Raw genomic sequence first — 241,296 nt, 5'->3', positions numbered from 1 at the left:
AAGGTTCTTCTTCAAAGGTGATACCACGATGAATTTTTGTGATGATCAATCCCATTCGTTCATACAGTTTTAAGTTTTCATGATGAACGACATATTTTTCTTTGTTGTTTAAATTGGGTACCAGCTTTTCCACTTTTCCAATGGTCAGTCTTTCAGGAGCCAAAGGGTAATCGTTATGTGTATCGTGTAGGCTTTCAGGATATGTCAAATCGACTTCGAGAATGCAAGGTATAGATTTCCAATTTAAAAGTTCATCTTCAGTCATCCATCTAAATCCTCTAACAGGAAGAGGTTTGCACATAGCCCATCCATAAAGATTATTGGCGTCTAAATACTGAAGAAATTTTGAAGGTTCTGAAGGTTTATAATCTTTACCCATGTATTTGTTATTGGCAGTTCCATGTCTGTTGGAGATCATGCTGATTCCACCACGTACACCTTTTTTTATCATATTGAGCATATCAATATCGGTTAGAAGTTCTATCACGACTTCAGTTTTCTTTAACATAGCGTCCCAAGCCAAACCAGGAGAGGTGTAATACCAAGCAGGATCAAGGCCGTAATGACTGAGACATGCGTCTCTAAAATTTTCAAAGACATCTGCAAGTATCAACACGTCGGACACGTTGTATAGCTCGTGATAGTCTTTAAACCTTATACATCCAAATTCGTTCCAAACGTTTTGCGCATGCGCATAGTCTTCAACTTTTGCTGGTTCATCTTTCAGTTTTGAATGAAACGCTTCAATAGGAGGCAATTGTGTTTCAGAGAATTTTTCAATGGAGTCGACACAATCGTAGGGGTAAATGCCTTTTTTTCTTAATAAGTCAAACTGTTTTTCTTTGTAATATTCGGCCACGTTTCTGCATTGATCATCGTTTAGATTTTTAGACAGTTTTTCTAAACTATCACCCATGAATCTGATGCTGTCAATAAACCTCATTTCTTTCCACACTTCTCGAAGTTTACCCTTTTTATTAATAAATTCTCTCACTTTGATTTTTTTAGAGAAGCTGATATATTTTTCTTCATTGGTGGGTATGCAATTGAGTTTCCCACCTAATTATTTAATAAACAAATGAGCGTCGTAACCAGACAAATTGTGAAAAACGACAGGTATGAATTTTGGAAGTTTGTAATCCAAGTTGCATTTGTTATGAGCAGCTCCTCGATACTTTCCGGTCAAAAGGCAATGGTCTAAGACTTTATCACCGTTAAGATCTTTATTGCAAATATGACATAGAGTTGCAGCCACAAAATTCTTTTTATCCTCCTTATTCATCGCTCTCTTTTTTATTAAATCAATCTTGTCGAAAATCTTTATAAGGTCTGCTTCAAGCATATTTATGAACTTTTGAGCTACATCGTCATCATCACTTTCAGCTGTGTACATGACTGGTTTTTCTTTGTATAGTTTGTCGTTAAAGCATTTGATGTAATAGCAGAAGGAGCTTGGAATATGCTTTTGATATTGTTTGGTATACGACTGTTTAGAATTTGGGGTGCAAGTGTTGATAGGCTTGACGAAACTTTCAAAGTCTGCATATACAATATAGGGAACCCTCATGGACTTGTTATAGTTTTTAAATTCAACAGTTGCTCCTTCTTTAGGAAGCTCGATTCTCATTGGCGCATTATCATAGCAGTCTTCTCGATGTTTTTGAAGCTTTTCTTCCTGGTCATAATCTTGAAGGCATCTTCTGCAAAAATATCTTTTGTGTTGATGTTTAGATGCCGAGGAACCAGCAAACCGACTGAAATTTTTAATGAGACAATAATGTTCTGTGTCTTCGTTTTTAATATACAGCAAATCAACATAGTGATTTCGATCAACAAATTCAGATATTAGCAAAGGGTAAGGTTTTTTATTTTCATACCCAAAGACGTTAATGCTCATAGTTGGATTATTTTTCTCAAACTTGTCAATTTTATGATAATCCACAGGAAATGTTACTCCTTCCCAATTCAACTCTTCTGATTTTAGAATCAAGTCTTCATCAATTCGTTCGTTATGATAATTCTTCAGATTCAACGCTCGAGTGACTGACCATTTAAAGCATTGGTTGTCCTCGTTTTTCATGTTGATAATAGCATTTTTGTCTTTCAGCTCTTTAGACAGCTCAATATAGGAGGAACCGCTGAGAGGTTCGTAATCAATAAAGTTGATATCCATTCTTAAAATCTTTGACATGGTGCAATTAGATCCTAAAGCATTGTATTTAACACTATTCTCCAAGACTTTCTCTTCCATTTCGCTCATTAACGTTCTTACATCTGTAGCTGCTAGAATAATCTCTGATCTTGATGAAAAGGTTGCTTCCCGAGTCACCTCTTCACCAGTGATGATGCTTACAGATTTCATTTCGCACGTTAAAATAATTCTTACTCTGGTGTTTCTTTCTCCTTCCATGGTTTGAATGGCAGACTCTCTCACCAAATTAAAAAAGGATGCAAGGTCTTGATAACGAGAAGAAGGTGTGTAAGAAAATTGTCTAGCAGCTCTCTCCGCTGAATGTTCAGTCATTTTAAACTTTACTGTAAATGGTTTTGACGCGGGATGTTTATACACTGTTTTTAATACAAGTGATTTGATAGACTTTATCTTTTTATCGATTTGTTTCACTGATTCGCTTACATTCTTCTTGACTATTTCAGGAACGTAGGGTTCTATCCATTCTTTAATATCATTAAACTTATTTGCAACATATGACGTTACACTTTTTGCAACTGTCGTCAGACTTGAAAATATTCCAGGTCTTGGTGCTGGAACTGGTCTTGGTATAATGACAGGTGATGAATCGATAACCGGTGTGTTAAGAATAGAGGGTTCATCTCTTGTCACCCGATTTTGCAAGAGAGCAGAATGTTCGAATGAAATCAAGTCGTTAGTCCTTAACCTTGGCGCAAGTGTAGGTCTCACAACAACGGGACGAGGAGCAGGTGTTGGTCTTGCAGCAGGCAAAGGTCTCGCCTCAGTCGTTCGTCTACGAGGAGCAGGACCATACCCAATGATGGGTCTTGTTGTTTTAACAGCCTCAACAAGCTCTTCCCTAGTCATTCTGGTATATCCTTTTATAGCTCTTTCTTTAGCATCCCTTCTTAATGATGCCATTGATACTTTTCGATCTTTCACAGTTTTACTTTCCATTTTTATTACGGAAAGATTTTTGTTTAAGCTGCTTTCAATTTTTCGCTCTTTAGCGGTAGTTTTTGCTTTTTGCTTTTTAGCATCAGTTTTATCACCCATTTTATTAAGGGAAAGAAAATTTTTTTCGATGCATTCAAGTTTTCGCTCTTTAGCAATTAATTCCGGTTTTGAAGAATAGATACTTATTTTTATTATACTAAGATTTTCTTTAAGTCAATTCAATTTTTTTAAATCTTGGCACACTTTCAGCATATTTTCTTCTTCGAAAAGTTTTTACCGTTTTTTTTAATTCTCCCGTGAAAAGAATTAAAAAATTATTTGGAAAGACGTGAATACATATTTTTAATCTCTCTAATATGTTCAGTGATTTTACGACAATTATTACGTCCGCTAGCATTTAGTTTCCAATTTGTTCCTATCAGGAATTTATTACGCAGATCAATGTCTTCTTTTATATTTCTGATCACTTCTTCAAAAGGTGCTACTTCAACCATTTCTTTGAAAATGATTCGATGTTCCTTTGGAAGTTTTCTTATGTTTTTTAGAAATTTAAGCAAACTTTTTGATTTAGCCGTATCAGAAGTTGGCTCAAAGCTATCATCAAGAGCATTTAAAAGATCATCCTTTTGCATGCTTTCCATCTTTTTATTTATGCCAAGAATTTTATTTAAGTCAATTTTTTAACATGACAAAAGTTAAAAAATCAATTTTGCTGCTTTTTACGTTTTTCAAGCTTTTCAGAATTTAAAAATTCAATCTTGATTCCATTATCCACCTTTCCATCTCGACGCTCTAAATATCTCCATCCACGTCCAGTTCCTGCCATCGCTTTGTAAAGAGACTTGTATTCTACCACCTCACCCGTTTCAATGTTGGTTATTCTCACAGTGATGGGTTTTTTCTTAACAAAACTAAGCCATTCCCATTTTGGATCAACAGGTTTTTTTTCTTTTGGAGGAGGCTTTACTTTTTTTTCTTTTGCTCTTTCTAAAATCTCATCTTTACTGATCAAATTATTTTCAACCGCAAGCATCATCAACGTTATTAAATCATCTGCTGTTTCACTAACGCCGTTTTCATTCAACAAATTTTTCAAATACGATGTTGTATATCTCATTTTATTATAACAAGATTTTTTTTAAGTCAATTCAAAAATCATGATTCTTTAGAATACTCTCCAATGACTGGTCTTGTGTTTTTTATTGCTTTCACAAGCTCATCCTTTTTCATTTCCGAGTAACCTTTTATCGCATGGTTTTTACCTAATTCACGCAATTCTTTTACCGTTTTGCTATCCATTTTTTATTCAGATAAAAAACTAATAAACAGCAGTCATGTTGGTTCCATCTGAAACAAATTTAAGCAGTTTGTCAGAAATAACCACTGCAAAAATAACTGTATTTGCAATAGTTGAAGTTCGAAATTTAAGGTTTACCACTAATTCAGCTGTTTCCGACGCCACTCTTTCTTTTTGCTTGCTGATATCCACAAAGAACAACGGATATAATTTTATATATTCAAGCAAGGTTAACCCTGATTGACAAACAAGATCATTTGTGCCGTAATATTTTTCATCAAAAGAGAACGCATCTGAATAAGCCATAACCACTCTCTTTTCTCCAAAATTCAAGTCGTAATTGTAATTTGGATACTTTATTCCATTAACAGTCATGTAAAAATTGCTAACATCACAATGGTCGAATAGTGACGGATTAACTGTTTGACTAGAATTTCTGTTTGTCTGAAGTCCGAACAAGATAAATCTTGGAATGCTTTTGTCAGTGACTCTTCCAAGCGACCAGGTAAATTCTGTTTGCCCGGCTGGAATAAGCTGTCTTTCACATTTGTTTGATTTATAAGCCACTTGAATGGGAATTTTTTGAGCCATTAAATTCATGAAATCAGTCTTTTTCGAAATATCCAATTCAACGCGAGGCATATAAAGTCTGAATTTTTTAAGGTTGATCATTCCTGCACTAACACTTTCCGCTCTATAAATTGCATCATCGCATTCTTTCTTTGTAAAGGTGATGGTATGTCTAAACCCATAAACAACTTTGTCATAGGTTTCGCAAAATCCAAAAATGTGTTTCAACGGAATTTTAAACGAAAAAGCTCCAACGGATGTAGTGTCTGCAAACAAGTGGTCTCGTCTAACATTGAATCCTGAATTTCCAACAAGATTTGACGTATCCATATACCACATCTGTTTTAATCCATCAGCAAACTGAAATCCATAAGGATATTTCATCAATCCAAGTATGGTGGTGGCTGGACCTGGATACATCACTCTTTCCACTTGCTCTCCCGACAAGTCATAAGTCGCATCATTAAACAAATACATCAAAGCGTTGTTCACCAGTGCAATGTTGTCTTTAGCATCATAAAAGGTTCCATCGCTCTTTTTCAACACTCCTTCAATAAGAATGTAAGCCTCTGATGGTACTGTTTGAATCGATTGACAGTCAATCTCAAAAGTAATCGTGCCTGAAGAATTTAAATCGAGATTGGTTGGAAGATACTCAAAAAAATCAACTTTTTCAATACCAATATCATACTCTGGGTTCTCAGTAACTCTTAATCGCTCAGTACTTATCATTTTTTATATAATAAAAATTTTTTTAATTCATTTCAATGTCTCTCATCGCAAGAAATCGCAAGTTTATAACAAGCCATCGCAACAGAATGCTATCTTCATACTATTTTCATGCCCTGTCCCATTTTCACCAGGTCTTGAATTCGAATCGCGTTCTTTTTAGACATTTTCTTACTTTGAATAGATGAACCAGTCTTTAATTTCTCAATGGTCTTTTTACCTTTATCAATAGCTACATCTCTAGCAGTGGAAATGGCTGAAAGGTCTAACTCTATCCCAGCAGATTTTGCAGCTGTAATCGCTTCTTGTCCAATTTTACTTGTTGCAGCATTTTTAAGCAAATTCACTGTTGCTTTTGACACACTTGACGCAGCTGCTCTTTTTATGAAATTTTTAATCATGTCTACAATTCCACCTCCACCAACAACGTTCTTTTTCACATATCTTCTTTTGTTCACAATGAGCATTTTTTAAATAAAACACTTTTTTTAAATAATTTTATCAATAGTGCTCATTAACGATTTATATTCCTCTTTATTAATCTCTCCTTGTCTCAACAGCTCATCGCAAATAGCAACAGCCACATTTCTTGACTCTTTTTTCCCAGCATGCCATGCAGCAATACTCAATTCAAGCTTTTCCACCAACGCATTAGGATCACTTGGAAGAATAATAACACCACGACCTTTTATACCCTTTTCAATACGCATCATTTTTTCCCAAATAGGAGCAATAAGTTGCTGATACTTTGGTCTTCTTGATGATTTCGGTTTATGCGGTTGCGAATCAGATCTTATAGCATCACTATCCATTAAAATTTTTTCATAATTTTGCAAATCTTCATCGGTATAGCTCTTTGGTATTGTTAATTCAGTCATCAGCTCCCAAAGACCTTTTGTCCCTTCATACCTTTCACCACCGACAATGATATCATCTCCATCTATTTCAACCTCCATTTTTCCAATGTACATTTTATCTCCAACTTTGTTCACTTCGAAAGGTCTTTTCTTTTTTTGATCGACTGACAGGCTCTTGATCATCTTTTCATTGCTCTCGATGATGGGTTTAAATAGCTTGCTCACATCAGCTTGAAAATTCGTATCTGAAATGTTGTCATTCACGCTGTTCTGATAAATTCTCTTTCTTCTGTCATTAATTTGTTTCACAATTTCATCCCTTTTATTCAGGTCTTGTATTTTAAAGAAAAACATCTTTTTAAAATACGTGGAAAAAAACATAAATTGGTTTTACGATTATGTTGATCCTTTTTAAAATACGTGGAAAAAAAAAACATAAATTGGTTTTTACGACTACGTTGATCCTTTTTTAAACAAATTGTTAAACGTTTGAATCGCATCTTCTCTTCCTTTTTGAATCAAGTTTTCTTTAGTAACTTCATCTATTCCCTTTTTGGTTTTGGTTCGTATTTCCTCCATCAAGGATTTAAATTTTTGAAGCTCATCAAGAATCAATTGAAACTCTGAATCGTTTATTTTCCCGTCCATCAACGCTTTGGAAATGTGCTCGCTAATCGTATTCAATTTCGACTCGGCTAACACTTTTATCTTTTCATGCTTCTCCGCTTTTAATGCTAGTTTTTTGTTGACTTGTCCTCCTACAATGGATAAAAAACCCATGCCAATAGCCACACCTTCACACGCAATCGCCGCAGGACTAGCAATAATGGTTGACAAAAGCCCAATTCCAGTCGCACCTAAAGCAATGCATAAGGCTTGCATCACATTGTCCACATTCGAAATGATTCTAAACACGCGATGGTACTTTTTGCTTAGATGAACTCGCTTTGCTTTTTCACTCTCTATCTCTTTCTGAATTTCGCTTATTTTCTGAAGACGGTAAACATACCCTCCTTCTTCTATAGGAGCTGATGGAAGAACTGGATAAAGTTTTTCATTCAATATTTCCATTTTTATTAAGAAAAAAACTATTTTAAATCAATGTAACTAATCTTACAAAGTTTTTCTCCTTTTTTAACAATCACGTCCTGTTTGCTGTTACTATTCACGTCCATAATAACATCATCTACAGACTCTGAAATAATAACTTCGTTTTTTCTATAATTCAATTGATCAGTAATTTTATTCATTAATGTTATCACTGCAACACCTTTCTCCAAATTCAGCCCAATGGATAAAGCTATCATTGTATGTGAGAGAGCAGCAAATTTAATGTCTTTCTGAGCAAAAATCTCATATTGTTCGTTAACGTTGAAATAAGGTGGATGATCTAACGTTTTCGTAGACACAATAATGTTACTCGGTCTTCTTTCCTCCAACTCTCTAACTCTCTCTTCCAAAATTTTTAATTGCAAATCCAAACTGTGAACTTCTGCTGATACAACATTTCTAAAAAACTTGTGAGGAGCATGCATTTTACATATTAAAAATTAAATTTTAGATCATTTTTGCAAACTTAACAATTCTTTATTGTCCACCCATGAATTAAACGAGTCTGGATATCCCAACCATTTGACTAACGACTTGCTCTTGGTTTTGCGAATGATTTTTTCAATTCTGAATATGTCTTGTTGCGTCTTTTGAATCTCCTGCTCGTAAAAAGTGCCTTGAATTTCTTCACCGTTGAAGTCAGAGATTTTATACGTGGGCGGATTCGTATACTGAACTTTTGACACTGTAAAAACCTCCTCTGTCCATCTCGGTGTATACCCCTTTTCAAAATGTGATTTCTTTTTAGTGATCCTCACTTTATCTCCAATGGAAAATTTAGGTTCTTGTCTTTCTGTTCTCATCTTTCCATTTAGATTCATCCATACCCTGCTTTTATTCTTTTCATCGCTAGCTTCAACTGGAGTCATTTTAATGGAAGAGTGTTTGGTGTGGTTGTAGTTATCAACCATTTTGTCTATAACGTCAATGTATTTATTGGTGTTGTTAGCTGAAAAGTATTTAAACATTTTCTCTTTCATTGTTCTATTCCATCGTTCAACAACAGAACTTTTTTCTTCATTTTCAGTGGAGTATAATTGCACACCTAGAGCTTTTACATGTATGTTATAAAACTCTTTTCCTTTATCCACCCACATTTTGACACACTTTCTCTCCTCAAATATTTTGCTTAGAGCGTTAGCTACATCAACTCCAGTTTTACTCTTTAACGGAACGATCCATCCATACTTTGAAAACACGTCGATTACCATGAGTAAATATTTTACGCCGTTGTTGAATTTTGAAAACGATTGCATATCAACCAAATCAGCAGCCCATATTTCATCAATGTCATTCACAGACACTTTTCTTCTTTTAAAATGATGAATCACCGGTTTATGAAGCTCCTCTGCAAGCTGATCCGTCCATTTCAAATCACTCACACCAAATCCTTTTGTTTCTGAAGATGATCCATGCGATGAAACAAACTTGCATTTGGTTATCCCACAAGAGTCGCAAGTTCTTTTCAACATATGTCTGTTGTTTTTTGTGATTTCGTTTTTCAAGTGAATGGTTTCAGTCTCTCTTTTACACTTAACACAGTACATTTTAACATATATAAAAAAAATTTATATAAAAAAGTTTATATAAAAATGGAAGTGATGAAATTGTCGTGTAAAATTGGGAAAACCAAAAGAAACAACAGCAAGCTTTTACCAAGAAGCATTCGAGGAATCATCGTTGGAAAGTCTGGATACGGAAAAACAACGTTGCTGCTCAATTTACTGCTCAGACCTGGATGGCTCGATTATAACCGCTTGCAAGTGTTTGGAAAATCTCTTTTCCAACCCGAATACAAAATACTCAAAAGATCCTTTGAAAATAAACTTCCTAAAAAGGATATTGTTGATTTGTTAACGGAAGATGTACAAGACGAAATGGAAAAATTGAATTTAAACCCTGAAGATGTTATTGACAACCTTTCAAAAAAATATCCTGGTAACGATGGTATGGAGTGTCAATTCTTTGAAAGTGAAGAAGATGTACCTGAACCTCAAGATCTCGATTCAACTAAAAACAATTTAATGATCTTTGACGATTTGAAATTAACCAATCAAAGCAAGTGCGAAAAATATTACATCCGAGGAAGACACTCTAACGTCGACTGCTTTTACCTCGCTCAAAACTATTTTGAGATTCCAAGACATACCATCCGAGAAAATGCCAACTTTATTTGCCTCTTTAAACAAGACCAAAAAAGCGTTAATCACATTTATCAAGATCACGTTTCCTGCGATATGAAAATAGAAGAATTTAAAACCTTTTGCAATCATTGCTGGAATGAACCTCACGGATTTGCCGTCATCGATCTCTCTTCTAAAAAGAACGAGGGAAAGTACCGAAGCGGGTTTGATGATTTTTTATTTTTCTAAAACAATTTAAAAAATAATTCTCATTTAAAAAATGTCAGGTATAATCATCGATGTAGATGGAAAATCAAGTGTTATTACCACTGATTTTTTGGATAAAATCGTTTTTGACGAAGGAAAAAGTTATGAAATGGCTTTTCTCGGTCTTGAGACTTACAACAGCATTCCAAATGTAAGCAGTAAAAACAATTCTTTCAAATACAGCATGAACAATGGAGCTAATTGGGAAAACATTATCATTCCATCAGGAAGCTATGACATTAAAGACATCAATGAGTATTTGCAAAGGTCTATTTTAAACACAATAAAAACAGCTCAACGTGGAAGTTATATTATTGCAAATAAAATTAATTACTCTCCAAACAACCTTCAAATTGGAATCAATCTTAATACTTTAAAATCGACCATTAAACTTGGTTTGAATTATTTGATTGACTTTAACGTGGAGAATAGCATCTCTTCAGTTTTAGGGTTTACTAAAAGAAAATTAAATTCCAATTCCGAATACGAGTCGGATCATATCGTTAGAATTTCAAGCATAAACACCATCAGAATCGTTAACAACGTTATCGGATCATCCTATATTAATGGAACCCAATTAAATTGCATTTACTCCTTTTATCCAAATGTTAGTCCAGGCTATAAAATCATCGAGAGACCAATGCATTTGATTTATCTTCCTGTTAAACTGTTTGAAATTTCAACAATGGTTACTCGCATCATTGATCAGAATGGAGATTTGGTTGATTTTCGTGGAGAGGATATTACAATACGATATCATATTCGAGAAGTGAAATAAATAATTTTTAATACATAAAAAATGAGCAATTATCAAAACATCAAAATTAATATCTCGCAGAGCCAATCTGATAAAATTAAAAAAGCCATTCAAGACAAAACCGATACTAGCATTAAGCTTTCTCATCAAGACTTGAACGGTAAACATGTTCTCGCTATCACTAATGTGAAATTGAACAAAATTAAAAAAGCGTATGAAACTGGTAAAGGAGTCACTCTTAAATTGAGCAAAAGACAAATTGCATACAACTCAACCATTGAAGGTGGCTTCATTGGGGCTCTTTTACCTCTATTAGGAACTCTAGCCACAAAGGTTGTTCCTGCTCTTGCCACTGGTCTGCTTTCAGGTGTTGGAGCCTCTGCCGGCTCTGCTATGGTTGACGAAATCGCTGGGCGAGGTCTTTTTTACATGAGCAAAAATGGAAAAGGAATGAAGATAAAAACTTTAGGTGGAGAAGGATTGTTTATCACCCCATGGACTAAAAATGTTCACGGTGATGGACTCTTTGTTAAAACTGGAAAAGGTTACAAACGTATTAGCACTGGTTTTGGTTTATTGCTCGGACCTAACTCACCCTTCTCAAGCATTCCTTTTTTAGGCGCCATTCTCTGAAACTTCTTTCACCTTTTTTCAAAAATTCGGATAAACTTTTTAAGAAATTAAAAAAATGATCGACTTTCAATGGATTGACGTAGAAGGAACTGTTTTACCTAATGAGGCTTTAACTAACTTTCAATTGATAAAGGCTGCTAAACAGTTAAAATTGAAAAACTTTCGAGGTGTTTTTGTAAGGGATGATTTACCAAAAAAGACAATGAAAAAAGAATGTGGAATTGTTAACACAGGAGATTCTAGCACTGGTGGATTTCAATGGGTCTGTTGGTATAAAGACGGCGACAAAAAATACAGCTTTGACTCTTATGCTCAGCCTCCTCTTATTGAGCTCGTTCATTATTTGAAAAGTCCGGTTTATTATAACAGCGAGAGAGTTCAGTTTGGTGATAAGTCTTATTGTGGCCATTTGTGTCTTTACGTTTTAAAAAAATTGAATGAAGGGGATGACTTTCAAGAAGTTATCAATACCTTGTGGTGAAATTTTTAAAGAATAAAGTTTTTTAAAAATAACAAACCATGGAGAATATTCTAAAACGAGTTGATGTTAGACTCGTCACCACGAAAAAAGATGCTCTAAAATTATCCAAAAGTCCACGATATGATCGAAACACCATTTTTGATGAAAACCTAATCGCGGTTCATATGAAAAGAACAAATGTCTACTACGACAAGCCTGTTTTCTTGGGAATGAGCATCCTGGACATCAGCAAAACACTCATGATTAAGCATCATTACGACTACATGAAGCCTAAATACGGGGATAAGCTGAAATTGTTAATGACTGATACTGACTCGCTCTTTTACGAAATTGAAACGGAAGATTTTTATCAGGACATTGTCGACGATGTAGAAAGCAAGTTTGACACGAGCGAATTTAAAAAAGATCATCCCGCCATTCAAAACGTTGGGCTTAAGGTTGGTTTAAACAAAAAAGTTATCGGAATGTTCAAGGATGAGGCTGCTGGCAAGCAAATTAAAGAGTTTGTTGGACTGAGACCGAAACTCTACTCCTATGAGGTATTTAATGAAAAAGAAGAACACAAAAAATGCAAAGGAATTCAGAAATGCGTAGTTGAAAATCGTATCACTCATCAAGATTATTACGACTGCTTAATGGAAAAGAAAGAAAAGCTCGCAACCATGAATGTTATCCGTTCCCATCTTCACGATATTCACACCGAAGAAATCAACAAAGTCGCACTCAGCGCTGACGACGACAAAAGATTCATCTTGGAAGATGGCATTCACACCTTGGCCATTGGACACTACAAACTAAGAGGTTCGGAATAAGACACCATCTTGGAAAAAAATTTGAACCTGATTCTTTATTCTCGGCGTCATCTTGGATAACATCGAACCCCTCAATATAATACGGTATCAATGTCCTGGAATCCTTAAGTATGGAAAAGGTATCAATGTCCTGGAATCGGCATTTCCTAGTAGTAACACCTACATAAGTGAGGAAACAAACCCTACCTTCTTTTTTTTTTATATCTTATTGTACTTCAAATAAAGTAAACTTTACATGTGATATTAACATAAAACATTGACAATTATTGTAAATTGAAAACATCGAATGTAGAAATTCATCTATTTATGCATGTAATAATCTTGAAAACCGCATTAAATGTTTTTTCCAATAAATTTCATTTTCATTAAACTTATACCTAAAACCAAGCATCCAAATTTATGAAATACGAATATTTTTCCCTTTCAAATTCGAATAATGTTCCTTTTCAAATCACTGGTTACTTTATGGAGCGGTTTGAAAAGAAATTGCATAAAGATTTGAAAAGTAATTGCATCTAGATGCCGCTTTCGTCTTTGCAAGGAAGGAATGATAATTTTTTTTTTATGAGATTATAGTATTTTTGCCTGATTGGATAGTTTCCTTTTCTTTTAAACATTTATCAGCAAACCTGGTTTCAATTCAAGCACAATTAAACTCAACTTTGTTTAATAATATGAACTTTAAAAAAAATAACAAAACTGTAATTTTTATTGAACTTCACGATGGCAAAACTATATCACAACTTATCCTTTTAAAATGTAATATAAAGAAATAGTCAAATGTTTATGTCTCTTAGCATCTTATAACCTTTAGAGATTGATAACTGCGAGATTATTTTATTTTTATTGGAAGAGTATGTTTAAAGAAACCATAAACATCAATTTGAGATGTAAAAGAAGAGTATGTTTAAAGAAACCATAAACATCAATTTGAGATGTAAAACACATTTTGTTAAACTTATGATTTTTTTCGGAATTGACTCAAATCATCTATCCGCGCTTTTATCCCCATGGTTTATCAAAATAGAAACAAAACATAGAATTTAAGCATTCTTTTTAAAATTTCTACGATCAATGTAATCTCATTCGAATAATTAAGTACTGTAGTGCAAATTTTACGGTCAATATAGTTTCAGTCAAAATTTGCTCAAAGAGGTCAAAGATAAATTAAGATAATTTAAGATAATTTAAGATAATTTAAGATAATTTAAGATAATTTAAGATAATTTAAGATAATTTAAGATAATTTAAGATAATTTAAGATAATTTAAGATAATTTAAGATAATTTAAGATAATTTAAGATGATTTTTTATTGCTTAAACTTTTTAACTATTTGTGTTTGAAAACTCAAAAATTGACTTTAACCTGCGAAAAAACCCGGACTTCATTAGGTGGAAAACCACGCTGTTTTGAATTTGACTTTGATTTTGGCCAACCAGTTTTAAATTTGAAAATTTTTCATTCTCTTTCATGTAATTCAACAATGGACAGCTGTTGGTATAGTAGTCGCATTTATTATACGACTTGTATAATAAATGCGACTACTATACCAACAGTCCTTTTGAAAGGAAGATATCTTTAATTGTTTCTCAAATTAGTTTCGTTACTCTTAGCTTCAGTTTTTCATTTCTTAAAACAAATATAAGGGCTATTATATATTCTCTCACCCCAACAACGTTTGCTTATCAATTATTATACTAACCGCAAAGTTGCAAAGTCGATGGTTTTTATGTTTCATAAGTGGTATATTTTATTTCACTTTAAATCAAATTTTTTATAAATCAACTGGAGAATGGAATGAATTGAAAAATGTTACATTTATGTCATATTTATCTTATATCTAAGCTATGTTTTTTTTTCACATGGTTAGTCAACATTAAATATATTATTTATTTTTACTGAAAATGTTAGCTTTATTAAATTTAACTTTTATTTGTGCTTAACTTCAAATTAAACTTTTTCACAATTTCATATTTTTACTTATTTCAAATTTTTACTTATCTTTTTTTTTTTTTTTTTTTATATAATCTGGTTGTTGTTTTTTCATTTTTTAGTCAGTTTTATTTTTTTCAAAAACTCTACAAAGTTGCAAGATTAAATACAAGAATTGAATTAAACCCATTCAGAAAAAGCAGCCATACGGAATTAACGTTACAGTATTTCAAAATCCTTATCTTTTTCTTTTTTTTTTATTCACCTATGTTTGGCTTAAGAAAAAAGGAACGGAATGATAATCACTTTGAAAAATACCATGTTTCATGTATAATACCTATTTGAATGAAATAAAATTCAATTATCTCTAGAATATTCAATTATCTCTGGAATATATCGATACCTGATAGGCAAAAGGCCCTAAGTGACATTTTTTGGTGAAAATAATTTTTTTTTTGCAAACTTGTTTGTATTGTTAGTCTACATTTTTTCTTCCAAAATATGAACTTCGTATCTAAAGAATAAGGTGTTTTAGAAAAAGAATTCAAAAAACCCTATTTGAATCGACTATAATATGTTAAGAAAGAAAGCCCTGTGTGACAGCAAAGTTTTGCGTAATACTGGGAAATGAGATGTATGTTTTAATATTATCAATAATTTTTGTTTGTTACAATTTATGAAGATAGCTTTATAAATAGGTGAAATAGATTTCCTATAAAAGCTTTTTTAATTAAGATTTTTTTAGCGCAGTTTTTTAGCTCTCTTGAAAAATTGCGAAAATGTCACTGAGGACCTTTTGCTTTTCAAGTATTTCAGGTGTCGATATTTTTTCAGTTTATAAATACTTCATAAAAATACCAATATAAAGATAACATACTTTTCTTTTGCTATTAAAAGCAGTTTATCTGAAGTTTTTTTCAAGGCCAAGTGTAATAAGAATATTTAATAGATGTTTTAATCATTCTTCTCCTGCAAGATTCGGAAATAAATAATTAATAGATATTTTCTAGCAAATCATATACAAAAAATAAAAAGTTATACAAAATTGACGTGAAAAAAATTTGCGCTAAATTTTTAAGAATTATATAACTGTTAAAATTAAATATATGATAATTATTAAAACAACTGCGGGAGCGACTTGCGGGATATGATTTCTGCGAGTCATAGTACTCTTCAATGGTTAAATTTTTACTTAAAATTTTCCACCGTTAAGTCGTTGTAAGCGAGCGCAAAGGAATGAACCAATCGGAAGTATAGGACTAATTATACCTGTATATATCACGCTACGAAATATACGAAGTGGTAAAGATGCGTAGGAGAATGTATTCTTAATTCCTTTGACAACTGGTGCTATTAAATATCGTACAGCTTTCACACTTCAGTAAGCATGGATATTCTATTTAGATTGGTAGAGGATTGGTCCAAATCCTTATTTTGATATTTCGTTTTGCATATACTTTTTAAGTGAATGACATAACAATAGATTATTGCATCGCTCCAATAAGCTAACGCCAAAGCGATATTTAAGATCAACTTAGAGTTCTTGTCGATGACAACACCAAACAGATCATTTAACGAAAGTATAAAGTGTGGTACGGCGGTAAAGAATATGTAGGCTGATACAATCAGTATCGGCAACATGAACCCTTTTAGAAACTTTTTTCTGCTTTGTTTGAGCGATTTGTTTTTCGACATATTTTGCGATAGCTTTAGCGCATAACCGTAAACTAACATAGATAGTACCACTATAATAACATCGAAGAAAATATGAATAACTACCCGCTGCTTTTTTACAAAATAACCTTTTGCGATACCAAAAGCTGCACTGAAGATCCACGTTCCAATTAAACAATACTTGGTTTTTACCTTCGACCAAACTAAATAGTACCTGAGGTTCAATTTAACAATTAGAAAGCGGTTAATGATTAGCAAAACAGTCGTCGAGTAATAGACAACAAAAAGAACTCTTGCCGTCGCAATCAGCCAATATGGGGTTTGTTTTTCTGCAAAGCTTAATACCCCGATGGAGAAGGTAATTAAAGCTGTAAGTAATTCTGAAAAAGATAAATGTGTTATAATCAGTTGGTCTATTTTGTGCATCATTGGTTTTTTGGTGAGCATCAGAAAAGCAAGACCACGAATGTGTAAAGCTGCTCCAATTGCATAACATGTAACGTAAACATACGATTCGTTTGTAACGAAGGTTTTCTTTTTTTCGGATGAGAACGCGTTAATAAAGCTTGTTTGATTGTCGAGCATCTTGATTGACAGAATAAATGACAAAGTTTTAAAAACACGAACGTTAAATTATCAAAACGGATATACGAGTTGAAATCCGGACACTTAAACAGATAGTAACAACATTTAGATCGCCAATGCGGTGTTTTAATCAGAGATTGAGTGATAGCATTACTGAACGATACCCTTGTCTTCAGTTTCTTTTACAATTTTCACATTTTTTTTTTTACTATTGTAGAAATCAATAAAATAATAACGTTTGAATTTGAGTTTAATTTACTTCACTAATTTGCTTACCTCAAAAACTGTTAGATGTAACGCTGATTATACATGATATGAAATCTAGGCTGAAAAATATCAAATTAAAATGAACAAAAACATATATTTTTATGATAATATAAAGTTTAAATATTTTATGAAAGTTAATTACTATATAAGTTAATCTTTTGAATCTTTAATAATTAAAATTTGACGTTGACTGTTGGTGATTACATATATCAACCATAATTCACAAAAATTCATATTATTTTAAGTTTTATATAGGCCAAAGCTGCATAATTGACAAGGCGATTTGTTTACACGATAGTAGCCTCGTTTTCGTAAAAATTTTTTTTTTAACAACTGTTTGGTATTTTTAAATCTGAACAGGCGAGGAGATTTTAGAGACTTAAAGATTAGTGTGTGTAGTTTTCAATTCAATATTAGGTTTTAACGCATTTAGTGCAGGTTTTTTGTCGTCGCCTTTGATTTTGCTAGTTAAAATATTCAGATGGATCTAACCATTTATAGTCATTTTAAACAAACAAACAAAAAAAAAACTCGCATGTAAATAAATAAACAAGTGCTATCAAAACATACTTATATTGGCGTGGAAGATGTTTACACAAACAAGTTTTATGTACTAAGTTTACATTTTTAATATTTTATTATATTTTTAGTGTAATATACCACAATTTTTTAACATGTTTTTTTTTTTCTTAAAAGTACCTGTTTTTGAATATTGAAAATAGTTATCGGATAAATTCCAAGTAATTGAAAACCATGCTTTAAGAAAAATTTAAACAATAAAAATTGAAAGAGAAAAGCTACTCGAAAATCAATAAGGGATCTGCAGATGAGAAATACTCATTCATAGCTTTCAACAATCTGTAATATCTTGTTTAATAAATAGATAAGCTTGTGCAAGAAGTACTAAAGACAATCATCACACACGTTTTTGTTTGCCAAAAGGGTGAATTGGTGCAGGTTTTTGTTGTTGCACAAAATGGTTTGTTTCATTCTATTAGAAAAATGTTTGTTCTAAATATAAAAGCTACTTAGCAAAAAATCACGATAAGTAAAGCTCATGCAGATTTTAAGATTTGCCAGAGGAGATTTCTTTAAAACGTACCTAGATTCATTAATCCTTACACAAAGACGCTGTTTAAACCTGTATTTTTTGCGTTTGTGTTATGTAACTAAGTATACTGTAAAACCACCATTTACTTCCTTTTGAGTTAGTTAAGTATTCGTAAAAATCATCAAAAGAATAAAAATGTTCAGCTACTAAATTTTAAATAAGAATTTGTAAAGCGTTTGACATATTTGAAATTTTTGAATTAGCAATAAATTAAGTTTTTAGTACTAAAGTCTTTGGATAAGCTTTTTCACTGATTAAAACAAAAGTCCTCTAACTTAATAAAAGTTCTTACTTGACGACAATCCCCAAAAATATCTTCTTTTATTTATGTTATCAAGTGACAAACAGTTTTCTGATTAAGTTAGTTGTATTGCGCCATTATTTGAATTAAATTTTATGAATTTTCTTTTCTTAATTTTTTTTAATGCTTTAGAGAAAAACCGAAAGATAAAAATGAATGTTTAAAAATAAATTTTAGCTTAAAAAAAATCAAATGATTTAAATTCGAATTTATTGCTTCAAAAGGAAAGGAACGTAGGAATCTTCCAAACATAAAATCGAATGTTGATCTGGAAATCGAATATTAATAAGAAAATTTGCGTAAAAAACGTGTAAAACGTAAAAAAAAAAACGCAAAGACTTCTTAAGAGTCTTTGTGTTTGAAATCGAGAATTCCATATTAAGACCGGTTCAAAGTTAATCAAAGCATTCGGAGCTTTGAATCAAACCATTCAGTTCTATGAATCTTTAACAATTAAAAAGCCAGTGCTGCGAAACTAACAGTAAAACCCATTAAAGAATCTCATGAACTCAAAAAAAGCTTCAGAAACATTCATGAAAAACATAAATCGAAAGCAACATCTGAAATTTCTCAGTTTGGGCTTAAATTGCTTCAATCCTAGTTTTTTAATTGGTTTATTGCAAGGTAAATTCCGCAAAGAATTGTCTTGACTTCACTTTTTAAGATACAAATACAAAGATGGTAAAAAAGTTTACTGAAGTCAGCTAAAAACAAAAATTACCTAGAAAAATTCTGTAGTAAAAAATTTTGTGATAAAGGCAATAAGTAAAGATGCTTGATATATGAGCACATTAAATGATGGCAATATCATGATGAACAAAAGTTCTAATCTATTAGAAAATCCCTCTTATTCGCAGTGCCCTCGATCCACTGTACTCCACTTTCCCTGTTATACAAAGTAAATACAGTGTCAGACAATATATAAAGCATACTTTGCAATTTATTTAGTTATTTGCGATTCGAATATTTAAATAAAAGGTTTCTTAATGCTATTTGCTTCGTGTTGAAGATACTAATAGTAAAATTCCAACGGATCTTCAACAATTTCTAACTATGACACATTTCCAGCTCAACACATTCAAACAAAAACCAAGGATATGTCCGAAGAAACCAGGCTTTAATTTAATTTGTTATGGGTGGGGCCGGTGAATCGTTTGACTTACTGTGCCCCTTTAATGATCTAAGATCAAACTCATGTATTTTTAACAAATGAGTCATGAAAATGAATTTATTTTTAGCAAATGAGTCATGAAAATGAATTTATTTGTTTCAGGCTGAGATATTGTGTTATTATTACCTTTTTTACTAATACTTTTAACAAATTTTAAATATGAATATAATAGATTAAAATATATTTAGAGTAGCGTTAATTTCATGAAGTAACAGAGAATTTTCTAACTAAATACTGTTTCATTATGGCTTTATAATATTTTATTTGTATATTACTTAAAAAAAAAAGTTGGGTTTGTTTTTTCGCAAAGTTTAATATTGCGATGGAGAATATAACTAAATTTGTAAGTAATCCTGCAAAAGATAAATGTGTTATAATCAGTTGGTCTATTTTGTGCATCGTGGGTATTTGGTCTGCATCAGAAACCAAGACCTCGAATTTGAAAATCTGCTCCAATTGTATCATGTATAACGTAAACATACGATTCGTTTGTAACGAAGGTTTTCTTTTTTTTCAGATGAGAGTGGTTTTACAATATTTTATTTGTATATTATTTTGAAAAAATAATTAAAGAAATAACTGTATCATACTTTAATTACAGCCAATGATTATTCTTTATATGTTTTATTTATTTTAGTCAACATGGTCAGAAACCAAAAACAGATTTACTATGATATTGGTAACACAAGTTCTGAAAACATAAATGAGGTAATGCATATGGTGATTATGAAAAGGTAAAGCATTTCTGCTGTAAGCAAACATAGTAAAATTGCATTTTCAAGTTTATGTTGGTATATGGGAAAAGCTAAGCATTATGGTCTTAATGAATAAATTACTCACCAAGCTGCAAATGCTAACAGGTTTTTTACTAATGAAGAAGAAATATTGTTCAAAGATTGCATAGTGAAGGCCTCCAGGATACATTATAAACTTGCTCGCACTCATTTTAAAAAAATCAACTTATGATTTTGCTGACCATAAAAGTAAAATTATTTCACGATCATGGAAAAAAAACTTGACTGCTGGAGAAGATTGCTTGTATGTTTTTATGAATAGATTTAAAGAGGCCAGAAGCAGCCAGTTTGTCACATGCAACAAGTTTTATTAAAACATGTGTTGTAGAGTTTTTTAAAAATCTAGAAGAAATTCTTAGAAAAATGATTTTAATCTTAATGTCAATTACAATGCAAATGAGACAGGTTTTTGTACAGTACAAAAAGTAGGGATTATAAAATTCACGTCCACTACTTATTCGGAGACAGAGAATCTTTCTAGCTGCTGGCATTAAACCATATGCTCTTTTAAGGCTTCCCCTTCTACATCGAAACTTCATAATCGAATCTTCTTCTTTCTGAAGATCCTTTTCTAGTTCAATTTTCATCCTCTTTTTTTCCATTAGCGATGATTCTTAGGTAAACTTCAACTGCCGAATTCCCTTCTTTTTATCAAAAAAAATTACCGTTTATCAAGTTAATTTCTAGTTTCAATGAGTCTTGAGCCTTTTTTTCTCTCTATAATTTTTTAACTTTTCTTAATAGCTTTAGTATAATAGCTTTTTTTCTCGAAGATTGTAAACTCGAATCTTCAGCCTTTAATGTGGTCACTTGAGATTCATCGGCTGCTAAATCAACTTCGATAGACTAGAAGTTATAGTTTTTTAAAAAGCATAAAGTCATAGTAAACGACAGAGTCATACTCGGAGAAAGACTGATTGTCAGTTGCAAGGTAAATCATGAATTCCATGTCACCACAAAGTTGAGTCTCTTTGTTGTTTATCACAGATTCTTTCTGGCTTTTAGAGCCCTTTTTCTTTTCCTGTGACCTGAAAATAATTTTATACATTTGTTAACATTGATTTAACTTCGGATACCTTTGTTTGCATCATATAAATTTGACATGAAGTGGCATAGCTTTACTACATCGCATCGTAACATGCATTACTTAACTAAGTTACCAGTGCCAACTACTTTTAGTTTATCTCTGCCTCTTCAACATTGTCCTCTTTGGCAGCTTCTTCTGCCTTAACTCTTTTGATCCCGACAAATTTCGATGTACTCATCTTTATGGTTGGACAACAGGTGACCACTCAGGGTCGATGTTGATCCAGAAGTTATCTTCAGGTCCTTCTTGCAGATGTTGCACACACCATTAGCTTTATCTCCCCTGCACTCTATCAGGAAGTACTGACAAACCAGCTAGCGATGGCTCTCGGACATATTTATTCGATGTTTTACAATGTTAAAAATCGTGTTAAATAATGTACACTAAGTCATAAGATTTTCAAATTCATTAAATATATTATAAACAAATTTATACGGTTTACATAACCGTAAAAATTTTGTTAATAAATTTTTACAGCTTTCCTAATAGTTTAATTTTTTTTCGAAGTTTATAGAATTTCTACATTTTTTAATTTAAAAATCGTCGCCAAAACGACGGCTTTCAAAGTTGAACGAAAAGTATACGAATTTGAAAACCTTAATTCGATTGTTTGATTTCTAGTTTCTTGGTTATATGCTTAATTGAACTGTTCACGTGTGTGCTAATGAAAAGTAGAAGAAGGTGAGGAGAAATGGACAGTTGGTTGAAATGAACCACTCACATTAAAATTGAAACTTAGACCGAAATATTTTGGAGCTATACAAATGCAACATACTTTTAGAGTTTCAGCAATCGTGAAGCTACAAAGCGCAAATACGCGCCAAATTTCAACACTAGAAAACGTTGCTTTGTACAAGCGATATCGAAGTGTTAAGAAAACTAGCTAATTAACTATATTATTATGTAAATATATTTCAATAAAATATCTAATCTACGTATACTTTAATTGTTTTCGAAATAGTTAACCACATGATGGTCCGTTTCTTCCTTTACTATGACAATACCTCCCGACTTCACTGTGGGCCAGTAGGTGGACAAAATGAGGAAATATTTATTTGTCTAACTTCTACAACTTCCTTAATTTTAGTTTCCTTACATTTTAAGCGATATTCATTCTTAGTTCATTTATATTATATCCCTTAGTTATGTTGATTCGGAGCATTTGAATATTGCAATTAAAAATATATAGTTTTATATAAATAGTTTTAATGAGACCAATGTTGTGTGATATTTCATTTACATCTTTTTTGTCAAGAAACTAAATCGCCACAAAGGTCATTTTAGCGTATTCAGTGGTAAGACAAAGCATATTGATACATGAATTTGTCATTTGTATGTTATCCTGGTATAATTTTGAAGATATTAGAAACAATTATCCTAATAAAATTTAAAATACGTCTTATCAGAAATGACATGAACAGAGATTAAAATGAGAAGAACTGTTAATCATTTCCAGATAGCCTCATCGGATTTGACTGGATTTCACAACAACAATTAAAAGGTGTCTATTTGGAGAAATCCGATGCCATCATTGACAGCCTACAGCAGAATCCTAAGATTTGTATATAAGAAAAAATCCATGAATCTGTGCTCAAAGAAGATTAGCACATTAAATGTGAGATAGAAGGCTTGGATATGATTGTACTAGATTTTTGTGGATCTCAAATTAAAGTGAAGTGCATCATTAAACTAACAATGATTTATGGCAAGATTTAAACTATATTATATGGAGCAGTAAAATTTTCCCAATATTGTTCAGTGTTTGTTGTCTTTCCAAAAAATATGAATAATCTTGATATACTCAATAAAGAGTATACTTACAGATAGTTCAAATATGGTCTCTCAAATATGGTTTCTCAAGTCTCCATGCCTGGATAAAATTTTTTGAGATAACTTTTCACATTTCGTAAGATCTAAGAAAGAAAATGAAAAGAAACTTTTAACTAAAGTAGCATTCGGTCTAACTTTGTGGGACTTTTTGTTGATTTCCCCAAAAGTGGTGGTTCTGGAATAAGCCACAATGGCAATACTTCAAGGTGTGCTTTTGTAGAATTTAAACAAAAGCTGAATTTCTTGGTATTGATCAAAATGTTACATTTTACAGACTTTACATTGTCTTGGTAACACTATCTTCAGAATATGAAAGTATCTCAAATTCAAGGATTATTATTTTGACATTGTTAGACTATATGTTTCACTTTATTTTGCCCGGTTCAATCTGTGTACAAAACGTATTTCTTCAAATACAATTAGTGGTTACATTTTACATAAGAGAAACATTGGTGTTTATGCAACCGTTAGAAAGCCGATGATGACGACAAGAATTAAGCTCACAAGACTAAGGTAGCGTAAATTGAGAATAACTTGATTTATAGAAAAGTGGAAGCAATTTTATGTAATAAAAGTAATTTTAAAGAAATAAATATAAAAAGCAAAGTTGTCGTTAAAAGATTTAAATAAAAAGAGTTTCATGATTGCATCATCCTACTCTAACCCACTGTATTCATAAAAGTAACAATGATAAATTCGATATATTCATAAAAATGACGATGATAAATACGCTGCATTCATAAAAGTAAGGATGATAAACCCACTGTATTCATAAAAGTAAGGATGATAAACCCTATTATCATCACTAGTTCTATGATGTATTCATAGAAGTAGCGAAGATAAATCCGCTGAATTCATAAAATTAACGATGTATTGCGTTTTGTTTGTACTCAAATAGAAGTGTCTGGCCATATTGTTCATACATCGAATACAAATATAAAAAATAAATAATTACTCATCGCGAAGTTTCTGATGATTTTTGAACGCCTACATAAGTATCGGTTCACGGAAGGTGAGGAAATGACCCTACCTTCTTTTTTTTATGGCTCATTGTACTTCAAATAAAATAAACTTTACATGTAATGTTTACATAAAATTCACGGTAGGTGTTTAATTGTACCAATGTTAACAAGATAACAAAATTATGATTTTTATTGAGTTTCATGATAGCAAAATTATACCATAACTTAACCTTTTAAATACAAAGGAATAGTTAAATGTTTGTTTCTCAGCGTCTTTATAACCTTTAGAGATTGATAACTGCGAGATTATTTTATTTTTATTGGAAGAGTATGTTTAATAAAGAAACCGTAAACATCAACTTGAGATGTAAAACACATTTTGTTAAACTAAAGTTTTTTTTGGAATTGACTCAAATCATCTATCCGCGCTTTTATCCCCATGGTTACCAACATTACAAAAATAGAAACAAAACAAAAAATTTAAGCATTCTTTTAAAAATTTCTATGATCTATGTAATCTCATTCGAATAATTAAGTACAGCGGTGCATACTTTTTTACTGACTTCAACAAATTTGTCGATTTGAACCGAGAAACCGTTCCAACCAGCATGGTTTCAAAAGACGTGGTTTTCAAAATTTTCATAGTTATTTATGGTCAACAAAGTTTCAGTCAAGATAATTTAAGATAATTTAAGATAATTTAAGACAACTTAAGATTATTCAAGATAACTTAAGATAATTTAAGATAACTTTTTATTGCTTTAACTTTTCAACTATTTGTGTTTGAAAACTCAAAAAACCGGACTTCATTTGGTGGAAAACCACGCTGTTTTGAATTTAATTTTAGTTTTATCTTATCAGTTTTAAACATGAAAACTTTTCATTTTCTTTTATATAATTCAACAATCGATAGCTGTTGGTATATTAGTCGTATTTATTATACGACTTATATACCAACAACTTTACTTAATTTTAAATCAAATTTTTTATAAATGAGCTGGAGAACAGAATGAATTGAAAAATGTTATATTTATGTCATGTTTATCTCATAACTATGTTATATTTTTTCCTTTTACATCATTATTCAAAATTAATTTTTTTACATATTATTTATTTTTACTCAAAAGATTAGCTTTACTAAATTTTTTTAGTTGATTTTTATTTGTGCTTAACTTCAACTTCAACTTTTTTACTGCTTCAAATTTTTACTTTTTTTTTTTTTTTTTTTTTTTTTATTATTTTTTGTAATCTGATTTTTGTTTTTTCATTTTTTAATCAGTGTTATTTTTTTAAATGCTCTACAAAGTTGAAAAATTAAATACAAGAATTGAATTAAACCCATTCAGAAAAAGCAGCCATACGAAATTAAGTAACCTTACAGTATTTCGCAGTGCCTATCTTTTTTTCTTCTAAAGCTTCGTTATTAATTACGTCAGAAAGGGGTGTCTCTGACTCAAGTTGCAGATGTTAAAATTTTGTTATTAATAAAAGTCCGAAACCTGTGCTACGTCAAAAGTATTTAAGCATTCTTTTAAAAACCTCTTTGTCGTTCGAATAATTAAGGACAGTACATTTTTTAAGCATCAGTGTATCAGTAGTTTTGTATGTACGATACCATCAACGACACGTATATACGATATGTACGTATGTACCATCAACGATATTTTGAAGTTGGTATAAGAAAAAATCAGTCCTTTTGAAACAAATGCCAAAAAAATGTCGGACAAAATCTGTCCTCTTGATACTTTTAGAATTTGGCATTGTAGAACGGACCGTACGGGAAAAACATCTACTTCTAGATACTTCTTGGTGTGCAATAAAGTAGTCGGTGTTCGGACGGATTTTGCGTCTCGAAAGCTAAACTTAAATCCCAGCGAAGAATATTAAATATTTTAAATCAAATTTAGAATCTTGTTCATTGAACAACATTAGAAATTACTTAAATCCGCATTCTGCAATTTTTTAATCAAGCTGTTCAAGAACTTTGAGGCATCGATTCGAAAAGCTTAATTAATTTGTCTTACCCATACTTTTTTATCTTTGGGTTAAAGCTCTCTAAACCGATCCTTTTTGTTAGTATAAGTTTCTTCTCTAACTTAAAAAGTAAGCTCCTCATAAATTAAGTGTTTCGCGCTTAAGCAAGTGGATAATGTGCGGTTCATCCACGTTTCTGCGCATCAGTCTTTCGACAGGGTATTTCATACTCGTAGGTTGCGCCTTTGTTGTACACGGTGTCTGTGTTAACTTCTGCAAACCTTCAAGAACTCGAGAAGACGGCAGCGGTAGATATCTCTGTCTTCATCAAGAGTATGTTACATTTTTTGATGGCTTCATCAAAAGTATGTTACATTTTTTTAAATTTATTTCAGATGAGTTGTTTGCCATGTTGATGATGCGTTGTTGACCTTCGAATCAGAAATAAAAATCTAAAAACTAAAACAGGTGGATTTATGTCAAGAGCGGATCCGCTTAACAAACAGTGTCTCTTTTAAGTCTGCTCTTTACTTATAAAGTTTTTTGCTACCAATTTTCACATCTATTACCGATTTATGTTGATTGTAATTGTTTAGTTAAAGAATAACTAATAACAACACTAAAATTGATTTTAATTTAAAGAACGTTTGAATTCTTAATTAAGATTTAGAAGTTTACAAACTAATTTTTAAATCAATTTTTATCTGCCAGATGCAGATAAAATATGATTGGCAAAAATTTCTAAATCAATATTTATTAGCTTATTATTTTGGCACTTAGAGATTCAAATGGCAAAAAAGTGAAAAAACACATTCAAAGTTTAAAAGTTAAAACAGCTGATCCGCTTGTTTTAAAAGCAAGAACGCTGATTGGTCGATACGTAGATCCTCTTGTAACCACACGATACTGTGGTTAATCAAAACTGCGGAGAATCTGGACCAGTATCAGTAGCTTATATTATTAGCTTATTATTTTGGCACTTAGAGATTCAAATGGCAAAAAAGTGAAAAAACACATTCAAAGTTTAAAAGTTAAAACAGCTGATCCGCTTGTTTTAAAAGCAAGAACGCTGATTGGTCGATACGTAGATCCTCTTGTAACCACACGATACTGTGGTTAATCAAAACTGCGGAGAATCTGGACCAGTATCAGTAGCTTATATTATTAGCTTATTATTTTGGCACTTAGAGATTCAAATGGCAAAAAAGTGAAAAAACACATTCAAAGTTTAAAAGTTAAAACAGCTGATCCGCTTGTTTTTAAAGCAAGAACGCTGATTGGTTGATACGTAGATCCTCTTGTAACCACACGATACTGTGGTTAATCAAAACTGCGGAGAATCTGGACCATCATGAGACAAGCTGGAAATCCAAGCTGTTTTAAATTTGACTTTAGTTTTGGCTAATCATTTTAAATATGAAAGCTTTTCATTTCTTTTCATGTAATTCAACACTGGACATGTATATACCAACAGCTGTCCTTCTGAACGGAAGATATCTTTAACTATTTCTCAAAATTAGTTTTGTTGCTCTTAGCTTCAGTTTTTCATTTCTTAAAACAAATATAAGGGCTTTAATATATTCTCTCACCCCAACAACGTTTGCTTATCAATTATTATGCTAACCGCAAAGTTACAAAATCGATGGTTTTTATGTTTCATAAGTGGTATATTTTATTTCACTTTAAATCAAATTTTTTATAAATCAACTGGAGAATGGAATGAATTGAAAAATGTTACATTTATGTCATATTTATCTTATATCTAAGCTATGTTTTTTTTTTTCACATGGTTAGTCAACATTAAATACATTATTTATTTTTACTAAAAATGTTAGCTTTATTAAATTTAATTAGTAGATTTTTATTTGTGCTTAACTTCAAATTAAACTTTTTCACAATTTCATATTTTTACTTATTTCAAATTTTTACTTATCTTTTTTTTTTTTTTTTTTTATATAATCTGATTGTTGTTTTTTCATTTTTTAGTCAGTTTTATTTTTTTCAAAAACTCTACAAAGTTGCAAGATTAAATACAAGAATTGAATTAAACCCATTCAGAAAAAGCAGCCATAAGGAATTAAGTAACCTTACAGTATTTGACAATGATTATCTTTTTCTTTCGTCAAAAAATGTGTTCTAAATTTCCTCAGAAAGAAGTGTCTCTTCAAATATCTCTGGAATATATTTTTCAATTATCTCTGGAATATTTTTTTGTCAGCTTATGAATATTTCATAAAATATCAATACAAAAAAAAACTTTTCTTTTGCCATGTGTAATAAGAATATTTTATAGATGCTTTAATCTTCTCCTATAAGATTCGGAAATAATAAGTAATTAATAGATATTTTCTAGCTATCATACAAACGATAAAAAGTGATTTAAAATAGACGTGAAAAAAATTTGCGCTGAATTTTTAAGAATTATTTAGTTGTTAAAATTAAATATATGATAATCATTAAAACAACCGCGGGATCATCCAGCGGGATATGATTTCTATGAGTACTCTTCAATGGTTAAATTTTTACTTCAAATTTTCCACTGTAAAGTCGTATTAAGAGAGCGCAAACGGATGAACCAATCGAAGTATAGGACTATTCCGTCTGTATATATCACGCTAAAATATACATACGGTAAAGAATGCATAGGAGAATGCATTCTTAATTCCTTCGTAAGCTGATGTTATTAAATAGCATATAGCTTTCAATGCGTGCGTTCACAGTTCATTTCGAATGGATATTCTATTTAGATCGGTGGCGGTTTGTCCGAGTCCTTATTTTGATATTTCGTTTTGCATATACTTTTTAAGTGAATGACATAACAATAGATTATTGCATCGCTCCAATAAGCTAACGCCAAAGCGATATTTAAGATCAACTTAGAGTTCTTGTCGATGACAACACCAAACAGATCATTTAACGAAAGTATAAAGTGTGGTACGGCGGTAAAGAATATGTAGGCTGATACAATCAGTATCGGCAACATGAACCCTTTTAGAAACTTTTTTCTGCTTTGTTTGAGCGATTTGTTTTTCGACATATTTTGCGATAGCTTTAGCGCATAACCGTAAACTAACATAGATAGTACCACTATAATAACATCGAAGAAAATATGAATAACTACCCGCTGCTTTTTTACAAAATAACCTTTTGCGATACCAAAAGCTGCACTGAAGATCCACGTTCCAATTAAACAATACTTGGTTTTTACCTTCGACCAAACTAAATAGTACCTGAGGTTCAATTTAACAATTAGAAAGCGGTTAATGATTAGCAAAACAGTCGTCGAGTAATAGACAACAAAAAGAACTCTTGCCGTCGCAATCAGCCAATATGGGGTTTGTTTTTCTGCAAAGCTTAATACCCCGATGGAGAAGGTAATTAAAGCTGTAAGTAATTCTGAAAAAGATAAATGTGTTATAATCAGTTGGTCTATTTTGTGCATCATTGGTTTTTTGGTGAGCATCAGAAAAGCAAGACCACGAATGTGTAAAGCTGCTCCAATTGCATAACATATAACGTAAACATACGATTCGTTTGTAACGAAGGTTTTCTTTTTTTCGGATGAGAACGCGTTAATAAAGCTTGTTTGATTGTCGAGCATCTTGATTGACAGAATAAATGACAAAGTTTTAAAAACACGAACGTTAAATTATCAAAACGGATATACGAGTTGAAATCCGGACACTTAAACAGATAGTAACAACATTTAGATCGCCAATGCGGTGTTTTAATCAGAGATTGAGCGATAGCATTACTGAACGATACCCTTGTCTTCAGTTTCTTTTACAATTTTCACATTTTTTTTTTTACTATTGTAGAAATCAATAAAATAATAACGTTTGAACTTATGAGTTTAATTTACTTCACTAATTTGCTTACCTCAAAAACTGTTGGATGTAACGCTGATTATACATGATATGAAATCTAGGCTGAAAAATATCAAATTAAAATGAACAAAAACATATATTTTTATGATAATATAAAGTTTAAATATTTTATGAAAGTTAATTACTAAATAAGATAATCTTTTGAATTTTTTAATAATTAAAATTTGGCGTTGTCTGTTGGCGATTGCATGTATCAACCATAATTTACAAAAGTTTACAAACCGATATTAATTAACGTTTTATATAGGCTTCATCTTAAATTTCTTGTTCGCTAAAGCTACATAATTAGCTCGGTGATTCATACGCATGATAACAGCCTTAAAAAGAAAATCTTGCAAACAGCAATGTTCGGTATTTTTAAATCTGAACAAGCGAGGAGATTTTAGAGACTTAAAGATTAGTGTGTCTAGTTTACAATTGAATATTATGTTTTTACGCATTTAGTGCAAGTTTTTTACCGTCACATTTGATTTTGCTAGTTAGTATATTCAGATGGATCATTTATAGTCATTTTAAAAAATAAACTCGTATGTAAATAAATGAATAAACAAATAGGGTAAGGTTGCTCGAGCACAGGCATCAAACACATATTTCTTAACATTTTTTGTTAACTCCTGCGCATAGATCGTGCACCCATGTTTTACATTTCAACCACTGAACCATATTTTCCTTTCAATCTTCTGAACGAAGACAACAGAACCAATCACCTATGTCTGTATTTGTATTGCCTTTCTTCTTTTTAATCTTTTTTGTTAATTCCTTTTTAGTTATTGCATCTTTCTTTCTCTTGATTGCATTTTTTTACATTTTCTTTATTCACATTTGACATTTTTTCGACTGCATGAGTTACGTTTGTACGGCTTCTCTTTATTATATTTGTAATCGCACATAACATATCTAACTGTTGTTTTATTTGGTTTGAAGTTGAAGGTCGTGTGATAAGATCCGCAGTTGCTTCTTCTACTTGGGTTTCTTGTATTGTTTCGTGGGCAGGAGGAGTATCATTATTCATAACTTGATTTGCATTTGTGCGCAAATACTTTTCAGTCATTGAATCTTCCATTGGAGCGCAAAAATTTTCATCCTGAAATTCATGTCTGTTGCATGGCCAAACACCTGTAGTTTTAAAGTCATTCAAAGCAATATCCATACAAATAGATTTTGAGTATGCAATCCCCAACAGTTCTGACACAGTAATTTGTTTAATTGTGTTGCTGGGATCTGTTTTTTGCCAAATAGATGACGCTTCACTATAATTGGCTTTGAGAGATTTGAAAAAGGATTTGTCCAAAGGTTGGAAAAGTTAGCATAATAATGCATACTCACAAGATAGATTGATAGCTTCGACATTTTTTGTATGCGTGGAGCGCCCATTCAAAAGAAGCAGTAATTTCTTTTCGTTACTTTTCCTCCAACTTGATATGTTTAATGAAATGTTTTAACCAATCAACAAAAAAGCCTCTGATATCATCCATCCGTTTTTAGAAAATCTAAACACGGTACCCGGTGGTGCTCCTTTTTTTTAAGCAATTTTTCATTCGTGCACTTTTAAATATTACCATAGGCGGCAGGAATTTGTTCGCTGCATCCTTAGAATATATACATGCAGTGATCAAACCCCCTCTCACCACTTGTAATTGCCCTAACTTGATACTTGTCTTTTTGAGCAATTATCTTAGATAGTTTATCAAAGAATCAATAAACTAATTCTTTATTAAAAGCTTTAAGCCTGGCCATTGATATTGCCACTGGAGCACGTAAGGATAAGCAAGGATTATCTTTCATAAATTTATAGTACCACTTCTTTCCTGCAATTTCTTTTTCTCTGTTAAAGCGGTGAGGTAAGTTTTCTTAGATCAGCTGCAGTTTTCTTAGATCAGCTGCAAGCCCAAAAAAGTTTGCTTCTAACTTGAGTGCGTGTTCAACCAACTCCTGTTCCCTCAAACCCTTGGGCATTCCAAATTTTAATTCTTATTTAAATTCCAAGTAAATGAAAACCGTGTTTTAAGAAAAATTTAAACAAAAATTGAAAAAAAAAGCTGCGCGAAAACCAATAAGGGATCTGCAGATGAGAAATACTGCCCTTCATAGCTTTCAACAATTCGTAATAAAAGAGCAATCTTGACTAATTAATACATAAGCTTGTATAAGAAGTATTAAAGACAATTATTACGCACGTTTTTGTTTACCAAAATGGCGAATTCGTGCAGATTTATTTTGTTGTAGAACAAAAAACAAAAAAAAAATTCTACGCTGTCAGTAAAATGTTTGTACAATGTATAAAAACTTCACATTAAAAAATCACAGTAAAAAGGTTCATGCTGATTTTAAATTTTACCAAAGCAAATTTATTTAAAACGTAGACTTGACTGTAATACAAAGTCGCTCTTTTTCATCAACACAAAAAATGAACACAAAAAATACAGATTTTTTGTGTTTGTGTTTGTGTTTGTGAAATCTTTGTATAGCTAAAACTACAATTTACTTCCTTTCGAGTTAGTTAAGTAAAAGTTAACAAAAGAATCAATAAAGGTTTTCTGCTACTAAATTTTAAATAAGAATTTGTAAAGCGTTTGACATATTTGAAATTTTTGAATTAACAATAAATTAAGTTTTTAGTACTAAAGTCTTTGAATAAGCTTTTTCACTGGTTATAACAAAAGTAATTTAACAAAAGTTCTTACTTAGCGACAATCCCCCAAAATACTTTTTTTATTACTATTATTATCAAGTGACAAACAGTTTTCTGATTAAGTTAGTTGGATTGCGCCATTACTTAAATTAAATTTTATGAATTTTCTTTTTTTATTATTTTGTTGCATTGGAAAAAAACCAAAAAATAAGCATGAATGTCAAAAAGTAAATTTAAGCTAAAAAAATTCGAAAAATTTGAATTCGAATTTATTACTTCAATAGGAAAAGAATGTAGTAACCTTCAAGACATAAAATCGAATGTGGATAAGAAAATCTAGATAGAAAACGTTAAATGGAAGAACCTTATTTAGACCGGTTATTAAAGAAGAACCTTATGAAGACCGGTTCAAGTTAATCAAAGCATTTGGAGCTTAAGTGATGCCATTCAGCTCCATGAGTTTTCAGCAATTAAAAAGCCAGTGTTACAAAGCTGACAGAAAAAACCCATCAATGAATCTCGCGAACTCAGAAAAGCTTTAGAAACATTAATGAAAAACATAAATCGAAAGCAACGTCTGAAATTTCTCAGTTTGGGCTTAAGTTGCTTCAATCCTAGTTTTATGATTGGTTTATTGCAAGCCAAAGTCCGCAAAGAATTGTCTTGACTTCACTTTTCAAGATACAAATACAAGGGCGGTAAGAAAATTTAGCTTAAGCCTGTTTGGGCTCACATCGCTTCCTAGTATTTAAATTGAAAGTAATATTGAAGGCATTAAGTTTTGCGACGAACTATAGAATCTGATTTTTATCCTAAGTACAAGCGTAATAAAACCGTATCCAGTCCTTTTAGCAGCTGAAAAGGCATCATAAACTGTTTAAGAAAATGATTTGAAACATGGGGCCCCGAAATTATTACTCACCTAGAATCCCGCAAAAGCCTGGAACGGCCCTGACTCTGTCCATTTGATATAGATTTGTTAATTAAATTAATTAACAAGAACGAACTTCTTTGCAAGCAGAGGGTTTTATGAGACTGATGATTAAAGTAAAGCAAAGCATTTCGAAGATTTACGAAAACATTTATTTGCAATTAAAAATTCGACGTAAAATATGTCGTAAACTTCAAAGAATAGTTAATATTCAGAGGAGGGGAAAAACAAAGTTGTATCAATGTTATCAATTGGTATCAATTGGTAGTGGAGGGAATATTTCTTTTCTCTTAAGCTTAAAACATTTTTAAAAATAAAAGATCACTAAAAATAAAGTCATGCAGAAGATGCAGAATGGTTTCTACCATCTATATTATTTTTAATGAAAGAATTTTTAATCAATAAGAAAACTAGCTCAACTCTCAAAAAACTTGATTAACATGAATTTTAATAAATACTTACAAATAAAATCGGAAAGAAGTGTTTTTTTTTTATTTGGTTTCTAAAAAAAAAAGAAACCTAGAAGTTTCATAAAAAAATAACACGCTAAAAGCTTCAACCATTGAAGAAAACAACCTCTAGAATTAGCCTTTACAAAAGCTTAGTACAAACCATGCATTAAAAGACATCCACTCTGCATGTATATTGTAACCGTATCGTTCGAATAAATATTACCACGCTGGCTTAATGGGCTAAAATCCTGTCTTTTAGCAGAAACATATTCTATATGCTTCCATATACTTATACTGCGCGACTTTGAAAATCTCAACTCTAAATAAACGTTACGCATATTTTAAAAAAAGGCAATTGAGCTGAAGATTTTCTGAATTAGTTATAAATAAATAATGATTTTTATTTCTTTTACTATTAACATTTTAATGATATATTTTTAGAAGCTTCGGTCAATGATATATTAAAAATAACTAGATGTCTAACTTCCGCGTCTTTTTTGAAGCAAAAATCGGCCATTATGGAGGGCAAATTTAACAAATCAAAAGCTTCGTATTTGTTTTGTTTTGATAAATAGCGTAAAGATTTTGCCCCCCCCCCCCCCCATAATGGCCGATTTTTGCTTCACTTTTTCTTATGCCGATTTACGGCAGTGAGACATCTAGTTATTCTTAATATATCATTGGATATAAACGTAGGTGAAACATAACTGAGACAAGTACGGATGCTTGTTTCTTAATGTATCTTCGGCTTCGGTAAACAATTTTGCTTGTGATATTTTCTTTGAAAACATTTATTTAGAGCGCTTGTATATGTAACAGGATGGTTTTCATTAACTAAATGAGCTTAAAACACGATGAATTAAATCCAAGTAGAAAAAATCGAGAAGCTTAAAGCAAGAAATCACTAAAAGGGTTTCTAGATATATATCCACCGTAACATGACGATGGATAGACGCCTGGATTGATGTGTAGAGAATAAACATCGCAGAAGTACCGAAGTTGTTTGGAGATCTATAAAAAACCGCAGATGTAGCATAAGGAAAAATGCTTTTAGAGATCATAACCATTATGTCATTTGCTGACCACTAACAGTAAGTAATACTTTTGCATGAAACGCAAGGAACGTTTACCCGAAGGCTAATGATTTGGGAAGAATTTTTTATAAAATCCCCACATGAAACCTTCTTTCTTTTGTGATCATCTCTTTAAAAAAAAACATGGATAGAAAAAAAAAAAGGTTTTTTTGAGTGAATTCTTTTAGATGTGTTGAAGTTCCCCTTTTTGCCCACTTACCATCGCCACCAAACCTTCAGAAGTTTCCTTCATGATTTTTTTTTTTTTGTATCAATGATAATTGTAATTGATATAAAATACATCAACGATGAAAATAAAAATAAAAAATCCTTAAAACCAGTAAAAAATATTTGATCTTTTTTTTTTTTTAATTGTTATTTTACCAGTACAAACTTTAAAAGTTTTAGCAAAAAATGGAATTAAATTTATTTGTTAGTTAATTTTTAAAAAAATGAGTTTGCTAACGATTGCTGAAAAAAATCTTTTATGTATAAATTAATTTCTTAATTTAAAACAATTCAAATTTAAATTTCATTTAAAAAAATATCTCATAAAAGTGACAGACTTAGTTTGTATGTAGATTAGTTCCCAGTACTTTGACGCAGTCTTCGTTGCAGTCGCTCTTTAAAGTAGTGCGGTAAGCATATATTCCGTAGGTTGCGACAGCGTGATAATAGATGTCAGCAGCGTGAAGGCATTTATCCATTTCGTTACTTATGGTAAACCAGTTAACAACCATTTTAAATATTTCCTGGGTTGCAGTCCACAATCGCTTGACTTCATCGGTTTTTGTTTGGTTAGCTGTTGCTTGTCCCCAACCATTTTTAACTTTTTCAAACTTTTCTTTCATTTTATCCCACAAACTCTCTTTTACAAGATCTCTTCTTCTTCGAAATTTATTGTCATTTTTTCTTTTGCATATGTTTTTCATTCCCGTTTTAAAACGAAGATCACACTCAACCTGACTCCAGCCATGTTTAATACCCTATAAAAAAAAGAAAGTCAATGGAAATACAACTGTTCGTATTATTGTAAGGCGGTATTTTTATTTTCTGTATTCAGCGTTTTGTTAAAAGTTTAGTGAATTTTCTGTATTCAGCGTTTTGTTAAAAGATGAATTTAAGGTTATGGAATTGGATGTTAGTGGCTCGTAGGTAAGGAAGATTGGGTGTGTAAGGGTGTAATGATACCTCCTGCTTCTGTGTAATGGTAGCACTCTGACTTATCAATGTTATGCGCGTATTTTTCTTTGCGCGCAATATTTCTTCTTCTAATTCTAAAAGTAACAAACTTTTTCCTTTGGATACTGTTATCATCAATAATGATTTCTTAACTTTAGATTATAAAAAACAATTATTTCTTTTTATTTTTTTTTTATTTCTTATTGTCTTTTATCTCATATATCGAATTATAAATCTCCCTACCCCTGTATATGTCCCCAATGACTGTAATTTGTCTTCCCCAGTTTTAATATTTTCGAAGCCTCCTCATAACCTGACTCTTAAACACTCTTCTCGTTTTGTTTTTAGTTTTTTATATTGGTTCTATTGTTTTGGGTGTTGGAGTCTTCATTTTCGCTTGTTAATGTGTAAAATATAAATGATTAATTTTGGGCTAGATTGTTAATCATGGCATCTTGTTTAGATTTCCAATTAGAATTAGTTTCCTAATTAGAATTAGTATAGTTTATTGTATTGTATTTATAAGTATACATTACGATTATTATTTATTACACCAAATCTATTTATTTAAACCATACGTGTATTGTGTATGTTACACATTATTATATGCTATATTAAAAGAAAACTTAAAAAAAAAATTATTATAGTATTTAAATTAGAGGCCAGTTAGCACTCCCGTGCTTGCGTGTATGTGTTGTATCGAGTTATAATAAAAATGTAGCTACTTACGCATCTATAGCATACATCATGTGTCATGCATGCTGGTGTAAACATCTCCTTGTATGGAAGTGGTAGGTGGAAAGGAGTGCTGCAGCCGTTTAAAAATTCTTCCACCAAACATTTGGTATCTGCACTTTCTGCAGTCACCATGACTACTGAAGCCAACAAGAAATACTTTAAAAACATTGTTGCGCAGCAATGGACTATTTAGAAAATCATTAGTTGTAATGGACAGGTTTTCTGCCATATTTAAATTTTTTGTTTAAAGTAACAGCTGTGCAAGCTGATCACTTATTGCAAGAATTATTTGCATAAAACGCAGGAGTTGCTTAATCAGCTTTGTGTCTCGAGCCTAAAAGCTTTAAACTCTAAAAGAGAATTTGTTCACAATAGTGAACACATTTTCGCGCTTCCTTGCCAATCAAAGATTTTCAAATTTTCGTAAACTGAAAAGTTGTTACTTGTAATGATAAAGCTGATTTAAAGTCATTTTAGTAGGTAATGAGTGCTCAAAGATAAAACTACAAAAATACAATACACAGGAGAGTTCTATGTAATAACTAAATAATTTGAAAAAAGGGAAAATTAAGGATGGAAAATTAGGAAACAGAGCATGAACGCATTATTAGAAGCTTTTATAAGAAACAAAAAAAAAAGAAATCATCCTCCATCTAGTCTACCGACAAGTACGAGATAAAATATTCATGACGTCAAAGTGTTCTGTTTATTAATTCATTTAATGAGGAACAAAAAATTAAGTTTGCTATAGGGTATACATCCTTAAAAAAAATTTTTTCCAAATAAAATTTTTTTAGTTTTTTTTACAGCTAAACATAAGTTAAATGTGTTAAATATAAAATTATTTCATCGTTTCTTCTCATAAAAATATTCCTAATGAATTGAATGGAAAAGTAGATTTTCATTTAATTGTAAATGTAATATAAAAGTTAATTTCTTTTATTTTCTCAGCCACAACTAAAGACAGTAAAATAATTAGGCTTGAGGATTTTTATCGAGTTTGGTCTGTTGATTGAAAAGAAATGGCAAATTTTGTTATTCTCCACTAAGGCGTACATAACTCAATCAACTTGTAAAATTTTGAAGATATGATTATTTAAGCTTCAGGACATCTTCCGGTCACATGATCCAGATACTCTTGATTTCGCCTCATGCTACAAATTAAAATGAATTTCGATTCAGTTGACTTATAATGATTTAAAATATTTCTTTGTGATGGCTGGAGATGAAGAAACGAAAAAATGTTTTAAACCGTTAGGAACCTTTTGTAAATGGTAGACATTAAATTATTCATTTGTAAAGACATTAATTTGAATTGATCTATTTTCTCTAAAATTTATCTTCTGTTCTTTTTCACAACCCCATGATGTTTTAATGATGGGAGTACAAACGTTTTAACCTTTAAAACCTTCATTTACAGAAATCTTCGCTCCGCTCATAATTTTTTTTTTTAAAAAAGAAATTTTGTTGAATTTCTAAAAGAAAAGACAGGAAGGAAAAGATTGTAAAAATCACATATAGCTAGTTCAAAGGGTAAGTCTTTAAAAGAAACAAATTAATGGAGATAACTGAAATGCAAAAATGACTCGTTTTTAATGCAAAATTTAAAAATTATTACAATTCATTATAATTTATTACAATTTATTACAATTTATTACAATTCATTACAAACTTAAGCAAAAAAAAAACTTTTTAAATATTTAACAAATTAAAACAGTATTTAAATATTTCTGTGTTTTAATCTTTATAAGAGTAGTTAAATTTTGGTTTAAAATATTTCAATATTGTTCTGTAAATAGATGGCATGAAAAAACATTTCTTTAATCATCCTGCTTCCAGCATAAAATATTTTAAGTGAGAAAAATACATACCATCAACAGCAATTATTATAAATTGTTTTATGTTGAACTGACGTCATTAAATTGAATGAAAAGAATTTTATTCGTTTATTTAAAACTTTCCTTTATAAGAAGTTCCAAAAACCGTCAAATTTGCTTCAAAAAATATATATATAATATATAATTGCGGAGCATGATTGTCAAAGCAAATCAATAAAATTAAGTTTACAAAAGCAAATAAACATAATTGCTGAATGCATACAAAATAAGTAGAAATGTACGAAAAATATATAAAAAACTTGGTTATATTTTGATAATATGGGATTGTTGTTGTTCTTTGTACACAGTTGGTTTCAATATTCGATTAATTGTTATGAAAAAATGGTCAAACAGATATTCTTATGGACGGCCCCAAGGTGCATTTCAACAGCATTTGAAAGATCTGTTATGGAAATCAAAGACTGCAAGGTTTTTCATGAACCGTACTCCAGAAGCTACCATTTTGGACCTGAGCGACAAAGTCCTCGATATTTGAATCAACCGGTTCAACAAAACTCCTCATACAAAGAAATAGAGAAACTGCTCACAAAAGAATACGACGGAACAGATTATATATTTTCAAAGGACATGGCTTACGCAGTTGAAAACAACTTCGACATACTTCTAAATAAAAGTCTTCGTCATTTTCAACATACGTTTCTGATAAGACATCCTCGAAAAAGTATACCCAGTCTTTATAAGGCTTCTGTTAATTTCGAACTGACTGGCTGGACATATTTTGATCGTACAGAAGCTGGATTCAAACAAATGTACGATTTATACAATTTTGTGAAAGAAAAAACTGGTCAAAATCCAATTATCATCAACGCTGACGACTTACAAGCTGATCCCGCGCGGACTATGGAAAGTTAGTGAATTGCTTCTAATATGTGATTAATTAATTTTTAGCCATTTTTAAGCTATTAAATAAAGAATTCTTTAACAGAAAACTCAATTTTGCATACAGTTTTTACACCTTAATTTTGTTTTTTGTTCAAGTAGTTTTATGCACCTTTTTATAAACATACGGATGTATACACACACGCTTAAACATGCCCATAATTATGTGCAGATTGATAGTTATATAGAATTGCGTTTACATTTTATCTAGAGTACTGCAGTGAAACTGGTCTTCCTTACAATGAAAGTATTCTTCATTGGGAACCTGCTGCTAATCCGGATTGGAGCGTTTGGAATGGCTGGCATGAAAATGCATTAAAAAGTACCGGGTTTGAAGTGCGTAGCCGAAAATCGTTAGCCGTCTTTGAAGATCTCGAAGAGTATCCCGCCGAAGTAAAAGAAAGCATAGCTGAAAGTATGCCATATTACTTAGCTCTGCAAAAACATAAAATATGCATTTAGCTATTTATTTGCCTTTAGTATTTATTGCAGTATTAGTAAATTAATAAAATTTTTAGAAAGATGACGATAACAAATATATATTGATCGATAACTTAATCAACTCTGTTTTGCTTAAACTTTTGATAAATGTTTAAATTAATTCAGTGTTTTGCCTATAAAAGTCACGTCAAAAAGTTGAGTTGCCACTCATTGTTGAGTTGCATATTACATACACTAGAATGTGGCATCACATCAACAAAAACTTCGGCTCAAAAAAAGAAACATTAGAAAAACTGACAGCAAAAGCTGCGACAAAATCCAACAATTTCAACTTTTTTAAAAGCGAAAAAATGATTTTAAGACTTACAGCACTGGAAGGGTTTATCTGTAGGGGAGACCGGGGCTTTTTGGCTACAGTTTTAGTTTTTGAGCTCTGTGCATTTCTGGGTGAACTTTTTTGAGGATGCCAAATTGCAGTTCAAAAGAATATGAATTTGGCAAGCATGTTCAAGTGTCAAACATTAAAAAATCATATGTTTGGTGGCCCAAAAAGGGCCTCCGAAAAAGAAAAAAGTATGTACCAATTTACCCCGGGCCGGAGTAAATTACCTATACTCTCAGGGTAAGTTGGCACACCATATAAAAAGAGACAAGTTTAGCAACGTTTAGCATATATTTCAAGCGCATCTTTTTTATGAAAACTATTGGTAATTTTTATCCAACAATATTTTTTGGCATTAACTTTTATTGCCCTTAAGTCGATCGAATAGACTTTCTTTCTATAAAAATAGCATTAACAGCATTTTTTGTAACATTTTTAGAATTTACAGGCCTGTCTGCTTTTTCTTACAATTTCGCATGTCTGTAGATCTGTAGTGTTATATAACTTAAGTGAATTTACGGCTAATGTGAAAAGTTGTAAGTTGGCACATGTTGCCAAATATCCCCGCGATCATTGTGCAAACTAACCCCAAAAGCTTTTTGCTCACAAAATGTGACTGGTTCGAGTGAACCATACAACACCTACATCAATTCGAGTTTACTTGTAGCTAATGCTATTGCTTTTTAAAATTGAAAAAGCAATATAGTTATAAAAATTAAAAAATTGAAAAAGCAATATAGTTACAAAAATTATAAAAAAGCACAAAAATCGCTATAACTTCTATACGCATGCACTTATAGCCCTGATACTACACTGAAAGATGAATTAGTTAAGTGGGAAGGTTCCATGTGAATTTTGGAAGTTTCTAGTGGAAAATTCCAAAGTTAAACGCAGTGAGTCAACTTAGCCCCGGTCTCCCCAAATGCCTGAAAAGTTTATGATTTTCCAAAAACCTGAAAGTTCTGAAGAATCTGAAGGATTCAACAAATAAACACGTCATGATTCAAACGAGGATTTTTTTAGTCAAAGATTTCAAATAAGTGAATGAAAATTACCTCACAAAAGGTTTCAAAATTAATGCGTGCACTTGTTATCAAGTACATGAAAGCCTTTAAAAACGTGTGCCCACAATTTAAAATGTAAGTTTCTTAACCTGAAACGCCTGACTTGATGTGTAATGTGTTTGAAATCAACTGGTAACTAGATTTGACTGCTCTTTCTTACAAGGAGCTAAAGTGTAAAGAGTAGAAACTCTTGGTGATTTAATTCTCTTTAAGTTCACCAAAAACTCGACTTGTTCTTACTTATTATACTTGAAAGCGAGTTTTTTAAAAACTAAGTGTATTGGAGAATTGAAAATAGGGTGTAGCAGTTACGTACGGACGCTTCAATCTTCAAAGGTATACATTTAAGTAAAGCGCACAGTAATTTTGCATTAGGTGGTTGCCTCTTCCAAAAGTTCCAACCAAACATCCAAGAGAAACTTTTATTATTGTAACTAGGAGATCTGAATATTTCCTTTCTTTTCTATTTTTTCCTATTCAAACTCCTTTTTTTTTTTAAAATGTGAAAATCTTTAAGCCTTTAAGCCCAGTTTTTTTAGTGCTTTTTATATAAATAAAACGTAAAAGCATTTTCTCAAGAAATGAAGCCTCGATTTCAACATCCATACTTGATGCAGAATTTAAAACATCAGTTTCACTTTCCCTACATCAACAACGAATCAGCAACAGAAATATTATTAAAAGTCGCCTTGAAAAGCGACCATTTTTTTTTTTTTTTTTTCTGATTCTTTTCTTATGCTGCTGGTTACGCTAAGTCTATAGGTAAGTACAAAAATGATAACACTATTTACTGAAATTTAGAAAAAGGTTTTAAAAATACAATCAAGCATACCGTGAATCATAGTTTTAATCGAGGTTTTAGAATGGTTGGTAAAAGATGGTTGAGCGGATATTTAAAACGAAATCTACGAATCTCATTGAGAACACAAGAAAATATATCATTTGCTTATGCACCTGTTATGTCAACTGTTACTTTACCAAACATCCGAAATAATGTAACAGTGTAATGTGGTATAAATTTCATTCTAAAAAAATATGGAAAATCAGGTTTAAGTACTGTGCTAAAAAGATCCAAGAAGCATTTTGCCTTCTAAAGGGCGAAACTAGTGCGGATTTAAAGTAGTGCTGATAGAGGTCGGCATTTGACTGTAGTATGTTCTATGAATGCAATTGGAACATTTGTACCAGCTTTCTTAATTTTTCCTCAAAAAAGCTTAAAAAATGGTTGGATGGGTTATGTTCGCAAAGGCAGTACAGTATTTTGCCAGGAAAAAGGGTGGAAAGGTGGAAAGGGGGGGAGTACTAGTGAGATTTGCCCAAAATGTCTTGAACGTTTTGGGCACTACTTGAGTGCGTCAAAAAATAACAGAAAGGTTTTGTTGGACGGCCACAACAGTTATAAAAGTTTGGCAGTTTTGGAATTTGTAAAAGAAAATGTTGTTGTACGATTCTGTTTTCTTGCAGACTGTAAACACTGTTTCCAGTCTGCGGGAAAACAAAATTGTACAATAACATTTTGCACAATTTTTTGTCCCATTACAAATAGTCAATAATCAAGAAATTCATGTATACCTAAGATAAAATCCAGGTACAAAGTTTTTTGTGGCACATTTTCAAGTAGCTGGTCTTTTAAACAACATCTGTATTTAAAAAGTGCAATGCCAGCCAATGCTGTGCATGCTTTTTTCTTCAATCCAAATGTTTTTAAGGATATGCTGTTAACAGAAAAAGGTAAGTAATCCAAGGACAGAGATAAAAGTACAAAAATTTATATGTGAAGTATGCTTACAGAATAAATATCTCTCTTGAATTTTGTATTTATGATAAGTTGAGTTTGCAATTTTGTAATTTTGTGTAAGAAACTGAAAGATCTATAACATGAATACAAAAAAGTCACTTTGATGCCAAATTTTTGCACACTAGCTCTAAACTATCTTGTCTTTCTATGCTTTTAAAAAAAAATTATGTTCCCTTTTAGTATAATTACATTTTTATCAAGGCTGCACTAAGAATCAAACTCTAAGAATAATAAAGAAAGAGTATCTGCAATATAAAGTTTTGTAATTTACATTTCGCTTTTTCTATCTTTATTTGTTTAATTTGCTTTTATATTATTTTCCGTTCTTCAAGAATCTTTTTCTTTTCTTTTTTCTACATGAAAAATTTGACATTCCAATTGCATTCATAGAACATACTACAGTTAAATGCCGACCTCTATCAGCACTACTTTAAATCCGCACTAGTTTCGCCCTTTAGAAGGCAAAATGCTTTTTGGATCTTTTTAGCACAGTACTTAAACCTGATTTTCCATATTTTTTTAGAATGAAATTTATACCACATTACACTGTTACATTATTTCGGATGTTTGGTAAAGTAACATTTACATTTGCATACTTATCTTATTTAGCATGTAGACAGCTAGGTTTTTAATCTTCTAGAAAAATTCTAACCAAATGTTTTTATCAATTTTTCTTTGTTTTGATTTGATTACAGTTTTCCATTTTATCTTCATAGAACTTTGTTCTGCTGATTCTCTTCTTTTTTTTTTCCTTCTCTTTGGTTCTTAATAGGTAGTGTTTACTAAGTTGCATTCTTATATTGTTATTTATATATTTATATATTTTGAAATTACATTTTTGTAATTTACATTTTATCATTCTAAGAGTTTTTTTTCTTTTATTAACATCTTAACTAGACTTGTGTTGTATGCACGTAATCCGAAGTATATCTTGCTTTTGAGTTTTATTATCTGTTACGTAACCATTATATCCAAATGATAACAAAATTTCTCCCACACTATTTTCTTCATTATTAAAATGTAGGACTGCAGAGATTATTGCCATTTCAAAAACTTCCCTAGTACTAAAAAAACTATTTTAGACACTTTTGCCGCACAATTAAGACTTTCAATACAGTTTTGAGTCTCTCCATGAGACATATAAATAGCAAACTAAACAAATCAAAGAATGAAGGTTTAGTTAAATCATGAATCCTTTTTGATAATGATATATTTTTTCATTCATTTAAATGAATTAAATGTAGGATATTTCGGTAATCAATCCGTCGCTATGGTCATTACTAAACGAATTTAAAATCCCCAGAGTAAGATTTTGTTTAATAGCAATACTAGAAAAGAAGACTTTTTAAAAATAATTTCACAGTAAGAAAGCTGAATAAGTTTTGTACAAAAAGCAGTGACAAAAATTGATTTTATTTATTAATGGTGAACCACCTTTAAAAAAATATATGAAAAAATGAAAAATGTGATAACAAGAAATGAAAAATAAAAAAAAAGGCAGTTGACTAATCATTTTTGTTAGTGTTCAAAAAATGACATCTTTAAAATGGTAGATGAGTCAGAAACAAAAAACAAAAACAAAACAGTTCAGAGAAAGAGTTACATTTTGTTGAAACTAAACGAATGTCTTTTTGGAGAAGAGTTACATCTTGTTGAAATTGATTCAACAAGATGTAACTCTTCCCCGAAAGATATTCGTTTAAATTAATTAGCTAGTCTGCTGATGGAACCGCCTTGGACCTACTGTTTTGAAGATTTTGGGTTTAGAGAAAGGGTCCTTATTCTTGGGTGCGCTGCTGCTATGGTATTAAAATTAGTTTTAGAGGATTTTATTGTTAGTTTAATTAAAAAAAAAAAAAAACTTTTGTTCTAAAACAAAGAAAAAAAATTTATACAAAATATGAGCTCGATGTTCTCGCTAAAATGAGCTCGATGTTCTCGCTAAAATGAGCTCGATGTTCTCGCTAAAATGCAAGTCGGTCTAAAAGAGCGGTAGCGTCATCATCATAAAAAAGAGTTTAGCCAATAAGATAATAATGTAAACTCCGCTTACTGAATGTTAGTGATAAACTTTTATCATACTTATTATTTGGAAGACTAAGTTCCTTTCATCGATAGAAACCTATTTGACAACCATTTGAGAACCACATTTGATTTCTAGATCTTCTTTCGCATTTTTTTTTTTTTTTTTCTTGTATTAAAAAATTCTTTTTCTAATCATCCGAAGGTGTTTTGTAATTCCGGGTGTTCTTTCAAACAATGATTTCTAAACAACTAGTTAGTTTTTTAAATGCTTTCTTTGTTTACTATTTTTTTTACTACTTTTTACTTTGTTTTTTAAATGCTTACTTTGTTTACATCAATATTTTTTAATATCATTAATGCGAATATTATTGAGTCGGCTCCATGTTAATCGATGAAGGACGTATACAGTATTATAGTCCAGTTTTCCAAGGCAATACTTTATTATCTCATGTAAATTATTGAGACTTATAGTTTACCGATTATTGTCTTTTTTTTTTTATTGTACAACTGAAAGATTTTTGTAGCCTCAAAGGTGATAAAAGACAAAGCAATCAAATTTTCATGGTTTTAAATGTTGGTCACCCGGACGAAAACGCCAGACAATAAAAAATGTTTACATCAACATACTGTTGTTTGACATAACAAAGTCCGATGCTGTAAGAAAGTCTTAACGTAACGAACGATAAAGTTTGTATAATGTAAAATAAATATTTAGAGAAAATATTTTAATTAGATATTTTTTTCTCTTATTGTTTTTTCTTTAAAAATTTTTAATGGACTTTTAAATATTGGTCTGTTTTTTTTTAGTTTTTTCTTTAAAAATTTTTTTATGGACTTTTAACCTGGTTTAGGGTAAAATTTTTGGATTATTACTAAATTTAAAAAAACCGTTTTGCTCAATGGCCAACATTAACTTAACATTTTCTTCCACAAAGTTCGTTTTTAAGTATTTTTGTACGCACGTATTAAATTCTACCTATATTTTGTTTATGACGTCTGATAAATTATGTATGTTATAAAAATCATTTATACAACACAAAATAATTCAATCAACGCTTTCACTTTAAATAATTTATGCAATGTTTATTAACTAAACGCTATTATTTTATGCAATGATTGATCAGCATGGACAGCTGTAATTTAAATTTTTTACTTTAAGCTTTTATAGAAACGCTGCAATTAAAAAGCAGTGGTTTTCGCTACAGCTATGTTTTCTAAGTTGTACTTAATACTAGCATCGGCAGTCTTTTTGACTGTAGAAAGCAGCGATGAAAGTACGAAATGTTTAGTGAACGAACATTTGAACGGTTGCAGCACTCCTTTCCACCTACCACTGCCATACAAAGAAATGTTTACGCCAGCATGCATGACGCACGATATTTGTTATAGATGTGTGAGTATTTTTTACTTTTAAAACCAAATAACTTGCAGTGCTTCCACCAACGTCCAAATTCAACATTTTTCTTGCCACAATGTAAATATTGCTGATCTTGTTTCTACTGATAACTCGTGTTCCCTTTCCATTTTTTATTTAAAAATATCAACTTTACAAAATTAACAAAATTACAATTATTGTCGAATTTCACTCTGGCAAAACTATGCCACAACCTTTCGAAATGTAATACAAAGAAATAGTTAAATTTTTATGTTTTTTTAGCGTCCTATAACCCTAACATGAAAATTGGTCTTGAAAACCGTGAAATTACGGTTTATTTAAAGAGTATATTTAGGTAAAGAAATCCAAAACACTTCATAGAGATTATATGAAAGCATATATATATATATATATATATATATATATATATATATATATATATATATATATATATATATATATATATATATATATATATATATATATATATATATATATATATACATATACTCAAAAATTGAAACGTTTTATTCACAAACTTTATGGGTGATAGAACGGTAAGGTAGAACGGTAAGAAAAAATACTTGCACGATCTCAAGTAATCTAAACTTATTCCGCTACGTTTATATTTCTTAGATATAAAATATTAGGAAACCGATTTGTTTTTCTTTATTTCTTTATTTTTTCTTTCACTAGTTAGAAATTATTTTGGAATTTGTAAAGTTCGGGTTTTTTTCAGGGAGTTAAATTTGGTTGGAGCCAAGTCGAGTGCGATCTTCGCTTTAAAACAGGAATGAAAAATATTTGCAAAAAGAAAATTGGTATTCGTAATAAAAGAGCTCTTTCTTTGTGGGATGAAATGAAGGAAAAGTTTGAAAAAGTAAAAAATGGCTGGGGACAAGCAACAGCTAATCAAACAAAAACAGAAGAAGTAAAGCGGTTATGGAACGCAACAAAAGAGATATTTAAAATGGTTGGGAAATGGTTCACTTTAAAGAATGGAATGGAGAAATGCCTACATGCCGCCGACATTTATTACTACAGTGTTGCAACTTATGGGATTTATGCTTTTCGCACAACAGCTAAAAGTTATTGTGACGAAAAGTGTGCAAAGGATCTTGGGGTTAATTTGCATGAAAGATAACAAAAAATGAAATAAATTCCTAAAACTCGTACTTTTTTGTAAAAAAAATCATAACTTTTAAAGCGATGATTGGTAGCAGCGAGAATGATTATTAGTTGTAAAAAAATTCGTTCGCAAGTTAAATTTCCGTAGGAAATTCTAGTTTCATATTTTTTTCGCTCTTTAGAGTAAATTAAGCTAGCATGCAACACACTGAGAGAGGAAAAAAAAAAATTTTTTTAAATTTTTATTGTTTTTATTTATATTAACAATTAAATTTAGATATAAATAGTAAAAAAATATTCTTAACTATTTGCAAAATGCAAAATGCTATAAAGAAAAAGTGTTCCATAAATAAACGAAATAAAATTTTAGATATGCGAAAAAAAAAAAAAAAAAAAAAAAAATTACAAAACTAAAAGAATTTTGATCCTACTGGATTTTAGGTTCGCATTGAAAAAAAATTCATAAAACACGATTTTTATCATAAAATAGAAAACGCCGATAATTATCAGACTAAAAATTTAATGGAACTGTCTCCCCTGATCTAATTCCCCAAATTGTAGCCCCCCCCCCCCATTTAATTGCATATACTCTCAGTAATATACATCTAATGTAATGTTATATATTCACAATTTTTACTTATATAGTTGCTTACATAGCTAATTCCACGTGCTTTTAAACTTGTATGATTTTTTGCCGTTGATAGTCTGAATTTTATATGTGACGTGATTAGCACTTAAAGCAGGGGATGCATTTCGGGTTTTTTTTTTTCTCTCCTCTGTTTGAAAACCAAAAGTGTACCTTCTTCGGTAAGACAGGTGCAGTTTCATTTAAAAAATCTGCCAGGTATAACGCTTTTTGATTGGTTCATGGTTTTAACGCTTTTTGATTGGTTTATGAGTTAAAGAACGAGCAAAACAATCACTGCAATCAATAGATTGTGTTTTGTGAAAGAGTTTTATTGTCTTACCTCAAGAAAAGTAAAACTTTTGTCATAACAACAGTCACTCTGTTTTGACAAATTGGTATGTCGAGTTTCAAAACTACATTTCGTGTTGAAGTGTTCGTTGTCGAATGAGATTGAGCATTTTACATCGGTAACATCTTCCTACTGTTTAAAAGTACTATTAATCTTATATATGTTTTGATTTTAAATAACACCGTTTAGAAAGAGTGTAGATCTATAGAGCTATTTTAGAACAAATATAGATCTATAGGTTTATTTTAGAATTAGTTTAGAACGAGTATTGCATAACTTTTTCAGCTGCGTGGAATACTCTTTCCTTTTTTGTGTGTCTAACTACAAAACTGATTTTTTTTGTCATTATTTTTTGTTTGCTTTATATTCTTCTGGAGTATTAAGTAGAAAAGACTTGTGTTATTTTTTGTTATTTTTTGCAAGATTACTAGTTTACTATTTAACATATTAAAAAAATACGCTTGTAAATTAAAATTAATGACTAAATGTTTTGACCAAAAAAAAAGGTTTACTGTACAAAAACAAAATTTTGAAAAAATTAATGAAAAAAGTTGTAAATAAAAAAATATGACTTGTTTTATTTTCTTTCAGATTGTGCTTTCATTCTCATGTATCTGCTAAAAATACAATTTCCCTAAGGAACAAAACCAATAAAATATTTGCTTACTTGAAGCCGTCTTTTTTTTGTCATTAACAGCAAATTGTTATTTCCAACCAGCATTTGACAGATTCCGCCATAATGATTTCTCCATTTGATTTGCGTTATAAAGTTTAGATAAACCATATTATGATGATTTATCCATAATATTTCATGATTTATCACATAATAATAGGAATTAGTTTTACTTTATAAAAAAAATATTATAAATAAAAAAATTTAAGAAGCTCAGAAACTTTAAAAAAAAAAAAGTGAGAGAAAAAACAGAAATCGAATGGCGCAAAAAAAAGAAAAGCGAAGAGATTTGAGTAATCTATCATTTTTTTTATTTTTATTTTACGGTTATTTTTAAAAAAAGAATATTTAAATTACAACTACATTAATAGGAAAGTAAAGGCAGTTTAATCTGGCAAAGGCGTGGGCAATTAAAGTTACTCTTTTTTGAAATGCGTTTGTCAAGAATATCGCATAACAGTACTAATGTTTGAAATGCGTTTGTCAAGTATATTGCATAACAGTACTAATGTTTGAAATGCGTTTGTCAAGTATATTGCATAACAGTGCTGTATGTTTAATGTTTCCCTAGATGTGAGCGCAATAATTCCATCTTGCTGAACTATATTCGTGAGTGGTTCTTTAGGGGTGGCCTCCTCAATATTTTCCTAAAAGGCGTAAACGAATACGACTAACGGTTATTGCTAGGATAACAGAGCACCTTGTTGTTGAAAACGTACAATCGGTTAACCATTGTCTCTGAGTTCTAACAATTAACAATCTAGGATGAGTCATTAGTTAACACAATTGATTGACGATTTTTTAAATCAAAGTAAATAATTTCGTTCGTTGTTCCATGATGTATCTTTTCATTTTAATTGTTTCAGGAGTTTAAATCTAAAAAACCGATTAACTTCAAATTTTTGCTAAACAATGCTCAAGACGTCTGATTTCTCCTTAAATATTATTTTAGGCTATAAGTGTACGTTAAAACCACTAAAATTGTTCTCAAAATAGAGCTCCTGAAGGACGGTAGTAGACTTTTTGTCAGTCTTCAGTTTAAATTGAGTTATAGTTAAAGATTTTTTTAGTATTTTCATTTATAAATGGGTTCTGCGAGCAGGTATAATTCCTCTAAATAAAGAAAGCAATTGCTGCAGTTTTACACCATTTAAATGACCACGCTGATCCTGAAAAACGACATTAGTATTGTCCTCGCACAGCTAAAACCTGGTGTAAATTTCAAAGAAACAAAATTACTGGTAAAACTACAAAGATAATATCAGTATTGACACAGCTGTCTCTGAAATAGTTAAACCAGTATTTTCTTTTAAAGATCTTGGTTGCGATGAACTTTTGAAAAAGTGTATACATGGTGAAACTCAAAGCGTTAACGAGTCTCTTAATAATATTACTTGGAAAAAATGCCCGAAACAAGTTTATGTTGGGAATAGTACTTTAAAAAGTTCTGTAGCTTCTGATGTTAACTATAATGATAGTGCTACAGGACTACTTCCTGTGTTTATTAAACTAGGTGTAAATTGTGGTTTTTGTACTACTGAGGGTAGTCAAAATAAAGATATTCATCGCGTTAAACAATCGGACCATATTACAGAAGACTGTGTTAAAAAAAGACGTAAAAAGCTCAGAGCCATAAGAAAAGGGTATAATGATAAAAATAAAATTGAAGAGGAAGAGACATACGGTTATGGCCATTATTAAATAGTTTGTGTTACCATATAATTACAATATATTACTTTTTAAAACTTGTTTTAGCTTTACTGCAACTTTTTTTTCTCTCGCTAAATCTCAATTTTTCAGAAAAATTAATTTTTCATAGAAAATAGATAATGGGCTGAAATTTTGCAGGTTTAAAGATGAACATATTAGGAATGTTGTCTATGAATCAAAATTTTTTTATTATTTTTTTAAAACTCATTTTTATCATGCTTTGGTCCCAAACTGTCCTTAATTTTTATATCTAAAAGTTCGAATGTCAACCTGGTAAAATTAAAAATGTTTTAAAAAATTCTGTTTAATAGACAACATTCTAAATACATTAAAGAATTCATGTTCAAATATTCAAACAGTTTTGACACTGAGTTAATTATGTTAGATGAAAGAAAAGGCAGTTTTGGGGGTAAAATAGCACTAATTATGCGCATATTTAATGACGTCATCACTAAAAAAGGTTTTTTATTTTTGTACTGCTTTATATTTTTTTTGTTCATTAATAGAAAAGAGCTAAATTCTATTAATAGTTTTCAATTTTTTGTTAAAAAGTTGCCTTTACCCTGGTACCACCTTAAGACAATAGAGAACGCCGAGGCAAAGGACAATGGAACAAACGCATAGGCAGATTAGTCTGACTATGTGCTTGCTCATCTTGTCTGATACTCCAGTAGTAATTACTACTGGAGTATCAAACAAGATGATTCAGACAACTTAACAAGTCAGAACTACGAACGAAAATTCTAAGATGGAGCATCTGAGATGTACATTTTTATTTAAATCGACTTTTCTTTTGTTAGATTTTTACATATTGTGTAAAAGAAAATATTTAATTCTATTAACAATTAAAATTTTAACAATTCCAATAAGTTCAACGCAAACTAACTGGGGAGAAGATGCGAGCCCTAATTATGTTCTCTATTCAGATGAAAAGAGAGGAAGAACTGGGGCGAAGCATATCCTTGGGAAGTAGGGAATTGAGGAGCAGGTGAAGAGAGGAGGTAGGGGAAGGTGGTAGGAAACAGTGAATTAGAATAGGAAAAACAAACCACCTGTGGACCTACGACAAATGTTTTACATATATTGGTTAAAGTAGTCTTTATAAGTTTACTAAATTTAAGGCTTAACATAAATCATATGAAATAAATTAGTAAAGTTTTATTGAAACATTTTAGTGCTTTATAGCGAGGGGCCCAAAGTAAACTTTTCGGGTTGGGGAGGGGTCTAAAAATACCGCTAAGAACTAAAAAAGTCTTATTTTATTTAAAGCTACAAATTCTCATGTTTTAAAAATCCTAAGAAGCTATAATAGCTCTACAGTTTCTGTACCAGATGACCAAATTATACTTTATTGCTACAAAATAATATGAAATTTAAAAAAGTACTATATAGAAAAATAATCAGGTAATTGAGTGTTTTATTAACTACCCCTGGGATTTGAACCCAAATACCAAGATTTATTTGTACTAAAAACAATAGTGTGTGCAATTTACAAATATATAAGCACCATGAAATCATAGTTACAATAGTTATAGTATGTATGTATGTATGTATGTATGTATGTATGTATGTATGTATGTATGTATGTATGTATGTATGTATGTATGTATGTATGTATGTATGTATGTATGTATGTATGTATGTATGTACATACGATATTGTATTTAATTTACATTTTTAGTAAAATAACAAAATAACAATAATTGAATCAAAATGCTGAAGCAGAAAGTTATCAAAACAAGATGTGACATAAACTGACCAGTTCTAGATAAACTAAGTTGTATGACTGCTTGTCACAGTTGGTCAATGTCACCTTTTCTTATCACTCAAAGACAAACAAAATGGAACTTTTACAAAACTGTTTAAATACAAATGATGAAGTTTTACAAATTCAATTTATTGTCAATTTTCCGCCAACACAAAAAAAGGAGTGCTTTTGTTAAACTAAAGGTATTTTAAAACTTACATTAAAATGGGAAAGAACAAGTCTTGCAGAACTGAAGTTAAAACTGAAAATTGATTTGGTAAACAAATTTAACAAGCTATTTGATGTGGCCAAATCAGATTACAACAGACTATAAAAATTCAACAAGTTATAAATTTTCTAAGAGACCAAAGAGAAAAAAAGAAAATGATAAAAGGCACAAAGGATTGAAGGTTGCATTCATTGAAAAAAATTGTTCATCCAGAATATAAAGAAACTGATGGTGAAGAGCTAATAATTAGTAAGTATAACCAGTTAAAGACTAGAAAGACCATTTCAGTCAGACAATATCAGAAAAAAACTATTCAAACTCATTACTAAGCAAACAAAATGTTAATACCAAAATCATATATTGTTATTGATAAATCATTATTTATTGCTAGTCTTGATTAAAAAAAACATTACAGGCTATGCACATTGTTCCGTCAATCCTCAAAGCTGTTGGAATTGACATCAAACATAAGACACTATCTGCAAGTTTAATATACAAAGCATGCAAAACAATTAGAAATTAATAGCCAAAAATGTTAAGAGAACTTTTTGTGCCAAATACAACCAATGAATTAAATGTTAAAAAACTGAATTTCTAAACTTTCTGTAAGTAATGGTGAGCTTATATGATATTCGGTTGTTGAAGCATTAAAAGAATGGCATTATGCCCTTGAAATTATTTGATCAGTTTTACCAGTCTTCAGGACCACAGATGGGAATATTCAGTAGATTCAAAGAACATAGTTCTTGATACTACCCAACACAATACAATTGAGGCTCCTGACATTTAAATCAAATATGAACATACAGCTGCTGAATGTGTATGAGTAAATCAAATTAACAAAGATATTTCAGAACTCTCCAAAAACATTCAACAACAAAAGTATTACCTGGAGCTCATCTGACTGACAGGTATCACACTGGGTGAAAATGCAATGTGTTTCAGCCCTCCAAGAGCTTACCGTTGTCTCAGATGGATGGCAAAAGGAATATACTCTCATAAAGTCTTTTATTATGTAGACAACCAAAACTTACAGCAAACAAACTACAGGATCTTCATTGTACCTGCCTTTTCATGATTACCATTTATCTGAAAGTCTAACTTAAATCTCCAACAGTTCTGATGTTCCATACAATGAACTTTGTCTACTCCAAACTCTGGAGTCTTATGGTGCTGCTAAAAAACAGGCAGCAAATTTTGAAATTCAGAAAATGAGAGGATTTATGTGGTATTTGAGCAAATATTTCATTAGATTTGCATTATTTTCTAACTTTATTCCTAATAGTGAGAAAGAGGCCATGATTTCTGCACTGATACATCACCAATAAAAACTGATCTCAGAAGAGTTGATTCAAAATTAGTTGCACACTTTCAGGAAAAGGCTTGTCAGATTTTGTCACTCAAAGATGAATCTATTCACTGCCTTTAAAGCTGATCCATATTTTCTTCTTTATAAATCAGTTACATAGGGTTTCTATAGTGTCTATCAATGCCAAACAAAAAATTGCAAGCATAAAAGTCACCAGTCACTGTTGACCATGCTGTTAGGTTAGCAACAGACTTCAATAATGTGCTAACACTTAGTGAAGCTGAATGGTAGCTTATATTTCAGATTGTTGAATACAGAAAACTAATAAGTATTGAATGAAAGTAAAAATCTTTTACCAGATTACGTTCACAGCAAGTATTGGTTCTTTGTTGAGGACCATTCATAATAAGATATAACCATATCTTTTCTAAATAAAAAAATCTTTTAAGAGATCAATTAATTCATAAACGTTAGATCATAAAGATAAAGATGACAGATAAAAATCACTTTGTCATTTGGTAATTTCTTAACTTTAATCTTGTGAATGAAAAGAGCATGTAAATCAGTTTATATTCCATTGTAAATAACTAAACTCAATTGTTCATAGCTGTTAAAAGCTGCTTTTAAAATTATACATATAAATATTTTAAAATTGCATTTTTTTTTTTTTTTTTCTGCCATTGAATTTATTACAATAATGGCTATTATAAGCTGCAGGAAGCTATTAACTGGAGGGCACTATTAGTTTGGTGCAGCGTAAACTTTACAGTATGAAGTTCTTACTTAGGTTAATTATCGTTTTCATAATTTAACAATTTTAGCCCAGGAGGTTTTACTATCTTTTTAAAACTACGCAAACTATTTTCTTAAGGACAACTTTTAAACAAAAAAATTTTAATGAAAAAATTGTAAATATTACTTAATTCCAAGCTATTTAATAAAGACACACATATACAAAATAACTTTAATTATGTAAGTTTCAAGATGTACTTTGAAACCCATGTTATGATCTACATCCGACAGCAAATTCAATAGCTTGTTACGTTAATAAAATATTTATTATAAACGGATTTATGGCATTTGGAACGCTTTTAATAGCAATGCTTAAAATTACTAGAGTTTAAAAGTTTTAGCAAACTTTAAAAAAGTTTGTTATAATGTTGTGGATGATATTTCGATATGTAATAGCGAGAATCGTCCGTTTCATTACAAAACGAGGGTGCCTTGCATTCGGAATAGCTTTTATTTTGTATCATATTTTTTTATTTCCAACCATGTTATCGTTACTTAACGATGGCTCGATCGAAACACATCCGCAATATTTGAGGTTGTTGAAGATTTCGGAGCAGCTGCGAATCGAAAATATTGAGTTACGTAGAGAAATGCAAAAAAGTTACGGAGACATAGAAAAGAGGTTTCTCGAGGAAGAAAAAAAAGTCCGGAAACTGGCGAAAAATTTTAAACCAAAAGAAAACTTAAGCCTTTCTGAAAACACGATTACAAATGAGTTTCACGATGAAGAAGAACTACTAGCGTTTGCTAACGGTCTAAGACTTAAAGTCTCCAATATGAAACATCAACTCTCAAAAATTATGGAAAGCACTTCGTCTTCTTCACGAAGTTTAAAGTATGAGGTCTTAAGTAGAAGAATATCCAATCAGTTACAGGAAATGTGGTTTTTATGGAGAGGCAACTTGAAAGCAATAACACGTGCTCTTTCACGCCAAAAAATCTCTACCGGTTTTTTGGATAAAATAACCGATGACTATCGTGAATTGCATCAAATAACGGAAAGAGACTTTGAAGAATTAATTGCAATGGATGGAATCAAAGAAATCAAAGACCAACTAGCAATTGATTTATCTGAAAAAATTCAACGGCGCATTTATAAACTACAAAACCCCTCAGACTGCAGTTCGGCAAAAAAAGTTGTACTATATTTGAATAAGCCTTGTGGTTACGGCTGCCAAATGCACCACTTGATGTACGGTATGATAGTTGCATATGCTACAAAACGCACTTTAATAGTACCTGATCCAATTGTAGGTAAAGAAACACAATGGAATTCATTGTATAAAGAGTTAACAAACTGCACAGTATCACCAACGGAAGACACTGCTGAATGGAGTTACGAAAACATAAATAAAAAGGTTGTTACGTTGCCTTATGCAGAGTTTATTTCCCCAAGACCAAAGCAAATGCCGATGGCTGTACCCAAAGATATAAGCGATGAACTGGCAGCCTTTCACTCACGCCCTTTTATTTGGTGGATTGGGCAAATTTGCAAATTTTTATTTCGACACAAACCGTTTCTTAGTGACGAAATTAATAGAAAGAAAGAACAATTAAAGTTCAAAAGACCGATTGTGGGGTGAGTGAGGCCAGACTGTTGTAAAATCTAATTTTAGTGTGGCAATGGAATTATCTAACTTTAGTAATAGGTAATCATGTTTAGTGAAAAAAAATTAAAGATTATTTTGTTTGCTTTAGCATCCATGTTCGTCGAACGGACAAGATCAACTCAGAGGCTTCGTATCATGGAATAGATGAATACATGTATTGGGTCGATCTATACTATAAAAAACTTGAATTGTCTGGTTCATTCAATCAAAGAAGAGTGTTTATTGCATCTGATGACACCACAATTTTAAAAGAAGCCAGCGAGAGGTTTGTTATGTATAGTTTTTCTAAATAGTTTTCAAATTTAATTATGCTTAAACAGCATAGAATTTGCCACTGAGTTTTAAAATAAAACTGGAAAAGTTAGAGATAAAGGTAGGCGATGTCGTCGCAATTTTACTACTGTTAAATTGGCAGCACCCCCCCCCCCCCCCCAAGAACAGAAACCACCCATATGTGAATATTACTATATGTATATATATATATATATATATATATATATATATATATATATATATATATATATATATAGTAATATTCACAGTTTGCATATAGCGATTTTAATTTTTTTAATAATGAAAAACTATACATATACTTTCAGTTAAAAATTTTTAACAACGGTTAAGAAAATCTATAAAAAAAATTAATGCCAGCTGCTTTAAATTGCTGCCTCGCGACTTATTGTTGTTAGCTTGCTTCGGCCCCTTCGAATATTTAACGAAAAATTTTGAATTTGTATGTCAACCAATTTGGTTCCCATGAGCTATTGAAAATATCCTTGTGTGTGTACACGAACTTTTCGATTTGGTTCCCATGAGCTATTGAAAATATCCTTGTGTGTGTACACGAACGCAAAAGCTTGTATTCTTGCTTCTGGCGATGATTTCTGGCCTGTGGGTTTTACAAAATATTTAACAAACAGGTTTGATCAATGATTTTTGAGACGGTACGAAGAATAAGTTTCAGAAAATAGACATTTTAATTGCGCCTGAAAAATCGTTTGAAATTAAGCACCAATCAGATATTTTGTTATTTATATACCAATACCTATTCCTAATTGTCAATGTATGATAATAGTAAATAATAGCAACAATAGTAAATAATAACACCAAAAAAAAAAAAATTAGCAACAATAGTAAAATTTCTAATAGAATAGGATTATGAAGATGGTACCTATATTGGTATATGGTAATCTTATTCTAATGGCAATTCTCATTCTATATGGTAATCTTATTCTAATGGCAATTCTCATTCTATATGGTAATCTTATTCTAATAAAATTTTCACAAAAAGCACGAGTAAACACATATTAATTGCCTCCTATGGTTGTGATACTATCCTTAGGCTGTCCTCAGTAGATGTAGATGTTAAGTTTTCATTCATTGAGATATTGTTAACATTTCCGATTCCTGAGTCATTATAGATTTCGTAGAAGCTCTTTCTGCTGTTATTGTCTCTAATGGTAGTAAATTAGAGGGCTTGAATTAGAAGGAGATTTATCTATTCTTACACTTACAGGAAAAAGGACTTACAGAAGAAACCGAATCTGTTCGAGAACGGTATTACTTAGCTAACGATTCATGCGAACACTTAATTTAACTGGTTAGCTTACCAATAATTGCGCGGGAAAAATTTTGTATAGTCCTCATATAAGAATTTAACATAAAAAAACTTTTGGTAATCAGATAACATAGAAAGCTTATAATGAAAGATAGGTTGCTATTCTGAACAGGTAAACCTGAAGCAAAGGATTGAAAAATGTTTGTTAGATTTGTTCTACTGAAAACTATTAACTGCGTGTCAAAACAAGAATTCACTTGTAAATATAATTTAAACCGTCAAATAATATAATAATAACTCAACGTTTGAAAAACTGCATATAACATTTCACACGAATAAAACAAAATGCAATTTTGTATTTAACAGGATATTTGTGTAAAATTGTGTAGAACATGAAAAGCAACTGCGGCTTTTGATTTTCTAAAATTTTAGATTAACCTTATCTTACGTCACCCTACTGCGCAGCAATTAGAGAAATATGCGCAACAAATATGTACAATAAGTTGAGAACCTGATCCTTAGAACTAAAAAGGATGGAGGTTTGATCAAAATAAATTATAATTATTTTTAATTAAAAGGGGTTCAATCAGTTGCTGCTATATTAAATTTTTCTTTTTTTTTTTTTCTTCTAACGACTCCTTGTTAAGTACCTGTTTTTTAAGGTGGTACACCCTCTTTAAAAATTAAAAAAAAAAAAGACTTTTTTTTCTTTAAGGTGATTTTTAAGTCTTTTAAATTTTAATATGTTTTACTTACGAAAACGTAAATATCTTTAGTTTTGTTAAAGCTTTTCTCTTCAAACTTTCACAGAATGTTTACAAATATATCTATGAGGGCTGTGGAGTCGGAGTCGGAGTCGGAGCTCATTTTGGCTGGAGTCGGAGTCGGAAAAATTGTACCGACTCCGACTCCGACTCCGGTTTAAAAAAAATCTTTCAAAGTTTCATAATTTTCATAAGGATTTTATAGATGTTACAAAACTACAAGTCCCAGGATGCTCTGAAAGCTGTAGGATATCCAGACATAATGGGAATTGTAGTTTGCAACAACTGGAGGACAAGGAGTTTGACATGTTATTTTTAGGCCTTTAAAACAGTGATAAGCAATAGGGTATTTTGCTGCTTATCACTGAGAATCATATATCACCTCCTTTGCACTCTCCTCTACCTTCCCTTAAACTATATAACTTCATGATCCCCTAACTCCCGACTTAAATTGTCTGGCACTGTGCTACATATTCTTAGTAGAAAGCTAGGCTTGCCACCACCAAGCACGAAAGAGTTGCTCCACAAACAGAAAGACTGTAAGTATTCAAATAACTTTGTTTCTCTGTAGAGAGAGTATTAGAAAATTAGTGATGCTTTGTGTTTCTTAACAGAGTGAACTATTTTGCAATCAATGTTTAATTCTTTTTTGAAAAAAATGAACCAGTTAACAAGACTTTGGCAGTAAAAGACACCAAAGCTAATCACACCAGCGAAATTCTCCAGGTCTTAGTAGAAAAGATTCTTAAAGAATATGAATTTAAAGAAGAACAAGTTCTTTCTGTCCAACTGACAATATTTCAAACATGATTTTGACAAATTCATAATGTTATAAGCGACTGCATAAGAGTTTATTGCATAACAAGAGTTCAGAAAAGTTGTTTATTCAGAAATTGTTTTCTTATAAATATTGTTTAAGGCACTAAGTGGTTGGATTATTTGTATCATAGTGATGAAATAGCCAATGTTAACATTTTACTACAGTTATTTGTTGTTACAAACAAATAACTGTAATAAAACAAACAACTATTTGTTGTTACAAATTGGTTACTTATGAAGGAGTCGGAGTCGGGAGTCGGAGTCGGAACAGCAGCTTACCGACTCCACAGCCCTGGTTGGAACTAGAATTACAAGATTTAAAGAATAAATAAGTAGGTTTGAATGTGGTTTGTCAGACCAATACAGGCAATAAAACAATATCTGTACGTTTAATGCTGCCATTTTTAATTTACCCAACATTTGAAAAATATTTTAGTTTGTGCCTTGGAGCAACTCTTTTGCTACCATTTAGCAAAATATGGTGTGTTTAGTGCAAATTTTACTCAAGATATCCTTGTTTTAGTAAAGGTAAGATTTTGGACAAATTATGCTGACTCAAATTCAAAAAATGCAAACTTCATTTTTCTTTTAAAAAGTTTTAATAGAGTTTCCATATATAAAAAATTGATAACAAGCTTTGAACCAATATAGATTAAAAGTTAGATTTAATGGGGGCGTACCACCTTAAGAATAGTTTTTTTGAAATGGAATGGCATTTCGATTATATTTCCTTTTATAAGTCCTGAACATAAAGTTAAAAACTTACGTCATCAATAAAACTTCTTTCAAGCTCAGAAACACCCCAAAAAATTTTTAGTCATGGAAAAATATTTAAAAAAATACCTTCAAAAGAAATATAAAAGCCCAAAGTCACCCACCATTGAACTAAAGGTTACGCTGAAAAATAGTTCAGCAATTATGCTGGTGCAGGCAAGTCTGACACCGGTAGTTGAGGAAATCATTCTTTAAACCAAAAAAAGTTGTCAACTACTTTATTTAACCAATTATACCTAAAGCTTTCTTGATTGCTCTCGATATTCCCAGCACACGACGTTATTTCAATGTCGGTATATCGTAGATTATAGGGCTTTAACGTTGTTTCAACATTATTTTAACGTCGTGTGCGTGCTGGGTTGTTTCTACAAGGGTTTCTGAGATGCAGTAGAGTTATCAAGGACAATCCTAGTCTTTTTGAAAAGTTATTTATTACACGAAGTGTATTTCTGACAATACTATAGTGTTGGACTAAACATCTCTTAGAGTTCTATTTTCTAGAAGCTCAGTGCTATCGTTTATTTCATTTATACTCAGTAAAATTTTGATGTACATATTTGATCGTCATCATATGAAATTATTGCCAATATTTTACGATATTGTCAATTTCAAACGGGGCAATATTCATCATATAATCGTGTTATAATTGAGTTAAAATGTCACACTGTTTTAGTTTAAGCAATCAAATAAAATTAGAAACCAATCGTGTATACAAAATGCCGAAAGAAAAAGAAAACTTTTTGTTTTAGATATCCAAATTACTTATTTCTTCATGACGAGACAGCATCAAATTCGGCAGGTGTCAATGATCGTTTTTCAACGAATTCAATTCACGGAATTATTTCAGATGTCGAGCTCCTCTCGGATTGTGACTTTCTGGTCTGCACATTTTCTTCGCAGGTATTTAGATGTTGAAAGGTTGCTTCTTACGGTTTTTTAAAGTTGTTATTTTATTAAAGTCTTTACAATCATAACTAGATTTTAAAAATTTACATGTCGAGAACTTTTCACCATGCAGGTGTGTCGTTTGGCATACGAAATTATGAGTTACAAGCACACGGACGCAAGCCAACGCTTTAGATCATTAGATGATATTTATTATTTTGGAGGTCAAAACCAACATGTAATGAGAGTTCTTTGGCCGAACAAAAAGACATCGAGTAAAGAGTTAAAATTAGAAGTAGGGGATACCATTAAAATAGCAGGTATTCAGTCTCTATTTTTTCTCTAAGAAGCCCAGGAGTTTATAAACATGCGGCAATAATTCTCTAGAAATCCTTAGATAAACTAGGTAAACCATGACAACGATTTTATATTGTTTATTTAGGTAACCATTGGGACGGAAAAAGTTTGGGTAGAAACATTATAACTCAAGAGAGTGGTTTATTTTTTTCTTACAAAGTTGAAGATATTCAAAGTGTGGAAGATTTTCCTGACTACTCTGATTAATTGAGCTGCTTCAACATCTGGTTCTGTTTTTTAGTTCTGTTTTTTTATACATATGTTGCGCTAAAAATAAACGTTTTAAAGTTTTGTTTTGCAACAAAAAAATAATATTGAAATTTAGGATAAATATATATATATATATTTAAATGTATGAAATATAAAACGAAAGTATATTTTAATTCTTAAGACCTTGAAATTGTTCAATATGGTAATTATTTTTAAAGAAAGGACTACAAAAGTCTATTGAGAGTTAGGGAATCTAAAAACTAATTAGGTGAACTATTAAACATATTGGGCATTGACATCAAATGAATTATGGTTCTTTCCGATTCTTTTGGAAAGAAATTCTTAGTAACTGAGTTACGATCTCACTCTTTCTTCCAGTGTTCACATTCTTAGTGTCCGCTACAATCACCTTTTCCATAAATTGTATTCATCGAGAACGGCAGTTATGCCTTTGAAAACAGCATCTACTTTTTCTTCTGGTAATTCTAGTGCTTGTAACTTAAGTTCTCTTTGTTCATTCTTCAACACAAACACTTGATATTCTTGGTGACGTTTACCATCAAAATTAAGTGACCAAATGTAATGTTCTCTTCATTTCTTCTTTAAGTTTAACAGCTTCTTTAGTGGTGGATCTGAATGTACCCGATTGTGAAGTCTGAACCTCAATCCCATTTTGAGACAACTTTTGACAAATGGTTTTTTTTTTTCTGGTTGACTACTTTGAAGATGTTACAAATTTGGTTGCAGTTTTGGTTTTGTTATACTTTTGCATAGTAAAACTGTTTTCATTATCTTTAAGCAAAAGTTCATCGAATTATGACTCAGGAAATCACTTCACAATAAGTTAAAAAGTCATAAACCTATATAGATATATAGACACACACACACACACACACACACACACACACACACACACACACACACACACACACACACACACACACACACACACACACACACACACACACATCATTGAGAAAAATTTTCTGGCAAAAAAATAATTTAGAGTCACCGAAAATCTTTAATACTACAAAAACAATGTAAAAAACACCATACCTCAATGTTTGCGAAACCCATTTCTTTAATTACCAAAATTTGATTTAAATTATCCAAAATTTGATTTAAATTGAAGTAATTAAATCGAATTTTGCAGACCAGTTGATTTTATTTTAAGCCATTTAACAAATACATTTTCAATTTGTCCTTATATACGTAAAGATATGGGCGTTTTATATACATAAGTCGAAATTCATGGTTAACAAGCCATTTTAAGTTAAAACTAAAAATATTGAGTTTTAAAAATAGGCAAAAAAATTTTTTAATTAATTTTAATGTTATTAGAAATATAAAAAAACTTAAAGTAGAGAGAACCATAGTGACATAAAGTAATGGTTGTTTCTTACTAACCATAGTGTTTCTTACTAACCATAGTGACATAAAGTAATGGGTTGTTTCTTACTATACGGATTTGGATATATTTACCATGTGTCATGTTTGACAAATTCATATAAAAATACTTTATTGAATAAATTATTCAGGCGCTTAAAAAGAAATTTTTTGAGGATTTTTTAATAGATCTCGTAGATTGCAAAGTTAGATTATAATCAACGTAGTAGGTTTTTAAAAATGATGATTTATATTGTTTTAACTTTGAAAGGATAGCGTTGACATCGCTAATTATTTGAACAGCTCCCTCTTATGAGTGTGCAAATTTCCACTAAACTTGAGATAAGAAAAAAAAAATTTAAATTAAAAGCTGCTAAGAAATACTTGCACTTTATTCACTATTGCACATTTTTTTGTACAAAACTATAAATCCAGAGAGATGAAAATTTGATGAGATGAAGATTTGATGTTAAATATAAATAACACTGGAAACTGTTTTTGTTTGTTTTTTATCGAGGAAAAAAAAACTTTTCCTTTTCTTTTATATACATTTATTTACATACAATTAACTTTATATACAATTAAGCCACTCGCAATATGATCGAAGATATAAAAAAAGAATACTCATGCAGAAAACAGAAAATATTCTTAATAAAAAAATATATATTAAACAAGTATTTGAAAAAAAGAACTTGTAATATTGTTATGTAAATGAGAAAGATCTTGCTCTAATAAAAGAAATAGAAATAATATATTTCCACGTTTTTCCATCAAATTTTCTTAAAAAAATATTTAAATCAGAGAATTTCTATAATTTTTACCTTATTTAACTTTTTCTTTTTTTTTTAAGAATTCTATTATAAAGAGGAAATTTTTTATAAAATTAAAATTAATTTCTAATAAATTTAATGGTTTTACAAATAAAAGAACATCTTTAAGATTATTATTTTAAATAATGCAAAACTTGAGCGTTAAGCAAAAATTTATTTATAATAAGAGGTACAATTCCCTTTTTCTTTCGACTTCTTCCCTGTACTTAAAAGGAAAATTAATATATTACAAATTGCATACAGCAAGATAACAGTCTATTAAACAGCTAAGAATCCCCAAAAGATATTTCAAAAAACATCGCTTAAACCTCACGAATAATCTTTACAGATCTCACTGCAATGCCAAAAGGTCCTTCTACAAACTCAACATCTTCCTTTCCATCTTCAGTTATGTGGCTGATCATAATACCTAGAAAATCTACTTTACTCATATCAACTTTACCTGGACTAGAAAGAACATGGCCAAACATACTTGGCCAAAAAGAAGATTTGTCCATGTATACATATTTAAAATCATCGCTTGATTCTGCATAGAACTTGGATTGCCAGTTAAAAGCTTTGAAACGGTCTTGATTTGCCAACTGGAACTTATATCTAAAATATCAAAACAACTTTTATTACATTTAATAAACCAGATATTACAAAAACTATATAAATACATACAAAAACTATATAATTTTATTACATTTGATAAACCAGATATTACAATACTAAATGAACACTTCACAACTTAAAAATTTAAAAGTGCAAGAGATTTTACCTTTTGTTAACTCTTTCTAAATTTTTAACTTCGAGAAGTATTCCTTTGAGACCTGATAAGCTGTCAGTTAAGTTCTGTTTATTTGAAGGGATAATTCGCATACTGGCAAAGCCGCCATAATTGTAGCGAGACACAGTACCACTAAATTTTAGATAATCGTTCTGAAAAGAATAAAACTCTTAAAAAAAGGAACGGTTTAATAAAAGGAAAACTTCAAGAATTTGTTGTAAGTTGCAGATTTTTACAACTTTTTAAATAAGTTTTTTAATTAAATAACTGAGCAGCTGGTTGCTGAGGTCTTTTTTTTGGAGAAAATCTTTTCCAGTACTTTAAGTTTCAAAACCAGTAAACAAATTGATGGCATTTTATTTAACAACTTAATTACTTTTTGAAAATATGAAAACAAAACAAAACCTTTTTTCATTTAATTCATTTAAAATATTATTGAATTCAATCTTTAGCTACAATTTATATAAATAGTTATTATTAGGGATATCGATTGGCATTCAAAATTTTATCATTAAGTAGTGTTGTGTATTACTTTTGGGAGAGATTTTACCATAAAAAAACACAACTTGAAACATGAAAAGTTGGTTGATGAATGTAATCTATTATATAGAAAATTTTAAATAGATATCTTTTTTATTGTTATGTTAATTTAAAAAATGTTGCTTTTATTTATTTATTTTTTTTTTTGTTATTTTTTTCATAAAAACTTGCAAAAGCATACTAATAACTATAATATAGTGCCAATCATCAGGTGCCAATAACTTTATTTTTTGAATTTTTTTTTAAAAATCTAGTAAATAAAAACTAAGCACTAAACTTGATGAGAAAATTTAAAAGATAACAACATTTTTAATTGATTAGAATTCATGGGAAATTTTTAACTATGGTAGCAGATAAAATAGAGCGATTCAAAATTGTATATTTTCTTGAGGTGCCAATAAAACTGCACCTTTTGCCATATTTTTTTAGAATTTGTAGAAAAGCTCATGATAAATTTAAATAAAAGATCTGAGAAAAAAAAGAAGAGAAACAAGATTAGATCTTATAAACATTTGTGGCCTGTTTTATTGAAGTGAATGTAATTAGAGACGTTTGCTTTCATCTACCAAACAAAATTTAAATATTATTTCTTGAGATATAAGAAACAGAATTAAAACCCAAACAAAGAGCAGAAACCAGAACCAAACAGAATTTTGAAACCTAATATTGAGTATAATTATTTCTAAACAGATGTTTTTTTTGCAGCAAAAGGTTTATCTAAAACAAAATTAAAAGTTTATTCAAAAAGTTTTGATTAAAAAAAAGCTGAAGAAATCAGAGATTACTGATGAAAGTGAAATTCAAGGAAAAAAATTTTTTTTTTTTAAAATCAAATATTCAATTACACTTATTTGTTGTACGGTGCATTGACTTTCTCCTCGCATCACTGCATCTGTCATTGTGTCCAAGTTATAATGAAAAGCAGAATACATACCATCTTTAAATTCTATTAAGCTTTCACTCTTCAAAATTAATTCATCCAATTCAGAACAAAAGGTTTCCTAAAATTTAAAAAGAACAAAAAACAAACTTTAACATACAGAAACTTTAAATTTTAATAAAAAGATTTAATGAAAACATAAACAATCAAAAAATATATAAAAACTAAATTAACTAGTTTTTAAGTTAAAATAAGTGGGGCGGGGGGGGGGGGGGCGGAAGAATAATAACACCAATCAACCTTTTAAATTAGAAAAAAAAGCTTTGTTTTTTGCTCTTGATTATTTTTAAAAATTTTTTCTGAATTCAAATTTGTGCTTGAGCATAAATCTAAGAGTTTTATAAAATTAACATTTCATTTTGATTATTTCAAATAACAAAGGAAAAAAAAAGCTAACCTAATAATATTGGAGCAAATATTTTTGGAATACTAGATGCATTTGATAGAGTAGCCAGTGATATTTTCTTTAATGGCAACCATTATAAACTTTACAATTTCCACTTTCCATTGTTTTATTTATAATGATATGTTGCCCCAGGTTTCTTACCATGGAGCATGATTGCGTTGATAGGTACTGGTAACCAGTTAATCTCACTTTAAAATTAAAATCTTCTTTTTTTTTTTTTTTTTGATGCTTTTGTGTTTTAGTGCTTTTGTTCATTTCACTCAAAAAACTTTATTTTCAGTTTTGCTCCTGTTCCTTAAATGTTCATAACTATTTTATTTATGGGAGATTTATTGCGCAAACTTTCTGATTCAGTTATGCTAGTATTGAAGTTTCAAATCATTTTAAAACATCAAATCCTCATGAATATCAACGCAAATCAAAAAAAAAAAAAAAAGGTAAAGCAAATGTTACTGGTTTTAAACACATTGCAAATGGAATAAAATGTTAACATAATATGCTTTAAGGTTTAAAATGTTAACATAATATGCTGTAACTTTGTTTCATTGAAAAAAAAGCAGCAATTTTAAATCATCCCAACTACAAAGTTAATTCTCTATAGACCTTTAAAGTCCATAAATGTTATTATCCATATTTATAAGTTTGCTTTAAATATTCCTTCTTTAAATGTGTAAATTTTATAAGTATTTTTTTTCTTCTTATTTTATCTTTCTTTGTGTAGTAAACAATATCACTAACTGTGATCATGAAATTGCAATCATGTTTATATATATATACATACATACATATATATATATATATATATATATATATATATATATATATATATATATATATATATATATATTAAAGTTTTTTTTTAACAAAGAAAACTTTACAAGAAGTAGCCTGAAGAGTTTTCAAGGGTTGTTTATAGTTATTTGCTTCCTGAATCATAATAATAACTGTTGAGCAAAGGTTGCCACTATAGTAAAGAACTTACAGTATGAAAGAACTTGAGTTTAAATATACTGATGTTAAATGAATTTCAACCTATATAAGTTTGAATGAATTAAATAAATTTGAATGAATTAAATAAATTTGAATGAACTAAATAAAATTGAATGAATTAAATAAATTTTGAATGAACTAAATAAATTTGAATAAATTAAATAAATTTGAATAAATTAGATAAATTTGAATAAATTAGATAAATTTAAATGAATTGAATAGATTTAAAGGAATTAAATAAAACTGAATGCATTCAAAAAATTTAAATGAATTATATAAATTTGAATGAAATAAATAAATTTGAATGAGTTGAATAAACTTGAATGAATTAAACTTAAATGCATTACATAAATTTGAATGAATTAAATTAAACTACATAAATTTTAGCTTAAAAATTTATATTTTTCAAACAAATAAAGATATGCTTACAAAAGAGAATTATGCTTACAAAAGAGGATATTATCTGTACAAAGAAGGACATTATGCTAAATAGATGTAATAATATGTATGAGTAAGATTAATCAACTTAATTAAGAAAGCTAAATATAATAGTATTAAGAGTGATGACATGAAATTTTTTGACATAATACAAAGGTTGTTGAAGAGGCCTTATCAAAGAACTCTATTATAATAATCCCAGAGCATCATATCAATGTTTAGAGTAAATCAAATTACCTAACATAAAAACGCTACAAAAATACCTGCAAACTAACCATATAAACATCAGGCAGACGTAATTCACTGTATATCATATCTAGAGTGCTATGTATATTCATAATGCTGCTTTCCAAATCCAAATTAAAAGACTGCTCCACTTCACTAAGCCTTTGATTAATTATTTTTTGAGAACTTAGTGAGATTTGCTCACTAAAAGTTGTACTCTTCTGAAATCTCTTAAGAAAATCAATATATAGTTTTAATCCTTCATGGCGGTTTCCACTTCGAATCATGTCTGATCCCATTTTAATCATTTTTAACATCTCTGATTGAATATCTGAATCACTTTGTAACTGAACTTCATTATTACCAGTCATGCAGCTATCATATACCTCATCGATTGCAATTCGCAAAATAAATGCTTTTTTAGAATCATCGTCAACTGACTGTATACTTGCAAGAGCACTTGTAAGTATTTCTATCTGTGATTTTGACAGGTTCTTTGCAATATCACTGCTCAGTAAGGAATCAATTGTTTTAACATACAATGTGAAAGCTTTTGAATAACTTCCTCCCCTGCTCAAGGCAGATCCAAGAGTTTGAGCAGAACGAAGTTTGCTCATTGTTGCCACAAAAGGTCTGGTGGCTTTAGTTAGATCCACATATTTTTCAGAAGTTGACCTACACATACAAAAATAATCACTTTAACTTGGATTTTTAAGTAAGTGTACATAAAAGTATTTTAGAAATATTAGTGCACATATTTGTATTTTAATCATTTAAACTTGTAAAAACTAAATCTAAATTTTAACTTTCAAATGCATCTTGATGTAATTTCTTTAAATTCCCATTATATCTGGGGTAAGAAACATTAGATAAATTGTCTTTTTATTTCCTAACATTCATTGGTAGTTTAACGAGCCCTATTTTTATACCAACAAAGAAGTTTATGTTTGTACCGAAAACCTAACTTAAAAACAAAATATAGATATTTACAGTATTATAGTAAACATAAGAAAATTAACTAAGGTTATCTACTGGCTATATATAAATTTATTTATAAAAGACTCTTATAAACATTACTTGATTTCCATTTCTTTAAATTCTTCACATCTTCAACTTGGTAGATTTTTTTTTTAAGTTCGTGAAAACCTTAATGAAAATTATAGATAGAATCTATCACCAATGTGGTTTGACCAAATTACGTAGCAAGGTGGATTTGCGGATTTGACGTTCAAAGATTTATAAAACCTTTTATTAAGCTTTAAACGTTTTAAACTTACAGACCACAATAAGCATGATTAGTTTACTGATTAGAACAAGTTTTATAATTTTACAGACCACAATATTTAAATTAGCCGTTTGCTTTTTTTGAAACGGAAAAACAACTGACTTCTGAAGCTAATTTATTACAAACGTTGTTTTGTTTTGTTTTTTTTTTCAGTAAAAAAAAAAAAAAAAAAAAAAAGAAAGGAAATTAATCGCACTTTGTTTTAATCACAAGAAAACATTTTCATTTAAAATAAGAATTATTTTTTAATTTACCAGGGCTTAAGTGTAAACATTCCAGTTTAAAAAAACACATCTATGATTTTTTTTAATGCAATTCATGGGCATCGATACCCTAAGAGCCAAAATACCTGTTGCTGTAAAAATACAGGTAAAGATCTCCATATTTATCCCATATAATTTGGATTTTTTAAAATAAAAATCGTTTTTCTTTTTAATAGCTTTTTCTGTAACAACGACGTTATCAAAAGCAGCTTAAAGACTACGGTCCTTTTTTTTTTTTTTTTTTTAAAATTCTCCGATTATTTACACTTAAAATCTATTGTTATTGTTATGAGCCAGTATTTTAACATTTGAATATCAATGACGCAAATGTATCAAGTGCCTCTTGATAATTCTTACGAATAATGGTTTCTTTTACGAAGTATCTATGCAATACCAAAAAAATATTTGGGAATTATTGCAGCAGTAGAATGATTCGCTTGAAAGCAAATTCATTATCTGATCTGGACATTTGAGGAAATTTTATAGGGAATGCATATTTTTACTCCACTTAACTTTATTTTTTACCACTTTTTAGGTGGGTAGCCAAATAGACCAAACAGATTGGCATAAAAGGCAAAATTCTTTAAAAAGTGCGCGTTCGAAATCTAATATATACATCGACATATTTTAATGAAATTTCATAAAATCATGAAAATCTATAATTTATAATGTGTTATGAATAATCTAATGTAATGTTTTAAAAACTATATACATGAACTCTTGAACACATGAAATATTTAAATTTAACACATTTATTATAATTTATAGATTATTTTGTTTTTAAAAAATATTCACAATAATTTTTTTAAAATGTTTGTAAAAAAAAACAACTTCTCATATGAAAGGACACATTGCAGAACTGGCACATAAATATGGCATAAATCCATCTTTCCCCATTAGTAGAATTAATCCCAACATTTTTTTGCACTGTTTCATCAATTTTTTGTGAGTGATTATAACAGATTTTGCACTGTTTTTTCAATATTTTGTGAGTGAAAACCATTAGTTTCTTCTGTAATGTAGCCACAAAAATCATTCCTTATGAAAAGTTGAACTACATCAACCACATTTTCCGAATTATTTGGCTTCACAACACAACGCCACTTTGTCCTAAAAATTGTTTAATCATTGGAGGATTATTATATTCTGTTTTTATTTTATATTTTTTTGTTATTATACTTCACTTCTTCATTGTCACTTTGTTCAGAATCACTTGACTGTATTAGTAAATCACTTGACTGCGTTAGTAAATTTCTACCTCTTCTAGGATAAAAGAAGTCTTCCTCACTTTAACACTAGCTATCAAATTCAGCAATATATCACTTCAAATTTGCATAAACAACTCTAAGATTTGACTAATCATGGGGTGATTTTTTAAAAGATAAAAATCCCATCAGTTAATTTCGCCTAAAAAAGCGGATCATAGATCGCCCTCTTTTTTTTTCTTCCAAATATTCAACATTCAACGAATTAATGGCTCCTCATCTTATTTATGTAAACAAACAAGAAAAAAATATTTGTTTAATTTTAAACAACAAATATGAACTTTGACTCTTTTAGTTTCGCATGTAAATCGATAGAGTAAAAGTACTTTGCTCCACTTTAAAGCAGTGAATTCATATAGGTAAAAGTGCTCGGCCCGCTAATAGTAAGCAGTTTTTTAAACGGGTATTTTTACACACCCCGCTTTTCGCGTGTTAATACGCATACTTGCCTTCAGTAATATGGTGTAAAAGGAATTGAACAATCGTTAATTTGTCCCAGAAACTTTTGGGTGCAAAGACTTTTAGTTATTTCATACGAAATTAAGGAGTAAAGTATCTTGCAGCCACATATACCACATTGTTTTGAAAAATAATTAACGAGCGTTTATACAACTGAGATGTTGTTAAACCACGATTTTTTTATCCTCTTTTCTTTCAACTACCAGAAAAATCTCACGGAGCGTAAAAACAATTTTTTAAAATTTTTTGTCACTCAAACCCTGAATCTTTGAAATTTATGCTTTTTCGGAATCTATCCGAATATGGTCCTTTACTTACTTTGGTCCGACTTCATTATCATTTAAAGATGGCAGATGTTTAATTTTTTGCTTCTATTTTTCTCTTTTAAATTAGTCTGCCTTTTTATATTTGGCAAAGCTTGAAGATTTAAAAAAGGAACCAAGTCTCCCTTAATTGCGAAGACTTATTTCTAGAAATGGGTAGACTTGAAACCCCAACCGAATCTTAAGTCATAGATTTTTATTAGCTAAAACACGCTTTACATGAAAATCAATTTACTTTCAGACATAATAAAAAAAGTTATGTCCAACATAATAGTAAAAAATGTCCTAGTATACAATAAGATAATCATTTCATAAAGATAATCAAAACCACGTATCAATTAAAATTTTTTCAACAAGGAACCAAAGTTTTAAAACATAAATGAGATTCCAGTAAGAGTAGAAGAAGTAATGATGGGTTGTATTTTTAAAATGGTTTGGAAAATGCTTTAAAATCTTTCCAGTATATCAAAATTCTCTTAAAGAAAGTAGTTACCACTATGAAAATTAAGTATGAAAATTACGATGAGTCAAACCTTTGTGAAAAAAAAACAAATTGATAATGAAAAATATACAATGAATTGATCAGGAGAATGAGCACTATGCAACACTTTATTAGAAAGTCATTTTTGAACTAAAACTAACTAACAAGTTTTTTAGAAGGATCTTTAATGAGTTGCTGGTAAAAGATTAAGACCTTTAGTTTTATCTGAATACGGCGTAAAAACACGTCAAAGCAGGTCAAAACAAGTCAAAACTGGACAAAAAAGTCATGAGTAAATAAAAAAAAATTTTCTATAAATACTTTAATTACAAATACTTACTTTTTGTTTTAAATCAAATTTATTAAATCTAAAACAAGTGAATATATTATATATTATATATTATATATTATATATTATATATTATTTATTTTATCTTCAAATATTCAAAAATAAAATTTTCAAATAATAGAATGTTTTATTTTTTGCTTAAAACAATTCAAAATAAATTTGTGATTAAAATCAAAGATTTAAAGGTGAGATGATATTTTTAATTTAAAGAAACAAAACTTAAATCATCGTAAATCAAGAAAAAATAAAAAATAAAAAATAATGAACCACAAATCTCATCGAAAACTACTCCTTGGATCGACGCTTAAAAAAATTAAAAAATGATAGTAATGAAAATAACAAAAAAACACAAACAAACAAAATAATAAATAAAACAGTTTTAAAAATTCAAAACACACCCCAGAAGCTGATATGTTATACATTTGATTTCGGCGATCTCAATTTCATTTCATAGCTAGGCTAACATTTTGAATTTCGGTTGAGAGCAAGGTTGTTTCCAAAATGGCGGCGAGTGGAAATGTTAAGATTGTTCCTAATGATGCAAGTTTTGCATCCGAAATCCAAAATGCTGGCTCAAAGTTAGTTATCATAGACTTTCATGCAACGTGGTGTGGTCCGTGTAAACATATTGCACCTGTCTTTGTGCAAGAAAGTCTAAAGTATCCAAACAATATCTTCCTTAAAATCGATGTTGATGTTTGTTCAGAAACTGCTCAGATGTATGGCATATCTGCCATGCCAACCTTCGTATTTATCTTCAAAGGCAAGAAAATTGACGAGCTGAGAGGTGCAGATCCTAAAGCTTTAATTTCGAAGATAAAGCAGCATTCTGGGGAATCTTTAATTTCAGGAGGTACCTCTGCAGAAGAATTTGATGTACCTGGTCATTCTGATCTTTCTAACTACATAAATGCATCAGGATCTAATTGTTTAAACGAAAGTGATGACCACACACATGTAAATGTGTTTAAAAAAGATAACTCGTACCTTGAAAGTGACTGTGATGAGCAATTACTGTTATCAGTGACTTTTAATCAGGCAATGAGGATACATTCACTTAAAATTGATGCTCCTTCTGATGGAAGAGGTCCTAAATTTATAAAGTTGTTTACAAACCAGCCAAATGCCATTGGGTTTGATCAAGCTGAGAGTATGGAAGGAGTCCAGCATATAGAATTGACAGCAGATGATATCACAGGAGAAAAGTTAATTCCACTTCGATTTGTTAAGTTCCAAAATGTGACTAATCTTGTTATATTTTTTGCAAGTAATCAAGGTGGTGAAGAAACTACTGTGATTAAGTATTTGAAGATTATTGGAAGCCCGGTTGAATCAACAAATATGAATGACTTTAAACGAATTGCTGGAAAAGCTGGGGAGAGTCATTAAATCATTTGAATAGTGGATAGAATATGTTAATTGGTTACATTTCTAGTGTAGCTCATTTATATTTATTTACATAGTTTTTCTGAAAAAAATTAGGTGCAATAGTTTATTTCTTTTTATAAAATTGCTTTGTTGTGTTTAGTTCTGGATTTGTATTTTATGCATTCCATATAGTGATCTACTTTTGCTTTTACTAAAAATTCTTCACTTATGTGCTGAAAAATAAAACAGTATTATTTTTATCATAGCAGTTACTAACATTAGCACTTTTTTTTGTGTTTCTAAACAACAGAGTTAAAAATATAATCTGTCTAAATTTAAAAAGTATAAAATCTAACACTAACAAAAAAAACTAAAAATTATTTAGTAAGAAAAAGTTTTACACATGAGTTTTTTTTACTTCATACGATTTAAAGACGCCAGTGTTTTAAGCACTTTTCAAGTTTCATTGAAAAAGGCTTAAAACACTGGCATCTTTAAATCATATCATCTGGAGCAAAAAAAAAAAGGAGTTTTTTTTTTAAGACTATCTTTTGAAATTTAAGCTTTATTATTTTCAGTGTCTAGTTAATAGTATGCAATTAAAGTAAGTTATATATTTATTGAATTCCTTTTGAAATGTCGGAGGAAGAAAAAGCCGAAAGAAAACCAAGAAAACGATATAAAAATTTGCTTAAACAAACAAAAAATCAAGTATATTACATGCTTTTTTTTTTTGTTTAACTTATAAATTATTTTTACTTACTGTTAAGCTCTTCTGTTTCTAAGTTTTAATTTTACCCTTTTTCTTTAATTTTCCTATTATGTTTTTTCCTTAGCTCGAGTTTTACTTTAGTGATGCAAACTTAAGACATGATCGTTTTCTTCGAAAAGAAATAACTGATAATGGTGGCTGTGAGTTTACTTTTTAAAAAAGATTTAAAACTTAAACACGTTAAGTAATTTTTTTTATTAGTAAAGCTAGTAACTAGGATTTTGGGGAACAAAGAAAAAGGAGTGTGGGAAGTAGCATAAAAGTTTATTTTCATTTCCATTTATAGAGTAGAGAATTTAGTCTACTAGTTTGTTTATGGCTAAAGGTTATTCTTATAATAATTATTTTGCATAATTTTAGTTGTGGATTTAAAAACAATGTTAAAGTTCAATAAGTTAAAATCTCTTACTTCTGATGAGTCAGTATTAGCAAAGGCTGTAGAAATCTCTGAAAATTTGCAGGTGCGTTTAATATTTGATTTGTTAATAAACTAATTTCTTAAGAAATCTAAATATCTAGCAGAAACAGAGGAAATTTCATCTAGTACAACTTTTTGATTTCTATAAACCTTGTTCTTAAACTTTTTATTTTTACCACTAGATCTTTTTACATAAATTTATGACATTTTTAAGTAAAGATTTTAATGAATGTAACTCTATTCAAAAGGTTAAGTAATAAAAAGTTTAAAAAATTATTCATAATTGAAAGTTCAACACATTTTCATATTGAACTTCTTTTTGTTGTTTGAAACATATAGATGATTTATTAATTTTTTTCTGTTATTTAGCTCAACAATGATGGAACAAAGTTGAAAAGGAGTGCACCTCTTCCCACTTTAGAAAATGTTGACCAAAAAACTGTTTATGTGGTAAGATGCATAATTCTAATTTTTATTTCAATAGTTGTTAACATTTTGTAGTAGTCCCATCTTGCTTGCATCCAAGTTTTCTAATTTTTTATTCAACCTTTCAAGTATGAATTATAAACTCAGTCAGGATCTTTTTGCTAAGTATTTTCATGTATCCTTTTTCTATCTTTATTCTATAAAAAATTTTTTTTTGTCCACTCAAGTGTACCCAGTGGTGTAGTAAGGTCATTGGGGCCCAGGTTCTGTGGCATTTTAATGTCACACTTAAGAAATTTCTTACATATTTCACACAAATAAACTGCAGTAAAAAAAACTACTGTAAATGACAATAACCAGAATTATGCAGGAATTAGTTAATAGTTATTATAACTTTATTAAATTAGTTTTAAATAGTTTTTAAAAGTCAGAGTTCTCATTTTCTGGCTTTTTCATTAGCAAAATCTCTAACTATTGTATTTCTATCGAGCTCTTTAAAGCGCTCTTTTTTAATGCTCAAAATATCCAAGTCACTTGAGTGTTCTTGCGTCATACCAAATAGCAAATTTTATATATAGAAAATGGTATTTAGAATGCTTTTCATCAGAAGAATGTAAATTTTAGAGTGCTTTTCATTGGAAGAATATAAATTTTTTGGAAATCGAATAACATGTTGCAGCGATTCAAATTGTCTCTTCATCTGATTGTCAACAGTAAGAATATAAACAGTTACCCTGAAATGAACTTCTGCAAAGCGCTCATTGCCAGCTCACCAAAAAATTTAGTTGAAATCCTTTTTTCTTTTATTTTGAAATTTGAGCATCTACCTTCCATTTCGAAGAAAATGTTCTAGCCTCTTGAGACATATTTTAAAAATCCCCACATAGAATTGCCAAATTAAGTGTAGCTGCATACAGAAGTTGAAATGCTATGGAGAGGTCAGCATTTTTCCTCTGCAAAAATTTTGATATCACATGTACAGATTGAAGAATTTTTTCCTAAAGGATAAGAGACAATGAAATTCATTTTGGTAATGTTTTCTAGAATTTGCCAAGCCTCATTATGAATTGCTGGTTGATTGCTTGTCAACTTCAAATGTGTGAGCTTCTTAAATTAAAATATCTATTTATAATTGCAGTAACAGATGAATGTCTACTTTCCCATCTTTTTGCACATAGGCTTTTTAACAAAATTTGTTTTTCCTGGTCTGAGCTAAAGGCTCGTAAAAGAGCCCAAGGTGGTGCACTTCTTCCAAAGTAAACATATATTTGTTGAGCAATGCTAAAGAAAGTTTTTGTTTCCGCACATGATGTAGCAGCATCACCTAGCACTAGCTTTAGTCGATGGCACACACAGTGAACATAGGCTGTGTTTCCACTGGAAACACTACTCATCATGGATGCTCCATTATAACTTTGTCCTCCTTGTTAATGTTAATGTTGGACTCAATCAAACAACCAGTCATTAGGTTAACAGATCCTTCTGCAAACTGATCTTGAAGCACATAGAAACCAAGGAACATTTCTCTTACTTCTACAGTTTTAGTGCCATTGTCAAAGTACACATACTGAATGCAGTTACTATACTGGTTTTCAAAATGTCAATTGTTGTATTACCTATAGCTGAAAAATATGGTGCTGCACAAATTTCTAACAGCAGATGCTCTCTAAGCTCAGAAGCTAGAAGTGATATTAATTTGTTTTGTATTTGAGGGCTTAAATAACACACACATCCTGCTAGTTTTTTTTACCAGTTTCTTTAAAAAAGGATCATATTGAGAAAGAAGTTGAGCAAGTGAAAGAAAATTTCCAGATCCTACAGAATTTACTTTTTCTCAGTGGACTCTAAAAGCAAGGTTACACAAGGGTATAGTAAATTTAGTACCAATGAACCGCGGTAGAACACTGAACCAGTAATTGCTTTGTTTAAAGAGTTGTTTTTTGAGCTCTTTATCTATATGCCTATGCATATCAAGCCACAACTTTTCTGTAATAACAGCCTTAAGATGAGCTGTTGAATCTTTGTGGCAGTTGATCTTTTGACTAAGATATCACCAGTCAGAGACGCCCTTGACCCACTCAAATGGATGGCATTTAAGTCTATCAGCAAACAGCCAGCATGAATGACAGTAAAAACAGTCAAGAGTAGGAGAGTAACAAAGCTAATGATAATCAATTTGTATTCCAGCTTTGTTGTAATCTTTATAACAAGACGTTGAAAATCTTCTTCTGCTACTGATTTTGTAGGAAAAAGACTATTCAGTTTGCACGGTCTATGTTTGGCTATGGCATACCTCAAACTGTCATTTGCAATTGTAGTAGAGTAGAGACCTACAAATTATTAATATGAAATCCAGTAGTATCAATAATAAACATGGATAAAGTTTTAGATGTTTGTTGATAGATTTCGGTGTTTGTATTGAGTTAGAAGAACCACACCATGGTTGGTCCTCTTGACTCTTTTGAGTCAATACAGGTGTTGATGAAGTGTCAGGATATAAATTTGATGCTGAAGTGCTAAAGTATGTGCTTAATTTAGGTACCTTAGCAAGGACTTGCTTTTTCTTTTTATACTTTTGAATATGTTTATGGCTGCCACTCTAATATGTTCTCCTCGACATTTTACATACTTACATTTATATTATGACATATAAATGAAATCTAATAAATGGCACTCTAAGTCTGTAACACTATACACACTTACTTAGGAAAAAATAGTAGCAAAAGCAGTGATACGTTTTAGGCTAAATGATTTAGCTTGACATGGTCTCAGTGGCGTACCTAGGGTAAATAGTGCCTGGGGCAAACACCGATCTTGTGCCCCTCCTCCCCCACATAAAGTGCTTAATTGCAATTTTTTAATAAATGATAACACAAACTTTTAATAAAACTTTATTATTCATTATAAATAAACAATTTGTTTATATAATATATAATACAAATTTATTTTTCTAGCTTTAATTGCTTCAAATTTCTTAATAACACTGTCAAAATCAATTTCTTCTGTAATTTTTTGCTCTATGCTTAGTAAAGCAAGATCACAGAGACGGTTTGGCCCATTGAAGCTCTCAAGTAAGAGTTAATCAGTTTAAACTTACTGAATGATCTTTCACAACTAGCTACAGACAGCTATTGTTAGCAATATTTGTAATGCTACACACATATTAGCGAAAACATTTTCGTCTCCATATTCAATTATAAACATAAGTAGTTGCTCGGGACTTGATATTTTTTCCTTACGGCTAGTAAGCAACATTCTACAGTCCAAAACATCTTCGTACAGTTCTCATCCATCCACATCAGAACTGTAGACTTCGCCAAATTTTTTACATTGATCTTTTAAGTGATTGATTTCCGTATTGAAGCAAAAAACTTTTTCTCTTCAATTTTTACTAACAACAGTCGATTTCCTTGACATATTCGTAACCGCTTTTTTTAGTACATTTTTTAGAAATATAATATTTTGCAGAACAGTAGAAAAGCATAATAGATCTAACACTGAGAAATAATTCAAAACTTAATTTATTTTATATAATATATTATTTCTTAATTTATTTTATATAATTCTCGCTTATTGTATCGCAACCAAGCCTCTTTTGTGCCCCTTTCAGTTTGGTGTCCATGGCATGTGCCCTGCCTGCCCTACCCTAGATATGCCACTGGATGGTTTAGCTAAATGTATCATTTTTTGAAATCTTTTTTTATTCAAATATAATTGTTGTATTAGTCAAGTTGACAAATTTATGTGAATAAAAACTATTATAATTTTTATTCACATAAGTTTGTTTAATGATAATGTAGTAGAGACCTATATTATACATTATTAAAATTAGACTTTAAAAAACTAACCTTGTTTTGTTTCTGTTGATAATTGAAGAATGAAGTACAGCATGTTTAATGATCAATATGGATCATTGATTCCATTTTCTTAAATATGAAGGTTAAAATTAATTGCTCCCATGGGATGCTTAGCAGTTCACTGAAATGTATATTTAATTCATTTCAGTGTTTTTAAAACGTTTTTTCAAATTAGTCAATATACAGTTAACAAGTGAAACTAACATAGGAACTATGTGGTTAGAAATAAAAAACAAATATAAAAGATAATTAAGTGTGGATATTTTATTTATATGTCATAGCATATAAGCGCCTATAGTTAGATTAAAATAGATTAATGTCTATTTTGCTAAATAAACAAAACTATGATGACTATTGTAGGCCCCAAAAGATCAGGGGCCCAGGTTCCTTAAACCCTCTGAACCCCTATTGCTGCATCACTGAGTGTACTCAATGCATTTTGAACTAGCTGTTCACTGGAATGACCTCTAAACATGAAAGGGTTAAATTTAAAGTGTGAAAAAAAGCTGTATTTTGTTTTTAATTTAAATCCATTCTTTTTCTTCAAAATTAGGAACAATTTCCTATTGGTGTTGATCACGACTGGTTAAAAGAGGTTTTTTCAAAATGTGGAACAGTTGAATATATAAGGTTACTTACTAAACCCTTCTTATACATGAAAAATTTAACTATTTATATTTTATCTCTATTCTTTTCTTTATTCTTTTCTCTATTTTTTGATTTATGTTTTAAAAATTGACCTTTATATTTTAAATCCAGTAAAATGTTTGAAAAACATTTTCAAATATATTTTTGAGTCTTGTACAAATGTAGCATCAATTTACCTGGTTAGAGACCTTGGGCAAAAAGTTCTGTTTTAAAGTCTATAGAAGTTTTACATGTATTCTTGAAAAAGTTCTGTAAGATTCCTATATAACCTCACAGTTAATGAAAATTTTATAGAATTCCAAAAAAAAACTTGATTTTACATAGTATTGAAATTTAAGAATCCATTCCATTTCACTGTAATTCTGATTCATGCTGAGCAGCATTCCATCCAACTATTGAAGAAGTTGTTAATTGAGTGAATGGCTCTACAGATACATAAAACTCTTACGAGGCAAAAGGGCAACCAGAGTTGATGGAAGCTGTGGAAATGGTTCAAACTTGCCTTGAACAGCATGTACAATAGTGTTTAAATGCTGAGTTTGAAAGTTTCCAATGATCACAAGTAGATATTTAAGCATTGACCAGCAAGGCTGTGTTTGAATCTGATTCATGCTATCATCTAGTGCTAAAGATTATGATCTTCTTGCCTTTGTAAGTGCTTCCACTGATGCTCCGACCTCAAAGTTTTACTTTATAAACAATTTAAGGAGCACTGTTGAGATGAAGAAATTGAAGTACATGACCACAGAAGACCCAACTCCAGATCATCCACTAAAATTATCAAAAGTTAAAGCAATTATTTCAGGAAGCCTTAACCATCATCAAGGGGTCAAGAGTCTTCAATGACAGAGTTGAATGAGATGTAACCCTCATTCAAGAGTTTAAGAAATAGTTAAGTACCAGGAAGAATATTTGAAATTTTTTCTTCAAGTCTCTGTGCACCAATCTCAATTTCCAGAATATAATAAAAAGGCTCTGTTGGCAAAATGTGAAAAAGAATAAGTTAAAATGTCAGTTAAAAAACTGTCAGTTTTGTCTTAATCTTCTAACTTGAATATTTACAGTAAGATATACTGGTAATAAACATAAAACAATATGATAAAATGGTCAATGATTATGGAACCCTGCAATATTTTCTATTATGATGCATTGAAGATTTTGGAAATTTTGGAAATTTGAGAGCCACCTTTAAATATCATTCAGCTTTAATTTTTTCTTGAAATTCTTTCCACAAACGTAATAACTTGAAAGGACTGAGGGAAAAAAAGAATTTTTTTTACTACATATACTAAGAAATCCCCAATGTGTCCAATGAAAAATGAGACTCGATATTTTTGTCAACTTAAATGGACAATTGTTTTTATTAGTTACAAAATCGATGTTCTCAAGATTTATGTAATTGATGGTATCATTTTATAATGAAATGATGCTAGGTCAGATCAAAATATGTTTATGTATCAAGATGTGATTGTTGCCTAATATTTGCCAATCTTATTAAGATTGGCAAACAAAAGGCAACAATCACGACTTGATACAGTCTTTTATGTAAGTGATTCTATTGATTGAATAGCCAGATAGCTTTATTAAGGCTCTAGTCATGGCTTTTGGGCTAATGACAAGTCATATCAAAACTTTGTTTTAAAATTTTGCCTTTCTTTTGAGTTTTAATGGTGGAGGAGTATTTTTAAGGATCACTGGAGTAAAATCTAACATTTTCTGCAAATTTAAATTGTGATAACAAGAAGTAAGATTTATTCAAAATTAAATCAGTTTTGTCTACATTTCAACTCAACAACAGGTCTCTGGGGCTTAGATCTTTTTGATAGAGTTTGATTGGTGATGTTGGCATTTAATTCCTGCTTTAGTTTAGACCAATTTATGAGTGTAAAAACACATTATATTTTGAATTTTTCCCCTTATTTTTCTTACTGTTTTCAATTGTTTGAAATAAAATTTGTTCTCCTTGATTTTGGTTTCAATCATCCTGGTGCTAATCTTTTTTAAATTTTTTTTGTTTTCTGTGCCAGCTTCATAACATTTGATTATAAGATAATAGTGCTTTTTGGTTTTCCACTAAAAAGTTTGCGCATATTTTTCCTTACGTTAATTTTACACACAATTTTGCACTTTTTCTCTTTCAGACAACATTTTTTTGTCATTTAAAAAAACAGGTTTTTTTGAATTTTTTTCTTCTTTTTATATCTGCATATTCTATAATTTACACGTGAAGATAAGTATTTTTGTGCAACATTTAAACAAAATCATTACATTTTATTTTGACTCATTTTTCAGTGGATAGATACATGGCTTTACATATAAATAGATTTACAAATACATGATTTATGTTAACAATTAATCTGTTGTTATGACAACTGTTTTTTTTTGTTGCAAGCACAACAAATTGAGCTTTTACTGTTGTACAGATTGTAACTTCATAATTTTATAAATACATATTTTACTTTTAAAAACTTTTTAACTAAATTTTTTTTCTTGCATTTTAGTTTACCAAGACATAAACACAATAACAAAGTAAAGGGGTTTGCATTTATTGAGTTTTCAAACCAACAAGAAGCTGAAAAAGCTTGTCAGGTTTAAAATTGTTTAATATTATATAGAAATAATCTTTTTTATACTAAGGTTCATGTAATTTGGTGCAAGTACAATACACCAAAAAAAAAAAAAGAATTTATTCTATAGACATGAATTGAATAAGAGTCTCTACAAAGACTTCTTAAATGTAAATTTATGGTATTTACTTTGCATGAACCATTTCTTTCATTTCAGATGCTCAACAAAGCAGGTCGAAAAACTAAGCAAGTTATTGAAAAGAATGAAAGGAATGGAAACGAGAAGAATAAAAAAAGCATCAAACGAAAACATTTGGATAGTAAAAGTGAAACAGATTCAGATAGCAAACATTCATCAGATAGCAGACTTTCCAAACCTTCTGAAAGGAAAAAAAAGTGCAATGTAAATGAATTTTCTGATAATTCTCTTGTTGATTGTAAAATAGACAACGAATACAAAGAGCATTTAGAAGTAAAAAAGAAAAAAACAGAATCAAATTCTCAAACCAAAGAAAATATAAAGAAAGAAAAGAAAGAGAAAGTTAAGTATGAAAAATTGAACAAAAATAATGAAGTTGAAGAGACTGAAAGTATAAAAGAGAAAAAAAAAATAGCTGATAAAAACTCTGATGAGAATACTATGAAAACAAAAGAAGCAAAATCTAAAAAAAAATGTGAAAGCTCCTCTTCAGAAACTCTTTATTCAGCAGATGCTTTGGTACATCAAGACCAGCACGTTTTACTAGAAGCACAGGCTAATTTAAAAAATGAAGCTTTAGTCATAAAACCAAGAAAGAAAAATAGACAGCACAAGCATAAAGATAAAGATATTACCCACAAGCCTCCTCCATTATATGTTATATCAAAGTAAGAATAGTCATTACACCATTTTGAAACATTAAAGTATTGTTAAAGTACGATATTAATGATTTTTAAAGAAGATCACTTTATAAATGCTTTGCTTAATGCTTTTCTTGATATGTAAATAATTGTTTAAATAAATTTTTTTTTCAGAGCTGAGTGGCTGTCTCTAAAAAACCAATACAAAGCTCTCCAAAAGCAAAATTGCAGCAAGATAAAAAATCTGCTCATAAGTGAAAAGGTTAGACAAGTAGAGCTCATGGAGCGAATCCGCAAGACCATTGAGGCGAAGAAGCAGGGTGTTGTACCATCTAATGAGTTAGTTGAAGAAAAAAAAGATTCAGCTGATAAAAATTCTCAAGACGTAAAGAAGCCTAAAATTGAAGTAGTTTTAGGTACTGTTCTTAAAATGAAAACAGATTCTGAAAGTTTGACACGAAAAGAAATTAAGGTACTTTTTTACTTATTTGTTGTTTAAAGTCTTTGAAGGATTCAAGGTTCAGCATTTTCGATCTAAATAATTAGAAATATAATTAAATATATAATAACTGATAAATTATAAAAAAATTAAGAAGAAATTGAGAAGAATTAGGAAGTTTTTGTTTTTGTTTAAATGAAAAAAAGAAATTTTTTTTAATTAAAAAAAAAAAGGAATCTTGTTGAAAAGGAAAATTTGAACAGTGAGAAACGTTCTGAAATCAACAAGAAAACATTGAAGAAAATTTTTAACACCTGATTTCAATGAAGTTAAATAAAATTGCATGTGTAAATAAATTTTGTTTGGTAAAAATTACCAGATCAATTTTAGTTGCACATGTGCATAGTTGAATAATTGTAAATTATTATCAAGAAAGAACTTTTTTCAGTTTTTTTTTTACTCAGATTTTTTACTTAAAGTTGATAGAAATTTGGAATATTTTTTCAAATGTTGATTTTTTTAAATCATTTTTTTAAACTTTTTTTTTTTTTTAAATCTTCATTGCTCCTAAAATATATATAGAAAAGACATGTATAAATATATATAAAAGAATCAAATTATTTTTTCAAATGTTTAGGACAGTTTATTAAACCACGGAGTAGCATATGTTGATTATGTAGATGGGAGCTTACAGGTGATGATTTAAATAAAAAAAAGATTGTAATCTTTTTTTTTTTTTTTTTTATGGATTGCTTTTTAAATTTTATCTGAACAATCTTTCTCTTTTACATGTGAAAAAAATAAATCTTTGTGATTTAAACTTAATTTCATTAGTTATTATATTCGTGTTATTATTTTCCTGTTTAATAGCTTCATAATATTTTCATATTTATATTCTGATTTATTTACTACTTAGGGATATATTAGGTTCAAAACGAAAGAAAACGTAGACAAGCTGATGCAGAACAAACCACTTGAACAGTTTACACTTTTCAGACTAGAAGGTACTACAATGTCCTCTGTATCATTTCATTATCTGCTGTGACATTAGTTTGGTGCTCTCAACAAAACCAATCTAAAAAAAAAAATTGATCAGAAAAAGAATTTGTGACGGAAGTCCAATATTCAGTGTGGGTAAGCCTACAGTTTTTTGCGCAAGAACGTAAAGGTCCAAGTTTTGTTGTAAAATCAAGTTTCTAAGTTAAAATATTCCCGATTTTGGATGCCTTGATAGTTGACTTGAAAAGAAGAAAATTCACAATTTTTGATGCCTCGATTATTAACTGTCTTGCATAAGAAAAAAAAAAACGATTAATTTTAACTATTCAATAAATCGTTTGATAATCATTTTCGTTTTTTTTTTTTTCACGGAGCATTAAACCATGTTTCTCTATTTGTATTTTGATTCTTTTCCTTGTAAAATAGCTTTTTCATGTTAACGTTCAACTTGGTTTATTTGTTCTAATTTGTTTAAAATATTTATCCGTCTGGAAAAAATGTATTTTTATTTGTAAATACCATTTAGAAAACGAGGAAAAAGCGTATTTTCTAAAGGCGGAGGAGGACAAAGTTAAGAATTATCAACTAAACGAACGTAAAAAATCCCGCAAGAGAGAGCGTGGTTATGAAAAGGTATGTTTTTTAAGGTTATTTTCGTTGAGATTTTTTATATTGTTAATATTCGGGAAATTATGTTAATGATATTTTTAAAAGAAAATCAAATTTGTTTCGGATAAAATGTTTTAATTTTTGTTCTTTTTTTTTTTTTTTTTTTTTTTAATGTAAAAGTGAATATCTAATGGGTTTTTCTTCCAAAACTCCGCCGATGAAAAGAATTAAATGTGTGCGTTGTTGTGTAATGCAACCAACAATCTAATAATAATCCTGCCTTCTTAATAATCTGAAATCTTCTAAAAAAAAGCCGACAAAACTTTCGCATTTTTATTGCTTCGAACGCGATGGCTTCGTTCTAAAAATAGAAAGGTTTTCTATTTGAGTGCGATTCGCTTGTTTTTTTCTACTGTCAGTCCTCTTTAAACATAAATTATAAGTTAAAAAAGTTCGTCAAGAAAAGTCCTTTCGGCCTAAATTTGGTGTATAATCATAGGTCATAGGAAGTAAGGTATAAGAAAATAGTTTATAAAATTCAAAATAACGGTTAATTTATGAAAAATATAAACATCAAGAACTTAAACAAAAAAAAAATAATAAGGGCAACCTAACACTATCATAAAAACCGTACTTCTTCCTATACACGAAGTAATACTGTTTTCTAATAATCTGTTTTCTAAACATCATATAAACTTCGGAAATGTGCTCTTGGTGTCTAAGAATTTGTAAATATGCACTTTTTCAACCACTTAGTTTAAAAATCACAAAAACGCCGCGGCCTCATTTGAAAAAAACGGAAACAATCTAATCGACGTTTAAAATTCTTGTTTCAATGTTTTCAAGTGAGGCCTGTTGTTTCCCCTTCTTTAAACCTCCTTGGCTGGTCGGACAAACAATACTTCGATTTTCTATCTATTCATCTTCTATGTACTAACTTTTGAAAAAGAAAACTTTCAATTTTTTTTTTTTTTATTTTATTTTTACTCATTTTCCGTTCAGGTTTGAAACTTCGCTTTTCTTTTGAATTTCTCTTACTTTTGTACTTTAAATTTTGTGGCGGGAAGATTCGATATTATTCTAAATGTTCTACAAAATGTATATATTTTTTTCTTTTTTTATTTTTTTCTTTTTTTTTAGTTAGTAAAGAAAATCGATGCATAGAAAGTTCTTTGAGATCAACGTTAAAGATGAGACGTGAAACGCTACTTGCCGTCACAACATTAAAGATGAGACGTGAGACCGCTGTTTGCCTTACTTTACAAATTTTTACCTTGTGAAAATAAAAAGTTACTCTCACTCTTTCTATAGAAATTTTGTAGAAAATTTTTTATTTTCATAATAAAGATAGTTTTTCATGGAAATACTTTAGATAGTGTCTGTGACTAAGTTACAATCCTGAGATACTTGTAAACAATAACATTTGTCCTTTTCGCTTATTCTCAGAAATTTTAATAACTCTTAAGTTAGATCGGCCTGCGCACTTGAAAATGTACTAAATTAGGTGCAAAAATAGCTCACTGTTATGTTTAGTATATCAAAAAGAGCATGCTTTGTTTGATGGGTTTTTTTTTTTTTTTTTTTTTTTTTCATCTAAGTTACCGTTGAAAAACCCCAAAATTATTTTGCCTCCCAGTGTGATCATAGATGATAATCATGGATGAAGTTAATTAGTGTCGATTTTTTTTATTATTGAAGCTATTCAAATTACTGCTACATTAAAAAAAATCATAAATGATCATTTTTTGAAGCGATAAAAATGATCTGAGTGCTTGATATAAATTGGCTCTTGCTTCTTCTGAACTTTCGCAGATGGCATGTCTTCGTTTTGATAGATATTCAGAGTACGTACCGACATGGCAAAAATCTGCATTCTTTCTTGGAAGAGCTTCGTATTCACAGTGGCTTCTTGGCATTTTACTGAGCAGGTATAACAAATGTGTATTCATATCTTCTTTCTTTTTACAATTTTCAACCTCTTCACACTTATGTTCCGGGTAGACCAATCTTAAAAAGCAAGTTGGATTATTGCTATCTTTGGATATTGGGGTTTTTATGATCGAGGAAGTACTTTCGTTTTCGCTGCTTGTCACGCTTTTACGTCTGCTGTAGACGCCATCACTAAATTTATTTAAAGGAGATAGCGAAGAAAAATGAAATGTTTTTTCTATATCGTAACTGTATCTTTTCGATTTCCGATGGAAGTTCATTTTGTTAAAAACTGTAGTTCTCATTCCTTGTTCTTTTCTAGCTACAAGTTTTATGCTCTTTCGGCTTTACAACTATCCCAGTGACTTCAACTTTTTCTTCGAAGTTTTCAGTAAAAAAAAAAAAGAGTTGAAAATTTTAGTGAACTCTCGTTTAAGAAGATCGAATCAGTTTTATGATCTAACAGTATGTGGGATGATCTTTTGACGCACCGTTTCAGGTTGCTTAACTGTTTTTCTTCTTTTGAAAATATGCTGCTCGTTCGTTTTCTAAAGATGGTGAAATAAAATAAATTATTTACTGTTGTTAAAATAATAGGTCCTCTTTTTTAATTGAAAATCGGAAGATTTTTCTTTGCTTCTATATTAAAATACTTCTCGTTTGTTTAAAAAAAAAAGAGTAATAAATCTTCTGTTATCACAAGTTTGTAATTTTAATCGAAATGAAAAGGAAGTGATCTTATTAGAATAAACATACATAAATGACATTACATACAGAAGCACATGTCAGAAATCACTATTAATATATTACGAAAAGTATAAAATTTTGTACCCTATTTTTTAAGAATGTAAGACCTCTTCTAAATAGTAAAAGCACATTAAATAGATATACAGATCACATCGTTATGTCACACATCAGAACGTGCGTTTGTTTCGTTATTGTAATATAGTATGTGTGTGTGTGTGTGTGTGTGTGTTTATATATATATATATATATATATATATATATATATATATATATATATATATATATATATATATATATATATATATATAAACACACACATATGTATATATAATGAAAATATAATAAAAATTACATTTTGCAACCCACCGTGTATGTACCGTTTGTTTTAAAAAAATCATGGTCTCAAAAATATATCAAAGTTATAGACATCTATATACATCCATCTTGCAAATTAATGTAATTTTTAATAAGAGATGATTTTATGATACTTAATCTAAATTTAGAATTGATGTTAAGCTTTTTTTTTTCCTCCGTTTTATAGTTAATAAGGTATACACCTAAAAACTTTTACACCTTTAAAATTTTTATATATTTTGCTCCACTCCCTAGATATATCTGAATGCCTTATCAGTTTCTATAAGAAATATTTATTATAAATATAGAACTGTGTTTAGAAAATCTGACAATTGTTGTGGGTTAGTAACTCCACGCCTACAAACCCTCGCTTTTCGTTTTCATTTTTACATTTGAAAGCTTCTATTATATTTCATTATACTTTTTAAAAATATATTTTAAATAGTAAAACGTCTAAAAAATGCATTTTTGAAATGAAATATTCAATTGAAGTTTATTGACCATGACTTTTCCTGGTGCGCGTGTCTCGTTCTTCATACCATAAACGAGGTTTTTAAAAGAAAAAACAGACTAAAATAAAATTTTGTATTTCGAAGGGAAATTGCAATAAAACAAACATTCGTATTACTTATTTTCTAGAACGATACCAGGCCATGATTTTTTAAAGAAGGTATAAGGCAATCAAGTGTTATCTGTTCATCACTTAAAAGATTTGTCAAGACAGTTAGTTTGATACTAGCGATTTAGATCTGTAATTGCTCAGACACCCCGTTGAGTTTCATACCGGATTTCTTTGTTCACAAACTTTAACAATAGGTTTTCTTATTCTGAGAGGGACCTATGATGACTTATGATGACAGGGACCTAGATTGCAGCTCTTAAAAGAAATTAGTCTTGTGTATAAACAAATATATTTTTGGGTTTTATGTTTGGAGATGTATCTATCCACAAGAGATAAAACCAAGTTTTTTTTTATTTAAAGAAAATCTGTCTGCTTCTTTTTATGCGAGATAAAGAACCATGGCAGTAGTTTGATGTAAGAAACCAACTACAAGGAATATGCATAATGAACAACTGTAAAATATACAAAGCTTAACAAAAAAAAAACAAGTAGATTATTGATGCAATCTTTATTAAAATTCTTATTTGTTTTTTAAGATACTCAAATGGTTAGAATAAAAAATTTGTTCACCCTCAGTTAATTTAGCAACAATTGCACAAACGCATACGTTATATACACACATACATACACACAGAAAAAATTTTAAACATGGCAAATTTTTAAAAAGATTTGGTGATGCATTTTTTTTTTCACACAACTTCTTTACGTTTTATTGCTCTTTTATAAGATTTGGTTCTATAAGCTTTGTGAATTGAATTAGGCACATAATTCTCGTTTGTGGTTTCATTTTCTTCGCTAGCAAAATTCGTATTAACACATTTTTGTTCGTTACTAATATTATATTTTTCCTCTTTCGTTTTTGTTGAGTTAAGTGTATTTTTCAAATTTGAATTACTTTTCTGAACAGGCATACTTTCTGTTCTTCGAATACTAGAGCCAGTCCTCTTTTTTTCGGAATAATAATCTAACAGTTCTAACTCAGCACTTGTTTCATTTAGTATGGAAATTTCACAGCATTCTGTTTGAGAGTCATCTAACGGATACAATTCTTTTTCGCTGGAGTTTTTGTGTGTATCATCTGATGACTCTGAAGAAACTGAACCACTGTCAGATATATCATATGTATACTCGTTTAAATCTTCTGGAACGCTGCTGCAGCCATTTGAAGCTTAAAAAAAATAAATTTAAAGTTAAAGCTGTAAAGTAGTCAAAGAAAACCTGAAAAAGAATGTTTTCGTTTACGTAAGAACTTTTGGCGCGTTTGACGTAAGAACTTTTGGCGCGTTTGACAATAATTCTAAGTCGTTAATCAATTTGAAACGAAAATCTTTTCCAGGATTATCATTCCCGAAAATAAAACGATTAATATTTTACCACTCAGATCAACATTAGCAATCAAAGTAAACAAAAATAGAATCTTTCGTCTTTCAAAATAAAACTTACTCCCTGATTTTAATTCTTCGATCTCTTTATCCAATCTTTCAATTGACTTTTTTCTGGCAGCAAGTGTGGCTTCCTTTTCTTTTAAATGTTCTGTAAGTTTCTTGTGTTTAATAGCATCCATGAATTTTACAACAAGACTGTAAGATAAAATTTATAAGTACCTTATATGCTCATGTATTAACTGCAGGTAAAAATTAATATTTTAATATACTTTAAAAGAAATATTTTATAAAAATTTTAAAATATTTTCACGGTAAAATTTGAAATTTTATGAGCTAAAATTTTAATTTTCTGCCTCGTGCTTTGACCGCAACCACAACTTTCACCACATTTTTTGGCTAAAAAAGTGCGGTTTATACGTGAGTATATTTTTAGGTTAAAACTAAGTTCCATTAATTTTTACTTGTTATACGAATATTAAACGAATATTATTTATTTGCATGAGTATTCTTACCTGTTAAACGAATATTTGTTAGAACATATATAATATATATATATATATATATATATATATATATATATATATATATATATATATATATATATATATATATATATATATATATATATATATATATATATATATATATATATATATATATTGAATAGGATATTGAATAGGCAGAGACAAATATTCGTTTAACAGGTAAGAATATTCATACAAATGAATAATATTCGTTTAATATTCGTATAACGAGTATTTAAATATTGTTGAAAGATTATAATTACTGACCTAATATTAAGCTCTTTAAATTGAATAAAAAAATACACTAAATGCGTTAATATTCGCCATTTCTAAACCTTGGTTTTAACTTGAATTCAAGAATCAGAACCCTTAGCGATTAAACAATTTTTTAATTACAGCCTGGTTTTTATTGTTAAAACAAAATTATTTTAACACTACGGTGAACATACACTGACTGACGGAAAGGGGCTGTAAAAAAAAAATGTACATGATTAGACTATCTGATAAGGCATATACATTAAAAAGATGTAAATAATTGTTTATAGATAAAGTGACGGATTTCGGCATGCTATTACGGGCACGGCATTTCGGGCAAGCTATATATAATTATATAGAACATAATCAATAGAAAATTAACTGCAAAAACCAGGATTAAATAATTTTTAAAACTTCACTTTCATGAGTTCGTTTTGAAACTAATCACTTTGAAAAATTTCATTTGTTTAACGAATATTCGATGTGTATATAATATTCGTTCGAACGAGTACTTTATGAATATTTGTTTTAACTATGTTAAGAATGAATTTTATAATCGCATATCCCTTAATCAATATTCGTCCCTACCTAAGTTGAATACTTGATACAATACTGATGCCCTCTTTAATAAGAAAAAAAAAAAAAATCTTACTTCAGCTGATCTCTGGTGCTCTTTAGAACCTCTTTAACTTCGGGAAAGTCTAGATCTTCTAAGTTCTCGTTGTTTACTTTTAAAATGACATCACCTTCTCTTAAGCCTCCTATGTAGGCAGAGCTTTCATCTTCCACATAGCTTACGAATATGCGATCTTCATGGTTGCCATCTCCCACACGGAAAGAATACTTCTAGAAAAGGAAATATCCCTAATTTACAATGTAGGAGATAATGAATGTAAGAGATAATGAATGTAAGAGATAATGAATAAAGTGAATGTAATTTAAATGATTTGTTTGCCAAAAAAATATCCCATGAGATTTGAAAGGTGAAGGTCGGCTATAAAAAATTGCGCATTAAACTAAATGCAGTAAATAAAATCCCCATAAAAACGTTTGAGTAAACAAAATTGCATAAATACTCCTATATTTGAAGGCTTAAAGGGTCATGAAAGATGATTCCATACTTCAAGGTTCGATAGGGACTTATAAAGGAACATTCACACAATATTTGAAGACTTGATGAAAGCCGAAGAAGAATCAATGAAACAATGTTTGAGAGCTTGTGATAAATAGTGACTCTATTTAACGAGATGAGAATTTTAAATTTAAAAAAATACTTGTAATAATACTATGTAAGATTTAAAGATTTAATCTAAAATTTCCATAAAAAAAACTAAACTACCTACTTCTATCAAGAAGCCAAATTTATCATCCTTTTTGGAAAGTTTAAGAGTGCGCCGTTCGTTTCGCGGAGGTTTCACTTCCGGTCTAAAGAGAGGAAGTTAAGTTGTATGGATGGGCTTTACAAGAATCGAGAGAAATTCGTGTTCTTTATTATAAATTTAGTTATAAATAAAATTAAGTTTTATAAAAACACAGTCAACTTTCATGAAAATATTTTGTTATGAAGAAAAAAAAAAAAAAAAAAAAACGCTTCAATATTCTCAAACAAAAAACTCACCGCCACGCGCAAACAGAAAAAAACTCAGCGCTCGTAGAAGTGTTTTTCAGTGATTTTTTTATATTGTGCAACCTGTGGGAGACAGCAACTGCCCACGAATTTAACAATAACACTAAACTCGTTAACAAATTCTCATTTCTTTCCCTCACTTTTAGATAAGATGTCACCATTTTTCCTATACGCTTCTATCCTTATATTAATTTACTGTGCTCAACACAAACAATTAAAAAATCATCCAAAGAACAATGACTTATTTCCAAACAAAGCAACACATTTTACAGCCGAAATTAAAGAGGGATGATCGCGATTTTATCCGCGATAGTCTTAGCACTTTAAAGCCTCGTTTTTGGTATTAATTATTAAGTAGTGCAAATTCTACATATGTGAAAATCATTCTGTCAACGCCTCCTTCTGCGATGTACTATAGATTTCTTTTAGATTAATATACGAAAAACTTACGAATATCCATTTTAAATCTCTGAACTGGTTGCTGGAATAAAAGGCAACAATTTTTAGTTCTAATTTTTTGATACATTTGATTTTTCAATTTCTAATTTTTTTTTTTAAACATAATTTGATTGTTTAAAAGTAACTATTGAGTTTAATTTAATCGCAGTTGAATTTTAAAGTAGACTATCGTGAACTATCGTGAACTAGATTCTTTTTTGCAGAAGTGCTTTCCGCATCCCGACATTCTACGGACGGAATTGCCACCAGCGAAAAATCCGCTTTCTTTGGTGGCATCCGTCTCATACCAATCATATTTTTACAGCTTTAGTTGTAACTAAATACAAAAACACCATATCAAGTCATAAATAACTGCAGAAACCAAAAAGCTCAACATAAAAAACAGAGATCCTTCTTCTGAAATTTTTGTTCAAAATTACATCTATGGACATCCATGGACTATGGCTTTAAATTGGCGAGCCGAGTATGTGTGTCATTTTTTTTTAATTTGATTTACTGAGTGCTTTAATAAGCTTATCAATAATCTTTATCTGTTGCTGGCAACGTCGCACTATTTTTTTTTTCTTTTTTTTTTTTAATAAATAAAAACATGACAGGCTCTTCTTACAGAATAAAAACGCCTTGAATGAAAAAATCTGATTATAATGAATAATTGCATAAAAAAGCAATTACGATCACAAATTAACGGGAGATAAACAAGATATAAAATACAAAAGATTTATATAGGAAAAGAACTTTTTTTTTTATTAATGTAGCGCAACTACATTTTAGGCTTTATATTCTTTAAGCTTCTTAAACGGTCTACAAATATCTTACCCTATTCCAGTTTCTTCTATCAGGTTCTTCGTTCCATTTTTTTCATGTTTAATTAATTTCTTTGAGAAACGTTTCAAGATATCCGCTTTTATGGTGAACTCTCCTTTATAACTTATTTGGTCACAGCTTAATCCCCAAGAAAGAGAATTTTTATAACATAAAATTTTATTGCGGTAAAAAGTAAAAAAAAAAAAAAAAGAAAAAAAAAGTAATACCTTTATCTGGGTCAATGTGACCACAGTTAATCCTCTATTTTTAAATAATAAACTATATTTTACCTGTAAGAATGTTTAAGATTTTTAAGATCTTTAGGTCGTTCTCTTATGTAGCTTTTCTCATTCCTCTCAACTTCTTCATTACAATTACTTTGGTTGGGAAAAAAAAAAAAAAAATAGTGTTAGTGATAAAAAAACAAACAAACTAAATTTTGCGACAAAAAAGAAAATACTTTACGCACTTTGCAGAACGCATGTCTTCGAAAACTGCGTCTATTGTAAAGAAATAAAAAAAAATCCCATGAAACTATTTGAGAAATTTTTCAAGGTCACACAAAAAAAAAAAAAAAAAAAAAATTCAGGAAAAACAAAACAAAAACAACAAGAAAAACTGCGATTTCCATTTTTGCGTGATAAAGTAATCACTAAAAATATAAAAGTTTTTTATGGCTGCTTTTAAGTGCAGCTCACTTATGTTAAAACTCGTCGAAAATATTTTCGGATGAATAAAAAAACAGTTAATAGAAAATTTTCCTTCGAAGTTCCCTTTCATAACAGCAGAGACAATAGGAAACAACGCGCCCTGGTTAAAAAAGGCTCATAAAATAGAACACTTGCTTACACAAATATTCGTTTAATATTTATGTTCATGTGGTAAATTTTTGTATGATTTCTATTTTTTGCTAAAGCAGTAAAAATATTTAACAATTTAAGTTTTTATACATAATTTCAATTTATACATGTTGTGTAAAGACGTTTTTCAGATTAATTTGAACAAATCACTAACCCACTCCGTAAAAACTTTTCGTTTTGACTGTTGAAAAACGCTTGAATACTTTCACCATACTCCTTAAATTATTGGACGGCTTTTTAATCAAAGGGTTGTTGTTTAAGTCTTCGTAAAAAATTTCGGTGCATTTCGAGTGTGCCGGGGAAGCTGAGCATTGTTGAAACGTCTTTCTGACTAAATGCCTGCGACTGACGTGTTTCCATTGTCCGACTTGAGTTCTCTGCCTTCGGTACATCTTTTTCAGTCGACTTTTCCATTCGTGCAACGTTTGATAGTAAATAAAGATGTCCAAAATGAAGTTGTTTTCTGAGCCAATCGTAATACTCATTCCCACATGTATTTTATAAATATTCAACTAAAAACCAGTACGAAAATCGAACACATGAGTCATTTGCATCAAACTTTGCCAAGATTTTTTCGGTTATTATATAAAAATCACATTAAGTCCGATATTTTTTTAATACTAAAAATGTTGTTTTTTTAACAAATTAAGACTAGCTGTGCGATCATGTGTGTACAAATACGCCGAGCAGTCGAATCAATGAATTTACATTTGCACTTAAATTTTGTTTTGATTTTCATGAAACTTTGGCGCGGCAGTTATTAAAAATTGAGGAACTTTTAAAAATATGGTTTAGATTAAAGGTGACTTCTATAAGACGTTTTGGGGCCAAGCTAAAAAAAAAAAAAAAAAAAAAAAAAAAAAAGGAACATAGAAAAACGCGAGTTTTCAACAACGAAAACCCAGTAAAAAATCGTTTTGTGAGATTTTCAAAATACTTACGTCATCAGTCTGTAAAATTCGTTAATAGATTTTAAACCTATCTCTTTTTAAATAAAAATTACGTCATTCTTAATAAAAAATATCACATGTAGAGGAAAGAAAAAAACACATTTCCTGCTTCGATTACCGAATTACAGAATGCCCAAGTGTTTCACTCATTACTTTAACGTTAATCAAATATGCTACAATATCCCTGCAAAGTTGGCGTGATAAAGTAAATAGAGTGGTGGTGATATAATCCGAACGAGCAATTTTTGGATCATATATGAAGCGCGTAAACCAAAAAAATGTAGCATCCAATTAAAATGCCCAAACAAAACTCTATAAACACCACACTAAGAACTGAAATGAAATCATAAAATGTAGAGCAGACCTCTATAATATAATAATCCATCCGATCTTCGTCTCCATCTGGCTCTTTGCAAATATTTGCAAATTGAGCGTAGTTTTTTTACTTAAAGCAAATTTAACGTTACGTTACACGTAAGATTTAACGTTACGTTACAATTATGAAATATCTCAAGTCGCTAATCTAACGAATATTCTATCCTGTTCTTGTCGAACAAGCTCTCGATAACTCAGCATAATTTAAATAATCTCTTGCTTATTTGGTTCAACTCTTTACCAAACTCTAAATGAAATATGTTCTGTTTTGAATAAATAAGAAATTCGATCAGTAATTAAATATCATTAATTGTTTAAAAGCTTCCAACAATTTCTGATTTGTTATGATGGGAAATAAAGTTGTTCCTAACACAGCTGTGAAGTCGACTTTGCTGTTGAATAGTTCAATAAATTTACTATTTATTTTGAAAAACGAAAAAACCAAAAAGTTTAAATGTGTAAATAAAATGCAGAGTAGCAATTTACTGTCAATTTTAAATTTTTTAAAAATAAAATATGTGAAAATAAACTATTCAAAAACCTTTTTAGCTGAAATTGATTGGTTGGTTAGAATAAAGGCAAAAAAAGAGTGTTGGCCAAAATTACGCAACGCTGAATTCGACCCTAAAAACCATAGCATACGACCTATACTATCAACAAACCAATAAAGTAATAGAGAAAGGCAAAATAAATGACTTTACGGATCGAACTGTGGCTAATGTAAAATTTCTGAAAAAATAAATAAGATATTAAAAATCGATTATTTGATAAGTTAGTAATGCATTGGAATAATTTACAACCTGAATTTCACACAAACTAAAGTTTCAAATTTAAATAACTTTAATTTCGAATAGTTAACAATTTACTTTCAAATAATTAAAAAATTAATTTTTCTTTAGGGGTTTACCCTACAATTTACTATACATTCACCATGTATATTTTACTATACATCCACCGTGCATTTTTTAGGTAACTCTGCTCTCTCTCTCAACTAACAACATGCTACTACTTTCAAGAAATAATTATCTAAAACCAATAATTGATTGACATTAATTACAAACCATTGGTTCCCAGCCCTTTTTCAGCTCATTTCCCAATTTTGAAATACTTAAATCTTTGTGGCGCCCCTTATTTGGACAAGTTACAATAATCTATAAATTCTACTATAATACTATTACATCACCTCCTTGTTATTATTGAGGTTCCAATTAGGCTTTTAACATTACACATCATTTACTAATATCTATTTGTTTTTGATAGAGCATATTTTCTTCTTCCCTATTGAGTTTATTTCTCTTTTTTTATCTTAATGTAGAGCATGGCTTTTGAGCCATGGTTTCTATTAAGTAAATTCAATATGGAAGCAGATTAATGCTATAATGCAGAAGAGCTAAACAAGCTAGTATTAACGCCGCACAGTGACCAGGATGATCAAAAAACGGCAAAAATTCAATAAAATTTGATAAAAAATTGTATATAAACATTTTATATGTGAAAATAAGAGTTTTTTGGGTCAAAGAATTCAAATTCATTAACAAAAATATTTTTTACGCGCACCTTTGACGCGTATAATGCGTGCATACGCGTTCACACGGGCGTAAGATTTGGCTGCACGCGTAACAAATAACTTTAACTAAAATTTTAGAATTTTCAAGCTAATACACAACTTCTTGACACATTACTCTACTTGATATTTGCATGCTTCTGGCAGAATTACCATCATTTATTTCAGCTGTTACTATTGATATTATTATACTATCTACATAAACACAACTTTAGCAACATTAGTGGTAAAAACTAAAATCAAAGAAAAAAAAAAATTTTTAGGAAAGTATTTAACTAAATATGTGGGATAAATATATGTCCATGGTCTACGTTTTTGATAACTAAATATGGGATAAATATGTGTCCATGGGCTACGTTTTTGATCATTTAATACTGTTTATCACTGAGGTTAGTATTCACTTTTAAATCAAGAGCTTGCTTTACACTCATATTTGAAGGAAAGGTTTTTTCCAAGGTGTCTAACTTTTTTGAATTTTCTGTAAAAAATTACTTCTGTACTTCTTGCAGAGACTGAAAATAGACCAATAATGTTCAAGAACTAGTTCTTTTATTTTTTCTCTTTTACTTGGCTCTTCAAGGACCACCCATTGTTTATGGGGTTTTCCAAACCAAAGTGGCTTCTTTTATTGATCAAAAGATTTTCTTGAAGCCATTGATATTCTTTTTCTATGAATGAATCATAATTTCTATCACATTGTTTTAGTTTTTTCTTCACTTTTGAAATAAATGTAGCTAAAGTAGCCTTTACTTTATTTATGTTCTCTTTGCTAATTTCTTCAGTTTTATTTGATTTCGTTAAGTAAATCCTTCCATAATCCTAATTTATCCACTCCTAATTCACAAATATTCAGGATAAGATCTCATCTTTTTATTGTTATTGTTTTTAAGAATCGCCAAATTAATAAAATCATTAATATATATCAGAAGCATTTTTGAGTACTTTATATAATTTTCACTTAACGCTGTTTAACATTTTATGTTTTTATTGCTTTTACAATTATCACATTAAGTTTCGTATAATGTTTAAGTAAATAATGTCACTTGTATATTACAGGAAATACTGAAGTTGTTGAGTAAAGCTATTTCAAATATGTAGTACTGATCGATTGATAAATCATTATTCAAAATTAACAAAAAAACTTTTTAACAAACTGTTAAGTAGCACATGATGACTAAACTATGTTACTTGAAATATATTTGATATACTAAAACAAGTTATACAAGTAAAAAAACTCAAATTTAAGAAATACAAATGTCAATGAGTCCATAAAAACCTTGTTTTCCGCCATTTAAATTTGTTTTGGTATAACAAACTACTGTTGAAAAATGGCGGAAGGCAAGGTTTTTATGGATTCACTGACATTTGTATTTCTTTAATAACTCCCTATACCGCAGGTGCCCGCAGCTATCCCTTTATATTCTAAAAGTAAAAATGTTAATTAACTGAAAAAAATATATACCTCCTTGGAACTCGGTGGATTATTTTTTTAGCTGATATTTAAAACAAAAAAGTATGCATACATTCTATATTATTTTAGAACATTTTTCTAATTTGAACAAAAAAAATCAGATTGCAATTTTTTTTTTCAATACATTTGAAATATATAAAGTTAAAAGATTATCTTAAAAGTAAATATAGAATTTTATTTAGATTAAAAAGTCTCCATTTTTACTAAATAAGATTTTCATTTTTCAGATTTCTTTGAAAATAATATTATAATTTTTAACTTTTTTTAACCGTAAAATACAAAATATAGGTTTTACGAAAAAACTGATTTTACTTTTTAAACAAATAATCATTTTAATTTAATATAATTAAAAAAAGAGCACTATATTTACAAAAATGTTGTAAGGGGTTTATTGCCATTTTTGTTGTTGTTTAGAGTCACTGTGCGTCGTGGTAAAATGTAATAAACAATAAATAAGAACAATAATAAAGTCTAAGCAAGTATAGACACACGTGCGCGCAAGTCTAGACTCGCTAACACATAAACAATTACACAATAAATAGCTCATACATGATATACATTTTATAAACAAAGCATATAAAAAATATACATAACAAATGTTTAAAAGCTATAAGGTTGGCTGGTGGTCAAGACAAAAAGATCCTATGACCACCTGGTTGGAAGCATTGTTTTTAACTGTACAAACTACTATTATCAAAATAAAAATTTTATTGAATTCGTTTTCTTACATTATCGATCATTTTAAAGAAAACACGTTTTTATGTTTAAATATCTGGATTTCTTAAAAAATAAATTTTTAACAGTTTGGTAATCTTTAATTTAAACTGAAAATGAAGTTAAATTGGAGTTTTAAAAATTGCATTTTTAAAACTCCAATTTATTTTTAAAAATTGCATTTTTAAAACTCCAATTTAAAACTCAAAAAAAAAAAGTAAAACTCCAAAACTGCAAAAAAATTGCATTTTTGAAACTCCATTTTGTTAAAGTAAATTATATTAACTGTAAAAGAAAAACAAAACTTCTAATAAGATAGTTTAACGTTAAGTTACATGTAAAATTTAACGTTACGTTACACGAACTTTTTATCGTTACGTTACACGTAAATTTTAACGCAAAGTTACACGTAAAATTTTTGATTAGGAATAAAAAGATTATAAAAGCATTTGCATTCCAGAAAATAAAGTTTACATGATCAGACATCGCAAATTTGAGTGTAATAACTTGTTATTTCTGGTTCAACTTTTGTATTATCTGCTACAAATACATTTTCCAAATTTACAGGAAGAACACGGATGTTATTCTGTAGGTAAATACAATTCTGTTGTTAACTAAATATTTGCCTAAGTGCCTAATGTTATCATTATAAAATTAACTTTTAATCTTCATTTAAATTAAAATTTAATCTGGGAAAATGTCAATACATGTAAAATAAGTTCAACGCTTGACAAGTAATCCCAAAGTATTCAAAACATGGGTAGCAACGCATTAAGAGATAACCCGTTTAAAAAGATAACCCGTTTAAAGAGATGTTTAAAGATTTCAATGCCACTAGACACTACGGCACAAAATTTGCAAATGTCACATGACCACAAGTGCATGTTTGATTGGAAAGTGAAACTGCTTTCAAATTTTTAGCCATAAAAATCTTTTTAACAACAGATGATAGAGATAAAGAAAGAAGCTAAAACACTCTGTTCAAACATTGACCCATAGTACTGTTTTCAATTTTATTAATTTTTAGAAGTTATAATATATTACTGTATATATGTTTACTTTTAATGAAGAAAAGCGCCTTAATTGATCGACTAATGAAAGGTTCACCATATTTACCACTCAGAAAATTTTCTGTACGAGAAAATTGCCCTGACTGGTGATCAGGTTCTTATTTGTAATGAATGCAATCATTCAATCAACATGTTTTCTTTTGGGTATACACTGTATAACGTAGTAGATATGCATACTTTCGCAACGTGGAGAATGATTCTGCCTAAAATTATTCGCAGTTTTTAATCGAAGATAAAGATTGGAGTTTGCGTCAACCAAATCTTTTGTCTCCCTATTCTTTTATTACCAGCACCAAAATGGCGTTTCATTTTCGCTTGTACATGTTTTAATTGCAGATTGTAAATTAAACTAACGTTAAAAATGCAAAGCAAAATCAGCTTTTTAAAAGCTATAAACTACTATGTAAAACAGCATTTATATCACATCAAATTCAAATAAAGAAAAAATGTTTAAAATCTTTAAGATTTGGGAAGCGAAAAGTGAAAGTAAAACTTAGTTAAGTTGAACGATGTGACGTCACTTACGTTATATTCAGTATGCATGTAAGATAGTCCTTAACGAAAAAAGGTTAAAGGTTCATAATTTAAAAGCATTTTTACAATTTTAAAAAATGAAACTTTTTGAAAAAAACCGACATGATCAAGGTCCAAGATGTCGATAAAGCAAAAGTTCGATGTTTTAAATTCGCCATTTTCTTTTTAGTTATAATTCTAAACGTCAGTTTCACATCACGAGAGACACAACAGCAGAACAAGCTTTAAAAGAGAATTGATGAAAGTTTATTTGCGACAACTGAGGATCAAAAACGTACCTTAGTAGTATTTTTTTCTCCGTTTCTTTTAAGCAAGCAGCTTAACAAGCATCGATCATTGTATTTTAAACGCTATGGTTTAATTTGGATTCAAAGCCGCAACGAAAATTCCTACGTAGCAAAAAAGAATCGAAAATCCGTTTATTGTAGGTAATATAATACGCTACACTAATTAAATTGCGATACTCGAATTTTAGATCAAAAAGCTGATTTTTTTAGGAGACCTGATGCTCATTTAGGTATTTTAGATTGTACTTCAAAAGCCAGTCAGCATTAAGCAAGATGATCTGCCGATAAGAACTTGTGTTTTGTGGTGATGTACCGAGTTATCTCAAGTGTAGAATGATTTTATACAATTAAAAAATAAAACAAAAAAATATACAATTTATTACATGTTTCTATTTTTTATCAAATAATTTATAAATGCTTCTATTTTTATTAAAGGGAAAAAAACAAATACCCTACTTGTTATGCTTGTTGGTCGAAATCTACGAGGTTCTTTCCTAAAGTCAACATTGTCGTCATCATCATCATCATCATCTAAATTATTTGTTCAAAATATCAATTTACACCTACAATATTATTTACACCTACCATATCAATTTACTTTCACAGCGAGTAAATTTGGCTGAGCAGAGATTAAAAACAAAGCATCATTTCTTAATCGGTATATTTCTATTAAACATTTTTCATGTTATGGGGGTTGGGGGTGGGGGTGGGGTAGGAGGGTCTTGTTGCTAACCATAAAAGGAATGAAATATAAGGAGACTGTAAAAGTTTCTGCCAAAACAGAAAATAAATTAAAATCACAGATTTATTCACAGATTAAAACGAAATTGAATCTGTTTTTTATATATTCGAAACGCGACAAAATAAGAAAAAAAGAACTCATTCATCATAGTTTAATATCGAAGATTTTCAGTTTATAAACTAAAAAAAAAAATCACATAAATATTTCGTTGACCTAGATTAGAGTTCTAGACCTCTAACTGTACAATCACCTCATTTTTCCTAAAAAAAAAAAATTCCTGTTTTTGTCGACCTAGGATTGCGAAGGCATATGCAAGCACAGAGAGCATTTTCGCTAGTTTTTAGCGAATATTCATGTAAATTTCAATAGTATAATCAAAACACCTTTTCATAGCTAAATTTATATATAGAATTACTCATATTAGTCTTATTCAGAAAAAAAATTGTGAATTGGGGACATGCAAATATTACTAACTAAATTTCTAATCAATTACATTAGAAGAAACAAGAGGGATTCCTTATGAAATTGGAAGAAGAGAAATGAACAAAATGAAAGACCAAATACACTATTTGATAATTACAACGGATCCCAAAGTCTTTAGTATTTTTTTTGCAAATCACAAGAGTAATCGAGGATGATTTTTCCCGCCAGAAATTTTGTGAATGGTTAAAAAATTTTAATTCTTCTATTTCGCATCAAACGCCGCAGCGCCATAAACACCGCAGCTTTTACTCAAACGCCATAAAGTATTTTACGCGTGAAAAATTCCTTAGTCCCAAAATATCTATTTTGAGAACACTACATTTACATTTATTTAGATAATGATAATTTTCTTTCTTTATTTTGAGTCATTTTACGCCCTTTCGTATAACAATTTCAATAGCTTTTCGTAAGCACTTTAAGCACTTCTTTTTTACATTATTATTATTATTATTATTATTATTATTATCATTAATATTATTATTATTATTATTATTATTATTATTATTATTATTATTATTATTATTATTATTATCATTATTATTATTACTATTATTATTATTACTAATACCATTAGCATTATTGTTATTGTTATTTATTAAGATTTCTGCTATAATATACTGCTATCAACAAGAATATTTACAAAGTACTCACCAGAACTGGATGAGCCGACCACAATAGTTATCCCTGTTAACTTCAATTTCTTTTGTATTAAAATTTCTTTGCTTTTTAAAAACATTTCTCCATTATTGGAAACTTGGTCTGAATAAATGTCAGGAACAATGACGTCATTTAAAACACTAGATTTGTTTTCGAGAATGCTATCGTAGTCACTTGTCACGCTTAAACTATCTGACGAAAGTTCATCGAGGTTGTAGATCATGGGCAGTTCGTTGTTGCCATCGTTACTTTGTGTATTCTCAGTAATACTGCCATAATCGCTGGTAACACTTAAACTATCGACTTCATCGAAAGCGTTTCTCAGTTCAGTGTATTGATTGTTGTTAGATGTAGAATTATCAATCATAGGATCTAAAACGCTGTTCACAGTTTCGTTGGAAAATCCATCAGTTTCATTACAAACAGTTAGCTCATTGTTGCTGTCGTTGCTAGGAGTTTCATCTTTAATAAAATTTATTACACTGTTCGGTAGGGATCCTATCAGCGGGTAATCAGGGATACTGTTAATCTTTTTCATAATACAATTGATATCGTTTTCATCTTTAATTTGCGAATTCCTTAATAACCTTTTTAGTGATTTCAAAATATCATTTCGTTCAACAAAACATCTCCACCTGCGATTTCGTAATTGCCCAAAGATTCTAACAGTGGTATGAGCCGGTATTAAAGTATCCTCTCGTCCAGAGACGAGGTAATAATCTTGCTTTATTTGACAAATAAATTCCTGTCTGCAAAAAACACCTATAAAAAGTTTCTTTCAAATAAAATTTTCTATGGCAAAATTTTATCAAATATTTTGAGAAAAAACGTAAAAAAACCTTTATTTCCCAAAAAATCTATCATCTGCTGATCAAACTGAACTGCTAGACCTTTTTTCTCCATTAACAATTTCTAAAATCAACAAAGTTTTAAACAAATAAATTTAAAATGAGTTGGGGAAGGGCAGGGCTAGTTGAGCATAGGGGCAAGTTGGGCAACTAAAACATCTCAAAAGCTACGCATCAAATGAGAATACAACAAATGGATGAAAGATTGGTATATAAAATAGTAATACAATGCGCATGCGCAAATGGTTATTTTACCGCGGTCAAGTGAGATGCACAGGCACTTTTTCGATTTTGGACCAAAAAGCAAAAAAAAAAAAAATTTTTTTGCTATTTTTCTTTTAGATTCTTAAAAAAACATTTATCTGGCATTACTTAAGTGCTATTATTTTTTACCCATTTATTTGACTTTCGATTATACTTAGTCATTTTCTCTAAGTACTCTAGCTCTTTTTATAATCTTTTGTGTCACCTAGTCTAGTCGGGGTAAGTTGAGCAGGATTTTAAAAAATCAATAAAACGGCATTATTGAATACGGAGAAACAAATTTGGTTGTGTAAATATATTAGGGTCCATAAACACTTTTAAATAAATTATTATTAAATACTATTAACATTTTAAAATATCTAAAATCCTTTTTTTTTTAATATCTGAAATCCTTTTTTTTAAAAATATGTTAATGCGATTTAAAATTATTACATTTTTGCTTATTTTAAAAATATTTTTGCTTAAATATTATTTAGTCAATAACCCCTTCGTACACGGGAACATGGAATGTGTTTAAAATTTTTTTTATCTAGTTGCAGAAATCTTACTTAAAGAAGACAAACTACACGAAGGTTGGACTGGTGTGCACTAATGTACGCATTATGTTTCAATTATTATTTTGCTTAAGCTTCATAGTAAAAAATAAACATGACGAAGTGTGTACGTTTGTACACATTGTGTACGAAGGGGATAAAGACAAAAATTCAGAAATAAAAATTTTAACTTACTAACTTTATTTTTAACTTACCCCACACAGCTGCTCAACTTACCCCGCTGGGGCAGCAGTTGAGCTGCTTAGTAAACTTTAGGGAATATTTTCTCAAACAAATCTAAAAACTTTTTTTTTTTCTTAAACATTTTTTAGCAGATAAAATTATCTTTCTAATAGTGAAAAATATTGTGTAAATCCGACGCACCGTTGTTCAAGAGATCTATTAGATTTAGTAAAAATTGCTCAACTAGCCCTTGCCTACCCTTCAGCATTAACGTCGCTTTATTTAACGAAGCGCTGTGTTAAAACGAGGATATGTTTCTATGATGTGATATGGTTCTAGAAAAATTTGGTAGAAAAAAAAAGTAAAATTTAAGTTCAGGTAACTTTACTAAAAATCCGATTCTAGACCTTCATTCTCTAAACACTGCACAATGCAACGCAAAATTACAACATTCACCTTCAATCCAGTTAACTTTTCATTACTTTTTTTCGGGACTTGAGATTTCTCTTCGCTAATAAGATCAGCTAAAAAAATTAAAACTCCACTGTCTTATTAAATATCAACCACGACAACGACGATGGACAAAAAAACAAAGGTAAAAGTAATAGAAAATTTTTTAACAACAAATCAAATAATAAACATTTATAAAAAATATATATAATACACAGCTAATATAAATATATATATATATATATATATATATATATATATATATATATATATATATATATATATATATATATATATATATATATATATATATATATTTATATTAGCTGTGTATTATATATATTTTTTTATATATAATTTACTTTCTTTAATCATGAAAATTTATGTAATGCGTGTAAATGCGTGCATTCCATTTCACCAGAAATTAAATCTTAACTAAATTTATGCAAAAATGATGAATTTCCTGCTAAACACGTGAGAACTGGATTTAACGAGTAATTAACAAGTTATCAAGCATTTATAAAAATGTTAATCAATTATGAAAATCAATGGAAATACTTGGAGATTCATTTGGTGCTTCAACTGCCAACCTGAAACATAATTACTTTGTGTGAAACACTTTTTGTATGGGACGAAAAAAAAAATACTTCAACGAAATTTCAAAGAGATTAATTTTCCAAAAAGCTATTTAAATAAACTTAAACTACTACTTAATATTTGCATTTTGATTTGCATTTTGATTCGCCATCATGAACTTGACTAACTTCATCTTTTCATCGGCCACTAGAAAAGAGCATTACAAGTAGCAAAAAAATTAATACTTGATACTTAAATATGGAATATTTATCATTGTAAAAATATCTTAACTTATATTGAAAACAGTTTAGAGAATTACCTGGAAAATTTTTCACATCAATGTATCATTATTTTAACTTGCTCACCAATAAAGGTTTTAATGGAAAATACATTAATTTATTATTCTGCAATTTAAACACAATTATGAATTCTGCAATAAACACAGCGAATTATGTGCAAATAAACATATTGAGCTCGCAATTCTGCAATTTAACACATTTTTGAGCTCTAAGTTCTATGATACTGCAGAAAAAAAAAAAAAAAAAATCCTAAACTAAATTAATCTCTAAATCTAATTACGATGAATACGAAAAAAATAACCAGAGAAACCAAAATAAAACAAACCTCAACCACTTTACATAGTTAATACTAAGATAAACGGGGTTTTATTTTTCACACACACATAAAAAAAATACAACTAATCTCACCCAGAGCCAATGCAAATAAACACATTAAAAAAACACATTCAAAAAGATAAACATCAAAACTGAAACAATTAGAAAAATGTAGAAAACACAAAGTAACAAGGGAAAAAACTATAATACAAAAGAACTTACGAAATGAAATCTAAAAATTAAAAAAAACAAAAAAACATAAGCAATTATAACATTTAATGTTGACGTAGCAATCAAAAGTTCTAATGAGCAAATAAATCAATATTTTATTACAACAAGCTATAAGTGAGAAAAAATATAAAATCAAATAAAACTTTATATAAAAATTTTCATCTTACATTTTCTGCACAAGCATCAATACTTTCTTGTATTTTTGAAACCCTAAAAGATTGTTTACAGTATAATTGCTAAATGATGTAAAAGTCAGGACTCAGGTTACATTAAGTATGTGATAAAAGGACTACATTAAGTATGTAATAAATGTGTATTTCATTTCATTTTATTTGCAAATTTCACTGTAATTCATGTTTAAATAATAAAATAAATTTAACTTGACATGGTTGACAAGCTTAACTTAACGGCTTGAAAATAAAAAAATATTGACATTTGTATAACAAAATATGATAATTTAGCTATTTACACAGAAATGTACATTTGAAAGTCAAAAATAAAATTGTACACATAAGTTTATACCAAAGCAGCATTGATGAGAGAGAATGTGCTTGAAACACATAGTGATTACCCAGTCCTGTCAGCCTCAATTGAAAAAGATGCTGTCGGAAAATAGCACCAATAGCTGATTTCTGAAAATTTTTCTCAAAGTAACAAAATAGAATCAGTTTAAGTTAAGTTTAAAATTTCAATATCAAATATAGACAAATAATAATAGCAAATAATAAAAGCAAATGCATACACAACTATTTTGTTAACTTACAAAACTCACCTTTTTATTGGGTAAAATGTTAACAGAACCACCTCGAAGATCAAGAAATGCCACTGTTAATAAATCCTATTTTTGAAAAAAGTAGATATTAGTCAAAATAAACATATTTTTTACAACATAGATTAACATAGATTAACATAGAGTAGTAATTCAAATTGATATAAATTGAATAAGTATGTGAAAATTGGTAACAGCCATTTTCAAAGATGGGAAATAAAAAAAAAACTAACTGTCAGATTATTATATTCATATGATAATGTGACATATTTATACATAATATGACCAATCAAAAACTAAAAGCAAATTTAATTTTGTTTGCCAAAAGTAAAAAGTGTCTAAAACATTTTATCACAAAAACTTTGTTTACAGTTTAGAGCAGTTTTTAAATAAACCAATTTTTTTCAACCATATATAACCATCAATATAACAATATAAAGGTATATATTGAGTAGTAAAGATAAATGCAAAATATAAGCAAAGATAAATGCAAAATATAAGCAAAGATAAATGCAAAATATGTGGATATGTACTTGTACTTCACAGAATCAATCATAGTTTCTTTGTGTTAATGGTATTTAACAAGAAATCTTAAAATATATAGTTTGAGGATTTTTTATGACAGTATTTTAGGGATTTACAAAGGCAAGCAAGTATAAATTGAATGCAAAATTATGAGAGATTTATAATTATAATTTTGTGTTTACTGCAAGAAAGCAACAGGATGCAAATTTTTTGAAGCTTACAAGCAAAATTTTCATATTATTATCTCTAATAAAGACCTAAGGGTTACCAACTTCTAGACAAATGTTGTTGGAAAAAATAATAGTCAGGTAATCTGCAACCATCTTTGATTCTGCGTATACTTAGTGTTTAGGTAATCCTAGAAATAATTTTAGAGAAAAAACAGTGGAAAAATCTCAGCCATTCACATTTTAGTATCAGTTTCAAAATCAGACCCAGAAAGACTAAAAACACCAGTTCTACAGATTAAAAAAATTAAAATTTGCAGAACTGGAACAACATCTCAGTAAATAAAAGCAGAGTGAAAAAGAATCAACAAAGTGTACCATAAATTAAACAATAAATGCTGTTTTTCTTGAGAAAGCTAATTATGAATTTCTACTATGACTTTGTTTGACAGCAACAACAGATATTGTTTTCAGAAGTCAAACTGGAGTCTGTTATCCTTCTATGATAATCCAGTTCTGTCTTTCACTAGCTGCAAAATCTCCCTCATATTATGAGGTGCTAAGAAGCAATAGATTATGTTACCAAGACAAATAAAACCAAGAGAAAATTGAAAAGTTCTAATCTTAGACACAACCACACATTGATGTCCAAAAGTATGTTGTATTCCTATTTGATAAAACGAAGGTTGTGTCAAAGCTTGTCCTGGACAAAATGACTGGTACACTTGTAAAAGTTACTGGTTTGGGTGACATAACCATGAATTATGAAGTGATAGAGAAATTTGGCAAAGTGATTCTTGCATGTGTGGCATTTGAACCTAAGTACTGATTGGCATGTTTTGCCATGTGCATTTTAGTTGAAACCAATTTTCTGGGATACAGATGTGCAGATACAGATGCCTAGCCTTGTGTTGTAAACCTATATGCATCATATGTTAAGCATTGTCTTATTATTTTCCTTCTCAAAACTAGAAACTCTACTAGAAACTCTCTATGCTTCATGTACACAATACATAAAAAAAAAGGTAATAAAATATTGTGTAAAATTGTACAAATACTTAATAAAGATTATGGAGCTTCCTTTTTTTTTTCTCAACAATTAAAGCTATTTATCATATATCAATATGTATATTAGGACCACTCTATTATGCTATCAGCAATATTGTGACGATGCCAATAATATTTTTTCATTTCCATAAGCATTTTTTTCTATTAAGGTTTTTCAGAAAACCTCTCCAAGCTTTGCTGAACTTGGTCTGCATGATTAAAATATCACAATAATTAAGGTTTTTCAGAAAACTTCTCCAAGCTTTGCTGAACTTGGTCTGCATGATTAAAATATCACAATAAAACATGAACAAAAAAACTTCTGTACAACTTATTCAGATTAAGCTTTCATTCAGTCACAATCTATCATATCCTGCCTAGACTATTTTTTGTAAACAATTCAGTATGTGAGCTGATGTATTGCAGTGATGTTACTACTCTGCTTCTCCTCAAACTCTCCTAACAGGATGTTTATGACTGTTTTAGCTAATGAAAATTAGATAAACAAAAAGTTGCAAACTGTAATACTTAAAAGTAGCTCAGAAAACGTTGTTAACAAAGTTTCTAGAAGTTGATTCATATGCAATAAATTTCTACTACTTGGTTACTTTCTTACTTGGATCAGTTTCAGTAGAAATGACTACATATCTGTAACATATTTACTGCATACATGGTCATATAGACCATACTATAATTAAATATTTGAATGATTTTCTCATACTATGTTAACTTATTTATTTATTTTTCAAAAAAGCCACATGCATAAAGTGATGTAAGCAAGCTTTTTAATGAAATGCATTAAATAAAAATTTTGTTATCTGAATGTTGCAAAGAATGGCACTCACATGGAGGCGCACATCACAATTTGCAAGGATTTTGATGACAGTATCAAATACAAATATTAGACTGAGGTCAACACAAAGAGAGACTTTAAAAGCATAGAAAAGGAGTCGCATGAATCTCAATTTAGCAACCTTGCATCTCCTTCCAATTAAGACAAGAATCAAAATGATATTAAATTTAGAACTGACAAAACTACTTCATTAACTCATCAAAAAAATAAGATAATACAATAAATGTAGGGTTAAAAAACAGCTGTTTTACTGTTTTTGAAATTTGCACCCTCCCCCTTTTATTACCCCCACCCACCCTCTTTGTATTAAGCAGACAAGAGTATAATATTTTCCAATAACTTATATCCTAACATAAACTTTACTTTTTACAATAGTATTTCAAAAATACAAGAGCTGATAATGACTTATCTGAAAGTCATGATCTTATTTTTGTACAAAAGTTTCTAAATTTCAAATTTAACTCTTGTTTACAGATGCTTCATCCTGTAGATGCAATCAAATCTTTTTTCACCAACATTCCAAAAATACTTAGATGTTGTTTCACTATTTCAAACATATCAACCGCACTGCATGACCCCAAAATTCAAATTAATCCTGTTTTATAAGTGATATTATCAGTTTTATCATGAATATTAACTCCAAAATATCTTCATCCTTTTAGTAGTAGTAACCTCATCAACATCATGCTAAACTTTACTTTATTGGCTACTTTTAATTTTATGATGTCAATCATTTTTTTTTTTTTTTTTCATCAAAACCTTTTTGCAGAAGTTTTATTACATCACTTTCGTTAGCAGGGAATTTAAATCCATCTCAAGCTATTGACTGGCAAATGTATTTATTTCTGGTTATGGCTCCAATTAAAATGACATCAGTAGCCAAATTAGAGACAATATTTGCAATACTAACAATATTCACTATACCTTTTACACTACACTATAAACAATATTCACTATACCTTTTACACTACACTATTAACAATATTCACTATACCTTTTACACTACAATATTAACAATATTCACTATACCTTTTACACTCTATTAGTGTTGCAATATGTAATACACATACACTATTAACAATATTCACTATACCTTTTACACTCTATTAGTGTTGTAATATGTAATACACATACACTATTAACAATATTCACTATACCTTTTACACTCTATTAGTGTTGTAATATGTAATACACATACACTATTAACAATATTCACTATACCTTTTACACTCTATTAGTCTTGTAATTATGTAATACACATACACTATTAACAATATTCACTATACCTTTTACACTCTATTAGTGTTGTAATATGTAATACACATACACTATTAACAATATTCACTATATTTTTTACACTCTATTAGTGTTGTAATATGTAATACACATACACTATTAACAATATTCACTATACCTTTTACACTACACTATTAACAATATTCACTATACCTTTTACACTCTATTAGTGTTGTAATATGTAATACACATACACTATTAACAATATTCACTATACCTTTTACACTCTATTAGTGTTGTAATATGTAATACACATACACTATTAACAGTATTCACTATACCTTTTACACTCTATTAGTGTTGTAATATGTAATACACATACACTATTAACAATATTCACTATACCTTTTACACTATTAGTGTTGTAATATGTAATACACTACACTATTAACAATATTCACTATACCTTTTACACTCTATTAGCGTTGTAATATGTAATACACATATATAACATATATATAACACATATAAACACAATATTCACATAAATCAATAAATTTAAATCCCTCGAATCAACACAAAATGAAGAACTGTTCTGAAATACATTAGGAACTCTTTAAACCCCAGTGTCATCTTCAAAAGCTTACAAATTGAAGAAGGAGGATCAAAATATTAACTTTAGCCACCAGTTAAAACAAGGTAATTGTTTATTGAATCCAAATAGTATTTTACCTGCAATCATACAAAAAACCTTCTTACAATAACTTGTTTAGTAAATAATATAAAAAAAAAGTTTACTTTATAAATTAATTACATTCTAATCTATTAAATTTACTTCACTGGTAGGGCTAAATCATTAACTGCATGCAATCACTTCAAGATAGTAAATATGCTTTGCAAAAACTTGCAATAAATGATGTAGCCAATAAGGGTGTTTTAGGCCAAAGATTTAACTCTTTCTTTTTTCTTTGGAACAAAGTAGAAGGCTACCTCAAACATCAAAAACTGGTGGCATCACCCATTACCATGGTTGGTAGGGATGACCAAAATCTGCTTATGAAAATATTTCATAACTTACAAAAATCATTTGAAGAGCAGTTGTCAAACTAAAAAGTCCTGAAAACTAAAAAGCCTGACATTAACGCAAAAACTGAGTTATAGCTCAAAATACTCACTCTACACAAATCTTTTTAAGCATAAAAAGGTTTTTCTTATTGTATATAAACATATTTTTTCAGGTTGATAAGATTGAACTAATCCATGTTGCTTTACAAATGCCTGGCATCAAGGAAGAAAAGCTGCTGTAAAGTTTGTTAATGTGAAATAGCTCAACACAGAGTAAATGGAAGGTTATTTAGCAAGGCTTTATTTGGCAAGGTGTGAACTGTGTAAGTCCAAAAGCTTAATGAAAGAGGCTGTGTAATTTCAGAGTTGTCAACAGTTGCTAGTGGAATTTTGAGCTAACCACCAACAACTGTGTCTGTTAAGAAACCTTTTAGTAATTATTTAAATCAACTAACTGCAACAGATTGACAACAGAAAAGGCTTTAAAAAAAAAAAGTCAACATAAATCTCCGTTGATGTGGCTGATGAGCCCAGTGCAATCACAAAAACTGAATCTAAAGTTAATTAACCAAATATTTATTTTAGACAATTTTTTTAATCTACAATCTCGTGATGTTTTGTATTTTGTTTTTAATTTTTATCATTTACTGAAACTTTGTCATTTTATAATGCTTTTTTATTCAATATTTTATTGTATAGTTTCTTTAATTTAAAAGCAGCATGTTGCTAATGTGTTGTATGGAATATTTCATTTGGAACATTTTGATTTTGTATATTAAAATCAGTATTATCTTTTCAAATTACAAATACCAACTACAAATGTAAAATGTTGGTAAAAATGTAAGAAAAAGGAAGTTCAAATAGGAAATTTTTTTAATTTTAAATACTCTCATATCTTAAATACATAATGAATTATAAACTTACAAATAGTTTATAGATACAATTGGTAAATAAAAAACAAAAACAAAAAAAAAACATGATTTGAAAAAATCACATAATGGATATGAACAAGGTTATTATATATTTTTCAAATTTCACTATTATTCTACATGTCACATCACTTTTTTTTTTCTTTTTCATTTCACATTTCACATGCTTGTTGACAATGATCAATTCATAGTTTAACAAAACAATACTTTAGCTTAATTTAGGAACCTTTTAGATTTGTGATTTTATACAACAAACTTTTTAATATTTAACTAAACTAAATAAACAGTATGAAATTAATCATTAAGTCAAAGCTGTATATTTCGAAAATTCATATAACTCATTTTATATATAAAATGATAAACTTACTTCTTTCACTGGTGATATCCTAATTCTTGGTACATTTTCAAGTGCAGAATCAGGTGGCAATGAGCAATCCTATGTATAGCAGCATTGGAAGATTAAGTAATTTAGTTTTGTATTATTTCTAAAAGGTTATTACATAATCACTAAAAAAAATAAGTATATTGATGTTTGAATGAAAAATGAGGTTGGTACTAAGGTCAAATTTATTGGAAAAGGATGTGAAAGCAAAAAAACTATTGGTCTTTAAATATAAATAACTTTAATCAACTTGAATATATCTAAGATAATCCTAATAAAATTAAGTTATAAAGCAAAAGGTCTACTTAAAAACCTTGTATAGACGCAAAACTGTACCAGACAATTCTACCCAAAATGTATTCCAATGAAACTTCTGAAATGTAAATAGAAACTATTATGAACAGCTTTAACAAGGACTACTATTCTTTCAGAGCATTTCTTGCTACAAATAAGTATTACCTTGGGTTTTCTTTTATTTGAAACAGTTTGACAACAATGTAAATAACTCCACTAAATATATAAATAAATATGCAGTAATAATAATAAAAATAATAAAAATAAAATAATAATAAAACAAAAATAATAATAACAACACCAACAACAACAACAACAACAGTAACAAAAACTCCATGAATACATACATGCATACACACATACATACACATACATACATAAATAAATACATACATACACATACATACATACATACATACATACATACATACATACATACATACATACATACATACATACATACATACATACACATACATACATACATACATACATACATACATACATACATACATACATACATACATACATACATACATACATACATACATACATACATACATAAATACATACATGGGTGATTCTCCAGAAAGGTAGCAATATACTGTCACCACTAATTTTTTCTTTCAAGTTAATACTATTTTTATTTTTAACGTGTGCAAATAATAAATTTACAGCTCATACAATGTTAAACTAATCTAACCCAATCCAAAATAGTATTTTCAGTGAAATTGTGTTCCACAGACTGTGACAAGTCACGCATGTGGAATGTCACCACCCAGACCTTTTGCTAATCCCAAGTAGTTTAATCCTTAATAGAAGTACTTTACTTTTTTTTAACGCATAATAAGTAATTAAAAATACATTAAAATTAGAGTTGACACATTATTTTCCTCAAAACATATTTTCAAAGTAACTTTTATGTGATTGAAGCTCGTGTCACCAGCTCAAGTGTCACGTCTGTAGATAGAGTTGTTAACATCAAAAAAAAGCTGTAGGATGAAGCAGTAGTGCTCTCTGTTGCTGTCCTAGCTGAAATACCAGACATTTTTATTAATGAGTAAAATTGAAGGAAGGTTTGGTGGAATTGTTTTGTGTTAATAAGCGTTGAAGCTTTAAAAGTTGAATTCGTTAGTGTGAGTGTGTAACATCTGTGGTAAACATTTATAGAGTAATTTATGTTTTTATAAGCATTAATTTTAATTACTAGCTATTACTTGGACATGTTTACTCCAAGGGGAACAGAGTCCTAGCCTCAAAACATACACTCCTTTTAGGCTTTTTCCTTTAATCTGTCACATCTGTGGATGTCACATCTGTGGAATACAGGAAGCAACAGACGTGACATCAGTGGAACGGACGTGACAACAAATAGCAATTTTACTTGTATATGGATTTTTTAATGTCTATTTACACTATTTTTAATATTTTAAAACTTTGCTCATTTAGCCAATTAATTATTAGGGAAAAGATAAATGTTTCTAGCCTGATAGATTACAAAGATGGGAAAGATAGAAAAAACTAGAGAATTGAAAAAACTAAGTATGAGAAAGGTGAGGGAGAAGATGAAAGCTGAAAACCCAGAAAAGTATGAAGAACAAAAACAAAAAGACAGAGAAAGAAAAAAAGCAACACGGAAGAAAATTCATGAACTTTCAGAAAGGGATAAAAGATCAGTAAGAAAAGGTTGGAAGGAAAGGACCAAAAGAAGTTGAGAAATGAAAAAGAAAAGACAACAACTAATTGAATATTTGTCAACACCACCTGAAAGCCCAATTGCAAATGTTCCTATCGACAATGAACTAGACTTCAATGTACTTCCTGGTCCCAGTCAAGAATCTAGTTCCAGAAATAGCAGCGGGCTAAAAATTCGTAGAAAATATAGAGATGGGTTAAAGAAAAAAATCCAAAAATTAGAAGAAAAAAACAAATTGTTAAAGCAAAGAGGTAATAAATACAAACAAAAGTTCTACAGACTGCAGTCTGCAAAAGATAATACTCCTCAAAAGGTGGTTAAAAAAATGACTAGTGGTACAAAATGCTCAAAGGAAGAAAAGAAAAGCTTGCTTTTTAGTGAAGTGTTAAAGACACAAATACAATCAAATTTTTCTACTGAGAGATGTATTAACAAAAAAAAGGCTTTTGCCAGGGTATTAAGCGGAAAGATAATAAAGAAGTACAGACTTCAAAGAAGCCTTAACAATCTTACTTCTAGATATATCTTACCACGCAATCCATACCATACACATCAACTCTCAAATATACTGAAACAACAAAAACTTAAGATGGAAGTACAAAACTTTTTAGAAAAAGATAGTTCTAGTAGGCTTACTGCTGGGAAAAAAGAAACAATAACAAGAAACAAACTGAAAAAACAGAAAAGACTATTGAATGATACAATGTTAAATTTGTATAATAACTTTAAACAAACAAACAAGTTCAATTCAACATCTAATAGCACATTTTGTAAATTGAGACCCTTTTGAGTAGTTCAACCAGACTTCCGTAAACGAGATACTTGTCTTTGTATTGACCATGAGTATTTTGCTTTGGTTCTTGAAAAGTTGTATACTTTAAAGATGTTGGCATATAAATATCCCACTGACTTGCTAAAAAGTATAACATGTGATGGCAAGCTGAGAGAATTGTGTCTAGAAAGAAAATGTGGAGTATGCTGTTTAAACAAAAAAATAGTTTGTAAGAATTTGAGAATGAACAAGCAACTTTTCCCCAATGGTCTAAAAAAAGAGTTGAAGTTTTGGCAAAAGGTAAAATGAAGACATGTTTCAAAACTGTAAAAGAAGAGTTAACATTAACTAAAAAACAGGTGTTTTTACATTTTATTAATAACATGTTGGAAAAGTTTATGAGGCATGTATGAAATATAAAACACCAGTACAAAGCTACATCAGAAATAAAAAATAACTTGGGGCCTAGGGATATTTTCATTCATTGTGATTTTTCAGAAAACTACAATTGCAAATCAGGGTTGGAAAAAACCCAACCCAAATGGGTTTTTTGGGTTTTATGGGTTTTTTTGGGTTTTTTCAAAACTGACCATTTATACGAAGTAAAAATTTTCAGAAAGGAAAGTTAAATTTCTAAATTTATAGTTCATTTACCCTATATATTCCTATTTTTATTGCCAAAGTACCTTAAGTCTCTAACATATTTTGGAGCTCCTGGACTAGTCTAGGAAAATATGTTGTTATGTTATCACTTTTAAAACTGCAAAGTGTTTCGGAATTTCCTGATTTATTAACTAGTTGACATTATTTATTTATATTTTAATCATAATAGAATTTTTTTTCAGAAAAAAAAAAAACATTTTTTAATAAGAACATATATTATGGCTCCTGGATCTGGAAGAAAGCTTGCAGATGAATGGAATGACATGACTAAGCTATCAAAAACTGTTTCTGGAAAAGTAATACTGCAGTGCCAGTGCAATTAATGCAATGAAATTATTAATAGCCAAAAAATAGAAAGAATCAGAATTCATTTAAAAAAATGTAAAAAAAAAACTCATCTGCTGATGTTGCAGAATGAAATAAGAACTTTATTTTAAATGATGGCCGAGTATCATCTCAGACATCTGTAAACTTGTTGTGTAATTTTGTTAGCCCAGTTACTTCAGAATCTTTTGAAGCATCAAGCACTTCTGGTGTCTTTGGGAGTAGCTACTCTGGTTCAACATCAACCCCATATAAAAAACAAAAGTTAATAGAAAACTACGTTTCAAGAACAAGCTCAGACCAGAAGGATGTTTTTGACTTGCAAGTTGCCAAATTTTTTTTTGCAAGCAATATTCCATTTAATGCTGTAGAAAATAGAGAATTTAAAAATTGTGTTAATTTTTTGAGACCTGGTTAAGATCCTCTGAACCGGAAGAAACTTTCAGGGAGTTACTGGATAAAGTGAACGATGAGGTAGTTGTATCTATGAAAAGCGAATTTGCGAATAATAGGAGTACTATTACATTGATACAAGATGGTTGGAGCAGTGTCAGAAATGATCCAATTATTGCTCACAGTGTACATAATAGAAAGACCCCATATTTAATCTCCGCTATAGATGCAGGAAGTGAAAAAAAAACTTCAGAATATTGTGCTCAATTAGCCATTCAAGCAATAACACACATCAAGAAGGTTTATGAGCAAGATGTAAGTATAATAATACTGAATATAGTATTTATGTACATATTATTTACTTTAATTTAAATTAACTAAAAATATAAGAATATTTCTCTACTTCCAACAGGTATTTGCCATTTGTACAGATAATGAAAACAAAATGAAAAAGATGAAAGAAGTTCTTAAAGAGGAATATCTGTTGTTACTTACATATGGATGCTCAGCTCATTACTTAAATTTAGTTGAGAAGCATGTGACACCAAATTTTCTGGCACATTTAATTGAAGTGAACAAATACTTCCGAAACCATCACCAACCACGTGTGAGTAAATATTGCTTATAATATATTATTTTAATTTTACAGTTTAATTTTTTTGCACTTTTTATTCAGTGAATTATGTTAATATATCAACTAATTAAACTAGTTCTTAATTTCAGGGATGGCTTTTGGATGATAGGAATGGAGTTATGCCGCAACTTCCTAATGATACACGATGGAACTCTCAAGTAGACTGTTTAAAAACTTATATTAATTATAACTACTACCTTGATATTATAGAGAAGCATGAAGGTGATATTAAACATAATATCAAGAAAATTATAGATAATGCTGGAATTTTCAGAGAAGCTAAAAATCTTCTAATTCAACTGGAGAAATGTGAGATAGCTTTAGATAAGGTAGATATGTAAAGTAAAATTGTTATTCATTAAAATATTTTAAACTATGGCTTCAATATACTATTAAAATATTTGCAAAGATATTTAGAAAAAGAAGTTATATTTATAGCTACAAAGTGACTCAACATCATTGTCAGATGCATGTGAAGTTTGGTTATCTCTCCTGAAGGATGAAGACCTGAAGCCATATTATATGGAAATTAAGTTAAAATTTGATGAAGCAATGGAACCTTTTCATTTTTTGGCAAATTTGACTGATATTAAATACCAAGGCATGGCAACCAAATCTAACCCAAAAATTGAAAGAACAAACTTAAAACTACATTATTTTAACTTATATAACTTACCTAAGACATTAGTTGATTCTAGACTACAGACACAATTTATGACATAATATCCATATATTTACATTTCTCATTTTTAATATATAAAGCAGGAATACAATATTCTTTAATTTTAGGAAAATCTTTAAGCATTGAACAAGAAGCTGCTGCAGAAGCTTGGCTAAGTGATAGGCACAATGAATACATGGCTGGATACTATGATTTCAGGCTGAAAGTTACAACTACCTTTCCACTGCACATGTTCAACGATAACTTTATTTCTACAATTTCAAGTGAAAGACGGTGGGGTATAATAGATTTGAAGCAAAGGCTGCATCAAAAATCTTTACCACTGCCAGAAGGGTTTGCAAAATTTTTTCAATCTCTTCATAGTTGTCCTGCAAGCACTGGCTCCATAGAAAGAGTGTTTTCTACTTTTGGTATTGTGTGGAGCAAGTTAAGAAATTGGTTAGGGAGCGATAGAGCTGAAAAGCTTGTTCGGATATACAGACATTTGAGAGGCAAAGAATTTGATTGGTAAACAACAATGGCCAATCATTTTGTTAAGCTTTTGAAACTTAATGAAATATAGTTTGTAATCTTCATTGATTTTTCTTTTTCTTTTTAGGCGTTAAACTAATTTCCCTAATAATTTTTTCTGTATAACCCCAACCAGCTATACAAAAGATTAATCATATTATGGATTATTCTGTAAGGAGTTTAAACTAAAAAGTATAATATACATATATATTTCATAATAATAAATCCAATATTATTTACAATATAGGGTTTATAAAAGCTAAGAATCTGTTGTAAAAAAAGATATTTTTAAAAAAACCCAAATATCTTTGGGTTTTTTTGGGTTTTTTTAAGGTGGGTATTTTTGGGTTTTTTTGGGTTGGGTTTTTTTGCTAACCCTGTTGCAAATATTCAAAAGAAATTCAATCGCTTCATTTTGGTGGATCAAGAAACCAAGTGTCAATCCATACAGTTGTGGCGTACTATTACAAAATTTCTGAAAACAAATTAAAGGCCAAATCTTACTGTACATTTTCAGATAACAGGCAACACGACTTTGTTGGGATCTGTGCACATTTAAAGCCTGTTATTAATGATTTGAAAGAAAAGCTGCCTATCATTAAAACAGTTCATTTTCTTAGCGATAGTACTTCTCAACAGTACCGAAACAAGTCCATGTTCTATTTGCTAGGTACTTTTTTTGGAAAAGAGTTTGGAGCTGCAATAATGAGATGGCATTTCACAGAAAAGGGGCATGGAAAAGGTGATGGAATAGGGGGATGTATCAAAAGAACGGCAAACAGAATAATAGGACAAGGGAAAGATATTCCTAATGTTAACTATTTGGTTGAAGAAATAAAAAAAAAGTGTCCAAGTATAACCATCTATACTATTAAAAAAACAGATTTCAATCTCTATGAGAAATGTGTACCCAAAAACCTAACAACTTTCAAGGGGACTTTACAAGTTCATGAGGTGTTTTGGAGTTCCACTAAAAAAAGAAACGTTGTATATGAGAAGGCTGACATGCACTGAATGTGACAATGGTACAAAATGCAATCACTATAGTATTGGAGAAGTACTAATTCCTACTGATTCTTTGACAGATCTTCATCCTCGTATCCTTTTAATGTATAAATTTAAATTGGCTCATATTGAATATTGCAAACTTTTGCATTGCTTAAATGTTCTAGGTACTTAGCCATCAAGAATGTTTGAACATTAATATTTAGTTTTTCAGCGAGCCTTGTATTTTCATAAAATATTGAAATAAGTTGTGCATCAAAAACCTTACTTAACTGTTATTTAATTTTGTAATTTTTTTTTTATAAATAATTTTATTTGCTTCTGTTTTAAGAAATTCCTTAACATACTTTACCAGGTCAACGATCCTTGAAAAGGAAGAAAGCACTTGCTAAAGGAACAATATCCAAAGGTTTGGCACAAGAAAACCAAGGCCCAAGCAAATGTAAAAAGAAAAAGACAAGACTAAGTTATCACAGTGTTTACGGCGATAGTGAGGAGGACAGCTTGTCTATTAAAATGAATGACTTTGTGATTGTGAAGTTTCAAACTTCCAAAAAAATTGTCAAATACTATGTTGGGTTAATTCAAGCCTTAGTTGCAGATGGAAATGAGTTTGTCATAAATTTTTTGAAAAGATCTGGCCAGGAATTTTTCATGTTTCCGGAGAAAGATGAGATCTCTGTCATCGATAAAGGCAATGTAGTGTTTATATTGTGCCAGCCAAACCTCAACAACAGGGGGCAATACAGTTTTCCACAAGATTTACCATTCAAAAACATTTGCTAATTTACGTACTAATAACACTTAAAAATTTTTAAAAACTTGTACCATATACTATTTTATGTTAGCTACATACATACATACATACATACATACATACATACATACATACATACATACATACATACATACATACATACATACATACATACATACATACAGACACACATACATACATACACACATACATACATACATACATACATACATACATACATACATACATACATACATACATACATACATACATACATACATACATACATACATACATACATACATACATACATACATACATACATACATACATACATACATACAATCTTACATGTATGTACTTCAAATCAATCAGACTGTCATCCATTTATCAACTGTATATTAGAAGCACCACAACTTTTTAAGATAAATGCTTTTAGTAATCAAGCTTAATTATCTAATCCTAAAAAAAAAACAGAAAGAAACAACAAGATCATTTTTGTTTATACCTTAGTAAAATTTAAGTCCCAGTGGAACTGATATTATGGTACGCAATAAACTCATATAAGATTAGTCAATGTAATCATAAATTTCATTCTTACTTTTACCATTATTCTTATTATTATTAATGCTATTATTATAAATATTATTATTATTATTTTATTATTATTACTATTATTATTATTGTTATTATTATTATTTTTATTATTATTATTATTATTATTATTATTATTATCATTATTATTATTATTATCATTATTATTATTATTATTATTATTATTATTATTATTATTATTATTATTATTATTATTATTATTATTATCATTATTATTATTATTATCATTATTATTATTATTATTATTATTATTATTATTATTATTATTATTATTATTATTATTATTATTATTATTATTATTGTTATTGTTATTATTATTATTATTATTATTATTATTATTATTATTATTATTATTATTATTATTATTATTATTATTATTATTATTATTATTATTATTATTATTATTATTATTATTGTTATTATTATTATTATTGTTATTATTATTATTATTATTATTATTATTATTATTATTATTATTATTATTATTATTATTATTATTATTATTATTATTATTATTATTATTATTATTATTATTATTATTATTATTATTATTATTATTATTATTATCATTGTTGTTGTTGGTATTGTTGTTTTAGTTGTTATTGTTATTATTATTGCTATTACTATTTTTACTATCATCATTATCATAATTATCATCATTATTATTATAATCAGTTTAAGATCATACTTAGTCTACATAGTAATACCTTAACCTACATTTTGTATAAAAATACTTGATTACACTTTGTATGTGTGCTTTTAGCATCCAAAAAAAAATACTTGATTACACTTTGTATGTGTGCTTTTAGCATCCAATAAATATAACCGCATCAAAAAAGATAAATAAACCAAACCTATTTTAAAAAAGAAATAAAAGAAAGTAACCCAAAACGTATATGCTATTTAAAATTACAATCTTAACTGTAACAAAAATTACATTTTAATGATCGTCGAATATCTGAATGACAGGGATTATGCAGTGACAACATTGTCGTTCTACTTGTGCAAATATTTTTAATTAGGGGAAAACCAGAATATTCGGAGTTTTCCCAAGCTTTCGCAAATTTAATTTCTAGGGGACAGAGGAGAAACATGGTTCCTCCCAGTTCTTAATTGGTTTTTTGTAAATTATTAAGAACGTTTATGTTTTTTTTTTTTTTTAAACTTTTGATCAACTACCTTGTAATTATATTTTATACTTCTAAAAGAAAGATATTTTTGTTGTCTTAATCTAATTTAAATGCGATTTAAAAAAATCTGCCAAAAAAATCAATGAAGAGGAAAATCGCTTAATTGTTCTCCGAGATCAACCTTGCCTTGTTCGCTAATCAAAAGTAGTTACTAAAAAATGGCTTTAACCATAAATAGCTTTTTAAGTTAAAAGTTGAACTTTTTTCAATATCTTTAAGCAGATGAGAGATTTTGTAGATCTTGTTTTTATTAATACACTTTGAGAATTTAATTTCCTGATTTCAGTGAATCTACAAATTTAATTTCCTAATTTCAGTGAATCTACAAATTTGTGTTAATAAGATTGCAGTTCTCAATTTCATTAGCAGATGAAAAAAACTGTTAAACATCTAATAAAGCTGGATTAATAATAAAAGAATGAGACGTAGGATCCTTGGAAAAAGGCTTAAAAAGCGGTCAGGAAATCGAGACTTTATTAGGAAAAGAATCATACCAAAGGTTCTCCTGATTTTTGCCCAATGACGAAGTGTTTACAACCTTCAAATAGGTTTCAACGTGTTAATGATGGAGTATCTGAGAGTTACAACTTAAACAGTGTTAATCGCAAAACTAGCACGAAGCAAAAACAAGGGATATTCAAAATTTCCGCTTGATAAACCACTTTTCACCCTTCATCCCCTCAAAACTAAAATTATTTCTGAATAGTAGTCAATGAAAAAAACGGAAAAATTTCGAATAATACCCGAAATTTTTGGCAAGAGTTTAAGTTGAAAGGAGAAGGCCAAATTCATATCAGAAAAATAATTTTTATACGACAAGCAAATTTATAGCAATCTATAGCATTTACTAGCAGGAAATTTAAATTTGTTATTAATTAATATTCATTATTAATTTAGTATTAATTTATATCAACATCTTTTAAGGAATGAGAGGTCTATGCAGTGGTTGGTAATTTCAAAAATGGCAATTTCACTTGTCATTAATGAGCTTTAACATGTGATAACCCTCCGAGTTGTCGTTTAAGCTTCAACATGTGGCAGACCTCCGAGTTGTCGTTTAAGCATTTTACAAAGAGAGCACCGTTACTTCTCCGAAGCTTTACCATTTTAATAAAATTAACCACAATTGGAAATGTTTTGAAAGACACAATTCTGTGTTTCGTTCTGTTCATCAAACTAAAGAAAGAGAAGAGAGAAACAGGTGATTAGAAGACTCAAAAAAACCCAAGTCGAAAGCCTCCATCAACGACAGACAGCCAGGCTGATACGGCACAAAAAGCATGTATTCAAAAAATTTAAGCTAGGAGCCAGGAACAAATTGTCAATGGTATTGACATCTCTAGCTTGCGTAGCTGCTGATCAAAATTGTTAGAAACTGCCGAAAGTGTAAAAACCACACGAAATTGCTTCCGGAGGAAACATTTAAAAAAAAAAACTTCAGAAAAAAAACTTTAAAAAAACTGTTTTTATCTTAAGCATGTGTTCTCATCCTATTAAGAGACAATTATTAACTTTTATTTTAAAATTAATAATGTTAGCTTCAAAAATCAATTCTCTTGTGGAATTTAGTTATTTAAAAAATCTCAAATTCGTCATTTTTTTTTTTGCAATTGTTTAAAGATGTCGTCATTGACACATTTTGTGCAAAGTGTTTGTGGGAAAACTGATCACAAAATCAACTGTTCCGAGAATTAGAAACCTCGTGTTGTGAAATCTTGATTTGGGTAAATTTTGATGTCAAAAAAAATCAAATAATATATATTAAAATTTGTATTACCCTATTAATTAACCAAAAATTGGACGCTATAAAGCAGAATGGAAAAAAAAGTCAACATTAGTAAATATTCTGCGTTGAGGTGGATTAATTCATGGAACAATTTATAGAAAAGATCCTACTTATCAAGCCTTGAGTTTTTCTCAAAATAGATAATTTGGAGCTTTAATTCAAAAGTTAAGAAAATACTACAGTATAAACGTAAATATTCTATTACAAACGTTAAGTCTTCTATTAAAATTCGTCTATTCATGAATAACATTGTTTAATTGAAAATTATGTTTTAAAATCTTGTTCTTGTTAAGGAGCGGGAAGCAACCCTTGCTGTAAAGTGTTTTATGCTTTAGTATCTAAAGTGAATTTTAACTTAATTATTAAGAACTTATTGCTATAAATAATAAAGAAACTTGCTTGATTGTTGAAAACCCCCATGAGTTTTGATTTTTTTTTTTTTTTTTTTTTGAGTCCATTTGAGAGTCGTAAAGTTACTTTGTAAAAAAAAATTTTCATGAGAAAGGGAATCAAGCTTTTACATGTACAAGGTCAGACGAAAACAAAGGGTTCAGTTACTTTTAAAAAAAATTTTTTTGCAAGAAAAAATTTATTTAATCCTTTAAGTTCAGGGAGGTTTTTTATTGACTAAAAATTGTTGAGTTGATGGACAAACCTCCGAGGTAAAAGAATTTTTTTTTTATCTACTGGAAATCTTTTAAGATTATCTTGATATTGAACAAAGCCACTAATTAACACAAACTCATTACTGAGCAAATCTCTAGCATCCGTTAATTAGATTTTGTTTTACAATAAAAGAATGAGTTCTTTTTGAAAAATGGCGGAAATCTTTCTGTGGCTTGATAAAGTAGTATAGGCTTGTTAGCGGTGTTGTAAAAACTGTGAATAGTTTAAAAAAAGATTTTATAAGTATAGTTAATGATAAAATGGTCAAAATTGAAAAAGCGATTAGGAGGTGTTATAAGGCTTCATTAAAATTAAGCAGAGCATGAATTAAACCGTGTATATTTTCAATTTCTTATAGCAATAAGGTTTGAGAAGATCTGTGATACATAATGAAGAATGAAATAATGAAGAATGAAAAACTTCTTCTTTAGCAAATCAACAATTAATTTGAGATCTTCTACCCACCAATGAGAAGCTGTAAAATCAAAACATTTAAAAAAATATTTTTAACATTTAAATTTATTTAGGGATGTCTTTTTTTTCTTTAAATATATATTTTTCAACAAATAATAAACTATTTTGAAAAATGAACCATCGTTATTGTTTTTTCGTCGTATTTTGGTTTGATAACACGTCTCCTCCTTAGAGGTTTTCGTATGTGTTTGCTCATATATATGTATATAAATGCGTCACTCCAAAAAGCCATTACCAACGTTATGTCCAAAACTAAATGTAGCGTACTGTTTACCTTTTTTTTGGCCATAATGTGACATAAGAAAATGGTATGCGGTATCGCAGTAAACAGTACATAAGAAAAAACAATCATTGCTGATAACAAAAGTCCTTTAAATGCTGATTTTCTCTCTTGTATTAGAGATTTTTTCTTTGACAAAATTCTGGATAAATTCAACGCGTAGCCGTAAACAAATATAGGAAGAAGAACAATGATGGCGTCAAAAAAAAAATCAATAATTCCCACGATTTTTCTTGGAAGAAGAAGCGAAGAAACTAAGCAACCAGTGACACAGCTAAAAATCCATAATACTATTAAAAATAAACGCATTTTCCTCTTTGACAAAATAAAATAATAACGAATGCTCAAATAAAGCTTTAAAAAGCGGTTAAAGGTTAAGCACAAAGTTGAAAAATAATAAGCGAACAAAAAACTTCTTAAAGCTGCATATAAATATTTCGGGTTAGGAATAGATGCAAAATCCAACAGGCCGTCGATAAATAGGATAGTGTTAGCGAAAACTTCTGCTAAGCATAAGTTGATTACGATTATTCTTTCGATTGCATCCATTTGAGAATTTCTTGCCCTTAATAGTAGGTAAAACCCAACGATATGTAAAGTTATTCCCACAGGACAGCACGAAACGACAACATACGATGTGTTTGTTACATAACTCTTCATTGTAATCTTTCTTGCTCCAAACACCTTCTCTAATGATATCCAGTTATCTAAAAATTTTCGAAAAGGTATTTGTTAGCAAAATATGCAAAAATCGATTTTCGGTCATAAAAATAACAGCCTCTCTAACAACTATAGATAGCATTTACTTTAACTAAATTATCATTTTTCCAAGTCTAAAAAATTCAGAAAAAAATTTCCTAAAAAAAATTCAGTTTTCATAAAAATGAAAATTTTGTTTCTACAAAATTTTCATTTTTATGAAAAATTTTAATGAAAATTTTGTTTCTACAAAATTTTCGCTTACAAAATTTTAGACTTTTCTACCAAGTTTTGATTGAACAAAACTTAGCTTGTATTGACAGATACTTCAATGAAGTAAACTAGCATAGGCAAATCTGTTAAATTTCCGTCTGATCGCTTTAAAGTATAAATTAGCATTATCCCATCAATTGTATGAAAGATGCGAAAAATTGTAGAAGTTGTGTTGTTAATATTATTTGAAAAATTGAAACAACATTAACAACTCGCTCAGATGTTTACAAACTTACAAACAATGTAAAGATCATTTCTTTTATATTTACGGTAAATGGAATTACTAATTATTTACGACATATTAACGACTGTCCATTCTTCTCCACATGATTATATCCTGTTCCAAAAAATTAAACGCAGTGTGAAACCAAGCAACCTTCTAGCTTATCCTAATACTTTAGAAATATTGCGCTGCAAAGTTAACGAACAGAAGAAAAACTTAACTTCTAATCGTTGTAATGAACAAAACAAATTTTCTTTTAGATTTGAAAATTAACTAACTCATTGATTTTTAAATTAAAACTTGAAGCTAATAAATTTCTCAATTATTGTATAGGTAAGAAAGGGCATTTTTTTTATATCAAGTAATAAATTACGCATTACTTTGTAAAATCAAGGAACAGTCAAAAAATTGTAGCGAAATCCGTTGTGAAACTTGACTAATAACTATCTACTGACGCATAGAGGTTGAGAAAGTTCTTATAAAGACTTTCTAATTAGTTATTGATGATAACGCGTATAGTGATTGCAATCCGCAATTGCTCTTTTGTCGTGGTGTTGTAAAATCAATTAACGGATAAATTTGTTGATCGTATCGTTCTGCAGTTCAGACACGCTAAACGTCTGTGATCGTCGGCATTCAAGATGACGACAAATTGTAACAACAAGAGGATAAGAGCAGTTTAGTGTCGATTGGAAAAAATATCAGAAATACACATTACGCAAATCTTAAAACTTTTAAATGGTGGTACTTCTGGCCACCTACTTAACTGGAATGTTCTTATTGTATTTTGCAATTATTGATGACTCAAAGCGCTGCGATGAAGTTTTTAGTGATAATAATTTTTAGATTACAGGTTCGATGCAGAATATATCATATTCTGCATCAATCCTGTAATCTGAAAAAAGAAAGGATATTTGTGTTCAATTTACGTCACGAATAAACACTGCAGATATATCTGAGTAGAATATTTACAACAAAATACTACTAATGGTCGAAAATATGCAATTGATGATCCTGCTCATAACGATCTTGGGTTTTTTAATCTTGTCCACCTTGGGATCGAATGAACACCGAATTAGTTTCTTGAATATACTTTACACCCCTGGCTTGATTTAGCCTTTTTACAGACTTTTTGGTTTTGCACTGACAATTCTATAAGTTCAATACAAAACACTGGTTATGATTCTAATTCATAATTCAAACCTATTAAACTGTTATCAAATGTAGGTCATCGTGTTTAATAACTCACGCCGATTTTCTTTTTCTTTTTTTTTGTTTGTTGAGGAAAACTGAGATAACCTCATAAACTATTGCGAAACCGACCAATAAAAATGATTCCAGTAATATGGCAGAACACACATAACATACACAACACACACTTACACACAACACTAAAAAGGAAAGATTTTCTACAAAACGATGTAAAACTGGGTAATCGAGCTCAAATGAGCTAACTTATAACTTTAAAAATTTCTACCGGTAATACTTTTATGTTGACAATTCTTGACTTTTCATAAATAAATAAGAGAACAACTGTCAAGGAATTAAAATTTATTGGTTTCTTCATAAATACATCATTTAGCTGCCGATGCAGATATTAGCTGAGTTCTGTAATCAAAACAGGAGCGAAAAAATATAACTTCATGACTCTTAAAACCATGAAGCAATAACATTTACCTGATTCTTTTAAAATCATTTTAAAAAAAGGAGAGGAAAGCCTTTAAAATATTACAACGAATATCATATTTACATATTCACAGGAATAATACAGGATAATCAAGTTTAAGAATATTGTTTATAGATTATTGAAAATAAACGGTCCGTTCAATTACACGCTGGATTCTTCACCTGAATGTACATGAGCCGCGCCTCGTGATTGCTAAGGTTTTCTATATTATACGAATTACCTAGAAAACAAATAGAAAATCGTTTGAATGCTTCGGCTAAAATTCTAATTAAAACAATTTTACTTTACATGGAGATATTTTACACCAAAATAAAAAAGAAAAGAAAAAAAAAAAAAAAAAGAAGAAAAAGAAAAAAGTGATCGAGTGAACTGTTTTCTCTTTAAAATGTTGAGGATATGCAAATAAGTGTCACGAAGTTCGTTAAAATTCGTAATCAATTCATAATTAATTGTCTTATTGTAATCAATTCATAATTAACATGTCTAATTCGCTTGGAAACTTCCGTTGTTTAAAATTTTGAAAATATCACTTTGTAACTCTAACTTTCTAAACTCATTTCGTTTCCAGGTAGAAATTTTGGATTATATCACGTGCAAACACTATTAAATTCTAAAATCATTAGAACTCAGGACATTGTACAACATACCTTCAGGCACAAGAAACATGTCTCCAGGAACCACCAAAAATGTCGTCTCGTGAATTGTAATTTGTAATTTGCTCAAAAGAACAAAGAAAATCTAAAAAAAAAAGAAAAAATAATATTAACAAAAAAAAAAAAAAAAAAAAACATTAATGCATCTATCCATGCATCGTGCATATTTGACACGAGAACAAAAAAAAACAAACTCAATAGAGCTTTGAAATTAAAACGTTTCTACACCGTTTATCTAATTAGAAGAGGTCTGCGTATGAAGTCGGGAAAAGTTAGTTCGGTAGGAAACAAATTAAGATTAACTTTTTATGATTTTGTTCAAGAAAATGCTACAAAAATGTCATCGTCACTGTTGGTTTGATAAGATTTTACTTCAGAACTTTGCTTACTATCTCTAAAAGAATTACTTTTCAGAATTTTTGGAGAAGAAAAGAAACGTCAATTCTTCATTTAAAAATTGCGTCAACTATTCTTCACACTTCTGCGTATTGACTAAGAAAACGAGCAATCAGACGGGGGGCATTACAAATTGCATAATGAAAAACTTTAAAAAATCTTTGGAATTTTCAAAAAAACTTAAAGCTTAATTGATCTAAAACATCTTTATACTCAAATTATTCATGAGACAAATTGAAATAATTCTACCTAAGGCTTCATCCACTTAACAGCAGCCTCAGAGGTTTTCCTAAGTTCTTCACCTTTTCTCTTCCTCTATAGTAAACTTACTATCAGGAAACTCTTTGGCATAGTTTTAGGTGGTATTTTACACTAGATATTAAAGACTGTTGCAGCTTAGGAAATTATGTTATTCTACTTCAAATCTATCAAAGCAACTTTGAATGCGGTCTTACTCTGAGTGCAAACTGTATTTTGAAATCAATTATAATTCTTTAATTATTTTGCTTTTGTGATTTTCGTACTCATTGAGTATTTCAAACCTTAAAATGTACAAATAAAAGGAAGATAAAAATGTACAAAAGGAACACAAAAATGTACAAATAAAAGGAACACAGAAATGTACAAATAAAAGGAACACAGAAATGTACAAATAAAAGGAACACAAAATGTACAAATAAAGGGAACACAAAAGAGAACACTTACCATTGCATCATACTTAGTTTTTTGAAGGCCTTTTTGACCAAAGGCTTTAATTTTAATCTGCCCATTAGCAAAGTTATTTAATGTGAAATATTTAAATATCTCAATATCGTGCGAATTGTTGTGTGATGGTTTCTCCCATTTTACAGAGGATGCTTGTCGAACCAAATCTAAATCAAAATCCAAAGGTTTAACAATACTGTAAAAAATTTGCCCTATAATTTATATTTTATCAGAAATATGCTCACTAAGGTTGGCAATAGTGTTTAGGCGAGGCACTTTCACAGGTATTGTAGGGTTGATTTCAGGACCTGGTTGAGTCTAAAAGTAAATTAATCAAAAATTCAAAGATTTGCCTAAAAAACCAGGCTGATTGAACTAATGATATATGGGTCATTCCATGCCAAATGGACTAATGGCCCCACATGGACAAACTTGTATCTTTTTAAAACTCAGAAATTTTCAAAAAAAATTGAAATTAATTTAAATTATTGCTCTATTTACTAAAAAAAGTAAATAAACAAAGCCCTTACAAACTACTGAATTTTGTTAATTAATGCATATTGAATTTGCAGAATTTAAAGTGAAATTGTTTATATTTTCAGAGCCAGAACTTATGAATAGTACATCTGAGCCTTCTCCTTGTATTGGTAGAAAAACCTTGTCACATTACAATTTTTAACAAGTCTAAAAAAAACATGTTTTTTTAAATAACTGCTTGAACAAAACCAAGCGCTTGTGTGTTTAAGAATCTAATTCAAAAAAGTGCACAATGCAACAGTGGACATGGTAGACATTGTTTTTTTTTTTTTTTTTTTTTTACAGAAACAAAAAATGAAGTAAAAATAAAGTCTTAAGATTTAAACTACAACCTTTAACAAAGTTTTCAAAAAAAATATTTAGTAATCTCTTTGTAACCAGAAATCTCTAAGAGATTTTAGTCTTCTGGTTACAAAAACAAAAATGAAAATGAAAACTACATAGCAATTATAATTTTGTAGCAAAACAAAATTTAAAAAAGAATCTGTTTATTATACTGTTACAATTAATTTTAACTTTTTATATTTAAATATTTAGTATTTTTGATTCATATAATTTTATGTTCTTCTCAAAGATTTACAAATTTTCAAAATATATTTTATTTCTTCTTTATTTGAAAATTTAGCCTGACTTCTGTAGTCTATCTGAGAGAGTTGAGTGAGGCCCCACTCATTTTTTCCTTTTTTTGATGGAACACACTCAATTTGATGTATATATATATATAAAAAAAAAAAAATTGATTCAATCATAAGGTAAAAAATCTGGGCAGGACACTTTGAGGACTCATAACTTTTGAATAAGGATTTCTAATCACCTGAATCAGTCCAAAATGATTTGTAGCATTTTGAAATCTAGCTTTTAGGAATTCGAAATGACAAAAAATCTACAATTTAGAGAAGAAAAATTTAAACTTATCCTGCCATTATGGAAAAATGTCAAAAGTCAGAGATTAAATTTTTTGTTCATCTGAAAGTATCCACAGAGTACTTATTATTGGGGTAGAAAGATGGTTCTTTCATATGTGTGCTATTACAGATAGGTCTCGCAGCTATTTAAGTGAGTACAGGAAATTCACTTGACATAAAATGTCAGATCAGAAAATCCTACATTCGACAAGACAGAAATATCAATTGCACTTGTCAAACTTTCTTTTAGTTTTATATCAACGTATAATCAGTGCTATACTGTCTTTATTCATTGGAAAAGGTTCTAAAGTTGGGGTTTTGGGTTCCCTACAGTCTGACAAAACACAATAAGGGCATGCCCTTGGAGATCTACACATTCTTGCTCTTAAAATAATGACGCTTTGACTGGTTAGATCATTTAAGCTTAGAGATATGAAATGGGAGATTTTGCCCCACGTTGTTGATAATAGCGGCAATTTTTTGTAGATTAACTGTGTTTCGTCAGAGGATTGTAATAAATTAAACTATTTCATGAAAGTGCAAAAGAGTTCTTTCCAATCTCATAGATTGGAAAGAATTGAGGCACTTAAACAGACTGTTCAAAAAATACTCATCTCTAAAAATCAATAAAAAAAAACAGTTTTTGCTTGATGGGGTAGATTTCAAGAAAAATATCTCATTTTTAATTACCATTTCTCAAAGAACCACAAAGGTATTTTGCTGAAATTTTTAGGACTTGATTTACTTTATTGAAATACATACATCATTCAACAAAATCTGAGGTGGTCCATGTGGAACCTTGTAAAAGTTTGGCCTATTTGATATGGAATGACTTAAAGATATGACCAATTAACAGTTAATTAACTGAACTATTATTTAACTCAACCTTAAAATATATGCAAATAAAAGAGACTAAAATCTTTTCTCTGCTTTAAAGTCTGTAATGTTCAAAAATAAAAAAAATGATATCATCAAAAAATTTTTAGCTAAAAGTTAAGATGAAAATATAAATGAAAATAAATCTAAAATCAACTTAGTAAAATCTTACCTCATTCTGGATAAAATATTGCGATAATAAATTTGATTGTAAATCTAAAAAAAAAAAGTAGAATAGATTTTCAAAGAAAAGTTCTACATACATCTTGTGATTGGAATTATTCTACTAGAATATGTTAGATAGATTATACATAACAATATTATATATAGATTATATATAAATATGTTAAATAGATAATACATAACAATTCAACAATATTATATAAAATACAAAAATATAACAAGAAGCCAAAGCAAAATAAAATTTTTTAGTCTAGCAATTAAATTTCTAGAGAAATAATGGTTTCAAGTACCAAAACTATTTTTTAAACATTTGTTTTTTCTTGTAGATTTAACAAAAAATTTCTTTACGTTTTTTTTTTTAAATGAACTAGAATTTAAGTTATAAGTTTTAAATGTAATAAAAAATTTCTAAAGAGGAAACAAATGTTATTTAAGAAAAACCTTTGTTAATCAAGATTTTAGCCAAAAATTTTTTTTTTCTTAATAGCATTTTAATGCATAAAAAAAGAAAGAAAAAAGAAAAAAGTATTACTATAAAGTAACTTATCAAATATTTCACCTTTCTCCGATGAATAATTTTCAACATCTGCATTGTCGCTATCACTTGTTAGATTTGCGATCACTTCTTTATCATATTCATAGTCACTTTCAGTTCCTAGAATATAAGAAACTTTTTAACAGTAAAAACTTAATGCTAATCTCATTTCATCTAACTTAAAATCATTTCTTCATATACTTCTTCATACCTTTATTAACTTTTACATTTAAGATTGAAACAATCTTTAGAACATCAGCAAACTGATAATCATTTAAAAGAATATACATAATGCTTTTTAAAAACTTTAAGAACCACTTAATTGATTTTGACCATTTCTTTCCTTATTTTAAAGCAAATTTTTCTCAAAAAACGGTTAAGCTTTTAGAAAGCATCTTTGAGCTGATCACAATATTTTACCAGTTTAGCGTGGACACCTTGCATAATGATGTTTTTGTAAAAATTTGTAATGTCACACCCCAAATTCATTAGAATTCATTAGTTGCATGATTGTTACATTGATTGATGTCTGCTGCAGTTTTGCCCTTCTTATACAACTCTCATTTCATGTTTGCCCAAAATTTAATTTAATAAATAAATGCTATCAATTTTGTTGATACCACTCAAAAACACTTCTTGAGTAATGACAAGATGCAAGATCAGACCAGAAGATGAGTGGATCATCTATTGCAATGAATTTTTTATTTCCTTGGAAGCTTTGTAGCAGTTTTTGGCCTTTGCTTTTTATCCAAGTCTTAAACTCGGCAGATCTCTTTCTTGGTTTCTCAACTTTCTTTCCAATCTGCAACTTTCACTCCACGATTTTGCAACTGAGAGTTTTCCTTTAAACTGTACATTTTTTTGCTAGCGAATTATTTGGAGATAAATTTGCTTTTAAACAACATGAAAATTTGATTAAGTGGTTAAACAACATATTAAAATTAAACAACATAAAAAAATCAATTTGAATAATCAATTTTAACACACACACACACACACACACACACACACACACACACACACACACACACACACACACACACACACACACACACACACACACACACACACACACACACACACACACACACACACAAATAACTTTATATATAAATGTTACATTTTCTAAAACATTTTATTACAATGTGCTAATTAGTATTAAGTACTTTTTTATTACTTTTTTTATTACTTTTTATTACTGACTTTTGAAGAAAAGGAATTAAATTCTTTTTTGAAAAATGAAAATTATGATGTAACAACATAGCTTTCTAGTGCATGTTTGTAATATAACTTTAATGGTGGGGAACTAAATAAAAATGGAATACTCAAAAACAAAGGACTGTCATATTCTTGTTTTCCAAATTCTCAAATAAGAATAACATGAAAAATCATAGGAGATGGTATCATAAAAGATGAGAATCTGCAAAACTCATTTTATTGAAAGTAAAATATTTACTGAAAAGCAAAACAAATATCCACATGATTGCAGAATGGAAGTTAAGAGCACCATGCCCTTACAAACTAAAACCAATTAATTGATAAAGTAAAGAAAACATTTTAGTTTTTTCATCAAAAACTTAGAAAGTCTTTGTTTTTTTAAGATGATTTATTCATCCATTTTCCCCTTCATCTACAATTGGGTTTGTGAACAAATTGCTTACTAAAAAAGTGTCACATTTTGGGAAAAAGAATACTGTAGGGTAAGAATGTTGATGAGAAAGAATCTTGCACTTTAAAAAAACAAAATTTTTTTTATATAAGTAATTCGTAAGTCAAAACTATTCAAAATGATTTTTTAACAAAGGTATCTGGTAATTTGTCAGATAAAAATACTCAATGATATATTCATTAAAAAAAAAAACTTAATTGCTAAATTTTAACGAAATAATTTTAACACTGATGACACTGAAAAACTTATTGAAAAGTAAAGTTACAGCAAATGGACAGATGACAGACAACAAGTCGACCAATATTGGAGTGAGCTTTATAATGACTGAATTAATGAACCTTTTTTAGAATAATAAATAGGTAAAAACAGAGATAAATTTTACTCATTTAAAATTTTTAATTTGTAAACCTTAATTAGTTTTTATTCATAATGACAATATCTCATTTAGATAACTATATTAAATACATTTTTTTTTGTACTATCTTGATAAATGAAAATAATTAAAAAAATTAATTTATTAACAAAAAAAATTACAGCTGATGATTAAAAAAAATATTGCATGGATTAAAGCTTGTAAAGTTGTACTGTATGAAATAAGAACATAGTGGAATAGATTTTTTTATTGAGTTCTAGAAATAATTCAGTAAAGTGTATAAAATGGTAAAAAAATCTAAACAATGAAAAAAAAAAAAAAAAAAGTAAAAAAACTTACTGCTAAGATTTTTCTTTTGTCTTTTGAACACATCTTCAGCTTTTACTAAAAGAAAGCAATTTTTTTAAATCATGAAAACCATTTCATTTCCCTTGTTTAATTTATCTTCAGGTTCTTTTATATGATGTTCTTTTTTTTTTAACTTAGTTAAATAAAAACATCTATTAGCATTAAAACATGTTTTGGTGACATTTTTTTTTCTCTGAACTTGTAACTCTGAAAAAACAAACAAAAACCAATAACCTAATTTCAGAACATATTACTATCTGGATTCTGTAAAATTTTAAAATGAAATTATTGTTAATTCTGTAAATTACAATTTATAATACCCTGTTATCATTTTTATATAGGGTTTGTAGTCCCAGGCTATACTTTTCAATCCTGAGATTGCGTTTACCCTGGGATTAATCCTATGACTTATAAATACCAGTTCTTGCAAATACAGTACTGTGAATAAGTTTTAGCCCACCATAATTTTATAATTATTTTTGATTTTATCGTAAAAATATGATGGACTTATGAAGTAAAAAAAATCATATTTATAGACACATACATTACAAACAAAAATATCTAGAAATAAGTAAACAAAATATGATACAAAAAGAAAAAACAATTAATACTTCGTATATCTGCCTCTTGCATTGATAACAGAAGCAAATCTCCTGGGAATTGATTCATATAAACTTGTAATGAAATTTTGTGGAATTTTGGCCTACTCTCTTTCTAATATTTTTCGACATTTTTGGGATAATATTCAGCTACTTTTTTATCCAAATAATCCCAAACATGTTCAATAATGTTCAAATATGGACTTGGAAGAGGCCAGTTCATTATTTTGAGAACTCCCTCCTAACACATGTCCTGTAAATATTTTTTGGCCACTCGGGAACAATGTTTGGGGTCATTGTCTTGCTGTAGAATGAAATTATTACCAATTAGTCTCATTCCAGTTGGTATTGCATGATGTCCTAAAATTTCCATATATTGTTCTACAGTCAGTTTGCCATCGATTCTGATTAAATCACTTACTTCAGATGATGAAATACAACCCCTAACCAAAACAGAACCTCCCCCATGCTTGATTGTTGGATGTAGATAATCAGGGCAATAAGTCTTTCCAACCCTTCTTCTTACATGCAACACACCCTCTTAACCCAGCTTTTAGCAAATGTCATTGAATGCAAGATGAGGAAAAATTGGTCCCTGTCGCAGCCTTAATGTCTGGGGCTTGTTCAGTGGATGTTTTTTTCCAATTTCGCAGAGACACATTTTTTAAATACTTTATGTCATGCTTTGTAAGCTTTGGAGGTCTTCCACTTCGAGTTTTATCCTCAAAAGATCCTGTGTTATTAAACTTTTTTATAATTTCTTTAATGGTTGTTCTTAATTATTTTGTTATTTGGACAATTGTTGTTGAGAACAGCCTTCTTCATGAAGGACGATAATTTTTTTATGTTCCAGTAGTGGTATTTTACCCATTTAGCACTTAAAAACAATAAACATAATAATACAAAAGAAAAAGAAAAAAAAAACCTAAATTAGAATAAGCTTTGCTCTTAGCAAAACAAAAAATAATATTAAGCACACAATATCTATGAAATATCTTTGTAAACTGTTCTGTCATCTAACATGAAGCCTTCACAACAATAAATAAACAAAAATGCAAGAGCAAACTAAAAACAAACGAGCTGATACAAATTGGGTTAAGATCAGCATATAATAAAAATAAACACATTAGATACCTAAATACAAAAATCTGTTTAAAATTTTGATAAATATTGCTTTTGTTTGTTAAAATAGTGTTTAGTATTGTTTGAAGTTAGACATTATCTTATATTAAAAAATATCAAGAAGCTATCATTCAAAATAAGTTAAAAAGAATGAGTTTTAATAAGTGGGCTAAAACTTATTCACAGTATTATATATTAAAGTATATTTTTCTCCCAATTTTATCTCCCAATTTCATGTTCAACTTACAACGCATTTTTTTTTTGTTTTTGTATTTTTGCCTGTAGCATCTCACATTGAATATGCATTCTGAGTAAATTTTTTTGCTTGTTTTAAAGCATTATTGAACTCATCTGAAATACTGAAGGGTTCTTGTAGAGCAGAAGATACAGATTCCGAACCCTAATTTTAAAAAAAGTAGTCCTTCAAAAACTGTTAACAAAAATTCAAAACAATATGCTATTAACCTATTGAAGCATCTTTTTTCATTACTTTAGGTGTCTTTTTCATGTTTGTCGTGGACTTCATAGGAGATTTTATCCATGCATTTGTATGATTGATCGTCTGATTACTTTTCTCTAGAAATCAGTAAACACAAAGTTTAAATTTCAATGACTTTTAAATTTACTTTTGATTAAAATATTAATAACTAAATGGTTTATAAATTTAAATTCATTTCAATTTTTATTCATTTAAATTTATCAATTTACTAAAGCCTTAAACTTATCATATTCTAAGTGTTTAAGTACAAGATAACTCAGAAACCATTACAAATTATAAGGTTATGTTGATCTGAAACAGTAAGTGGGAAAGTAAGTGCTTGGTGCAAATAGTAAAAAAATTACTAAAAAAAACGTTAAAATTTTTTTTGTGGCGGTTACTGATATTTTTACAGCTAATTATTTTTCCTCAGAAAATCTCAAGCACTATTTTTCAAGTATTAAACTTACCCATTGATGCATTAGTTTTCTTCACTTTTTTGAAAGGTGTCTTTTTCTCTTTTCGACAAAGAGATTTCTGATGAGCTTGCATGTTAACACTTGTGGCATTGTTAATTGTCTGATCCCCATTTTTTACTAAATATAACCATATTAAACTTTAATCAAAATATATTGATAGTGAGTGTAAAAAATTCATATCTAAAAAAAAAAAAAATTGAAACTTGTATCATATTATTTTATTCCCTATAGTAATATACATAAAAAGATTTTATTCCCTATAGTAATATACATAAAAGGATTATTTTTACAATAAATAAATAATTGCCAGGCTATAATTGTTTGATTGAGATTATTGTATGAACATTTTTATTAATTTAATTATTTTTATTGTACAAATATTTTGATAGTTTGATTAAAACAATTATATATAGTTTTACCTGATGAGGCATTAATTTTTGGAGATCGCTTTTTATTCATATTGTTATTAGAAGTTTGAGGAGAACCTATGCACACAACAGTATTTCTCAGTGTCGAGTTATTTTCCTGTTTATTAGCTTTATCTAGAAAAAAATAATAATAAAAATTAGAGGATAAACTTTTCTTTTGTATTTATCATGATTTTTATTTATTATTGTTATTTACTTACATTAACCTTGTATTAAATACATATCATTAAAAAAAATTAAAGAACCTTTCTTTCAATTTTTTAATTTATAAGGAAAATGTCTGACAGAAGTGTTCTGTAAAACAATTCAGTTATCACATGTCTATAAACGAATAAATGGAAAATCACCTGTACTTGATTTTTTAATGATCTTTGAAAGATTGGTTTGAGAAGATTTTTCACATTTCTTAGATTCTAAAGAAATTAGTAATATATTTAAATCAAATATGGTGATTGGTTAGTATGAATGTTTTGTAAGTTCACTTAGCATTTTTGAATTTAAGTAGGTAATCTGTCAAATTTATGATACGAGGCCCAAAAATTTATAGTAAACACATTAGACAGCCCCAGATTTTATTCCTTTTGATATAGTAAAATAACATACAAACTGATATTCTAACAGCCATGCCACATCAGGTTTGAAGTTTTCCAAACTTACAATTTTAATTGCAAACATTAAATAACACGGTGCATTTTTTAAATAAAAAAAGCTTTGGATGTTTTGAAAATAATAAGTTTAATTTGTTGTAGAAATATATCAAGAGGTTAACAAAATATTAAGAAATTGTCAATTTCACTCACGTGAAAACCATGAACTTAAATTTTTTTTTATAAATTTTTTTTTGTCCTTCATTTTTAGCGAGATTTTGATTGTATTCTTGGATGAAGATAACTCTTCTTTCTGCTCTGTCATTCACAACAATTAGTAAACAACCTGCTGAGTTGTTTCAAAGACACTATTCTGCTTCCATAAATTAAAACTATTTTTGAGTCAAAGTGATGCAATACAAAGGATTTCAAAGAAATTTCATGAAGAACTTCATGGTGTTTTGGGTAACAAAAAAATTTTTTCCATGATCTGTGGTCATTAGGGGGTTGACTTTTCAATTTTTTCACTTAAAAATGAATGGGTATACTTTCAAAAGCTGACATTATCAAATTTGTTTATAGAAATACATGCTTTTAGATCTTTGGTTGGAAAAACATCCCCCCATAGAAACGTTTTTTTTAAAAAATTTTTTTTTTAAACAAGCTAAAAAGGTAACCTTTTTTACGTTTTTTATACAGTTTTTATTGTTTTGCATGATACGAATAATGGTAATATACATATAGTTTTATGTATAAATATTTTAAATTCATCAAATACTAATTACTTCTGCAAGTGTCATCTTTAATTGTTGTTTGCTTTCAAAATAAGCGTGTTCAAATCAAGGTGATTATTTTGTGTTAACTAAAATCTACAATTAATATAATTAAAATAAGTTATTTATGTGTGCTTAAAATGTAAAATAGATTTAATTCTAAGCTTCATATGTAACTTATAATTAACGTATACTTTATTTTTTAGAAAAGTCAAGAATAAGCTCGCAGATAGCTGAAAAACCTGAAAACATCAAAGCCTGGTCTCAAAATCTAGTCCACTTTGAGAAATCAAAATCAACAAGATGTCACATACCCAAAATTTTTAAGCCACTTGATAATTTAAATAAAATGCCAAAAGCTTATTCTATTATTGGTCAGTTTATTTGCTTATCAAGTTTAGAGAAGCCAGTTTATTCGAGATGTAAAAGAGTTGGCGCAGAATTATCTGATTTATGGCTCAAGCTTAGTTTACCAAATATAAATGAAAGGTCTATAACAAAAAAAGTGAAAATTCTCATCAACAAATATCATTCAGTTCAAAAATCTAAACAAAGTCTTGAAGAAAAGTAGGATTATTTATTTGATATAACTCAAGTAAATGATAGCTGGCTTAGCAACGAAGACAAAGCATTTTATTTCTTACAAGTGGATACTAATGGTCAAGTTGGTTATTGTTCATCAAAAACTGTTAAAGTACATCCATCTAAGGCTGGTAGGAAGAGACCTAGCATACCTGAAACAGATACAGTAAAGGTCAGTGACAACAATTAAGAAGGAAATCAACAAAATGATGAGCAAGATTCTAATTATATTTTTCCAGACTAAAAAGTGAAGAGAAAATATGAGAACACCACTGTGGCTGTTAACTTAGTTAAGAAGTCAAAACTAAGTATTAAGAAATCAGCAGATGTTTGCAAAAATTTATCTGAATGTGGTGTCAATGTTTAACCCCCATCTAAATCTGAGGTTTATAGAGCTACAATGTCAGCAGCTCAAAAAATGGAAAAGCACATGATAAGTAATTTAAAAAATGAGAATTGGGTGTTGCATTTTGACGGTAAAGGAATGTCAGAGAAGGAGTATCAAGTCTTGGTTTTAAAAAATGCAGAAAAGGAGGTGAAACTAGCCATTTTAAAACTAGATGATGGGAAAGCTATTAGTATTTACAGTGGAATAGTTGAAGTGTCGGATAAATTTCAACTACGGAGTAGTATTAAAGTTATAATATCTGATACTACAAGTGTTAATACTGGGAGTAGAAATGGAGTTGTAATTCAACTGCAAAGAGAGTTTGAAAGGAAAAATCTTGAACCATTTCAATTTATTAGTTGTCAGCATCATGTGTTGGACACAATTTTGAAATTCTATGTGTTGGACACAATTTTGAAATTCTATCTATAAATACTATGAATGAAATTCTTAATGAAGGAGTGTCAAAATTGCCAGAATTACATTATAAATTTATTGAAAACCTGCAAAAAAATTATGAAAAGTTGAAGTCAAGCTTCAAGCAAGGTGAACAAATTTGTAAAATGAAGACTAATAAATGGAGAGACGACATGGAATTTTTGTTCGAGTTGGTACAAAGTTACTGATACATGAAGTTGAATGGCAGCTTTCCAGCTATAAACTTCAAAAGTCTGCCATTGTTGCACAATGCCAGATGAAATTCAAGAGCAATCTATGCCCTTCTGGCTTTTATTTTAACTGAATTGGATAATAATCAATTGTGCTTGATTTGCGACTTCATTGCATCAACTTGGTCTGATATATGGTTTTCTGACATGCAATACTCAGAGCATGATTTTAAAAATTTAGAACAAACAATAACTTCAACTTCAGCCATGAAGACCTTAAAAAGATTTTGGTCACAGGAGCCCAGCAGAATACAAGGAATTCAGAGATCCAATATTTGTGCTGAACGAGCCATAAAAGTAATGCAAGAAATTTATACCAGAGATATAGACAAAATGAACTACATGTTTATTCTGCAAAACAACTTTTAAATTGTATCTTGTTTAACTGAAAGTTATTTTGTCAAAATAAATAATTATTTATCTGCTAATTTGTCAATTTTTATGTATTTCTCAAACAAAAACCTATTTCTCTAATTACGGGGGATGTTTTTGTAACTAAAGTCAATAGAACTTTTAAAATTGGTAATCTAATGTAGAATGTCATATTTTGGCACTATGCCCAAGTATAGTTGTGAAAAAATCAATCCCTTAGTGGTCATTTTACAAGGTTTAGCAATATAATTTTTTTCCATGATCTGTGGTCATTTTAAAATACAATTTTGAACACCAACATTTGTTTTGATTGCCTAAACCAATTCAGCTTAAAAAGCTGAAAGCAATTAGTTCTTTGCTCAAATGCTATGTATCACAAAACCTTCATTGCCACATTTGCAACTGTTGAATTGATTGATTTATACAACTTTAGATTTTTAAAGCACTTAAGTTCATTAAGTGTTGCTTGGACAGTGTGAGATGCTGTAAACCACAATTTTTGATGTACAGCAGCAAACAGATGAATATATTAAACAATCATAACATATTTGACTCACCAAGTCATTTAAAATTTGGACCAGAAGAAGTATAGCATCAAAGAATAGATTGCCTAAGATATTTATCAGACCTGATGCATTGCTCCAGGTGCCACCAGATGGATTTCTCAAAGTAAGAAATATTCCACATAGATTAGTGAAAATTCGAGGAGTTCACTGTAGCCATCTTGATAGACTCTCCTTCTGCAAACATGATACAATAGTTTCTGCAGCTTCTTTCATCATAACTTTGTTATTGTTGAATATTGTTGTTATATTTTTATCTAACATACCATCAGCAATTCTGATAAACCATAGACAACCATGTTCCTTGGAATTTTTTAAACAAAATATCAGTTCTAGTAGTTTTAAACAAAATATCAGTTCTAGAATTTTTTAAACAAAATATCAGTTCTAGAATTTTTTAAACAAAATATCAGTTCAACTTCTTGGACTAGCCAAGGAGTTGAATACATCTTCAAGGATGAACTCCAATATGTGATGGTGACATGCAAGATTTAGTGATGGCTTGTCAACCTTTTGTTCAATTAAAACAGTTGCATTGGCTAAATTTCCAGAGTTACTGGCAGTAGTGTCAAAAGACAGCACCTACACATTTTCAAATGCCATTTCTTCTCATGTGCCATTAGGGAGATTAGGCACATTTAAAAGACATTCAACACGTTGGTCAGAAACAAGGATAGGCAAACAATCAAACTTTTCATGGTTTCAAGAAGTGTCCAACAGCAATTCTCCATTCCAATGTATTAAAAATGAAACATCTCAATTCTCATCAGCAAAACTGTCTATAAAATTTATAACTGCATAACCCCTGTGTTTTATTCTACTATGTCAATGCTAAAACAAATCCAAAACAGACTGCATTTTGATTGCTAGTTTTTGTTCAATTTTTTTCAAGTTGATGCAACAGCTGACTTAAGATACTTTTTGGACAAAGTCATTTAAACTTCGGCTCCATGTTGTCAACATCAGATTAAACATTCTGATTGTCACAATATCCTGCAAATTCTGGATCAACTGCTTCAACTGTTGCTTCAATTTATTGTGCTTCTTCCTCACTTTTTTGTTTCAATGAAGAAATACATCATTTTTAAAAGTATTCTTATAGAACGCAATTTTTTTTCATAGTGGGTGTGCTAGAATGAAGGTTCACGATTTGTGTTATCATGTGGCACAACTTAATGTTGGAATACTTTAAAGATACTCCACACAAAGGTTTATGCAATCAAAAAGGAACATTACAAAGGGTTGTCTCATTAAATACCTGAAAATTTTATTTTTAGCTATCACCTATATATATATATACATATATATATATATATATATATATATATATATATATATATATATATATATATATATATATATATATATATATATATATATATATATATATATATATATATTAGGGTGTCCCGTTTTCAGGGTCATATTTTATTTTGACTGCTCCTAGCATTTTTCTGCTGCGTATATGTGAGAAAATGAGATCTGTAAAGTTTTAGAGCTCTAACTTTATTTTTATGACTACACAAGCCACATTAAGTTTCAAAAATCATGATTTTTGGGTGAAAAAAGCCTATTTTTATAGTGCTTGTGTAGTCACAGTTTGAAAGGTACAGGCTAATCTTATGTTGAACCATGTTCTAAAATCCCTAATTAGGTTTGAAGCGAGTTCAAAGATACGCAGTTGACACAATTTACCCATTTTTATGCGGTTTGAAGCGGTTGACAAAATCAAACAAAATACTGACCTAAAATCCTAAGATCAAAAATAACACCCTTCTCTGCTGTGGATTCTCTCGTGATTTCAAGCTCATTTGTGAGGAAAATTGTCAGTGTTTGGTTAAAAAGGTCACTGCTATTTATGAAGAAGCTGGAATTCCAACATCCAGAGTGGACAAAGTACAGAAGAAAATGAGTGAATTACCGATTTCTCTTCAAAAAAGGCAAAACACTAAAGAAAAGAGAATAATTTTCAAAGACAATATTTTGCCTGTTCTTTTTGATGTTATGCCCAGTGATGTGATACAAATATTAGAGAAAGATAACAAAAGATCTCAGGTAGACAAGGCAGAAGATATTATTTTCATAAATGATCAAAGAAGTTGCAGGAAAATGTACATTAGGAAGAAAGATAAAAGGTACATTTGTCCTGCTCAAAGATCTCAACAGGCAAAAGTATGAATGTCTGGAGCAGATCATGACCAGAGTTATCAGTCTGAGCTGCAGATTTCATCTTCAAGTGAAACAGAAGTATCTTCAGAGGAAACAGACACCTCTAATTCTACAGACTTGAGTAAAGATGAGATAGATCCACAACCATCTACATCTGCTGGCATAGTAGGAGATACTGTCCTTGTTTCGAAGGTTAAACACATAAGCATCAGAGCTCAATCTAATATTTTAAAGCAGGTGGCTGATACAAGTGGACTTTCCAGTAAAGGTATTTCAAAATCCAATATACACAGAATTTGTAGAAAGGTCATAAAGGAAACAGCGGAGGAAGCCATGGATGCTTAAAAAGCAAAGGCTGGATCAAACATGATTCTTCATGATGATAGTAAGCTAGTCAAAGAGTATACTGATGGAAAGAAACACAAAAGAGAGCGCTTAGCATTGAGTGTAACTTGTGATGGAAAACATTTTTTGCTTGGAGTACCTCCTGTCACTGATTCTACTGGAGTTTGTCATACTGAGAAGATTATTGAGATTTTAGAAGAAAACTCACTCAAAGAAGACATTAAAGGTCTAGTATTTGACACCACTGCGTCAAGTTATGGTTATACATCTATCTTGGAAGACCTGTTATGCATCTTGCTTGCAGACATCATGTCTTTGAGTGTCATATTAAGAATGTTGAAAAGCTCTTCAGGACAACCTCAGGTCCAGATAATCAACTCCTCAAGAAACTTTTGGATGAGTTTTCTCTTATTCAGATTGAACAAAATAAACTTTGCAAATTAAAATATGGAGTAAATCAACAACTTGACAATGCTGCTAGAGTATCCCTAGTAATCATCACAAAGTTGTTGAATGAAGACAAAATACCCAGAGGTAATTATTGGGAGCTAGCAGAAATTATTCAATTCTATTTATCCCCAGAGATTGATCAACTGACAACTCGACAATCTGGAGCAATTCATCATCAAGGTTTATGGCACAGGCTATATATTTTATGAAGCTGCAAATTCTGAGCCAAATGACAGATATTGTTTCCACAGCTTCTACAAAAAGAGAAGTTGATGCCATCTCTGAGTTTGTAGCATTTCATTATGCAAAGTGGTTCTTAACCTCGTCTCAGACTGTAAATTCTTCAAGACATGACATAGAAGCAATCTGGGAGATGAAGTCATACATGAAGAGCAGACCTAATGTTGCAGCCGAATTTCTTGATAGCATTGCAAACCATACATGGTATCTGCATCCAACTTTGATCCCATTTAGTTTACTGGATCCTGGAGTGTCAGATGAAGAAAAGACTGAAATTGCTGAAAGAATCCTGATGATAAATGATTCAAAGGAAAAGGATCCTCTGTCATTTATGTATAAGAAGGTTAATATATCAGGTTTCATTGAGAAAGAAGAAGAGAGCTCCAGGTTGTCTGAGTTTTTTGATTGAGAATCCATTTTGATATTTAACATCTTGAAAATGGATTAAAAAAATGGATAGCCAGTAACTTGAATGGATGATGATTCCACCTAGTATGTGGAACAGATTGTCTAGCTACACAAAGTTCAAGGATTTTATCTCCAACATTCCTGTAACTAATAATGTTGCAGAGAGGAATGTTAAGCTTATAGAGGGCTTTGTTGATGGAAGCAATGATGAAGAGCTGAGGCAAGATCTTCTTCTAGCAGTGGACCAGAAAAGAAAGGCTGGAAGACCCCAAGGGGTGGTGGAAAGAAAAGAAAATGTTAATATGTTGTAGAATTAGTGGTTAAAATATGTCATGTATAATATATAAACAAAATTAAATATATAATTGGTACTTTTTAACCGATTTAGGATTTTTGTTGGTCTAATTAGGTGTAAAAAGGGTTTGGAGATCAATTTAGACCCATTTTGTATTGATTAGATCAGTATTTTGTTTGATTTTGTCAACCGCTTCAAACCGCATAAAAATGGGTAAATTGTGTCAACTGCGTATCTTTGAACTCTATTCAAACCTAATTAACTGTTTTATTCAAACTGCTCCTAATTTTTTTCTAACTAATTAGGGATTTTAGAACATGGTTCAACATAAGATTAGCCTGTACCTTTCAAACTGTGACTACACAAGCACTATAAAAATAGGCTTTTTTCACCCAAAAATCATGATTTTTGAAACTTAATGTGGCTTGTGTAGTCATAAAAATAAAGTTAGAGCTCTAAAACTTTACGGATCTCATTTTCTCATATATATATATATATATATATATATATATATATATATATATATATATATATATATATATATATATATATATATATATATATATATATATGTATGTATGTATAAGAAAAAACATTACTTCTGTTTGGCATGCACAATCTTTTTCTTCTTTTAAAGGCTAAAAGAAGGTATAATAGAAATTTAGATTACAACTTTACATTAATGTACTATTAGCAAGAGAAAATTTTATGCATAATTAAAAATTTTATAAAAAGATATTGTTGCTACAAGTTAAAGTTGAAAATGGAGTTAAATCATAATTTAAAGCACCAAAAAACTATGAGTAAAGATTTGTAATCTGAAATCTGGAGAGAAGGCCTGGAGAGAAGGTCTTGAGAGAAGGTCAAGATTCTAGATAATTTGAATGTTTAACTTTATTTTAAAAGATAACTAGAAAGAAGACAAGGTAATGAAAAAAAGTTAAAGTAATGAAAAAGAAGATGAAGTAAAGAAAAAGAAATGAAATGAAGTCAGAGTAATTATTAAAAAATTACCATAAATTATATGCATGAAACAAATAATTCTTTGCCACTTACATTTGGAAGCCACTGAAACATTTGTATTGTTCTTGTCTTGTTCATTAGCAATTTTTTCAATTTTTGATTTATTATTGCTTCTATATGATAACTGATTTCTACATTGCATACTACCATTGACTTTATTGTTTGAGTAATCCTCACTTGGTGAAAAGGTGCCATCATAAGAAATACCCTTTTGATTTATACTACCATCAGTACACTGTTTAACAAATGTACTAAGGTTACTTTTGATTATATCAGATGATTTATTTCTTAATGAGCGTCTAAAAGTTCTTTCTTCTGGAAAAGTTGTAATTTGATCAAAAGTAGATGAATTGTGATTACTATTGCTCTTTTTCTTTTTCAAAATTGATACACTGGTTTTCTTTTTATCAGAATTTAAAACTTCTGTATTTTTATTTTTGTTTAAAGAAAGCTGAGATGAAGAACCTTTGACTTGGATAGGTTTGGCTGTTGAGAGATTTTTACTTAAGTTAGAAGACTCAAGATCCTGTTGAAGTGTTGAGAAAGAAACTGATTGTTTTGAAACTCCTTTGCTCTTTTCCAATCGCGATGACCCTTCTTGAACTTTAATATTTTTGTGATTAAAGGAGTTTTTCCATTTTTTAGTGTGGTTTCCTCTAGTACTACCACTTTGCTGGTTAACAGTTTTGTCAACTTTTTTACTATTGGTCTTTGGTTGGGAATAGTTAACCTTAGACCTCTCTACAACATGACCATTTACATTTATTGTTGGTGTTTTAGCTAAAATATAAAAGCAATAAATCGTAAATTAGTTGTAATTTTATCTTTTATTCTTTTTTTATATAATTTTTTTATCAACTCACATACTATTTCCAAGTCAATGTCAGATTCATTGTAATGATGATCTGCAGTTGAAATTGATGAAGAAGCAATCGAAAATGCTTTTTCATTTTTTTGATATGGCGTGGAACTGTCATAAGGATATCGAATATTTTCTGCAGTCTTATTTCCAAGTCTGTAACAGGAAAGATTAAAACTTGTTGGGTTTAAGATTTCCTCTTCCATGCGTGATCTAAAAAAATTGTTAACTAAAATAAAAGTGGAATGCAAACTATAATATGTTCCATAAAAACATTATAAACATGATATAAACACCCGGAAAAACTATTTTGAATGGTCAGAAACTTTGATGGTCAGTAATGTGATTACTTAAAGATAAAAGTTTTTATCTACTAAAGTATAAGTTCAATGTTTACTAAATAAAAACATTTTGCTACAAAAAAATGTTTGATACTAATACCTTTTTATTAAGAATATTAATAATAGCTGCAAAAATAATATCTGCAAAAATAGCTGCAAAAAAATAATAAAAAATAAAAATAAAGCAAAGAAAAAATTTACCTTTTAGGAGAATTCTCAGCTGGTGAAAAATTAAGTCTAAAATTTAAATTTAAAATAAGTTTTCAAAAATAAATAAAAATAATCATTTAACTATTTCTGATCAAGCTTGTTTTTAAAGCAGATTCATACAGCAAATAATAGCCATAAAGATTTAGAAAGAAAATATAACAATTTAAAAGAAGCCAGATAATGGGTATAAAAACAAAAAACTAAAGTTTAAAAACAAAATAAACAAACAAAAAATAAATAAATAATAATTAAAAAAACCTTTTACAACTGTGTTTAGAAGTATTTCTTTCAGAAGTGTTTATATCAGATGCTGCTGTTTTATCTGATGGAGATAGGCAAGAGAAATTTAACTTACTATGCTGGACTGGTTTTTTAACCAAACTTTTAGTTCTAGTACTTATATCTAATTTATTTGTTTTGTTAGTAACATCTTCAACACTGACTTCTTTTTTGTTCAAATGACTTGGAATAACTTTGACTGTGTTGGTTATATTAGAAATAGGCTGATGGGGGACTGGCTGATAGGGACTTCTTAATGTATGCGTATTAGGTAAGAGTTCATTAACTAGTGTTTCATCAGAATTACTAGAGGAGAAAATTGTTAACTCAGAAGGAGGATGGTCTAAAATGTTCATCCCTAAATCAAAAAATGGCCCAGGACTGGGCCATCCAATCTTCGCTTTATATTCTTCATTCCTAAAATATTTAAATAGATAAGACAGTATTGAATTAGTTGTAGAAAATGTGTTGTAAAAAATCCTTTGAAATGTTTTTAAACACAAAATCTTTATACTAATTTAATATCAACTTAATACTAAGATTTTTATACTAACTTAAATTAAGATATCTTTTTTAAATAAAATGCACTCAACTAAAACAGTAATCATTACACTGAGAACATAACACATTTAAAAAAAAATTGTTATTAAAATCCCAATTGAGCTGTTGATTTCATTATAAATAACATTAGAAAAAATTTACACATCATTAATGACTATTATTTCCTTTTTACAGTAAAAGAAATTATTCTTATAAAGATATTTTCATCAAACTTCATACCTTAACTCATTTGAAATACTATGATGAACTCCACTCTAAAATTTTTTAAAAATTATAATAATAATTACAGTTCAAAAACAATAAAAAAAGTTATGCTTATACTTTAGTATACAACTTATCATAGCTACTCTATATTATTTTATAAACATTTTTACCTTTTGGTTATGTAGTTTAAGTTCTTTTCCAAGGATTAAGCGAGACTTTTTTACCATAGTTTTTTATGTAAGTTATAAGGGTATTTTTCAATGAAATATCTTTGAAAGCTGTAACAATAAGCAAGCTATATATACATTATAAATGTTAGTATTACTATTATTATTATTATTATTATTATTATTATTATTATTATTATTATTATTATTATTATTATTATTATTATTATTACTATTATTATTACTATTATTATTATTATTATTATTATTATTATTATTATTATTATTATTATTATTATTATTATTATTATTATTATTATTATCAATATTATTATTATTATTATTACTATTATCATAACTATTATTTATTATTATTATTATTATTATTTTTAATACTTTTATTATTATTATTAAATATAATTTAATTTTTATTATTATTATTAAATATAATTTAATTTTTATTATTATTATTAAATGCAATATTTCTAATGCTTATATAAGTCTTGTATAATGATATTATAATGCTTATATAAGTAAAAATTAACATCTAACTACATATTTCCACAAATTAACATCTAACTACATATGGTAGCTCAGTAGCAAGAATAGTTCAAATTAGTAGGCTTTAGCATAGCAAAGAAGTAAACTAATAAAGCAACTAAAGCATAGTTACATACATACACTAAGTGTACATGTTTAAATTCACAATAGTGCAAGGCACCTGTCATATTCAAATGAAAAATACTTACAAAGATTAAGTAATTTTAAACAGTACGATATATTATTATAGTATGATACACTTCTAAGTTTATTTATAATATAAGATATTTAGATAGATATCATAAAAATATGTAGTTAAATGTTACTTTTTACTTTTATAAGCATTTTAATATCACCATATAAGACTTATATAAGCATTAGGGATATTATACTTAGTAATAATTAACATAGCATAATATTACTACTTTTTGTTTTGATCTAAAAGTTACAAATTAAGGCTAATCATACTTCGCTAACAATAAATATAACGACGAAGTAATAAAATTTACTGTAGAAAAAATAACAAACTTTTTGCTTTTCTAAAATCAAGTAAGTGATTGTGTCCATACATTATAACATGATATTAACTAACTTTGCAAATTATTTTGCTTAGATTTAAAATCTCAACGATTTGCCGCCTTACGGAGCAAAACTACGTAAGTTACGAGTTTTCTTACGGTAAGAGTGCTATTTAAATTGAGTTTCTCTGTTAGTTCGTGCGTCTTTTGCGAACAAACCGATTAAAGATTAAAGTAACGTTCATTCGTAAAATTAAACGAACCTAACAATAAACGTTCTCAATTAAATTATGAAATAAAACTCTGACGAGTAGTTGATTTAATTAACTCGTAACTTCAATGAATTTGCTCGAATGGTTCGTTAAAATTAACGTAAATCCATTAATTTACTCGAAGTTTCCGTTAAAAACTTAGAGAACCATTAATGAATTTATTACGATCTTTTCCCGTTAAATTTTACATCAAGTTCGTAATTGTCGATTTTTACGAGAATCACAATCAAAAGTTTTTCTACAAACCCATTCGTAACCAGCTACTTTTATATAATATAATATCAGGCGCGGATCCAGGAATTTGTAACTGTGTGGCCAAATTTTATTTTCACGGTTTAAATTTCGATAAAAGATTGATATTTTAATACTTTTTTACAGCATTTATTTATTGAATAAAACGTCGGTAACGTATAATAAGAACCGTTGTAGCCATGGCAGGAATCTCTATAGCAAAAATTCGTAAATTACGGCAGACAAATTTAAATTTTTAGGCATATTCCTTAAGCGAAAAAACCCAAAACTATCGTGGCTGCCGTTAAATTTAAACTATATGGCCATTGCCACAATGGCCACCCCTTAGATCCGCGCCTGAATATACACATAAATTTGAATAATTTGATTTTCTTTTATGGCTGTCGTGGAGGTGTTTAGAATTTTAGAGTCCAAAGAATTTTAAACTATGAAAGTAAATAAAAACCTATGCTAGTTTATACATGATTCTTCTAACAACAATCAACATTTTTAGTGATAATCATTCTTGCCTCTGAGAAAGCCCTCTCTTAACTTGATGACGTGAGTGTTATACACGAGAATGCACGTGCCAGAGCACCAAGTATTGGTAAGTGATTCTCAAATGATCTGCACAAGTCTAGAGAGTTAACCTTAAAAACAACGATTGACGTCATTTCCTTTCTTTCTTTCTTTTTTTTTTTGTTTTAACGAATTTATTATCATCAACAGTTTACTATCTGTTAGTGTATTTTATTATCTATTTATTTCAAAGTAAAAATTACGTCAACATTTGGAAAGGCAAAGTATCTTTTGAATTCTCTGTCTAATTGACGCTGATATTATCATCTTCATGTCCAGTTGGGAAAGCCATCTCACCCAAGTGTATTCTCAAGCTCTCATCAATGTCTTTTTCTGGGATTTGTAGGTCAGCATTGACGATGCTGTTCCGCTTGTCAAGACTATCGTTATTTGTTGACTTGTGTTCTTAAACGATCACCAGCAATGAAAGGATGCACCAGTGCATCCTTTCATTGCTGGTGATTAATTCCTTGCCCTCTTTCACTTCTAAAGCTTTACTTTTTTTCAGAAATGAATTTCAAAACTGGGGATTAAGGAGATTTCCAATGGCGTAGGTTTATGTTTGGTACCTATTTTACCTTAGGTAAAGTAAAAAATCTTTTCTCATGTTCTTCTTTGAGAGGATTCCACTACTGGACCATCAGTATCCTCACTAATCTTTACCTGTTCAGTCTTTCACCTCAGGAAGCTGATTTTCTATATAGTTATAATCTTAATTCATTTTCTGAGCCTTTACCAGCTTACAATGGTTAGCTTCACACTCTGCAAAAATAGGCTGCTGTGCAAGACCAAAGTGATGTAACCTTGGTGTCACTTTTGTCCCAGATCATCAGAGAGCAGCTTTCATGTTGTATACCTGGTCACAGAAAATTTACTTTGGACAGAGTTTAGCACATCGTTACTCTCGATTTGTTTATTGAGGTATTCTGCTATGTTTTTACCAGTAAAGCGTATCTAAAAGGAACTGACACCCATAACTCACTGTCTTAACTTGAACGCTCAGCATCTTTCTCGGAATCTTGGAGGTTTTTCTTTACCTTTTTATGCCCTTTCTTCTACCTGAAAATATTCCTTTACTTCCGTGTGCTTGAGAGAAAGGTGACACTTGATGCATAAATGGTTTGTCATTCTGATGGTGGTTTACATACCCTCAGACAAATACTTTGCCCATGGTCTTGACTTAATCATCTTCGTTGACCTTTGCCATATCCGGATCTTTACCATATTGGGGATCTTGTTCTAAATTCCGAATTCAACAATAAAAGCATTCTACAGGACTATAGAATGTTTATATTGTCAAATTTGGAATTTGCTGCATAGCTCTTTGGAGAATGGTAAATGGGTTAGTAGGAGCAGCAGCCCTTCCGCAGATATACAGTAATTGAAAGAAAAAAAATAATTTCTAATTACATTTCGATTGATAACATAAAATTTAGTAATGTCTAACTTGATAGCATAAAATTTCGTAGCTGTCGAATATTTGCGTTTACGAATCGTAAACAACGCTTAAAAGGAAAAAAACATAAAAAAAAACTCCTTATAGATAGTTACGAGCTGTAACAAATTATTAATGGAATTTTCGTCACTAACGTATGATCCTTTTTTTTAGGATTAAATCGATACCGTTAATTAGAGATTGTAAATTACGCAACAAATAGCAATATTATAAAAAACGATGAAACTAAATTACCGAACCTAACATACATTACAACCATGGAAATCAAGAATGTTTTAATGCTTGTTTCTTTTCATACTGGTTTGAGCACTTTCCTGAAGCCTGAAGGTTCTTGTTGGTGATAACCTGAGCAGTCACTTTAGTGAAAAGGAACATAAAGTAGCTGAAGAATATAATACGTTGTTTGTTTTGTTAATACCAAACTCTGCCCAATTTTTTGCAACCATTTGATGTTACTTTTTATAGGTCCTCTTGAAGGTTATTGGAGACAAATACATGATTAATGTAAAACCTCATGTGCAAAAAAAAAAACAATTATTAGAAGAAAAATCTTCTCTATTAAAAAAATTTCTTCACTCACTTTTCTTAAATGAATCAAGAGACAAGAAGCAGTTTGGTTTCTAATTTTAGAAGATATGACATATATCGACTAAAAAGAAATACTGCCCTCAACTGCGTACCAGATGGTGATAACAATATTGAAACTACGCTTCTGGTTGAAAAGTAAGTGTTTGCATTAAGTTGAAACCAAGTTAGGGAAAAATTTAAAACTGCTAGTCTATGCTTTGTTTACAAAGAACTTTAAAAACCCTTATTGCAACTCTGGATGGTAAGATTTTAAGTAATAATGGATGAAGTTGGTCAATTCATAGTTTTTTTGAACGATCTCAATGATTGGAAATTAAGCTTTTTCTCACCCAAGTTTGAGTTTGGGAACATGTAGCCTATAAGCCTATTAAAGGATGAAGTGTGAAAGACTTCTCATCTTATCAGTACTATAGTTATAAAACTGCCCTAGCCTCAAGATTTGTAGAGTTCTGAGGGAACTTTACTTTTAGATCAAGTACAAAATGTTGTAGAGATAATTTGTTTCATTTTTTCTATTTATAGGTTGGAAGAGAGAAAATCAAAATTTAAAAAATATGATCTCTCTAGGTTCAAAATCGAATCCTAAAAAAATTGTAATTTTAATACAATACTCAAAATTTGGTACAAAGTCCGAGACTTGTCAGAACCGGTGAACGATCGTTGATTTTAAAGTGATGTTCGGACCCTTTAAAGATTCTGACTTTGTTATGAATGTGAAAAACATTGCCTCAAATAAAACATTTACTTGCTTAGCATTTGATATATTTCTGATTTAATAATGGTAAAACCTTAAAATTGGTCGAAATTGATTTCCAGACTTTGAAATCTATAACCATTAAAGAATTTTAAGCCGCCCTTAACAATGAGTTATTCTCAGGATTTAAAGATATCTCCCAATAATTTTTATTTAAATTGAACACGTCAGTTTAAGAAATCTATTTAAACGCAACTATTAAGTGAATTCTTTAGTTTTTCATAAGTAACAAATACATTTTACAAGTGAGAAATGGAATAAAAAAAAAAAAAAAACTCGAAAACTATAGGAATATTAACAACTATCGCAAAAATTCCGATCATTAATTGACCACTCCAGGTAGTTCATCTGCTTCCGTTAAAAATGCTTTTGTTACAAACGGAGGGGGTGTTTTGTTTCTAACTACATTTCTAATCAGAGGAAGGGACGGAGGACAAACGTCTTTAGTCTTCACAACAGCATTTTGGCTAAAGATGATTACAATCAATTTTTTATTTATTATTTATCTTAATAGCAATCTTTCTAGAACTTTAAGAAATGCAAAATTGTTCAAACCTGAACGATTGGGCGTTCATCTTAGCAAATAATAATCTAAGCACTTTTTCCCTTTGCTCCCACGTGAGATGAGAAATGTCTACTTTATCACTGATACCATCCCACCTGTCGGTGTCTTTCAAATAACTAAATACACTGTTTGTACTGAATTTTGAGTTTTTAAAATTGCATATCTTTGGGAAATCTGCAAGATTTGCGTGAGCTGCCCGCATTTGCTTATTGTAAGCAATTTCTGCATCTCGTTTGTATTGAGATCTGGAAACGGAAAAACAAAATTGATTATGTCACTTAATAACAACTTCGACGACAAAATAAATTTTATTGGGTTTAAAAGGAGCTTAGGAAGTAGGAAAGCTTGCAAATTTAACCATTTAAAGTTTGCACCTGTTTCTGGCTATTTCGCTTTTAACGTATTCCAAAGATTCTATTAAAAACGTTTCGATTTCTGAACGCTAAAAACGGTTTAATACCACACAAACATTCTTAAAGTAATATAGCAGATTAAAAAAAAAGATCTTAACGCGCCTTGTTCTGTTCTGTGTTTGTAATAATCTTCATATTTAAATATTAAACCACGAACTTACCTCATCAATGATTTTTTCTGAAAGCAATTTTAAGGTTTTATTCTCTTTACTTTTTAAATGAATTGCACGATGCATGCGATCGATATCCAATCTACAAACAGCAAAACATTAGTTAAAGATGTGGGATTAGAAAGGAGAGTGAGGCCATTTAATTTCATTTACTTTATGGATTCTTTTTCATCCGTGTACTTTTTCACCAAGATAGATTTTTCCAGCTTATTGTCTGCACGAACTTGTGCAAGTTCCTTCTCAAGAATGCAAACTTTTGTTTCAAGCTAAATACGAAATCATTTTTATATGGTGTGATTTTTATCCTTCTTGATTCGAATGCATTTCTTCTTCAAAAAACAAACAAAATCTGATACAAACACTGCTCAGACCTCTTTTATTATCTTCTGCAGATTTTTAACTTGGATAACCTTTTCTTCTACCATTAGACTTTTTATTTCTTGCTCGTCCAGCAACTTCTTTTTATCAATAAGCAGTGCGTTTCTCGACTTAAAAAAAAGTACCTACTTTAAGCATATAAGCAAGTACTGATTGTTCTTGTATGCAAGCACGCACCTATGTGTAATATGTATATATATATATATATATAACTATATTTATATGCATTTTAAACCTGCAACAGCGAATCTGACGTTTTTATAAAGTAGTCTAACGATTTATGTAGTTCGAAGTTCTTTTTGTAAATAGATTTTGTTGTTTCATCGATGTTACTAAAAGAAAAAGAAACTATCAGAAAACGGAATCGTTGCCATTTAATTTTTCTTGTGCTTGCGAAAATGTGAATTCACTACAGCAGAGAAAGATTGCATTAATGCAAAGCACATTATGTCTTAAACAATGTCTAAAGATATTTAAAACTAACATAATGTGCTTTTTTTCAAAACAAACAAACAAAAAAAAAACAAATCCTACTTTATTGCTTCAGCATGAGCCTTATCTGTTAACTCAGATACCTTAGTATCTGCATCATGCTTTAGCCAAATCTAAACAAATCGATTATAGCTTGTAAGAAAATTTTTTAAAAAAGAAATGCTTGACCCATTTGGCAAATATACTCTGTTGCATTTTATGTACTAATACTTTAAAAGATGTTATTGTGGCGTGACTAATTATTTATTTTGAGATTTCTCGTTTTGATGTTGCGCGTTTCACCGTAAATTTTTTTAAAATATAAAACAAATTTTTCACATGTAATTAACAATCCACTTAACAAACGAACATATATGAACATGAATATATACTTTTATAAGGCTTCACCTGTAGACATATTGCATATATATATACACAGAGACAGACAGGCAGATAGACATACATACATACATACATACATACATACATACATACATACATACATACATACATACATACATACATACATACATACATACATACATACATACATACATACATAGGGTAAGGTTGCTAATATTGTACCGATGCCTATATTGTACTTTTAACATAACTCGTTATTTTTACAACCCACAAGAAATTTTTTAATTTATTTTTTATCTTTGCTGAATAAAATTAAGTAGTCAACTGTTTTTTTTTGTCATCCAACTGTATTAAGGCCGGAGTAAGGTCTTGTTGGTTTGTTATTGGAGATTTCTTATTTTAGGTTTTCATGGCTTAGCGTATTTCACTTAAGAAAGTAGAAGATATGATTTGTTCAGTGTATTTATGTTAAAGCATAATTTATCTAAATTCAAAATAAATACCTAGAATTTAAAATATCTTATTTTTAGTTGTCAAACTTTTTAATTAACTGAATGTCAGATTAGTTGCGTAAATTGCACCTCAAGGCATATCCTTAATTGTACCGACGCACAGTGGAAAATAAAGGTGTGTTTCGGACCAAAAATCGATAACTTTTTTGTTACTAAAAATAGAGATTTGAAAATTTGCACAAATGTAAAGTAGTATATGACGCTTCTAATGAAATACTTTTTGTAAGAATTTTTTTGTGATACAATATTAAAGATAAATAAATAAAAATCAAAAACTTCAAAATTGGCAGTTTAATAATTTACACTTTAACATAATTCTTTACAAATATATGAAAATATCTTAAAGTTATTAGAAACGACGAAAAGTACATAAAATGCTTACCTACTAATTATAGAAATATTTAAAACAGTTTCTAAAGAACAATTTTTAAATAGTTGTTTTTATGAAATAATGTATAGGTATGTTAAAGGTACTATATCACAACTACATAAGGACTTTTAGTTCCTGAAATCAGTTCGTTGACTTTCAAAAGCTGCAGAGTATCTTCATCAAGTTCTTGCACATTTTTGTTATACGGTTTTCTAATGCTGGTGATGTACGGATTGGAAGTGTACAGAAGGGTATGAAATACATCCTCATTTGTAACTGATCGAGAACATTTTCTGGCATGATGAAGGCGAAATTTTTTATAATCCTTATTACGGGATTCTTGCGCATCTTCTGAAAGTTGACCGATAGGAAGTACTGCAAAATGCTTTATGATATTTTCTCCGTGAAGTAAGATTTTGTGTACTGAAGATGGCATATAGTACCATCCATAATTGGTCACATAGATTCGGGCAGTTTCTACAGCATAACTACCAAAACTTTCAGCATTTATCATAACACCTGAGGAGAGAGCTTGCAGAATTATGTAAAATCGCTTAATCAAATTTTCATCCACTCCAGTGATTTCAGCAGAGCAGCTTGCATTGTAAAAAAATCTTCTAGCAGTATTACCGTCATTGGTATTACCACTTACTTGCCTTGGTTTGTCAATGATCAACCCTAGCTCTTCACGAAAACGTTTCTGCACCAAGATCTTCTTCTCTTGCTTTAGCCGTTTTTTTTCTTCACTTGTGGCTGCCCATGTTTGGAAAGAAAGGTTGTAAGAAATATGTAATATCATTTCCATACAACGAATCCAGGCATGTAATGTAGACAATCCGTATTGATACGAACTTTCATTTTCAGGCCTAGAAGCCACTTTAGTCAAATCGTTCATTTGCCGTGGAGTAGCTCCACATATTGTACATGTAGATCCAGAAGGCGTATCCGTTAATACCTGAGCCACTTTTCCATCTATCATTGTTAGAAAAAGCTCATGTTTTACCTGAACACTTTTACCATTTTTATTAATTATAGACGGCCGCAAAAAGTTTATTTGGCTCTTTATTTCATCTACAACGGCTTTAGTTTTCTCGGGAGTCTCTTTGCAAAACTCTATGCATATAGGTCGACAAAAACGAACTGATGAAGGTGCCGGATTTTGCCAAACAACTGCGCCAGTTACTATATCAATTAGTTTGATAGGCACCAAAGAACTAGTAAACAAATTTGCATTAGAAATAAGTTCAGATTCCTCTGGAAGTTTCTGCTTGTATTGGCTTTGGCCAGAGGAACCATCACAGCCCCATTTACTATATAAAAGTAAATGTTTGAATTCAATACTGTACACGGAATCTATAGTCAAAATTCTAGCTACAGTGTGATCCAATAAATCTTGCAGTTCCAGAATTTTCGCATGTGTGTTCGTAATTTCTATTGCAGAAGATGGTGGATAGCAGGTCTGTTTAATTTCTTGAATTTTACAATATTGTGGGAATATGGAACAGTTTCGTTCATTTGTCACCTTCCTCATGTACAAATATTGTGCTTTTGTTAAATCTAAGTCAATAAACACGCTGAGTGCTTCTTCATCCGTAAGCATATTTTTCTGGCTTGCGTTTTCCATAAAACTCGATATTAAGTTTTTTTTGTCTTTATCAGCCATCCTTAATGATTCCACAAGTTTTGCTTCTGCTTCTTCTCCTATTGAACGCAACGCCTGAAGATATGTATTAAAGATGTGATCAAATCCATATTCCTTAAGTAACATGGTATTTTTTCTTTTTTTGCTGGATTCTGACGAATCTCCATAAGACACGCACGGTCTTCCGCGTTTTTCAAAAGAAGTAGATGGCGTGGAGTCGGTAATTGCCTCTTCTGAGTTAGGTAAAGGTACACAATATTCAGAATCCAACCAATCACTGTTCTTAGATAAAAAAAGCATCCTTTTTCCGTGACGCCTGTATCCATCGTTTATTAAACGACGGAATAATGTGCCTTTGAATATCACTAATGATGAAACACAAGTTGTCCTCAGAAAGTTGATAATTTTCTTTTAAAATTATTGACAGTGACTCAACTGTCCTTCCTCCATCAATATAGGAAAGCAATAATTTACGTTTCGAACACTTAAAAGTTGTCATTTTAACAAGTCACAAAAGTAATGTACATAATATTCAATAGTCAACAGTGTCGGTTTAATTTACACTGTGAATTTGTTATACTGATATAAATGTTTCAACTCTTTATATATTGGCAGTGTACATTCACCACAAAATGAGTGTAAAAATACAAGAATGCCATGGTATCAATAAAAAATTGATAATAAATTTAAAAACATATACCAAGCTATTGTTATAAATGAACAAAATTTAAAACCACGATAAAAAGCAGTTTTCTGTTTTTTTTACTTTTATCACTTTTTTCTCAATAATTTCGGAAACCGCACGTTTCTGCAACTGATTCTTATACATGTTTTTAATAAACACCAAGGCTACAATACTATATTAAATTTAAAGCGTGGGGAAGCGTGGGTAACTGCCAAAAGTCTCAGTGAACTTGAAGAATATTTTTTTTTTTCATTTATTTTATTGTTCAAATAATTACTCCTAAACTGAACCATTTAAGTAAAAATGTATAATTTTCTTAAAATCTCCATAAGATGAGCTTTTCAAAAATGTATAATACTTTATATTTATTCCTAGAAAGTTTTATAAAAAATTAACTTTTAAAGTGATGAAGCGAACAGGTTTGAAATGAACATCCGCACAAGTAATAAACAATAGGGCTTCAAAACTTTTATTTTTACATAAAATTATGTGAAACTCCTGTATTATAGTAATGATTGACTATTAAACTATTAAATAAAACTGAAATATAATGACAGTAGCGACATTAGTAAAAAACATTTATGATATGCTATTGCTCTACAATTTTCCACTGTGCGACGCAACCATTCTGACCGCTAAAAAATGCGTGTAAAGTTTAGCAAATTCCTTTTGAGATTCCAATTAGAGAAATATCCATACTTACAAAACGAACTTCACCACTTAAACAAAAAAACAAAAATTTCAGTATTACTCTTGTATTGACAAACAGTCCTTAAAACGATGCACTCTCTAGTTCAGTTTTACCAATATGTCAAGGCTGGTGTCATGTTGACTGTGCAGATGTTAATCAAAAACAGACAATATATCTGAAACTTTTGCCAAAAATAATGTTTTTATGTATTTTATTTTACAATATTTAGTGTGGTTGTTTTTAAAACAGATATAGTATATATTGTTTTATATTATTTAGTATAACTATCTTTAATACCTACCTTCCTCCACTATTCTAATCTTAGCTAACCCATTGGTAAACATACAATTTAAATAAAAATTGTACCATATGTGCTGATACCTGTTTTCGGCATTTTCCAGAAGAAAATAAAGTTCAAGTTGCATAGAGTTTATTAAATAAAAAATTTCATTTCATTATATTATGGGCAGTTAGGTGTTATGTTATATCAGAATATTTCCAATTGCTGATTTTATAAAAACCATTCCTTTTAATCAGTTCTTTAAATCCCTTAAATCAAAAATCATAAAATATTTGCAAAGCTGTAAAGTAATTGAAATCAAGAAAGTGGTACAATATCGGAATACAATGGTACAATTAAGGATCTAGTTTCCTTAATTGTACTCTTAGCGCTATTTTTTTAGTTTGATTCTTCGAGACATAACGCTTTTTAAATTTTGAGCTTTTTAAACATCTTTACAACAAACAATCCCTAAATTATGAAATCCAATTGAAAATCCAGGTTTCTACTCAGTAGGTTGTCTACATTTTTTAATTTTATCTTAGGGGGTACAATATTGGCAACCTTACCCTACATTATACATACATACATACATACATACATACATACATACATACATACATACATACATACATACATACATACATACATACATACATACATACATACATACATACAAATATATTGCATATATCTATATATATATACATACATATTAAAGTTTATTTAAAAAATTAAAAAATCATAATCACATAATAAGAAAAATATCACATTGGCATGAACATATCATTGGAAATAAACAATTAAAAAAAAAAATAAATAAATAAATAAATTTGGTATCTCATTTCTATAGATGCACTTGTTAATGTAAAAAAAGCATAAAATTTAATATTTTTTAGTTTTAATACTTTGCTAATGCTCCTTTGAGTTCAATAATTTGATAAACCCTTGTTGGCATACTTCCAATCAAATTTTGCAGAACTTCAATTTCTATATTTTCCTAACACTCAGAGATAGCTACTTTCATTACATCTACACTATCATATTGCTTATTAATTTCCTAATTTCATCTCACATTGATGGGTCACAGATTTTCTACAGGATTCAAATCAGGACTTTGAGCTAGCCTCCACATCAAATCAATTTTCTTAGCATTGAACCATACTTTCATATCTCCTTACTATCAAGGATTCTTACATAGTCTTGTTGGAAAACAATCCTTTTAAGGGCAATACTTATTCTTAAATGGAATCAGTTTTAACCTTAACAACTGTTGTCTCCACTATTCATTCTGCACAATGTGAAAACTAAATATAGCTTTTCAGTTACAAAAAAAGCCAAGATCATCAAGAAACCTCCTCCAAAATTTCTGGTTGAAAAAATTTTTTGTAGTACTTTTCTCAAATCATCCCAATCCATCAGAATCATCTAAACTAAAATGTTTTTCATATTGATAATAAACTTATTATAATCTGATAAATTTCAAACCAAATTGCTTGATTCCAAGCACAAGCCATAATTTCTCACACAAATCTCATGTGGTTTTCCTTGAAAGTGAGATTCAGATTTGGTACCTTCTTCATTTAGCTTGAGCGATGTTTGGACTTTCATAAATACCCCATCTAAGTGTTTATTAATATTCTCTATTAATATAGAGCAATATTTCTGACTTAACTTATGGCAAAGATTTTGTGGAACTTGATACCAACCTTACAATATGTCATTTCTCTTGAATGCCTTTTACTTTGGTTTCTGTACATTTTTGACTTATTCAAAGGATTTTTTCAAAAAATTACAGATGCTCTAAACTCCAATTTCAGCACTAATTTTGAAGTAAAGACAATATGATTCACATAAAAAAAAGCATATACTAAAACTAAAGAGTTTTCAAGTTTATAAATTTAAAAATGGACTGCTAGTCAAAAGTTTAAAAAAAAAAAGCTTTAGTTATAAAGTTTAAAAAAAAAAAAGGTTTTTTATAACTCTATTTACCTCTAAGCATTTTAAGTATTCCTAATGATTATGGTACAACAACAGTACAAAACATTTAAAAAAAAAAACATTTGAACAATTTACAAACCTTTTCTTCAAAGAACTTTTCTTCCATCCTTTTAAGCTTCTGCTCATATTGTTTTTCACTCATCACGCATTTTTCTTTAATCTAAACAGAGTTTTATTTGCGAGAAAAATGAACGCTCCTCACTTAAACTTGAATTTGTTTAAATTCTCACTTAAACTTCAATTCATTTAAAAGCATTCTTAATTTCAAAAATTTCAGATAAATTTATAATCAACTGAAAAAAAGGTTCTGGTTGATTATTTTGCATATGTGTTTTATCTATCAAAAACCAAAAAATGTTTCTGTCAACATAACATCTATTTGATAGCAGATGCATCATAAAAGTTAACAAAACAATTATTTTCCTAATTTGATTATTATTTTTATGAACATGATTTTGACAAATAAACACGTAGAAACAGGGCTTATTATTCTTAACAACATTAATGCTATCTTCAACATCATCCTCATAACTAAAACAAATCTCTCATTAGCTGCTATTAAAACTAGTGAATATCAGAGCTTTTAAAAGTTTTCTCGCCATCAATGACTGTCAACAATGTATAGAGGTTGCTTACGCATTTTCTTAACCTTTTTTTAAACTCAAACCATGTATAATTTTCCTTAATCCATTGCAATAGTTTCTTCTTCTTAACTCAGCATGTTTTATGAACATTTTAATATATAAATCATACTACCATTATGCCCAGCCAGATCCAGTCTCCAAAAATTACCCTACCAGAAAGTCTGGTTTTTTTTTAACTTAACAAAACACTGTTTTTCTTTGAGCCTCAACTATTTAGGATACCATGGTAGCAACTTTTTTTTAGCAAAAAAATTAGACAAACTTTTTGAGCATGGTTTCCAATAATTACAGAAATCTTCAACAGCAGTTGCACAACTATTGAGCTTTATTATGGAAACACTCCCTTGCAATTGCTTACAGCTGAAAATTAGCTGTAGAACAAAGTTATGTTGTAAGGCTGTGTCAAATTATTCATGGAAACCTTTGACATTTGGTCCCATATGAACACTTTGACATTTGGTCCCATATGAACATTTTTAAAGTTTGAACACTTTAGAACTAGTCAAGATTAAGATGATTTTGATTTTTCGAGAATTTTATGAAAAACATAAATTTTTACTTAATTAACGCTTCTGTTCTTCCAGTAGAATTTTATCAAGTTTCTATCACTTTTTATCTCCAGATCTCATGAATAAACAAGTTTACATTCTCATCAAATCATATCATTTTAACCAATTTCACATAATATGTAATGATTTGTTAACAATAAAATGATTTTTTACTATTATGCAATTTAATGAAAAAGTCATAATTATTTTCTTCTCACATGTGGGACTTAAAGCTGTTCCAACAAAATTCTTATTGAATATCTATATAATGTCCTTAAAAAAAGAGTAGTTAGTATTGCAAATAGCTAACAAAACATACAAAGTTCTCTTTAGTTACGATAATAATAGCCAGATTTCAATACATGCATTTTATCAATAAACTCCTGTAAAATATGGAAAAGTCCATTCTTGATTAAAATCTCTGCAAATATTTGCCATGCTGTCATACAATTTAGGTCTTTTAGATAAGATATAAGAATATTCCAAATGCATTTTCCTTTAACTATTTTCCATAGCAGAGCTCAACAAAAAAATCACTTAAAAGAAATGATTGTGTTTGCTTAAAAGAAATGATTGTGTTTGCTTAAAAGAAATGATTGTGTTTGCTTAAAAGAAATGATTGTGTTTGCTTAAAAGAAATGATTGTGTTTGCTTAAAAGAAATGATTGTGTTTGCTTAAAAGAAATGATTGTGTTTGCTTAAAAGAAATGATTGTGTTTGCTGTAATTCTCCAATAGCTAGGCATCAAATTGTAATGAAATGTTGATAAGACACAAAAAATATTTAAATAGTCAATAATATAGGAAATACTGTTTATCTCCAGTGGTTTTTTCATAAAGCTTTGTTAATTATTGCACCAACACAAACATAGCGCACAAGAAAATAAAGTTGCGTGACTGTTACACTACATTTCAAAAACTATTGGAAATCAAATCCATTTTATTTTTGCAATACACTCAAGCAACATGTTTGACTATGGTTAATTCCAATCATCTTACTGACAATCTTTTCATGTAAAAGCCCAAATTTAAAACTTTAGTTACAACACATTTCTAATATGAATGGTACTTGTTTAGCAAATATCAAAACAACATATTTAAAAAATATATATACATTTTAAGTATTTCATAAACTGACAAGATTTGAACCTGTGTTCTTTCAAAAAAATTATAAAAAAACATAAGCTTTAATTTACAGCTAATCAATTTTTTTTTTTTAAATGTTACTTATTCCAATTTCATAAGTTACCTTTAGATTCTTTGAACATGACAGTAGCAGAATTAGTTACCTTTTATGAAATTGTATTTAAAAATGTACATGCTTTTATCTTAAGTCTATATTCCTTTTTTGTTATTTATAAAGTGCTTATTGTTCTTATTCATTACAACTATTTAACATACAGTAATTATGTTATTACTGCTATTTACATACTGCATTACTGTTATTTAGCATACAGAAATGAATATAGACAAAAATATTGATTGTCAAAAAGATTAGTGTTTAAAAGATACAAAAAAGGGCCAAAACAAGGAGTGTCATATAAAAATAATTTACTCTTACAAGTTAACAAAATATAATTTCACAAAACTCACCATCCACACCAAAAGCTCATTATTTTATGAAACTCAGCCTCCAAAACAAAAAAATAGACATACTTCTTGTAACTCAGCCTCCAGAACAACTCTCTGAATCCGAAACTCTTTCATTAACTTTAACTCTGACTTCATAACTTTAACCTAAAATATATGTAAAAAAAAAATAAAAATAAAAATAAATTTTCTTTGTCACACATATTTTTTAAATCTTTGTTTTACGTTTTCACTTAAAAAACACCAACAAACATGGTTTAAAAAACACCAACAAACATGGTTAGAACCTGATGACATTAAACTCTCTCTTGAATTTTTTTTACTCTAGTTTTTGTAACAAAAATAATTGGTCATTTTAACTAACTGCTTAAATAACTTTTTTAGTTATAAACAAAAAAAAAAAAAAGGAAACACGCTGGAACAAAACTCAGGAAATGAATCATTTTAATGTATCTCTTACCTCATTTTCTTTTAAACCCAATAACTGTTGCATTTTTTCAATTTCTGACAAGCTTTCAACTACCTAAAATAAAATAACAGCCCCATGCACTGGTCCATTTATTATGCATAAAAAAAAACTGCTAATGTTGAATGCAAAAAATAAAAAAACTACTTACTAAGCCATGTTTTTCCTTTTGATAAATTGTTTTTAATTCTTCGATTTCTTTTTGTAACTTGGCAATCTTAAGATATAAAACTACCTTAAAATAACTTCATATCATAAATACTATGCATCATCATCAGACAAAGGTTCTAGGACAAAATACTCATAAACAAAAACTGTTGCATTTAAAATGTGCACACACACACATTTTGTGATGACATATTAAAAATATCTAAAAAGCTGAAGTATTATGATAAAGTTCAATATACCTTCTGCTATTTAAATAAAATTTGAATATTTTGAACACTTAAAATTTCTTCATACAAATCACTGGTGCTGTTTTTATCAGTAGTAATTTAGTAAAGAGATAAACACCTTCATACAGCGCTGTAAAGCATTAAGTTACATATGCTAACACTTTTCTTTTTCAGAGAGCAAGAGTCTAAGGACTTCCTCTAAGTGATGATTTGTAAACTTTTATTTTTGATGAAATAGTTTAAGATCATCTTTAAAAGAAAAACCTACTTTTTTTAGATATTTTTTAGACAAATTAAAATCATAAACATAAAGAAAACTTTATTATAAAGTTCATTTTATTTTAAAACTTTATTTCAAAATATAAAAAAATTACACCTGTATGTCCTTTTGAGCAACATCATTTTTAAGTAAAGTTATTAAACCCATGGCATCTTTTTCTATTTCAGAAACACTTTGCTGCAAGCTTTCATTTTCATGAAGAAGTATCTGTGTGTTCTCTCTTAAAGGAAGCAGTTAAGAATATGTATATACATATTGCTTATGCAGCAGAAGCATAACACCAACAAAATGTTTATTCTACAGAAAAAGTTTTAATGGTTTTCAAAGGGTTCTAAATTTGATTTTTAATTTTCAGATACTTATTTTTGTGCAAACATGATCATTCATCGACCACTATGCAAAAATTTAAATCAATACTGATCACATTAAAGTGTCTATTCTTATTGTTGAAATAACAAACATGATCTTGTATAACAATTTAATGAAATGATGAAAAACTAAAGGTATGAAATCAAAAGCAAAAAAACATGAATCCAACTTGAGATTTTAAAACTTTTACCTGTAGCGACACTTTGAAGCCTCTGCTGCCAATAACCGACTTTCAAGTAACTGTGACTTAATAGTAGCTTGTTCCAACTCATGCTGCTCTTCATTAACCTTTAGTAATTTTGTTGTAATTTTTCTGAAAAAGTAAATCATTCAGCTATTGGTGCAAAGATTTTTAATTTTGCTATTCATAATTAAAGATTAATTTTGGTCAAATTATAACAATGATTTAGTAATTGATGATGGTTTTATTAGTGAATTTGTACATCTATTATTATTACTAACATGTGAAAAAAAAGGTTTGATAATGATTATTTGTTTTAATTTGATTGTAAACTAGTAACAATATGCAATATATCAGAAAGGATAGTCTTTATATCAACATATCTCTAGCTGACACACTCTTTTACATTACTTATATGTTAAATTCCTTTATGACAAAATAAAAACATTAACATTTAAATTTCTGTCTTTAACTTTATCACTTTAAAAAAAAATCTATCTCTTTATGTTCACATACTTATACTGTGTTTGTTTATTTTTAAAGCATGGTAAGTTTTTAAACACCCTTCTACTTAAGATTTGAAAAAAGTTCTCCATGATAAATTCGATAAAACTTACTCTTTCACCTTTTTTTTCTCCTTTCTCTTTTTTTGAGCAACAGTCTTGTTTTTCTTAAGTTTTTTTGCCATAATTTTTTAATTTTTGTTATCAATGTAGATATAGAAACTAAAAGAATATTAGTACTTGCATTAAAAAAAAATTTCTTTTGTATCACACATTATAATGATATGAAATTATTATTATAATAATATACATACATACATACATACATACATACATACATACATACATACATACATACATACATACATACATATATATATATATATATATATATATATATATATATATATATATATATATATATATATATATATATACATATATATATATTGAATTCAGCTATTACATGAATTGTTCTTGGATCCCCTATAACCTTCGTTATCCCCTGCATACCATCATAGTATGCCAACTCTTTTATAGTCATCAAAATTTTTATTTAATTTAATTTTTAATTTTATTTAATACATTAATTTTTTTAATTATTTTACAATGACAATTTGAGTGCTTAATCCTTTTATTACATCAGCTAAAATTTCCTTAATATTGCAAACTTTTCAGTTTGAAATCCAACCTTTGTTCTTATTATCCTATATACACCTAGTAGAAAAACTTATCTTATACAAGCATAGTGATTCTTTTTTCCTATTTTGTAACAGAAACTGAAAGAATAAGACTTTACCAAGTAAATCAAAAAATTTATCTAGTAAAACAGTAAATTAACTGATTGTAATAAGGATTTCACTGCATGAATTTTTTTAAGAGATTATTTCAAAATTGTAAATAGTCTATGAAAAAGAATAACCATGCACAAAACAAATTTCTTAACAAAAAAAAACAAAAAACAAACAAAAACAGTTTCAATGGTAACAATACAAATATAAATTTTAGAAAAATTCAAAAAATAAACAACAACAAAAAAAGACAAAAGGGAAAAGAAAAGCCAACCTTATTCTTGAAAACCTAAAGTTAAAGAGTTTTTTACACCAAAACATTCTACCAATATATGCAATGTAAAAATGGACGCACTTATAAATTGTAGATATACTATTTTTAAAAGATAAGAATTGAAACAAATTAGATAACAAAAACAACTACTTTAAATACCCATTATATGCTAAAAAAAGCACCATCTTTATTTTGGTTAATGAAAAAAAAAAAAAAAAGTATTAATTTGTGTTGAATACAGAATTTAATGGAAAGTATACAACAGCAGAACAATCAGACAAATAGACACAACAATAGCCATGATGATTGTATCTCTCTTTTTACGCATGTTAATTTTTTGAAACAAATTATTAATTTGTGGGAAGCGATTTCCCAAACTAATTATACGATTTGACATTGAGTGAAACATTTTTCTTTGAGAAGTAAGGTTTTCCTTTGTGGACATAGCAATATCAATTGCCTTATCAGCTAACCTATCTGAATTTCTGATATGATCATTTTCTTTTAAATACAAATCAGTCCGCCTACTCAACCCACTTTTGTATTCAGAAATATCCTTTTGGACAGAGCCAAGTAAGTCTTCTCTATCTTTAGTTGCTTTAATATTGGCTTTTGTCTTAATAAACTCATGTGAATAATCCTGTAAAATATCTCGATGTCTTTGCATTGTATGTAGTTGAGCACCATTTGTTTCACCAATTGACATATTTGAAAGATAACTGCTCATATCATCATTAATTTCAGTGAGACGCAACAACAATCTCTCAATTTCAAGTGACATTGTATCAAACATTCTGTCAGTACTGGAGCCTAATAATGATTCCTTTTCCTCAGATCGTTGAAATTCTTTAAGCTGCCCAGTTCCGAGTTTACTGAAAGAAACTAGTTTCATATCTAACTCATTTTCAATTTGTCTTGCTTGTTTACGAAGATCTTCCCAATTTCTAGAGTTTGAAGCTGTGTTAGAGATGTTACTTGACATCTTATAAGGTGTTCTTATCATTTTTTGTTATAAATCATGTATTCATGCTAAAATATATTAGTATATATACATTAAGCATTAAGGTCTACCAACTTTCAACTTAACAATACCAATATAAACCATATATAAACGTGTACCAACTTTTGGTATAACAAGTTTCAATAGTTTAGGTTTTTAAAAACTTTAGATTTAATGATGTTAAGTTAAATCGGTATTGTAATTCAGCTCAAATGTTTTTAACACTTTTTTTTTAAAGACAGGATAAATCTTATTGTGATTTAAATAATATTTGTTAGTACTTTAAACTTATTTTCGTTTTATCGCGAATCTCCACACTGTAGTCCATGACATAGAATTAACTACAGATTTTACACGAAAAACGTTACGAATTTTGCAGCATTTAAGTATTTTTTGATCAACCGCCACGAACATAAACAAACATGGTAGGTACATGCGCACCGAAATCTGTCCTAAAATAACTGTTCTCTCAACCACTCTGTCCCAAATCTTTCTGTCCCAAAATAACTGTTCCTATTGCATAAAAAAACTTTGAATAGAAAATCGGAACAGTATTTAGGATAGAGGGAGTATTATCTAAATAACAAAATTTGTGCTCACTCTCACATTTGTTATAAATATATCGGTTAACACTTGTATTAACGTTACTAAACGTGGGTCTGTTTTTTCAATAGATCTGAGGAAACGTACTAGTAATCATTTCGATTGGTACGCAATAATTCGAACATCTACTTTTAATCTGGAAATATTTCGAAAATGGTTAACAGAAGCATTTCACAATATTCGGTTAGTAAAACTTTCTTTTCTAGTTTTAGTTCTTAACAACAAATAAAAATTTTTGATGATATTGTTACGATAATTTTTTTTTAGTCGCTACGCAATTTCTAATTTCATTGACCAACAAATAACAGGACAGATCTGCTTAAGAAACAACCTCCAAGAAAACCCTCTGAAGTCTCTAATAATTTTGGTGTGGTAAAAAATAATCCTACTCTAGAGTGATAATCTCAATCAGGTTCATCACAGCCATTGTCTTCGCAAACATCTTCACAGTTCTAACTTATATCATTTGATGTAGGTCAAACACAGCTTCAATTCATAACTCCTCACTAAAAATTTAAAAAAAGAATAACAAACTCATACTTAACTGTCAAAAATGTGCTGAAAAAACAAATTAAGAAATGACAATCTCTTTTTTCTCTAAAAAGTGTTCCTTTCTTAAAATACGCATATATCTGAAAATTAACATTTATGAGCAATGCTTAAAATTTCCAAGAATTCCCTAAATTGTTCTGCTGCTCGGATCAAGAAAATTCCGCTACCTGGATTGAAATAATTTTGTTTTCAAAAAGCAGAATCCAGCCTTGTGCCTAGATAAATATGTTCTTGTGTTTTTAATCGTTTCTGTTGATTGTTTTCTAGAAGACAAAGGGAATTATTTAGCACAAGAGTGAATCCAAGAAGTGGAATCAGTACATAGAAGTCCTAAGTCTTTTATAACCCATTAACCAACATATCTCAACCGAATAAAAGAACGTACTATTGAGAAAGTCACCACGTTATCTCTAAGAAGTCGTAAGATAAATGTTATATTGTGTTTAAAAGTGAGGTTAGATTCTAACTGCTGCCTAAAAATTTGGGTAGGATCCTCAAAAGTCATCAATCAAAAGATCTAATATACGAGTCTCCAGACAAAAGTTTTTAGAAGAAAGAGTAAGGTTTATTAAAGAAAAAATTTGAAAACTTGGTTTAACTATTGGCTTTCAAACTGACATTTGTTTAGGACAAAGATATAGTTCAGGGAGCTCAAAAAATAAAAACAAAAATGGTCGTGATGATGCACAGGTTCAAAATAAATAAAAACGATCTCGAACAAATTTCAAATTTTTCTTTCTAAGCACCAGCACTAGCAAATTTTTCTTTCTAAGCACTAGCAAATTTTTCTATCTAAGCACCAGCACTGGCAAATTTTTCTTTCTAAGCACTAGCAAATTTTTCTATCTAAGCACCAGCACTGGCAAATTTTTCTTTCTAAGCACCAGCACTAGCAAATTTTTCTTTCTAAGCACCAGCACTAGAGAATTTTCCTTTCTAAGCACCAGCACTAGCAAATTTTTCTATCTAAGTACTAACTCTAGCATAGATCACGGCACCAGCCTAGAGAAGTTATAAAGAACAACTTTTACGCTTGTGTTTGATATTTTTAGGTTTTGCTAGGCAAGAAAATAATTCTTTCAGAATGCCATAATACTCGCCTGGTGGATGACGAAAGCCATCCGCAAATTTCATGACTCGGTGATGTCATCAGAACTATTAGTTTATTTTCCAAAGTAAATGTCCACGAAAAAAGTTTTAATGCTCCTAAATTTACTTTTGCTTACAAACGAAATTTAAAGCTCGAGACTCAAGATTCAAAGTTGTTTAATACATTGATTAATTACGAAAAAGTTAATGCCAAACATTCGAAAGGTGGTGAAACGCAGAGCTTTCGCGTTTTCAAACGAAACTTTAGAAAACAATGCGGGTAGAAAACTCTTTTTGAGCAAAATAGTAATAACGATGAGCTTAACAAATATCATTTAATTTTTTCTTTAACATAAAACTCATTTCTTTTATTCTAAGCTAGAAGGTTGGAAGTTCAGGATTTTTTTGAATAGTCAGTGAGTTGTCAAAATTGCTTTTGTATTAATTGGGCTTAGGTAAAATTTTTATATTCATTAAAGTTTGAATTTAATAAATAATTGATTCGAATGTCGATATTTTCCTTTTAAAGTTTTCTTAATTTCACATCAAAAGATATTTAAAAAAATGTAAGTTTTCTAAAGAAATAATCAAGCTTTTTTGCGAATAACTTAGCCTTATTATTATCGAGCAGTCTTTTTTTTTTTTTTTTACTTTCTGCTTGTATGTTGATCAAAACTAAGAATTTATCAAACTAAAGACATTACGTCTACAACTTGGTATATTTCAAATATTTTTACTTTAGTTTCCTTCTTTTTTATTCTACTTTGATTTATAAAACTATTTGATTTTAAATCTCTTTAGAGAAAAATTTTCATAATACTTTTGTTTCATAATATTTTTGTTTCATAATATTTTTGTTTCATAATACTTTTATTAGAATTAATTTTTTTAATCAACATTCTCACCATTTCTTTAAATGAGAAAGTCAGGTTTTAGGTTTCGCGCCCTGTGAAATCAGAATTCTATGAACGGATATATTTATTTATAAGGGTGATTCTTTTATACCAATTTCCATCTAAGAAAACGATTGTGCACGAATCAAGCGAAGATTCGTATCAGATAGATATTTATTTATAGGCTTTACTCCGAAAATTATTTTCCTGTTACAATTTTTAGATTTGATACATCACTTTCTGTTTCCGATTTAATCATTTAACTTTTTCATCCAAATTTTGAATTCGATGTACAAGCTTCAATATCTTAGTCAAGATTTCGATGTTTGACTTTCGTACTAACGAGTATTCATCCCTTTCTATAGCGAGTATCAAATCTTTTAATGAATATCAACTGGCTTTAACAATTTGATGCTCCCTTTCGATGTTTTAGTAACTAGATTTATTGCTTCTATATCACTGTGCTAATTAACTATAACTTTTTACTATCCTTACCAATGTGAACTTGCTATGAAAATTGAATTCAGATCGATACGGGTTTTAACCACGTGACCAGGTTATCAGTTCGGTGGAATAATGACTTTTAATTTATTTCCATTCTGCCATTTTTATTTGAACTCGATTTTCAAATGGATGTCTTAAAAATCTGTTCAGCGTAAACGCATGTGTATTTTTTAGAACGATGAGTTGCATGTTCTGTGATAAAGGTCAGAATCGAAAATGTTTATGAAAATAAACCAGTTTACATATGGAAATAGAAAATCATTAATAAAAAAATTGTTTTTCTCAATACTACAGGGCTTGATTTGGATACAGCAATACGTCTCCTAGAAAATATAGAGGACTACCCTATTATCAATCAGCCTCCTGTAAAACCTAAAGGTGGAGAAGTATTTATTTATCTCCCTGATACAGTAGAGGAACAAGGTAGCTAATTTAATTTATTAAACTAAAAAATACATATATATATAGTTTTAAAATTTTATAATATGTAAATATATATTTACATATATATAAATATGTCACATGTATGTTAACATGTTACATGTATATATTAACATATATTTCATATATATTTATACGTATATATTTTTTATATACATATGCAGTATGTCTATAAGTAAGATATGGGTTATAAATTGTATATATACTTGTATATGGTATATACTATGCATATATATATATATATATATATATATATATATATATATATATATATATATATATATATATATATATATATATATATATATATATATATATATCAACTAAAGATAAAGGCTTGCTTTAAGCTTATATTGGTAATCATGTTTTTTTCATTTTTTTTTTTTTTTTTTTTTTTTTTTTTTTTTTTTTTACTTATAAAAGGATTAGGAAATAAATCTTAGTGATTCAAAAATTAATAGAAGAAATATTTTTCATTTTATTTATGACTATAAAAATTTATATATATTAACATATACAGTAGCATGCAAAAGTTTAGAAACAAAATTTTTTTCAGTTCTTAAAGTATAACTTTTTACAAACATTCTCAAACCAGCTGAAATTTTTACCAAATTTTCTTTATTTTAATTCAATTTGTAATACAAATACAAAAGTTATAAACTATTACAGGTAATTAAAATTTAATTTTTGTTAGAAAAGGCTTTTGTGCAAAAAATGTTTAGAAACAACTAAATTTTGATAAAGATATATTTCAAAAGTTATTAACTTGTCATTTTTTCAACAAGGCAGTTTAAATAATTGAATAAATGTAATGAACATTCGGTAAAAATTTCAGCTGGTTTGAGAATGTTTTTTAAAAGATTATGCTTTAAAACTGAAAAAAAATTGGTGTTTCTAAACTTGTGCATGCAAATGTATATGTGTGTGTGTCTGTAAATGAAATTTCTATTGAATGGTATTCTTCTTTGATTTTTCAATATTTCTTCTAAAACCATTTCAAATCTAGCAAGTTCTTTTTTTCCTGTTTGTAATATAACTCCTCTATCAATCTAAATGATGCTATGTCATGTAAAAAATAATAGTAACTTTTATGTATTATTTAAAGTTACAAAATAGAACTAATCTGTTGTATCTAAATAACTAACTGATTAAAAAACATTTAATTTTTATGTATTTAAGTTATAACAGCAGCTGAAATAAAAGTGATAATAAAAAAGAATAATGCACAATCATTCTTGTTGCTTTTGTGTGTAATGAAAGACTCGAATCTTTAATGATCCCTTTTTCTAAATAAATGTTATCAAGACAAGCTTGTTTTTCTATATTACTCAGACAACTTTTTAAAATTTTCAAAACTATTTAGTTTTATATAATGCAATAAAACATCATGCATTTCACTTCTGTCACATTTTATGTTCAATATTTTATTAAACATATAAGCATACCAGAAAAGATATAGTTTAAATAAAGCCAACATTTTATTAGCAAAAAAAAAGTTTTTTTTTTTTTTTTTTTTTTCAAAGAAAACTACAAATGTGATCAGTACAGATGGCTAAATTCAGGTCCAAAAGAAATCCCTCGCAAAAATCCATTAGTGAAAAAGCAATACTTTATTGGTAAATTGCCACAAGGTAAAACTCAAGCTTTTCAGAAGCACTGTTATGTACTTGTGAGTGATCATCGAAATCCATACCCGGTGCTATTACATTATATTGGAGGTAAGATAGTTTAATTTAATTAAGAGTAAAAGTGCTTTTTAAAATAATTTGTTTTTTGGTGACATTTTTTTTTTGGCAAGGAGGGGGTTTTTTAAAATTAATTATATCCCGTTTAAGCATACAGCAAACCAAATTTTAAACTTTATCTGCAAAATTGTTAAACTTTGGAAATTTTGAAAAACATTGGCAGCAAAAAGCTGTTAAATTTTAGTTTGTTAAAATGTTTATCTTGCCTCAGAAGGTAAATAGTAGGTATTTTACTTGTCATAAAAAATTTCTTTTCTTAACAATAAGAACTTTGATTTTTTCTTTAGTGTTTTCCTTTTATTCATTTCATGTAGTTTTGTGGTCAACCAACACACAAGTCAAATATAAAAATAAACCTTAATCAGTATTTTATCAGTAGAAATCTCTAAAGATTTGTTTCTAAATATAGAAATAACCACTTGTATAAATTCAATAAATATTTTTATAAGGGTTTTTAATATTAGTTTTACACTATTTGTCTTATACTATTTGTTTTATTACACTATTTGTTTTACAATGCTATTTGTTTTATCATAGTATTTGTTTTATCATAATATTTGTTTGCTATAAAATGGTACAAATTGCAAAAACTAAAAAATCACCCAGAAAAAGGATTTTTTAAAAGTTCTTTACACTTTGTGTGCTATCCTAGGAGTTTTTTTTTTTTTTTTTTTACATTATTTTTATATTTTAGATGAATCTGTAATGGTTGATTACCCTCATGGAAATTCTAAAAAGTCAAATTTGGCTTACTTTGCAATTGCACCATCAGTACGTAAAGATATTGCTTCTCGTAGTCAGACATCACTTCCTACAGCCATTATCAATGCTTACAAATCAAGTCCTTCATCTTATACCTTAAATGAAAATGGTGAAAGAGATATTAACCCTGTACTTACTCCAAGAAATAAATCTCAAGTATTTTTTTTTTTTGTTTTTCCTTTTTCTAAAGCTCTAATTTTTACCCAGATGAATATAAGAAAACATTCCTAGTAATAAAATTTGTTGTTATATGGTGATGAATTTCTTTCTTTCTTTTTTTTTTTTTTTTTTCTTTTTTTTTTTTTTAATGTTGCTCATTTTGCCTAAACACAAATAAAAACAAACCAATCTTAAAAAATTGAGAAAAAAAAAGTGAGATGTTGTAAAAGATGCAAACTTCTAATTTGCATCTTGCACAAAGTTCTTCTAAAAGCTGCATTTCACATTCCTAACAATCTACATTTGTATTTCATATACTATCCAAAATTAAACACCACAATTCTGATGGTGACATTGTTCTATGATCTTTTTCATATTCTTTAGTTAAAGACTGTCCATAGTGATAATGAAAAATGGTTTTTGAAATTTTTCAAGAAACATTTAATTGATTTTGATCTTTTTTTCTTGTTTTAAAGCAAATTTATCTCCAAATACAGTAAAGCTTTTAGAAAATATCATCTTTGAGCTGATCACAAGGTTTTATCATTTTAGTGCAGACACCTAGCATGAGCCTTTTAACAACAGTTTTTGTAAAGTTTTATTATGCCACACCCTGAATTTAATGGAACTGTTTGATGCTTGCCACAGTTTTGCTCTTCTTACACAACTCATGTTTCATACTTGGCCAAAGTTTTTCAAATGGGTTAAGTGTTGGTATAAGTTGGATTAAGTTGTGGTATATTTGGTATATTCATTTTTTTTAGATAAAATCAGCACCATTTTGTTAATTCCATTCACTGCACTTCTTGAGTAATGGGAAGATATAAGATCAAGCCAGAAAATAGGAGAACCATGCATTTGAATTTTTTAAAATATTCTTTAACATAAACATCAGAGTTTATGTTTCCTTTTGTGAAAAATGGCTGACCTCATCTTTTTTGTTTTCTCAACTTTCTTTCCAATTCACAATTCTTCACTTCACGATTTGTTGATTCCACTGGGAGTTTTCCTTTGAACGTTGTGCTTTTTTGCTAGCAAATTAACTGGATCAAAATGAAATTTCTCACTTCTACTTGAAAGTACGTTTTCTTTGTTTACAATTAACTTTTTTTAAACTACTGTTATATTATGTAAAAGTGGGATAAGTTTGCTTTAAAATAATTAAAAATTATCAAAATCAAATAAGTGGCTTGTAAAAGCCAATTAAAAAGTAAAGCCTCAGGAAAAATAATTTAAAATAAAAAAAATATTTTTCTCAAGTTTTTGGGAACCATTCTTAAGATTAGTTTAGATTAGGTTGTGTCAATAAATAAATATATATATATATATATATATATATATATATATATATATATATATATATATATATATATATATATATATATATATATATATATATATATATATATATATATATATATATATATATATATATAATAGCTAGAATTGATTTTATAGTGTAACCATAAATTAGATTTTACTAATTTGTCACAAAAATAATAATTGTGATGGAATTAATGCATTTTTGTACTTCAGACCTGTTTCAGTACTTTAGTTCAACTTGCAGGTTACAAACCAATTTTACACTTGAATACTAATTTAGGTATTTGTAACCTCAACACAAGTTAATAATCTTTTAAATTATTTCAGGTAAGGAATATTCGTCGTAAACAAAAACTTTCTAGCATTAAAGACAGAACTCCAAGGGAAGATCTTGGAACTTTGCACAGTGTCAGTTCTGAACTTTTGAGCTTTTGTGTTAGTATTTCTACATACCCTGAACTGTTATGCATAGTTGGTTTGAGTGAATTTAGTAGTGAAATAGGAAAGTTGATTAAATTAAACAATAATATTATAGTATGCTCGTTTCAAGAATCATACAAAATTGGACATTATTTTGTAACTCCATTCAGTTTTATTCACTGTGCATTCAATGGTTCTCCATCAGTTCCTGTCTATTTTTTAATTACAGAATTATGTGACTTTACACTGTATGAAAAGTTTCTTGTTGTGATTCTTGAAAGTATACCTGCTCTAGAAGAAGCTCAAGTTGCAGTTATTACTAATCAAGATTACATGCTTTCATCAGCGGTCAATATAGTTTTTCCTAATTGGATTCAAGTACATGATTGGGAACACCTTTTCACAGCTGCAAGGGCATTTTTACGCAAGCAAAATGTTGATATAAAAGAGATAAGTTCCCGTATTAAGCAGTTAAAATTTTTAATGAATATGGAGTCAGCAGATGATTATAAAACTGAACTGCAACGTTTGCAGCAAGAATGGCCTCTCTCATTTAAAGAGTATTATACACAAGTGCTAATGGAGTCTATTGAAAAAAAATTGGGAAGGTGGCTTCTTGAAAGGTAAAAGGTTTTTTAGCAATGATTAATTTTACAAGGATATGTTTTTTTAGTTTTTATATTGAGTTTAATAGCTTTGGTCCTTTGAAACATGCAATCAAAATGAAAAAAGTTATTTTTTTATTTTGCAATTTTAAGGTTTCTTTTACAGGTTTAAGTTGTATAGTAATCATGTTGGTGTTTTGCGTGCTGATAATAGTGATTTGCAGCTTGTTGTCAAAAATCTACAAGAATTAAAAGAGCCCTCTCTTGATGTTATTCTCCCTTCTCTTTATCATTTACAAACATATATTTATGTGAATATTCAGAAAGGATTTTGCAACAGTGGGTTATATTCACTTCACAGCTCATTTCGTTTCTTGAGTCGTGACTCAGATGAGTTGATATTGCCGAGTGTAGTGTATGAACCTGCATCTATTGTGAAGATATTTCGTGTCAGAGGGATCACAATGTTTTCAGAAAGTCCTGATACAAGAGATGAAAGTTCATCTCTTTTGCAGGCACAGCGTATTTTGGAAATGGGACACATATCACATTCCACAGAGTTAAAAGCATTTTTAGTTAAGTCAACATCAGGTAAACTTACCATTTTTGTTGCTTTTTGATACATAATTCTAAAGTTGTTCACTATTTTTAAAGCTTTAAAAAGATGCTTTTTTCTCAGTTAAAACCATTTTTATGCATTTAATGACGAATTTTGAAATAGGAGTTTATATTCTTTTTTTGTATATTAAGTGTCAAGATATTAGTTCAAAAAGAGTTATCATTACTTTTTAATCCTGTAAATAAAAAATCTTCACATATTCAGAATCAGTTTAAAAAAACATTTTTCGTAATATTAATTATAAATTTTTTTTTTGCTTGATATAAGCTTAGCAACTGAAAGATTTTTTAATTATTGTTTTTTTTTTTTTTTTTTAACTATTTGGCTAAATTTGTTTGTCGAAAATTTAAAGTACACTTTTAATTCTTTTAACATTTTTTCTAAAGGCAGTTTGCATGGTGTGCAGTTGTTCCCTCGTGAATCCTGTTCTTGTTCTATAAATCAACGTTGTGCTCATATCATGGCTGTCATGTTAGCCCTAGGAATGCCACTCACTTTCGATAAAAAAGGTTCCATAAAGGTAACAAAACCTCTAGCTCCTGAAAATGCTGAATCAGATGAAGGTGAAAAGGTAAGAGCCTTTTTTTCAAAGGTAAAAACCTATTTTTCATGTTTTCTTGTGTTTTTCTTGTGTTCTTGTATTCTTCTTTTAAGTTTTTTGAAAATATTTTTTAAAGTTTAAAGTATGGTGGTTACTTACTTTCCTTAAAACTTTCATTTCAATATTTGTAACAAGTTTTTAAATTCTGTTATTTTACTTCAAAATTGTAGTCAATGGACATCGTTACTCTAACAGACTTGCCCACACCTGATGGTACATCTAATCAAGCTGATGTTGCAACAGCTGCTTTGCATCAAATAACATCCTGTGATGAAGATACTTACTCTACAATGGCAAATTGTGTGTATCAGCAAAATTCTGAAGAGCAGCCTACAATTTTGGAAGTCAGTAGTGAAATCTTGCAGAATGTTTTAAATGCTTCAGAAGGTAAAGTAAAATGATAGATTAAAGATATACTATCCTGTCAATTTTTGTCTTTCCAGATTTGTTGCTTAATGTATTTTTAGTACATTAAACAAGTAATGACATCATTGTTTTTTGTATTTATTATAATTAGTACTTTACATAGTAGTATGTTACAAAAGTGTTACTTTTACATTTACTGGTTAACACACGTTAATACTGGTTAACACACATTTTCTTCTCAGTTATTTTAAAATCCGAATATGTCATCAGTTTTGCAAGAATACTTCTGTAAAAAAAAAAATGGAATAGAAAAGAAAAGTATGAATGACACTTATACTTTGCATTAGTATGCTACTCATAAACTACATAATTTTAAGTTAATCAAAAATAAAAAATACTTGTATAAAAATTTATTTTAAAAGCCATGTCATTGCATTCAATACATATACAGAAATCAATCATAAATATTCATGTGTACCTTTATAAATATGGGTGATAATACAAGGTAAAACCTACATTTTTAAATTCTGAAATTTTTTATAAGTTTCCATAATTGTGTATTTTATGGTTACCCAAGAAGTTCTTATCAACCATGACAATGCTGCTCGTAAAATTTTTAAAATGTGAGTAGTTGACAAATTAATGAGGCCCATCAAAGAGTCCTGCTTTTAATTTTTCCAATCTCATCTTAGGGAAGAATCTACAAATGTATTTGAAACAGTCACTATGTTTGTTCAGTGCCCTCACAAACTGTTATGTCATTCTAAACTTTACAAGGAGCAGGGGAGAATGACTTTTTCCATGTCAACTAATGGCTCATAATGTTTACTGCACCTACGTTGAAGTTTTTCCTAGGAGGCTATGTCACTCTTTTAAAATCTACTTGCTAGGTCTAACTATCCCATAAATAGAAAAAAACAAGGATACTTTGTGTATCCACTGTGATGACTTAGTAATTCACTTAGTAAATTCATCACCTTCAAATCATGGCACATAGACAATTGGTGCTCAAGATTACTAAGGTACCATTTTAATAAACATACTTCTTTCAGTTTTGTAAAGTGACCAATTGGGTTTTTGACTTCCACTCTAAACATCTGTTTCTGTCCCCAGTCCCCTTCGTAATATCTAAATATGAGTATGCATATATGCACAACACAAAGTTGAGCTTAAAGACCAAAATACTCAAGATACGTTTGCTTTAGAAAGGCTGACCACTTTTTTTATTTATTTTTTTTTTTTTGCTGAGCATATTTACCACAAAAATGTAGCAAAAATACATTAAGGGTCATTTAAGTATTATTTTCGTAGCTCATTAGTTCTCTGGAGAAAAAAAAGCAAAAAAAAAACCCATCAATTCAATAAACTCTGAAATATACAAAATTGATACAAACTTATTGACAAACAAAAATTTTGTTCTTATTGTTAACTTGTGTAATCATCAAATGATAAAAAGCATCATTTAAGGTTACTCGTAAACTACTTGTACTATAGGAAACGAAGTGCTGATGGTGGTTACCGATGAAAACAGTGATAAGCCAATGATTGCTTATCAAATGACACAAGAAGCATTGCTGGCCTACACTCAACGTGTTCATCATGAAAGAGGGTAACGATTGGTTATTTTAAGGCTTCGAAAGTTTTTAAAAGGCCTATTTTAAATTTATTGCTTTTTGGGTTGCACATATTTAAAGTTTTATAACTACAATTTTTCATTATTAGCTACATTTTTTCCTTATTTCAGAGATTCTTTATTTCAGAGATTCTTTATTTCAGAGATTCTTTATTTCAGAGATTCTTTGAGTGAAAATACCGATGATCATTTGTCCGATAGCAATTCCTGTCGATTATGAAAATCTCACAGTAAATTGCTTGGCTTAATCTTGATTCCAATTTTATCTTGGAAGATCAATCTACTCTATAACCTGAAAGAATTCATAGATTTTAATTTTCTAAAAGGTTTTTATTACTAAGGACCTTGTTTATTGGGAATGCAATTAAGATTAGTTTCTGATACAATCAGATGAATAGATATGTATATATATATATATTGTATGTATTGCTATTGTAATGTATGTATATTGTTCTTTTTATTCGCTTATAGTGGGATCTTTGTACCCGTTTATATTATATAAAGCCTTAACCTTATAAATTAAACATACTTTCGACTTTTTCGTTCAGCTTTATTCTCACGCCTTTTTGTAGAATATACAGCGGAGAAAATAGAATTAGCCTCACCTTTATTTTTTGCTCTAATTTAACAAAAATCGCAGTGAAACAATTATGAAATCTACTTTATTTCTTATTACTTCTACTAAAACTAAAAAGTTTATAAATTGGTATGTTTAATTAATTACAAATGGAAAAAAAATTAAAAGTATTCAATTTGTGGAGAAAATTGAATTAGCCTCATTAACGTTATATACAAAAAATAAAGAAAATATTTTGTTTTTACGCTCATTTAGTATTTAATATAGCTTCCTGAATTTTTAATGACTTCAAATATGCGGTTTGACATTCTAGTCACAAGATTTTGGATAGTTTCTATAGATATTTCATTCCAAGCTTCTCTGATACGAGTTTTCAGCTCCAAGGTGCATTCATATTGCTTACCATTTTCATAAACCTTTCTAGAAAGTATTCCCCATAGATTTTCAAATGGGTTAAGATCTGGACTTCGTGCGGGCCATTCCATTACGTGAATATTTTTTTCTCTAAACCAAGTTTTTGTAAGCTTTGAATTATGGATAGTATTTGAATTATAGTAGCATTATCTTGTTGGAAAGTGAAATTTTCACCCATCAACTCCTCACGATGTTCAAGTAAACTTATTTCTAATAAGTCAATGTAGTCCTGTGAATTCATTTTTGTTGAAATCCATGCCAGTGGAAGTTTTCCAGCAAAGGAAAAAGCCCCCAAACCATAACATTTCCACTAGAGATAAAACAATCGAGGTCGATGTGTTTCGAAGTCGAAGTCGAAGCTTCGACGTCGCAAAAAGTTGTGTGTGAACGTGTTTCGAAATCGTTAAAAGTTGTATGAAATTTATTTAAACGGTTTTTAAAATCGTATTACTTCGAATAAAATATATTTTCGCGGTTTTCAAAACCGTAAAAAATTGTGTAAATTCGAAAATGGCGTGTTTTAAAACTGTTTAAAATTTCTAACGGCTTTCAAATTCACTTCCAAAAATTTAACTGTCTTCGAAATCGTTTAAGTAAACGAAATGAGTGCATACAAAAAGTAAACAAACGAACGTCCCGTGACTTCGTTCAGGTTTTAAGCTCAATGACTTCAAGTTCAAGTTTAATGACTTCAACTTCAAGCTCTATTAGCAAAAATTTTAAAGTGAAGTGAACTGATAAGCCATATTTTAAGCTGAACTTGTATGTGGCTGTACTAGTACTGTTATACTCTTCCCTTCTATTCTCCTAGACTCCTACTCTACCCCTTAGATTTGGAAAAAATCACAATCGATGAGAAGCTAACTATGTTCAGGTTCAAAGACATCGGTATAAAGTAAAGTGAAGTGATCACTGGTTTGGTATATGCTAGCAATCTCTGCCCTTCTATTTCTTAATAATAAAAATTTGAATTATACACTACAGTAACATTACAGAAATACAGAATATACAAAAGATATGCTAAAACCCTTTCATTTAATAATCATTCTAGATTTCATAAATCCAATTTCTTAAACATGTGAAAAAATTATTTGCATATTATCGATTACCTAATCTAAAATAATCCTAGCATGCTTCCCTAGTAAAGAATATTTAGTTGTCCGCTTCCAGTCTTTCATTCTCATTTTTTTGTGCAAGTTCCTGGCCTTGGGAGCCTAAATGATGTCTGTCTCACCTTTCCAGTTCAACAATACTGGAGTTTACATTTTTTTATCATCATCATCATCATCATCATCATCATCATCATCATCATCATCATCATCATCATCATCATCATCATCATCATCATCATCATCATCATCATCATCATCATCATCATCATCATCATCATCATCATCATCATCATCATCATCATCATCATCATCATCATTTTGATTTCTGTCTGGAGCAGATCTTGCTGCCATTTGCTCTTCCATGGAGTGGTATTCCCAAATTGGTACAAAGGAGTTTAAGAGATCGAAGTTCTCGTTGATGAAGACCAACTTCTCAGTGGTTTTTGGAGACAACCTGCATCTATTTTCGTGGACCACCTGTCCTGCTTCACTAAAGGCCCGCTCACTTTAGGCACTTGAGGCTGGCAGGCAATAGTACTCCCGTGCAAGTCCTGCCAAGATGGGCATCTCTTTGCGATGTGTCCTCCACTAGTCAAGGACATTAACCTTCGAATCTATCACAGTTGTTTCTCTGAATTTTGCTCACTCAACGGAAATCGGAGGACCCTCAGCTGTAGCATTTGTCTGCCTGAATTGGCTGGACACAGTCTAAAAGAAAGGAAGGAAGTTAAACGTTTAGTAAACTTCGTATAACTTCGCTTTCTTTAATCTAAAATTGTTTAAATTCAAATAATTTTTAAAAAGTTCGTTTAACTTTGAACCGCCCCCCCCCCCCCCCCCCCCCCCCGTATGGCATCGTATCCTCAAATTAAAATTTTTATGACTTTGTTTGTTCGATTGCATTAAGATTAGTAGATGTATATTTAACTAGTTTTAAAGAAATTTATTTTATATTACACTTAATAGCTATAACCTTTGCTACTGCCTTCCAGAATTCAGTCTCACCATCATCTTCAAGAAACTCATCAGTGATCTCATCTGAGATATTGATTGTACCTTGCTGGTTTGACATCCAGATTGCTGTTGTAGGATGACTGGTTTTCAACTTGTCAAAAATCTCATCCCTGACACCATAAGCGTGCAGTTGTTGGCCTTTCATGAAGGGGTGCAACAGGCAGCCTACAGCATAAGGCATGATGTCACATCCTCCTCTTGGGAATCGTTTCTCAAGTTACAATGAGCTCAACCATTAAAGGACCTACTCCAGTGACACTGTTCTTTCTTATTTCTTTGACCCTCAGAGAAGCACACCTATCCACAAGATGAACAATGGCTGTCAGTGCTCTATCCATTGTAATTTTCTTATCACCGACTTTGACTCAGAGATGACTCGGCATGTGGTCAGGAGTGGCAGAATGATTGCAACCAGCTCAAATTGTTCATCCGTAGGAATGGGTGTGGTCCATTCCTTTTTGTCAGCCCGGAGAGCACACAGCACACTTTGAAGATGGTTGATGTCTAGGAGCATCATCTGGACAGAGTTCCATCTAGTTGCACAAGGAGCAGTGATCTTTCTGTAGGGTACTGAAACAAAAACTAAAATAAAATTTCGCAAAAAACTTCGCATGAAATTGTAAACTCTTAGAAAACTTTGTTTGAAATTAAAAAATATTTGTAAAAATTTGACATTAAGTTGTAAAACTTCGTATTCGTATCTACTTAAAAAGTTAAAAATATTACCATTCATCTCGAGGCACTTCTTTTTCAACACCCCTTCAGCAAGAGGAGAGTGATGGACTCGGGCGGAGATTGTCCTGCATGCATCGATAGCAGCCTTGATATCAGGCTGTTTGTTGACAGTCCTTTCCAGGGCCATGTTAAGCTTGTGGTCAATGCACGTGATTGAACCACTTTCAAGATCAGCAATAGTCTCTGACTTCCTCAGTGCAGCTTTTATATTTGAAGCTTGATCACACACAACAACCCGCTTCTTAACCATTTTGAGTGACTCAAAACGTTTAACCAAGTTGTCCAACTGAGTAGCAATGTTCTGACCAGTGTGCTTACCTGGGAATGGAACAACTCCAACAGTTACCTTTCGTAGAACAAACTCTTTGGTGATGTAATGAAGAGTCACCGCCATGAATGGGTCGTTGTTGCGTGAGGTCCAGATGTCAGTGCTGATTGCAACTCGGTCGCAATGAGGAAGCTCCTTGTCAAACATGCTCTTCATGGCCATCTGCAGATTCCTATAGAGGAGAGGTAACTTGAAGCGAGCCATGCAGGCACCACTTTTAACCTTAAACCTTGAGTCAAAGTGGGCAAGCATTCTTTGGAACGGGATAGAGTCACATACGGAGAAAGGCTGATTGTTAGTTGCAAGGTAAATCATGAGTGGAGCTCATGATTTTGTCACCACGAAGTTGAGTGGTGCTCTATGTTGGATAGCACAGATTCTTTCTGGCTTTTAGAACCCTTTTTCTTTTCCTGTGACCTAAAAAAAATTGTATGCATTTGTTAACATTTAATTAACCCCGGATTTCGTTGTTTACATAAAAAAAAAGTTGTATAACTTCGCTACATCGCATCGTAAGATCCATTATGTAACTAACTTACCAGTGCCAACTGTTTCCAATTCATCTTCTGCCTCTTCAATTTTTTCCTCCTTGGCAGCTTCTGCCTCATTCTGTATCTTTTGATTCTGACACATTTCGATGTACTCATCCTTATGGTTGGATCGCAGGTGACAACTCAGGGTCGATGTTGACCCAGTATTCATTTTTAGGTCCTTCTTGCAGATATTGCATACACCATAGGCCTTATCTCCTCTGTATTCCTTCAGGAAGTACTGCCAAACCAACGAGCGATGGGTCTTTGGCATATTTGTTTAATGTTTTACAATGTTTAAATCTTGTTAAATAACATAAACAAAGTTATAAGGTTTTCAAATTCGTTAAATATAATGTAAACAAATTTATACGATTTTCATAACCGTAAAATTTTGATTTACAACATTTTGCGGCTCTCAACATCGTTTTAATTAAGTTTTAACGACTTTTAAAGGTTTTCAAAATCGATTTAAAATTAAAGCTACAACTTTTTACGGCTTTCGTAACCGTTTAATTAACTTTTTTTCGAAGTTTAACGGATCTCGACATCGTTTAATGAATTTTTTTTCGAAGTTGAACGGATTTCAACTCCGTTTAATTTAAGAAACTTCGCCTAACTGACGGCTTTCAAAGTCGAACAAAAAATATACGATTTCGAAAACCGTATCTCGATTGTTTTGTCTCTGATTTCCACCCCCAAAGTTACGACTCATCCGAGTTTCTTTCTCTTTTCGAAGATCGTGCCAGTAATATTGATAGCCATCAGGACCATCTAGATTGAACTTTTTTTCATCACTAAAGAGAACTTGATGCCACTCTTCTTGCCAAGACGTGTTCTTTCGCAAATTGCAATCTAACTTTTCTATGACGAGCAGTAAGTTTTGGTTTTGGTTTACGCTTTTTCCAACTGTTTGGATCTTCATGTATGATTTGTCACACACGTTGAACAGATACAGGTAATTGTAAATCAGCACGAATTTGAGATGCAGTCATGTGCTGAGCAGCAGCACGACGTACAATAACTCGTTTAGTACGATTATCAGTATTACGTTTGCCACCATTTCCCTTATAAGCTCCATAATTAACGCCAATCTTGAAGTAATTGTTAACCACTTTTGGAGATCTTTTAATTTTCTTCGCAATTTCCCGATTAGATAAGCCTGTATCTTTGTATGCTTTGATTACTGCTAATTCTTCATTCGTTAAACGCTTACCACGTCCCATTTCAAATTAAGGTATCAAAAACCAAATGTTAAAAACTTTATGAGCACTGATTTCACAGTCTTTGTTTAACTTACAAATAATAATAAAAAACTAACTCACAAATGCGTATCACCAGATCAAAATATACAAGTAAACTGAAAATAATTATTGATGAGGCTAATTCTATTTGTTACCGCAAATATCAAGTATTATACATTTTATGGTTTTATCAAATGTACTGCAATTTAATTATGCTATATTATAATCTAAAAAGTTGTTGTTTGTAACAGTAATTATATGTGTGTGGATACAAAAGTTGTACCGCACAAACTTGTTTACAGATTTACAAAGTATTGGATCAGCACATGGTGATGGAATAATATTGGATCAGCACATGGTGAGCACATGGTGAGGCTAATTCTATTTTCTCCACTGTATTAACGAGCTAACATAAGACGTCAATTACATCAATAAATTTTAATACGACAAATTCTGTTTACAACATTTACAACAAAGTCTATTTAAGATTTACAGTCTAAATATTTTCATCGCTACAAGAAACAAGTTAAGAAATGGTCTGTGAAGAAAATACTAGTAAATTTTTGCAACTACAAATCACGAAGATGTGTTTCCTTTTTTTTTTTTTTTTTTTTTATCTAAAAGATAAAGTTTTTGACTAAGATTTACAGTCTATTACCTTTTTAAAAAGGTAATGAATTAAGTATAAAATAAATTTCTTCACCATAAACCTCACTTGAGTCCCCTTCTGGTAATATATACACCGTCACACATCCCCTTTACTGCATTTCATAAAAGTTCTTATAGTGTTGAATGTGTTTGAAAGTTTAACTTCAACTTATCGTCAGTAGCTCAGCAGTATTTAAAATGATCTATTACGTTCAAGTACGTCAACCGAAGTTCGTCAGAAAACGACGTCTGTAAACGATGCTCGTGGAATTTATCATTACTTTCTAAGCTTTAATGCAATTGGATATTTGAATAATTCAGTTTCTTTCATTTATTCTACTAGACTAAACTAAAGTTTAAAAAAATTTCAATGCATCATATAATAGAAAATATTACAAAGTTCCATATTCATTGACCGCTTTATGTTTAATGTTTATATGCCAGAATTATCTCTAGTGATCTTTTGAACCTTTTTTTTTAAACCTTAAGATATTCTTTAATTTTTTATTAGTTTTGTTAAAATAACGTACATTTAACTATTGCAGTTGTTAAAATGAAATTTAACTTTTGTAATTGTTAAAGTAGCACGCGTTTAACTATTTGGAGCCGATATTTTTTCGTTTTGTAATGTTTTAGATTTCTGTTATTGTAAACATTCTTTCTCCAAGGTCACAGTTAAAAAACTGTGACCTTGGAAAAAGAAATGAACTGTTCACTCGTGTTTTTCATGATTTAACATTTAAAAATTCTTTTGAGAAGTACGCGTATTGGATTAAATATCTTGCTCTAGTATATGCTAGAAACTATTTGTAAAATACATGAAAGATACTGTTTGTAATATAATTTTGATAGATTTAAAGCCACGTTGACATTTCCTGGATCAAGTATGAACATGTGAAATGTCACGAAAAACTTTTTAAAGTTCGGTTGATTTGATAACAATTTTTGATATTTTAAATCCAAATAGTTCCGCAAACTAAAGTTTACCAAATTAAAATTACAAACTACTTGATGAACCATTTAATGGTTCATCAAGTAGTTTGGTAACTAATAATTTGAACAGGAAGTTATGATGTTATGTAAACTAATGTCTTTACTTTTGATTGCATTGACAGAAAAAACCCACTTGGTCCACGTGATAAAATAAAATACAACTTGCGTTTTTAATATTAGACAGGACCAAAAACACTGTAGCTACTTTAACCAGATCTTAGTATGAAATTTGCAAGTTAACAATATTATGAAGGAAATACCGAGTAAGAAAAAATGATAAACCTGTTTAGTGGTTCATACTATTTTTAAAAAATCTCCAGCCGTTAACTGTGGACTTAGCTAGCTGCGGAAACTGTGTTTTTAGCTACAGTTTGTTCATAATAGACTAACAAGATTTTGATGTTTTGAAAGGAAATTTGAAAATGAAGTAAAATTTCCCCATAGTTTAGTGTGCAAATACTGATTAATTTGTAAAACTGCTTATTGAGATAAAAGAAAGGAACATTAATTCAAACAGTCAAAATTTGGAACAGATGGAGAAAGAGATTTCCATAAGGTAGTTAAATTAAACTTGCACATTTTATATTTACCCTCACAATACTTTATATAGTAAATACAGTGAGAGTAGACATTTTTTTCATTTGATTATACAGCAAATACAGTGAGCGTAGACATTTTTCTCATTTGATTTGACTCATGTTTATGAGTTCTTTAGCGTGAAATAATTTTTTTCTATCCTCACAAAAAAAGTTATTTCCAAGTAAGCATATATAAGAAATAAATTATCTTTCGTTCACTATGGTACGTTATCTGTTACATATTTTTAAAAAAAGATGCACAGATTACCCTGTGATTAGCACCACAGATTAAGACTGCAATAGACCACCGACAAATTTAAAAAAGGACAGGCAGATTAAATTGGAGATAGAAGAAGATTAATTTAATCAAAAAGAAATCTTGCATCAATTACATTTTACACTGAATTTTTGAATAAAATAAAATGACTACCGTAAAAATCTCACACTTGGCTTTGGCAAAGATTATATTCTCTTGATATCGACTTTATTTAATTAATCAACACGTTTATTTATCTTTTTTTTTTGTCGGATAGGCTTGAGAAAATTCTTTCCTAAAACATCTCCCAGTGTCATCACAAAAAACATCTCCCAACGTCATTACAAAAAAATTTCACTTTTGACGTCTTGTTAATGGAGTTATGATAGAAAGCTCAAAAAGTCTCTCAAAGGTGATAATCAACAATTGAAAGATACTCAAATGCTCTCCTTTGTGAAAAGAGAATACTTCTTGAGGTTTCTATGTTGTCCTTTGAAAATAAAAAGGAAGTTTTTTTTGTTTTCAATTTCATAAATATTCAAAATAAAACAAAAACAAACAAAAAAAGTCCATACGTATTCTACAAAAAAAAAAGAACAAACGAACGAATGGCTTTTTCAAATGAGATCACCTGCATAATTATTTTGTAAAAGTGTTTTAATGATGAGTTACTAGAGCACGCTCCACAGCAAGATGATTCATAATCAAAACTGTAGCATATTTTCACCTCAGATATTGGACCACCTGCATCGGGGAAAAACGCTATATACATCTATATTCGATTCTCTTTATCAGACTTGAAGTACATACATTTTCCATTAAAATCGTAATTATAAATGTTTTTCTTCAAACCGTCAATTGTGTTTATGTCTGTTGTGTTTATGGCATCTTGTTAAATGCGAATAACGTCGTGAATCTTGATTACGTCTAGAAATATCTCAACCTAAAAAAAATGTATGGTTGAATTATTTCTAGATTCTTAATTAGATTTTGAAGTAGTTCTTTGTAAAGCAAGTGGTGTTTGAACTAAACTTGGATTTGCACAAATGAAAGAATATTATCTTGTCTCATGTTATCTTCTCTTCATCTTTAACTATCTTATTCTTTCTTTTTTTTTTAATTTTTGATGAAGACAATCATTAATATAAATGATGATTCCTTTATAGTCTTATATTTTACAACAGAAAAATATGCTTTAATATTCAAGGTGTAAATATAATGTAAATAGGAGACAAATATTTCAAAATCGTCTCAAGTCTATGTTCTTAAATTTTGTAATAATTTTTAAGTACTCTCCATTAGCAACTGCTGTTTAGCTTTATGTTTTAAGTACTCTTCATTAGCAACTGCTGTTTAGCTTTATGTTTTAAGTACTCTTCATTAGCAACTGCTGTTTAGCTTTATGTTTTAAGTACTCTTCATTAGCAACTGCTGTTTAGCTTTATGTTTTAAGTACTCTTCATTAGCAACTGCTGTTTAGCTTTATGTTTTAAGTACTCTTCATTAGCAACTGCTGTTAAGCTTTATGTTTTAAGTACTCATTATTAGAAAATACTGTTATGCTTCACAATTTACCGATTGAAACTCACCTCCAATCTATGATATCTCTCCGTAAATAAGCCAGTTAATAAACTAAGCTGCAAGAAAATTAAAAAATGGACAATATTGTTAAAAATTCATTTGGATCGTAATAAATTATTTAGGTTGTGTTTGCTGAAAATCTTTAACATTAAGAGATGACAAAAATTTGAACGCAATAAAACATTCTCTTTGAATGGAAAATAGATCAACAAAATAAAGTACTAAAAGAAGACCGTACAACTTTTCAACTTTAACGGAAAAAGCGCCGATTACGCACGATATCCTCATGTTATTCCGAATGCCATTAACGCACAGAACCCACTGAATGCTGCATTGGACCCAAAGTAGTCGTTTCAGCTTATGAACTAAAAAGCAAAGTCTAAAGTTTTAGATAAGAAATTAAGATTCAATTCAATATTGAACATTTTTTTTTTTTTTTTTTTAAGGCTGACTTATTAAACAAAAAATATAGTTGAAGAGAATAGTGACACGCTGTTTGTTTGCATGAAACAAGAAAAATATTCAGAACAAAATTTCGTAAACAACTCAAAAAATTGTAAGTTTAAAGTTTTGAACATTTTAACTGCTTTGAGCTGCACATTTTTTAAAAAATGTACTTGGGTCTTATCTATGTAAGTGGACAGCAAATTAATAAATGAATAGATATTTTTGTTTACTCTTTTAATTAACATATAAATATGTTTTAAATTTTTCTACAGTTTTTAAAAAAATTACAAATTTTTAAGTGTTTTGTATAATGAAGTATTTTGTAATTATGTTGACTTTGTTTTTATTGAAAAGTTTAACATGTTAGGGTTTTTTTCCCCTGCTCATTGTGCACTTTTCTAGGAGAGGGGAGGAAATAAACCATTTGATTTAATTTCCAAAATATTAATCATATGGTTTATATAAATATATAATTCAGATTCAAATAAATGATAGTCTCATAAAGACATTTTTTGAAATAAATTAACAAGAGAAAACTTATTACAAGATCAAGAGATTAAAACATACTTCTAATATACCCCCGTCACTGTAAAATACAAAGGAAAGGATTGAATTTTTTCTTTAAAGTTTTTCTGATTATCTCATGAAGTCCAAAAGTATTTTTTTTAGAATGGCGAATTCTTAGTAATAACAAGAAAAAGCAAATAAAACTTCATGAAAACTTACTGCTGTTTTACATTGAGAGATTTACGCACAAGAGATTTTCACATTTTACCGGAGTGTTTCAAACAGCAGCGGAAAGGCTTTTTATTGCAGAAAACAAAAATTTGAAAATGCTTATTTTAAGATCCCATCCGAGATTTCTTACTGGAATTTCATTAAAAAATACGTTTATTTTTTTCCTACTTAAATTATAAATTTAAAAACAAAAGTGAACATGAAATATTTAAACGCGAAGTTTGTGGTTAAATAGTAGAATAATAAAAGTTATTGCATTATATAGAGCTCTACTGTATATTATCTGACCTAAGCATAGCTTACGTTTATTATTATTATTCTAGATGCTTTAAATCATTTACCACTTTTAAGAAATTATTTCTTTTTCGAGACTATTAACAACATAGCATTAAGTAAATTTAATGTAAAAATATTTTTGCTGAAAAATTTAATGTGAAAATATTTTTGATGAAAAATTTAATGTGAAAATATTTTTGCTGAAAAATTTTTTGAAGTGTTTCTTGGCATGTAATCTGTATTTATTTACATCACAATGTTTAACTGTTTGACTTTTAGTACTTTTTAGCAAAAATAAGTATAGTTTATAAATATAATAAGTTTAAAGAAAAAAGATTCACCTCAGTTTTTAGTTTGGATATTTTCTTACATAAAGCTGTCCATTCAACTAAATTTAGGTCATAGGGTTAGTTAAATGTTTTCGTCACTTTTTTAAAACAATCTTCATAAAATCACTCAGCTTTTTTATTTTTATTTTTTTAGCGCAGCAAAAATGATTACAGTTACTACATACGTTATTGTTAGCTGCTGCCCAGTAGCAATCGTGTTGCACGGGTTGGGTTTCTTCCTTTTGATCAAGACCAGAAAATCTGGCATGGACCCTACCCAACGTACCATCATTTTGAACCTTTGCTTGTCTGAAATCGGCGCAAATGTTGTACTTTTCGTGTTGGGTTTGTTAGACTTTACTTCAATAAAGCCTTACAGAATTTTTTTTTTAATACTCCGAGTATTCATGACCGCGTATTATTTTACAAACTTTTGGCTCACCTTCGATCGTTTTTTGCATACGCAATTTAACTTTAGATATCCAGTATATTGGTCGAACAAACATACTAAATATTCCGAAGCGATTTTATGGGTACTCAGTATAGGTTTTAGTTGTTTGCTGCTTATTCGTTCTAAAACTGTAATAATGATACTAGATCTTACGTTTGATTTGATAATAATAATATTTCCAACTTTTGTGTACGGAAATGCAATTTTGTTATCGAAGAAGATGAAAAGCGTTAATTACAAGCGTAATTTGCGAAAAGGACTTTTATTAACAGCTATGATAGTGTTGAGTTACATAATATTTATAGCTATGCCTCACGTCATTTTCTCTGTTTATATCTTCGCAGGAATCAAAACTCCCAATCTTCTCACCTTTATATTGGATTTAGCATTAGTGTCAGCATTCTGGAGCGATGCGTTTATTTATATATTTATGTGTCCAAGTATACGTCGTTCATTCAACGCGTTGTTTGGAAGAAAAAAAACTCTGCAAGAGAAACAATTTTGTTCAGAAAGAGAAGCATTTTCACTGAATTAGTGTGTGTCATATATATATATATATATATATATATATATATATATATATATATATATATATATATACATACATACATACATACAAGTATTGATGATTTTCCAATTATAATATTTAATACGTGAAATATTGGAGAAAATGATTTAAAAACAAAAAACGCAGTCGAATCGATTTATTTTATTTTGTAGGGGGACTGGGATTAGCTGTAACAATATTTTATAAAGCATTTTTTTTTTATAAAATCCATCTTCCACCCTAAATTCTCTCAAACCACAAATAAGATTCTCATATTTCAAATATATGTATATATATTTTTATATATATATTTATATTTTATAATATATTTGAATTTATTCTAATATGTTATAATTAGACTTATGCCAACTATCCCATTGCAACCTTGGTAAAATGAAGCGATGGCTATGAACATTTTAACAGAACGTATTTTACTTTAGGATTACCTTATTTATATCATTATCAAATATTTGGTTTTCACTTCTACCGATTAAATATAATAAGTAATATAAATTTATTGCTGGTTTTTTTAAAATTGCAATTAAATACAATTACAATTGTTTATAAATAAAAACGCAATCTTTCGAATAATCTTAATCTTAGAAGAGTTCTTTGCAACAAATGTTTGTGTCCTTGCAACAAATGTTTGTGTCTTCAAATTAGTAAAAGAATTTAATAACAACTACAACTTTTATCCACAAGGCTTCATTGCTCAACGTGATAAAGCCAATAAAGAGTATCTTGACTCGAAATTCCGACAATAATTTTTTTTACTTTTAGTTTTGAAAAGAATTTTTCGATAAAAAAACATGAGGGTAGTACAAACTTCGTGATATGAGGATGGAATAGGAGAGACGTATTATACAAAGAAAGAAGTTGCCTTGCTTAACAAATAAAAAAATAAAAAAATTAAGCTCAACTTATTTTTCTTACAACATGTAATAATAATTTTCTTCTATTAAAAGAGCTGCTTTGTTGATGTTATTGTCAACTGAGAAGATGACGATAACAACATCATTCCTGAAAAGATGACAATCAAATAAATGTTCAAAATATTTTAGAGCCTGAGGAATTGCCTTTTTTTTTTCTTCTTCTTCTTCTTAATCTTTAATTTCAAAAGCAAATCTCATTTTAAACATTATGTCGGCTTCACTATAGATTTGGATTTATTTGCTTAAATGTCATGGGGTTTCAGTGGACCTCCTAAGCATATTCCATTTATTAAAAATATTCCAAAGATATTTACATACGTCTTTTAAAGCGATAAAACAATTTCTGAGACTCCATTTGCATCTTTTATAAGCCTTTTGATGTCTTACCAAAGATTATCTTCTTTTTGAACTGCGTTTTTAACAAGAATTCATTTTATTTAGATCCATTCTTTTTTTTATAATTGTATTTTAACATTTTTTTATAATTGTAATTTAATCTGCAAGACCAATAAGCATAAACAAAAAGCAGAACTTCAATAGTTCTTAAACAAATCTTTTATTTTTATCTTCAGTCCATAAAATCTTTATCTTATAAGTTAACTACATCACTGATATTTAAATTCTTTTTTTTTAAACAAAAAAGTTTAAAATATATGATGATTAACCTATGTCTCAAAAAAGTACTCTTAAAGTATTACGTCATAAGCATATTGCTGACGGTGAAAGCTGCTGACACGTGGAAATTAAAAAATCCTAAAAAAATAAAAATGTTTTTCCAAACTTGATTTAGGTTTTTAGAAAACTTTTATTTAAAAAAAAAAAACTTCTTTTTTTTTAAAAGATTAAATCCTGATCTAGAGAAAAACTGTATCATTTCTTCTTTTTGTTGAATTTTTAGAATAAAGAAAAATTTACTAATTTTTACTTGTATTTTTACTCTTTTTTTTGTATTTTCATAGAAAAAAAAAAATTTAATTTCATATTTTTACAAAAATGATTTTTATAGCAAACTTTTGCCTGACGTTAAAAAATTTTGTTTAAAGTTAATCCCGTTTTGAGCTTATACTTTGTTTATATCATAGTTCATCGTTTATAAAAAAGAATACATTCAGTTCATTAATGTTGAATAAAACTTGTTTTTCATTTGTTATACAATATTTGCATTGAACAGCTTTTTTTTTTTTTTTTTAAACAAATTACGACTGATGTAAGTTACATGAAAAACCTACGTAAACTTGATTTGTTTTTTACAGCAATTTCAAATTATTAAAAAAAAAAATTCATCAACAACTCTTTGATAGGCCGATCTATTGTTTATTTACATATATATAAAAAAAAGGCATACTAGTTTAATATTAAGTTACTTATTTCTTCAGAGTACTTTTTCATATGCTGAACTAGTTAAAAAATTCTTTATTAACTCAAAAAAAAACTGATTTCAATCGCGTTAACTTTCAATTTATTATTAACATTTATACTGAGATGTTTAAATTTAAAATAAATCATTTATAAAAAAGTTATAATAAAAAAACATTTACGAAAAGACTAAAATCAGTTCCTACTTCAAAACGTTACTAATTATTCTATTTTTTTAAATTCTTTTACTTTTTTTAATCAAAGGAAAAAATAGGAAACAAAATATATTTTGATCATGAGCCAAACAACTTGCTATAAGTTCTTCTCTTTTAGAATTCTAAATGACTTAAGCTTTTTGCTTCTTTTTTTGCCGCCTTAATCCTTCTACAAAGTTCTTCTTTAGGCACAGCTTGAACTCTTTACTCAACGCTATTGAGGCTTTTAGCACACTCTAAAAACACAGTAGACATCGAATTTTTTAATCTGCAATGAACAAGATTTTTTTCTATTGCTGGGGCCATCAATTTTACTACAACGATATTTAATGAAAACATCTGGTCTATCATTTAATGAATTAAAATTTTTCGGTGAGGGGATAACTTTAACGTCATAAATCTCGAAAGAAAAAAATTTTACACTATCACCGCAAATGTCACCCTCATATCTTTTTAAAAACTTTTTTATTAACATCTGAATTTAATAAAGGTAAGAAAAAAGTCGCCTGAAAAAAATGCTTAAAGGCAAAAAAGTTAAAAAATAAAAATAAATAAATAATTGTCTGCTTGATTAAGTCAATACGTCACCTGAATAACAATTTCTTGTTCTGAAAATAAACTTACAAAAAAATAGTTAAAAAAAAAAATTCCTTTGTTTATATTTGAGGTTATTACTGTTATCGTTATTTATTTTCTTGTAATTTTTGTTTAAGACATTTTTATTTAAGATATTTTTAAGTTACTTTAGGAAAAACTATTTTTCTTTTTCAAAAAACCATATAAAACGTTTTAAAGAACTGTAGCATACAAACCCTAAGAAAGAAAGCTAAACCTTGAGAGTGCTACATAGCATAAATATCGGAAATACAGTTGATCATTTCGTTTTTATTTTTTTTTGTTTTCACCAACTCTTTGTCGCTTTAGAAACTCAGTTAGATATGTATTTGAAATCTTAAAATGAAAACTTTGTAGTTGAACCCAAATTACCTGTTAGGCTGTATTTTGAACTTTGATCTACAAAATAATTTGGGCTACTGACTCTTTGAGCGCTTTGGTCATTTATTTTGTTGTTTTTTAGTTTTCAGTATATAAATAGCTTGTTATAAATGAACATACATTGTGTAATACCCCCTTTCTAAAATATTGTGAGAGTGGAGCTATAGGCACCGACTTTTGATTTTAACCAAGGGGCGAACAGAAATGCTAGGAGGCAAAAATTTCCTCCCACACTCCAACCCACACACCCCCACCCCCACCCCCTTAATCTACTGACAGCATTTATGGATGACCCCTAACTTCAATAAAAACACAAGAGGCTATTATCTATTTGAAATGCAATAAAAAGTAGAAAATAAATGAGAAAGGTACTTGGTAAGGTACACATGTTTTTTAAAAAATATAAGTGATAACAAATTGAGATTTTGAGAAACTTAAAAAAGGACGTTCCTTCATGAATAATTAAAAATGTCGTATTTTTTTTTTATCAACTTACGAACATTTTATGAACTTTTATTATGAATATCTTTTATGAGCTTATAAAATTTTTTTATTAACTCATCGTATCTTTTATTAACTTATTGACAATTTTCAAGGCAAAAGTATTGCTTCGAATGGTTATCTTTTTTACAAATTCATGACCAATCTTACCCATAGCCAGAATATCCAGTTCTTCATTGTGACAATGATAATGAACAAGTAATTTAATCTCTTCTGGTTCATTGTATTTCTTAAAAATGTCTTCATTCTTTTTAGCATAAAAAATGATCGCTCTGAAGTACATGTTGTTATTGAAACTGTCATATTTAAGTGGACGAAATTTTTAGCTCTGTTAGATAAATCATTCTATTTTCATGAAAATTCAAAAGATCTAAAACGTCCGTGAAAGATGCTACTTTTAAATGTTTGGCTCAATTATGTCATAAAACATGTCCCTATGCAATTTAAGTTGATCTATATTTAGATTATCTTTGTAAAAGTCACAAATTGTTTTTGGAGAGACTTCTACATTAATTAGAAAAGGCTATGTATTCAATAACAACAAATGGGAGTCAGAGGTAAACCTTGATACTGGGCCGCCTAGAACCAAATCAATAACATTTTTGTAGACTTTATTGCAATGCTTTTTTGCAGTGAAAATGTGTGGCTCTGTCAATCCACAGTCAAACCTGATTGGTAGCTTTCTTTTCCTTGGTTCTTTAGGTTCACCTAAACCAAAAAATTTCCGTTCCTCTTTTAAATATTCCCACATAGCAGAATTAAATTTTTCTCTCATATTGCAAATGATGTCTTTCAATGTATCAATGATATTATTTTGATTAATTATTATTGATTTAGTATTTATGATTTTGTTTTTAAATGTAGATTTTTAATCTGGATAACGGTATTAACTCCTTCCAAATATTTTAGGATGCTTCTAGTAATTTTCAACATAATAAATTTATCTGCCTTATCCAGTTGCTTCATGAATCCGTTTGCTTCTGCCCCTGCCTCATTTTTTTCAGTATTAGACAGTTCTGAAAAGAAGCTTCAAAGTACCTCATAATTGTTCTGTATCGATGCAAGAGATGTGTATCGCAACGTAAGTCGTGTAGGACAAAAAATGATCTCAAGGACAAATAATCACTTTCTTGCTGAAATCTCTTGAACAAAGCCAGTCCTTCGGTGATTCGTGAATGAACATAATTAACTCCCTAGTAAGCTGAAGAATATCTCGTACCTCGATAACATTCTTCAAAAAAAAAATCTTGGCTTGCGAGAACTAAAAAATCTTGGGTTACGAGATTTAGTGAATGCGCTTGACAATGTGCAAATAATGCTTTAGATTTGATAGCTCTTGTTTTTGCTTGTAAGCCGTTATAAACTCCCGAAACATTACTCGCACCATCAAAGCATTGCCCTCTTAAATCATTTATGGGTAAATCTAATGTGGTCAACATATCAGAAACCACTTTGAAAAGGGTTTTACAATGAGCTTTGTCTGTTCCGTAAAAGCCTAAAAAATGTTCTTCAACTTGAAATGTGTCACGGTCGACTGATCGAACAAAGAACACAAAGAAGCCTATTCCATTACAGATATGTCTGAAGTCTTGTAAAGTGTTATTGAAAAATATTTAACTTTCTTAATATAATAACTCTGATTATTTTGAATGCTATCATTTGCAACAATTCGTTTACTATTTTATGCGCAATCCATTTTTATTTCGTTATCTGTGGAACTAATTTTATGGAGAGCTTCTCTTGATTCCGTTATACATTTTTGATGCGAAAATAAAATTTTTGAAGATATATTTTTACCTTTATCTTTGTAATAATCTTTGGTATTATTTTATCGGTGATTTGCTGATTTTTCATGCATGTTAAATCTTTCAATGGCTTTTTTTCAATTATTAAATCTTTCTGCGGTTAACTTTGAATAAACGTTAGTTGTTTTTTTTTTGACATATTGAACAGAACGTTTTATTTTTGTCTTTGTCATAATTTAGCTTTTTTCCCCTTATTTATAATTTACTAATTATAAATAAGTTAACTGTGTCAAGAGAATTAAATTTCAATTATTCGATCTCATTGTCATTATTTTCGAATCATTTATCAGGTAAGAACTGCTATATACAACATAACAAGCTTAATTTAGTATATTCGTACGAAAATGTTTTTTCGAATATGAAACGAATACTTTTTCGTTCAAACGAAATTTTTGTTGAAAAGAAGATATTTGTTGAAAGGAAGATATTTGAATTTGAAATGTAAGATTAAAGTATATATTGAGAGAGGTGCTGCATTGGAAATTTTCTATTTAAGAATTCAAAAAGGTATTTTTGAGTTTTTGTAAGCTTTTTACACTGTAAAATTCAAAAGTACGCATTCGCTGTTGCAATTTCGATTAAGGGTTTTTAAAAAAGTCACTAGCAACAGTAACTACACGATAATCCGCCTCGTTGAAAAAAAAAACTATTCTATCTTTGTGACTGAAATTTCTATATATGATTACGTTTAGAGCTTTTCCAAAACGAATAAAAGCCATGATATTTGCAACAAAAGTAAAATCGGTTTTAAGTGTATGAATGTATGATATACCGGTGACGGCGCATACAAGCGACTTAAACTTTCTTCCGTATAAAATAGGTAATCAGCACAATAATGTTTGAATCTGCGTATAAAATAGGTAATCAGCACAATAATGTTTGAATCTGCGTATAAAATAGGTAATCAGCACAATAATGTTTGAATCTGCGTATAAAATAGGTAATCAGCACAATAATGTTTGAATCTGCGTATAAAATAGGTAATCAGCACAATAATGTTTGAATCTGCGTATAAAATAGGTAATCAGCACAATAATGTTTGAATCTGCGTATAAAATAGGTAATCAGCACAATTTTTGAATATGCGTAATGGGAAACGGATCAGTTTTTATCGAAACTAAAAAGATTTCTTTGCAATCTGTCGATCTCATCCAGTAGGATTCATAAAACTAATTTTTAATAGTTTTTTACTCTCCTTAAACCATAAAATCTAGAAAGTAGCTACCAAAAAACTAGTATTGAATAGCTTTAACCAGGTTAAATTATTAGCTTGGGGCAAAATAAGTAAAAGCTGGTTTTTTGTAAACTCTGGTAATAACGAAGGATCTTTTTTCGCATCAAAAATCATTAGGATTTCTATACTTTCCATTCAGTTTGTTTTGAAACACATACTTTTACAAAGTCGTCATTAAAAATATACATTTGAAATCCTTTTTCATTCAAATCTTTTAATCAATTATCTTTAAACGATTTCAAGAATGAAAGAACATTAAGGTCAATTATTAATTGTCGTCTGTCAGTCCGTGTAAACAAATTTACTTTCGAAAGTATTGAAACTTTTTAACGTTTTACGTTTTGCTTTTAAATTCGCTTCAGACGCAAGATAAATGCATTTAAAAGGTATGATTTTTTGCTCATTTTGTCTTAAATTTAAAATCATCAGTTAAAAAGTATGGATGCTAAGGCCTACGGCAGCAGATCTCCGCAAAACTCACAAATATTTCAAAACATTTACTTGCAATTTTTTACTCGGAATTCAACTGAGATCAAGAACGTGCAAACTGTTTTTTGTAAACTTTTAATTAGTTTTTTTAGAATATGGTTTTCATTGAATCATAGTTTTTGATTTCCCCAACTACAACCCGTAGGAATGGTACTGTTTAACTTTCGTTGGCTTAATGATCATATTTTTTTAAAGGAATTAAAACATCCACTTGAAGTAAAATAAATTTCTAAAGCTATTAATGCATATGTAACCCTACATCTCTTATACTCAAGTATCGAGAGGTGTAGCTCAGAGTCTTTATTACCCGAAGTATTGAGAATAAAATAAAGATTATGAGATCAATTTTAACTTTACAATGGTATTTTCTATTCTTATATAAGTACTTAGTAAAAACGTTGAATAGTAATTGATCAATTTAAAACTTCAGACATGATTTCATGTTGCCATGAGATCATGTATGTGTAATCACTGGCATTAGAAATCAGGAATCTTAAAAATTCTTACAGACTTTCCTTTTTATTTTTCTCTGGCATATTTTATTGGTCTCCATGCAAGTTCATGGAAATTCGTGCTTTCATCAGCAACAGATTTTCTCAACAATAGGTTTTCTGAATGCGTGTAATATGCATTGCGCTGGATTACAGGACGCACAATATTTCTAATATCAGGAATTAAAGAACGTGTTAACTCTGTTGCCTTAATTGTTGAGGTCCATTTTTTGAAAAAGACGCACTTTTAATTTCAAACCAAACTAAAGCATTAACTTTAGTTCCACATCAGCCTCATAACACCTCCATTTGTACCAGTACTAACTGTTGTTCCGTCGCACCCAAGTTCATCAATATCATTCACAGTCACGCTCTTTTATACCATAAAGTCATACAGTCCTCTTAATATTGACTGAGCAAAACCAATATGTGACCGAAATATTTAGATCCAGGTTCTACAATGATTGATATATGGTATTTTTTTACAATATAATTAAGTGTGTCATCATTCCTACTGTGAGGGTGGCGTTTTTATAAATATAATTTTTTTTAATAGTGGTGTTATAGTTTATAGATGGGTTAAGGAGGTATAGGTACGAGGTTTATGCTGAAAGATATATGGAGGTTGGGATTGAGATTGATGGTCTGGGGATTACTTGATTAGGAACGGACAAGTTTTAGAGATAGTTTGGTTAGATCTGGGCAAGATTTTATCGTTAAAAGGTTAAGGTTGTGTTTACCACTCTCAGCATATTCTGTTATACAATAAATCTCAATAAATGTTCTATTAGTGTGTAATGGTTAAGACTCTTTTATTCATTACGTTTATAAAACAGTAATAATACTCTCTTATTCTACTTGTAATGTTCAATAATGTTTTTTGTCAATTACTCTTTTTATTCTTCTTTTTTTCTTACGAATATCTCTTCTTCTTCTTCATTTGAAATTTGAAACCGCCAAAACTTATCGTTATTCTTCTTTAATTTATATTTCCTTATTACTTCTGATTTTAAAAAATTTCCTCTTCTTTTTCTCTTTTTTTCACTTGTAAAAGTTCTTGTTTATCCAAATATTTTTTAATAAAAAAAAAATTCACTCAAAAACATTCTTAAAAACTCTCTTTTTACATCTCTTTAAAACTCCGTCTTCTTCTTCATCTTCACCTTATTCCTTCCTCTGTTCTTCCTCTTCATCTTTACCTTCTCCTTCTGTCTATCAAATCTTTCTTTGAGCTTTTTATAGTTTTTGGTTGTTTTCGGCTGCGATACCTATTCATCATTTATTTATGTGGCAGTTTGGAGTCTTCGTGTTTACGTCTTTTCCCAGTTGTTTTTAACTTTTATTCTTTCCGCTTTATCGTTTGTTTATGTGAAGGGTTGATGAGTTTTTTAATTTAATTCTCCCTATACAGAACTAATACAGATCTTGCAATAGTAGCAGCAGCTCTGTCTGAAACTCCAGTTCTGTCACAAACTAAAGCTAATATAGATAATTTGTGTTTTGTAGCGTGTTCTTGGGCTATGCTTTCTAACTCTTTTTTTCTTCGCTGAAAATGTTTCTTCAAAATTTGGGTCTTTTCTGCAATCCCTCTCAATTTTAGAAGATGAATTTTCGAAGATTTTTGTATTTCTTTTGATAATCAGCAATCATTTTTTGAATTCGATTGTTCTGCTCTCTGGAAATAAAAACTTTAATCCTGGTTTGGCTTTTTATTTTTTCCACAAGGAGAGTTTTAACCATATCGCGAGGTTTAGTATTATTTTGTTTTATCTTCAAGTTTAAACGTTGGGAGAAAGCTTTTGATTTTTTCAAAAAGTAAAAATTGTTTAAAGTTTTAGCTAAAATTTTAAAAAAAAAGATAACTTATGCTTTAAGTAATTTATGTTTAAGCAAATTGTTTAGAAAAAAATTTGTAAAATAATGCGTATTTTAAAAGTTATTATTACTAACTAAAATTAACAACTCATTTTCTCCCAACTTTTAAAATTGGAGATAGAACAAAATAATTCTAACCTTGCGATATGTTTTAACCATCAAGCTATATCTAAGTTTGGGATTAAAAATTTAAAACTGGTTTTACAACTTTTTAACTAAATATAAACCATTTAGCAATGCTTCCATTAAGCTGTGGTCAAATTTATGGTTAAAAAACTGAAAAAGTATTTATAGGATCAACTATTTTCTATCTTATATCATTAAACTATGGTTAAATTTGAAAAATTATAAAAATGAAAAAAAAAGCATTTAAAAAAACTTCTGTTGTGCAATTGCGGGAATAACAACTTCGTGAAAATTCATGTTTTCAAAATTTTAAAAATTTTGAAAAATAGTTAGCTTTTTTCCTGTTTATGTCAAATAAATCCTTTTACTTATAAATGAGCTGAATGAATCTGGGTAGCCAACCCATTTTCATAGAGATTTTTTCTTGTCTATAAACATCTTGTTTTTTTTTAAGCAACTTTGCTTCATAAAATGTCAACCTTTGTAATCTTTTAATCTTAAATTTAATTGAAAATGTTTTTTGCGCTGCATATCTTCTTTTGTTCAGTGTGCTTTTTTCAGTGTGCAGATCAGCCTTATTTCTGTACTTATTCTTCATTTAAATATAATGGAAACCATGCCTTGTTAAAATCAAGAATGTAAGAAACTTGGTGCACCGGTTTATTAAATACCAGATTAATCATATGTATTAGGGTATATCATACTTTTGCACGTTTTAATTTTCATTTAGTATGTCACTTTTCCTATGTATTCATAAACCCTGAGTTGAATGGTATAATTTATTTTGGTGAAAAAACAACTCTAGCTACCGGGAAAACGTTTTTAATTTTCAAAAATATTGTGTTTTTTTACTAAATGATGACTGTTTATGTTATAAATGTACATAATAATTATTTAAAATATTGTTTAACCTTATGCTTAATTTTTATAATATGCTTTGAGTTTTTAACAATATTATTTTGTGTATAAGTATCAGTTAATATTCAAATATACTTTGAAAATATTATAACTACCATTTTAGATTTTATTTCAAATTAATTGCTATACTTTCTGTATTTATATCTTCCAGATTCATAATATATTAAAAAAAGAAAAATGGCATTATCAATTAGCAAGAAAACCAGAAAATCGATTAACACTAAACTAAGTGAGTATCTTGGAGGTCCTAAAAAGTTTCTCCAAACTGATTTGATTGACGTAGTTTTCTTGAAATATTGTAAATATAGTTTAAGCGTTTTTTTTTTTTATTTATTCTCTTACTTATAATATGTTCTTTTGTCCATAATGTCATTGATAAGTAATCATGAATTATTTGGACTATTACGGCTTTGTTATACGTTACAAAGAAATTTCTGGCTAACCACATGTCAATAAAAGCTTATATTACCATTTTGTAAGCAATCAAAGCTGTCTAAAATGAATCCAAAAAATCAACCCTTACAAGTTAGGATTTCTGCTGATTTTTACATGTAAGAGCAATAACGAACAGTCCATCTGATAAATTTGATGAAAATTCTCATAAAAGTGGCCTCTTAGAGTTCGCAAAAAATCAAAGCGCGATACAAACCAGTCAAAGGTACAACGATCTACGCTGGTTAAAGGTACACGAGATGGGTTTCTTTAACAATTATCATCTCAAACCCCATTTAGGGTTAGAAATTATTATATATACTTTTCCATAACAAAAAAAAAGATGTTGGTTAATGCTAATGATAACATACATTAACCAAACAACTATTTATAACAGTTTTGTTATCAAAATAAGATAAACATGAATATTTACTTTTTAAGAGCTAAAACTTATAATTCCTCGTGGATCAACACAATCTATCCGTAACATAATATTTTACGATAAGAAGAGTCGTCATGGACTAATATTTCAAATGGCGTTTTTTCAAAATGATAATAGTAGACCAACAGGACGTAGTGACTAAAGGTGCAACGTGGTCAAAGGTACAACAGGTTCCCCTACACTTTTTCGTAGAAGTAACTTTTTACAAACTTTGGCAACAAACTTATCTGAGAAGAAATTTAGAGTATTTGAAAAATTTTTATTATAAAAACTTTTAGCAAGACTATCCAAGCTAGCTGACATGAATCTAAAACTACCAATAAACTGCATATATATTTTCCAGTATAGTGATATATCATTGTCACTATACTGGAAAATATAGAGAAACAGCCCACAACTCATGCAGGTTTTTCATCGTTTTTTGCGCTCTGCGCCATGGCGCTTTTAGCACTAGTAAACTCATGCTGATATGCAACACTATAAAGCACTCTCAAAATCCTTCTTTTCATATTTGCCAGATCTGGTTTGATGCTGCTTACAATTTTAATATCTTGCTCTAACACTTTGATAAACTTCTCTGCTGTTTCTCCATCATCAGTTGTTGCAGTGTAGATAACAGGTTTTGTAGAATATATATCACCATCAAAACACTTTATGTAATAACAAACATGGTACATGCTCTTGATATTGTTTTATATAACTATAATATGGCTGACACATATCAATTGCTTTTAAGATTTAAAATTAGCGTGTAAAGTAAAAGGTACTCTAACCATCTAATCATTGATATCATGTAAATGAATGATAATAAGATGAAATGTAACGAAGAAAAGTTTTAAAAAAAGATTAGGAAAAGACGTACACTCGAGATTTATTTACCTAACAAGTAAATAAATGAGAAGTAGGTATAGCGACAAAAACGTTCTTTCGTTTGACATTTTTACTTTAGCAGCCTCATTAGTATTGCAGTATTCTTTTTGTTTATCTACTGAATCTTATAAATGGAATGGGGTCAAACATCTAAGGCATAAAAAATGTTTATAATTTCTATTTCATGCTTGTGATAATGATAATTAGCTGATACTAGTAATTGGACAATAATGACCATATGGTGGGAGCGTCCGAGCTCGCTCCTTCTGAGATGAGCAATAAATTAACACATAGTTTAGCATCATAACTTTTACCGTATGCGACTGCAATTTTGTAAAAAATTCTTTTTTTGACAAAAATCAATGTACAATGAAAACTTGAAGCCAAACAAAAAAGTTTTTACGTAAGAAGTGTTAAGAATTAAAAGTCGACTCCTGAACTAACAAACAGGCAATCTGGATATATCCCTTGGGGATCTTACTTTACTCCTTCTTGATAGCAGCCTGCAGGGAGTTGAAACTTTTGTGGGGACGTTGAGAAGCCCTTGACTCCATATACACCCACGTTGAACATCCAAGAGGTGAAAAATCTGGAGATCCAGGAGGCCATAACTCTTTTGACCAGTGTTTCTTCCCTCATCTGTCTATACTTTGACAATCCATTTAGCATAATAGCAAACTCTTTTTGTGAAGCAAAGTTATCATTAAGGGCTTTTGAAACAATAAAACTAATATTACTAAACTTTGCCTCTGCTATTGTCTTTAATTTTATATGTTTTTTAGTCTTTTTAATCATCTTTTTGCTAGCAAATTCAACTGCAATACTTAGAAATCCTAAACAATCAGTTACTATTTGTAATGTTCCAATAGTGGATAATAATCCATCACCAGCAGCACCTAATCTCGTAGATATCAGCTGTGAGCGCTGAATCGGTATTGCTAAATTCATTAAAAAGTCTATGACATTTTTTATTCAACTTTTCTGTAATGATTTACTTTGATTCTAACATTTTGATAATCTTTTGAATTTTGATAATCTTTTGTAATCTAGATCCAAGAGCACAACCATCATCCAAGTCTTGTTCAGGAGCACTTGGTAGTGTTTCATAGACTTTTGTTTTTCATTTGTTTATCTCCATTTTTACAAATGTAAAAAAAAATTTTTACTCTAAATAATACAACCTACAAAAAGTATCACCTTTTTCAATTATTACATTCATATCAGAATTGTTCTAAATGGTGATAACAATATCATTAGCACTTTCAAGCAAAGTTTCACTTTGTAAAGCTATCTGCATTTTAAAGAAATCATTAGCATTCCTCTTGACATGGTTATACCAAAACAAAATAAAATATCCTTAGTTGTGTCAGCAGCTATTGTTATGTTCTCTTGCACATAAATCTCCCATGAAACTAGCGATGTCTTAAAAGTAAAACGCTAATACAAGTGACATAAACTTGATAGAAACTACGAATGTCACTATGGGTCAACAACTGTCACACTTTACATTCCCCAATCTTTAGGTAAATCTTTAGGCTTTAAAATGTGAACAAAGAAATTAACTTGTTTCAGTTATAGGTAAAGCAGAGGGTTTAATCATAAATAATTTAACACCAAAGTCGATATCCAAGAGAACCCTTAGTGATGAAATTTAGGAGACGGTCATTTTATTTAATTGTAGTGATGATGTGTTCTATCAAATCCCCAGAAAGAAAGTCTGTGTAGTGATTAAAAAGAACTGCAAGGAGGGTTTGAAATCTAAAAGTCATGTACTAGCCAGATGTATGCTCATGTAATTTAGTACTAATTATGATTGCCTTATTCAGATTTTTTTAAAAATCTAGCACCCAATAGATTCACAGAAATTTTGCAAGTAAACAAAAAAATATTCAAATAAACAACTTTTTGAGTTTCATCCAGCAATAATTGGAATTACCCAGTAAGATTATTAGGGCTAATATCAACTGCTGTATTGATATATAAAACTTTATCTGAGTTTTGCACATAAAGCATCTTTTATCATTTTCCATATCTAATTGTTGCACAATTCAATTTCTGTTACAAATATTTTAAATATAAAAAAGTATAAAGTATGTAAAATATTTAATAGACATGTAATAAGCTATTAAAAAAAAAAAATCATTTTCTGAATTTTATTTAAATATGTACCTTGTAAACACATACTATGTTTCAATTGTTGTTTATCCATAGTATCTACAGCAATTAAAAATCCTTGTGTGTTTTTAAAATTCCTAGAACCTGATATTCTGTAAAAACAGATAAAACATAATTATCAACATAATTATTAAAATGAAGTTTTTTGCATCTCGAAGAAAATCATCACAATGAAGTGTTCTGCATCTAGAAGAAAATCATCGCAATGAAGTTTTCTGCATCTTGAAGAAAATCATCTGGAGTAAAATGAATATCAATACTACTCAGATTCTCCAGACTTGAGCATTTTTAATATCTCTAAATTCAAATCTCTGGGTATGTTAATGCTCATACTAACATACTTTCTTTCAACCTTCTCAAGTTGTTTAGTTAGAGGATTTCTTTTAGTTTCATGATTACAGTCACATGGTTATCCCAACTTCGTCCAAGTCTCCATATTTAGAAGTGTAAAACTCAATTAAATATATTATACATTCATAACTTCGTCTTAATTCGTTGTTTATATCAGTTGAGTTACCAACAGATCTTAATTCTACTTTATGAAAGAGAGATGAATTCTTATTATCCTACAAATCAAAAAGATTTTATATCTAAAATTTTGATTCTACATCTTATACACTTGGTCATCATCATTATCATCAAGTTCAATTCTAAAAGCTTTATTTCATTTTCAATATGCCTTAAAAATAAATTTTAAGACTTCTGAAATCAGGTTCATTGAGCGTAGCGCTACGATGCTCATTTAATATTTTAACAAGATCATTATAGTTTAAACATAATGATGAAAGCTGTAATGAACACTCTGTATTTTTAAAAATACCAACCTTTTTTTTGTTTTTACAGAATATCAGGTTCTAGGAATTTTAAAAGCACACGAGGATTTACATCTAAAACTTTCATGCAAAAAGCTTTTCTAATTTTTTAAATTATCTTCAAAGAACTCTTTTATTTCTATGTAAGATTTATTAGATTTTTTTCGTAGACTCTTTAGGATATTCAATTAACTCTTTATATTTCATAATATAACTGCTTTGCTTCGAAATTATTTACTATAAAATTTTTACTTTAAAATTCTTTGTTTTAAAAGTCTTTTACTTCAAAATTCTTTGTTGCTTATTTATACCATATTCTCACAAAACACTTGTATTTTGCTTCATATGAAAACTTACATTTTAAACTGTTATTACTTTTTATTATTTGCTTTACTTTTTCATCCCAAGGTTCACATAATGAGATGTTCTGCAGTTGTTAAGTGGACAGACATGGGTGGATCTATTTTAGATGTTACAAGGTAAATTGTTAAAACTAATTTATTTCATTTAAACAGACAATTTTCTCTTCTCTACTGTTCAAAATGGCGAAATTATTTCATATTGTTCAAATTTATTTTTAGTTTTAAAACTTAATTTTTTTTTCCTGAAAAGGTTTGAATAGAATACGTAACAAAGTTTTATGCAAACAGATAAATGAGCGAGAATCCATTATGGGTGAAAACAATGGTAACAACAGAAAATACAGATCATATTGATGTTTATGTAATCTTAACAACAGGTAGATTATTAGGAGTGGGTCAGACACATTGATGATAAAAATAGTAAGAGAGTTGATCAGCTTATGTTATCATACATAGAACAAGACTTTATTAAAAATATGGTGGCAGAGTTGAACATGAATAATAATAAATTAACATTTAACAGACCCAACAACAAATAACAATTAACAGACCCAACTAGTGCACAAGATACTGCAGCTAAAAAATCATGTTGATAGTATTAGATTGTTTGAAAAATAAACAGGTAGCACAATGACTGGTGCGTTGGATAAAAGCGCTCATAAAACAACAAGTGTAACAAATTCTACTAATAATCAAGATGCTGCTACTCAAAAAATTTGTTGATAACAATAAATTGTTTGTTAAAAAGACTTGCAGCGCAATTTGTCGTAAGTTAAATATGAGAATTAACATAATAACAAGTTTAGCATATCCTACTGATGGTCAAGGTGTTGTTACTAAAAACTATGCTGATGAAAATTTTATTAAAATTTTAATGATGAAAGCCACTGATACTTACGTAAATGAATAATAGAGAAATTGAAAAAACTTCTATGCCAAGTTAATAAACATTTAAGTGCAAAAGCGACATATGATAATGCGATTAGAAAAATTTCCACACTTTCTGATCGAACTCTTACTGGTTTGAATGCAACTCAATACTGCAAATCAACATACTTTTCTTCAGATGAGAATAGTCAGAGATATTATTTACAATTCATTGGAATCATTGGATTCAATCAAATTAGTGTTAATCCCTTTTAGGCGTCTGAATTCAGATGTCTTTGAAACATCTCATATCAATCATCTGTGAGACATCTGCATACTAGATGTCTTCAAGACACCTCAAATTAGTAATCTTAAAGACGGCTACTACGTCAACGCCTTTTAGACGTCTGAGTTCAGATGTATTTGAGCCATCTCAAAGTAGTCATCTGTGAGACTACTACCTATCAAATGTCTTCTAGATATCTCATACCAGTAATTTTGAAAATGGCTAATTTGCTTTAAAAAGGTTACAAAAATATTAAAACATTTGGACTAAATTAGTGTTATGTAGAATAAATATCAGATGAGTACTTTATATTGTAAAGATGAAAAGTATTATTTCAAAAACATGCAATACACATATATGAGAAGGTACAATACAATTAAAAACTAATTAATACTTAAATATTTAGTGCAATGAATTATTTTTTTAGTTCAGTATTCTTGCATGCAGAAGCATTTCTTAATATGCTCTAAAACTCATGTAAAACTCAGTTTCCGTTGTTTTCGGAAACTTATGTAGTAAAGCGTTGTATATAAGGCGGTATATTTTCGTATCCGCAAATTTAGTTTTTTTCCTTGTTCCTTTACCAAGGGCCGGCATGTTTAAATTAGCTATTACCTTATTGCTCAGAACACGTTTCTTGATGATTTTGGTGCAGTCTTTCCAGTCGCATCCACCCACGAAGTTGCGTCAGTTAGAGTGAAAAACAATTGGTTATAGACTTTACCTCTTTTTTTTTTTTTTTTTTTTTTAAAAAAAAAGATCTACTTATGTATAACGATTCAATTAATTGGGCTTTCAACAGGGAAAGCCTAAAATTTATGTTTACACCATTAATCCCCTAAACATTTCTCTGCTGTTTTTTTTTTTGTGTTATTAGTATAAAAGTAATTTTATCTTTCCCTGTGTAAAACCCAGTTAAATGGATTTTAATACATAAATAAATAGAATTTTACATGTACTCTTAGGTCCCTAATAAAGGGGAGGGGACACTTATTTATTTTTTTGGACCCCCGGGAGTTTATTAGGCAACTAATAGTACATATGTATCTATTAAAGAATTCTTATTAACATCCTTACTTTAACTGATAGAACTGTGTCATTCGAGATGTTCTTTTCAAATCACATAAACTCATTGGTCGTGTTCACCATGTCCATATTTTGAATCAAGGAGCAGTTAATTGGACTGCTTATTGAACTGTTTCTAGTTCTGCCCCCGTTGTTGCCCATCCAACAAAGAATCTTGCGTCGAAAGGAAAGAACTGAGCGTTGAAAGAAAAGATCTGAGCGCTGGAAATCTGGAAACCAAAGAAAATATATTTTAAAAACACGGACCACTACATAGTTACAAATTCCAAAACTTAGCATAGCGTTTACAATCTTTTTGAACTTTTAAACATTGCATCAATTTGAGATGAACTGTTTTTTTAAGAAACACTAAAACAAACTGAGCGAAAAATAAATGTTACACTCACTTGATTTTGATATAGGCACAAATTCCCTATCTTCCTCATCTTCCAAACCATCGTCAGAAATGCTTACTACATCAAGAAAAAAATCGTACTTAATCAACTTCAAAAAAGCAGTTTCATAAAACAGTATTCAAGGAAAACTTAGTTGTTACTTTTAAAAGTAAAATGGTACCTGCAGATACATCAAAATAGGGTTTGATTTGTTGTCAAGGTATCTTCTGGCGTACTTCACTATTATCACTTTCAAAACCAGAAGAAGTAAGAGGTCTTTTTTTCTGGCGTTCTTTTCCACTTGATTGATAAAAAGCAGGTGGTTGTGGTAAACCCACCCTCTGATCACAGTTTTCTTCAGCCTTTTTTTCGTCATTGCTACTATCAGCTGCTGTAGTGTAGTTGCAGGTCATGCATTCTTCCTTGCCAGCTAGAAAAATGAAAAGTCCTCATTTTGATATAACAGTAAATCAAAACGAGGCCCAAGGATTATAAATTTATTATACAAACCTGGGTATGCGTCTTGGATTTAAACCCAATCATAAGAGAAAATAATCTTCACTTTCAAATTTTTAGTAATTATAATCCAGGTTGTAGATTGTTACAATAAAAACTGAAAAGACATTTGGTATCCCAACGTGAGAGATAAAACGAGCAAAACAAGGTTTTTAAAAAACAAATTTTGCTTCATTTCAAAATTGTTACAAATTGTCAACTTAATTTTCATTATAGAGTAGCGTCTCCAGTCATCTTTTGGAACCATTTTCTTTGATGAGCACAGTCAGCAGAAAGACCCTTTGGAGGCCATCGAAGTATTTCACCTTCAATCCAAACGTATGGAACTACATCTTCTTGGTTTGACAGATTTTAAGACCAATAGGCCAGTGTACACTAAGAATGATCTAAACTCAGTTGTTTTCCGACGATCTAAATCAGCTAATTGTGAGAATGTACTCCGAGATGGAGAGTTTAAGACATATTTTATCTTATTGTAATTAAGAATTCATTCTATAGAAATAGGAGATAAGAACAGGTTGTGGTAGTTCTTCAAACTAATGTATGTGGTTGTAGTACAAAATCGGATGGTAAATTTTCACTGAGCTCTATTAATTTACAGTTAATTGTTTGAATTTACACACTTGACAACCGACAAATAGGTGGACCTTGTTTCAGAAATGTTAACAATCTTTTTACAGCGCCAAGAAATACGAGGTGCTTAGAATCCAAAACAAAACATATCTAATAATAAAAGACAAACAACAAGGTTTTTAAAGAAGTTTAATGAGTAACCAATCGTTAGGAAAAAGTTTTTATAGTTGAGTTGCGCGGAAGAAATTTCTTTAAGTGGACATTAACGTCGCACAGTGGAGTATTTATACGAAAAAGTTGATCAAAAGTCGATTTTCAAAATTTTGTCAAAATCTGTTTTTATTGGTGCATTGTTAAAGCTTGATAAAGTTTGCATCCCTAAATGGTCATTTCGGTTACCCATCTCCCTCCCACCTTATTGGGGCAGCTTTAAAAATCGAAAAATTGTGGTAATGAATTCAATTGTTTTTCAACGTTCCTGTTGACGAGCATTATTACAAATCGTTTTTTGAGTTTGTGGTTAGTGACAAATTTTAAAAATCATAATGGATATTGAAAAAGAAGGTAAGCTCATACTTTTGGTATGTTTATTTTCTCTATTTTATATGTTACTGTCACATTTCTCATCAATTGTATTTGATATAAAATATTTAACGTTTTTTTTTTATATACACGATATTAAAAAGTGTTTTTGAATATCAATTAAGCCTTATTAAGCTACGAGCTTGTGCTTCACATAAAGCTTAGATATTCTATTTACCATTTAAGAAAAAAAAAGTTGCACCTGTACGCGCCCTAAGATTTTTTTAATTTTTTTAGTCAATAACGCAAAAACATTTTTTTTGTGATTAAAACTTTTATTTTATTTAATTCATATTTTTATGTTAGAATCTCAAGCAATCACAATAGAGATGACTAGACGATCACTTAATGAAATCTTGGAGCAAAGTTCCGAGAAAAAAATTGACGACAAATTCGTGTTTTTATTAGAACACCTTAAAAACATAACTAAATGCCCTGCAAATGAAGAAAGTGCACTAAAAACCATTTTTTCACCTTTTAAGTTCCAACTTAAACAAAAATGGGAAAATGCAAGCCGTAAAAGAGAGCGTTTTTTAAAAAATAGCAAACAATGGCTCAATACCACCATATCTCTACCAACTTGGACGGTGGCAATACCCGGCCGACCGTCAAAAGAATTTTGTGAATCGAGTTCACCAACGAGAAGGCGAAAAACAAGGGTTTTAAGGGAAGATATACCTTGTGAGCAGTTGATGTATGCTGCTCAAATGAGTCAGGTGCTGCAGGGAACAGTGACGCGCCTAACGTTATAAAGGAAATTTTATTTACACCAACAAAAGCCAAACAATATAGAAAAAGTGACATATCTACTGAAGATATCATTAAAAAACACACACCATCAGAAGCGTTATCAATTTTTGGTGGAAGCTGATATGACTAAAAAACAATATGAAATTATTCATGCAGCCAACAAGAATATCTGTGAAATGGAATGTTAAGTGGAATGTTATCCACCAGAAGAAACGATAACAGTTACAGAATTTTGCTCAAAAATTAAATTACAAGATCTTCTGGATCACACGTCTAGGCAATTATGCTGTTATTTGAACGAAGTTATTGAAACTTTAAATGAAAAAGAAAGAAATCATTTAGAATTGATTTCGAAATGGGGTTGTGATGGCTCGCAACAACAAACGTTTAAACAAAAATTTCAAAGCAGCGACGGCAGCGACGCTAACATATTTCAAAGTTCTTTTGTGCCCCTACGGCGCATGCCATATTGGTAACCAAAAGAAGGTGCTTTGGCAAAACCCAGCACCACACAGTTGATATTTTTGGGGATAGTGCCCTTCTAGCTAACCCGAAAAAGCAAACTATATGGGGTGATAGTGGACACATGTAGGTGTCCAGAAATGGGAGTTTTGAAATCCATCTATTACGTCCGAGAAAAAAAAATCAATTTTAAGTTGAAAATTTCCCAATTTTTTTACTGTTTCGATTATTTACTAAACAAGCCATAAAATCGAAATGGGTCATTGGAACTTCATGAAATTTTATGGTGTTGTACCTATATAGTATGGCTACCAATGTATAAAATTTCATGCAGATATCTTGCTTGGTTATCAAGTTATAGGCCAAAATGTTTTGCAAAATCATACATTTTGACAGTGTTGGTACCAAAATTTTTTAGTTTTGGTAAATAAATTTTGTCTGATTGCCCTGAATTTTTGTATGTATACTCTATAGGCAATAGGCAACAACTTTTGTTATTAGAGTTTTGGAATTAGACCATTTGCTAAAAAACTGTGGCCACAAAATCATTTAAACCACAAAATCTCCTTATAAAATTGGCAAATCAATTTTCAATGAAAATGACCAACTGAGGGGTCCATTTTGCATTTTTTGCTACCCTGAGCACCAATCGATATAAAAAATTTTAGAGTCTATTGAAAAATATCTAAAAACTGCAACTTTTAGGTCAGATTTTAGATTTTCATAAAATTTTTCGTGTAAATTTTCTATGCATTAGTATAGGTTCAAAATGGAAAAGCGATAAGTAACCATGGCTTTTTTTGCATGAAAAGCTAAAAAATAAAATTAGATTGTAAAATGTAATGGGATGCATGTACACATAACACAAATTGAGGGGTTTCCGCCCAATAAGTTAATTTTAAGGCTTCCTCTTCATGCACCTTGAGGCTTTAGTAAAGGTTCAAAGCTGAAAAAAACTTTTAGATGCAATAAAACTTGAATTTTAATCAGGTAAGCCACCTGAAATAGTTGAAATGAAGAGTTGAAGAAAACTCAAGTATTAGAGGTGAAAGCTTTTAACTCAAAAATTTTATTTTCTTCTTAAATTAATAACTTAACAATTTACTCTCAATCACAATTTAGGTTTTTTTACTTGATTCAAGAAACACCTACTTCCTAATTTAATTAAACAGTTCTAAAATAAGCTGCACAACTTTAGAATTATAAAATGTGGCGTTTTTGGCAGAGTAAGACTATTAAAGGTGCTTGCTGTTGTAGTCCACAAGGCAGTTTTTAAGTCTTAGAGCATATTCTGGATGAGATGGGAGTTGTTCGTATCGTTGCCAATGATGAGAAAAGCCTTGATGAGCTGCTTCAACTACCTGTTCGCTGTAAATTCCAAGTGGTGACATGTGGCGGTTCACAAAGTCTTTGATGTGGTGAAATACCATATGGATCTTGGGTGTAACACTAGCATTCGGGATGGCAAGGTATGAGTATTGAAATTGTTGGATTTTGTCCAAAAAGTCATCCTCAAGGTCTGATCCAAAGCAGCTTTTCACTACAGCATCAAACTTCCTGAGCGCTTCGATGAATCCAAAAACTTGGAAAGCCGACTCAGCTTCCGAAGAAGTTTGCGACAATCGTTTCCTTCAAACATGCCTCCATAATAGGGGCTCAGTTTCATGTTAAGAGAAGTTGGCCATTTTTCGGCATTGGGCCATACACTTTTCATCTTCTAAAAAATGTGGTTAACAACTCTAAGCAAAAGATGCAATTCCGGTGGAGGCAAAATGTCCAGAATGAGAGTATCATCGGCTCCACTGAAGATAGGTGGATGTTGCCAATGTGTTTTGCCTTGGCAAGAATGCTCCCTGCACTCAAGAAGCTTTTATAGTTTTCTCTGAGTAACCCAAGTGTTCTGAAGGCTCCAGCCTTCTCTAGATTTGTGAAATCAATGGTACACCAAGAGCAAGGGTGAGAGCTTGAGTGAGCTTGAAGCTCACAGAGAATGTTGGCCAGTTTCAAGTCACAAGCAACAATGGCCTTCACTCTATCGATTTGAATGAGAGACCAAGTTTGGCGGACATTCTCATTAGTCTCGGAAAGCTCTTCTGCAACTGCCACAAGCATCTGGCGCTTTACACCCGTATCTTTTGCAAGCCTGACAGTCAAAAGACGCTTTTGAGGTGGGGACTCTTTTGTGGCTCGGTCGATGACTCCCAAACAAAACTTCAGAAATCCGATTTTTATAATTCGCTCAGTTGAAACATTTCGAGATGTGCTGATTGTGCCGATAAAGTCAGTGATGTTTTTACAGTTGAGAAACATATAGCGGATGTTTCTCATTCAGCTTTAGACGCCCAATCCTGCAGATGAGACAGTCACAGTTTTCGCTACGAGTTTCCAATTTGACACGGATAGACTTGAAGTCATACAGTGATGGTAGAACAACTTCTTTGCCTTCATCTCGCTTCTTCATGATTGTCCGGCATGTATCACATATTCCTTGAGGCACTCTTGCATCACCCAAGTCAGAGTTGATGCCATAGATTTTTGACAACGCTCCGCTTGGAATGAAGTTATTTGCCTGGTGCACTTTTTAAGGCAAGTTAGACAGACAATTTTCCTCTTCTCCTCGTGACCTCTTGCATGTTTTGGTATTGTGAGAAATTGCTTAGTCTCCTGTAAATGCAACAGTATTCAAATAGTTTTATCAGTCTTGAAATTTAAACTATCTCTCAGTTGTGCAAATGGAAAAAATTTAAAAAAAAAAAAACAGGCAAAAGTTTGTAGACTTATAAGCCAAAATATAATTGATGTTATTGACAATATATGCAATTGAAACAAATCGAAACTTTACCTGTATGGAGAAATATGGCTGGTCACAAAAGTGAGGGTGAACCTGTTATTTGGAGATTGGTCTAAAATTTAAGCAATGCTTTGCCACAAAATTTAAAATAACATAATTTAATTTCAGAGCTTTAAAATATATTTGTTAGGATTAAAATAGTTTTGATATAAAAGCAAACTTTTTTCATATCTACTCTCCCTTTAGTTCATTTACCCACTTGTCATCTTACAGTATTTTATATAGTATAGTTTGCATATGAGTATAGTGCACACTCAACTTTTTAACAATAAATATCGAATACATCTATTAAACAAATATATTTTTTAAAGTGTGCACCTTTTCTTTGATATAACTTTTTTGTAATAAAAGTGCGCACTATACTCAATAAAATACAATACTCTTTACCACTTCCTACTTTTTCCGCTGAAAAACCTTTCCATCTTAAACATCATAGACCAAAAACTTTCCTCAGAAGTTGAAAATGTAAAAAAAGAATCTTACATTGATAATTGTAGTTTTGTTGAAGAAAGAAATTAGTTCCAAATGCAATAAAATCCAAGTTTTGAAAACAATAACAAGTGATTTTTTTATGGATTAACCTGAAAAATCCGTTTAAACAAAAAAATATGGAATGCCGTACATTTCTTTTTTCGGTAAAAGCTGTCTCTGTCAAATACTACCCGTCAGATTTCAACCAAAATTTACACGAATGTTCCTTAGTCTATTGCTCACATCGGGTTCAATTTTTTACTCGATAGCTCAATTTTTACGGCCTCTGTAATGCTTTTTCTGAATGAAATTCATACGGACACGATGAAAAGAGCAAATTACTTTAAAAATCTGCTATTTTAAAATCTACTTTTTTTGCTAAACCCCTCAAATTGTGTTATGTGTACATGCATTTCATTATATTTTACATAGATAACTGCTCAGGGTAGCAAATACTTAAAATATTTTCCCCAGAGTCGGTCATTTCACTCAAAAATTGAATAATCCATATTATGAGGAGATTTTGTGGTTTTAAATGATTTTGTGGCCACAGTTTTTTAGCAAATGGTCTAATTCCAAAACTCTAATAACAAAAGTTGTTGCCTATTGCCTATAGAGTATACATACAAAAATTCAGGGCAATCAGACAAAATTTATTTACCAAAACTAAAAAATTTTGGTACCAACACTGTCAAAATGTATGATTTTGCTAAACATTTTGGCCTATAACATGATAACCAAGCAAGATATCTGCATGAAATTTTATACATTGGTAGCCATACTATATAGGTACAACACCATAAAATTTCATGAAGTTCCAATGACCCATTTCGATTTTATGGCTTGTTTAGTAAATAATCGAAACAGTAAAAAAATTGGGAAATTTTCAACTTAAAATTGATTTTTTTTTCTCGGACGTAATAGATGGATTTCAAAACTCCCATTTCTGGACACCTACATGTGTCCACTATCACCCCATATAGTTTGCTTTTTCGGGTTAGCTGGAAGGGCACTATCCCCAAAAATATCAACTGTGACCATCATCTACAAGGTATTGTCAACCAATAAAAATATGTTTTATTCGGGAGAGCAAAGACCTAACGAATGATGAAATCGAATGCGTATAGAACCAAATGAAAGGCTTGAGAAAAAGTGAAATAATGAACGCTTTTGATGGTAATTTGCAAATAAAGCATGTATTTCTTTTTACTATGATAGATGGAAAAGTTTGCAATACTGCTACAAATGCGACATCAACAATGAGATGCTATATATGTGGCCAAACTTCAAAAGATTTTAATGACTTGAATAAAAAAACGACAGAAAGCCGTGAAACACTGAAATTTGGGCTATCAATAATGCACGCAAGAATCAAATTTTTTGAATCCTTGCTGCATATATTATATAAATGATTGCATTGACATGTACAAAAGTATTTTATTTTATTTTGGATTAAATATAGGGCTATAATAATAAATTTAAATTGTTAATTTCAAATTGTTTGGTTGTCAAATCATAAGCCCTTGTAGCTGGTTAACCATAGGATTTAATCCTTTAACGAAAAATAATTCATGACAACAAGTACCTAAGGATTAAGTTCAGTAATTAAGAAACCCAGTATAGGTTTAGATGCATCTTTTAAGTGTGATTATCCTTTTTTGTAATATAAATTTAGTTATTTGTCATTATGTTAAATAGTTGTAAAGTTGTAGATATTTGTAAAGTATGTAAGATGTATAAAAATATGTATTTTTTGTTTTAATATATTAATTTTTTACATTTCATGTGTGACAAATTGTTTTTAATACAATATAATGATCCTAAACCTCTTTTTACTACATATCACATCGATAATAAATATAAAATAATTTTGTTCAACTTTTCAAGTGAAAAACTCCACTGTGCGTCGTTTACTTGAAATGTTGTACATATAGTTTGAGCGGTATTTTTTATGAACGATTTGAGGTATTGTGTAATTATAAATTGAACGCGAAACTTGTGTACAGGAGATTTGTTTAGTAGAAGAGAAAATGTTGAATTTCAACGTTGTGTTGCGGCGAGAAAGTTATAGTTTTAAAACGCTTTTTTCAAATCCTGAAGTATAATTGTAATATTTAATTTAGTCACTTGACTATATATACTAATGCTATTATTAAGTCCAATGGTGGAATAGGGTGAACTACCAAAGAGAAGCAAAATATTAATCAAGATAAATAAGATTTCACTTAGCTTGTGTTTTTAATGAAGTTAAATGAACACTCTATTATTAATAAAAATTTGAAAACACAAGTTTCTTACCTTAAAGCGTAATAATAATGTTAAATCCGATGGGTTACACACAAACACACAAAACTAGCGTTTAAACTATCAGTATTAAGTTAAAAAATATGAGATTAAATATTAAGTTAAAAAATATATGAGATTAAATATTAAATTAAAAAATATATGAGATCATACACTAATGTTTTATGTAAATGTTTTAAACTATTATCATGAAAACAAATTTAAACGATGTAAAGCGATCCAAATCGTAATATAAGTATCGTTGAAAAATGTCAAAAACGCAGTATTCAGAACTTCCGGAAAGAAAAGGTGACGGAAAAATTTGGAATTCCAAATACTTAATATGCAATCATCTTTAAGGCGTCTTTTAGATGTCTCAGTTTTATCTCAGATGTCTTGATCAAGAGATGTGAGACACTAAATAGACGTCTCATAGACGTCTTGGTGCGCACTGGGTATGGTTTATTTATTTTTTGTTCATTAGTTAAAGACATATACTGCAAATAATTATGCTATAAGAAGTGTATTGTTTGGTCATGATGATGTAGTATGGGACAAGCTTTGTTGCTTTTAGTCCAAAAGGTGACTTATTTTTCATTAAATAATATATCATATGTAGCAGTACTTTGGCACTTACAGTGCTAGTGCTTTTACTCCTCATTAACTTCACTTAAAGTTCTCTTGCAGTATTTCCGTTTTTTTTACCGTTTTCACAAATACAAGCGCTACGACATAGTACACATCCACCTTAGTTTACCGCGCTCACACACACCTGCACCTTATGTTTATCTGCACCTTCACCTGCACCTTTAGATTCTTTACAACGATTTTTAGATCTAAGGTGAATGCAATGTTTATGCATTCAACATTTAACTATAAATTTGGTTATAGCTTATTGGTTGGCTTCTTGGTTGAAATTATTTTTTTATTTCTGCTGCAAAAATAAAATAATAATTGAATTGAAACAAAGCTTAGTAGTTTGACATATGGTTAAAAAGTTGAAAGTCAGTCTTGAATTTTTTAACCATAAACTTAAACATAGCTTAAGGGTTAAGCATATCTTCAAAAAAAACTGAGCCAGCTGCGGTATTTCTCGACTACTATTATTCTATCTAATAAGTTGCGTTTTACATAAATTTTTTTGGTTATTATTTTCAAGATAAATAATTTTATCTAAGTTCATTTACAGTTCGTTTGATTTTTCCTTCCCTCATTGGTTTGTTATACTTAATGCGAATAAGTAGGGATGAATGAAGACAGTTAACGTAATTTGCCCCGGGCATAATAGTAAATGGACCATTACTAACAAGAAATAAAAGTTATCAACAGTAAATCAGCATTGTGATCACTTAAATATTTGCAGTGTTGAAAATATTACTACCAGAAAACCCGGGTTCTGGCTCATTTTCATTTCAACCATAATGTAACCACGAACATTTTTCCTGTGAATGGAGGGTTTCCGTGGGCATGGGTTTTGCCTCATTTTTGCAACAATTTTATCGCGCTAACTTTTTTTACGCATGGTGTGCATTTCATGAATTTCAGGTCCTAATTTAACCACGTTTTCATTACATGAGATGATGTAATGAAATTTTTTTAAACAACATTATAAAATTAAATTTAAAAAGGTAATGCTGGAAAAGGGTGAATTAGGACCAAGCAGCAAACCAGAACCAAAATATTTACTCATTTTTTACAATCACCACAAGGTATTAACAATGTTTTGAAAGTCGTTCCCTTCATCCAATTTTTTCAAGACGTAAAGGCACAAGTGGCCGCAGTAAGAAGTGTTGCCAAATTGAACCCTTTCGCTCTTATAAAAGACGGGGCTTTCCAAATATTTAACCAGTTCGACAAGAGGGGGACTTAGCATAAGAGTCAAAGCTGTATTTTTTGTCACCGTCTTTGTACCAGCACACCCAATGAAATCCGTCAGTGCTCGAATCCCCCGTATTGACAATACCGCATTCTTTTCTACTTACCTTTTTTGGAAGCTCATCCCTAACAAAAACGCCTTTAAAGTTTTTTATTTTTAAATTTTTTACAGCCTTTATTAATTGAAAATTGGTTAAAGCCTCGTCAGGCAAGATAATTCTTTCGTATGGATCATTTTATTTACATTATTGTGTTATTTTTAATCTGTAATGTCCGTAAGCCAACGTGTAAATTCCGTCTTCTAAAATGATTCTTTTATCGTCGTCAGCGCTAAGTGCGACTTTGTTGATTTCTTCGGTGTAAATTTCGTGCAGGTGGGAACGGATGACATTCATTTTTCTGAGCTGTTGATTTTTAGTCATTAGGCAGTCTTTGTAATTTTCGTGAGTGATTTCTTTTTGGACGACATTTCTCTTGACTCCTTTGCATCTTTTGTGTTCTTTTTCGTGAAACTTGTAAGGGTATAATTTAGACCGTAGGCCAATAAATTCTTCAATCTGTTTTCCTACGGTTTCGTCTTTAAACATTCCAATGACCTTTTTGTTTACTTCGACCTTGAACCCAACGCTATGAATGGCAGGGTGGTTTTTATCAAATTCGCTCGTGTCAAATCTGCTTCTACATCATCAGCAATCTATTTGTAAAAATCTTCTGTTTTGATTTCATAAATGAGAGAGTAGGTGTCGGTCATGAGCAGTTTTGCACAATAAATGGGCTTGTTGCAAAAGAGTTTTGTTTTTTTCATGTGCACGGCGATCAAGTTTTCATCGAATTTCGTTTATTGTTCGATATTGGGCTTGGAAGACAATTTTGTGGCTTCTTCGCTTTTAGTCACCAGTCTGACGTCCACATGCTTTTCAATGTTTTCCATGGTTTTTCCAAAGACTGCATTGTTTATCAGTTTGAAAAAATCCTTTTCAAAGTTGGTGGTGCCAAGAATTCTTAAATGGGTGTTGTGGTCAATGTATTCTTTCATCCAAGCACTTTACTCAAATTTGATGCCTCTGTACACCTTTATAGTTTTCAACCTCAATCGTTCATACAGTTTTAAGTTCTCGTGGTGGATGACGTAATTCTTTTTGTTCTTTAAATTTGGAACAAGCTTGTCCACTTTGTTGATGGTCATTCTTTCAGGTGCTAAAGGGTAATCGTTGTGCTCGTCGTGAAGACTTTCAGGGTAATCCAAATCGACTTCTAGAATGGACGGCATGGATTTCCAATTTAAAAGCTCTTCTTCAGTCATCCATTCAAACCCGTGAGTGGGAAGAGGTTTATTCATAGCCCATCCGTACAAGTTGTTGGCGTCCAAGTACTGGATGAATTTAGACTCTTTGCTTGGGTAAAACGAATCTCCCATGTATTTATTATTCGAAGTTCCAAGCCGGTTTGAAATCATGCTAATTCCACCGCATATTCCTTTCTCAATCATTAGCAGCATGTCAGGATTGCTAAGAAGCTCCAAATTGATTTTCGTCTTTTTCAAGCAAACGTCCCATGCTAATCCGGGAGAGGTGTAATACCAAGCAGGGTCAAGCTTATAATTTTTCTCACACTCGTCTCTGAAATTTTCAAAACATCCGCCAGCATTAGCACGTCAGAAATATAGTCTTAATCGCTTATTTCTTCGCCATTGAGTTTGGAAAAGAACGACTCTTCAGGGGGCAATTGCGTTTTGGAAAACTTTTCAATCGAGTCCATCCAATCATAAGGAAAACGCCTTTTCTGCGCAATAAATTAAACTACTTTCTGGAGTAATATTTGGCAACGTTTTTGCATTGGTCATTGGTTAGATTTTTAGATAAACTGTCCAAACTAGAGGCCATGAATCTGATACTGTCGATAAATCGTAATTCTCGCCTCACTTCACGTATTTCTCCATTTTCTTTCCAATCATCCACTTTGATTTCTTTTGAAAAGCTGATGTATTTATCCTCGTTGTTGAGGATGCAGTTTAATTTTCCAGCCAATTTCTTGATGAACAAGTGGCTGTCATACCCAGACACATTGTGAAAGACGACAGGGAAGAATTTGAGAATTTTATACTTCAAATTGCAATTGCTGTGAGCAGCTCCACGGTACTTTCCAGTCAATGGCAGTGGTCGCGCACTTTGTCATTTCCGAGAACTTCCTCGCAAATGTGACAGACTTTGTAGCTTTAAAATCCTTTTGATTTTCATAGGTTACGACAGCCTTTTTCTTATATTTATATTTATTGTAAATTTTAATAGTGTCTTTTTCAAGCATCTCCACAAATTTTTGTGCAACGTCGTCATTTTCGCTGGTTGCGGTGAAGGTGACAGGCTTTCCTTTATAAGCGGTTTCGTCAGAGCCTTTGATATAGTAACAGAAAGAGCTTGGAGCGTGCTTTTGGTACTGGTAGGCGTAAGACTTTTTATTATCATACTTGTCGTCCGTATCGACGGGCTTGATGAAACTTTCAAAGTCGGCATACACCACAAACGGTACTCTCATCGACCTTTCTTTGTTGGTAAATTTCATGAACGAATTTTTTTCAGGAAGTTCGACTCGGACCGAGCTGTGGTCTTGACAATAAGTCCAATACTTGGAAAGCGCTTCTTCAGAGTTGTATCCCTGCAAGTATATAACAAAGTAATATTTTTTTGTTTACTTTTTGATGTTTGTGTGGATAATAATCGACTTAGACTTGATCAAACAATAATGGTTTGTAGTCTCGTTTGAAATGAGCAGCAAATTTATTTTATTTCTTCTGTTGTAATGCTTGGATATCCTCAAAGGATAAAAGGATTTATTTTCATATCCAAAAACATTAACGCTTATATTTTCATTGTTTTTCTGAAACTTTTTGATTTGAGGAAGAGGGGCTGGAAATTCAATTCCTTCCCAATTCAACTCTTTCGACTTTTCTTTGAGCTCTTTATCAATCCTTTCGTTATTTTTATCCTTCATGTTTAGCGCCCTGGTGACACACCATTTAAAGCATTCATTGTCGTCCGTGTTGTTCATATTGGCGATTGTCTTTTTGCTTTTTACAAACGGGTCCAGCTCGATGTATGACGAAGTGCTGAGGGGATTGTAATTGATCATGTTAATGTCCATTTTAAAAATGGCGGACACTCTGCAATTTGAGCCCATCTTGTTGTACTTGGTCATACTCTCCAGGATTTTTTCTTTCGCTGTGTCATACAACTCTCCCAAATCCGTAGCCTTTAGCACAATTTCAGTGTGGGATGAAAAAGGAACAATTTTGAATGGTTTCATCACCAGTAATAATGCTTACACATTTCATGTCGCACGTCAAAAAAAGTCGCACTTTTTTATTTATGTTTCGCTCATGACTTTTATCGCTGCCTCTCTTACCAAGTCTGAAAAGGCGGAGGCGTCTTAATGATTTCTTTCAGGGCTATAAGAAAATTGTTTAACAACGCGGTCCACTGCATTATCGGTCAATTCAAACTTTATTCGTGATTTGCTGAATACAATTGATTTTAGATACTTTATTCTTTTTTCAACACCGTCTCTTGCTTCGCTCACTGTTTTCTTCACCGCCTCTGGAACGTATGGATCAATCGATACAAGCACGCGGTTGAAACTGTTGGTGACCACATTTCTGACAGTCGCTGTCAGCCTTGAAAATAAACCAGGAGCAAGCACAGGTGTTGAATCAGGAACAGGCTTGTCAAGGATATATCTCGGAGCAGGCACCGGTCCTTGAACAGCAGTCCTTGGTATAATAACCACAGGATCGTCAAAAATCATTAGATCTCTAGGAGCAGGCACCGTTCTCGGAGCAGGCACCGTTCTTGGAGCAAGCACCGGTCTCGGAGGCCTAAGAGCTTCAAGGAGCGCATCCTTTCGCATCTTGTAATAATATTTTATTTTTCGCTCTTTGGCGATTTCTCGCAATTCTTTTAACGTTTTGCTTTCCATTTTTAATACGGAAGGATTTTTATTTAAGTCATTTTTAACTTTTCGCTGTTTGGCGACAGTTTTGCTTTCCATTTTTAATACGGAAAGATTTTTTTTTTGGCTACTGCTTTGTTTTCCATTTTTATAATGGAAAGATTTTATGTAAGTCAGTTCAATTTTTTAAAATTTTATGAAAAGAATTTAAAAAAGCATTCACAGTTTTAAGCAGCAGGACTACACGTTCTCATTTCTTCCGATTTAGAAATTTCAAGCAATTTTTCAACCCTTAATCTTCGTCTTTTTTCCTCATCTTCATCCAACGACATTTCATCCAACGACTCTTCTTCTGAATCAACATCTTCCCACCCATCTTCAGAGTCATCTTCAGGCTCAAGAAGCTCGTCAAGGTATTCCAAACTAAAACCCCTGATGCGAAAAATCATAATTTCAACATTCCTCTCGCTTTGTTGTGAGAATCCTTCAGCCATTGAACTGATTCTTTCATTGCATCTCTCATACTCTATCAATTCAGCAGGACTCAAGTCTCGTTCAAGCCTAATTTTAGCCATATATTCTAAAGAGCACATTTCAAAAAACAAATCAACAGATTCATCAAGACTCAAACCCTCCCGTCTCGACACGTCTCTGACCAACACTTAAATGTCATTCACAGAAACACGCTCGTTTTCCATCTTTTTAATTTGTGAAGAAATTTATTCAGCTCAAATTCAATTTTTTTTCATTTCATTTTCATTTGACTTTGTCGTTTTTTTAATATTTTAACTTTGGTTTTGTTAGAAAATTTTTCAAATAAGATCATCCTTTTTAATAATTTCGATCCATTGTCCACTTTTCCATCTCGACGCTCAAAGTCCATGTCCAGTCGCTTTTATCGCTTTGAAAATGGATTTGTATTCAATCACCTCACCCGTTTCAACATGGGTCAGTCTTAAAGAGACAGGCTTTTTTTTAACGAATTTTAACCAGGTGTACTTTGGATTGAATGGTTTTTTTGTCATATATTCTTGGACACCCCACATGCCTCTTTTCTTTTACTCTTTCCAAAATGAAATCTTTATCGATCAAATTATATTCGAACGCAAGCGTCATCAACGGCGCCAGTGTCTGTCGTTTTGGTAACACCATTTTCCATCAGCAAATTTTTCAAATCATCAGATTTTTTTTTTAAACCATCAGCAAATTTTTCAAATAACGATGTTATGTATCTCATTTTTATTATGTCAATTAAATTTTTTTAAATTCCCTTTAAAATGATTTAATAAACAGCAATCATGTTGGTTCCGTCTGAAACAAATTTCAACATTTTGTCGCAAATAACCACTGCAAATATGACGGTATTTGCAAGAGTCACTGTTCGGAATTTAAGGTTCACCACCAATTCAGCAGTTTCTGACACTACTCTCTCTTTTTGCTTGCTAATATCGACAAAGAACAATGGATACAATTTTACATATTCAAGCGAGGACAACCGCGATTGGTAAACAAGTTCGTTTGTGCCATAATATTTTTCATCAAAAGAGAATGCATTTGCATGAGCCATGACAACTCTCTTCTCTCCAAAATTCAAATCGTAATTGTAACTTGGATACTTTATTCCATTAACGGTCACGTAAAAATTGCTGACGTCAGAATGGTCAAATATAGACTGATTGACAGTTTGGCTGGAAGGCCTGTTCTGCTGAAGCCCAAGTATAACGAATCTTGGAATGCTTTTGTCCGTGATTCTTCCAAGCGACCAGGTGAATTCTGTGCAACCAGATGGAACAAGCTACCTTTCGCATTTGTTTGATTTATAAGCCACTTGAATGGGTATCTTTTCAGCCATTAAATTCATGAAATCGTTCTTCCTCAAAATATCCAATTCAACGCGAGGCATATAAACTCTGAATTTTTTAAGGTAGATCATTCCTGCACTGACGCTCTCAGCTCTGTAAATAGCATCATCATTTTCTTTCTTTGTGAAGTTGATGGTGTGTCTGAATCCATAAACAACTTTGTCATATGTTTCGCAAAAAACAAAAATGTGCTTCAAAGGAATTCTAAATGAGAAAGCTCCAACGGATTTAGTGTCTGCAAACAAGTGATCTCTCCTAACGTTGAATCCTGAATTTCCAACAAGATTAGACGTATCCATGTACCACATCTGTTTTAATCCATCTGCAAGCTAAAATCCATAAGTATATTTCATCATTCCGAGCATGGTGGTGGCTTGACCTGAATAAATGACTCTCTCCACTTGCTCTCCTGACAAGTCATAAGTGACATCGTTGAACAAATACATCAAGGCATTGTTCACTAATGCAATCTTGTCTATAGATTCGTAAAAAGCATTTTTCAACACTCCTTCGATAAGGATGTAAGCCTCTGATGGCACTGTTTGAATCGATTGGCAGTCAATTTCAAAAGTAACCGTGCCTGAAGAATTTAAATCGAGATTTGTGGGAAGGTACTCAAAAAATCAATTTTTTCAATGCCAATGTCAAATTCTGGATTTTCGGTAACTCTTAATCTGTCGGTATTTATCATTTTTATATGGAAATTAAATTTTTTAATTCATTTTACACGACACTTTCAAACAGTCTATACAGTTTCAATTGGGTCCGAAGGGTCTAAGAAGTATACACGGTTTCAAACAGCTTCAAACGGTTTCAAACAGCTTCAAGCAATCTTCATGCCGTTCCCCATTTTTACAAGGTCTTGTATTCTAAACGCATTCTTTTTTGACATTTTCTTTCTGGTTGTGGACGAACCAAACAATTTTTTATGCAATTCTTCCATAGGACTATCAGCACCATCTGGCTTCACTGTTTCAGTCTTGGCGTACACTTTCTCAATCGCCTTCTTTCCTTTATCGATGGCCACGTCTTTGGCGGTGGACATGGCAGAAAAGGCTAATTCTTTACCAGCAGGCTTGGCAGCTATAATCGCTTCTCTTTCAATTTTGCTTTTTGCAGCATTTTTAAGCAAATTCACTGTTGCTTTTGACATGCTTGAAGCTGCCGCTCTTCTTATGAAATTTTTAATCCTGTCTACAATGCCGCCCCCTCCAACAACGTTCTTTCTCACATATCTTCGATTATTTATAATGAGCATTTTTAAAAAAAACTAATTTTTTAAAAAAAATTTATCGATGTACCTCATCAACGATATATATTGGTCTTTATTTATCTCTCCTTGCCTCAGCAGCTCGTCGCATATGGTTACAGCCTCGTTTCTCGACCCTGTATTTCCAGCATGCCAAGCAGCCACGCTCAATTCAAGCCTTTGCACGAGCGCATTAGGATCGCTGGGAAGAAAAATCACTCCACGAACTTTTTTCCTTTTCAATACGCACCATTTTTTTCCAAATGGGTGCAATGAGTTGCTGGTACTTTGGTCTCCTTGAGGCTTTCGGTTTGTTCGGCTGTGAATCAGATCTTATAGCATCACTGTTGATCAGAATTTTTTCATAATTTTGCAAATCTTCATCGGTATAGTCGTTTCTGTTTGGTGGCGTAAATTTGGTTATAAGCTCCCAAAGAACTTCTGTCCCCTCATACCCTTCTCCGCCAACAATGATATCACTTCCATCCACTTCCATTTCCATTTTTCCAATGTACATTTTATCTCCAATTTTGTTTATTTCGAAAGGTCTTTTCTTTTTTCGGTCATAAACTTCATTGTTCAAGTAATAAGACGAAATATCACCCAAATTCATGTCTAGATCTTCATGCACTGGTGGATCTTTCATGCTCTTAATCATCTTTTAATTGCTTTCGATGATAAGCTTGTAAAGCTTGCTCGAATCAGCCTGAAAATTTGACTCTAAAATATTCTCATTAAGACTGTCCTGATAAATTCTCTTTCTGCTCTTAATCACTTCCCTCACAATTTCATCCCTTTTATTCGGGTCTTGTATTTTAAAAAAAGACATGGTTTTTAAAATACGCGGAAAAAAATCATAAATAGTTTTTTACAATTATCGCGAGGTTAGAATTATTTTGTTCTATCTCCAATTTTAAAAGTTGGAAGTAAATGAGTTATTAATTCTAATTAGTAATAATTATTTTTAAAATACGCATTATTTTTTAATTTTTTTTCTAAATAATTTGCTTAAACATGAATTATTTAAAGTATAAGTTATTATTTCTTTAAAAATAAAAGTTAAAACTTTAAACAATTTTTACTTTTAGAAAAAATCAAAAACTTTCTCCCAACATTTAAACTTGGAGATAGAACAAAATAATTCTAACCTCGCGTTATGTCGATTGAAAAAACTAATTTTTTTTGAATATTTTGTTGAACGCTTGAATCGCGTTCAACAAAGTATTCATTCAACAAAGAGTCGCGTATTGATCAGCAACTCTTTGGTCAGTTCGTCCATGTTGCTCATTGTTTTTATTCTTATCTCTTCCATCAAGGATTTAAATTTTTGAAACTCGCCAAGAACCAGCTCGTACTCGCCGTCGCTTATTTTTCCATCCATCAACGCTTTTGAAATGAGGTTGCTGATGGTATTCAATTTTGATTCTGCAAGAACTTTCAACTTTTCATGCTTTTCCGCTTTAAATGCCAGCTTTTTGTTCACTTGGCCTTCGACAATGGACAAAAACCCCACTCCAATTGCAACACCCTCGCACGCAATCGCCGCTGGACTGGCAATAATGGTAGACAAAAACCCAATTCCCACAGTCCCCAGAGCAATGCACAAGATCTGCAGCGAATTGTCCACATTCGAAATGATTCTGAAAGCGCGTTGGTACTTTTTGCTGAGAGCCATTCTCTTTGCTTTTTCATCCTCCATTTCTTTTTGGATCTCGCTTATTTTTTGAAGACGGTAAACATGCCCTTCATCCGCCGGAGCCGTTGAAATAACCGGATAAATTTTATCTGTGTTTTTAAATATTTCTACTTTTTTAATCAATTCATTATTTTAATTCAAATCAATGTGATTAATTTTACAAATTTTTTCGCCTTTTTTAACAATGACGTCCTGATTACTGTAATTGTGAACATCCATAATAACTTCATCTACAGACTATGAAATAACAACATCGTTTTTTCTGTAATTCAATTGTTCGCTGATTTTATTCGTCAAAGTGACGACTGCAATACCTTTCTCCAAATTCAGTCCGACTGACAACGATATTGTCGTGTGCGAGAGAGCGACAAATCTAATGTCTTTCTGAGCAAAAATCTCGTGCAGTCCGTTAACGTTGTAGTAGTTAGGATGATCCAACTTTTTTATGGGCACAATAATTTTGCTCGGTCTTCTTTGCTCTAACTCTCTAATCCTCTCTTCCAAATGGCTCAATTGCAAATCCAAACTGTAGACTTCTGCTGAGGCAACATTTTTAAAAAATTTGTGAGGAGCATGCATTTTAACATATTAAAAAGAGATTTTTTAGATCATTTTTCAAACTGATCAATTCTTATTATCCACCCAAGAGTTGAATGAGTCTGGATATCCTTGCCATTTGACCAATGATCTTTTCTTTTGCTTTCGAATGATTTTTTCAATTCTGAATATGTCTTGATGGGTCTTTTGCATTTCCTGCTCGTAAAAAGTGCCTTGAATTTCTTCACCATTAGCGTCAACGATTTTATATGTGGGTGGATCTGTGTACTGAATTTTTGACACCGTGAAAACCTCCTCAGTCCATCTCGGTGTATATCCTTTTTCAAAATTGGACTTCTTTTTAGTAATCCTCACTTTGTCGCCCATGGAAAATTTTGGTTGTTGTATTTCTGTTTGCACCTTTCCATACAGGTTCATCCAGACATTGTTTTTGTTCTTTTCTTCGCTGGCTTCAGCAGGAGTCATTTTAATGGAAGAGTGCTTTGTGTTGTTGTAGCTGCTCACCATTTCATTTAAAACGTCAATGTATTTATTGGTGTTGTTGGCTGAAAAGTATTTAAACATTTTCTCTTTCATCGTTCTATTCCATCGTTCGACGACGCAACTTTTCTCTTCTTTTTCAGTGGAATATAATTGCACACCCAGCGCTTTCACATGCTTGTTATAAAATTCTTTTCCCTTATCAACCCACATTTTAGAGCACCTTCTTTCTTCAACGATTTTACTTAAAGCGTCAGCCACATCAAGACCCGTTTTACTTTTTAAGGGTGCGATCCATCCATACTTTGAAAACACATCAATTACCATGAGTAAGTATTTTACACCGTGGTTGAATTTTGAAAACGATTGCATGTCGACCAAATCTGCGGCCCATACTTCATCAATGTCCTTCACAATCACCCTTCTTCTTTTGAAATGGTGAATTACTAATTTGTGAAGCTCCTCAGCAAGCTGATCCGTCCATTTCAGATCGCTCGTGGACTTACCCAATCCAAATTTAGCTTTGGCTTTGATGATTGGAGTAACAAGTTTTCTCTCGTTGATTTCTTTTGGCGTGGGGTTGGGTATGGAATTCAATTCTTCAAGCATCATTTCATCCGCCACATTCCTGTTTTGCCTGTCGCTGAAATATTTGTAACCAAGGTCATGGTGATACGCTGCATTGTCCACTCTGTCCACGGGTTTGCTCCACTCCTAATACATGTCGGTGGAAGTCAGTCTCTTGTCCAAATTTGTGCCAGGCCCTGCAAATTTCATACCCGGAATGTGCATTTCTCCTGGAAACTTTGCCCATGGAAGCTTGATTTTGCTGGACAGTTTATTTAACGATTCCACCAAGTCGCCTCCTTTTGTGGATCCGTGAGAAGCAACAAATTTGTTCTTGGTCGTTCCGCAAACATCGCAAGTCCCTTTGAGCATATTTCTGTTGTTTCTGGAGACTTGGTTCCTCAAGTGAATTGTCTCGGTTTTTCTTTTGCATTTGACGTAGTACACTTTATATTTAGAAAAAGTTTTTTTAAGATAAAAATGGAAATTACCGATTTTTCATGGAATATTGGTAGGAGCAAAAGGAACAACAACAAGCTTTTACCTAGACGTATAAGAGGAATCATTGTAGGAAAGTCTGGTTATGGAAAAATAACGTTGCTGCTGAATTTGCTGCTAAGACCGGGATGGCTCGATTATAACCACTTGCAGGTGTTTAGAAAGTCTCTTTTCCAGCCTGAATACAAAGTACTGAAAAGCTCCTTCGAGAAGAAATTGCCGAAAGAGGTTATTCTTGATTTATTCAAGGTACAAGGAGAAATTGAAAAATTGAACTTAAATCCTGAAATGGTGATTGACGACCTTTCGAAAAATTATAGTGACAAAGAGGACATAGAGTGTCAATTTTTTGAAACAGCTGACGATGTGCCTGAACCTGAAGGCCTCGACGCATCAAAAATTAATTTAATGATCTTTGACAATCTACAATTGACCAAGCAAAACAAATGCGAAAAATATTACATCCGAGGAAGGCATTCCAACGTCGACTGCTTTTACCTGGCTCAAAAATATTTCATGCTCCCCAGACAGGACGATTAGAGAAAATGCCAACTTTTTTTGTCTCTTTCCGCAGGATTCAAAAAACGTCGACCATATTTATCAAGACCACGTCGCTGTAGACATGAAAAAAGAAGAGTTTAAAATGTTCTGCAAGCACTGCTGGTCTCAACCCCACGGATTTGTCGTCATCGACTTGTCCTCCAAAAAGAATAATGGAAAATACAGAAGTGGATTTGACGATTTTTATTTTCCAAAAAATACATTTTAAAAAAATGATGCTTAATGACAAAATGCCAGGAATTATAATCGATGTGGATGGAAAATCAGGCGTGATCACAACAGATTTTATAGATAAAATCGTTTTTGACAAAGGGAAAAGTTATGAAATGGTTTTCTCGGTCTTGAGACGTACAACAGGATTTCAAATGTCAACAGCAAAAACAATTCTTTCAGATACAGCATGAACAATCGATACAATTGGGAAAACATTGTCATTCCTGATGGAAGTTACGACATTAAAGATATCAATGAGTATTTACAAAAGTCTATTTCAAGCACAATAAAAAACTATGCGGCTCAACGTGGAAGTTATGTTGCTGCAAATAAAATTAATTACTCTCCAAACAACATTCAAATTGGAATCAAACCTAATACTTTAAAATCAACCATTAAACTTGGATTAAACTATTTAATTGATTTTAACGTGGAGAACAGCATCGCTTCAGTTTTGGGGTTTACTAAAGAAATTTAAATTCCAATTCTGAATACGAGTCTGACAATATCGTTAGAATTTTAAGCATTAATCCCATCAGAGTTGTCAACAACGTCATCGGGTTGTCATATATTAATGGAACCCAATTAAATTGCATTTACTCCTTTTATCCAAACGTAGGTCCAGGTTTTAAAATCATTGAAAGACCTACCCATTTGCTTTATCTTCCTGTGAAACTGTGTGAAATTTCGACAATGGTCACTCGCATCATTGATCGGAATGGAAATTTGGTTGATTTTCGTGGTGAGGGCATTACAATCCGATATCACATTCGAGAAATGAAATAAACATTTTCCGAAGTTTTAAAAAATGAGCAAATATTTCAGTGTCAAAGTAAATGTTTCACAAGGGCAGACTGACAAAATAAAAAAATTAATGATGGATGGCAAGCCTGTGAGCATCAAACTTTCATAAGACAATTTTAATGGAAAAGACGTGCTGTTCGTGACGGAAAAGCAATATGAAAAAATTGTAAACGCTCTCCATCGAGGAGTCGGAGTGACCTTTAAAATGAGCAAAACTTAGGTGGAATACAACGCAAAAGTAAAAGGAGGATTTATCGGAGCTCTTCTTCCCTTATTGGGTATGCTTGCAGCAAGAGCGGCTCCCGTGGTTGAAGAAAAATGGTAATGGAATGAAGTGGAGACGGATTGTTTATAACGCCGTGGATAAAAGGAAGTTCAATAAAAGATGGAGCTTATGTAAAGAGCAGAAGAGGATATGAAGCTATTGGTTCTGGTTTGCTGCTTGGTCCTAATTCACTCTTTGCAAGCAATCCCTTTTTAAATTTAATTTTATGTTGTTTAAAAAAATTTCATTACATCATCTCATGTAATAAAAACGTGGTTACATTAGGACCTGAAATTCATGAAATGCACAACATGCGTAAAAAAAGTTAGCGCAATAAAGTTGTTGCAAAAATGAGGCAAAACCCATGCCCACGGAAACCCTCCATTCACAGGAAAAATGTTCGTGGTTACATTATGGTCGAAATGAAAATGAACCCAGGTTTCCTAATAGTAATATTTATGTGATCACAATGCTGATATATTGTTGATTACTAATCATCTAATTGCTAAGGATTGAGAGATGTGAAATGTTTTCTTTTCGAGTTGGAAACAGAAGACAGACGTTTTTATTGGCAATTTGTAACAAATGATAAATTGAGTAACTGTAAAATAAATGTTTGAAGAAAATAATTTTCTCATTTTAACTAACAATATATCTAATTAAAATAATTTTGTTCTAAAAAAAAATATTGAAAGAATATACTTGATTAAATACTCAAGAGTTTATTTAGTGAAACAAGAAAGACCATTAGTAACATCATTTCGTTTATATTTTGGTTGAGAATTTGTTATATCGTTATTAAGATTTATATTAATATTTT

General features: G+C 29.9%; 15 protein-coding genes, 4 long non-coding RNA genes and 1 pseudogene across 29 annotated transcripts; 11 read left to right on the top strand and 9 right to left on the bottom strand.

Annotated features, from left to right (window-relative positions):
• Positions 1–35,916: 35,916 nt before the first annotated feature.
• On the bottom strand, positions 35,917–37,589 carry LOC149884279 (conodipine-P1-like). The gene is made up of 2 exons (XM_090096773.1): positions 37,360–37,589; positions 35,917–36,434 (listed from the first exon to the last, which is right to left on the bottom strand). Exons 1-2 carry the CDS (start codon positions 37,534–37,536, stop codon positions 36,015–36,017), a joined length of 597 nt encoding a protein of 198 aa, XP_089952899.1. The 5' UTR covers positions 37,537–37,589; the 3' UTR covers positions 35,917–36,014.
• A 1,133-nt stretch (positions 37,590–38,722) lies between these two features.
• LOC145185444 (uncharacterized) lies at positions 38,723–40,703 on the top strand. The gene is made up of 3 exons (XM_090098343.1): positions 38,723–38,901; positions 39,554–40,113; positions 40,357–40,703. Exons 2-3 carry the CDS (start codon positions 39,588–39,590, stop codon positions 40,605–40,607), a joined length of 777 nt encoding a protein of 258 aa, XP_089954469.1. The 5' UTR covers positions 38,723–38,901; positions 39,554–39,587; the 3' UTR covers positions 40,608–40,703.
• Positions 40,704–46,356: 5,653 nt separating this feature from the next.
• Positions 46,357–48,399, top strand: LOC145186010 (uncharacterized). Its single transcript, XM_090097129.1, has 2 exons — positions 46,357–47,248; positions 47,970–48,399. Exons 1-2 carry the CDS (start codon positions 47,063–47,065, stop codon positions 48,372–48,374), a joined length of 591 nt encoding a protein of 196 aa, XP_089953255.1. The 5' UTR covers positions 46,357–47,062; the 3' UTR covers positions 48,375–48,399.
• Positions 48,400–56,051: 7,652 nt separating this feature from the next.
• LOC149884278 (alpha-(1,6)-fucosyltransferase-like) lies at positions 56,052–62,970 on the top strand. Of its 2 annotated transcripts, XM_090097126.1 has the most exons (5): positions 56,052–57,374; positions 57,494–57,670; positions 62,070–62,220; positions 62,339–62,525; positions 62,648–62,970. In XM_090097126.1, the coding sequence occupies exons 1-5, from the start codon at positions 56,161–56,163 to the stop codon at positions 62,767–62,769; spliced, it is 1,851 nt and encodes a 616-aa protein (XP_089953252.1). In that variant the 5' UTR covers positions 56,052–56,160; the 3' UTR covers positions 62,770–62,970. The 2 variants fall into 2 exon arrangements, 1 of the variants encoding a protein (XP_089953252.1); XR_016455387.1 differs by lacking the exons at positions 62,070–62,220; positions 62,339–62,525; positions 62,648–62,970 and adding an exon at positions 57,936–58,373 and having other exon boundaries at positions 56,062–57,374; positions 57,494–57,875.
• A 2,198-nt stretch (positions 62,971–65,168) lies between these two features.
• On the bottom strand, positions 65,169–70,710 carry LOC145185607 (uncharacterized). Of its 2 annotated transcripts, none has more exons than XM_090097128.1 (5): positions 70,374–70,710; positions 69,347–69,971; positions 67,143–67,298; positions 65,749–65,909; positions 65,169–65,582 (listed from the first exon to the last, which is right to left on the bottom strand). In XM_090097128.1, exons 1-5 carry the CDS (start codon positions 70,382–70,384, stop codon positions 65,291–65,293), a joined length of 1,245 nt encoding a protein of 414 aa, XP_089953254.1. In that variant the 5' UTR covers positions 70,385–70,710; the 3' UTR covers positions 65,169–65,290. The 2 variants fall into 2 exon arrangements, with proteins under 2 accessions (XP_089953254.1, XP_089953253.1); XM_090097127.1 differs by having other exon boundaries at positions 69,335–69,971; positions 70,374–70,680.
• Positions 70,711–74,222: 3,512 nt separating this feature from the next.
• LOC149884277 (thioredoxin-like protein 1) lies at positions 74,223–75,231 on the top strand. The gene has a single exon (XM_090098080.1). It carries the CDS (start codon positions 74,223–74,225, stop codon positions 75,108–75,110), a length of 888 nt encoding a protein of 295 aa, XP_089954206.1. The 3' UTR covers positions 75,111–75,231.
• A 431-nt stretch (positions 75,232–75,662) lies between these two features.
• Positions 75,663–88,028, top strand: LOC149884276 (la-related protein 7-like). The gene is made up of 12 exons (XM_090098079.1): positions 75,663–75,800; positions 75,926–76,001; positions 76,222–76,322; positions 76,649–76,729; positions 81,116–81,192; positions 83,712–83,799; positions 83,995–84,644; positions 84,792–85,089; positions 85,694–85,750; positions 85,973–86,060; positions 86,582–86,688; positions 87,805–88,028. Exons 1-12 carry the CDS (start codon positions 75,726–75,728, stop codon positions 87,826–87,828), a joined length of 1,722 nt encoding a protein of 573 aa, XP_089954205.1. The 5' UTR covers positions 75,663–75,725; the 3' UTR covers positions 87,829–88,028.
• Positions 88,029–90,809: 2,781 nt separating this feature from the next.
• Positions 90,810–123,968, bottom strand: LOC145185211 (uncharacterized). Its single transcript, XM_090098732.1, has 23 exons — positions 123,831–123,968; positions 116,209–116,259; positions 116,063–116,122; positions 115,735–115,803; positions 109,549–109,614; positions 109,299–109,408; positions 108,944–108,986; positions 108,612–108,777; positions 108,066–108,138; positions 107,914–107,945; positions 107,362–107,429; positions 105,917–105,989; positions 105,072–105,839; positions 103,652–103,726; positions 98,097–98,179; positions 96,385–96,742; positions 95,840–95,870; positions 95,661–95,747; positions 95,383–95,508; positions 93,824–93,905; positions 93,133–93,326; positions 91,760–91,896; positions 90,810–91,484 (listed from the first exon to the last, which is right to left on the bottom strand). The coding sequence occupies exons 1-23, from the start codon at positions 123,864–123,866 to the stop codon at positions 91,006–91,008; spliced, it is 3,267 nt and encodes a 1,088-aa protein (XP_089954858.1). The 5' UTR covers positions 123,867–123,968; the 3' UTR covers positions 90,810–91,005.
• On the top strand, positions 119,940–121,782 carry LOC149884275 (uncharacterized). The gene is made up of 5 exons (XM_090098078.1): positions 119,940–120,206; positions 120,304–120,498; positions 120,615–120,854; positions 120,964–121,126; positions 121,315–121,782. The coding sequence occupies exons 1-5, from the start codon at positions 119,985–119,987 to the stop codon at positions 121,716–121,718; spliced, it is 1,224 nt and encodes a 407-aa protein (XP_089954204.1). The 5' UTR covers positions 119,940–119,984; the 3' UTR covers positions 121,719–121,782.
• LOC149884274 (uncharacterized) lies at positions 122,178–123,840 on the top strand. Its single transcript, XM_090098077.1, has 2 exons — positions 122,178–122,814; positions 123,078–123,840. Exons 1-2 carry the CDS (start codon positions 122,667–122,669, stop codon positions 123,506–123,508), a joined length of 579 nt encoding a protein of 192 aa, XP_089954203.1. The 5' UTR covers positions 122,178–122,666; the 3' UTR covers positions 123,509–123,840.
• A 4,271-nt stretch (positions 123,969–128,239) lies between the features above and the next one.
• Positions 128,240–129,695, bottom strand: LOC149884273 (uncharacterized). Its single transcript, XR_016455659.1, has 2 exons — positions 129,455–129,695; positions 128,240–129,197 (listed from the first exon to the last, which is right to left on the bottom strand). It is a non-coding gene; the product is annotated as an uncharacterized LOC149884273 (long non-coding RNA).
• A 1,524-nt stretch (positions 129,696–131,219) lies between these two features.
• Positions 131,220–154,330, bottom strand: LOC149884272 (uncharacterized). 3 transcript variants are annotated; one of them, XM_090097784.1, is made up of 19 exons: positions 154,211–154,330; positions 153,146–153,253; positions 152,991–153,025; positions 152,190–152,627; positions 151,923–151,958; positions 151,385–151,593; positions 150,555–151,301; positions 150,098–150,136; positions 142,006–142,071; positions 141,650–141,772; positions 141,222–141,347; positions 140,739–140,849; positions 138,544–138,588; positions 136,187–136,282; positions 135,617–135,660; positions 133,372–133,444; positions 133,127–133,293; positions 132,020–132,110; positions 131,220–131,592 (listed from the first exon to the last, which is right to left on the bottom strand). In XM_090097784.1, the coding sequence occupies exons 2-19, from the start codon at positions 153,200–153,202 to the stop codon at positions 131,510–131,512; spliced, it is 2,586 nt and encodes an 861-aa protein (XP_089953910.1). In that variant the 5' UTR covers positions 153,203–153,253; positions 154,211–154,330; the 3' UTR covers positions 131,220–131,509. The 3 variants fall into 3 exon arrangements, with proteins under 3 accessions (XP_089953910.1, XP_089953909.1, XP_089953911.1); XM_090097783.1 differs by lacking the exon at positions 154,211–154,330 and having other exon boundaries at positions 153,146–153,281; XM_090097785.1 differs by lacking the exon at positions 154,211–154,330 and having other exon boundaries at positions 142,012–142,071; positions 153,146–153,281.
• Positions 154,331–158,264: 3,934 nt separating this feature from the next.
• On the bottom strand, positions 158,265–171,823 carry LOC145185269 (basal body-orientation factor 1-like). Of its 5 annotated transcripts, XM_090097761.1 has the most exons (15): positions 171,711–171,823; positions 171,103–171,225; positions 170,640–170,763; positions 170,020–170,085; positions 169,863–169,925; positions 169,469–169,549; positions 166,701–166,781; positions 160,141–160,211; positions 159,842–159,938; positions 159,600–159,716; positions 159,382–159,494; positions 159,220–159,310; positions 159,020–159,087; positions 158,636–158,890; positions 158,265–158,547 (listed from the first exon to the last, which is right to left on the bottom strand). In XM_090097761.1, exons 1-15 carry the CDS (start codon positions 171,779–171,781, stop codon positions 158,403–158,405), a joined length of 1,566 nt encoding a protein of 521 aa, XP_089953887.1. In that variant the 5' UTR covers positions 171,782–171,823; the 3' UTR covers positions 158,265–158,402. The 5 variants fall into 5 exon arrangements, 2 of the variants coding, with proteins under 2 accessions (XP_089953887.1, XP_089953888.1); XR_016455652.1 differs by lacking the exon at positions 159,020–159,087; XM_090097762.1 differs by lacking the exon at positions 170,640–170,763 and having other exon boundaries at positions 171,711–171,820.
• Positions 171,824–172,399: 576 nt separating this feature from the next.
• On the bottom strand, positions 172,400–174,039 carry LOC145185273 (Golgi SNAP receptor complex member 1-like). Its single transcript, XM_080061136.2, has one exon. The coding sequence runs from the start codon at positions 173,662–173,664 to the stop codon at positions 172,906–172,908; it is 759 nt and encodes a 252-aa protein (XP_079917262.2). The 5' UTR covers positions 173,665–174,039; the 3' UTR covers positions 172,400–172,905.
• A 17-nt stretch (positions 174,040–174,056) lies between these two features.
• On the top strand, positions 174,057–174,828 carry LOC149884271 (uncharacterized). Its single transcript, XR_016456034.1, has 3 exons — positions 174,057–174,086; positions 174,336–174,447; positions 174,532–174,828. It is a non-coding gene; the product is annotated as an uncharacterized LOC149884271 (long non-coding RNA).
• Positions 174,829–177,389: 2,561 nt separating this feature from the next.
• Positions 177,390–186,502, top strand: LOC145185676 (uncharacterized). The gene is made up of 10 exons (XM_090097633.1): positions 177,390–177,505; positions 177,597–177,725; positions 179,267–179,461; positions 180,183–180,406; positions 182,060–182,775; positions 182,924–183,348; positions 183,763–183,947; positions 184,148–184,364; positions 185,838–185,952; positions 186,136–186,502. The coding sequence occupies exons 1-10, from the start codon at positions 177,481–177,483 to the stop codon at positions 186,194–186,196; spliced, it is 2,292 nt and encodes a 763-aa protein (XP_089953759.1). The 5' UTR covers positions 177,390–177,480; the 3' UTR covers positions 186,197–186,502.
• A 7,247-nt stretch (positions 186,503–193,749) lies between these two features.
• On the top strand, positions 193,750–198,787 carry LOC149884269 (uncharacterized). Its single transcript, XM_090098452.1, has 2 exons — positions 193,750–194,127; positions 197,931–198,787. Exons 1-2 carry the CDS (start codon positions 194,105–194,107, stop codon positions 198,760–198,762), a joined length of 855 nt encoding a protein of 284 aa, XP_089954578.1. The 5' UTR covers positions 193,750–194,104; the 3' UTR covers positions 198,763–198,787.
• LOC149884270 (uncharacterized) lies at positions 194,482–197,932 on the bottom strand. 3 transcript variants are annotated; one of them, XR_016455857.1, is made up of 4 exons: positions 197,160–197,544; positions 196,225–196,351; positions 195,995–196,042; positions 194,482–195,348 (listed from the first exon to the last, which is right to left on the bottom strand). It is a non-coding gene; the product is annotated as an uncharacterized LOC149884270 (long non-coding RNA). The 3 variants fall into 3 exon arrangements; XR_016455855.1 differs by having other exon boundaries at positions 195,995–196,351; positions 197,160–197,541; XR_016455856.1 differs by lacking the exon at positions 197,160–197,544 and adding an exon at positions 197,789–197,932 and having other exon boundaries at positions 194,514–195,348; positions 195,995–196,351.
• An 11,074-nt stretch (positions 198,788–209,861) lies between the features above and the next one.
• Positions 209,862–216,177, top strand: LOC149884268 (uncharacterized). The gene is made up of 3 exons (XR_016455811.1): positions 209,862–209,941; positions 214,852–214,922; positions 215,056–216,177. It is a non-coding gene; the product is annotated as an uncharacterized LOC149884268 (long non-coding RNA).
• Positions 216,178–217,392: 1,215 nt separating this feature from the next.
• On the bottom strand, positions 217,393–218,145 carry LOC149884267 (uncharacterized; annotated as a pseudogene).
• Positions 218,146–241,296: the final 23,151 nt, after the last annotated feature.

This window comes from Hydra viridissima, unplaced genomic scaffold (assembly GCF_058129835.1).
Source record: "Hydra viridissima isolate aposymbiotic clone 2 unplaced genomic scaffold, HvirCarnegie_v1 scaffold_9, whole genome shotgun sequence".
NCBI lineage: Eukaryota > Metazoa > Cnidaria > Hydrozoa > Anthoathecata > Hydridae > Hydra > Hydra viridissima.
Note: the sequence above shows the minus strand (reverse complement) of the source record. Positions and strands in the feature narration are given on the sequence as shown.

Bases quoted from the DNA above. Each gene is read 5' to 3' on its own strand.
- LOC149884279 (XM_090096773.1), bottom strand. From the start codon at position 37,536: ATGTTTTTAAAGTATTTCTTGTTGGCTTCAGTAGTCATGGTGACTGCA. The intron at 36,435-37,359 runs GTAAGTAGCTAC...TTTTTTTTATAG, and splicing joins ATGATGTATGCTATAGATGC to GGTATTAAACATGGCTGGAG.
- LOC149884277 (XM_090098080.1), top strand. From the start codon at position 74,223: ATGGCGGCGAGTGGAAATGTTAAGATTGTTCCTAATGATGCAAGTTTT.
- LOC145185444 (XM_090098343.1), top strand. From the start codon at position 39,588: ATGGTCAAACAGATATTCTTATGGACGGCCCCAAGGTGCATTTCAACA. The intron at 40,114-40,356 runs GTTAGTGAATTG...CATTTTATCTAG, and splicing joins TCCCGCGCGGACTATGGAAA to AGTACTGCAGTGAAACTGGT.
- LOC145185273 (XM_080061136.2), bottom strand. From the start codon at position 173,664: ATGATAAGAACACCTTATAAGATGTCAAGTAACATCTCTAACACAGCT.
- LOC145185607 (XM_090097127.1), bottom strand. The intron at 67,299-69,334 runs GTATTTTTGTAG...TTTAAATTTTAG, and splicing joins TTTATATGGTTAGTTTGCAG to GAAACCTTTTGTTCTGAATT. The intron at 65,910-67,142 runs GTAATTGAATAT...TATTCTTTTCAG, and splicing joins GCACCGTACAACAAATAAGT to AACGATTATCTAAAATTTAG.
- LOC149884272 (XM_090097784.1), bottom strand. From the start codon at position 153,202: ATGGTAAAAAAGTCTCGCTTAATCCTTGGAAAAGAACTTAAACTACAT. The intron at 152,628-152,990 runs GTATGAAGTTTG...TAAATATTTTAG, and splicing joins AGTATTTCAAATGAGTTAAG to GAATGAAGAATATAAAGCGA. The intron at 142,072-150,097 runs GTAATGTTTTTT...TAATTTCTTTAG, and splicing joins ATTGTGCATGCCAAACAGAA to AATCTAAGAAATGTGAAAAA.
- LOC149884278 (XM_090097126.1), top strand. From the start codon at position 56,161: ATGTTGTGGATGATATTTCGATATGTAATAGCGAGAATCGTCCGTTTC. The intron at 62,221-62,338 runs GTATTTAGATGT...TTCACCATGCAG, and splicing joins TCTGCACATTTTCTTCGCAG to GTGTGTCGTTTGGCATACGA. The intron at 62,526-62,647 runs GTATTCAGTCTC...TTGTTTATTTAG, and splicing joins GGATACCATTAAAATAGCAG to GTAACCATTGGGACGGAAAA.
- LOC145185211 (XM_090098732.1), bottom strand. From the start codon at position 123,866: ATGGATGACAGTCTGATTGATTTGAAGTACATACAT. The intron at 107,430-107,913 runs GTATTTCCATTG...TAATTTTTTTAG, and splicing joins AGCACCAAATGAATCTCCAA to CTGATCTTATTAGCGAAGAG. The intron at 91,897-93,132 runs GTAAGATTTTTT...TTTATCTTACAG, and splicing joins AGCACCAGAGATCAGCTGAA to TCTTGTTGTAAAATTCATGG.
- LOC149884275 (XM_090098078.1), top strand. From the start codon at position 119,985: ATGAAAAGCGAATTTGCGAATAATAGGAGTACTATTACATTGATACAA. The intron at 120,207-120,303 runs GTAAGTATAATA...TACTTCCAACAG, and splicing joins AGAAGGTTTATGAGCAAGAT to GTATTTGCCATTTGTACAGA. The intron at 121,127-121,314 runs GCATGGCAACCA...CTTTAATTTTAG, and splicing joins GACTGATATTAAATACCAAG to GAAAATCTTTAAGCATTGAA.
- LOC145186010 (XM_090097129.1), top strand. From the start codon at position 47,063: ATGTTTTCTAAGTTGTACTTAATACTAGCATCGGCAGTCTTTTTGACT. The intron at 47,249-47,969 runs GTGAGTATTTTT...GGTTTTTTTCAG, and splicing joins ACGATATTTGTTATAGATGT to GGAGTTAAATTTGGTTGGAG.
- LOC145185269 (XM_090097761.1), bottom strand. From the start codon at position 171,781: ATGGCAAAAAAACTTAAGAAAAACAAGACTGTTGCTCAAAAAAAGAGA. The intron at 170,086-170,639 runs GTGTAATTTTTT...TTATATCTTAAG, and splicing joins TTGCTCAAAAGGACATACAG to ATTGCCAAGTTACAAAAAGA. The intron at 158,891-159,019 runs GTGCAAACTTTA...TTCCGTTTCCAG, and splicing joins AGCGAAATAGCCAGAAACAG to ATCTCAATACAAACGAGATG.
- LOC149884276 (XM_090098079.1), top strand. From the start codon at position 75,726: ATGTCGGAGGAAGAAAAAGCCGAAAGAAAACCAAGAAAACGATATAAA. The intron at 81,193-83,711 runs GTTACTTACTAA...CTTGCATTTTAG, and splicing joins GGAACAGTTGAATATATAAG to TTTACCAAGACATAAACACA. The intron at 86,061-86,581 runs GTACTACAATGT...AATACCATTTAG, and splicing joins TACACTTTTCAGACTAGAAG to AAAACGAGGAAAAAGCGTAT.
- LOC149884274 (XM_090098077.1), top strand. From the start codon at position 122,667: ATGAGGTGTTTTGGAGTTCCACTAAAAAAAGAAACGTTGTATATGAGA. The intron at 122,815-123,077 runs GTATCCTTTTAA...ATACTTTACCAG, and splicing joins TTTGACAGATCTTCATCCTC to GTCAACGATCCTTGAAAAGG.
- LOC149884269 (XM_090098452.1), top strand. From the start codon at position 194,105: ATGGAGAAAGAGATTTCCATAAG. The intron at 194,128-197,930 runs GTAGTTAAATTA...TTATTTTTTTAG, and splicing joins GAGAAAGAGATTTCCATAAG to CGCAGCAAAAATGATTACAG.
- LOC145185676 (XM_090097633.1), top strand. From the start codon at position 177,481: ATGAGTTGCATGTTCTGTGATAAAG. The intron at 177,726-179,266 runs GTAGCTAATTTA...TTTTTTTCAAAG, and splicing joins TGATACAGTAGAGGAACAAG to AAAACTACAAATGTGATCAG. The intron at 185,953-186,135 runs GTAACGATTGGT...TCTTTATTTCAG, and splicing joins CGTGTTCATCATGAAAGAGG to AGATTCTTTGAGTGAAAATA.